Raw genomic sequence first — 262,575 nt, 5'->3', positions numbered from 1 at the left:
TCCTGCAATGCTGGAATCTCAGCTGAAGCATCCATGACAGATGGCTCCAACCTCTGCTTAAAAACCTCCAAGGAAGGAGAGTCCACCAGCTCCCGAGGGAGGCCTTTCCACTGTCTAACAGCTCTTACTGCCAGAAAGTTCTTCCTGATGTTTCATTTGATTCTCCTTTCTTGTAACTTGAAGCCATTTGTTTGGGTCTTACCCTCCGGAGCAGGAGAAAGCAAGCTTGCTCCATCTTCCATGTGACAGCCCTTTGCTTTTTCCTGCTCTGGATGGAGGGAGGACCAGAACCAATGGCTTCACAAGAAAGGAGATTCCGACTAAACAGCAGGAAGAGCTTTCTGGCAGAAAGAGCTGTTTGACAGTGGAACTATCTTCCTCGGAAGGTGGTGGACTCTCCTTGCTTGGAGGTTTATAAGAAGACGTTGCAGGGCCACCTGCCATGGATGCTTTAGTTGCGATTCCTGCATTGTCGGGGGTTGGACTAGATGACCCTTTGTATCCCTTCCAAGTCTACAATTCAAGGAAGATCAATTATTATTATTACTGGGGGTCTAGTAAACACCTGTTTTCACAAACACTGCTCATCGCTATATCTTTTTCTCCAGCAGATGACAACTTTTAATTCATGAAGGCTGCAGGCTCTGTCTCCCCCTCTCCCCCCCCCCCCCACACACAGCAACACTGTTGAATAATAATAATAATAATAATAAATTTTATTTATATCCCGCCCTCCCCAGCCGAAGCCGGGCTCAGGGCGGCTAACAACAATAAAACAGCACAAACAACACTTTAAAATCATTCATTATAAAATTAATTAATTCAAGCCACTGGCAACCATTGGGCCAGAGCTCTGCGAAGATTGCCAATGGAGGGAGTCAGGCTGTGCCCTGGCCAAAGGCCTGGTGGAACAGTTCTGTCTTGCAGGCCCTGCGGAAAGATGTTAAGTCCCGCAGGGCCCTGGTCTCTTGTGACAGAGTGTTCCACCAGATCGGAGCCACGGCCGAAAAAGCCCTGGCTCTAGTTGAGGCCAGCCTAACTTCTCTGTGGCCTGGGACCTTCAAGATGTTTTTATTTGAAGACCGTAAGTTTCTCTGTGGGGCATACCAGGAGAGGCGGTCCCGTAGGTACGAGGGTCCTAGGCCGTATAGGGCTTTAAAGGTTAAAACCAGCACCTTAAACCTGATCCTGTACTCCACCGGGAGCCAGTGCAGCTGGTATAGCACCGGGTGAATGTGAGCTCGCAGCGAAGACCCCGTAAGGAGTCTCGCTGCAGCATTCTGCACCCGCTGGAGTTTCTGGGTCAGTCTCAAGGGCAGCCCCACGTAGAGCGAGTTACAATAATCCAGTCTGGAGGTGACCGTCGCGTGGATCACAGTGGCTAGGTCAGGGCGAGAGAGGTAAGGAGCCAACTGCTTAGCTTGGCGGAGATGGAAAAATGCCGCCTTTGTTGTAGCTGCAATCTGCGCCTCCATTGAAAGGGAGGTGTCGAAGATTACACCCAAACTCTTAACGGACGGTGCTGGCACTAATTGCACCCCCGCAAGAGATGGGAGTTGCCCCCTCAATCCCATATCGTCCCGTCCCAGCCACAGGACCTCTGTCTTCGAAGGATTTAACTTCAACCGGCTCCCACGTAGCCATCCAGCCACAGCTTCCAGACATCTGGTCAGTGTGTCTGGGGCCGAGTCAGGATGGCCATCCATCAACAGATAGAGTTGGGTGTCATCAGCATACTGATGGCAACCCAGCCCAAAACTCCGGACAAGCTGGGCGAGGGGGCGCATAAAGATGTTAAAAAGCATCGGGGAGAGTATCGCACCCTGGGGTACTCCACACACCAAGGAGTGGCGCGATGACAATTCCCCCCTAAGTGCCACCCTCTGTCCCCGACCAGAGAGAAACGAGCGCAGCCATTGAAGGGCTGTGCCCTGAATCCCCACGTCGGAAATCTTGAACTCACATACTTCAACAGCAGTACCACACCATTTCATAGGAAAACATTCTAAAGGCTGCTTCACGATTGATCGGTTTCTCCTACCTCTTTCTTCTTCCCTGTTTTTGGCAATTTACTAATATTATCGCGAGAGAGTGTATGTGTATGTTTTCCTTCTTCTTTGGCTTTTCACTTAAAGGTTTTTAAATTGTTCCTGGTTTTTACACTATTTTCTACGGAACTTGGAGCGCTTTTGAAAACGAAATAAAACAAGAGCTGCCTAAGATTTATATATGTATATATAAAATATAAATAAATAAATAAACATTACTGGCCTGGCTTCTAACCCTTTCTAGGATTGATTAGGGTGGCACCACTCTACATTCAGAGGACAATCTGGCCTTGCATTTGCAAAAATATCATGACAATACAGTGGTACCTCAGGTTACATACGCTTTAGGTTACAGACTCCGCTAACCCAGAAACAGTGCTTCAGGTTAAGAACTTTGCTTCAGGATGAGAACAGAAATCGTGCTCTGGCGGCGCAGTGGCAGCGGGAGGGCCCCATTAGCTAAAGTGGTGCTTCAGATTAAGAACAGTTTCAGGTTAAGAACGGACCTCCGGAACAAATTAAGTACTTAACCAGAGGTACCACTGTAATGGAATCTGTTACATATTAAAAGAGGAAGAGTATTATCCTGTGATGTTGCCAGAAGCCAAATCCCATTAGCCCCAGCCTAACAAGCTGTCAACTTAATAATAATAATTTATTATTTATACCCTGCCCATCTGGCTAGGTTTCCCCAGCAACTCTGGGTGGCTCCCAACAGAATATTAAAAACACAATAAAACACTAAAAACTTCCCTAAACAGGGCTGCCTTCAGATGTCTTACATGGGGGTGGCTGCTATTGTTATGGAGCATGGTATACTTAAGCAGTTTTTGCAAAAGTTCACACGCCCTTCTCAACAGGTGGTGCTGGTGGATAGATGGGTTATTTGTTGTGACATGAGTCAAGAGCATGGGTAGGGAAACGGCCAGATCTTTATCTGAAAGAAACGGGTTTCCCAACTTGCTTCTAGATGTTGCTGATGCAGTTTTGCTCAGAGGCTCCATGAGGGACTTTCCCCATTGCCAGGGGACCTCACTTTTCCTCATCAGGTCATCCAGACTGCCTGATTCCTGGCCCTCACTTGCAACAGTGGTCACAGATCTGTCCACAGGAACGTTTCATAATGGGTTTGCAGTGTGAAACTCGAGTTGATCTATCCAGCAGAGGACATGGTTTTTATACCGACACATTTTTATATCTGTATCTTCCTCTGCCTTGCTTCTGCAGCTGCTCCCAGGCAGTTGCCAAGGTTTTCTCTCTCGGTCAAAATGCTGCGACCACGGGAGTCCTTACTGGATTGGGTTGGGGGTGTGTGTACCTTTTATTTAAAAAATTACCTCTGCAAATTTCAGCATTATGTTGAATCTCCATAGCATTTTAAGATCACACACGTTAAGTGCTATTTTTATAGAAAAAGAGATGCCAGAACTCAACATGAACATGTCCCTTGTTCTCTTATAATGACAATGGTGCCCATCTGAGAGGTGCCAGAACTTAGTTCTGGCTGAAAAAACTCGACACCCCTACTGGTGTAACCAACAATGTAACACAGAAGAACAACACTGCAGAACATCAGGAATATTTAAATTACACCAACATCCCTCCATGTAATTAGGGTGGGTCCTTAAAACCCACATCTCAGGAATGTGCTGGTCAGTAATCACACAGTTCAAAGTTGAAGTTAACTCTTTATTAGCAAAAACATGGCGAACTTGGTTGAGTGTTAGGCCTAATGAACAGAGTAGCATATTCCCAGTGGCGTTACTCCATAAAAATCAGTTGCCGAGACTGAAAATCCTCACCTCTGCACAGCCATCTAGGTCCCCTCCTTTCCAGGGCTTTTACCAATCAAGTGAAAAGGTTGTGTAGCCAACCTCTCCTCCAGCCTTTTCATGCCCCTTCTGGTTCGGAGAGACAAGGGTGGCAGGGCAGCTTGTCCCAGCCGGACGCCTCCCTGCCTCCTCCTCCACTTCAGCTTCTGTTCAATTCTGGACTCCTCTCTGCCACTCTCTCCCAGCTCACGAAGTCCTGTTACCTCTTCAGCTTCCCACCCCTTCTCTTCCCAGTCTTCTACTGACCTCATTGTTGTCCCACCACAAAGGGTTCCACCCAACTGGTTCCTCCCACCATTCCTCTGCATCCAACAAGTCCACGGCAGGTAGAGGCACATCTCAGCACTTACCAACAGCTGTATAGTGAAGGTGTCTGACTTGTCTCTACTGGCAAGGAATTCCATTACTTAGAGATTACCCTCTCCTGGACTGCCACCTCACCCTTCCTTAACTTCTGAGGGATGCAGAACCACCAAGAGTGGCTCCACTGCTGATCTTAAAACCCAGGAGGAGGCAGCAGACTTTCGGATGACTTTCAACACTACTGTGAGCACCTTAAATTGAGCTCAGAAACTACTGGCAGCCATTAGTCATGGGACATATGCTCATGGCTGGGGTGGGGGGGAAGGCCTTGTGAGTCTAATTTCAGCTGTGGGTCGGTGATGAAGCACACCTATGTGGCAGGATATATGCCTTGCATGCATAAGGTCCCATTTTCAATCTCTGGCATCTCCAGCGACAGGTAGGTACAGGCGTGGGGAAGCTTTGCAGCTCAAGGGTTACATTTCTCTCAGGATAACATCCAGGGGCCACCTGTTGGGAATATTTGGTGAGATACCCACACAGCAGAAGTTGCCCCCAGCTCCAGTTGAGATCCAAGGCTTCAGTAATAAAGTTCCAGATGTTTATATATACACAGCTTGTAAGCTTTGTAGATACAGATACAAATAGAAAGTTATGCATCTACACCATGAAGCTCCAACAGGAATAATTCTTTCCAACTACTATTCCAACAGCAGCCCGGTTGTGAGACTCTGCACCATCATCCGCCTCCCTGGAATATGTCAAGGAAAATTTATTGCTTCAACTCGTCTCCTTCTCTGCTTGTGTTATCCAGATTTACTGCCTTCTGACCTCTGGTAGCTGATAACTGGGCTCTGGTAGCTGGAGAACTGGACCCATAGCCTGTTGGGAATCTGAGGTGAGATGCCCACATAGCAGAAGTTGCCCCCAGTTCCAGTCACCAACAGAAGCAGCTTAAGGTCCAAAATAGTTTACTGCTGCGGAAGGTCAGGCTTCCAGATGTTGATATATAAATAAAGCTTGTAGGCTTTGTAAATGCAGACACATACAAGTAGAAATAATTTGTTATTCCAGCAATTCAAGATGTAACATGGACTGCACTTTCACCTACTGATGAACTGTCATATCCTAATCACTTCTATAATAAGGTTACCAGCCGTTCCCGTTTCCCAGGGACAGTTCCCCAATTTACAAATCAGTCCCCCAACAAAATCCATCTATTTAGTAGGAAGTTGAAAAGTGTCCCCGGATTCATTGAAGAAACTCTGGTAACCTTATTCTATAAATGACACTGGGCTGTTGCCATAGCAACTGGCTTGGCTGATCTTGCACCTGTTGACTTATCTCATACATAGGATTATTTGTCCCCCTGAAAAAAATTCAGCTTTATCTATCTGAAAGACCATCTTCTCTAATGCAATATCTGCATTGATATAATCAATTTGGATGCTTTCACCTCCTAGGAGATAGGAAACGTGGGATCCCAACCGTTGCTGATCTACAGCTGCAACCGCTCCCACCTACAGTGTTGGGGTGAGTGTGCTCACTCGTTTCCAGAAGGTCATGAAGACTCCAGAAGCAGCTAAGTGCTGGGTGTTTATTTCTACTTGAGGACATTTCTGTGGGAACTGTTCTTTACTCCTCCACAGTTCCTACAGTGACTGTGAACTGTGTTTAGTCTGTGTCCATCTCCCATGCTGAGAAGATTGAGAGGGGAGAGGCGGCTTTGCAGAGAGCAAGGCCTGGAAACTCTTAAGAGAAAACTTCACTGGCGCTTTGGTGGAAGTAAACTGTAAATAGCTGTAACCGTCAAACTGTCGGAACTTGCGTTCAACCGAGCTACTCTTCCGGTCGAGTCCTCCGATAGTGATTAACGACCTGAGCCGTTGATGAGGCTCCAGTCACGTTCCCATTACGCAGAGTATCCAAGCAGCAGCAGCAGATGAGAAATATGAGCTACGCGCTAAGAGTTTTATTTCTAACTACACAGACAGAAAAGAAAATATACATTCTCTCTCTGTGAAAGCAGAGATGCAACTGGTACAAAGAAACAGGAAACCAGTAAACAGGAAACTGTTGGAACAAGCTCCCATATTTTGTTCCTCTCTAAGGAGTCAAGCTCAGCCTTCATGGCAGGTTAACCATGGCTCAGCATCTTTCAAGTCCAAAGCCTGGATCTCTTGGAAGTTTGAAGGTTCAAATACCTTCTTGGAGCTATTAACAGCAGTTACAGCTTTAGCTACTTTAGCAAATTCATCAGCAAATCTCTTTGGAGGTTTACCTTTTGTGGCTCTTTCAGACCTGCGAATCAGACGTAAGTCTTCAACGCTTTCCTCTTCTTTCTTAGGAGAAAAGTGGCCTATAGTGAACAGTGGTTGCTCCAATTCTTGATCAGAGCCTTCAGAGGATTGCAAAGAGGAACTTGAAATCCTCTGAATCATCTGAGTCAGTTTCAGATTCAGAATCAGAACTTTAATCAGTGGGTGTGGGGTTTTGCTGCTGTTTATCCTCAGACTCTTCACTGTCATCAGAATAACATTGGAAAATTCCCACATTCTCCCCCCACTTGGCATTGTACTCAACACGTCTAGTGAGTCTGTGTTACGGTCAGTCATCATTACTCTGTAAGAACCTTTCTGATATCCTAGAAAGATACCATGCATACCACGTTTGCCTAACTTGGAGCTTTGTGGTGTGTGAAGCCACATGCCAGAACCAAAAATTCTCAGGTGCTTGATGTATGGTTTCTTGCCAAACATCTTTTCATAGGGGGTACAACCAATCAGTGATGACAATCTACGATTATAAGTATAAACAAAACAGCTGAGAGCTTCTGCCCAATAACACTCTGGAAGATTGGCATCATGCAGCAAGGTTTTCAAGCCTTGAAGCAATGTTTGATTCACCCTTTCACAAAGTCCATTCATTCAAGGAGACCGTGGACTTGAAAGGTCATGTTGAATTCCTTAGAAAAGCTTCAAACGGCTGAGAAGTGAATTCTCCCCCTCGATCTGTCAACAAACATTTCACCTGTTTATCATGCACATTTTGCAACCAAGCACAGAATTCCTTGAACTTAGGAAACACTTCTGATTTCTGCTTGAGATTGAACACATGAATATATCTGGAAAATGAATCAATGAGAACCATAAAGTACCTGGCTTTAACTCTCTCGCAGTTTTTGTGCATTGGTTTCCCCTCCCCCATTTTTATGACTCCACTTTGATGAATGTGTGTGTTAACCTAACACTTTTAAAATTCATCATAGCATTGCAGCCGTAAGCCTTTATAAAGGTAAGCTCCCAAAATATTCCAACACTGACAGTGGGGGGAAGATTCTGTAAGGATTTAAAATTGAAAAATTCTTTATTGATTATGAGAATTCATGTCCACAAACTCCTCTGCAGCTGCCACAAATTTATACAAACAACATGACGCCACAGCTCTAAAATTTTTACAACTTTTACTTTGCATTCTAGAACAAATATTACTTTTCTCAGGTAAGTTATACTTCTAAGGTTGTTACTTTCTCATCTTCAGTGCACTTTTGCTTCCCAACAGCACCAAGACAAACAAAATTATAAAAAAAACTTCCCCTTCCCAATCATCACTTATTTCCCAACCACCACTCAATACTTCTAAGACACCCTTATTTAGGTCTGTCAGCAAGGCAAGTGAAATAGAACCTCAGGAAACCTCTGGATAACAGATGCTAGCAGGGAAATCACCCTGCTTAAGGGCTTTCTGAAAACAGTGGGTTGGTGCAGGAAAACAGAATGCTAAGCTAAAAGGACGCTTATGTTTTCATGTCTAAAGTCTACTGAATTATAGTATCCAAACTAGCCAGGGCTCTTGCCTAATTTTTAAAAATAATTAATTAAAAGATAATGATAAAAAGTCATGAGGCAAGATTCGGAAACTCTGAAAGCGGTAGGAAGAGATGGAGGTATATTACATTACAAGGGCAGAAGTCTGAGTTCAGGTTGCAAACTGGTCAAAACATACACAGCCTGGCTTGATCTTGGGCCGTTAAGCCACCACCATGTGCCAAAATACAACAACAACCCAGCAGCATGGAAGAGGTCAGATCTGTAACCTGAGAATATCGAAAGACGTTGAAGGCAGAGGAGCAGGGGCCAGTAAAAAAAGTTAGTGGCCCTCCTTTGAATGCTCAATCACCACCACGCCTGTTCCGCAAAGGGGTGGGGTTGCTGTATAAAGTTGTTGACACCTTCCGTTTCCTGTGCCACCGCCTTTTCAGACTTTGAATGAGTAACAACTGCAAAACAGTCTTCAATGCTTGCGACGGTGTGACCAAGACTTCCTCAGAGATAAGCCCAGTGCAGTACAACGTGAACCATGCACAGGGTTGCACCCTAAGTACACACTTACCAACGGAGGAGACCAGCTCCCAGCGGAACTTGCTTCCGAGTTAAGCCTTCTTAAGACAGGATAGTTCACAAGTGGGGGACCTGTGGCCCTCCAGGTATCGCTGAACTCCATTTCCCATCAGTCCATGCAGCTGACATGGTCAATGGCAAGGGGTTTGGGAAGTCCCTCAACATCTGGAAGGCCACTGCCCCACACTTGCTGCAACAGTCAGTGGGACAACTCAGGGCAAGTCTATATAACTGTCTGAACTGGGCTGGAGATGGGTCCTAAGTCTTTCCTTTGCGGCTGTGCCGCTATTTCCCATATCCTCTCCTCAGCTAACAATTCAGCATCATCCTTGATAACCAATCCTGCCCTATGAGGCTTCCTCAAAGCGCTTGCTGCACTCAAAGCCGTGAGTCTTCTCGTGGGCTTCCAAGGAATCTTTCCGCATGAAATCCTGCCCGCACACGGAGCAGAGGTACCGTTTTGCATCCGTGTGCGTGGCCCGGTGGCAGAGCAGCTTGGCCCTCCACATGAAGCGCTCCCCACAATCCTCGCACTCGTGGGGCCCATCCCCTGTGTCGCTGCTCTGTTGGTCAGCTACGGCGGCAGGCTCACCCTCAGAGGATTTCTCGCTTGCAGAACTTTCGGGAGGTGGTGGCTTCTCTTCCACCGGGGCAGTCTGGCTGGTGTCCGGCTCTGGCGGGCTGGGATTTGTCTCCGCGCCTTTGGAATATGCAAACCTTTCCAGCCTTGCACGGACTTTCGCTTTAATCTCCGCTAGCTCAAGCTCCGCAGCCTCAGCCTCAGCGTCCTTGGCCGAGTCACTCTTTGCATCCTCAGTGGAGGCACCCTCAGCGGAATCACCCTCGGCAGTGGAAGCACCCTCAGCGGAAGCACCCTCAGTAGTGGAAGCACCCTCGGCGGAGGCAACAGGCTCTTCTGCCTTTTCTCCCCTTTCCTGTTTACAAAGGCCCCATCGTCCCCGGAGCTCAGCCAGCTTGGTATCATCCATGTGGCTCAGTACCGGCACTTTCAGAGGTTTCAGTTCCACTGTCACCATGTTGCCTGCAGGGACAGAGGGAGAAACAATCCAGGCATGAGACCAGCCCATTTCAAGGGAAGAAGGGGAGCAGTGGCAGAGGAGGAGGAAAGAGCTCTCCTAGGCATCAATGCTTTTCAATTATAGCCCTGCTGCACTGAGCTTCAGCAAATGGGGACGTATAAGGAAGAGCATGGCCTTGATGACAGCGGTCCCTCCATCCTTTTGATATAGTAAGAATTAAGAGACCCCAGGTGTATATTTTCATTCTTTTAATAATGTTTCAATGCTTCAGTTTAATTGCATTTAACCTTTTAGAATGTATTTGGCGTGATTTTCGTGTGTTCTGCCTTTGTGGCACTCTCCCTCCTACGCTGCATTCCATCTCTCCTTATCTATTTTATTTATTGAATTTTATGCCACCCTATACCCAGAGGTCTCAGGGCAGTTCACAGGACAAAAATCAAAATATAAAACCACAAAATATATAATGAAAATAAAAACAACAACCGCCTGCCCCAACCTGAAAGTGGTACAAACGGCAAGATGTTTTACCACCAGAGTGTAAACAACTATCCTCAAAGCGATTGGAGACCGAGGAAGAGGATTTTATGATGCTCTTCCCTCACTGTAGGTTGCCAGGGTAATGTTGGACATTTGAGACCTAAAATGGTCAAATGGTCTGGGCACACCAGGGCCGCTCCAAGGCGACTGCAGGGGTGAAGATACCACTATGGAGTCTTGAGTGTTGTTACAGCCTTTGCCATGAGCAAATGTAAAAGGTGGGATAATAATGAAGTGCAGAGGAAAGAAAGGAGGGAATAATTTGGGCAATGGACCTAAGGCAAAAATATTCCATTATTTGCAACTTGATAAAGGAAAATTTTCTCAAGATGTTTTTATACGTGGTATATAACACCTAAAATAACCAAAATGTATAAAACAAAATGTGCTGGAGGTGTAATCAATCAGAGTGGACACTCCTTCATATGTGGTGGAACTGTAATAAAATTAAGAGCTTCTGGGACACGGAATATGAGGAGTTGAAAAAAATATTTAAACAAACTTTTGTAAAAAAAGAAGCATTTCTATTGGGCACAGTAGATTCAGACATCACAAATGAAAATAAGATAATGTTCCTTTACGCAAGATCCGCAACAAGAATACTAATTGCAAAAAACTGGAAAAGTGAAACAATACCAACAAAAAAAAAAGTAGCAAGAAATATTATTTGATTACACTGAGTTGGCAAAAATGATGGGTGCAATTAGGGGACAGTCTAAACAAAAAATTCAAAAAGGGTGGTGGAAGTACAGAGATGATTTAAAGAAAACAGTGCCCTCAAATTAAAATCTGAACTTGCTTCAAATAATTTTTGCAAAACAAAATACAGTCATACCTCTTGTTGCATTTGCTTCACATTGCGGGTTGCGAACGTGGTAAACCTGGAAGTATATACTTCCGGGTTTTGTTCTGCATGCATGTACAGAAGCGCTCTGCGCGCTCCACACCTGCGAAGAAGCGCCGCTCTAGTTGCATACTTTTCGGGGTGCAAATGGCACCCCGGAATGGATTGTGTCCGCAACTAGAGCTACCACTGTACAAATAGAACATATGGAGAACGGTAGAAATGTCAAAATGAAAAAGAAACAGTTTATCAAGTTTAAAAAAAGACCCACGGTGAGAAAGAAGGGAGTCAATTAGAATAGAGTAAGAACTAAAGATTGGATAACATAAGTCTTTTGTAGTTTGTTTTCTAAATGTCGTTTGTATGTGCTGTAATAGTAACTTAATAAAAAGCATTTACCCCCCTCCCCAAAAAAGGGAACAATTTAACGTAGCACTGAAGCAGGTGTTCTGTGAGTGCAAACATTATTGGGCAGATGGAACCATTTGCCCTCTCATCCCCTGGTATGCTGTCGTTGAATTTTCCACTGAGCCAGTTTTGGGAGCAAAGGGGAAAGGCCCTGTTGCGCTAGCAGGAACGCTTTTGCGATCTTAACTTAGCAGTTCTCGAACGGCTTGGCTCCTGAACACAGCAAACCCAGAATTAAGTGTTCCCATTTGCGAATGTTTTTCGGAAGCCGAACATCCAACACGGCTTCCACTTGACTGCAGGAAGCTCCTGCAGCCAATCAGAAGCCACACCTTGGTTTTCAAACCGTTTCAAGAGTCGAATGGACTTCTGGAATGGATTAAGTTCGAGAACCAAGGTACCACTGGAGGCTTTTACAGACATTGCCGTATCTGCAAAAACTAACATGCCACACAGCAACACTGGTTCTCTGGGCACCTTGCAATAGAACTTTTGACAAAGGGACTACTTATACGCTGGTCCTCCTTAGAAAAGCATCAATTCCCATCAAATTTCCATTTTACTATGAAACAACATATAGGCACCATATGTGGCAGAACTTAATTTGGTTACCGTATTTTTCGCCCTATTGGACGCACCGGCCCATAGGACGCACCTAGTTTTCAGGGGGGGAATTCAAGGGAAAAAATATGATTTCCCCCCCGCAGCTCTGGAAGCAGCGGACAGGCTGCACGCAGCCTGTGCGCTACTCCAAGACCTTCTCCCTGCTTTTGCGGGAGGTGGCGGAATTCCCCCACCTCCCGCAAAAGCCCACAGGAGCCGTGCGCAACTCCTACGGGCTTTCCGACCAGGAGGGACAAGGGACTAAAATGGCCAGTCAGTCCCTTCTCCCTCCTCGGGGAAAAGCCCCCAAGAGGGGCGCGCTCTTCAAAGGGTGCGCGGCTCCTGTGGGCTTTTCTACGAGGTGGGGGAATTCCCCCACTTCCTAGGAAAGCCAGCAGAAGCCGCGGAGCCCCTTTAAAGAGCATGCGGCTTTTGCCTGCTTTTGTGGGAGGTGGGGGAATTCCCCCATCTCCCGCAAAAGCCCACAGGAGGGTTGGAGAGTAGCGGGATGGCGTCGCACGCCTTTTCTCAGGGTACTTTCTTCTGTTAAGCCCACTAAAACATAAACAGAGATAATTAGCAGTTTGTGTTTTTTAAATTAATTTTTACAAACCCTTCCTGATTCAAATCATATGGCGCTCACCTGTAGAAACTTGCTGGTGTACAGAGAGAGAGCTCTTTCTGACAGTGGAGAGATCTTCCTCGTGGGACTTTTTGTGCCGGGAAAGATTCGATTTGTAAGTGAAGTTTAGCCCGCACTTGTCACAGGGAAAAGGTCCGTCACCCACGTGGCTTTTCATATGGATAAGATGGGTTGACAATTTGTAGGTTTCGTGCCCACATTTGCCGCACGTGTGCTTCTTCTCCTTTTGAAGGCTCCGTGCTCTGTTGACGGGATTCTTCCTGCCGCCAGAACGACTGTCAGGCCGGTGGACTGTCTTGTAGTGCTTGCTGCAGGCAGAAGGGTCAGAGAAAGCTCTCCAGCATTCAGGGCACTTGTAGGGCTTCTCGCCCCCGTGGCTTTTCTGGTGTCTCATCAGGTCGGAGATATAGTAGGATTTGTGCCCACATTCAGGACACTGGATGTTCTTTTCCATGCCTAGATACCTGCTCCTCTTGCCAGCCCTGGTTTCTCGGTTGTGAGTCGATTCTTGCTGACCTTGAGCCAGAGAACCGCCACCCGAAGGTTTTCTGGGGAGTTCCTGCACTTTCACTCCTTTTTTCTGAGGTTTCTTCGCCAGGATGTTGATTAACTCCTCCTCATCTGTCAGGATACAGAGATAATTGAGATATAGGGCTGTTGTCCCAAGGGTTGGGGGAGAGGCTATATAACCCCTGGCCCCCTTATTTTGAAAGCCAAGAGCTACAAACATGCTACACTCTCCATGGTTTTTGTGAAGGACAGTCCCAAGGACAAGCAAAGTAACTGGAGCATCTTTCGGCAAACGGCTGCTTTTGTTTTCTACCTGCTCTTGCCTCGCACTTCTGTAGTCAGGCAAGCCTTTGGGGTGAGGCATGAAAACAAACCAGGAATGAGCTAGGGTTGTGGCTTTGGGGTGCAACGTAAGACCACTGTCAGTGTAAGCAGAGTTTAGAACTCCAGCTTCTAAAACATGGTTCCATACTCTGGTTGTTTGGCTGAACATCTGACGCGGCTTCCGATATTGCTATCGTTGTGCCTGCACAACCGGAAGCCACGCCTTGGTTTCTGAACGTTTCGGAAGTAGAACAGACTTCCGGAACACATTCTGTTCAAAAACCAAGGTTTGACTGTATGTGTCCTTTTCTCCTTGCTCCATGGAAGTAAACTAAAGAGCTTAATCCCATTTAGGTGCTGGAGTGTACGCAGACACCAATCAATCAAAAGTTTTCACCGTAATAGCACTTTTGATTGCACCTAAAATATTAATCTGCTTTAAAAAATCCATTTGCAAAGAAGGGTGTAAATCAGTGCTTCCCGAAGTGGGCATTACCGCACCCTGGGGGACTCTGGAATCATCCAGGGTGGGGGGAGGGAGTAGGCTTGGGTACAATTGGGGCTGTTGGATAAAAACAAGGTGGCAGTGGAAACATAAAGAAGGCCCAGAAAGTGGATCACAGCTTGGTTGCTTATTTGTCCAATGGCAGGTGGGCTGCAGTGCCAACTCTGCCCATGGGGCGGATTGGACTGAGCTGACAGGCTTCACTCCAGTCCACCCCATGGATTTTTTAATCACGGGGCCTAGTTCACCTCCTCGTCCAGTTTTGAAAAACCGTTCATACCTATTTCATCTGTTGTTTAATGATGCTTACTGATGTAACGGGGGGGGGGGGGTGTGCCTATTATTATTATTTTCCTGAAAAGGGGGCGGTAGGTCAAATAAGTTCGGGAACCTCAAGAACATGATCCTGGTGCAGGCCTCACGACACCCTACAAGGGGAGGTGATCAATATTCCCATGTTGCTGATGGGAAGCAGAGAAAGGACAAGGACACACACAGTATCTTGCTTAGCGAGTTTGTGGCAGAGGCAAGATCAGCGCTAAGCAAACTAGTAAGTGGCAAAGAAATGAGCTTACTTAGAATAGGAAAGTATTCTGCTCCTTGGGGCAGAGGCTTGTTCTCTTATTTATCTGATTTGGCTTATTTCATAAAATTTATACAAAGCTCGGGTGTCGAAAAAGAAAGAAGCATAACCTCAAAGCTGTATTCCCAGCAACTGTTAGGAAAAGAATCTGCACAATTCTCTAATTTCTAATGACTCACCATAGACGAGCACTCACCGCTAAGCGTTACGTCACATTCCGCCACAGGAATCTGGGGAACCAAAGGGGTATTGGAAACAGAGGTGTCAGCAACAAGCTTCTTTGCTGAGCAGGAAAGATATGCCGTGTGTTTCCTAAGGCTCGCTTTCCATGCAAAGGTTTTTCCACACCGAGGGCACATGTAGGGCTTTTCTCCAGTATGTTTCCTCATATGGGAAACAAGGTCTGTTAAACTCCTAGCCTTGTATCCACATTGTGGGCAAGTGTGTTGCTTTTTCTGAAAGTTAGCTGAACTTGCCATGGCAGCTAACGCGGACAAACTGCCCTCTCCCGGGTGCTCACTCAAAGCAGGTTCGTGACTCAATGTAAGACCTTCTGGGGATATCTCAAACTCTTCTTCCTCCGTTTTAATTGTGGGCAGAGGGTCCTCAACACCTGCAGGGAAGGCAAATAAATACAAGACAGGGCATATCGGTCTGATTAAGGCGTTAGAGAAATGTGCCCCTACATGGTATAGGTGTATATAAAGGAAAGTATGCTGTAGAGATATAAAAGTTCCCCCTCCCACCCAATTGTAGTTCGAATTATAAAACGTTGATAGGTCATACTGGCATCCCTTTGCACATAAAATATCATACAATTATATCCTTTCTTCTACAGTGATACCTCGGTTTTCCAACGTATCTGTTGACGAACATTTCGGTTTTCATACGGGCCTCAGAAGTTGAACATGCCACGCAGCTTCCGTATTGAGTTTTCCATACTGAGTTTTCAGTTTTTGAATGTTTCAGAACTCAAATGGTTTTACATTCGAAAACCGAGGTACCACTGTATTTCAAAAAGATTCCATTTAATAGAATATGCATCAGTTTAAAGAAGAGCTGTCAAAACGTTTCATGTTGATGACATACTTTTTAGACATACATCATTTTGCGACACACTAATTCAGTTTTACTAGCAAACTGGAGGCTAAACGAACCCCTTTCCAGCCTTGGGAGGAGCTCAGGGAGCATTTGTGCAACACATCTACACACTGCAGCCAACATTGTGACAGTTTGGAAAGCTCGGCTTTAAATGGTGTTTTCCACACAGCAGTTCCGTTTCTCCAAAGTGAGTATCTTCTGTGTGATCAGAAGAAACAGCTTCTACAGCAAGATTTCTCTTATTTACAAACTACAATGTGTTTCCTGCCCCCTCTCAACCCTGCCTGTGAGAGAAGCATCTATTTAAATGTGTGAACAAGCATCTTTGCAGTTTGTTTAGCACTTCAAAAGGCTACCTAGGGAGCAGGCAGAAAGGGAATGCCCTCAGCTTTCCTGCACAACCAGAGATCAAGGTCACGCGGCTTCTGGTTCCAGTGCTTTAATGGAGACAGCTCCCACGACAGCGGGAGATTGTCGACAAAAGAAAAACCAAGGATGATCGAGGGTAATTATTATCTGTGAAATAGAGGAATGAACAGAGCCTAGAAGCTTGCCAAATGCACCGGCAGGATAATAGACCACTTTTCTTATGTTGGGAGGAAAGATCGTGGAAAAGGATATTGATGGAGATTGAGTGACTTATGTAGCTACAGTGGTACCTCGCAAGACGAATGACTCGGAAGACGAAAAACTCGCAAGACGAAAGAGTTTTTCGTTTTCTGAGTTGCTTCGCAAGACGGATTTCCCTATGGGCTTGCTTCGCAAGACGAAACGTCATGCGCCTTTTTTTTTAAACTGCCAATGCATTCCTACGGGAAACCGTCAATACACAGTGGTGCTTCGCAAGACGAAAAAACTCGTAGAACGAAAAAACTCGCAGAACGAATTAATTTCGTCTTGCGAGGCACCACTGTATTGTTAAAGATGCAAACAAAGAAGCACAGGACTAAGCATGGGAGTAATCTAATTGGATTGCGTTGAATACCACTTTGCGAGAATGGTATTTAGAAGGCATGTGGAATTTGACTTAATTGGACTATGCAATTTATCACACCATGAGTATGTAACCTGGAAGGCTAGTTTATTTTTGGTGTAAAGGGGGGGATGAACAGAATCTGGAAGCTTGCCAAGTACACTGGCAAAATGCCAGATCACTCTCTTCCCGGGGCTGGGGAAAAACCACCTAAAATCCAGCTACACAGATAGAGTGAATTTTGTAGCCCAGTAATGTTAAAATGGTAAAAACAGAGTGCAGTGGTTACCTTGGTTCTTGAACTTAATCTATTCCAGAAGTCTGTTTGACTCCCAAAACCATTTGAAAACCAAGGTGCAGGGAGCTTCCTGCACTCAAGTGTGGAAGCCACGTCAGATGTTTGGCTTCTGAAAAACATTCAAAAACTGGAACAGCTACTCCTGGGTTTTCGGCGTTCAGTAGCAGATTTATTCAACAACTAAGCTGTTTGAGAACCAAGGTACCACTGTACGGGACTGACTGAGGGAGAAATTGTTGGAACAACATTGGGATATCAGCTCTGCTCAAGGCATGACAACTTTCAGCAAAAACCCAGGTGGCGGGCAAGAGACAGACAAGGAAAAGGACTTCCGGTTTGTTGCGGATCACCATGGAGCACAGATCTAGCCTTCCGGGGAAGATCTGAGCTTTGCGGGAGGATATGAGGCCACACAAAGGCGCTGTGGATCTCAAAAAACCCAAAAGGATTTATTTTGGGTGCATGTGATCTGGCTGCACTCTGGGTGATCTCTCCCATCTCCCGGATTGCTCTGTAAGTAGTGAAGAAAAGACGGGATTGAGGTGCGAGTGCTGGGATCCACCACTATCTCCGCAAAGTGAAGCTTCTGGCTCCGAGTGGATTGAGCAGCAGACTCTTCAGGACATAAAAAGCCGAAATTTAAACAGAAGATTTAAATTTGGAACAATTTGGACTGATTTGGAAACCATTTGGTGTGAGACGAGATAAAAAAGGAAGCCCCTCCCAGCTGTGGTGAGACACAACTTGCATGGTGCTTTTCTATAAGTCCTAAAGTTGCTTTCAAACCTTCCCTGCTAAGTGGACCTTTTGTAAGTTAATTCCACCCATCCCTGATATAATGGGGGGGGCCGTGCGGAGATTGTTTATATTAAGTTTCTTTTTTAACTTTTTGTATAGAAGCAGACTGCCTGATTGGCTGGGGAAGGAAAGCCCCTGCCAGCTTGGCACACATTGTTACAACATACTGGCATTTTGATAAAACTTGTTCTGGTTTTCAGCCGCTTTTTGGAAGCCGAATGTCCGACACAACTTCTGCTTGACTGCAGTCAATCTGAAGCCTCACCTTGGTTTTCGAACGTTTTAGGAATTGAACAGACTTCAAGAACAGATTACCCGTATTTTTCGCTCTATAAGACCACAAGACGCACCTAGTTTTTGGAGGAGGAAAACAAGAAAAAAATATTCTGTATCTCAGAAGCCAGAACAGCAAGAGGGATCGCTGTGCAATGAAAGAAGCAATCCCTCTTGCTGTTCTGGCTTCTGGGATAGCTGCGCAGCCTGCATTCGCTCCATAAGGCGCACACACACTTCCCCTTACTTTTTAGGAGGGAAAAAGTGAGTCTTATAGAGCAAAAAATACGGCAAGTTTGAGAGCCAAGGTACCACTGTATATGGGACCTCTCCCCACACAACGGATATTTTGCTCGCAAGTGTACAAAAACAGAAAGTGCACATGCAACGATGCTTCCATGAAGGCTTGCAGTTCTGTCTGCTATTGTGAAACTGACCTCACACCACACCACTTAAACACATTCCACTTACCTAGACACATATCATAAACAGAGGATTTAAACCAGGAAAAGGCACCAAAACAGCACGAAAAGAGGAGAACGCTGGAGAGGGGGTGGGGGGACGGGACAGCTTGCACAGCTGTTCCGAGTGTCTTGCCTCCCCCCACTCACACACCGTCCTTCACTTTCTTCTTCCTGGCCAGCAGAGCTGCCAGTTTGGGGGTGCTTCATGCCTCGGCTCACCCCTTCCTCGCTTGCACGTGCCAATTTTATTCCTTAGGCAGGATCTGAGTCCCTCTGCTCTCCCTCATTGCCCCACAAGTAGGCAAAGGGGGTGGGGAGAGACTAGATAAAAAGAAAACTGTCTCCAGAAACATCCAAGACTAACAGAGAGAGCACCAAGAAGCCCCACAGCAGCATAGCTACCCACCCTGCCACGAACCCCCAAGCTCAACTTGCCAATCCCTGGAGGCAGGAAGGCAGGCAGGTGGGATGGATGGATGGATGGCCAGCCTCTCTCAACAGCGCCCTCCCCACTTTATGCAATTTCACATACATGTGTGGAGCCAGGGGACATAACAGCAAGTGGGGGGATGCCTGTATTTTGCAAATTATTGGGGATCAACCAAATTATTATGCTCACCTTCGTATGACACCTGGCCTTCTTCAAGAGGGGCATCCGGAGTAAGGCTGTTTTGCTGGCATGTATTTCTGCTGCAGTGATTTTCGAGGTGTGACGATGACTCGAAGCATTTCCCACATTTGTTGCATTTGTAGGGCACCTCCCCCGTGTGGACTCTCCTGTGTTGAATGATGCCCGCTAAGGTTTCAGAGACAAACCCACATTCGGGGCAGGTGTGCTTCCTCCCATTGCAGAGCTTGGCAAACTTGGTCAGCACCACCTTCACTGTTTTTGTCCCATAGCGAGAAAGAGGCGCTCCCTCTCCTTCGGATTGGCTCAAGAGCAGCTTGGAAGGGGAGCTAGCACTCGTCAAAGCAGTAGACAGGGGCTGCAGCAGCAGAGGAGAGTTTTCAGCCGTGCTCGGCCCAGGGGCGGCTGCAAAAAGAAAGAGAGGGGACCTCTTACCCCTGGAAAATGTGAACGGAGGTGGCGGCGAGAGGAGACAAACGGTATCACAACACGGAAGACTGTATAACCACAGGGAGCACCACACACACAAGGCCAAAGGATGAACTACACTAGGAAGTCGGCCCCGCTAGTAGCCCAACTTTCTGTATCACAGGGTGAGAAGCTTAGGCCCCCACAGCTGTTTTAAAAGCCCTTTTGCAGGCAATCAGCTTGTGTCTCTGGAAAGCACAATCTGTCCCCACCCTGGGAACCTGCTGGGCGAGGAGGAAGAGAGAGGGGAAAGGGTGGCAGAAAAGGGGTGCTGGCACGCTCCGTCTGACAGGCGTCCCTCAGAGATACTTCAGCCCCTGTCACAAAGCTTCCCCGCTTTTGCCGTGGAACAGCGCTTTCCAAACTTTTCATGCCAGTGACGTAGTTTTTGTTGGAAATCGCCCCCACCCCCCAGGAAAGGCTGACTCCTTTTCCCGGGCACCGGGGCTTCTCTCCGGTGGTCACCCTCTGGCTGAACTTCCCTCAGTCCAGAGAGACCGGTGATAAGCGACACCTCCCTTTTGAGAGATGCACACTCACTTTCCCCTTGCATCTCAGCAGAAGAAACAGTCTGAAAGTAGTGTGTAAAGACTGTACACTGTACACGGAGCTAGTACAAACATGTCTGCTCTCTCAGCAGCCTCTGTACAACTCACTGCTTCCCCCTTTGCAGCAACAAAGGTCTCAAGTTACACTGAGAACACAACCCTAGGAACAGTGTAGGACATCCTGTCTCATGCTCAGAAACATCACATGATGTAAACAATATGCTGCTAACACGCAGCTGGTTGGTACTCAAATCTCAACAGTTTTAGCATGCACAGTAATTTAGTTTTGCTAGCAAACTAGAGGTTCAACTAACCCCTTTCCAGCCCTGGGAGGAGCGCAGGGCGCATTCACATGACATACCTACACACTGTAGCCAACAAATGTGTCACAACAGTTTGGAAAGCTCTGCTGTAAAGCAATGAAAATGCAAAGGAAAAACAGCAGGATACAGTGGTGCCCCGCAAGATGAATGCCTCGCAAGACGGAAAACCCACTAGACGAAAGGGTTTTCCGTTTTGGAGGTGCTTCGCAAAACGAATTTGCTATCGGCTTGCTTCGCAAGACGAAAATGTCTTGTGAGTTCCTGCGGGGTTTTTTTCCTCCCCCCCCTTTTCCCCAAGCATAAGCCGTTTATCAGCTGATCCGCTAAGCCGCTTATCAGCTGATCCGCTAAGCCCGCTAATAGCGCTAATCCGCTAATGGGCTTGCTTTGCAAGACGGAAAAAACCGCAAGACGAAGAGACTCGCAGAACGGATTCTTTTCGTCTTGCGAGGCACAACTGTACTTACAGGATCAAGCAACATCAAAACAGCCTCAGATTGAAATAACAGACCTACCTCTGGGCATCCTGCGATAATCCGTAACATTTTTTTGCTGCGAGTGTAGCATCTCCTGGTGAAGAGCAAGATGCGACTTATACCGGAAGGTTTTTTCACATTCTGGACACTTGAAAGGCCTTGCCTCCAGGTGGGCTATCATATGCTCAAAGAGACACTCTGGTGTAGCTTCGACCTGTCCACACGTGGGGCACGTGTGCTCTTTATGCATTGGGGCACTTGAGGTCGCTGCCCCATAACTGGCATCACCTTGGGCCATGTGGACTTGCTGGTGAGCCTCCAGAGATGATTTCTCTTTGTAGGTCATCCCACACTGTAGGCACTTGTAGGCCCCTTTCATCAAGTGGGTTTTTATGTGTCTAACCATATCCGAAAGGTAATAGGCCATGTGCCCACACTCAGGACAAATGTGCTTTTTCTCCCTGGGGTAATATCTGCCTTTCCTCCTCACACATTTCCTCTTCCGTTTACCGCCTTTCCCCGTCTGCTCATCTTCTTTCCCCTCAGGACTCGGGTCAGAAACCTCGGTATTCGAATCACCCTCTGCAGGTTCATCTGGTAAGCCCTCAAAGCTGAATTCCGTCTCCAAATCATCATCAGAATTCTCCATTTTGATCTGGTTCCGAAATCTATCACCTGGACAGAAGATGAGAAAATATACAGTCACACCTTGGTTGTCAAACACCTTGGTACTCGTACATTTTGGCTCCCAAACGATCGAAATCTGGCTTTCGAATGTTTCTTTGGAATCCGAACATTTGATGCGGCTTCTGCTATTGTTTCCAGGGTGCCTCCGCAACTGGAAGCCAATTAGCCAATTGGAAGTCGTGCCTTGGTTTCCAAACATTTCGAAAGTTGAACATTCTGTTCGAAAACCAAGGTATGACTATACAAAGGTTCACTTTCTGGTATGAGACAGTGCAGGAGTTCAGTTCGGTTTGAACAAGAAATTGAATTAGATCTGGGAAGTAACCTAATCGGATGGCCCCAAGCAAACTGATGGCACCTCGGCCTCATGGCACCCAGAGTGTCTGATAAAACCAAGCCAAATGGGTGGAGTACAAATAGTAAATTTATTGTTATTGTTATTATAATTATTACCCCAATCTGTACAACGGGAAGAATGGGGGGCCTCCTTCAGACATACTTCAACCAGGGAACATTATTAATGAATGAATGTGATATAAATGAAGCTTTTTAAAATTTGTTTATAAAAGTACTTATACACCCACCCTCTCACAAAATATCAGGGTAGCGTGCAATGGTTTTTACTTTTAAACAGATTAAAGCAGCATAAAGCAATTGATAAAATGACTGGCTCCTCAAGAACATTTTAAGCAACTGAGCAAGCCTGTTGGCATAAAAGTCCTCAAGACTTCAATGTCAGCAACTGCAGTGAATTCAAAGTGAACCAAATCTAAGCTATAATTACCGTAGATCTGGTTCTAATTTCCTGCAATTCAGTTGACTATCAACGAGGTAGCAAACTAGGTACGGTAGCAGAATTCTTCAAACAACACACACACAAAAAATAGTGTCTATTAACAGTTGTTTTCAGTGCCTCGCCTCCCCCACCAACCTTAAAATAATTAAAAGGGGAATCTATGTCCTCAGGTTATGTCTGAATCTGCTTGGACATTTAAACCACTGTACCTGCAGGTTATCTGAATCTGCACCCTCCAAATATTTCAGCTATTTTTAGCTATTGGGAAAATGTTTCAGGTGTATACAACATGTAAAATTAACATGTCAATTAACACAGCTCCCCCCCCCCCTTAAATAGTCAAATAAACTTGCTAAATCAGATGTGCGTTGGTTTAGTGGAGCGGGAAATTTTCCAACTGAAAGTTTTCCCCCAGAATTCCCACAACACTGGCACATCCAACAGGGTAATGTCTACTCAGACACGTGTTGACCTTCCAGAATCTAGGGAGGTGTTCCTAGCCTGCCGCCCTATAGCCTTTTAGAACAGACGTGGGGAACATGCAGTCTTGTAAGTACTGCTTGATTCACTCCTCTGAGGTGATGCATAAGGGAGGGTTAAATCCTGCTGCCTTGGTTGCTTTGCTGGGAACAGTCAAGCACAGTTAAGGCAGAACTGAATGATTCCTCAGGAAGTGGGAAACCTATCATGGGACTACAATGCCCATTAGCCCTGTTGCACTGACTTCTCTTCCCATTCTATAGTTCTCTCTCACTTACTCAAGAGACTTCCCAGAATAGTGTCTCCGTAGTCCATTTGCTGGGGGAAAATGGATTCCTGATGTTGAGGTAGAGGGTTCATCTCAGGTGTGGGAAACAGGCCCTCTTAGATAAGGAGAGGGAGAGAGAGAGAGAGAGAGAGAGAGAGAGAACACATAAAGAAAATAAGCATATGGAATCAGGAGCGCTTGGGTTTTTTCTAACTCATCTGCATGGCATTCGCTGACTTCTGGTTTCAGAACTTGAGAATTCAAGAAGCGGATAACAAGACCACGCCCAAACTGAACCTCTGGGTTTTCCTGTGACACAGCAGTGATGAGTTTGTGGTTTACTCAATATGGAGATAAAAGGGATTTTGTGCATTGTCCTGATCCACAGGCTCAAAAGGAGGGCCTGTGGAAATGGTTTGATGCACGTTTGATACCAAAGGATGCCAAAAACGCCAGTGTGATCAGTCTCGTGCTTTATTAGAAGAAAATGTAGGGTTTCCGACCACACCCATGATTCATGGTGCTAGCTCTACTCTGCCCTCTGGGGCAAAGGAAAGGTTCAAGCAGGGGAAAGCCAGGACTTATGAGGTAAAACTCTTGGCAATGCTCCACCCTCAGGGGGCTCTGGGGAGTTCACTGCATCCCGCTGTGCTGCTTATGCCCACGTCTGCCAAACTGAAAGGCAGAGCAGGCGCAACCTGGGAATTTGTGTCTCCACCGTGGATGAGCCCCTGTCGGCAACATGATTTGTGCAGGGTTCATCAAGAATTTGGAATATTGGCATTAATTATGGGGTGTTCCTGAAACAGCATATGATAAAGGGCTGCAACTAATCAGCTGCCGAAAGGACTGGATTTGAGCCAAGAACGTATCCAAATGATTGAATGATTTTTAACAAGTGTGAAAAACCCTACAGCAGCTGGAAAGGAAGGGGGGGGGACAAGCCAATGTTTGTTTGGTTCTTAAATGGCCTTTTCTCTTCTTGACCTCTCCTGCAAATGAAAGAACCATGTGCAGGCATTATGATGTTAGCTGATATTGAGGGAAGAGAGGGGAGTCAATTATTTATGCTCTGTAAAGGGTTTTTACAGTGCTTTTTTACACCTCCCCTCTCAAACAAATAAATTGATACACACACACACACACACTCATTCTTCTGGTCCGCACCAGGAGTGGAAAAGAGAGCAACCCCCGCTGGGATTAAGGCCAGCAGGAGTTTGTATTGTATAAAATTTAATTGTATAAAATTTAAATTGTATAAAATTTAATAATTTGGATCAATTTGTTAAAATTTGGAAACTTAATAAAAATTAAATTTTAAAAAATACAGTCGGACCTTGGTTGCCGAACGCCTTGGAAATCATACATTTCGACTCCCAAATGATTGAAAACCAGAAGTGAGTGTTCCGGTTTCCAAACTATTTTCGGAAGCCGCACTTTGCTTTCCGAACGTTTTGTAACTTGAATGGACTTTCGGAATGGATTCCTTTCAACTTCCAAGGTACAACTATATAGTGGTACCTCTGGATGCAAACGGGATCCGTTCCGAAGCCCCGGTCACAACCTGAGAAGAATGTAACACGCGACAGAGCATGTCGCATTTTGCCACTTCCGCGCATGCACGTGACGTCATTTTGAGCGTCTGTGCATGCGGCGAAACCCAGAAGTAATGCGCTTCGTTACTTCCGGGTCACCGCGAAGCGTAACCTGAAAACGCTCAACCTGAAGCACATTTATCTCGAGGTATGACTGTACTGCGGATGGTCCTGGGAAGTGTTAGAAACTAGGATAGAAAAGCTATTAGCCACATGGCTGCTGGAACTTTTTCCAATCTTCTTCCACCATCTCTTCTCCCTGGTCTCGGATTTTGTCAGTCTTTTCTATCAGTTCCATATAGTCCATCAGCCTGGTGCTCTTCTACCCGAGGCTCTTAACTCTTCTCCCCGTCCTGTCTGCAGATTTCTTTTGATGCCAAAGATTAGGTCCCAAAGGGTTTCCATCTTAGCAGCTCCTTGATTCCGTCTCAGCAAGTTTGCTCATACTCCATATTCGAAGCTGTAGTCCAAAAGATGTTCCAGGACATACTCCAAAGACCCTTTGAGGCTAAAGGGCTCCGCATCTCCGATCTCTCCCTCAGTGCCTCCCTCCATAGGGAAATCTGCCCTTCTTCCCTTCTTCGATCCAAGCGGGGCACCGTCTCTCCAAATCTGACTCTCAAGCTCCATCACCTCTGACTTCAGCTTATGTCCATCAAATTGTTTCTGTGGGGCCAAGACCTTTCTTGAGATATAGAAGCAGTTTGTTCCATCATCTTCTCCAGATCTTGCCATTTCAAAGTGGGTTCCTGAGTCGCATCCCGAGTAATTCCTGTAAAAATCTTCACTTTTTGTTCCAAATCAGTTATATTTTGTCCCAAATTGTCAATTTTCTTTAATGTCAAGTCCGTCTTCTCATGTAGTTGTTCCAACAGAGCACTTATTTTGTAAAATGCATTCACTAGAACTTCTTGTTTTGCCATTCTTATCCAAGGTCTTATCTAAGGTCACTTATTTCACACAGTCCTTAGTTCTTAGTGGAAAATTCCTTGATTCCTCTTCGCAGTTACAACAGTTTCAAAGGCTCCCTCTATAGGAAACAATTTCTATTTGTATCTGTCCTTATAAATCCAAGTCCAATAACAAAGTTACCATTCAACTTTCAGTTACTTTTCTCCTTTTTAAGTACAGAGAAAACAATGAAAAAGATATATATCTCTTATTCAACTGTCCATCAGGATGTATTCCATTCCCAGTAAATAATTTTCTCAAATCGTCGATCTTATTGACAGCCCGATCCCAGGCTCGAAACAGTGGTAAAGTATCTCGTCTCGCTCACTCTCCTGCAGGTTTAAACAATCCACAAAAAGTTCCCCCCTCTTCTCCTGCTTCCAAGGGGGGTTCGATGTTTTAAATGATGAAAGTTTAATGTTTTACAAAATACTTTTCCCAGGCTTTAGCTTGCGACGTCTTTGCTTTGATCTGTTTACAAATCGGAAGGCGGACTTCCTGTTTAGACCTTCCCGTTTCAATGCCAAATTACGATGTTTAAAAAATCCAATTTTCTATTTTACTTACAAGTGGTTATTTAGAGTCCAAATGTCCACAGGAAAAGTTGACGCTTTCTGGCAACAGCAATGCGGCTTCACTCCTTGAAAGAAGCGGTTGATTCGATGTACCGCGCCGCTCACCCCACGTCGCTCCGGATCCCCGAAACCGGGTTTCCCCGCGAGTAGGGGAGGCGCAAAAGGTACCGGCCGAATCCCAAGTCCATGGGCTTCTTCCGCCCATGGTTTCTAATGGGTCTCGGCCTCGCCGTGACGGTCAGACCCTAATTTTCAAGGAGCGGATTCCTCCCGATCAGAGGAAATCCGCCATTGCCAGAGGCGCCAACCCGGAAGTCTGCCACTTTCATCTCTCTGGGCTGGGGTGGAGTGCAAATTTCAGTGCTGAGGATAGAGCCCTAGTTAATTCATGAAGGCCTGAAGGCCTATAACCCTTAACCAGAGCCTTAACCCACTCTGCAGATCACCCCATGCACCAAAAAAGTAGAGCAGGGGTCCTCAAACTATGGCCCAAGGGTCGGATCCGGCCTGCGAGGTTCCTAAACTTGGCCTGCCGTTTTGCTCAGAGTGGTGCTTACTCCCAAGGAAGCCGGCTTGAGACCAGGTCCTTAAGCGCGCCTGTGGTAGGAAGTAGTGCCAGGGCCGCCTGCCAACCTGGGCTTCCTGGTTACGGCTTCCTTGCTCGCTGAGGGGAGAAGAGGCGGGTGCGACCTGGCAGGGAGACGAGGCCGACCGCTGGAGAAGTGCCCGCTTTCTCCCTGCTCCAGGTCTTTACACCTCACAGAGACAAAGTGAGGGCTGCTGGCCTTAATAAGGCGGCGGTGGCAGCAGTACTCGTCAGGCAGAGAAGGGTTAATTGCCACTGCTCTCTTCGCAGCGCTGCTGCTGAGGTTGCTGTTGCCATTGCCACCACGCGCAGAGAGATACAGAGCAGGAACCTTGATCATGGCAGAGCTGAGGCCCCCAAAGCCCAAAAATGTCTGCCTGAGGGGAGGCCTTGCAAGTTCCGTTGGGGGGGGCAAGAAAGGCAGGCCAGCAGGCGGGCATGGGAAAGAGAAGGGAGGACATGGGCTGCAGGCGACAGAGTGGCTGAGCATGAAGAGGGGAGGAAGAAGGAAGGGCGGGCTGAGGGAGAGAGCGGCATTCTCACCCCTCTGCTCCGTCCTCCTCCGCTGCTGCTGCTGAAGCTGTTTCTTCTCTCCTGGCTGACTCCAGGGCAGTGGCGATGCTGCTGCTGCTGCCACCGCCGCCTTAGAAGCAGAAGGGCCACTTGGACCCGGGTAGCAGGGTCGGGAACCGGGTAAAGGCAGGCAGGCGTCACAGAGGGAGGGAGGGAGAGGGAGAAGCAGGCGGGGTGGGGATGGAGAAGAGAGGCCGGCGGCTGGAGGGGGTTTCTTACCCACTCGGAGGAAGGAGTGGGGACACACAGGGCCATCTCCACCGGGGGGGGGCATGCCTGGGTAGTATGGAGCCTGGTGCTGAGTGCCTCCAGCACCATTTTTGGGAGGCAGCCAGGACCGTGGGATGGACGGTCAGGACACCCCCCCCCCTCGGAGAGGAGGCAGGGCTGGTCCTTTCACTCTTTCACGCAGGACAGCAGGATTGTTCCAAGAAGAGCAGTCCCTCTGCGCCCCGCCCCCAATTGGTGAACCTGAACCAGAACCATGTCCTGATTTATGTACGATAAACGTAGCCTTGTATCCATGCCTCGAGCCAGATCTGTTGTGCGTTTACTCTGCTGAGTAACGTGTGCTCAGACACAGCAGCATGAGTTGCAGGCACATGTCTGAGGATGACTGATTGATCTCTGCAGCAGCAAGGCTGAGAAGGGAGACGCTCCAGCTGGGGCCTGTCCGGTTGGCTTTCCATCCCTTGGTTCCAACACCTTATTCCTAACACACATGCCGCTGCCCCCCAGTTATCTTTCCTGCGAGAAAACACCTTAAACTTCGGGTTCCTGGTGGTGTTTCGCCTCTTTCTCGTGCCCCGACCGCCGGTGCGGAAGTGCCTGGCTGGCCCGAGCAGAAGGGCGGAGAGGTGGGCAAGAGATGTTGATTAAAATCATTCTTCATTTTAAAAATTGTATTGTTTTTCCTGGGGGTTTTTTTGGACTACAAAAAAAATTGTGGTATGCATAGGAATTCATTCATATTTTTTCCAAACTATAGTCCGGCCCCCAACAGTGTATAAGGGACAGTGAACGGGCTCAAGTTAAAAAGCTTTGAGGACCCCTGGAGTAGAGACTCACCAGAAACCCTGGCGTTACTGCCGTTCTCCTGCATTACTGCTAAGTGCAGAGGATTCTGGAGAGGTAGCACATTCTTCACATCCTCAGGCTCCTGAAACAGGAAAGCAAACTTTTCTCAGATCTCCCGCAGGCCTCAGACCCGGTCTCAAGAAGTGCATATCTATTAGTTGGCGATGGGCCATCAGTTGCACACAAAACACGAAAGCACCGAAAGCATGAAAAAACTTCTCTTCCAAACTCCCACAATACTAACAGAAAACACCAATTAGCAAAGGGAAGTGTATTGCCACATATACTTCGTTTGGTTTTTTACCAGACAGTAGAATGAACAAGACAGCTGCAGTGTTAGAAAATGTTGGTTCCTTTCCCACTAGATCTACAAAGTAAGTTTGTTTTAAAATGCCTGAGAAAATAAAAGCGTCTTAATCTGGCGCCTTAAAAAACAGTAACAACACAAGTGCCAGAAAAACTTTCCTGGGAGTAGAGTCTGTATCTCAGAAGTCACCAAGTAAAAAAGCCCCCAGCCTCAAATTAAGACTACAGCTCTGCCTCTAGCCAATGAAACCAGTGGTTTTCTTGGCGGGTGGGGTGTTAGAATTCCTGTTCCATGCTTGCAGTCATAGGATTATTGTCTTTCACATGATGGTGTATGTTTTGACTCCACAGAGTGGGAAGTGATGGAAACAGGATGTTTGTGTTACTGTGTTCCGGGAAGTGAGACTATTGTCCTTTGTTCTTTTTCTGTTTGCTGTCTGATGCTAGAGAGAGAGGGAGCCATGTTGCAGTGCTCCGTGTGTGTTTATATGTAAATAAAGTAGATTAGCCAAATGCTGAGTTGCTGAAGTCTGTCAAGCAAGATGCGCAAACTCTGCGGATCCCTAAGTGTGCCGGTGTCGGTTGGCATCGTTCGCTGTGATGTTCGGGGTGAAGAAAGCTTTTGAAGCTCCCGAAATATGATAGCCATGATAGCCATGTTCAAATATATAAAAGGATGTCATATAGAGGAGGGAGAAAGGTTGTTTTCTGCTGCTCCAGAGAAGCGGACACGGAGCAATGGATCCAAACTACAAGAAAGAAGATTCCACCTAAACATTAGGAAGAACTTCCTGACAGTAAGAGCTGTTCGACAGTGGAATTTGCTGCCAAGGAGTGTGGTGGAGTCTCCTTCTTTGGAGGTCTTTAAGCAGAGGCTTGACAACCATATGTCAGGAGTGCTCTGATGGTGTTTCCTGCTTGGCAGGGGGTTGGACTCGATGGCCCTTGTGGTCTCTTCCAACTCTATGATTCTATGATTCTATGAAAGACCAGGAGGGAGGGAACATGGCAGTAGGGCATGTGTCTCTGCCAGGGTCCTACTCAAGTGTAGGCTGAACTCCTGACAATGGTTATGGGCCCAGGGATCGGGGCCACAGACCCAATGCCAGCAGAGGAAGAACGGGGAGCATGAAACCGGCAGCATGAAGCAAGCCTCTTCAGAGACAGACAGTAAGTAAAAAAGCCTGTGCCTGAAAACTAAAGTAATGTAGGCAAGCTGGAATGTTTTGTGCAGCTGCCAAAGTAGCTCCCGCACGAAGAAGGCTTGATTTATAGCCGTCTGATAAGGACAGTAAAGGTTGTTTCAGCTTGGACTAAGCTGCGAAATGGATCTTTTGGCGGGGTAGAATCCCAAGTCCCTGAGTTACATACCTGATGCGGCAGGTCTTTGCCGTGAATGTAGCCCTGATTTATGTGCTACGAAGGGAGGAAATACCCCGATGCTTATGATGCAGATTTGCGCAGCGGCAAGCTTTGCCAAAACGATAGCTGGATGTGAAGCATCAGCTATGGGGGAGCGGGAAATTTCCCTGGTGCTGCGTTGAAGTAGCAGGCATGAACTTTGAGAAGAAAGAATCTTCTGATGCGTTCCCTGTGTGTGTTTGGGAATGTGGGGGAGGAGTGGTTTTGTTCCCGAAGCTGCAAAAGCAGTTTGATGCTGTGTCTGATGCCAACAGCCAGCGTGTGTGCTCGGCAGGAATTTCATCTGCAACACACTCGGACATTCCAAGATGGCGACGGACTATCAAAGATGCTGGCTGGACTTTGCGGTCTCAGATGCCCACATGATCTGGGAGGCATTGTTTCCTGAGGCCAAAAGTGTTGGGATTTCAGTTCCCACCAGCTGCGAGTAAGCAGCTACATTGTTGACATCATGTGATGTCCCTGAGTGTGAGACAGGAAGTCTCAGCCAGTTCTCAGTGTTCTCTGTGTAACCGGGTGGAGTTACTGGGAGTTGGTCTTCCGCTTCTGGATAGAAGCAGAGTCGAGTCGTAGACTCTTATGCTGTACTGTGGTGCAGTGTGGTGTAGTGGTTAAGAGCGGTAGTCTCGTAATCTGGGGAACCGGGTTCGCGTCTCCGCTCCTCCACATGCAGCTGCTGGGTGACCTTGGGCCAGTCACACTTCTCTGAAGTCTCCCAGCCCCACTCACCTCACAGAGTGTTTGTTGTGGGGGAGGAAGGGAAAGGAGATTGTTAGCCGCTTTGAGACTCCTTCGGGTAGTGATAAAGTGGGATATCAAATCCAAACTCTTCTTCTTCTTCTTCTTCTTCTTCTACTGCTCAGGCGAGCATACATGATTTGTACAGTCTTAATAAAGTAGCAGTCGACTACGGACTGTTCTCTTTCTTCTGTGATGCGGTGCCAGGAGAAAGTGAGTGTGCTTCTCTCACAAGGGAGGAGTCGCTTATTAACAGTCTCTCTGGACTGAGGGAGAATTCCAGCCAGAGTGACCATTGGAGAATGGCCTCAGAGTGCCTGGGAAGGTGGCAACCCTCCCGGGCGGGCGTTTTTCCTCCAGTCGTGTTTGGAGGCGTATTGGAGGGAAGTTGCATTGTTTCCTGTTCGGGGGGAGGACTCTCCAGAATGGAAGGAGGACAAGGGGAACTGACTGTGACGTCATCCCAACCATCACCGCAACCAGCAGGTGGCGCTGCTGTGGTCGAAGCAGCGGAAAGTTTGTACTGTGAGAAATTTGGACGAGATTCCAAAAGCCCGGACAGTTTGCAGCATTTGCAACATGAAGCAAGGCCAGAGATGCAGAGCTTCAGGGCAGAGATGGTGACTAGCTGTTCCAGAGCAGAAGTGCAAGAATCTTTTGTGCTAGATTCTGAGGTGGAGGCACACCTTTGCGGAAGATGGAACTGGTTCACCACGTTACAGAAGGATTTGATCCACCAGTCGAGTGGAGATTACTTGAAGGCGCATAGCCTTCATTCCATGTCGAGAAGTCCAGTTGATGCAACGCGGCTGATCTGTTTCAGACTGTTTCACCACCGCACTCACCTGATCTGGGATCGCAAGCTCTACTGTGCAAAATGGGAGCCTTAGCAATTGTCAGCTGGCAGCGGAAACAAACTAGGACTGCTTCAGGAAAATGCACGTGGTGAAAATGAGGACTGCTAGGCCCTGGTGGGCCGCCCCCTTGCCCGCTTGCAATTGGCTGAGTGGAGAGCTAGCCAATCAGGATTAAATAATAATAATACAGTTGTGCCTCAGCTCCCGAATGATCAAAACTAGGGAGTGTTCCGTTTTTTGAATGATTTTCAGAAGCTGAACGTCCGGCACGGCTTCTGATTAGCTGCAGAACACTCCTGCAGCCAATCAGAAGCCATGCTTTGGTTTTTGAATGGTTCCAGGAGTTGAACGGACTCCCAGAATGCATTCTGTTTGAGAACAAAGGTACGACTGTAATAAAATGGATTTTTTTGAGGGGGGGGGGAAGGTTCCAGAACTCTGCTCCTGAGAGTTCCTGCCAAAAAAAAAGAGGCCTTGAATGAAACCATTATCAAACTTTCACATACCTCAGTTGGCCTAACACCAGTCATTCCCTGCCCGTCAGGAGTCAATACAGGAGGTACTACCATAGCAGAGTTCCTCATGGATGCCATTTCATTGGCTGCAAAACACAGGAGCGGGGGAAAACAAAGAAGCATTAAGAACAGCTTGGCTGAATCAAATCCAAGGCCCATCCGGACCAGTCTCCTGTCTCTCACAGTGGCCAACCAGATGCCTCAATGGGAATCACCCAAACAAGACATGATCAATACAGCCCTCACCCACAGGGCTTGGGTGCTGCACTTCTGATTCCCAGCAACTAACCGGTATAATAATGGGAAGAGGAACAATGGTTTCCCCAGTGTCCTCACTGCCCTCACCCATTTCACAACAAAAACAATGCATTAATATTGTTAGATCAACTCGTATTTTCTTCCTGCCATCTGGGTAGTGTGGACCTTTTGCCCTCCCCGCCCCCCGGGTGTTGAACATCTGCAGTGGGGAGCCGGTGGGGTGAAGGTTTCCTTCTGCAGATGTTCAGCCTGCAACATGTGGGAGGCAAGAAACAGGCAATGAAAATGTAACTCGAGTGGTGCAGCCCACAGGGTTGTGTTCTTTTCTATGATCATTTCTCAGCAACATTTTCTGTTTCCATTGCAAGTAAAATTTTACAGCCGTAACATACAAACCCCCCACACCCCCCAGGGTGAATGCAGCAGAGAGAAAGACAACAGGAGAGCTCAATAAAGTATCACAGTTCCTACTACTGCAAGTGTGGAAAGATGAGTATTGAAATAAATACGTAAATCCAAAGCACAACCCAGTTGCTATAGTTTCAAGGATTGCCATTTATTCCAAACTGAAACATATTGGGGTGGATTATTTAGGACATTCTATACCATACTGCCAGAAAAGGAAGAGCGTCTCCAACTCCTTACCCATTGCAGACATGACATTGGGGCTGACCCCCGCGAAGAGCTGTCTTTGAGCGGCATCTGGCAGAGCCACCTCTGCCTCCAGGGAGTTTGTGGCTGGCCCCTGATCAAAGCAAGAAAGATGAATCATTGGAAGCCTACAGATAAACGGCACCACTGTGGTGCCCTTGCTTCCATTCCCCCTCCCCCCCGTCAAAACTGAAAACGTTTTAATTTATGTGGCTGCCTTGTCTACTCCTTGTCGCTCATCCTCACAAGTAGACCCACTGAAATTAACAGGGAAGGTGACTACTGCAGTCAGTGGGTCTTCTTCAAGTATGACTTGAGTCTGGATTCAACCTGAATTCAGTTAACCTGGACTGTACATTTTAAATCTGCAAATTATTAACTAGTGCACCAAAGACTAATAAACACCTGATTTTAATTAGTGGGGCTGTTTTACCACCACCACCAGGCTATTTTGGCTTAGGGTTATTACTGCAAAAAGGAATGAACAGGAAATATTAAACACAGTCTTGATTCTTTCCAAAAGAACGGTAGCTTTTGTTTACTAAACATTGACTACGGCAAGACAGGTCTGGGGCATCACCGGTGCACAGATGACAGGATATACCGTATTTTTCGCCCTATAGGACGCACTTTTTCCCCTCCAAAAATGAAGGGGAAATCTGGGTGCGTCCTATGGGGCGAATGCAGGCTTCGCGGACCTCTCCGCAAACAGCAGGAGCGCTCCCGCTGCTGGCGGAGAGGTGCCTGCATGCTGAAGCCTGCGCACGCTGAGCTCAGCGCGCCCAGGCTTCGCGGACCTCTCCGCTAGCAGCGGGAACGCTCCCGCTGCTGGCAGAGAGGTGCCTGCATGCGGAAGCCTGCGCGCGCTGAGCTCAGCGCGTCCAGGCTTCGCGGACCTCTCCGCTAGCAGCGGGAGCGCTCCCGCTGCTGGCGGAGACGTGCCTGCATGCCGAAGCCTGCGCGCGCTGAGCTCAGCGCGCCCAGGCTTCGCGGACCTCTCCGCTAGCAGCGGGAACGCTCCCGCTGCTGGCGGAGAGGTGCCTGCATGCGGAAGCCTGCGCGCGCTGAGCTCAGCGCGCCCAGGCTTCGCGGACCTCTCCGCTAGCAGCGGGAGCGCTCCCGCTGCTGGCGTAGAGGTGCCTGCATGCCGAAGCCTGCGCGCGCTGAGCTTAGCGCGTCCAGGCTTCGCGGACCTCTCCGCTAGCAGCGGGAGCGCTCCCGCTGCTGGCGGAGAGGTGCCTGCATGCTGAAGCCTGCGCGCGCTGAGCTCAGCGCGCCCAGGCTTCGCGGACCTCTCCGCTAGCAGCGGGAGCGCTCCCGCTGCTGGCGGAGAGGTGCCTGCATGCCGAAGCCTGCGCGCGCTGAGCTCAGCGCGCCCAGGCTTCGCGGACCTCTCCGCTAGCAGCGGGAACGTTCCCGCTGCTGGCGGAGAGGTGCCTGCATGCCGAAGCCTGCGCGCGCTGAGCTCAGCGCGTCCAGGCTTCGCGGACCTCTCCGCTAGCAGCGGGAATGCTCCCGCTGCTGGCGGAGGGGTGCCTGCATGCTGAAGCCTGCGCGCCCTGAGCTCAGCGCGTCCAGGCTTCGCGGACCTCTCCGCCAGCATCGGGAGCGCTCCCGCTGCTGGCGGAGAGGTGCCTGCATGCCGAAGCCTGCGCGCGCTGAGCTCAGCGCGTCCAGGCTTCGCGGACCTCTCTGCTAGCAGCGGGAGCCAGCACTGGGCTCCCACGGCTTGCAGAGAGCTGCCTGTTTGGGGGCTGGGGTCGGGGGAAGCTTGGGCTTCCCCAACCCCGCGCCTGGGGGGGAAATAATTTTTTTCCTTTATTTCCCCCCCAAAAAACTAGGTGCGCCTTATGGGACGGTGCGTCCTATAGGGCGAAAAATACGGTACTTAGAAAGTTGATGAGAGAAATTATTGTTTTTTTCTTAACAATGATCTGTTTGTAAACAGCTTTGAGGCTGTCCTTTTTCTTTAAAACTGAGCAGCATATAAATTTCATGAAGTAAATAATAAATAAGAACAGGTTCTCCCTCCTGCAAGGGAGAAAAGGGAGCATGCCCCCACAAGAGGATCCTCACCATCATCAAGTTCCTGTCAGTATCAATATTAAAATGTAGCACTGTATCCCACTAAGCCCCTTCTTGAGCCTTTCAGCTGCCACCTCCCTTCATCTCCATTATTTTTTTAATTTGGACATTGTTGGCCAACAGCAGTAAGATCTGGATAAGTCTCACAGGCAAGACCTTGTTCTTCTGCCACTTAATTTAGGAGGATAGTATCAGTAGAGCCAACTGACTTCACTGGTTCTACTTTCTTAGTCCTCCAGACAAGTGTTGCCACGGGGATGGCGAAACCTGTGAGGGTCTCCGAATGTTGCTGGACTACAAACTCCCATCATCCCCAGCCCATTACCGTGCTGGCTGATGGGAGATGAAGTCCAACATCTGGTGGGTTGCAGGTTGTCCATTAGGGCTGAGCAATAGGTGGTTTTCAACATTGTGATATATCAGCAGCTAAATATTGTGAGGTACTGCTACATCACGATGTCTGAAACTGCCTAGTCCTACCCTATAGCGCTCCTGCTTGAGGGAGCTAGAGCGGTACAGGGGCTTGAAAAACTGAGGCGTGGGTAGCCACCTGCCCACCCCATAGCTGATCAAGCCCGGGGAGGGGGGGCGTTGACCTGTTCTGCTGAGGTGCGAGCAGCTGCGCATGTGCCCCTCAGCAGAGTAGTTTAAACAAGCTGCCCCTTGCCTTCAGCTTGCATGAGCCGGAGGCAGGGGGCTTGATCAGCTGTGAAGCAGGCTTCCTTAAACCACCTGTCTCTCAGCTGATCATGGCCCTTTTGAGCTGGCAATGCATTGTGATTCCCTAGGGCGAGGTGCGCTGTGCTGGTGGCGGCCGAGGAGTCGCAATGTACTGACAGCTCAAAAAGCCTGAAACGAGTATCACAGTCTGAATGTCATGGGAACCCTCCTGATGCTACACTCCTATCACCCCTGGCCATCGGCCATATTGGCTACTGCCCCTCCCCCCAAAACAGTGCTATCTACTTCCCACTGCCATTTAAGGTAGGTGCAAGGAGAGTGAGAGAGAGGCAAGCCAAAGACCAGTGATCTGGAGGAAGCCATTTCCCTCCAAGTTGCTTAATACAAATCAAAATCAAACGAAATATTTATTTATGCAAGCTCTGATTACAGGTTTAAAAATTTGCCTGAAACATATATGTAAGTACTAGAGCACCAAGCCTGCTTCAGCTGGCCTGTCTCCTCACTCCCACACAACCATCTACCACAAACAGCCATATTGGGAGGCTTCTGATGTTGCCTGTAAGTCACCTTGTAAAAAATCTGCAAATTGACAGGCAGGGGGTAAACAAGTGGTAAATGTGTAGTAGCACAGCACAGGCCATGTTCTTCTGGGCACTCCCCACCCGCTGGGCACTCAAGGAATATGAAATACTCATCTCTCACCTGCCTGACCCATGACCTGGCAGAGCGGCGCCCCATCAGGAAATCCTCCGCCAGAGCCACCATCTCAATACAGTCTTCTGGCCCACACTCCTTCACCCAGCTCTGGACTTCAGGGGGCAACATGGCCAGGAGCTGCTCCTGGATTATCATCTCCAGGATCTGATCCTTCGTGTACTTGTCCGGCTTCAACCATTGGCGACAGAGTTCTTTCAGCTGGTTGTAAATCCTCCGCGGCCCTTCCAGCTCCTGGTAGCGGCACTGCCGGAAGTGCTGGCGCTTAGACTCCCTGCGGATGGCGTCTGCTCGGAGGAGGGCGATCTTCACCTTCAGGTAGTCAGTCCTGTCCCTGGGATCCAGCTGGCAAAAGAACTGTTCCACGCCGCCTCTCAGCGCCGGCAGGAGGCGGCCCACCCACTCTTCCCGCGGCCACCGGCAGGCTTCGGCAACTTGCTCAAAGGCGGAGAGGAATGTCCTGGCGTCCTCCCATGGCACCTGCTCCGTAGGCAATGAATTTGCCCTTCCCGCATGAGGCGGCTGCAGTGCATTCAGAAATTCTTGCCACTGAGCTTCCTGTTGCTGGGGCAGCCCAGTTTCAGGCGGCTGAGAAACAGGCCTTTGGGGCCCTTTAAAGTACATAACCTGTACAATTTGGGGGACTTTGCCCGAGCCGTCCGAAGCTTTCTCCATATCTGCTCTTCGCTTTTAGGAAACCCAAATCTCACAGCTGTGTGCCTGCTGACAGCTTGAGATATTGCCCTGGTCTTGGGCTGCCTGCCCCACCTGGCAAACGATATTAAAAGGTTGGTCCTGCGAATATTTCAACAGCAACTTCCAGGGTACTCAACAATTGGTCTGTTCTTCAAAACCAACATCTAAAGAAGAGGCCAGAGGGGATGGGGGAGTGTTTCTGGAAGTTAAGTGGAATTCCTCCCTGCATGAAAGAAAAAAGGCATTTTAATTTTTATTATTTATTTCAGCAGCACATGTTATGGTGTTGTCTGGATGTTGTTGAAGTACATCTCCCTGCTAAGGAACGTGAAAAAAGGATTAATTCTCCCCAAGTTGGCAGAAATAGTTTCCCCCTCCCATAGTACAGCTGCAGGCATCTGGTTTTGTTTTATGTAGATGACATTGTGTTTTTACTCACAAGCCGATCAGAATGCTGAATCTGAAAAAGATGAAAGCAATGAAAGCTTTTGTCTGAATCAAAAAGCAAGATCCAATCGTTAGAAGCACTGAACGTGGCATATTGTAAATTGTTAAAGCTCCTATGGTAACTGATTTTCAGAAAAATGTTGAAAGCAAAGCTTTTCAACAGCCTGAAAGGTACAGATGCACAATTAGTTCACTGTGCATTTTGAGTAATATTTCAAGAACTGATATAAGCAGTACAGTAGGAATATTTAGAAGAAAGATTGCCCTACTGAAAAAGACTGGTGTGCAGTCAAAAAAAATAATCAGATACACGAACAGCACAGTCGACCGCAATTTAAAAGTCTCAGCACAAGGTTCTGATGAGCTGGAAGTTTTCACTGATGCAGATTGGGGGTCTGATCTTAGTGACAAAAAGTCCACATCAGGCATAGTGATCATGTGTAATCAATCATAGATTGGTTTAGCAAGAAGCAGAATCTGGCAGAAATCTGTAGCACTCAAGTGCATAAGCCTGTCCCCTACGTGTCATGAGGTAACTTGCTTTAAAAGCCTGTTACCTGACATAGGCATGCAAGTGCAAAATGCTATAAAAGTGTACAATTAGGCATGTATTAGCTTTGCAGAGATGCACAAGAGAGCAAAACATATTGACATTAAGTTTAAATGTGTATATGATTCAGCAAAGTGAAATTGAACTGGTGTACTGTGCTACTGAATAAGTGTTTGCAGACATATGGACAAAACCGCTAAAAATAGAAGTTTGTACAAAGCTTTCACAGAAATTAGGACTGTGCTGAATAAGGTTAAATTTAACATATAATGTTATTTAGCAAACTTATAGATTGCATCTTGTCTTAATATGCAATATGGATTACTTCCTGTAATGTGTAGGAGGCGATAATCAGTCAATAGTTTTAAACCTTCTGTCTCTGTTTGGCTGAGAGGTTTTATTGCCTTTTAAACAGGCAAAGAACAATTCGTCACACCAGGAAAAAGCTTCCCTTGAACAATTCCTCTTTGTTTGCTCTTGGCTTTCACTGGCAATTGTAGGAAGACAAGAGCAGCCATTTTGTTTTCTCTTATTCACTGGCTCTGCTCTGATGCTTTTTACACATTTCTTTTTCGTCTAGTGGCTGAAACCTTCACAGCTGCTGAATGTTTGCACCCTCAGCGGCTTTGAAAGCAGATTCAATAATTTACTTTATTTATCTAAAACACATTTATAAGCCACTTAGTATTTTTTTTATTAAAAAGAATCCTAAAACACAAGTACAAAAAAACCAGAATCATAAAAAACAGCATTCTAGAAACAAATAAATGCAGGATGAAGAGAGAAGTACAGTAATATGCCGGGGAAAGCCTAAGCAAAAAGATATGTCTTTGCAAGTACAGGGGACCCTCATAATCCTCAGGTTGTGAACGCAGCAACCCCAGAAGTGTATACTTCCGGGTTTCACCACACATGCGTGCACAGAAGCACTCAATCGTGCCGTGCATGCGCACAGAAGGGTACCTCCAGTTACGAAGTTTTCGGGATGCAGCCAGGCCTCCAGAACGGATCCCGTTCGAAACCGGAGGTACCACTGTAATCTGAAGCAACTGATAGTTGCTGTTTCACATACAGCAAAGTTAAGGGCATTCTACATTGCCAAGGAAAAGGCAAAGAAATGGGTCTCTGATTAAAAAAAACAGCCTCAGTGCTGTGAGATGGGGAGAATCTGAGGGAGGCTTGTTTTGCCACTGCAGGGACTCCACGTTTGTTGATGTATTGCTTTGGAGTTTAGCCGGTTCTTCAAAAATATTCCACCTCAGCCACAAGGTTTCCTTCTGCACTAACAACGAAGGGTGCTTATCCCCCTCACCAAACCACAATACCTTTTGTAGTACACCTCCACTAATTTACCTCTATCCTATTAAAAGCTTTACCCAAAACACTATTCCTGTTGGGCCAGCTGTTGGCCAAGAATGAAAGAGGGTCATGGAGAACCAGAGCTGAGGAAAGCAAGTCAGTTAGGAAAAACAGGCCTCAATGCCACCATTTCCATTTTGAGATGGAAGTTATTGCAACTTCAAGATCTCCAACAACTATTTATTTCCAAGCCTGCTAGCACACCATAGCCTGAAAAGGTTTGAAATCCAAATGCTCCTCGGTAACAAATTTTAAGTGACACGTATGAACACAACAGGAAACATTTGGAAATCTGTTTATTCCACATTTCCCTGTCAGTTATCAGCAAAAAACAAAACAAAACACTTGGAAACAGTCCTAGTTCCTTTCTTAAAAACAAGCCCACAACCCCCCTTTTAATTAAAAAAATGAAGTGGTGTTTGTGAATTGTGTGAGGTAAATCTATTTCACAGTCAAAGTCTGGGAAAGGGAGGCCTGTTCTGTGGAACAGGATTCCTGTCAAGATGAGACACGCACTCGCTATCTGTACTTTCCAGAAAAAATCTGTCAGGAAAATCCGAAGTGTTTCCTCACGGAACACATCCCTCTTGCTTTAAGGTTCCAAGATGTTTAGAGCACAAGTGGGCATAAAGGGGGGGAAGTAAAGAAAAAAGAAAAGGGAAATGTAGTGGGATTAAAAAAAAAAAAAGTAATCAAATGAATCATTCCCAACAATGTCACTGCAGGCTTCTTGTGACTGTCTTATCAGTATTGCCGGGCAGAACTGGCATGTAGATAAGGAGCTCAAGTTACAGCATTCCGTATGGGATAGCACAGAGTATGGAGTAGTGAGGAAAACTGAAGACTTTGTAAAGAGTTGCAGGAAAGCAGCTGATCTCAGGACTTGTGTACTCTGTCAGGGCAAGGACTTTGAAGCAAGGAACCTGCTCTGGGCTCAGAGAGAGAATATGACTTGTAAGATCTATAAATAGTGTGTTGGTCTTGGCCTAATAAAAACAACTCGGCTAAACAGCTGTTTCCTGTGGAGAGTTTAACCACTGAGCTTTTGTGGTGCAACACCCAACATATTGGAATAGCTGAGCATGAAAAGGAGCTAATTTCCCAGTGAGCGAGGAAATCACCAGTGCAAGGTCAAATGAGCCAGTTTCTGTGGTAATGTCACAGAACTCAAGCTACATTTGTGTGATTAATGTGTGTCAGTTGTGCTTTTGGAGTCTTGGAATTAGAGCAATGGGAAAACTCTCTATGTAGATGTGTCTGAACTAGACTGAAAGCTGGAACTTATTCTTTTTACATTGCACAACTTTGTCCAGAGTTGTTTGCTGTACAGTCATACCTCAAGTTGAATGCGCTTCGGGTTGAGCACGTTCGAGTTGCGCGTTCGAGTTGCGCGTTACTTCCGGGTTCGTGCATGCGCAGATGCTCAAAATGACGTCACACGCACGCACGGTAGCGGAGAAACGCGACCCGCGCACGCACAGACGCATCTTGCGTTCCATTCCGGATGCAAACGGGGCTCCACAATGGATCCCGTTTGCATCCCAAGGTACCACTGTATCTGTTACTTCATCAGCTGTAAAAGCATATGGACCTTACTGACCCTGCTTTCTGTGTAGTTTTTTGCTGCATGCAAGAGCAAGACCAAGTTCCACACTACTGCGCTCTCGCAGTACCAGATTCCCAACAGGTTATGGGCCCAGGTTGTAGGTCAAAAGAGGATTGGAATGCTCTTCAAAAACTGAGTTATTTACAAGGATCTCTATATAGTGGTACCTCAGGTTAAGTACTTAATTCGTTCCGGACGTCCATTCTTAACCTGAAACTGTTCTTAACCTGAAGCATCACTTTAGCTAATGGGGCTTCCTGCTGCTGCCGCACCGCCAGAGCACAATTTCTGTTCTCATCCTGAAGCAAAGTTCTTAACCCGAGGTACTATTTCTGGGTTAGCAGAGTCTGTAACCTGAGCGACTTTTAACCCTTCGAATAAAACTCGCTGAAAACCAACAGGCTACTATTCTAAGAGCTTATGCACCAACACTGGATGCTGATAAAAGACATTACAGAAAAAAATTACTCTCAGCTGGGGAGCTTAACAATATCCGAGGTGACCCTTCCTAACTTCCAAAATGCTTTTTGACCTTCTAAGGCAGAGGTCGTCAAACTAAGGCCCACGAGCCGGATATGGCCCATCGGGCTCATTAATTCAGCTCACGAACCTTGCGGACCCTGCCGCCCGCTCAGTCAGTCCCCGCGCTAAACAGGCACGGCACAGAGGCCTTGCCACATTGAGACTGACTTCCGTGACACAGCACGGCACAACTTCTGATTGGCTGCAGGAAGCTCTTGCAGCCAGTCAAAAGCCACAGATGCCTCTGGCCGGGCAGCGCCGCTGGCACGGCTTCTGATTGGCTGAAGGAAGCTCCTGCAGCCAATCAGAAGCCATGGATGCCTCTGGGCGCTGCTCCTTTCTTCCCACTGAAGAAGCCGAGCAGAAGGAAGCGGTGGCAGCGTGGAGGCTGCCCAAGCCAGCGGCACCTGGGTGCCACCCCTTCCTTCCTGCTGAGGCGGCAGAGCAGGAAGGAAGCGGCAGCGGCGCGGAGGCTGCTTCCGCCACCCAGACCAGTGGCATCTGGGTACGACCCCTTCCTTCCCGCTAAGGTGGCCAAGCAGGAGGAAGCGGCCAAGCGGGAAGGAAGCCGCTGCAGTGTGGAGGCTGCCTACGCTACCCAGGCCAGCGGCATGGGCTCTGTGCCCCGCCAAGACAGAGGACGCCAACGCTGCCAAAGACGAGGCAGTGTCAGTGGCATGAGTGGCATAGGCGGGGAGGCTTTCAGGAGGGGGGATGCTTTCGGGACGCCCCTCCTGAAAAGGTTTGCTGACCCCTGTTCTAGGGGGACAGTGGACATGATTTTCAGTGCTCGACAGCAGAAACCCAGCTCGAGCTCTGCGAGTGCAGCTTTCTCCCAACTGAACTGCAGAGTGTTTTAGAACCAGGACATTCACAGGGAAACCAAAATGCCTTTTACAAAGCTATTGTACAGTGATACCTCAGTTTTTGAACAGCTTAGTTCACAAACTACTTGGAACCCTAACCCGGAAATGAGTGTTCTGGTTATTGAACTTTTTTTGGAATCCAAAGGTACTCCGTTCGGGGGGTGCACTTCGGTTTAGATTGCCACACTTCCGTTGCCTGCTAGCTTGCCGCCCGACCTGGGCTTCTCTTACTCAGCGCTGGCCACTGGCGACACCCGGAAGCAGAGAAGGGGGTCATGGATGCTGCATCTCGGCACGGCCTTTCTTCGCTCAGCGCCAGCCATAGCAGTGAAATCTGTCAGCAGAGAAAGGGGTTGTGGATGCTACAGCCACGGTGGCAGCAGAGGGACCCAGCGCCGGGGAGCAGCAGTGACATCCCTTGTCTGCTCAGCACGGCCTTCCCTCGCTCAGCGCCAGCCACAGCAGAAAATCCCCTTTCTCCGCTGCCGTGGCTGGCTCTAAGCGAGGGAAGGCCGTGCCAAGTTGCCACACCCTGGTGCTGGGTCCCTCTGCTGGCGCCGTGACTGCAGCATCCAAGACCCCCTTCTCCGCTGACAGATTCCGCTGCAGCGGCTGGAGCTTAGCAAAGAAAGGCTGTGCCAAGCTGCCGCTCCCTGGCACTTGGTCCCTCTGCCGCACCGTGGCTGCAGCATCCACAACCCCTTTCTTTGCTTCTAGGTGTCGTCAGTGGCCGGCGCTGAGCGAGGGAAGGCCATGTCACTGCAGCAACCACCCCCTCCTCCGGTACCGGGTGTTGCCCGCAGCCGCCACTCCAGGCCCCAGAGCAACGCCAAGCAACTTGGCCCCAGAAGTGAATGCCACAGTATCCCCTCACAGGGCGCGGAACGGCCAGCCCTGAAGAAGGGGCTGGGGGGGGAAGGGATCCAGAAAGGCTGGTCTGGGGGCGGGGAGAGAAACCAACTGGCTCCTCAGAGAACTTCTGTCTCCCTTTTCTTTCCCATTTGAACTCCACACACCCCGCTCACTCATCCCGCCAATGGCAATAGGGATATCACTCCCATTTTTTTATACTGAGTAGCAGATTGAAGTCTGGTCTACTGCTTTCATTTTATGGATCCATGGTCTGTCTCGTTAGATAGCAAAATTCATGTTAAATTGCTATTTTAGGGGTTGTTTTAATTGCCTGTAACGGATTAATCCATTTTGCGTTACTTTATATGGCAAAGTGCGCCTTGGTTTTGGAACGCTTTGGTTTTGGAACAGACTTCCGGAACAGATTAAGTTTGAGAACCGGGGTACCACTGTACTACAGCGGAACCTCGGTTCCCGAACGGCTCCATTGTTGTAATTTTTTGTTCCCAAATAACAAAAAAACCAGAAGTAAATGCTTCCCTTTTTCAAATGTTTTTTGAACCTGAAGCTCTTGCAACAAATGGGAAGCCGCACCTCAGTTTTCAAACTTTTCGGAAGCTGAACAGGCTTCCGGAATGGATTTTGTTTAAGAACCGAGGTACCACTGTACCAACCATACTGTATGCTTGTGAAACATGGACCAGTTATAAACACCATCTCCAACTCCTGAAAAGATTCCATCAGTGGTGTCGCCGAAAAATTTTACACATCACTTTGGAAGACAAGCGAACTAATGCCAGTGTACAGTCATACCTCAGGTTGAAGTAGCTTCAGGTTAAGCATTTTCAGGTTGCACTTCCAGGCGACCCGGAAGTAACGGAGCGTGTTACTTCCAGGTTGTGGCGCTCGCACATGCACTCAAAATAACGTCACGCACATGCGGAAGGGGTGAATCGCAACCCGCAGACACGGATTGTGTTCGCTTCAGGATGCGAACGTGGCTCCGGAACGGATCCCGTTCGCATCCAGAGGTACCACTGTATTGGAAGAAGCAAAGATCACCAGTGTCGAAGCAATGATTCTTCCACATCACCTTTTTGGACTGGTCATGTTGTGTGGATGCCTGATTATCGTCTTCCAAAACTACTCTATTCCCAACTCAAAAATGGAAAGCGAAATGCTGGTGGCAAAAACAAGAGGTTTAAAGACTATTTCAAGGCCAATCTTTAAAAATGTAGTATAAAGACCAACAACTTGGAAACAATGGCCTGCGAATGCTTCAATCGTAAAACAGCCTTTTAGCAAAGGTGTCAGTTACTCGAATTCAGGACAAAAGGGAGAAACATGCTAAGACAAAGGCACACTTAGAAAACCCTCACCATGACCAACTCCAGCCCGGAAGGGGGGGCCGCTAGGGGTGCTTTGGAAGATGGCCGACAATACCATCTCTCCGGCTCACACGAGGTAATTAAGAGGCTAATAATGGGAGTAAATTAGCCTCCTGAATTTTCCCAGGGGATGGGAAAATGCTGCCTCGTCCGCGGTTGCCAATAAATTACCCCCGAGTTGAAAGAAGGAAGGGGGGCACTGGACGGAAAGCCCTCGAGTGAGTTTTTGGATCTCCTGGACACTACTTCTAATGGCGATCCTAGTTGCATTGCTCAAGATAAATAATTGGACAAGAGTAAATGCACATTTTTCGAGTGAAGGAAAGGCTGTACTGATTGCTAATTAAATCGACCACTGAGAAGCTGAGTGACAGGTTGGACCAAACAGAAGACTACATCAAAGAAGCACAGCTATGTCGGTATGTTGAAACGGATCGGAAAGGGGGGGGGACTTTTCTCTTTTTCAATATGATTTACCTAACAACCCCCCCCCCAAGAAGAACCACCACATGATTGATAGCGAGATGGGAAAATAAACTGTGTGGAAACAAAATTATTAACCAAAGGCTTTGTTTTGCAGAAGCTCTGGAAAGGCGATGAAAGGCTTTTGGTGTAATGCAGTTCTAATTGGGAACCGCCATTATGAGACAGACTTGGTTGCAAGATTTACAGTCAAAGGGGGAGAAGAGCTACGGTTTTGTTATCATATCTGAATTCCACGGCTGAATTGGCTACAACTCCCCTGGAAAGGCTGATTTATGGAGCAACTGGTCTGGGAAAGTTAATGAGCAGACGCTTAGACCGTAATTTATGGGAACTGTTGAAATGGTGCCGCATGCTGTTTGAATAGGACTTTTGGATCAGCGTGAAAACCCACACAGGACTATAATAATGTTTGCTTCAACTCGCTTATGGAGATAACTCAGAGGTTACTAAGAAGAAATGATAACAAGAAGAGGATTGGATGACGGGATTTGTAAAGGATAACAATAAAGAGATGGAAAGATGGGACTTGTGAACATCAAAGCAGCAGAAATATGAGATGATTGGATCCTTTCTGAATTCGAGGCATGGGAACCCCCAACAAAAATTTAAAATTCGGTTAAATATTTGGAGTTTATTATGTATTGGTGTAATTTGGAATTAATGTGATATGATTGGTTTGTTAACTGGAAATTTAAGAAAAAATATTTTTTTAAAAAAAAGACCAACTCCAGCCCAGAAACTCATGTCCCCACTGTGGAAGGATGTGTGAATCCAGAACTGGCCTCCACAGTCACTTACGGACTGTGTTCATGGAAGACAATCTTACTCGGCTATGAGTAATCACCAAAGAAGCTGACAGCTTCAAATCCAGAAGCAAACGCAACCCGCCTCTGCGGGTCGTGATTCGCCGCTTCCGCGTGTGACATCATTTTGCGCATGTGCGAGCGGCAAAACACGGAAGTAACGGAACGCATTCCGTTACTTCCGGGTCGTCGCTGAGCACAACCCGAAAGCACTCAACCTGAAGCACATTTAACCCAAGTTATGAATGTACAATGGGATGCGGGTGGCACTGTGGGTTAAACCACAGAGCCTAGGATTTGCTGATCAGAAGGTCGGCAGTTCGAAAGCACGTCGAAGTGCAAGTAGATAAATAGGCACCGCTTCGGTGGGAAGGTAAACGGCGTTTCCGTGCATTGCTCTGGTTCGCCAAAAGCGGTTTAGTCATGCTGGCCACATGACCCAGAAGCTGTATGCTGGCTCCCTCGGCCAATAAAGCGAGATGAGCACCGCAACCCCAGAGTCGGTAACGACTGGACCTAATGGTCAGGGGTCCCTTCACCTTTACTTTATGACTGTACAATGAAATTAAACGAGCCTTCCCCCTCCCACAAACACTCAATCTCATTGCACTCTGGGTGCTTGCTGCACAACACACCACCTCAGAAGTCAGTTGCGCTATGTTATTTTCCATTCAACAGCCTAACAGCCCAAGGATAGAAGCTATTTTTTAGCCTGTTGGTACAGCTGATTATACTTCTATATCTCCTGCTTGAGGGTATAAGATTAAAGAGGTGATGGCCGGGGTGTGAGTCATCCCTGATCCCTCTGTAAAAAGATAACAGTAAAGGACCCCTGGATGGTTAAGTGCAGTCAAATCCAACTATGGGGTTGCAGCACTCATCTCGTTTTCAGGTCAAGGGAGCCAGCACTGGTCTGTAGACAGATTTCCGGGTCATATGGCCAGCATGACTAAACCGCTTCTGGCGCAACGGAACACCGTGAAGGAAGCCAGAGCTCATGGAAACGTTGTTTACCTTCCCACCACAGCGGTACCTATTTATCTACTTGCACTGGAGTATTTTCAAACTGTTAGGTTGGCAGGAACTGGGATAGAACGGGAGCTCACCCCATCGCGGGGATTTAAACCACTAACCTTCTGATTGGCAAGCCCGAGAGACTCAGTGCTTTAGAACACAGCACCACCCACGTCTCTATGTATCCCAATGTATTTGTGTCTGAACTAGCCTGAAAACTGGAACTTATTCTTTTTACCTTGGGAAAGACTGAAGAGAAGTCACCAGATTTTCCCGCACCACCCTCAGGTGTAAAACCGCGCCAAAAACCACAAATCAAACGAGGGATAAAAGGGGTGAAACCCAATCCATCCCTTGGTACAAATAGGACTTACGAGCACCCACAAACGCTAGGGGTGTGAAGTCACACAACAGCTTGGGGTTCCGACTCCCATGAGGCTGGACAGTGGGAAAGACCTGACCCACACCCATATTCTCTTTGACCCCGAAACACACTGCCCTCTGGCCTGGTATGCCTTGCAGAAGGGTGTGTGTGGAATGGTCTGTGGCAGTTGCCCCGCCGGAGGAGCCAGAGCAGCGGAGGACCGTGTGCCAACGGACCAGTTTTATACACCCTTTTCTTTCTTCCCTTCTTTCCCTCCCCCCCACTTGCGGCCAGAGAGGTTGGTGGCGGCTGCCCCGCCAGGAAGGCTGGATCTATAGGCAGGGATGAGCCACATGCTGTTCGCGCGAGTCTTATTCCCCTCAGTCTATTGTTTTCTTTGGTTTTCCTCTCCCCCCACCCCAATTTCCTTTCCGTTTCCCCTTTCTTTTTTCTAAACCCAAGAGGGCTGGGTTCGCAGGTCAAGAAATGCTGTGCACCAGCTAATCAGCCCACTTGCCATCTCTCCCCTCAATGAAGTGCAAGGGTAGCAACCACCACTGACAGGCTCCTTGGCCCCCAGACCAGCTGAGGCCCAACCCGTGACAGCTGATTTGGGTGAAAATCATGTCCTTGAACCCACTGCCCAGCCCCAATAGAGGGCCAGGTCCTCTAAAAAAAATATTTTAAAAAAAAATTATTTTAACTTTTTTACACATGCATACGCGCACCCCCCTTTCCCCCATATAGCTATATAGTGTTTTATCATTTTTAAATTATTATTAATACAGTGGACGCTCAGGTTGCGAACGTGATCCGTGCGGGATGCACGTTCGCAACCCGCAGCGCCACGTCTGCGCACATGCGGGTTGCAATTCGGCACTTATGTGCTTCTGCACATGCGCAACCGCTGAAACCCAGAAGTAACCCGTTCTGGTACTTCCGTGTTTTGGCGGGTCCATAACCCAAAAAAACGCAATCTGAAGTGCCAGTACCCCGAGGTATGACTGTATTCTGCTGGGAGCCGCCCAGAGTGGCTAGGGAAACCCAGCCAGATGGCCAGGGTATAAATTATTGTTATTGTTGTTATTTTGTGCGTGTGTAATTTGCTCCCGCCACCCTCTCTGGTCCCACCCCGTCGTTGATTCCTTTATGTGTCTTGTTTGTCGGTTGGTATGTTTGTTTGCCTGTCCCTCACTTGACTACCACACGTGATGCAGCCACTGCGCCCCAGGCAAAGTCCACGAACCAACCAGTCTACTCCTGGAAAAAACCACCCAAGAGAAGAAAGAGCAGCATATAGACACACAGGAAAAAAACTATAGTGGACCCTCGGGTTACGTTACCTTCGGGTAACATAAACTTTGGGTTGTGAATGTAGCAAAACCGGATGTGTTTGCCACTTGCACATGCGCAGAACAGGCACCTCGGTTACAGATTCCGTTCGTAACCGGGGGTACCACCGTACACAAAACCAACACCAGTAATCAAGATGTCTAGGAATCACAGCCCAAACATGACAAAGATATTTGCCTGATCCAAATGCTCTGAGAAAGCCACCAATCAATACAGCAAGGAAACCCTCTGGGACTGTCTCACACGAGGAAGATTCCCCTTCCATCAGATGAGCCAATACAGGCAACTCCCCATTTTAGGCAATTATGTGTATGCGGGGGGGGGGGGGGTGACCCAACATCAATGGGTCTAGAGCCTGCCCGTCCCTGTTGTAGCTGAGTGGTTGGAACCACAAACTTGAAACAACTTCTGGAGATGCTACAGCAGTACATGAGGAATGAAGATCAGCTTCAAAGGCCAGCCAGGAAATGCCCACTCTATAAAAGCAAGCAGCTTTTCAAGATATTTATTAACCATCCAGAACCCAAAATCTTTGAAGAAAGGATCTGCTATCCCTGAAACAAGAGCCAAGATTGTGCCAAACACTGAAAAAAACAAAATGATAACTTAAACCTGATTTGTAAGAGGATAGGAAAAACAAATTAAATTCCAGTGTGCTCTGCCTATTAATCAGCCTGGCGCACAGCTGAATACTTGAGATAAGAGGGATTACAAAAGTCCACAAAAGGCAGCAACGTTTCTCCCCACCTAGTTTTCTTTTCCCTTAATCAGAGTTATCTCTTGTATTCCTTGCCAAGAGCCCAAAGGCAGGAGCTTGCCAGAAAGCAACTTGCTCTGAGTCAGCCAGTCACAAAATGGCCGCTCACTAAGTCAGTTGCAAAATGGCCGCTCACTAATCAAGGCACAATTGTGTTCTGAAGCCTTATGAGCCTCTAGCTATCTGCATACAGAAAGCAACAAGCTTTCATCAAGGCTACCAAATCCTCAGGGGTTTGAACTGCAAGCTACAAATGTTTTAAAATAAACATTTTAAGTAAATTTAGCACTGAAAACAAATGCTCCAGTGAAACATCAGGAGGGAAAAAAAATTATATAGAGTTTGATGGGGACTGAATTTTGAAGTTTCTACATGCAAAGTGTCTACTCTACTCTTCAATTTTGCAGGCAGTTCAATGCTAACCACATTGCTTAAACAACAACCAGTTAATTCAAAAGGACTAAACTTGCCTTTTATAGCACATGCTTAGCTATATTCCCTAAAAAACAAAATGCACACAGGCCCAGGCAGCGGCACAGCATGGGGGGGGGGGGGCTGCGCAGCCCCGGGCACATTTTTTAGAGGGGGCAAATCCAGGCACGCACCCCAGGCTCCCTCACTGGGCCTGGCTCCAGCGCGCAACTCGCACCCACCCGCAGCAGCTCCGGTCCTGGGTCAGATCCAGATCTGACTCGAGAGGCGGAAAGGAGGAGGAGAATCACGGTACTACTTCCACCCCCATCCAGTGCCATGTGAATGTGCTGCGGAGGCAGCATTCTCACACCCAGCCGCGTTGGGCACAGCGGGCTCTTTCTGCACCCCTGGGGGGAGTGTATCCGGTGTGCCAGACCCAGACTATCTGAAAGACCGTATTCTCCCTTATAAACCTGTGGAAACTCAGGATGCCCTTCTCCCAGTTCCACCACCCTTACAGACAGGGGTGGCCAGATCCATTTTGCCACTTGTGGTGAAACGGGAATTGCCATCTCCTTCGCTTGCCCCACCGCTGCACCCCAGCTCTCACTGAACTTGGCAGGAGCCAGAGCACTCATCTGTGTCGCTCAGCTTCTCCACTGGGGGGGGGGAGGAGCAGCAACGCTGCACACTGGAACACCTCCCTCTCAGCAGCCCATGCATGTGCTGCCTGGGGTGGGCACTTCACCTCGTCTCATGAACGGGTGAGCTCTGCTTAACGGCACACTTTGTGGGGACACAGGGATGCTTTCAGACTTTGGAGCGCCCTTCTTCGAGAAGGTAGACTGGCTCCCTCCTTTTTGTCCTTCCGCCGGCAAGCAAGAACTGTTTTATTCCAACAAGCCGTTAGGAATGAACTGTTTTCTTAAAGAAAGGGCTTTTAATAGTGCTGTGCTGTTTTTAGTATCTTTATGTTGCTAGATTCGTTTTTAATAAAGCCGTACCTCATGTTGGGTCCACTTCAGGTTGCGTTTTTTTGGGCTGCGGACTGCCGAAACCCGGAAGTACCGGAACGGGTTACTTCTGGGTTTCGGCAGTCACGCATGTGCTGAATCGCAAAATCGCGCTTTGCGCATGCGCCGAATTGCAACCCGCGTATGCGCAGACATGGGTTGCGAACGCGCATCCCGTATGGATCACGTTCGCAACCCGATTGTCTACTGTACTCTTTTGATTCCATAAGAGACTTAGCCCAAATTAAAACGGCACTGATAAAAGACAAAAAGCTAAAACTCGTAAAAGATCATGATTTACAGTGGTACCTCGGGATGCGAACGGGATCTGTTCTGGAGCCCCGTTCGCATACCGAACGGAACATAAGACGCGACGGCGCATTTCGCCCACCGCTTCCGCGCATGATGTCATTTTGACCGTCTTTGCATGCGCGAGCAGTGAAACCCGGAAGTAACGCGCTCCGTTACTTCCGGGTCGCTGCGGAGCGCAACCCGGAAATACTTATCCTGAAGTGTATTTATCCCGAGGTATGACTGTAGGCCACATGACTCGGAAGCTGTACGCCAGCTCCCTCGGCCAATAAAGCGAGATGAGCGCTGCAACCCCGGAGTCAGTCACGACTGCACCTAATGGTCAGGGGCCCCCTTTACCCTTTACCTATGACTGTAGTTACTTTTTACCTATGATCTTTTACGAGTTTTTAGCTTTTTTAAAAATCTGTGCAAGTATTGTATAAGGTAAAGGGACCCCTGACCATTAGGTTCAGTCGTGACTGACTCTGGGGTTGCGGCGCTAATCTCACTTTATTGGCTGAGGGAGCCAGCGTACAGCTTCCGGGTCATGTGGCCAGCATGACTACGTCACTTCTGGCAAACCAGAGCAGCGCATGGAAACACTGTTTACCTTCCCGCCGGAGCGGTACCTATTTATCTACTTGCACTTTGAATTGCTTTTGAACTGCTAGGTGGGCAGGAGCTGGGACCGAGCCATGGGAGCTCACCCCGTTGCGGGGATTCGAACCGCCGACCTTCTGATCGGCAAGTCTGAGACTCTGTGGTTTAACCCACAGTGCCACCCACGTCCCATTGTACAGTCATACCTCGGGTTAAATGTGCTTCAGGTTGAGCGCTTTCGGTTTGCGCTCCGCGGCGACCCGAAAGTAACGGAACGCGTTAGTTCCGGGTTTTGCCGCTCACACATGTGCAGAGCGTCAAAATGACGTCACACGCATGTGCGGAAGCGGCAAATCACGACCCGCAGACACGGGTAGTGTTTGCTTCTGGATGTGAACGAGGCTCCGGAATGGATCCCGTTCATATCCAGAGGTACCACTGTACACTGGTTGTACAGTGACACTAAAGGTATTATTATTACTACTATCATCGTATTATTATTGCGATGATCTTTTACGAGTTTTTAGCTTTTTCCTTTTATCTGTGCAATTATTGTATACCGATGATCTTTTACGAGTTTTTAAAGGTAAAAGGTAAAGGTACCCCTGCCCGTACGGGCCAGTCTTGCCAGACTCTAGGGTTGTGCGCTCATCTCACTCTATAGGCCGGGAGCCAGCGCTGTCCGAAGACACTTCCGGGTCACGTGGCCAGCGTGACAAGCTGCATCTGGCGAGCCAGCGCAGCACACGGAACGCCGTTTACCTTCCCGCTGGTAAGCGGTCCCTATTTATCTACTTGCACCCGGGGGTGCTTTCGAACTGCTAGGTTGGCAGGCGCTGGGACCGAACGACGGGAGCGCACCCCGCCGCGGGGATTCGAACTGCCGACCTTTCGATCCGGAAGTCCTAGGTGCTGAGGCTTTAACCCACAGCGCCACCCGCGTCCCTTTACGAGTTTTTAGCTTTCTGTATTTTATCTGTGCCGCTTTAATTTGTGTTATGTCTCCTCGAGTCCCGGGGTGCGGGTAAAAGCGGGATATAAATACAGTATGCTTAACATTCTCCTGGGGGTCTGCTTAGGATTGCAAACTTAGCTATGGATATGAATTGCCATCTTTTACTTGTTTACTCAGAAGTATGTCTTAAGAGCCCTGGCTCACCTAGTCTAGCATCTTGGTTCTCAAGCTCCTGATATTTAGGAGGAACCCCGGTTGGTTAGAGCATGATGTTGATGACGCCATTTGCAGGTTTGATCCCTCACATAACCGAGCCCCACAGATGCAAGCTTGCAAAGAACAGCCTTCAAGTTCCTATTCAAGTGTTTAATATGATGATCACTAGTAATACGAGTTGTAGTAGTAATAATAATGTTTATTACCTGCCCTTCGCCAGATAGTCCCAGGGCGGCTTACAGCAAATATGAATTACAGCTTAGGGAAGGTTCCAGAAAATTAGGTCAGCTTTCGCACGGCAGTGTCACGTGGGTGGCAGTTTCCTTCCTTAAAAAAAAAATCCGCATCCAGCGCGCGCCATTTTATGTGCTCCCAAAGCTCCTGGGACCGTTTTCTACTCCTTTAGCGTAGCTGTTTCTAAAAGGGAAATCGCGAGAAACAAATTAGTAGGGCAAGTGAGCGCCTTTCTTTCCGCAAAGGAAAATCCTCTGGGGTTTTTCCGCAAAGGAAAAAAACCAAAGCAAAATAAAATCCTATTTTTACCCGCCCTCCCGCGCTGCTCGCGCCTTCTCCGAGAGACACACACACACACAAAGAAACAAGGGGACCGATTCAGCCACATAAAAAGAAAAAGGCTTGTCGGTTTCAGCGGCAAAGATCTGAGCGCCTTCAAATCGTTTTCGCGTTAAAATCGATGGGATGCTAAAGCCCAACCTCCCTCCCTCCTTCCTCGCATCTCAAAACTACTGGCGATCTTGCATTTTTCCGGGAGGGGTAGCGCCCTGTTAAATCTATTTTTATTTTTTAAAATAGTATTTTATTTTATTTTGAATAAAGGCTGCACAAAATAAAGAGGGGGCAAATGCTCCATGAAACCAGGCTGAAGCCGCTCGAGTCTTGCATTGTTAAGTCTCCCCAGCCGTTTCCCCGCAGCCCGCCTAAAAAAAATGACCCCCAAAAAGCCTTACTTGGTCGCCTCCGGAGGAGATTCCCAGGCTCGCGATTTCACCAGGTTTCTAGCCCGACAGCGTCTTGCAAACTCGCGCCTTTATGCAGGGGGGGGGGACCAACTTCTCGTCTAGCTAGCAGGAATTAAAAAGACCCTCCCATCTTGCATCTCGAAATACATAATATGAAAAAGACTTGGCGACGTTCCCAGGCACGCCGGTCCGCCTTCGCCCGGAGCATGTTGGGAATTGTAGTGCCGCACAGCGCCAACTACAGGACGGCGAAGGGGCCAAACTTCCGGAGCCCAAGGAGGAGAAGATGACAGAATCATAGAATTGGAGTGCTGAAAGGGACCGCAATCTAGTGACATCTGCTGAACAGGTACAGAAATCGAAACCATGTGGAAACCATGCTCTTTTAATATTTTATTTATGCGCAAGTACACAAACACATGGGTGTTTGTGTTTGTTTGTTTGTTTGTTTGTTTGTTTAAATAAAACAGCATGTGGCAAATATGAATTAAGCCATATTCCAGATTTATTTCAAAGCAGAACACAAGTGCTGCCAGTATAATAGAAAGCCGTTGGTGGAAGTAACTGTGTGGGGTAATGGTTCATATTGGGCTAGGGTGGACTGACACAGCAATAAACTGAAAGCCACCCACCCACCGCAATATCCCAAAAGACACACTTTTAGGCTGGGAAAATTCTTGATAGAAAATGATGAGAAGTGTTATAAAATTGGGAGTATGGTGATAATATCGGGAGCTCCATGGAAAAGATAGGAATGTTACAAAAGAAGGCAAGGTTTGTCAGATTTGCCCACTTTATGGTGGTGGTGGTCTTCTTCTTATAGAATTCCCTCTGAGATCAGGCAGACTTCAACAGGGATGACATTTCAACATCTATTCAAACATACTACTGTAATTATCCAGTGCCTTTGCTGGTGTTGCTGGAGATTGTTATGATCTGAACTCTGGGTTATTATCTGCATCTTTTCATTTTTGTTGGTGATTTTTAAGATTAATGTTACATTACTTCTTCGCCACAGCGCATTGAGGGATGGCCCCAGACTTGGACAGCTTTAAAATATTAGACAAATTCACTGAGGTAAAAGGCTATCAATGGCTACCAGCCATGGTGGCTTTGCTCTGCTTCTGCTGTTGGAGGCAATGATGCTTCTGAATATTATTATTATTATTATTATTATTATTATTATACCAGCTAGGGACGCGGGTGGCGCTGTGGGTAAAAGCCTCAGCTCCTAGGGCTTGCCAATCGAAAGGTCGGCGGTTCGAATCCCCGCGGCGGGGTGCACTCCCGTTGTTCGGTCCTAGCGCCTGCCAACCTAGCAGTTCGAAAGCACTCCCGGGTGCAAGTAGATAAATAGGGACCGCTTTATAGCGGGAAGGTAAACGGTGTTTCCGTGTGCGGCTCTGCCTCGCCAGAGCAGCAATGTCACGCTGGCCACATGACCCGGAAGTGTCTCCGGACAGCGCTGGCCCCCGGCCTCTTGAGTGAGATGGGCGCACAACCCTAGAGTCTGTCAAGACTGGCCCGTACGGGCAGGGGTACCTTTACCTTTATCTTTATTATACCAGCTGGAAACAGCAGGAAGGGAGAGGGCTCTTCAGAGGATCTGTGATTGTAAGCCCTTGAGGATTTTATAACATAGTACAGTGGTACCTCTAGATGCGAACGGGATCCGTTTCGGAGCCCCGTTCGCATCTAGAAGCAAACGTAACCTGTGTCTGCGCGTGCGCGGGTCACGTTTCGGTGCTTCTGCGCATGCACATGATGTTATTTTGAGCGTCTGCGCATGCGCAAGCGGCAAAACCCGGAAGTAACGCGCTCCATTACTTCCGGGTTGCCGCGGAGCGCAACTCGAACGCACTTATTTCGAAGCACATTCAACCCGAGGTATGACTGTAAATGTGATTGTAGTAAAAGTAAAAGTCTTCACATGAGAAGAGAAGACTCCCTGGAAAAGACCCTGATGTTGGGAAAGATGGAGGGCACAAGGAGAAGGGGACGACAGAGGACGAGATGGTTGGATAGTGTTCTCGAGGCTACCAGCATGAGTCTGAACAAACTGCGGGAGGCAGTGGAAGACAGGAGTGCCTGGCGTGCTCTGGTCCTTGGGGTCACAAAGAGTCGGACACGACTAAATGACTAAACAACAACAACAAAAAGTGATTGGTTTACATATGCATTGCTTCCCATAAAATATAACAGTAACATTACGTGTTTTTTAGGGGAGGGCTGCATGCCTGAGCCCCCTTTTAAATCCTGGGTCCACCATGGATTAAATTCCTGGAATAGCCAGGCTAGTTTCCCGTGAGGTAATGGCCCTCTAAACATGGGCCTTTAAGGTAACAAAGGAAATGGCTCTGTGCTAGATCGCAAACGGGTGTGGTCTGCTCCCTTACTTGGTTGATGGTGCAAAAGACAAAGGCCAGAGCTGAATGTGACAGCTGGGCTAGAAGAAGGCAGAAGCCTGATATTGAGATCTCTGCTTGATCCCATACCCTTCTAAAATGTGGGGTTTGGGTGGTATTGGGTTTTTGTTTTTATTTTGATTACCGTATTTTTCACTCCATAGGGCGCACCTGACCATAGAGCGCACCTAGTTTTCAGAGGGGGAAATCAAGGGAAAAAATATGATTCCCCCCCCCCGCCAGCTCTGGGAGCAGCGGACAGGCTTCTCCCTGCTTCTCCCTGCTTTTGCGGGAGGTGGGGGGATTCCCCCATCTCCCACAAAAGCCCACAGGAGCCACGCACCCTTTAAGGAGCACACGGCTCCTGCGGGCTTTTCTACGAGGAGGGAGAAGGGACTGACGCGGCCAAGAGCAGTGCGCTCTTTAAAGGGTGCGCGGCTCCTGCGGGCTTTTCTACGAGGTGAGGGAATTCCCCCACCTCCCGCAGAAGCCCGCAGAAGCCATGCGCTCTTTAAATGGGCTGCGCAGCTTCTGCTAGCTTTTCTAGGAAGTGGGGGAATTCCCCCACCTCCCGCAGAAGCCGTGCGCTCTTTAAAGGGTGCGTGGCTCCTGTGGGCTTTTCTACGAGGTGGGAGAAGGGACTGGTGCGGCTAGTCAGTCCCTTCTCCCTCCTGGGGAAAAGCCCGCAAGAGCCGCACGGAGCTTGTGTGTGGCTCTTGGGGGCTTTCCCCACCTGCCTCCCCCCTGCATTCGCTCCATAGGACGCACACACATTTCCCCTTGCTTTTTAGGAGGGAAAAAGTGTGTTGTATAGAGCGAAAAATACGGTATATGTTTTGTGGATTTGATTTTGTTCTGAGAGCCGCCCTGAGACCTCCAGGTATAGGGCGGTATATAAATTCAAATAATAATAATAATAATAATAAAGTGTTTGCTGCCAGGGCTTTGACTATAGGAGAAGCAAGACCTTCTGGGGTGTGTTCATACTGTGAGTTCCTCCACCAAAAACCATAGATCATAAAGAAACCACAGTGTCCACTGCCCCCTCACTCTAGGAATGTTCCTGGAAACCCTAGGATCTATAACCACTCGAAGATTGGGGTCCATTCACAGCCGAGTCCCTTTACGCACCAGCAACAATGAGTGACACCCAGCTAGAGATGGCAAGGCCTGGAAAAAACCCTGGAGAAATTGGGTGGGGGGGAACCAGGTTATTTCCCTTTTCTCCCAAAGCTGATTTTCCGGAAAAATTGAAAAAAATAGTTTGATATAGTTTGAATATTCCACACATTATTTCCCACCTCAATTTTTCCTAAAAAAATGGCTTTGGAAAAAACCTGGAAAAACTTGTCCGTCCGCCCCCCCCCCCCCCATTTTTCCATTTTTTGCACACATACTTTGGAGCTCCCTGCTCTCACTGTACGCTTTCTGGCAACTGCTCAAAACATTTTTGTTAGGGCCAGCCCATCTGAACATGTAGAAGCTGCATGTGATTTACATCTTTTTAACCACTGCTGACTCTTAAATACCTGCTTTTAACTGTGTTTTATCAATCATTTTAATATTCTGTTGTATGTTTTTGTAAACTGTTTAGAAAGCTCTCTTACCATCATGCAGTTTATAATATATAATAACAAATTCAATTAAAAACACACACACTCCTTTTCCTTTCAGAGTTTGAGCCTTAGTGCAACATACTATTCAGTACAGTGGATGCTCGGGATGCGAACGTGATCTGTGTGGGATGAACGTTCGCAACCCGCAGCGGCGTGTCTGTGCAGGTTGGGATTTGGCTCTTCTGCGCATGCGCAACCCCCGAAATCCGGAAGTAACCTGTTCCAGTATTTCTGGGTTTCGGCGGGTCCGTAACCTGGAAAAATGCAACCTGAAGTGTCTGTAACCCGAGGTATGACTGTAACTGGATGTTGGTTACCTCTGGGCCTGGCATGCAAAAAAATTGCCTTATGCTTTGCCCTGGCTGTCCTCACGTAGAGATGGAAAGGCCTGGGGAAAAACCCAAAGCCGTTTTTTATAAGTCCATGGGGAGAAATGACAAAGAGGAAGAGCAAGAAGAAATTGAAAATGATAGCAGTAGTTCAGAAAATGAGATAGAATAAACTGCATGTATATGTTGTGTCTTCCGGGTTTGTTGTTGTTTTAAAAAAAACACTACTCAAAGGGTAGACCTTCTATGGAGCTTAAATATTGAGGTGGACCTTAACTTTATTTGCTGTTGGTGCTAAGGGGCAAATATGATTATTTTTTATGTTGATGGTTTCTTGCTTTTTTTGTTGCTTTTGCGGGAAAGGGGGTGGTTACCTGTTTTATTGCAAGCATAATGCAATCATACCTCATGTTACGTCAGCTTCATGTTACATTCTTTCAGGTTACATCCCACGGCGACCTGGAAGTACCAGAAGGGGTTACTTCCGGGTTTTGACGCTCGTGCATGCGCAGACACACAAAATGACGTCACGCGCATTCGCAGAAGCGGCGAGTCGCAACTCGCGCATGCACAGATGCGGCGCTGCAGGTTGCGTTCTCTTCATGTTGCGAAAGGGCCTATGGAACATACCCCGTTCGCAACCACAGGTACCATTGTACTTTTATCTACACTGTGTTTCACGCAGTTTGTAAAACTACTCCACACTGAACTTTTTTTCAATTTTTCCAAAATTTTCCGGAAAAAAGCAGGGGGTGGGGGATGACGTTTGTTTCTCATGGCTTCAAAATTCCCGGAAATTTTACATCTCTACACCCGAAAATTATTTAACAATCAACTTTTTATTTCTAGCTCAAGCAGGAAAACTTACCGCAAGAAATCAGGGAAACTGATCAGAGGTTGAAGTTTGATCTTTGTTTACCTAGATTATATAGCAATACAGGTCAGACACGCGAGGAACTCAGTAGTGTGATCCAACTGTTACCCGAACCGCAAAAGATAGGTGTTTTCAAACCTGAGCTATGTTGGAGTAACTGGACATGGGAAGGGGTTAATTTCCTTCATGGTCATAAATCACTCCTTGGATAAGAATCAGAGGCACAAGAACAGTCAAGTCAGTTGCTATGGTAACAGCCCAGGGCCCTGGCTGTATAAAGTGATTAATGTATGCCAGCTCAGTAGTGTCTGCTGTTACGTCTTGAATTGCTGAACGTAGGAGCAACAGAGATACTTTGTACTGGTATGCATCACTACATATTTATATCTGCAAAACCCTGTGAATATATTTCTACGTCCAGACTGTTTTACTGATCTTCATCTTCTGCAGCAGTAGACCATCAGAATGTTTTTCAGCTTCTGTGTGGCGAGTGGTTTCGTAAGCAACTTTTACTGCATGGGTATCTCACCCGAGACTCCCAAGAAGCTTCAGAAACAAACGACGCAAATCTCAAAAGGCAAAAAGGTTTCTCGCAACAATCTAGGCACAGCCTGGGCCTTATAACCCAACGTTGGAGAGAAGTTTGGAAGAGAGACGCCTCTTCTCCAGTAGCAGAGTGTATCACAATGGCAATTTCTACCAAGCACATTAAAACTCAGTTTGTTTTACATCTGCCATCAGTTACTGTAAAATAAATGTTCCCTGCAGAAATGTTGTTTTTGTTGTGGGCACCCGTCTGTCTCAAGAGACAAAAGATGCATGTGCGCAACAAAGGAGAAGGAGAAGCGAGCAGGCGTGAGGTGGGAGTGGGGAGGTGAGGTGTACGCAGACAGAAAGGCCAGGAGAGAGAGAGAGAGAGAGAGAGAGAGAGAGAGAGAAGCCCAGCGTGCTCTGACTGGCTCCTCAGAAAAAGAACTTTTGCCTCTGTTCCCCCCCCCTTAAACTCCCCTTCCCGCGTCCAGTTGTCCACCTCCTTCCACACATGCACCCCACTTGTGCTCTTTGTCCCTCCAATTTGAGTGTTAATTCGGCCTGTATTTGGCTGGTTTGGACGGTGCTGCTGCTGCCCTGAGCAGACAATGCACACATCACTGGCCCGCTTCAGAGCTGCTTTCTTTAGACTGGCTGTCACCCGGAGGAGAAACAGCACCTGGCAAGAGCTCCGCAGCTCAGCCACCCTCCACTAGCCCAGCCAGTGATAGGAAGCATTCTTCTTGGGTTGGGTGGTGTCAGGAATGAGCCAGCTCCAAGCAAAGGTTTGCAGCCAACTGCAGAAAGCAGCCAGGAACTGAGAGGCTTGGATGTTAGTCATGCAGGGGAGAACCGGCAGCTGCAGACTTTGGCTCTTCCTTAAAAAACACACACCATATATTAGCAGTTTCAACATAACAAATTATCAAACCATATAGTCGCTTACATTATTTTTCCTCCTTTCCCCCCTCCCTTCCTCCCTTCCTCCCTTCCATCCTTCCCCCCCCACCAAGGACTTCCCTCAGCTCCTCCCTCTGATTTCTCAGCACATATTGTTCTCTGCATTTTATAAAGTTGTCCATATCCTTACATTATCTATCTAACATGTTATCAGCCAATACATTTGTGTATGTTTATTCAAAGCCTGCCAAGGAGTCCAGTTCATTTTGTTGTCTTTTTAGATAATTTGTAAAAAGCTCCCGTTCTTCCTTAAAGTCATAGTTGTCCTTGTCCCACAATTTGTATGTCAATTTAGCCAACTCTTCATAGCTCATCAGTTTTTCTTGCCACTGTTCTTTCGTTGGGATTTCCTCATTCTTCCATCCTTCTTCTATCAAGACTCTTGCCGCTTTTGTAGCATACATAAATGAATTCTTTGTTTTTCTTGGCAGGTCTTGTCCTGCAATCCCTAACAAAATTGCTTCTGGTTTTTTTTTTACAAATGTCATTTAAAACATTTTTTTCAATTCATTATATATCATTTCCCTTTTTTTTTTAAATTTCTCTACATTCCCACCACATATATGATAAAAAGTCCCTTCTTTTTTTTAACATTTCCAACATATATTTGACTCGGTTTTATACATTTTTGTAATCTGTACTGGCGTAGTATACCATATATACATCATTTTCATATAATTTTATTTCAAGAGAGATTTCAAGTTTACTTCCCACAGTTTTTCCCAAGTTTTTCCTCAAATTGTATATTATTGTATATTATGTCCTATATCCTGTGCCCATTTGATCATAACTGATTTGACTTCCTCATCTTTTGTTTCCCATTCTAGCAAAATACTATATGCTTTCTTCAGCAGCTTCCCTTCTTCTATAACTTCCTATTGAAATATATAAATTGTATAACTAAACCCCTTCTTATGATCTTCCTTCTACATCTCATGTAATTGTCTGTAGTGTAACCAACTCTGAAAATGGTCTTTAATTTCCTCATAGTCTTTTAGCTTCCATTTCCCTTCTTGATCCTTCAACAATTCTCTATATGTAGGCCACTTTTTTTGCCAAGCGGTTTGAGTAACAAAGCTTCAATTGGTGATGCCCACTGGGGTGTTTTTTGTTCTATTAAGTCTTTGTATCTCTCCCACACCCTCATTAGAATCATTTTTTGGTCTGCAAATTCAAGTAATTCTGTTTCCAATTTTAAAAAATATATGATTTTTTTTCTCATTGGGGGCATAAATTCCCACCAACATCACCTTCTCTCCTTGGATTTTTATTTGTATTATTAAGATTCTGCCTTTCTCATCTTTTTGAATCAATTTGGGTTCTAGTGCAGGATTAATATAACAAACTACTCCTCTCTTTTTTGCATTATCTGCTGAGATGAAATCCAATCCTAATTTTTTATTAATTAATACTCTTTTATGCTATCTTGCAATATGTGCTTCCTGAAAACAAATTATATCCAACTTTTGTTTTAAAATTACATGTTGAGTCCTGTTACGTTTAGCTTTGTTATTAAAACCATTAACATTCCAACTTAATATTTTAAGATTGGCCATTGTCAGAGTCACTTACAATATCTGTTTTTCCACCTGTTGCTCCTTCCAGTGATAGCCACTCCAAAGCAGCTCTTTGTTCTGCTACTGGGTCTTCATGTCCAGAGTTTAGGTCTCTCCTATGTTTTTCAAAAAATTATTTGGCCTGGTATTCTGTTGTCAACCTATATCTCTTTTTCATAAATGTAAATGACATCCCCTCTGGGTATTCCCATTTATATTTAATGTCTGCTTTTCTCAGCCCTGTTGTCAAGAACCGGTATTTTTGTCTTCTGAGTCTCAATTTAAATGAAATCTTCCGAAAAATATTGACCTTCTGTCCAGCAACCACAAGATTGTCCACAAAACTTTTCTGAAGTTTTGCATCCTTCATTTTTTTGTTGTTGTTACAAATGTTAATAGGACATCTCCTGGCTGCTTTCTCTGCTGACTTTCTATCGTGCGTATCCGAAAACAGCTCTCCATCATTTCTGCCACCCACTCTTGCCTCTCCCCCATCCATTCTGCAATTGTCTTTGTAACATATGTTTCTAAGTTCTGTTCTGATTCTGATTCTGGTAGGCCTCTTATTCTCACTGTTTTTTCCCCTTTATCTCAACTGCAAGAGGAAGATTTTATCTTCCAAATCATTTTGTTTCTCTTGTAGACCTCCCACCATCCCTATAACAGCTTTCTGTTCTTCCTTCAAATGTCCTAACTCCTCACTAGTTTTTTTTCTAGCTTATCAACTTTAGTTTCTAATTTGTTAACCTTCTCACCTAATTTTCCAAATTGTTCTGTCAATAATTTATTCGATTTTTCCGTATCCAAATGCACTTGTTCAGCAAAACTTTTCACTGACTACACCATCTCCTGTCTAAATTCCATAAGTTGCTGCGTGGGAAGGTCAGTGGTATTCTGTTTTCCCTGCTCTTTCCGTCTCTTCTTGTATGCTTGCCCATCTCCTGTTCATTGCAGATTTCCTTGTTATGGCTCCTGCATCCTGTTTACCTGCCATTTCTGACCCAGAAAGTTTTCCTGCCACTAAATAATTTTATTTTGATCTGTTCAAGGTCACACCTGCGTTTCTTAGTTCATCCCAGAAGTGAAAGTATTTTCCCACTCCCAAGCTGAACCGTAAATTTTCCCTTTACCATTTAATCGTTCCCTCCCCTCCTACCGATGGAACTTAAGTTAGTAAAACTGTAAAATCCTTGCAAAACAGAGCCAAAAGAGAACAGACAAAGGAAAAAGCATAAAATGCCCAGTAAAACCTGTAAAAAACAAAATATTACTATTTTCACTCCCATGCCCCTTACCTCCTAATCAGATCTAAATTACATGTCCTATATCAAACAGGACAGTTCCCCAAGACAAACCGGCACAAACTGTTAATATAAAGTTAATATAAAAGAAGTATACTTCTCTTCAATAGTTTTTATAAAAGGTGGTGACAAATGAGAGTTAGTCCAACTTTATATTTGTAATCCAAAGTATAAATCCAAAATATAAATCCAAATGGACTGTTCTTCACTATGTTGTAATCCAAATCTTCCAGCCTTTAGGCTTCAGATATGTACATCCAAAATGTCGAAGAATATTAAGGTTATTTATTGGCGATTGGAAGGACGCGAGTGGCGCTATGGGTAAAACCTCAGCACCTAGGACTTGCTGATCGTCAGGTCGGCGGTTCGAATCCCCGCGGCAGGGTGCGCTCCCGTTGCTCGGTCCCAGCGCCTGCCAACCTAGCAGTTCGAAAGCACTCCAAAGTGCAAGTAGATAAATAGGGACCGTTTACTAGCGGGAAGGTAAACCGTGTTTCCGTGTGCGGCTCTGGCTCACCAGAGCAGCGATGTCACGCTGGCCACGTGACCCGGAAGTGTCTCCGGACAGCGCTGGCCCCCGGCCTCTTAAGTGAGATGGGCGCACAACCCTAGAGTCTGTCAAGACTGGCCCGTACGGGCAGGGGTACCTTTACCTTTACCTTTAAAATTGCGTAGGTCCCCTGGTCTTCAGTAAGCACTAAATATTAATTCCAAAACTATTCCAGGTTGTCCTTCCTTCTTGGGGAATTTCTCCCCCAATATGTTGGAGACGTGTAAGCAGCTCCTCTCCCACTTTCCTGCTTCAAAGCAACCACGGAGGAGGGAAGGAAGGGGACCATGGATCCTCCACTGCTTGCGGCTGCAGCGGATTCTCTCCTCCCGGGCTCCCTTTGAAGCAGCAAAGTGGGAGGGGAGCAGCTTACACTTGTGTAAGCAGCTCCTCTCCCACTTTCCTGCTTCAAAGTGGAGGGAATCTGCTGCAGTTGCGAGCAGAGGATCCATGGCTCTGCTTCCTTCCCTCCTCCATGGCTTGCTTTGAAGCAGGGTGTGGGGGTGCAGGGAGGAAAGAGGGCAGGAAATAGATACCAGGCAGGAAGACCCAGCCACACTTTGACCACTGGAAAGTCCACCTCAGCCTCCCCAGATTTCCACTGAGACGGCCAGGCTAATCTCGATGGCCATAAGAGCTGGAAACTTGTATAGGCTGTTTATTTAAAGATGAAAACATGCACACACGTGAAAGAAATCCTCCCAGGTTACTGGACACAACCCACGCTTTATATTCACACAGGTTACATGGATGGCATTGGCAACTGGAGGAGCAGCATGGTGAAAGAGCAAGTCCTGGTTTCAAGCTTAAGATCAGCTCTTTCGTGGTGGCCTCAAACAATCCTTTGGCTGCAACGGGAATCCCTCCCTCCCTTAATTCAGGATGCTACAGTCTACAGATGCTGTGACTGCCTGCCCTTTTCCCTGAGCTGTAAAAGCACCTTCAAGAGGGTGATAGGAGGTGACACAGTCATCTTCCAGATGTGCAAAGAATCCACCCCTTGACACTAAACGTGACAGCAAGCCTCACACTCAGATCTGAAGCATAAATGGGAACCTAGGAAGCTGCCTTATAAGGAGTCGGACCCACTACTCCATCTAGCTTAGTAATGTCAACACTGACTGGCAGCAGTTTGCCAGAGTTTCAGGCCTGGAGAAGCCGGGGATTGAATGTGTGGTGTTCTGCATGCAAAGCCACTGAGGTTATAGCTGTTCCCTTTAAAAACAAACTAAGATTGTAGTCCTCATGGTTCTGAAGAAAGGGCTAATTTAAACAGGAACAGAGGGACCTTCCCTGTACCACGTCAGGACCCCTGAGCCCATTGAGCTCAGTTTTGTCTTCACTGATAGGCAGAGGTTCACCAGGGTTTCAGGAAACACACCCTCAGCCCTATCTACCCGGAGAAGCTTTCAAGGACTGAACTTGGGATCTTCTCCACGCTCTCCCCATTGAGCTATGATGGCTCCATCCCTTCTCCTCCCCTCCTTCTCTGCAGGAGGCCTATCTCGGCTCCTCATTATAATGTATATATGACAAGGGCTTTGAGATGCATATAAAGTCAGGCTCAGCATTATTAACTGGACTTAGATAAGCCATGGTTCCCCTTCCTACCCTCCTCTGAGGCTCGCTTTAAAGCAGCAAAGCAGACAGGAGCTGCCCACTTTGCTGCTTTAAATAGTTTAGTACAACATTTGATTCAGAATTTTTTTTTCTTCATGTTTTCCTCCTCTAAAAACTAGGTGCGCCTTGTGGTCAGGTGCGCCCTATAGAGCGAAAAATACGGTATTTGTTTGTTTTTGCAATAAATCCTCCTTTTAATTACCTATGCTTAGACAGTTGGATGGCATCATGTACGCCTCCTTCCGGCAACTCCTGCAACCAAGCTGGTGCCAGATGTATTGAATCATAGAATCATAGAGTTGGAAGAGACCACAAGGGCCATTGAGTCCAACCCCCTGCCAAGCAGGAAACACCATCAGAGCACTCCTGACATATGGTTGTCAAGCCTCTGCTTAAAGACCTCCAAAGAAGGAGACTCCACCACACTCCTTGGCAGCAAATTCCACTGTCGAACAGCTCATACTGTCAGGAAGTTCTTCCTAATGTTTAGGTGGAATCTTCTTTCTTGTAGTTTGGATCCATTGCTCCGTGTCCACTTCTCTGGAGCAGCAGAAAACAACCTTTCTCCCTCCTCTATATGACATCCTTTTATTGCTCTGCTTTCCTTTGGACCATATCAGTGAGGCTGAGACAGGGGTCTTGTCATCTGGGCAGGCTAGGACCTCCATACAAACTGCCCAGGCTTGCCCACAGAGAGGTCACTTTGGTTCTGCTAACGCAGCAAAAGCAACACAGACGGCAGCAGTACCAGTCTCTGCAGCCAAAGCAGGTGCTGTGATTCTCCAGTGGTTCACTGCATTGTCTCTTGAGGCAGATGCCAAAAACAGGGGGATAATACTACTACTACTACTGCTAATAATAATAATAATAATAATAATTTATATTTATACCCTGCCCATCTGCTTGGGTTTCCCCAGCCACTCTGGGCGGCTCCCAACAGAATATTAAAAACTTCCCTAAACAGGGCTGCCTTCAGATGTCTTCTAAAAGTTAGATAGTTGTTTATTTCCTTGACATCTGATGCAAGGGTGTGCCACAGGGCGGTCGCCACTACCGAGAAGGCCCTCTGCCTGTTGGTATATGTATTAAATTGTGTATTTTACAAAGAATAAAACAGAGGTCCCGTGACAGAGGCGCAAGCCTGGACCCAGTTGCTGCCGCAGCGCCACCATGACATCATAAGGTTGGTATGACATCACGTCACAACATCATGAAGTCATGGTGCAGCACACTGGGCACTCGCAGTCTGGGGCGGGAAGAAGTGTTGCTTGATAACAGCAAGGAATAGATGAGCATATTGATCTCATATTTCAAGTCCTAAAAGAGTTTGAGGAGTCTCTGGGCCCATAACCCCCAATGTGGTGGGAATGGGTGATGCCACTCTGTTCCCAGATTGGCAGAAATGGTTGAAAGGTCTTGTAGTGCTTTCGTTTTTAATATTTCCGTTCATTTTTGCTGAATCAAATTCTGCAAAAGAGCCAGTGTGGTGTAGTGGTTGAGAGCAGTAGTCTTGTAATCTGGGGAACCGGGTTCGTGTCTCCGCTCCTCCACATGCAGCTGTTGGGTGACCTTGGGCCAGTCACACTTCTCTGAAGCCTCTCAGCCCCACTCACCTCACAGAGTGTTTGTTGTGGGGGAGGAAGGGAAAGGAGAATGTTAGCCGCTTTGAGACTCCTTCAGGTAGTGATAAAGCGGGATATCAAATCCAAACTCCTCCTCCTCTTCTTCTTCTTCTTCTTCTTCTTCTTCTTCTTCTCCAAGTCCCATGAATTGGCTGCTTTTTGAATGGTTAAGATAGTTGAAAATGGATGTGTGGGGGTAAGAGAAAAGGAGAGGTAAAGAGTTAGGAGTGAGGTTAGCATCATATGATGCTCAGTTGAGTACCAGAAGGGTGAGTGCAGGGATTGAAATGGTTAAAACCTTTTAGTTAAGTTGTCTTGAAGAGATACTGCTAGACGGAAAGAAAAGGAGGCCATACATGAAGGTAAGGAGCAAGCTGTGCCACAGATCAGAAGACATTTAGAGACCTCAAGTGATGGAGAATGCCTACAAATCATGCTGTAAAAGCTTCAAAGGGAATTGCAGATTAAGCACTTTGGCGTAGCTGATGGTGTAAAACAGGGTTGCAGCAAAGGGAATGAAATGCACATGTCAAAAGATGTGAACTGCTAATTGGTTCCTGTCCCTGAAATGATGCTTTATGACTAGCATAATGAAGGAGTGGGTTTAATGATTTTACGAAGCCATGTGTGAATGGCGTTTGTGTGCGCTCTGGTTTCCGTCACGGTGTTCTGTTGTGCCAGAAGCCGTTTAGTCATGCTGGCCACATGACCCAGAAAGCTGTCTGTGGACAAACGCCGGCTCCCTCGGCCTGAAAGCAAGATGAGTGCCACAACGCCATACTTGCCATAGTCGCTGGAGGCATGGGAGATAAGGGCGTATTTGAGAGTAAGCCTTTAGAAGTCCAGCTGAGTCAATAGCAACTCGCCCCTTGTCTATGTAAGCATAAATCAGGCTACCACTCCCCTTTGGTATGTAGGTTTTCAGTTTTTTAATCTATGTAGGCTTCAGAACTTGAGTAAGAAGCAAGGGGCCCTGACACATCAAGGTGCAGGCCGGACATCACAAAGAATTGTATCCAATGAGTTTCTGCCAGCTGCACTCTGCAGATGCTTAGGAGCTTCTGACTAGAATTTATATGATTTCTTTGTGTGTAAACCCTATAAAAGGGGCTCCGAGGTACGGGCATAGGGCAGCGATACCGAGGGCAGGAAGAAAGGGGGAGCAGAGTGGAATGCAAGGAGTCTTGATTTTTAACCAAAATCCTATGTGCACCCGCATCTAATCTTGCCCTTTTCAAAAAAACTATTTATTGTTGTGTGTTTTTCTTTTTGTAAATCTACCAAAGAATAAGATTAGATAAATTTGGGGGGTTGAGTAGGGTCAGTTGCACGGGGGAGAGAAATATCCCTATTTTCATCAGGAATGTTGGAGGGGGTGAGGGTGAAGCCTTTTTACCTTGTCCCATTTCTCTTTGCGCGTTGCCCCACGTGGAATGAGAAAGGAGAGTCAATGAACACCAGGGTGTGGTTCACGGAGAAAGGATTTACAGTGGTGCCTCGAAGACGAAAAGAATCCGTTCCGCGAGTCTCTTCGTCTTGCGGTTTTTTTCGTCTTGCGAAGCAAGCCCATTAGATTAGCGCTATTAGCGCTATTAGCAGTTTAGTGGCTATTAGCGGCTATTAAAGGCTTAAGGGATTAGCGGATTAGCTGCTAAAAGGCTATTAGCGGCTTAGATCAGCTGATAAGCGGCTTAGATCAGCTGTTAAGCGGCTTAGCGATCAGCTGTTAAGCGGCTTAGGGGCTTGGGAAAAAGGGGGGGAGGGGGGGAAACCCCAGGAATCGCAAGAATTTTCGTCTTGCGAAGCAAGCCCATAGCAAATTCGTCCTGCAAAGCACCTCCAAAACGGAAAACCCTTTCGTCTAGCGGGTTTTCCGTCTTGCGAGGCATTCGTCTTGCGGGGCACCACTGTATTCAGTTCTGCGCAGAGGCGGCCAGCGGAATCGCTTCCAAAGGCTGGCGGCACTTACAGCAAGCAAGCTAGCATCTTTATACCCTTCACATCACCCCACTTCCCATCCCCTTTTCCCTTAGCCAATTAGTACTTCCATTCCCCTCATTCTCTTATTTGGCTCGTCTAGTGCCCTCTTGGCACTTTATCATAGGCTCCGGTCCTTTGCATAAGCTGCTTCCTTATATGGCTATATGGTATGGCTGCTTCGTTCCTCTTTACACAACATGTTTTTCTACATCCTTATACACCGCATGCTTGTGACACAACTCTGTTGCAACACTGTCCTCCTATTTCTCTTAGTCACCTTTTGTAATTTTCCTTTTACACCATTATCTCCTTCAAGGGAACCTAAGATTCCCGTACAACCTTTCTTGCTCGAGCAATTGCTTGTTAGAGAATTCTCAGGTGTCACTCGCTGCGGCTGGTGGGTGATAAAGAGACTTGGCTGTGCACCAGACCTCAAGGGGAGCTTTCTCCCATCTGCACACTCAACAAACTACTGCTCCCAGGATTCTCTAGGGAAGCCATCATTGTTGAAAGAAGTGCAGTAGTGCTTTAAATGTGTGATGGCTGGAGTGTAGTGTTGGGGTCAGACCTGGGTTCAAATTCTCACTCAACCATGAGTTGGGCCAGTCACTGGCCTAACCTACTTCGCAGGGTTGTTGTGGAGGCGGGGGTTATTCCTTGGAGAAAAAAGGTGGGATACAAATGCAATTAATAAATAAGATGTGTAAATGTGTAGTGCAGATGTAGTCTAAAGAGAGGGGGTGTCAAATAGTAATGCTCATGGAGAAAGAGGGGATATTGTAAGGGTGGCCCTAGTTCTACAGACCCTCCAAGTGCCCCTATTTTCCAGGGACAGTCCTGGATTTACAGAAGCCATCCTGGTTTCTGATTTGATCGCAGAATGTCCCACTTTTCCCTAGGACGTCCCTATTTTCATTGGAGAAATGTTAAAAGGGTATGGTGTTATGTCACTCCCAAGCCAAGGAGATAAGTACTGTACTTTTCCATGTATAAGGCTATGTTTTTTATTAAAAAATTATGTTCAAAATTGTGGATCGCCTTATACACAGATACAATCTCCCCCCAATTTTCTTAAACCGGAGCCCCCCAAAATAGGGGGCATCTTATACATGGGGGTGTTTTATAGATGGAAAAATACAGTAACTATCCACCCTTTAAAAGACATCTGAAGGCAGCCTTGTATGGGGAATCTGTTTAATGCTTAATGATTTATTATGTTTTTATAGGTTGGAAGCTGCCCAGAAGTGGCTGCGGCAAGCCATTCAGATGGGCACGGTGTTAATCATCATCATCATCATCAGTGCTTTTTTCTAGGGGGACGCAGGGGTACACATACCCCTAAACATTTTGTGAATCTTTGTACTTTTGTTCTTTTACTGTATTTATTTCCCCTCATTTGAAATGTTGATTTTCTTGAGTCAAAATGTTAGTACAGTGGTACCTCGGGTTACAGACGCTTCAGGTTACAGACGCTTCAGGTTACAGGCTGCTAACCCAGAAATAGTACCTCGGGTTAAGAACTTTGCTTCAGGATGAGAACAGAAATTGCATGGCGGCAGCGGGAGGCCCCATTAGCTAAATTGGTGCTTCAGGTTAAGAACAGTTTCAGGTTAAGAACGGCCCCCCAGAACGAATTAAGTTCTTAACCCGAGGTACCACTGTACCCTTAAACATTTTTTTAAGAAAAAAAAGCAATAATAAAAATAAACTTTTCATCGGAAAAATGTTGGAGGGTATGCTTCTATAGGATGGTCTTATTTAAATTTAACTTTCATATATTAAAAGCTGGAGAGCATGTGCAATTGTGCCTTTCGTTAGAAACAAAATCAGTCCAAATACCTAAGAGTTAAATAGATAAAGTACTTTCTCCTAGAGAGACAAAAGAATGTGAGAAAGGGGGGGGGGGGGAGGAAAGAGTGTCTCTGCCTGATCTTTCTTACTCTCTGTGTCTCTCTCTCTCTCTCTGTTAGAGGGGGGGGGGGAGAGAGCTGGCTCTTGCATTCCTGCAGGGAAGAAAAATAGGTGAGTTGCCAAGGAGTCTTTGAACAATGGGAAAATGGAGTCTACAGGAATGCTGGAAGTTGCTGACTGGAAGGGAGCCCACGGTAGAAAATGTGAGGGGGGGGGGGAGTGTAACTCAAGGTCTTTCTCTCCCCCCAAAAAGCAAAAATTACTTAAGCGCAAGGCACCAGTGTCTTTTATCATTCCTCCTCCGCGTTGCCAGCTAGCAAGAACCAACCACCTGTCCCTGTGGATATATTTATATAAAACCATTATTAAATTTTATAACCACCTGTCCCTCTTACTGTTTGGCGTTTGAAGATTAAACGTGATTGCCTGGTCCTGTATAATGCCAGCGATTGCTGTTAAAGGGGCCGCTAGGCAGACTGGTCCAGAAGCTGGCCAAGCTGTGTTTACAATCTGAATTGCAAGCAGCGGCAGGAGGGCAAGTCTTTTAAGGCGGTTGTGGGAAACCTGCGGCTGTCCAGAGTTTTTCTTGGGCTTCTTTCATCCCTAGCCAGCACAGGAGACGGTGTCAGGCGTGGCTGGTAGGCATTTGGAGTATAAGAATAGCCAGAGGGTCACTGTTTCCTTCCGTGTCCCATTAAGAAAATAAGAAGAGCTTGCTGGATGAGGCCAGTGGCCTATCTGGTCCTGCATCCTGTTCTCACACTGATGCATTTGTGGGGAAACTGGCAAGTAGGAGCCGAGAACAAGCCTATGCTTCCGTCCTGTGGCTTCCAGCAATTGGAATTTGTGAGAAATGATAATGTTGCTTTTTCACATAAGCCACAATGCTGCAACTACAGATAGCCCAGACTTGCTCACACTCATCGTTAGAACAGCTTATGGTTAGGATTAGGGGCGTAGGAAGAGGGGGCGGTGGTGGTGGTCCGCCCCGGGTGTCATCCAGGGGGGTGACAAAATCCCCCCTGGGCAGATCACCGCTGCGCCAATCGGCCCCCCAGGCAGATTGCCCCACCCCTGGGTGCACGGCATGTGTGCCGCTCTGGGTGCCCAAACGGCTAGCTCCGCCGCTGGTTAGGATGCTTGTAAATAAGGCAGCTTGCAGCTGGAATATGGTTTATTTGTAGGCTTCAGCAGGTATAGAACTCGCTCACACCTGTAACTGGGACAACTAGTGGTCAGGATGTGGCTCTGTCGCTTGTGTCAATGGGTAAACGCATAGGAATCAGGTAAATATGGGGGGTGGGTGTCGAGATCAAGAGTACAGTGGTACCTCGGGTTAAGAACTTAATTCGTTCTGGAGGCCTGTTCTTAACCTGAAACTGTTCTTAACCCGAGGTACCACTTTAGCTAATGGGGCCTGCCACTGCACTGTGCCGCGCGATGTTTGTTCTCATCCTGAAGCAAAGTTCTTAACCCAAGGTACTATGTCTGGGTTGGCGGAGTCTGTAACCTGAAGCATCTGTAACCTGAGGTACCACTGTAATGGGAGATTTAAACATGGGTGGGAATGTTAGTAGGGTAATTAGGCAGTCGGGATAGACTGTAAACCTTGTAGTACTTGTGAGATTTTGATCAGCTCCTGCCCATCTGGAGTTGATAGAGGCTCGTCTTATCTTGAGCCCAAGCAGAGCGTAGTCACGCAGCAAAAGGATAAGCAGGTAATGTGCTACATGATGAAGATTATTTACAGGCTATGCTGAGAGCATACAAACATACATCCTACCTCTGTGAGAGCAGAGAAGCAACTCCCGTCTCTAGCAAAGAAACCGAGAGAACACTGAAAAACAGGAGACCAGTGTACCTCACATCCAGTCTCCCATTCCCGTGGGAACCCAACAGTAACTCTGACTGTGGAATGCAAAACAATGTCTTGTGACATGCATTCGCTGCTCAGTGAGGAAGCAGAAACCAACAGTACCCAGCCAATGGGGAGACTGTTAGAATTCCTGCTCCGTGATTGCAGTCAGGGGATTGTTGTCTTTCACATGACGGTATATGTTTTGACTGTAACAAAATCCCCCCGGGGCAGATCGCCGCCACGCCATTCGGTCCCCCGGCTGGATCGCCCCACCCCCAGGTGCACAGCATGTGCGCCGCTCTGGGTGTCCAAGCGGCTAGCTCTGCCGCTGGTTAGGATGCTTGTAAAGAAGGCAGCTTGCGGCTGGAATATGGTTTATTCGTAGGCTTCAGCAGGTACAGTATAGAACTCGCTCACACCTGTAACTGGGACAACTAGTGGTCAGGATGTGGCTCTGCCACTTGCATCAATAGGTAAATGCATAGGAATCAGGTTAAATATGGGGGGTGGGCGTTGAGATCAATAGTAATGGGAGATTTAAACATGGGTGGGAATGTTGGTAGGGTCATTAGGCGGTCGTGATAACCTGTGCTTTGGGTATAGGGAATATAAGCTAATGATTTGCCAAAACCAGGTGTGCCTACTTTGGACCCCCGCCCTTGCAAGAACGTTTTGTAATCAATAAATCTTCGCTGCTTCACCAATTTTGCTCAGATATTAACTTGAGGGTCTCAAGACCCACTTCTAACAGTATTCAGAAGCATTTGCAGCCCTCAACGGTGGAGGCAGAGAAGAGCCATCCTGGCTATCAGGTATTAGTGCTGGGTGATAACTGGCTTTCAATATTGTGATATGTTGTTGTTTAGTCGGTTAGTCGTGTCCGATCAGCCTTCTTTATGGTCCAGCTCTCACTTCCGTACATCACTACCAGGAAAACCATAGCTTTCACTATACGGACCTTTGTTGGCAAGGTGATGTCTCTGCTTTTTAAGATGCTGTCTAGGTTTGTCATTGCTTTCCTCCCAAGAAGCAGGCGTCTCTTAATTTTGTGACTGCTGTCACCATCTGCAGTGATCATGGAGCCCAAGAAAGTAAAATCTCTCACTGCCTCCATTTCTTCCCCTTCTTCTATTTGCCAGGAGGTGATGGGACCAGTGGCCATGATCTTCGCTGGCTAAACATTGTGATATTGCAATGTCTGAAATAAGGATGGAGATATGTAGAGGCATTGGCTGGCTTCACGGTTTCCCCATGTTGTGATCTTTGCATAGCACACGAGCACACACATCGTGATTCACAATATATTGCCAGGTCAAAAATTATGAAACCAAAACCACAATATGGACTTCAAACTGGTTTTAGACAATATATCAATATACAGTCGTACCTTGGTTCTCGAACGGAATCCATTCCGGCAGTCTGTTCTGTTGAATGGTTACTTTAAATGTAAAGGTTCGTCATTGTTTCACCCAATGTGTATATCTTTAAGGGGCCAGAGCAAGGGCCAGAGCAAAATAACGAGACCCAGCTTTATAGCTGTGAAACATAGCAGGTGCTGCTGAGTTGCATTGATTAAGCTGTGTCAGGAATTGGGTGTAGTATATAAGGAGCAGCACCTAGCTCTGCCATTACCCTGGGGGATGGGTTGGTGGTTGGGTCGTGTTTGTTTGTTGATGTATTTAGTGTAAAAGGAGTTTTTGTTTTTGTTATTAAAACCTTGTTGAAGTTATTTTTGAGTCCCTTTTTAATGCATGGTCTCCCCAGCAAGCTCTCTGCAGCGTTACTATACTGCAAAAAGCCAACAACTTTGACTTCTGAAAATGTTCAAAAACCAAAGTGTGGCTTCTGATTGGCTGCAGGAGCTTCCTGCACTCAGTTGGAATATGAGAAAGCAGTGCTGGACTTTCAGGTTCCAAAGAACATTTGCAAACCGGAACACTCACTTCCAGGTTTGCAGTGTTTGGGAGCCAAATCGTTTGCGTACCAAGGTACAACTGTATCCCCTGGCCCTGGTAGACATTGATAGCACAGATGGTGCCATATAATCTCATTAGTAATGCCGTCTTCTGTCTTGCCACTCACCAGGTGACAGCACTTCGTATAAGATCATAGAGGAGACGTCCCTGCCCTGCTCCTCCCCCCCCCCCCGGATGAAGGAGATTGTGAGCTTGTGTGCTTTCCCCAAAGGGTCCAGGGCAAAGTTTCCTTGAGGCCTACAACCTGTGGGAACGGGCAGACCTCAGGGATGAGTCTACAGGAACATACACGGAAAACCCACGCTGGAGAAGAGGATGGTCTCTTTGACCCTTCAGCGCTTAAAAATGAGGGCAAGCTCTTGAACTTTGGCCAAATGGAAGAGGAGCAAGGTAAGAGAAACCCCACAGTTGCCACTTAAATTTAGGGAACCGATGGTTTTCAAACCTTTGGCCCTTCAGGAAGTATTTATTGCATCTTCTTAATAGTTGCAGTTCTTGTGACATTTATTTTACCTAAAAGTTTCCAGGCACTGTCCAAGGATTAAGCAATCATATAGGGCAGGGTTTTCTCAAACTCGGGTCTACAGCTCTTTTTGGACTACAATTCCCATCATCCCTGTCCACTGGTCCAGCTGGCTAGGGGTGATGGGAGTTGTAGTTCAAAAACCGCTAGAGACCCAAGTCTGGGAAGCCCTGGGTTGGAGTGTTGTGGAACGAAGGTTCAAATCCCTACTCAGCTGTAAAGCTGGGCCAGTCACTTACGCTCAGCCTCACCTGCCTCACAGGGTTGTGAGGGATAAAATGGGTGAGGAGGAGAACTATGTTTGTCACCTTGCGCTCGTTGGAGGAAATGTAATAAATAAATCAGTGCGGTTATCCCCATTTTACAGATCTGGGGCATGGATTTGTGACAGAGGCAAAGTCTGAACCGGTGTTCCCTGAATTACAGTGGTGCCTCGCAAGACGAAATTAATCCGTTCCGCAAGTCTCTTCGTCTAGCGGTTTTTTCGTCTTGCGGAGCAACCCTATTAGCGGCTTAGCGGATTAGCGCTATTAGCGGTTTAGCGGCTATTAAAGGCTTAAGGGATTAGCGGATTAGCTGCTAAAAGGCTATTAGCAGCTTAGCGCCTTAGAAAAAGGGGGTGGGGAACGAAAAAAAATCTCAAGAATCGCAAGACATTTTCGTCTTGCAAAGCAAGCCCATAGAGAAATTCGTCCTGTGAAGCGCATTGAAAAACGGAAAACCCTTTCGTCTAGCGGGTTTTCCGTCTTGCAAGGCATTCGTCTTGCGGGGCACCACTGTATAAACATAGTCCCTTAGTTACTATGCTGTAATCCTGTTTTTCTCTGACTTGTGAGCAGCCATGGAGCCAAATGTCCTGTAAGTCTCTAAACTTGGCTAGCGCATCCTGGTGTCAGATGTGGCTCCACTTCTCTCATTTATTTACATGATTTATATGGCACCCTTTGCACAAGGCGGCTAACAGGCAGGGGTGTAACTAGCTGCTCTGGCACCTGGAGTGGCGGGTCAATCTGCCCACGGGGGTGCCGCGGCAATCTGTGCAGTGGGGGGGGGGCACTGCGCTGAGCTGCTCATGGAGTCCACCTGGCAGACACAAGCCGCATGCTGCCATTTCAGGCAGCGCAGGGCCCCAAGCCACCATGTCACTCCCGGGAGAGACACGTGGCTTGGGCATGCTGCAGGCCCTGTGGTGAGTGCCACCCACTATTTTGTCACCCCCCTCAGTGGGGACACCTGGGGCGGACCGCACCTATCGCACCCCCTTTCTACGCCCCTGCTAACAGGAAAAGCAAGTGAATAAGAGCTCATAAAATCCATAAAAAGCAAGTCCATTAAAAAAACATACACTACAGTGGTATCTCAAATTACAAACGCTTTGGGATACAAACACTTCAGGTTACAGACTCCGCTAACCTGGAAGTAGTACCTCGGGTTAAGAACTTTACCTCAGGATGAGAACAGAAATAGTGCTCTGGTGGCGCAGCGGCAGTTGGAGGCCCCATTAGCTAAAGTGGTACCTCAGGTTAAGAATGGTTTCAGGTTAAGAACGGACCTCCGGAACAAATTAAGTACGTAACCAGAGGTACCACTGTAGAACAAATCACTGAATAATCATTACTAATTGTAGCAGCAGCAGATAAATCAGCAGTAGCTGAGTTAGGACCCTCATGAACCAATGAACTAGGCAACAAAGAGTGCGAAAGTTGGGCTGCATATACACCATGCATTTAAAGCACATAGGCTCCCACCAAAGAATCCTGGGAATCCTGTAGCCCTCTCAGGGCTACAATTCCCAGCACCCATAACAAACTACAGCTCCCAGGGGGAAGTAACGTGCATTAAATGCATGGTGTATACACAGCTTTAAGTCCACAGCTAGCAGAGTCTTCTTGCTTTGTCTGAGTGCTGATTTGGGAGTTTTTATAGGGATCATCAGGAAACACCTGAACATCTCTGGCCTATTGGTGTACAGAGGGTAATCTGGCTGGTGCAGATCTCCTCTCTGAGCTAGAGCTGGGTGGTGATGCACAGGCTAAATCCCTGCCTGATATCTTTCAAGACCAGCTGCAGGCTTAAGTTGCAACAGAACAGCTCCCTTTCTCAGGAAATCCCTTCAGTTCTTCAGGGTTTGTCTGTTTTAAATCAATGTGCCCCCTAACGGCAAAACAGCTGCATAGCTAGGGAAACGACTTAATTATTTATATTTAATTGCACTTTTATCCTGCTTTTCAGCCAGAAACCTAACAGCATTGAAACCCATTGCAAATAGCAATTATAATAGCGTGGGGGGGGGGGGGGATATGCTGTTCAGAGTGGGTTCTTAACAGACCTGAACCAGGCATTATTTATTTATTGCATATCCCACCTTTTTCTCCAAGCTTAAGGTGGTTCTCCCTTTCTTCAGTTAATCCCCGTGAGGTAGAGCTTAGGCTGAGAGGCAGAGTCTGACCCAGGGTCACCCAGTGAGCTTCATGGCCAAGTAAGGATTTAAACCCTGGTCTCCAAGGTCCTAAAGGTAAAGGTAAAGGTACCCCTGCCCGTACGGGCCAGTCTTGACAGACTCTAGGGTTGTGTGCCCATCTCACTCAAAGAGGCCAAGGGCCAGCGCTGTCCGCAGACACTTCCGGGTCACGTGGCCAGCGTGACAAGCTGCATCTGGCGAGCCAGAGCCGCACACGGAAACGCCGTTTACCTTCCCGCTAGTAAGCGGTCCCTATTTATCTACTTGCACCCCGAGGTGCTTTCGAACTGCTAGGTTGGCAGGCGCTGGGACCGAGCAACGGGAGCGCACCCCGCCGCGGGGATTCGAACCGCCGACCTTTCGATCGGCAAGCCCTAGGCTCTGAGGCTTTTACCCACAGCGCCACCCGCGTCCCTCTCCAAGGTCCTAGTCTAACACTATAACCACTAACACTAACACCACACAGGCTCTTCAGACCTGCTGCTTCCCGGTCCTCTGATGGTCTCATGGTGGCAACTGGTAGCTCCATGGCTAGAGCTCACAGAGAAGGGTCTCTGATACAGGCTGGTTCATATCGGGAGGGGTTTATGGCTTTATAGTTCAAAACCAGCACTTTGAATTGAACCCAGAAACTATGGGAAAGCCAGTCGGGCCAGAATCTGTGCAATACGTTCAGTCCTTCAGGTCCCTGTCATTAATCTGGCTGCACTAGCTGTAGTTTCCAAACTGTCTTTATTTTTCAAATTATTTTTTATTTTTTATTCGGTTTCCAGATTATTACAAATCAAACCAAATTGCTTTAATTTAATACAATTTCTTAAAATATCAGGTTTCCTGCTCCTGTTGCAAACATATGTCAATCATTTCCTCCTGTATCCGCATCATCTTTTATTTAGTGTCCAACTGATCCTTCACTTTACTTGTTGTTAGTTCATTCTTGCATCTGATGACTTCCCCGCCTCCCTTAAAAAACAGCACCTCTGTTACATCGTATAATTATAAAATCCATTTCATGTGTGTAGTCCTTCATATACATTGCTGTTTCAGACCCAGTGTGCTGGGAGAGTTCATTACTATCTTTCATTGTTCAGTCTTTGCACTGCTTTTCTGGATATTACAAGCTCACATTTCATTCCTTCTGCTGATCACCAACTGGCGTACTGGCTGCGACCATAAATAACTCACAAACTGTTTTTAAAAGCAGCCCCACATAGAACACACTGGAGTAATCTAACTTAGACCAGTGGCTAGACTGTATACAAAGTGTGTTCACTTTATAGTCTCTTTCTTCTCCCATCAGGTGAGGGGAGCGTAACTCAGAGTATAGATCATCCACGGCAAGCCTCTGAACAAGGGGAACTCTGTGCAGCTGAGAGAATCCCTGAAAGGAATGTTTCCGAAACTCCAGAAGCTGTTGAAAGTCCCCAAGGACTGTGGAGGCAACAGGAAAACTGTTTGGAGAAGAGCAAAGGTAAATCTTGGCAAAGTGAAATCGGAGACCACGAGGGAAGCTGTGAAGGTCAGGGGCAAGAGACACTGACTGAATTGGGGAACAGCTCAGGCAGAACCCAAGAAGAGAAGATATACCAGTGCTTATACTGTGGGAAATCCTTCAACGCACACTTCAAACTTGTGAGACATCACAGAATCCACACGGGAGAGAAACCATACTTGTGCTTGGATTGCGGCAAGAGTTTTGATCAGAAAGGAAACCTTATTGCTCACGCGAGGATTCACACAGGCGAAAAGCCATATGTATGCTCCGATTGTGGGAAAAGCTTCAGCCATAAAGGCAGCCTTGTTTTGCATGTGAGAATCCACACCGGGGAGAAACCCTACAAATGCCCTGATTGCGGGAAATGCTTCAGCCGTTTAGGGTCCCTGAAAGAGCACAAGAAGACTCACACAGGAGAAAGACCATATGCCTGCTTAGACTGTGGGAGGAGCTTCAGAAAAATATCTGAGCTCACAACCCACCACAGGTTCCATACGGGAGAGAAGCCGTACAAATGCTTGGGTTGTGAGAGATCCTTCAGCACGAGCTCCAATCTCATTGCCCATCAGAGGACCCACACAGGAGAGAAACCTTATAAATGCTCAGATTGCGGGAAAAGGTTCAGCCAGGCTGGGAACCTTAAAGAACACGAGAGAACCCACACTGGAGAGAAGCCATATAAATGCCCAAACTGTGGGAAAAGCTTCAGGCAAATATCTTACTTTATTAAGCACCACCAAACCCACCTTGCAGATGAAGGGATGCATGTGGAAGAGAAACCACATAAATGCTCTGATTGTGGGAAAGGTTTTGGTGAGAAAGCGAGCCTTGGCAGACACCAGAGAATCCACACTGGAGAGAAACCCTTTAAATGCTCGGACTGTGGGAAAAGCTTCTGCCTGAAATCGAATCTTGTTGTCCACTTGAGAATCCACACCGGTGAGAAGCCATATAAATGCTCTGAGTGTGGGAAGAGCTTCAACCAGACGTCAAGTCTTCATAATCACGAGAGAACCCACAAAGGGGAGGAACCATATAAATGTTTAGAGTGTGGGAAAAGCTTCAACAGACCTTCACAACTTAAGGCACATGAGAGAATCCACACTGGAGAGAAACCATACCGGTGTTCACTGTGTGGGAAAGGCTTTATTTACAACCACCACCTTGTGAGACACCAGAGAAATCACACAGGAGAGAAACCGTATAAATGCCCGGGTTGTGGGAAAGAATTCAGCCTCAGATCAACCCTTATTAAACATCAAAGAATCCACATGGAAGGGACACAATTAAAAAATACATAAGATGGGCTTTGAGCCTACTAAACAGTTGAGAATCCATTAAGATGTTGGAAATCCCATTCACAGCAGGCCTTGAAAGTGGGCCTAGGGGGATCAGGTTGGGAATGTGCAACCTGGGGCAAGCCTTTAATTCTGTGGTGCATGAAGATATTTTAATTATTTTAAGGTTTTTTGTTTGCCTCTTTGAACAGTATTCGTCCTTTTGGATGCACTTGGATCGTTTATTTTTTTAAAAAGTGTTATCCATATTGTGTACAGTGGTACCTCTAGTTACAAACTTAATTCATTCCGGAGGTCCGTTCTTAACTTGAGACTGTTCTTAACTAGAGGCGTGCTTTTGCTAATGGGGCCTTTTGCTGCCGCTGCGCCGCCGGCACACGATTTCCGTTCTTATCCTGGGGCAAAGTTCTCAACTCGAGGTAACTCTTCCAGGTTAGCGGAGTTTGTAACCTGAAGCATTTGTAACCTGAGGCGTTTGTAGCTTGAGGTACCACTGTATTAAGTAAAAATTATTCTAATGTATTGATGGAAATTGCTGTGGCCTGGCCCTAGGCTAATGTGTAAAGTCAGTGAAATGAACTTTGAGCATAGGAAATTGCCTTTTACTGAGGCCTTTTCATTCTCCTTTATTTATTCATCTTCTTACATTTATAGACTGCTTTTTTCCCCATAGCCTTTGGCAAGGTGGCAGTTTAGGACGTGGTGGGTGGGGGGAGTCCAGTAAGTGGGGAATATGGTAAAGATTTATAAACTTGTGATACTAGTGTGTATTTTTCATTCGCCACTGAAATGAAAGTGCAGCAACTTTCCCTCATGTATCCCTTCCTACTCTTTCCCTGCTTTCCTGATCCCCTTTCTTCTCTTCTGTCCTACATTCTCAATGTTTAGTTTGTAAGCTCCTTGGGGCACAGATCTTTCCTCCTCCCCCCTGCCCTGCCCATGACATATATGCTTACATTGCTCTGTAAAGTGCTTTGCATAGAAGGGGCACAGCTCAGTGGCAGAGCATCTCTTTTGCACACAGTAGGTCCCAGGTTCAGTCCCTGTGTCAGACGTGAGCCAGCAGTAAATCACACTGTGCAAGTTGGAGTTAACTCTTTATTAGCAAAAACACGACACTGCACAGGAGTGTCAGGCTCAATGGGCATATTAACTCATCTCTGGTTGGTCTAGCCTCCATGAAGTACTTGCTGAGACTGAAGGTCCCCACCTCCGCACAGCTGCTGTCAGGATGCTGTCAGCAGCTCCCGGCCGGTTGCCTAGGAAAGTATAAAGACAAGGAAAAGTTTCTTAACGTCCTTTTTTATTTCAGTCCTTACAGAGAGAGGCTATAGAACCCAGCCTCTGTGATAATGGCGTTGTCCTGAGCAAATCTGCCCCCCCCCCAGACTCTCCCACGTCCTCATTTGTCGTTCTCATTGTCTCCTCTACGGGTGCCACTAAGTGCCCTCTGCCTTTGAGCTCTTTGCTCTCCTACTTTTAAGGCTCGCCGGGTTCTGGGAGATGGAGGGTCTGGAATGCTTTCTAATGACAACATGTTACCAAATAGTATGGGAAACAGCCCTACTAGAAAAATTAACCAATAAACTGAAACTGACACGGGGACAAATAGAAGAAGACACCTTCACCCCGATATGGCTCCCCTTTATCACATACACAGCCCAACAAGACAACGACAAAAATCCACCAACAGCATACAAATCAATATGGCTAACCTGATCCAAAACACCCACCCACCCCACTCACACATGAAAAGAAAGACCACCACAGCCAACCACAAATGAACAGCCACACCCTAGGCCAACCCCAACCTCTCTCACCACCAAAGGAACAGCAAAGAACCTGCACAAGCAACGCTGACACAAAACCCTACATATAGTAGGTGAAATAGAAACATCGCCACCCGACCCCACTCCTACCCATCTCTCCCCCCTCCACCTCTTTCCCCCTTTTCTTCCTAATGTCTCAACAAATGAAACTGATTTGTAAAAATGTTACATGGGGAAAAAACACGAGAGAGAGACATTGCACACTTTTGTAAATCTTTAATAATAAAAAACCATGACAACATGTCAGCTGGGTGTTGCTCCAGCTATCCCATGATTTCCCCGCTTTCTCCCTCATCTGCTTCTGAGCTGCTACCTCCCTCAAACCCCTGTTGTAAATCTGTACTGTCTTCCTCCTCCTCCTCCCTGGAAGGGTCAGGATTGGAGACGGAGTCTGCATGTTACCAATCTTTTCATGCCTCTTCTGGTTCTGGGAGACAAGGGCAGGAGATGTGGTCACAGCAGGAGGGTGAGACATCCCTGACTCTTCCCCAGCCTGACTCCTCTCTGGCTCTTGGTCTCCTTCGTCTCTTGCTTCAGCTTCTGCCTCTGATTGTGGACTTCTCTCTGCCACAAACTCCCCCAGCTCACGAAGCCCTGTTACCCCTTTGGCTCCCAACACCTTCCCAGTCTTCCCTCTCTGACCACGCATTGTTGTCCCATTACTACTCCCTCTGAGCTTTCTTTCCTTGGGGGGGGGGGGGTCCCCAGCTGGTTTCTCCCACCATTCCTCTGCATCCAACCGGTCCATGACAGCCTGGCATCTCTAGGTAGGGCTGGGAATGTCCCCTGCCTGAAACAGTGTTGACAATACTGAGCTAAATGGATGCTTGGTCTGACTCAGTACAAGGCAGCATCCAGCATCCTTTTTTCCATTGGTAGTGACATATGAATTATAATAAATTCCTGTGAATATTTAATGGACGTTTCATGAGTTCTTTTGATTCTTTGCTGCAACTTCTTCCTTTTGCTGCCATGGTATCATCCCTATTTTATCAGCAGTGCCATAACTATGCAGATTAGAGGATGGAGCCTTGCTGCAGAAACTTATTTGTGTTCCAGCCCTGAAACAATGAACAGGTTAAATGTTTTAGCCCACCCCCAACTGCTGTTTGCTCTCATCCTAAATGCAGCTGCTCTGTGCACCTCCCACAGGATGCAAAGGATGTTAAATTGTTTGGCCAAAATGGCCCAGTCAATTTTACAGTCAATTTCCCCAGATGCTCCAGCCAATTACAGAAAGCACATAAATGTTTGTCCAACTGCAGCTAGTAGCTGTAGCGCAAGAGTGAGGTCAGAGCAGGAAATGTGACTCTATGAACCATAGACTACAGTGTAGCAGAAAGTAAACCCTGGTTAGATTAATGCCTAATGAAGCCTGCCGGATCTTCCAAATACTAACACAATAAAAAGTTGCTTGTATGCTCATATATTCACAGGGGCACATGGAGTCCCTTGTTGACTGCAACATCCGAGGGCAACCATGTGAATGAGACACTGCAAATCAGATATTAGGTATTCTACCAGTGTATATAGATTTTCCCTGCAGAAAGCTCTCTCATGCACCCGGGCCCAGCATTGAGCAACATCCTTCTCCCTTTGCATCAGCTGATAAGAGGGGAAAGCCGTCCTGCATAGTGCTGGGTTTCTGCTCTGCACAACACTTCAAAGGCTCCACCAGCTGGTCCTCAGGTGCTTTGGGAGCTTCACCAGGCAGGTTTGGGTCAAGCCCCACCCTTACCTGTATGACATCAGCTGTAGGGTAGGTGGACAGTGGCTTGCCCCAGACAGCCTCAGAGGTCCTTCCAATATTGACCAACTAGCTGCAAGAAGATAACAAATTAGAGGTTTGAAATGACAACCCGTTGTTTCCAAAAAGGTTTTGCAGGGCTAATTCTGGAGGTTTCCGTAATTGCTGTCCAGTCATTTTAGTACTTCCTGCAAGGACCAGAGTCCAAAACTGGGACACTTTTCCACTATCCACCGCATAAATTGGAATGAACCTGATTCCTTACATCTCTGACATAGTCTCAAATATCTTCATTTGAAACAATCTTATAGGGGTCTTATATAATCTTTATGCTATTTTTAATGCTTGTTCTCTCATAGTAGATGATACTGATTTAAATTGCAACTTTAACCATGTAGGATTCCAGCAATTTTTCTTCAATCAAAATATTCCGATCTAACTTCCACATTCATTTCAGGCCCTCTGCAGAGCCCATGTCAACACAAAGAAGTAAAATATAAATACAAGACACCGAGCCCCCCTAATTGCCCTCAGAGATAAGAAACAACAGCTCAAGTGGTGTGAGATCTTGCAGAGCTTGCTGCTTAATATGCTCCTGTCTAATAAAGAAACCTGCTTGATCCCAACTCAGCCAGGTTATGTCTGGGTCCTGTAGTCCCTTTCAAATGTCTTGGTAACGGTTGAGAGTCTGGATAAAAATCCTTCAAATGAAAGAAACCACCCAACATTTGGTCTTCACAATTGTGAGGGCACCTCAGTAGTGATTTGTTTATTATTGAAAATATTTATAGCTCACCCTTTGTGTGAACTGATTCCAGGGCAAAGGGGCAAACCATAAACACAGAAAAAGGTAGAATAGACACTAAGGCTAGTTGTATTTAGAAATACATTTATTTATTTATTAAATATAAGCTGCAATTCTCTTAATTGCCAATATCAAAAATACGGCACTTATTAAGAAACACAGCTTGAAACAAACAAGTTTTTATTGTCCTTCTGGCTTGTAAATAAACACGGAACGGTGGGAAATCTCAAGGAGGATTTTCTTCTAGTTCTGCTGGGAAGAGGGTTTTTTTGTTTTTTGTTAAAGGCTGGCCATCTGCCATGGATGCTTTAGTTGAGACTCCTGCATTGCAGGGGGTTGGACTAGATGACCATTGGGATCCCTCCGACTCTACAGTTCTATGACTCTATATTTTTATTTACTTTTTAAATTAATAATGCACGCATCTGTGACCCAGCTTAGAAGCCATACAAAAATTAAAGGGCAGCTACAGTCACAGAATAACAAACAGAGGAGCAAACGAGAAACCCCAGCTTTAAAATTCAGCTCAGCTCAGGCGGCCAAGGAGCCGCACGCAGAACTGAACTGAATCCGCTTCCTACGAGTTAAATCGACCGAGCACCTGTTCCTAGAGCGGCCTGGTCGCTTTCTCGTCCTCCTCTGCTGTTTAAAGGGGAAGCACCTTTTGTCTGCGCCCGTCCCTTTCCCACCCCGTGGCTGCGGGAGAGGTAAGTCGGAGGAGCCCAAAGGTCCCTGTGGCTCTCCCGTAGCAGAGCAGCGTCCCCTTTATGTACACGGCTGGATAATGCCCGTTGCACACGTGAGTGGGCACGTGTGCAGGGGTTGGGAGTGTCGGGCAGAGCAAGTCCCTGCGCATTTTACTGAAGAGTAATCCCACTTCAACCCAGCGGGCTTCATTTCAAAGCAGGTATGCCTGTGGTTTTCGGTGGGAGGGAACAACCCCCTGTGCATTTTACTGAGAAGTAAGCCCGCTTTATTAAGTAGGGTGCATTTCCATATGAAGGTGTATAATCTTGTAGTCTCGAGTATTTATTCAGGATCAATCCCACAACTCGGTGGGGGCTTGACTTCCAAGTAAACACAGATAGAACCATAGAATTAGTAGAGTTGGAAGGGACCTTTGAGGATCATCTAGTCCAGCCCCCTGCAGTGCAGGAATATACAGCTGTCCCTTGTGGGGATCGAGCCTGCAACCTCCCTGTCATCAGCACCACGCTGTAACCAACTGAGCTCTCTGGTGAATGAGATCAGTACAGTTTATTGGCACACTTTATTACAGTTGGGAAAGATTGAGGGCACAAGGAGAAGGGGACGGCAGAGGACAAGATGGTTGGACAGTGTTCTCAAAGCTGCGAACATGAGTCTGACCAAACTGCGGGAGGCAGTGGAAGACAGGAGTGCCTGGCGTCGGACACGACTAAACAACAACAACAATTATAATCAGGGTGGCCAAATGCTAAGGAGAACAGGCTTCTGGCTTCTTTAATAGTTGTACAGAAGGAATTTCAGCATGTGAAGTGTCTTGGGCTTTTTTCGGGGGGGGGGGGGTGCAGTGGGGTAGGAAGTCAGAGAAAGGAGGCTCCCCCCTGTTGAACAATTGTGGGTTTGAACTATTTAAGATCATTTGTTATTGTTTTTTTGCACAGCACTGAAAAACAGCATCAAAACATTGCAATCCAGAATATTTATACAGTGGTGCCCCGCAAGACGAATGCCTCGCAAGACGGAAAACCCGCAAGACGAAAGGGTTTTCCGTCTGCAGAGGCGCTTCGCAAGACGAATTTCCCTATGGGCTTGCTTCGCAAGACGAAAAATGACGAAAAATTTTGAATTCTTTTTCCGCTCCAAAACCCCTTTTCCTGAATCGCTAAGCTGCTAAAAGCATTTTAGCAGCAAAACCGCTAATCCCCCACCCCTTAAAAAGCCGTTTTTAGCCCTTAAAATGTCAATAGCGCTAATAGCGCTACTCCGTCAATGGGCTTGCTTCGCAAGACGAAAAAACCGCAAGACGAAAAGACCCGCGGAACGGATTCTTTTCGTCTTGCGAGGCACCACTGTATGTGCCAACAATCCTATGCATGTCTCTTCAGATGTGAATCCTATTGAACAAGAGGAGACTAGAGAGAGCTAAATAAGTGGTTTACAGAATTTTTTTATTTCACACACAAACTAGACAGTAATCTCCCCATATTTGGCAGCTTTTAAAACTTGGAACTTATGAAATCCAGTTTAAGGGCCTCCATAGCTAGCTCCCTTGGCTGAGAGAGAAGAGCAAAATAGGAGTCTAATTACTAACCTTACAATCAGGATTGTGCATTGTAGTAACCAAAGAGCTCTAATGATAGGATTTCCTGTCTTTTTTATGATGATTGTGAATCTTGTGCTTACTTTACATTTTTTGTACAATATAATATGCTATTTGTATTGTATTGTATTAATTTGTTGCTTTGGTGAGGAGTGAAGGGAGAGAGTGGCTTTGGTGAGGATGGTTGGTGGACAAGTTAAGTGAGCAGGGGACAGAGACTCATATTTGCTTCATTACATGCTTTATTTTGTAGCTCAGTTAACATTATTGGGACGCGGGTGGCACTGTGGGTTAAACCACAGAGCCTAGGACTTGCCCATCAGAAGGTCAGCGGTTCAAATCCCCACAACGGGGTGAGCTCCTGTTGCTCGGTCCCAGCTCCTGCCAATCTAGCAGTTCGAAAGCACGTCAAAGTGCAAGTAGATAAATAGGTACCTCTCCGGGTGAAGGTAAACAGCGTTTCTATGCGCTGCTCTGGTTCGCCAGAAGTGGCTTAGTCATGCTGGCCACATGACCCAGAAGCTGTACGCTGGCTCCCTCGGCCAATAAAGCAAGATGAGCGCTGCAACCCCAGAGTCGATCACGACTGGACCTAATGGTCAGGGGTCCCTTTACCTTTTAACATTATCCTTCGAAGACAGAGGTCCTATGGCTGGGTCGGGATGGCATGGGGATGAGGGACCAACTCCCTTCTCTTGCGGGGGCCCAATTAGTGCCATTGCCTTCCGTTAAGAGTTTGGGTGTAATCCTTGACGCCTCCCTTTCCATGGAGGCGCAAGTTACAGCAACAGCCAAGGCGACATTTTTCCACCTTCGCCGCATCAAGCAGTTGGTCCCTTACCTTTCCCGCCCCGACCTGGCCACAGTGATCCATGCGACGGTCATCTCCAGGCTTGACTACTGTAATTCGCTCTACGCGGGGCTGCCCTTGAAGCTGTCCCAGAAACTCCAGCGGGTACAGAATGCTGCCGCGAGGCTCCTCACGGGGTCTCTGCCATGGGAGCATATTCACCCAGTGCTTTTCAAGCTGCACTGGCTCCCGGTGGAGTACAGGGTCAGATTTAAGGTGCTGCTTTTGACCTTTAAAGCCCTTCACGGCCTAGGACCCTCGTACCTATGGGACCGCCTCTCCTGGTATGCCCCACGGAGAGCCTCAAGGTCCATAAATAACAACATCCTAGTGGTCCCAGGCCCTAAGGAAGTTAGATTGGCTTCAACCAGAGCCAGGGCCTTTTCAACTCTGGCTCCTGTCTGGTGGAACGCTCTGCCTCATGAGACCAGGGCCCTTCAGGATCTGATTTTTTTCCGCAGGGCCTGTAAGACAGAGTTGTTCTGCCTGGCCTTTGGCTTGGAGTCAATTTGATTCCCTCCCTCCCTCTCTCTTTTTTTTCTTTTCCTTCTCCTCCTGCGAGGAGGCTACATTTTAATATTTTAATGTTCCATTATTTTAATGTTGTATTTTACTTTTGTTTTTAAGTTGTAATCATTCATCTTGTTTTTATTATTGCTTGTAAGCCGCTCTGAGCCCGGCCTAGGCTGGGGAGGGCGGGGTATAAATAAAAAAATATTATTATTATTATTATTATTATTAATCATCATGTTTCAGGCATGATTCACACTGTCTCCTCTTTTCCTTCCATCAGATAATGGAGATGTGAAGAATAATCTCAAGGTAGAAATGTCTGAACAACAGAAACAGATTGAGATATTGGTGAAACCACTGGACGAGAACATGTCTCAGTGCCATGTCAAGGCAGAAGCTGCTGAACAGCAACATGGATTGTCAAGCCAACAGGGGAAGCCCATGGGGTTGGGAGTGGATGAGTCCACCCTGGGTGAGGAAAGCTTCAAGGACCAAAGCGAAATCTCAGCCCAGGGAGAGATGGAAAAAGACAAGGGACTAGTAATTTTAGAAGAAGAGGAGAATCCAAACCTCATTACTTGTGGGAGGAACCTTACGGCAGTGAAATTGTATGGATGCTCAGACGGTGGAAACTCCTCCTGTATGACCTCTGAAAATCAATGGGATCATAATGCAAGGGAGGAAATATACACGTCTTTGGACTTTGGGGACTCCTTTGGTATGGATGCTGGCTTTATCAAGCATTGTGGAACCCACACAGGAGACAAAACGTTTCAATGCTCGGACTGTGGGAAGAGCTGTGAAACAAAAACCCAGTTGCTTGCGCATATGAAGATGCACACAGGGGGAAACCCACTTAGATGCACCATCTGTGGGAAGAGCTTCTCTCAGAACAGAGACCTCTCTACTAATGAGAGAATCCACACAAAAGACAAAATGTTTATGTGCGCAAAATGCCATAAATCCTGCCCCAACAACACTGAATTTGGACGTCCCCAACCCCAGAAAGGGGAGGAACCATATAAATGTTTGGACTGTGGAAGATCCTTCACTCTGAACTCTGACTTTCGTAAACATCACAGAACCCACACGGGAGGGAAGCCACATAAATGCCCAGACTGTGGCAAGACTTTTGATAAGAAATTTAAGCTAGTGACGCATGTGAGAATCCATACTGGCGAGAAACCTTTTAAGTGTTTGGACTGTGGGAAAAGCTTTGCTCAGAAGGGGAACCTTGTGGTTCATGAGAGAAGCCATACTGGGGAGAAACCATACAAGTGCTTGGATTGTGAGAAGTCCTTCAGTGTGAATGCAGACCTTATTAGACATCATAGAATACACACAGGGGAAAAGCCATTCAAATGCCCAGAGTGTGGGAAATTCTTCAGGACACACTCCGAAATGTTCAGACATCAGAGAACTCACCCAGGAAACAAACCATACGACTGCTGGGACTGTGGCAAAACCTTTAGTCAGGAAGCCCACCTCGTGGCACACCTGAGAATCCACACTGGGGAGAAGCCCTACAAATGCCCAGACTGTCGGCAAAGCTTTGCCCAGAAAGGGAACCTTATTCTTCATCAGAGGACCCACATGGAAGAGAAGCCGTATAAATGCTTGGACTGTGAGAAATCCTTCCATGCAAAATCTAAGCTCGTAGAGCACCAGAGGCTTCACACCGGGGAGACGCCCTATGATTGCTCAGACTGCGGTAAAAGCTTCAGCCGGAAAGGGAGCCTCCTTGCCCACATGCACTTCCATTCCGGGAAGAAGCCGTACGAATGCTCCGTTTGTGGGAAATCCTTCATTATGAACTCTGACCTCCTTAGACATCAGAGAACTCACACAGGAGAGAAACCGTACAAGTGCTCAGATTGCGAGAAAAGCTTTAGTCGGAAAGACGGCCTGCTCAAACACCTGGTGATCCATTCTGGGACAGAACTGCACGTTCAGGAAAAGCCATACGAATGCTTGCACTGCGGCAGGAGTTACAATTACAAACAGAACCTCATTGTGCATAGGAGAACTCACACTGGAGAAAAGAGATTTAAATGCACAGACTGCGGTAAAACCTTCAACACAAACTCTGAACTTACCAAACATCGGAGAATGCACACGGGGGAGAAGCCGTACAAGTGCTCCGATTGTGGGAAAAGCTTCGCTCAGAGGGGAGGCCTGGTTGCCCACAAGAGGACTCACACGGGAGAGAAGCCGTACAAATGCGCCGTTTGCGGGAAATGTTTTAGTCTGAGCTCTTGCCTGATTAGACACCAGCAAATCCACACAGGGGAGAAACCCTATCAGTGCCCAGACTGCGGACAGTGCTTTACTCACAAAAGGAACCTTGTCAAACACGCTGCCAGCCACCAAGAAGAAAAACCATATAACTGCTCAGAATGTGGGAAAAGTTTTGGGATAAGTTATCACCTCGTTCAGCACCAGCAAATCCACTCAGGAGAGAAACCGTATAAATGCTTGGAATGTGGGCAAAGTTTCACTCGCAAGAGAAACCTTGTGGTACATGTGAGAAGCCACACGTCAGAGAAGCTCCACAAATGCCCAGGCTGTGGGAAAAGTTTCCCTCACAAACATACTCTTGTCGAGCATATGGGAATGCATGCAGGGGAGAAACCGCAGAAGTGCCCAGAATGTGGGGAAAGTTTCACTGATCTCCTTGTTCTTATTAAGCACAGAAGAATCCACACAGAGACAGCCTTGGAGGAATCTTCCTATTGGGAGAAGATACTCTGTTGAAACGTGCATGATCTTTTACTGCATATTAGAGAAATTATACTGTAGGAGATGCGACCTTCTTTGGAGGTCTTTAAGCAGAGGCTTGACAACCATATGTCAGGAGTGCTCTGATGGTGTTTCCTGCTTGGCAGGGGGTTGGACTCGATGGCCCTTGTGGTCTCTTCCAACTCTATGATTCTATGCTTAGACTCAAGAAGGCTGTTAGGAAGTGTGAAATCGGAACCAGTGAGGGTGGTGAATGTCCTGTGTGAGTGTCCTCTGGAGGAGGATGGAGGAGGGATGGTGGTTGATAGGTTGAGGCTGAATCCCAGCGAGATAGAAGTACTGTTTCTGGGGGCCAGGGAGCAGGCAGATGTGACAGACACCCTGGTCCTGAATGGGGTAACTCTGCCCCTAAAGGACCAGGTGCGCAGCCTGGGGTTCATTTGGTCTCAAAACTGCTCATGGAGGCACAGGTAAATTCTGTGTTCAGGGCAGCTGTCTACCAGCTCCATCTGGTACCCTGGCTGAGACCCTACCTGCTTGCCAACTGTCTTGCCAAAGTAGTATGTGCTTTGATTATCTTCCGCTTGGACTACTGCAATGTGCTGTACGTGGGGCTACCTTTGAAGGTGACTCAAAATGTGGACTGGTGTCTGGGAGCAGCCACTGGGAACATATAGCACTGGTTCTAAAGAAGAAGAAGAGTTTGGATTTGATATCCCGCTTTATCACTACCCGATGGAGTCTCAAAGCGGCTAACATCCTCCTTTCCCTTCCTCCCCCACAACAAACACTCTGTGAGGTGAGTGGGGCTGAGAGACTTCAGAGAAGTGTGATTGGCCCAAGGTCACCCAGCAGCTGCATGTGGAGGAGCGGGGAAGCGAACCCGGTTCGCCAGATTACAAGTCTACCGCTCTTAACCACTACACCACACTGGCTCTAAGTGGTCTCCCAGTATGTTTCTGAGCACAGTTTAAAGTGTTGGTGTTGACCTTCCAAGTCCTAAGCAGCTTCTACCCTGTATACCTGAAGGAATATTCCATCCCCATCATCCAGCCTGTAAACTGAGGTCTGGCACGGAGGGTCTTCTGGTGGTTCCCTCTCTGTGAGAAGTAAAGTTACAGGGAACCAGGCAAAGGGCCTTTTTTTGTAGTGACTCGACCGCCCTCCCATCAGATGTCAATGAAATACAGTGGTGCCTCGCAAGACGAAAAGAATCCGTTCCGCGAGTCTCTTCATCTTGCGGTTTTTTCGTCTTGCGAAGCAAGCCCATTAGCAGATTAGCGCTATTAGCGGTTTAGCGGCTATTAGCGGCTATTAAAGGCTTAAGGGATTAGCGGATTAGCTGCTAAAAGGCTATTAGCGGCTATTAAAGGTTTAAGGGATTAGCGGATTAGCTGCTAAAAGGCTATTAGCGGCTTAGATCAGCTGTTAAGCGGCTTAGCGATCAGCTGTTAAGCGGCTTAGGGGCTTGGGAAAAAGGGGGGAGGGGGAAAAAACCCCAGGAATCGCAAGGCATTTTCGTCTTGCGAAGCAAGCCCATAGCAAATTTGTCCTGCGAAGCACCTCCAAAACGGAAAACACTTTCATCTAGCGGGTTTTCCGCCTTGTGAGGCATTCGTCTTGCGGGGCACCACTGTACACAGCTATATGACATTCAGAAGGCACCTGAAGGCAGCCTTATTTAGGGGATGCCTTTACTGTTTGATGTTTTACTGTGTTTTTATATTCTGTTGGAAACTGCCCAGAGTGGATGGGGCAACCCAGTCAGATGGGCAATGTACAAATAATAAAATTATTATTATTGTTGTTATTAGTGCTCCATGAACACAGTCGTATAAACATGTGTATGCATATATTTCCTTGGTTAATGATAAAATCAAGTAATATAATTTGCCTCCCACCTTTGAGTCCTAATGGAGTTCTGCTGGTGGTTTATATGGTGCAGGGATTGGAAACCTATAGCCCTCCAGATATGGTTGGCCTCCAACTCCCATCTGCCTCATCCATTAACCAGAGATGATGGGAACTGTAGATGTCTATCAATATCTGGTGGGTTCCTGATCCTTGATAAAGCAAATAATGCACATTGAAACTGCTGTCCTAAGTGAGCCCCGCTGGGCACAATGGGGCTTACTCTCAAGGAAGTGGGTAGAGGATTGCAGCCAAACAGCCAAAACCCTTTAATAAAGTAAATGCAGATATGCTTTAATCTTTTTTTTCTTTTTAAAAGTAAGCTTCTTTATGGCTTATGTAGAACACATTTCTGTAATAATGTGCCAGATGTTTTTGTGAGTGGATCTATCCTGTATTGTCATCCCTTGTCTTGAAATGTTTTAACAGCAGAGTCAGGGCTGGTTCCATCAGAAATTGACGGAGTGGGGAAGGTTGAGGGGACCTATGATGCGCCACCTGTCTAGGAAAAGGGCTTGGCCTCCATCACTGCCTCCTGTGGCAGTGAGTTCCATAGTTTAACTATGCTCTTTGTGAAGATGTGTTTCCCTTTGTCTGTCTGGAATCTCCTTCCCTTCTGCTTTATTGGATGCCCCCAGTTTTCAGTGTGATGAGAGAGGGAGAAAAAATTACCCCTAGCCAAATTTCTCCACACCATGCCTTTTTTTCTAAATGAAGCAGAAATCCTTGCACCTTTTGCTTTGGCCTCTTGACCCTTTTGATTGTCATTTTCTAAACCTCTTCCACCTCTGCTATAGCTTTTTTCCAGTGAGGCAACCAGAACTGTATGCAGTGCTCCAAATGCAGTCACACCACAGATTTGTATGATGGCGTTGTGATGCTAGCAGTTTTATTTTCAAAATCTTTCCTAATGATCCCTAACATGGAAATCAGCCACACACTGGGTTGACATTTTCATTGAGCTATCCTAATTTCCATTTCATCATCTTCATTTGTCTTGAGTCACCTTCTCCGGAATGCCTCCTGTGCATATTCCTGCCTTATGGGAGTGGGGCGAAGAAGAAGACTATGATGCGGAATAATATCAGCAGTTGCCATTTGTCGTACTTAATTCTTTATTTGTCTGCCACCTTTCTTGCAACACCAACAAAATGCTCAATTTTTCGCTCGATAGCTTGCAGCGTCAGGGAAAAAATAACACAATTCACACTCAGAGTCACAAAAACGTAACAGAATTTAAGAAGCCGTACGTAATAAATGAAAATGTATCAATAAATGTACAGTAAAATGAATCCTTGTGTAATTCCAAATTAGGTGTAACAATAAAAATACAAAGCAATAAAAATACCAAGTACATAAAAAATAAATCATCTCCTAAATTAAACCTTGACTTCCAACAAAGACTCCTAAACCAAATCCCACTGTGATAGCTCGGTGAGAGGTATGGGGTCCCTCAGCACCCTTAACAAAAACTTGGATTGTTTGGGGGAAGCCATGACTGATTAAAAGTGTAATAATGCTGCTTTGAATATATAGTGCAGGTGGAGGCCTTTGAGACCCTGAAAAGAGTTAAAGTGACAGAGGCTTGTTCCTAGAGAGGCTTTGGAATGCGGAATGGGAAAAGAGCCTCTTCCTGGTCCCGCCTCCTTGGTCCAGGCAAATTTTGAACAGCTGCTGGAGGAGGTGAGTTGCACAGCAGGAGTCTATTTAGGGAAAGCAGAGCAAGAGGGGAAGGGAAGGGGGAAGGGTGCCCAGAGGGGACAAACTTAGAAAGGGAGTGAAGGTGGGTGATCTTCTGGAACACAGGTGGTGGCAGTGGGTTTTCCTCCTTTCTATTCTTTTGCATTCCAAGTCCTGCTGAGTGAGTACATTACATTTACTTTGGTTCCCAGGCAGCTTAAAAAGAAAAGAGAAGAAATCCAGGGTCTTGATAGCCATTGTTTGAAAGTCCAGAAGTAGATGCTGCTGAACTCAGTGGGGCTTCCTTCTGCGTGGACACGTATAGGTCTGTCCTGTTTTGGTTTGGGTTTTTTTGCAATATATAAAAAAATTCAAACAGTTTCACAATTGTCTTCATATCAATAATTATATTATTTCACAAATTGACTTCCCACCCCCACTTCCACAGTGTTTGTTTTTACTCATACCTTTTCACAGCATTACCGTATTTTTCGCCCTATAGGGTGCACTGGCCCATAGGACGCACCTCATTTTTTGGGGGGGGGGGGAATGAATAACAAAAAATCCCCACCCCCCCACCAGCCACCAGAACAGCCGGGAGCGCAAGGCTTGCGGACACCTGCGCAAAGTACGGGGCGTCCTCCGAAGGGCGCCCAGTGCTCCGCACTGCAGGCTGCCGCCCGCAAGCCTTACGTGCCCGGGGGCAGTTCCCCAGGGTGCTGCAGGCTTGCAAACACCTGCGCAAAGCACAGGGCGTCCTCCAGAGCGTGCCCCGTGCTCCGCGCTGCAGGCTGCCGCCCGCAAGCCTTGCGGACACCTGCGTGAAGCACGGGACGTCCTCCGGAGAGCGCCCCATGCTCCGCCCTTCAGGCTGCCGCCCGCAAGCCTTGCGCGCCCGGGGGGAACTCCCGCTGGGCGCGCAATGCTTGTGGATAGCTTCCTGAAGCCTGGAGAGCGAGAGGGGTCGGTGCGCTGCATTCGCCCCATAGGACGCACACACATTTCCCCTTCATTTTTGGAGGGGAAAAAGTGCGTCCTATAGGGCGAAAAATACGGTATATCTTTATCTATTACAAAAACTTTCTCTGTTTACCGTTATCTAGGATTGCCCTGTTAAGATGCTTACATTTAGAGGTAGGGGGCATATTTTGGATTGTATTGTTTTCCTCATTTATATTTGGCCTTTTCCTCCAAGGAACTAGTGGTGGAGTGTTCATTTATTTTTATTTATTTAATTGAATTGATATACCACCCTTTCCCCGGGGGTCTCAGGGCGGTTCACAGAATAAAATCAAGATATAAAACCACAAAATACATAATAAAAATGAAAACAACAACCCAATATTCACCCCCTCTGTTTTATCCTCACAACAACCCTTGCAGCGGTACTCTACCTGTGAGTCCCCAGTTGTTGCACTACAACTCCCATCATCCCTGAGCTCTGGCCTTGCTAGCTAGGGGTGATGGGAGTTGTAGTTCAACAACATCTGGGGACCCACAGGTTGAGAAAAGCTGCTAGAGGAAGGCCAAAATGAGAGACCGTGACCGAATGAAGGTCACTCAAGCCCCATCTGCACTATACATTTATATCAGTAGGATACCACTTTAAACAGTCATGGCGTCCCTCAAAAGATAATTGGAACTGCATTTTGTTAAAGGTCCCAAGGGTTGTTAGAGTACCTCCTATTCTCCCCACAGAGCTAAAATTCTCAGGGTGGTTTAACGAGAAACACTTATTCCCAAGGAACGGCCTTCTCCAGATGCCGTCTTATCTGGAAGTCCACTCCTGTGGTGGTGATGCAGTTGATGGAGAGCTGGACCTTGGAGACCACTCAGCCCTGATACTCACTGGGTGAGCTTGGGCTCAGTCACAATCTCTCAGCCTAAAATATCTCACAGGTCACATCCCTTGAACTTCTTGGGGAAAGGTGGGATTAAAATGCAGCAATAAAAGAGGAGGAATAATGAAGGAATTGGGCCTTTAGTGTTGTGGCACCTGCTGTTTGGAATGCCTTCTTGTTGATTATTATAAAGGTGTTGCTTCTGTTGTCTTTTCGGCGCCTGCTGAATATCTTTCCCAGTCTGCCACTGGATTGGATTTTGCTGGACTTGTTGTTTGCTGCCCTGGGCTCCTTTGGGAAGAGGGATAGGGGTATAAATTTAATAAGGCAAAAAATTAAAATAAATTCTTCAACTCAGCAGGTTAAGACCCAACATGAAAGAGGTTAAAATGGAGAACCATGAAAAAGGAGCCAGGTTTCCTTGAGGTCTGAGGCTGGTGAGGGTAGACAGACTCTTGCTGTGAGGACGATCTCATGCCCCCGGACCAAACTGCAGTCTGTGCAGGTAAGGGAACGGGGAGAACCCACAGCTATTTCTCAAACATTTTTTGATGCCACAATATTTATAGCTGTTAAGAGATGCTTTTCAAGAGATTAGGGCTGTGTGAATGCTACACCTTTAAAGCACAGTCTTTCCCTCAATGAATTCTGGGCACTGTAGTTTGTTAAGGGTTGCTGATAATTGTAACTCTGCGGGGTGGAAACTGCAATGCCCAGAATTCTTGGGAAGGAAAGAACGTGTCTCTCCTGTTTAGTGTATACACAGCCATATGCAATAAATGCCCCTTAGAGAGCCCTGAAGACAGGCTACATACACACCATACATTTAAAGCACCTTTAAGGCACAAGACTCCCTCCAAAGAAGTCTGGGAATTGTAGTTTGTGAAGGGTGCTGGGAATTGTAGCTCTGTGATGGGGAAATTACAGTTTCTGCGATTCTTGGGGGGAAGCCATGTGATTTGCGGTAAATGTATGGTGTGTCTGTAGCCTTTAGGCGTCTTAGTACCATTGGCTTTATTTAAAGCAGAATCATACTAAAGGGTTATGCCTATAAGGAACTTCCAAAAGAAACGGCTGTGGCAGAATCATGCTCCGAGGCTGCAATCTCACTTTAAGTTACTTCCAGCTAGAAACCTCCCTTGCTCCTTCTCTCTCTCTTTCTGTCTCACATAGACAGACACACAATCTATCAAATAGATATAGAAATAGCTCTGCAAACACGTCCCATCTAGCCACAATAGGAAGCACCACTTCTGCCTCTGAACACCACTTGTTGGCAATCGCATCTGGTGATCACTGTGAGAACAGGATGCTAGACTAGATGGATCACTTAACTTTAAAAATAAGTAAGTCCCTAACTGGCATAATAAAATAACACAAAAACAATAAAATAGCTTTATGAGAACAGCAAATCAACAATACTGAAAGCAAATCAACAATACTGAAAGAGGAATGGTGGGGACTGATCTTATGGGTCAAGGAAAGCCTGGGCGAAAATATACATATTTGCAAGATTGCAGCTGCTTAGAGATAATGAAGTCTCAATAAACGAAGTGGCAGAAGTTACTCATAGTTGTTGTTGTTGTTGTTACCACATCTGGCTTGGTTTCCCCAGGCACACTAGGTGGCTTCCAGCAAAATATAAAAAATAATAAAGTGTCAGAATTATGCTTCATGTGTGGTGGGGGAAGGGTCTTCCACAGTGCAGGGGCAAAGTCAGAAAATGAACGTTTTTGGCTCACTGCTGTGTGATACTCTGTAGGGCGCAGTGTCATGAGTTAAAATTTCCTCAGATCGTTGATGTGTTATTACAGGGTCTCTTCAGGAGTGGGCAGTCTTTTAGGCCTCCAAATTATTCAGGGCTTTTATGTGTGTGTCACAAAAGACCTTGAATGTGGCCTGGTAGCTGATGGACAGCCACTGCAGCTCCCTTAGTGTGCGTATAATATGTAAAATAATACTTAATAGTATTGTGAATTTCTATGACAGTGGTGTTTTATCCCTGAAAGCTGGTTTAAAGAGTACAGTGGTACCTCGGGTTAAGAACTTAATTCATTCCGGAGGTCCGTTCTTAACCTGAAACTGTTCTTAACCTGAGGTACCACTTTAGCTAATGGGGCCTCCAGCACAATTTCTGTTCTCATCCTGAAGTAAAGTTCTTAACCTGAGGTACTACTTCTGGGTTAGCGGAGTCTGTAACCTGAAGCGTCTGTAACCCGAGGTACCACTATAATTAAAAACAAATAAATAATAAATACCACTCAGCAATAGTCCCTTCAGAGTAGCTTGACTGCCTCACCTTGCCTCAGGCTTCATGGTTGCTAGGCCAAGGCTGCGTACACATCTTTTAAAGCACAGGGTCCTACACACCCCAAAGAATCCCAGGAACTGTAATTCATTAAGGCTGCTGGGAATTGTAGCTCTGTGAGAGGCAAACTGAAGTTCCCAGGATTATTTGGAGAGGAAAATGTGCTTTAAATGTACGGTGCGTATTCAGTCTCTCTCTCTCTCTTTGGCAACTGTTTCATGACCTCTGGATGTAGGGTGTCGACTCACAGTTGAATCTCTCTTTCCTTCAGATATGGAGTCTATGAATGAGGAAGCTAACAAGAACCCAGAGCTGAAGAGCTCTGAGCTGAGAGAGCCACTCCAGGCAGCAGTGCAGACAGCCAAAGAGCAAGATACCCAGTGCGTTGCGAAGGTGGAAGCTGTTTTGAGACAACGGGTGGGAAATCCGGACGGGATATTAAATAAGACGATTAGATGTTCAGAAAGCAGCAAAGACTTGGATGAAATCTCAGCCAAGGAGGCAAAAGGGAAGGTTGAGGGACAAGTAACCTCAACAGAATGTGAGAACAGCTCCTCCATTGCAGAAGAGAGGCCCTATAAGTGCTCAGACTGTGGGAAAACCTTCTGTAGGAACGCTAACCTTATTAGACATTATAGAACCCACACAGGGGAGAAACCCTATGAATGCACCGTATGTGGGAAAAGCTTCTCTCAGAAAGGAAATCTTGCTATGCATGAGAGAATCCATGCAGAAGACAAGCCGTACAAGTGTTTGCATTGTGGGAAATCCTTCTGTAAGAACGCCGACCTCCTTCGACACCAGCGCAATCATACAGGGGAGAAACCGTATCAGTGCTCCGTGTGCGGGAGAAGCTTCAGCATGAATTCTGACTTTATTATACATTTCAGAACCCACACGGGAGAGAAGCAACATGAATGCTCAGAGTGCGGCAAAAGCTTCAATAAGAAATGTAACCTGGTTGCACATGCCAGGACCCATACCGGGGAGAAACCGTACAAATGCTCAGAGTGCGAGAAATCTTTCTCTACAAACTCGGAAGTCTTTAAACATTACAGAACCCACTCAGAAAAGAAACCTTACGACTGCTGGAACTGTGGCAAGAGGTTCAGGCAGGAATCGCATTTAGCCGCACATAGGAGAATCCACACTGGGGAGAAGCCATACGAATGCTCAGGCTGTGGGCAGAAATTTACTCGGAAAGGAAACCTCGCTCTTCACGAGAGAATCCACACGGAAGAGAAACCATATAAATGCTTGGAATGTGGCAAATCGTTCCAAGCAAACTACAAACTTGCTGCACATCAGAGACTCCATGCAGGAGAGGCTCCATATGAATGTCCGGACTGCGGCAAAAGCTTCATCCGAAAAGGGAGACTCACAGCACACCTACAGTTCCACTCAGAGAAGAAACCATATGAATGTTTGGATTGTGGCAAATCCTTTGTGATGAACTCCGATCTCCTTAGACATCAGAGAACCCACACAGGCGAGAAACCATATGAATGCTCAGACTGTAAGAAAAGCTTTAGCCGGAAAGATGGCCTTCTCAAACATATAATCATCCATTCAGGGGAGCAATCGCAGACGTATGAGAAACCCTATGGATGCTTGCACTGTGGCAGAAGCTACAATTACAAGCAAAATCTCATTATCCATATGAGAAATCACAGCGGAGAAAAGCCCTATCGGTGTTCAGACTGCGATAAGGCCTTTAATACAAACTCTGAGCTTACTAAACATCGGAGAATGCACACAGGAGAGAAACCGTACAAGTGCTCTGAGTGCGGGAAAAGCTTTAGCCAGAAAGGAGACCTCATTGTCCATGTGAGGATCCACACAGGGGAGAAACCATATAAATGTACCGATTGCGGCAAATGTTTTAGCCTTAGTTACCTTGTGATCCGCCACCAGCAAATGCATACAGGGGAGAAACCGTTTCTGTGTTCTGAATGTGGGAAGTGTTTTGGTATACGCTCAAAACTTATTCGGCACCAGTTGACTCACACAGGAGAAAAACCATACAAGTGCCTGGAGTGCGGTCAGTGCTTCACTCGTAAAACGAACCTTTTCAAACATATGGCAGCCCATTCAGCGAAGAAGCCATAGAAATCCCCTGGAGCAGGCATTGGGTTGGTCCATGATTGCTATAGTTGTATTCCTCACAAGCGAGTGCACACAGAGCAAAGCAATGTTCCTAATGGGGGAAAGTTTCAATCTCCCATCAGCCTCAAAGTAGCTTATATGGCACAGTTAATTTTCTAAGAGCAATAAGATCCTTCAGGAAGCACTTAATAAGCAAGGGTCAGTTAAGGAATTGTGTGCTCCAAAGGGAGGTAATTGAAATACAGAGCATAATCATAATAAAATACAGTCGTACCTTGGAAGTCAAATGGAATCCGTTCCAGAAGTCTGTTTGACTTCCAAAACGTTCGGAAACCAAAGCGCGGCTTCTGAAACTCTGGAACTTCCTGCAGCCAATCGAAAGCCCCGTTGGATGTTCAGGTTCCAAAGAATGTTCGCAAACCAGAAGACTCACTTCCGGCTTTGTGGCATTCGGGAGCCAAAACGTCCGAGTACCAAGGCGTTTGAGATCCAAGGTACAACTGTATGTTCTATAAAGATGAAAATATAGATTTTAAAACTGAAATATTTGTGTGAAAATGAATGAGAGTTATTCAGCAGGAACTAGCTTTGGAAGGCTACAAATGGATCTGGGCTAGGAGACCACCACAAATTATATCTGTAGATTGGAAGGAATATATATATATATATATATATATATATATATTTGCTTTCGTAGATTTTCACGGGTACAGGAATGCAGGTTTTGGTGTCCTCGGGTGTCTTCCCGTGTAAAAGTTGGGGTGTCTAGGCGACGTTTCGACGAGGTCTCACTCGTCATCTTCAGGCTGGTGCTTTCGGCTTCTTGTTACTGGAACAGAGCAGGATCTCAGTGTTTGAGTTCCTATAAATACTCACAACATGAACAAGCGTGACGACACATCCCGCTTGCCAGACATCTGGAAATTAGCCCTCCCCACAAAATCTGACACTAGATCCAGAGGCACACAGAACGCCATCACCAATCAACCACACCAGACCCAAACCCAGACCCTCTCCACAGATAAATTACAGACACCATCCAGTAGCCAAACCAGGGTGGCACCTCCGGATGCTGCACCCCCCTGCAATCCCTACACAGATCTGGCTGGCACAGGCCACAAAACCACAGCTCGCCCCTATACACGAAGCCAAGCCAGAGCACAGCCAAGTGCAGTACAGCCATCTTCTCAGAAAAACTCTTCACAAAGTTCAAGAGTTCAAGACACGAAGGCTTTAGCAACTAATCCACACCTAATGACCCACCTAAGTGGGATTCAGGAAATCACTCAAGAAATCACTCAAGATATCCCTCAAGTAATTAAGGAACAAAAGAAGAAAAGGCACACTAGCCTGGGAACCTCCTCTCTGCCCAGAACATTGGAGGCTATACACCACACCTCCTCAACAGTATTTATAGGAACTCAAACACTGAGATCCTGCTCTGTTCCAGTAACAAGAAGCCGAAAGCACCAGCCTGAAGATGACGAGTGAGACCTCGTCGAAACGTCGCCTAGACACCCCAACTTTTACACGGGAAGACACCCGAGGACACCAAAACCTGCATATATATATATATATATATATGCAATATCAACAGTATCTGATTCTTTATTGACTTTCTCAGACACACACATTGGTAATTCAAACTTATTGCTTTACTGTCCAAAATGTTATCTTAGAATGACCGGGTATTTATTACCAAATGATCCAAAAATATTATTATTGATCTATTTACAAGGGTTAGTAGTGGAGATGGATCTGGCTCTGGTTTCGTATTTGCTGAAAGCAGCAAAAAGAATAATTGCTAAAGCGTGGAAGACGAAATTGGCACCATCGATTCTGACTGGTCTGGAAAGTTAGTGAATATCATAATACTATTATTACCGGTTGTCAGAGCTGGCTCCTGGTCCCAGCTCACAAAGGAGCAACGCTAGCCGGTAGTAAAGTATCAAAGTCTTTATTGAAGAATAGTTTCCATTTCCAAGCCTCAGCGTCCCAGCTCTACGTCTGGAGTTTAGACCGGCGAAGCTCCGTCTGAGTCTCCGCCCCCTGTACACCAGTTTAAGACTCTAGCCTTACTCCACCTCTTCCGTCTCTCCTTTCTCCTCTGGGTCCTGCTACCCCCCGGGGTCCCTTCCTTCCTGGATTCTTCCGACGCCGACATGGACCCCCCTGACTCCTCCCTCTCTCTACGGCGGGCTTTAGGACCTGGCTCCCTATCCGGGCTGCCAACTGCTGCACCCTCCTGTACATTTGAACTTGGCGCGCGCGCGCAGCCTTCCACCTTCCTCTCGACCGTTTCCTCGCTCTCCGATGGAGGCGTGGCCACTCCTGCCTCATGTCCTCCCGCTGGCAGCGCGCCACCTGATCCCGATGTCTGGGACTCCTCCCCCCTACTGCACTCTTGGGGGGACGCTGGTCCTGATTTCCAGCTGCTGCTCTCTGAGTCCCCTCTGGCCCCTTCTTCCCGAGGTGTCCCTCTGGGCACTCCTCTTGCCCTGACTATGGGGGCCCCTTTCTGTGAATCCTCCGATTCACTGGAAAGACTTGGAGACCTCGGATTGCTGTCATCGCTGACATTTCCTTCGGACTCCTCCCCCTCGCTCTCTATTTCCTCCCTTTCCTGTGCCTCTGCTCCTGAACCCCTGACACCGGTCATTTATTACTTCACCAGCAGGACCAAGGGTAGGTTACAACAATTTAAAATTCTGAAAAACAGTCAAAACAGATTGCAATCACAGGAGTTGGGAAAAACACATTTTTGAGTGTCCAAGCCTGGTGTAAAAAGATGGTAAGGAAATACATGAACAAACATTTATAAAGAAAAAGGGCTCCTCTCAGAAAGAAGAGGGCAAGGAGAAAAAGGAAGTGCAAAGCCCCCTGAGGGGAAATTAGGGCTGGTCCTCGCCCCAACCAGGGCTGGATTAACCATTAAGCAAAATAAGGCCATGCTTAGGGCATCAAGGTTAGACAGGCATTACAGACATTTTCCATTGCTGGATTTACCATGGGCCATATGATGCAGCTGAGCCAGGTTCCACAAAGAAGGCTCTTGCAACAAATGGAAAAAAATTCATATTATATATACAATAATAAAAAAGAAATATAAAGTGGAAGTATGCAAAAATAAACATTATTCTCCATCTTACTGTAGGCTTTCTTTCATTTCAGATTTTTTTTTTTACAGTTTATTGTTCATATTGTTTATGAAGGACCAGGTGCGCAGCCTGGGAGTCATTCTGGACTCACAGCTGTCCATGGAGGCGCAGGTCAATTCTGTGTCCAGGGCAGCTGTCTACCAGCTCCATCTGATATGCAGACTAAGACCCTATCTGCCTGCGGACTGTGTCACCAGAGTGGTGCATGCTCTGGTTATCTCTCGCTTGGACTACTGCAGTGCGCTCTATGTTGGGCTACCTTTGAAGGTGACCCAAAAACTACAACTAATCCAGAATGCAGCAGCTAGACTGGTGACTGGGTGCGGCTGCCGAGACCACATAACACCGGTCTTGAAAGATCTACATTGGCTCCCAGTACGTTTCAGAGCACAATTCAGTGTCGGTGCTGACCTTTAAAGCCCTAAATAGCCTCGGTCCAGTATACCTGAAGGAGCATCTCCACCCCCATCGTTCTACCCGAACACTGAGGTCCAGTGCCAAGGGCCTTCTGGTGGTTCCCTCAAAGTGAGAAGCCAAGTTACAGAGAACCAGGCAGAGGGCCTTCTTGGTAGTGGCACCCTCCCTGTGGAATGCCCTCCCACCAGATGTCAAAGAGAACAACTACCAGACTTCTAGAAGACATCTGAAGGCAGCCCTCTTTAGGGAAGCTTTTAATGTTTGATGGATTACTATATTTTAATATTTTGTTGGAAGCGGCCCAGAGTGGCTGGGAAAGCCCAGCCAAATGGGCGTCCTGTTCTCATGGTGGCCAACAATATGACTGTGGGAAACCAGGAAGCAGGACCTGCCTGAGCACAAGGGCCTTCTCTCCTGCAGTTTCTAGCACTTTGCATTCAGAAGAATTAGTGCCTCTGACAGATGAATGCAGAGGACTTTGTGGAGGAGTCTGGTTGGCTGTGGTGAGAAGCAGGATGTGGGAATCAAGAGGTTTTGGGTTGGATCCAGCAGCGCTCTGGACACATATTCCCCCCCCCCCCGAATTCTTACCTGTGTTTTTGGGGACTGCCGTGCCATCTCACTTTCTTGTGTCCTTTATTTATTTATATGTATCTGATAAATATGGTTATTTATCTCCTGCCTTCCAAGACAGCTCATGATGATGATGTAGTAGGCTTCAATAATATCAAAAGTTGAAAACCTGTGGAGGCAAAACATCTAAAACCAGCAAAAATGATTCATAATAGCCTTGGAGAAAAAGGAAGAATCTCCCATGACCTTTTTTAAAATCAGGAAAGTTGAGAGTTTCACATGAATGAGGCCGCCATTGAGAAAGATTGCTGCCTGTCAAGCTAATATTGAACAGAATAGTCTTGACTCTGAGTAAGGCAACTTCTTATGCTCTAATGCTACATATCTCTTATTATTCTGATATTTTATCAGATTCATTAAGTATGAACTTCTAAGAATTGTTGTGAAAAAATAATAAAACGTTTGAATTTGCAGCTTTAAATTACGACCGCACAAAAGTGGTGACATATTAAAGTGTGTTTATGATGCTGGTCCACTTTTTTATTATTATTATTAAAGTAAAGTCATTTCATAATGTGTTGCAACATTGGCAGACCTGGTCAATCCAGGATTGTCTCCCCGCAGCCCCACCCCCAGAGACTCTGTAATACTGGAACCCTTGGAGATATGTATTCAAAATCCCACTACGCCATTAAGCTCAGTGGGTAACCTTGGTCCAGATGCAGAGTCTCAGCCTGGCCTACCTCACAGGATTGTTGAGTGGATAGAGTTGGGACAGAGCATGAACCTCAGGCTTGTTGTAGGAATGGTCTATTATCTGTCTGTCTGTCATCTATTCTGTAAACCACCCTAAGACCCCCAGGTGTAGGATGGTATATAAATTCAATATCTATCTATCTATCTATCTATCTATCTATCTATCTATCTATCTATCTATCTATCTATCTAACAAATAAATGCAGTGAAACTTAATTAGGTGCCTTAGGTCCACATAAGTTTTTTTTTTAAAAAAAACCTAGACTTTCCCCTTTTGCTTGTGATGCAAGAGTTTAAGGCATTTTTGGCTGCCGAGTTGTATACACAGGCGAGAAACTGCTCATGCAGCCCAGAGGGTCATAGAATTATAGAATTGTAAAGTTGGAAGGGGTCCTAAGGGTCATCTAGTCCAGCCCCCTGCAATGCAGGAATCTCAACTAAAGCAAAACAAAACCAGCACTTCTGAATTTTGTTTGTTGTTTTTTTGGACAAGAAGCCACAGGCAATCTAGCACAGGGCACAGAGTGACAGCACCAGCAGCCGTGAGCTTTTCCCCATGCAGACTTCCAGAAGGCGTTAAAGTGAGAGAGATGCTTGTTCCTAGAGGGGCCCGGGAATGCTAGGCAAGGCAGATGGGGAAAGGGCCTATTCCTGACCCGCCTCCTTGGTCCAGGGGAGGGCAACTTTTGAATGGCTGCAGGAGGAGGAGGAGGACGAGGTGAGTTGCCCTGCAGGAGCATGTTTCGGCTATGCAGAGCAAGAGGGGAAGGGTGCCTGAAGGGGACAAATTCAGGAGGCGAAAGAGCTGCATTCTGGTTTCCTATGGCAAGGGAATAGGCGCCTCTCTCCCCCCTTTCTTTTGTAAGCCAGTGGCAGAGCATCTGCTTTGCATGCAGAAGGTCCTGGTTCAAGCCCCGGGGGCACATCCTGGTAGGGTTGCCTGAAACCCTGGAGCGACCTTGCCAGTCATTGTCCTGAGCTACGTGGACCTGTGGTCCTGTGCTCCTTATCAGGGTTAGAAACTCCGATATATAAGCTAGGTGCCAAATGACTCCTTAAACCAAGGTTGCAGTTGCCAAAATGGAATGTTTTAGTTGCCCTTTTGGGGGCAAGAAGCCTCTAAAATTTTATTTCTCAAATGATGAACTGACTGTGACTGGTTCTCAGATAAACATCTGGCTAGTTCCGATGACAGGCTAGGTTAAGAGCTTTGAGAACTTAAAGAAGAAAAGCCATTTGATCCAGGGACAGGCCGCAGAGATACAGTCAGACCTCGGGTTACAGACGCTTCAGGTTGCGTTTTTTCAGATTATGGACGCGCCGAAACCCAGAAGTACCAGAACGGGTTACTCCTGGGTTTCGGTGGCCGCCCATGCGCAGAAGCGCTAAATTGCGCTTTGCGCATGCGCAGAAGCGCTGAATTGCAACCTGCTCATGCACAGACGCAGCACTGTGGGTTGCGAATGCTGTGGGTTGCGAATGTGCCTCCCGCACGGATCCGCAACCCAAGTGTCCACTGCATTGGCCTATTCCGACCTCTTTTTCTTAAGGGTGACTGCTCCTGCTCAGGCTGCACAGAAAAAAGCAACTGGGTTCCAGAAAGTCATTCCGATGGTGCAGATAAAATATAACTGATAGAATTTCACAGTGTTGGGTGAAAACAGTCCCGATCCAATGATCCCCAGGTGGTGGAGATGTCAGGCACCATCCTCGTGCCCATATGTTGTTTGTTTGTTTGTTTGTTTGTTTGCTTGTTTGCTTCATTTCTATACTGCTTTATATTTTTAAGAAAAATCTCAAAGCAGTTTACAGCATATTAAAATGTCAGTAAAATAATCCAGAATCAAACATTTCTGAAGAAAGTCAAATATAGAGTATACAGCCAAAGCAGCATAATTAACGGAACTAAAATATTATCTTAAAGATTTCAAAATAAAACATTTCAAAGGAGGTCAACTACAGAATACATTTAACAGAAACAAAATTAACAACAAAAAATTTAAAGAGATAAAACCAATGCTAAGTGAAGTCAGATATAAAATTCACATTTAAAACAGCACAACTAACAAGAGAATAAAATATTATCATAAGCATGATACGGCTGTTTGGCAGGCATAAAAAGATGGGGCAAAAGAATCCAATAGGGGTTTGTTGTCAGGCATAGCGATGTTCCTCCGGTCTCACCAGGCACCTGCCCCCTAGGCTAGGTGGAAAGGGCCTTGCAGGGAGTGGCCTTCAAGACTCAGGGCCAGCCGATGTTGTTGTGACTACAACTCCCATCATCCCTGATCACTGACTGGGGCTGATAGGAATTGCAGTCCAAAGCATCTGGAGGGGAAGGGTGCTAGCTCAGAAAGCAGAGAAAGAACATTTCCTTTGCATTCAGAAGGCACCAGGGGCAATCCCAGGTGGGACTGGGAATGTCCCCTGCCTGAAGCTCGGGGGGGCAACTGCCACTCACACAACAGCACTTGTGAAGCAATTAGCATTGTGTCTTTGGCTAGAACAGGGGCAGGCAACCTAAGGCCTGGGGGCCAGATGCGGCCCAATCGCCTTCTAAATCCGGCCTGCGATGGTCCAGGAATCAGCATGTTTTTACATGAGTAGAATGTGTCCTTTTATTTAAAATGCATCTCTGGGTTATTTGTGGGGCATAGGAATTTGTTCATTTTTTCTTTTCTTTTCAAAATATAGTCTGGCCCACCACATGGTCTGAGGGACGGTGGACCAGCCCACGGCTGAATAAGGTTGCTAACCCCTGGGCTAGAGGCAAAGCATAGCCATCAGGGTGAGTAGCTACTGATAGCCTTATCCTCCCTGAATTTACCTAACCCTCTTTTAAAGCCATCCAAGTTGGTCCTACGCATATTGGAAATACCTCCCAGAGCAATTTCCCAAGTTCTCTGGGAAGGAAGATTGATTGTTTTAACTTCTCGGGAAATTGTAGTTCTGTGGGGGGAGCAGAGGGTCTCCTCTAACAGCTCGCCCCACCATGGGCAGAGGACAGTTCCCATGATTATTTGAGAGAGGCCACAGCTGTGGTTAGGAGTGGCATGTGTGGTGTGGATTTGGCCTTCAACTCCCATCATAGCATCATAGAATTGTAGAGTTGGAAGGGACCACAAAGGTCCAGCCCCCTGCAATGCCCAGCGTGTGTCTTGAATCTCTGACCCTGAGGTTAAGAGTCTCATGCTTTACCAACAGACCTTATCAGCATTGCCAATGATCAGGGGTGACAGGAGATATAGTTAGCAACATCTGGAGGACCTTCGGTTTTGCAACCTCCAGATTCAGGACTCACTCAGGAATTTTTCTTTCTTCTATAAGGAAACTCTGAGCAGAGAAGATGCCCAGGATCGTATGCACAAAAGCCCTTGGCTAAGGAAACAAACGTGGGACATCTACCAAAGAGAGGGTCCCTCAGCATGGAGGGAAGGCAGAAGGCAAAGGCATCCAGAAACAGACATGGATGAGCCCATTCTGTGTGCAAAAAACTTTAAAGATTTAGATGCCATCGCAGCCAAGGAGGAGATTGAGGAAAATGACAAGCAAGTGGCTTTGACCGAATGTGAGATGGACTCTCCAAGGTCTACATGCACCCACATGGAAGGGAAACCACATAAGTGTCCAGACTGCGGAAAGTCTTTCAGCATGAATTCTCACCTTATTAGTCATCAGAGAACCCACACGGGGGAGAAACCGTACGGATGCTCAGCATGTGGTAAGAGCTTCTCTCAGAAAGGGCACCTTGCGGTCCACGAGAGGATCCACATGGAAGAGAAACCGTACAAATGCTCAGAATGTGGGAAGTCTTTCTGTAAGAATGCTGACCTCACCAGGCACCACCGAAACCACACCGGGGAGAAGCCGTACAAATGCGCCGATTGCGGGAAGTCGTTCAGCATGAACTCCGACTTCGTTAGGCATTACAGAACCCACACGGGAGACAAAATGTACGAATGCTCGGACTGTGGGAAGAGCTGTGGAACGAAGAGCCACCTGGTCGCTCACCTGAGAATGCACACTGGAGAGAAACCGTTCGCCTGTGCGGTCTGCGGGAAGAGCTTTTCTCAGAAAGGGAACCTTGTCATTCATCAGAGACTCCACACCGAGGACAAGCCCTATAAGTGCTCGGACTGCGGGAAGTCCTTCTGTAAAAACGCCGATCTTGTCAGACATCGCCGAAACCATACAGGGGAGAAACCATACACATGCCTGGAGTGCGGGCGATCCTTTAGTATGAACGCTGACTTTATCAGGCATTACAGAACCCACACGGGGGAGACGCAGTACAAATGCTCCGAGTGCGGCAAAAGCTTTAGCAAGAAGTGCAACCTGGTCACACACGTGAGAAGCCACACGGGCGAGAAGCCCTACAAATGCTCAGCATGCGGGAAAAAGTTCTCCCTTAAAGGGAACCTCGTAGCCCACGAGAAAACCCACACGAAAGAGAGGCCGTGCAAGTGCTTGGACTGTGGGAGATCCTTCAGCGTGAACTCTAAACTCGTCGAGCACCAGCGACTTCACACACGAGAAAAACCGTACGAATGCTCGGACTGTGGCAAAAGATTCCGTTGGATCGGAAACTTCATGTCGCACATACAGTTCCACTCGGGGGAGAAACCCTACGAGTGTTCGCTGTGCGGGAAATCCTTCATTATACAACACGACCTTGTTCGGCACCAGAGGACCCACACGGGAGAAAAGCCCTACAGATGCGCGGAGTGCGGGAAAACGTTCAGTCAGAAGGGGAGCCTTGTTGTACATGAGAGAATCCACACGGGAGAGAAGCCGTACAAGTGCGCGGATTGTGGGAAATGTTTCAACCTCAGCTCTTGCCTCATCCGACATCAGCTAACCCACACGAGGGAGAAGCCCTACAAGTGCGCAGATTGTGGGAAAAGTTTTGGCGTCAGCTCTCGCCTCCTCCAACACCAGCAGATCCACACAGGAGAGCGGATTCATAAGTGCTCGGAATGCGGGAAGAGCTTCGCTCACAGAAAAACTCTTGTCAAGCACATGCAAACACACACACAGGAGGAGAAGCCACAGACTTGCTTGGTGTGTGGGGAAAGTTTCATGGACCCTCCTGCTTTTAGCCAGCATAAGAGAGTCCACGCTGAGGAGAACTCCTATGAAATCGCCATGTTGTGACAAGCATTTGCGTATCGGCCTTTATAGAGGAAATAACCCAGAGGAAGAATGAGGATATCATATCAGATAATATTCATTAGAAGGGAGGACTTTTAAAGGCTCTGATTGTGGAAAGAGATCATGAGGGATTTTTTAATTTATTTATTAGGGAACAAGTATCTTTTCTGTTGTAGATGAGATCATAATTCTTTCAATCTGCTCCCTCACCTGAACGCCACCACAGGTGCTAATGGAGGACCACCTTGCCCTGAGGAGAGAAGGAAGAAAGCAGCCTGAGGACTGCTGTTACTCCAGTCAGGGGAAGTTACGGTTTGAAGCTGTTGCGTCACCAGTGATTCCATTTGGACTTAATTTAGATATTTTGCTAAACATCTCAAGTATTGTCGGTCTTGTTAGAAATGACAAACTGGTGGTTTTAAGACGACTTCTAAGGTATTCCTGATATTGCTGTGGCATAGGAGCCAATTTCTAGGGGCCAAGATGCCTTCACCCCCCCCCCCACTCCATAAAATATTTCAGGGGGCCGGGTCCCAAATATGTAAAATAACTAAGCAAGTAATAGACATCACCCCAGAATTGGCCCTACTAAACATTTTCCAAGACAACAATGCCCATTTACACCACAAAGAACTCATAACCCACCTACTCTCAGCAGCCAGAAGCATCATAGCCAGACACTGGAGAGACCTGTCAGGAGTAAGTATGGACCAATGGTACCAAATAGTATGGGCAACAGCCCTACTAGAAAAAATAACTAATAAACTGAAACTGACACGGGGACAAACAGAAGAAGACGCCTTCACCCCGGTATGGCTCCCCTTTATCACATACACAGCCCAACAGGACAATGACAATAATCCACCAACAGCATACAAATCAATATGGCTAACCTGATCCAAAACACCCACCCACCTCACTCACACGAAAACAGGGGGCCGGGTCCCCCCAAAGTTGATGGGCATCGCCATTGAAATGGTGTGTGCACACCACATCATGTGATCGATTATGTAGGGCAGGGCTTATCTGCCTCCCCCATGTTTTATTCAAGCTAGAACCCCTGTGCTATGGCGAGGAAGCCCCGAGGCTACATATTTGAAAAAAATATGCTTTTAATATTATAAGACTGCCTTCTGAAATAGCTTTGTTTTTACTCACTTTTACAGGTAGTTGGGGTGGTTCAATTTTAGGTAACGTCCAAAACCATACCTGTTTTAATCTGTCATTTGTGTGGCTTGTGTGTGCGTTGACACAATTTACGGTAGTTCAGTTTAGGGAAAGAGAAATTGGATGCAACCTCACTGCATAGCTGACACAGGAAAGGCGTTACATTGAATAATTGGGTATAATGTGTCCTGTAACACCATTAAAAGATTACTTCCTTTTTTATTTATATCAAGGGTCATTCTAGAGATCAGGCTGCAATCCTATACGCCAGTGCTTTCCAAACAGTGTGTCGCGACACATTGGTGTTTTGGCTGCAGTGTGTAAGTATGTGGCACAAACGCTCCCTGCACTCCTCCCAGGGCTGGAAAAGGGTTAGTTTAACCTCCGGTTTGCTAGTAAAGCTGAATAATCATATCACAAAATAATGCATGTCTCAAAAGTGTTTGTCGCCAACATGAAAAGTACAGTGGTGCCTCGCAAGACGAAAAGAATCTGTTCTGTGAGTCTCTTCGTCTAGCGGTTTTTTCGTCTTGCGAAGCAAGCCCATTGGCGGATTAGCGCTATTAGCGGTTTAGCGGCTATTAAAGGCTATTAAAGGCTTAAGGGGTTAGCGGATTAGCTGCTAAAAGGCTATTAGCAGCTTAGTGTCTTAGAAAAAGGGGGTGGGGAGCGGAAAAAAATCGCAGGAACTCGCAAGACATTTTCGTCTTGCGAAGCAAGCCCATAGGAAATTCGTTTTGCGAAGCACCTCCAAAACGGAAAACCCTTTCGTCTAGTGGGTTTTCCGTCTTGCGAGGCATTCGTCTTGCGGGGCACCACTGTATCTGGAAAAACATTCCACTTTACTCAGTGGTCTTTACCTCTGAGTAGACATGTAAAAAACTTGGAAAAAACAAACAACCCTTCAGCCACTTTGAAGAACGGAAGGGAAAGCAGAGAGGAGGAGGAAACGACAGTTTCACTGACTACCTACGGACAATATAGCTTAAATTTCTGGCGCGGGCTGGGAACCTGTGACCCTCCAGATGTTGTTGGACTATAATTCCCATCATCCCTGACCATTGGCTATGCTGGCTGGGGCTGATGGGAGCCTTTGTCCATCCTCTGTAGTTTGTTAAGTGTGCTTGAGAGCTGGTAGGAGACCCCTCACATAGCCACAATCCCCAGCACCCTTAAACTACAGGTCCCAGGATTCCAAAAGGGAAGCCATGACTGTTGAAAATAGTGTAAGGGGGTTTTAAAGTCATGGTTGTGACCACTGACATATTAGCGGTGAGATTATCTTGGATCACTCCATAGTATGAGTTGTTCTGGGATACTTCCCCAGTGTTACTGCATTAATGCCGTCTGGAGGGGCACTTGCAAAAAGGAAAAAAATGGGGTCCAAAAATAAATCAGAACATATGGTAAATTATTATTATTATTATTATTATTATTATTATTATTATTATTATTATTATTATTATTATTTACTATTATTATATTTTATTATTATTATTATTATTATTATTATTATTATTATTTTTTATTATTATTATTATTATTATTACAGGATTTCAGCAGGAATCTGCACCTACCGTATTTACCCGAATGTAATGAGCACCTTTTTTTGGCCAAAATATGTCGCAAAAATTAGGGTGTGCACTAGATTTGATGGAGCATTTACATTCGCCAGCAAATACTTTTTGGGTTTCAAAGTGCTCATTAGATTCAATATCTCATTAGATTCGTGTAACTATGGTATTCCATATGCAGCAGGATGTCTACCCCTAAACCTTTGCAGGTGTAAGCTTAAGTGAAGGTCTGATCGTGTTTAACCGCCCAATACCATCATGAGCAGAAATAATCAAGAATGCACAATAAGGAGGATGGCTGGAGGCCCCCTTCTTCTTGGCTTAGCACTCATGCTTTGCTTGAGGGAAACATACAGCGAGCCAGAACCATGGTTTGTTTCCCTGGCGGCAGCTGGGATGAGGGAGGAGCAAAGCTCCTGTTGTTTAAACCATAGTTTAGTTTAATTGTGGTTTAAAGGAATGTGTGAACCAGGCTGCCAGCAATCCCTGGCAGACAGCTGATATTCTGAGGTCTATGGCATCCGGACCTGGAGTTGGCAGAACCATTGTCTTCCATTGGCCCTTCAGATGCTGCTGAACAACAAGGATGGATCTGTGGCGAGTTGGAGCCTAACAAGAGCCTCACACTGGGCTTAAAGCTCCTGAAAGGTCAGATGCCAAGAGGGTAATATTAAGTCTTTGCATAAATGCATGAAATAATAATAATAATAATAATAATAATAATAATAATAATAATAATAATTTATTTATTTATACCCCGCCCATCTGGCTGAGTTTCCCCAGCCATTCTGGGCGGCTTCCAATCGAGTGTTAAAAACAATACAGCATTAAATATTAAAAACTTCCCTAAACAGGGCTGCCTTCAGATGTCTTTTAAAAAGAAAATAGCTGCTTATTTCCTTCACATGTGAAGGGAGGGCGTTCCACAGGGTGGGCGCCACTACCGAGAAGGCCCTCTGTCTGGTTTCCCGTAACCTCACTTCTCACAGGAAGGGAACTGCCAGAAGGCCCTCGGTGCTGGATCTCAGTGTCCGGGCAGAACGATGGAGGTGGAGACGCTCCTTCAGGTATACAGGGCCAAGGCCGTTTAGGGCTTTAAAGGTCAGCACCAACACTTTGAATTGTGCTTGGAAACGTACATGTTTCGGAAATGTTTCCTGTTCAAGCTAAAGACCAGGCAAATGCCTACAGGAACAAACACAAATATATTATTTACCCCCGTCCTTTCTTCTGAGAAGCTCACAACAACCCTGTGAGGTAGGTCAAGCTAGGAGAGAGACAATGACGGATTTGGTGAGCTTTCCCCAGGTCCTAGGCTCCACCTACACTATACATTTAAAGCACTACCATGCCACTTTAAACGATCATGGCTTCCCCCAAAGAATCCTGGGAACTGTAGTTTGTTGAGGGTGCTGAGAGTTGTCAAGAGACACCCTGCTCCCCTCACAGAGCTACGATTCCCAATGTCCCTTAACAGTCAATTCCTCTTCCCAGGGAATTCTAGGAATTATAGCTGTAAGACGTGAGCCAGGGTCTCCTAACATAGCATCCTTAACAAACTACTTTTCCCAGGATTCTTTGGGGGAAGCCATGCCTGTTTAAAGTGGTATGATACGGCTTTGAATTTACAGTGCAGATGGAGGCCTCATTAGTGCAGCCCTGTAACCTTGACTTTTTAAATACAGTGGTACCTCTGTTTATGAACTTAATCCGTTCTGGAAGTTCGTTCTTAAACCGAAACCGTTTTTAAACCGAAGCATGCTTTCCCTAATGAGGCCTCCCGCTGCTGGTGCCCTTCCACCTTTCGGATTCTGTTCATAGACCGAGGTAAAGTTTGCAAACCGGGACACTACTTCTGGTTTTGCGGAGTTCGTAAACCGAATTGTTCCGAACAGGACTGTTCTTACGGGGTACCTCTGTACAAAGTTGGCAACCTAAATCCTGCATCATGACGTGCACAGATCACAGAGGTGCAGAGAAGCAGACTTTAATACAAATTAAAATACAAATTATTCTGCCTTGGTTAAAACACACCTGGAATTTTAAGAAGGTTGTTGACAAGCTGGAATGTGTGCAGAGGAGGGCAACCAAGATGATCAAGGGCAGGGGTCAGCAAACTTATTGTGCCTTGGGTCTCCAGCGCCAATTGCGCAGCAGGCAGGATGGCTGGGGAGCACGTGTGCACACGCTATTTCCAGCACACTTCCAGGTCGGAGGAGCACCAGAAATAGCTTGTGTGCATGTGCACAGGCCTCCTCCGACCCGGACTTGCACCGGAAATAATGCTTGCGCATATGCAAATAACACTTGCGCATGCGCACATGGTATTTCCGGTGCTCCTCCGACCCAGAATTGGGCAGCCGGGGGTCACCACGGGCAGTATAAACAAGTCCTTCAGGCCTTATCCAGCCCGCGGACCTTAGTTTGGGGACCCCTGATCAAGGGTCTGGAAACAGCCTTATGAGGAAAGGTTGAAGGAGCTGAGTACGTTTAGCCTGGAAAAGAGGAGACTGAGAGGAGATATGATAACCATTGTCAAATATCCCAAGGGCTATCACATGGAAGAGGAAACAAGCTTGTTTTCTGCTGCTCTGGAGGGTAGGACCGATGACTTCAAGTTATAAAAAAGGAGATTCCAACTAAACATCAGGAAGAACTTTCTGACAGTAAGAGCTGTTAGACAGTGGAAGGATCTCCCTCAGAAGGTGGTGGACTCTCCTTCCTTGGAAGTTTTTAAACAGAGGTTGGATGGCCATCTGTCATGGATGCTTTAGCCGAGCTTCCTGCAGTCCAAGGGGTTGGACTGGATGACCCTTGGGGGTCCCTTCCAACTCTTAAGATTCGGTGATTCACTGCAGCAATTGGCAGCAATCTTTCTCTCTCTCTCGAAAGACCTAACCCGCTTTTGGAGGAGGCACCAAACTATACAAGCAGTATAGATGCTCTGTTGTGAAATGCAAACGAAAACAAACCCATGCGCCAAAGCCATAGATGTCAACGTTTCCCTTTCTTTAAGGGAAATTCCCTTATTCCGAATAGGATTCCTCTCAAGAAAAGGGAAAAGTTGACAGCTATGGCCAAAACGCATCCGTGAAGCAGGCAGGCAAAGAACCACCTGGGCTCTGACCCACCCAGAGAAGGAGCTTCTTGTGTTTGGTGCTGTAATGGTTAAATCCAGCAGTCGAGATCGGGGTTCCTAGAGAGGAAGGGGAGGGGGGAAATTTGGGGAGGGGGGAGTAGGTGGGATGTCGCTACCATAGAGAGGTCGGGGGTGGGGAGCTCGTGCCTTTTCCGTTCCCTCTATCCGGAAAGCGAAATGGCTCTCTGGATGCAGGCGGGAGTTGGAGGCTGCTGAAATCCAAGCAGCGGTGAGCCGAAGGTGCAAAAAGAGAAATGATGTGTATATATATATATATATATCCATCCAGCTTTTATATTGGGGGGGAGCTTGGGGATGCAAAGAGGTTGGAGGGTGGAAGAACAGAGAGGGGGACCTTTGCAGACCCTCCGCCTAAGGGATAGGAAACTGGGGAGACTGGCTCTGGTTGTAACCTGCCATATGCATATTCTTGCATTGCCGGGGTTGGACTAGATGATCCTCAGGGTCCCTTCCAACTCTGTGATTCTATGTAGAAGTCAAATGACTTGTCCCTCCAGCCCCTGCCTTCGCCAGCCTGCTGTCTTCCGCTCCAGGCGTTTTGGGCTACAACTTCCATCAGTCCAAAATTCCTTGACAGAGGAACGGTCTCCCTTGGGAGGCTGTGTGTGTTCACATCTTTAAAAAACCCATTGGAAAGTAGGATCTCGATGATTAATTGCTCCTTATTGCCCTATGCGGCTTAGGACCCACGTACCTACGGGACCGCCTCTCCTGCTATGCCCCGTGGAGGACCTTAAGGTCCACAAATGACAACATTTTGGAGGTCCCAAGTCGCAAGGTGGTTAGATTGGTCTCAACTAGGGCCAGGGCCTTTTCAGTACTGGCCCCGACTTGGTGGAATGCTCTGTCACAAGAGACCAGGGCCCTGCGGCACTTGACATCTTTCTGCAGGGCCTGCAAGACAGAGCTGTTCCGTCTGGCCTCTGGTTTGGACTCAGTCTGACCCGTATGTTTCCCTCCCCTTATGGTTTTGATCAATGGACTACTTTTAAAATGAGGCTGCATTTTAAATTGCATTTTAACCTGTATTTTAAATTGTTTTTTTTTTGCCCCTATTATGTTTTTACTGTAATTTTACTGGTGTTAGCCGCCCCGAGCCCGGCTCTGGCTGGGGAAGGCGGGGTCTAAATTATTATTATTATTATTATTATTATTATTATTATTATTATGTTGCAAACTGTCCTGTCAGCTGAAGCATTTACCCTCCAGCTCAGTATTGTAATGGACTCCCTTCAGAAGATGGTGGACTCCCCTTTCTTGGAGGTTTTAAAGGAGAGGTTGGATGGCCATCTGCCATGGATGCTGTCATGGCGATGCTGAGCCTTATGGAAAATTCAATGTATTTCTTTTAAATGCTTTTTTAAAAAGCTTTTTCAGAACTGTTTTTATCTGTGTGTAGATTCTACCCTAGTCTGCTCTATTTATCTGCTTGCACTTTGATGTGCTTTTGAATTGCTAGATTGGCAGGAGCAGGGACCGAGCAACGGGAGCTCACCCCATTGTGGGGATTCGAACCACCGACCTTCTGATCAGCAAATCCTAGGCTCTGTGGTTTAACCCACAGCACCACCCGCATCCCAGTCATAGGTATATCAGTATTCAAATCTGAATGGTCAAATTGTGTTATTAGTGTTATTATGGTTTTTGTTGTATGTGTCTTTTGCGGTTGTTGTTTGTATTGAAAAAATGATTAAATATTTTTTTAAAAAAATATTAAAAACAGTTTGAAACAACTTAACAGGTTGCTCTTGGTTTTTTTTCCAGCAGAAAGCGCTTGGATATCCCATCCGCGGCCAAGGGTAGCTTCCAAGCGCCGTTGCGGAGATAGCTCTGCCCTGTATCCCTCTGAACTCGCCCTGTCATACCGCAGTAGCTGGGTGCACTAATCTGATTGGCTGGATTCCTCTTCTGCATTAGCTGTCAGGGGCGGAAGCGCTGCTCTGAGTTCGAATTCCATCTACCCTTCCCAACTGCCAGAGCTCCAATTCCTAAATGGCGGAAGGGAGGGAGGGGGAGTTGCTGGCTCCGGATCTCCACTTCCAGGCGGTGCTGGATCAGGAATTGAAGCTGGGTGTGAAAACAGAGAGGAAGGACCCAGCGGGTCTGAAGTCTGAGATGGGATCCAAGGGACTGAGGAAAAAGCCCCACCCTTCTGCTCAGGCGGGACCTGCGGGGTGCGAGGGCCTGCAGCAGGTCTGGGAGGCCCAGTGGCAGGCCTTCCTCAAGGCGATGGAGTCACCCCACTCTGAGGCGGGGAGCTCGCAGCTGGCGGAATTGGCTCCCTGGGCGGACCTGAGGACTTCCCTAGCCCCTTTTGAGGCCATCACTGCAGCCAGCCAGCCTCCAAAAGAAGGGTACCTCCTTCCGATCCTCAACGGGCCGAGCCGCCAGGTCCGCGTCAAGCTCGATCTGAGAGAAAAGGGCCCCAACACCAAAGTAAAGGAGGAGAAGGAGGCCCTCAGCACTGAGGGCCACCGGCAACGCTTTAGGCAATCTCACTGCCACCAGGCTGAGAGCCCCCGCCAGGCCTGCAGCCGGCTCTGGGAGCTTTGCCGCCAGTGGTTGAAACCGGAGAGACGTACCAAAGAGGAGATCCTCGACTTGCTGGTCTTGGAGCAGTTCCTGGATGTCCTGCCTCGAGGGATCCAGAGTCAGGTGAAGGATCAGGCTCCTGAAACCTGTGCCCAGGCGGTGGCCCTGGCGGAGAATTTCTTGCCGGCTCAGGGGGAGGCAGGGAGTTGGGAAGAGCAGGTGAGGCTGTTTCCTTTCTTTTTATAATAATGATAATAATTATAATTTGTACTTCAAAATATGCACAAATCAAAGTCAACAAAGTTTCCAGTCTAAGACAGTCATACCTCATGTTATGTCCGCTTCATGTTATGTTCTTTCAGGAAGTAAGACGACCCGGAAGTACCGGTAAGGGTTATTTCCAGGTTTTGCCGCTTGCGCAAGTGCGCAATATGACGTCACGCGTATGCGCAGAAGTCGCAAATCACAACCCGTGCGTGCGCAGAGGCGCCGCTGCTGGTTGTGTTCTTTTCATGTTGCGAACGGGCCTCCGGAACGGATCCCGTTCGCTAACAGAGGTACCACTGTATTTCCAAAATTTGTGTTGCAGTGATTCACAAAAAACGCCCATCTCTCAACAGACGTTGTGTTGTAAAATATACCACTCCTCTTATGAATCAAATTAATTGATTTGTGCATTTTTGCAAATTTAAGACATAGGCATTCCCATATAATTGGAACCTGATAATCTTTACACTTTCAAGCCCAGACTGCTCTGGCTGCCATCACAAAGGTTGCTTTTGTTTGTTGGTTGGTTTGTTAAAAGGCTGTTGTTTTGCAGATATTTCCCCCTCAATCAAATAAAAAATAATCAACTGGGGGAGAGTTTTCTCCTGTCATTGAATTTATATGGTGCAGGATTTGTCTCCAAAGGCATGCTGACACTCCCACAGCATATACGTTATGTTTGCATTGTCTGTTAAAATAACTTCAGACATTTAAACCAAGTAGGCTGTTTGCATCCTGGGAATCCTGAACTATCCATAGCTGGATCGCGAGATCAAGAACCAAAGGAAGCTACCTTATGTCGTGTCAAACAGTTGATACATCTTGCCCAGTTATCACAGTGTTCTTCAAAATGTGGGCCCCGGACGTTGTTTGGACTACAAATACCATCATCCACAGCCATCTTAGCCAACAACGAGGGATGATGGGATTTGTATTCCAGCAACTTCTGTGGACCTAAGCTTGAGGAACTCTGGTCTACACAAAGTGTGTCTAAATGCTGTGAATAACAAAAATCATTGAACAACATGACCCCTGCTGTTTCAGGGCCCGGGTCTCTTTCAGAAGGTGATTGTGAATGTCCCAGATGAGGCAACTACTTTAGGAGATGCAGGCAGGCAGATGTGGAACGTGCTGAAACATGAGTGTGGAGGAAATGCTGGCTCAGGGGGTAAGTAATATGATGCTGATGATGATAATAATAATAATAATAATAATAATAATAATAATAATAATAATTAATAAATATTTATACCCTGCCTATCTGGCAGCTCCCAACAGCTTTAAAACAGAATAAAACATCAAACATTAAAAACTTCACTAAACAGGGATTACTCCATGCTAACTGTAGAGCATTGAATAGTCAGGTAGCTACCACAGAAAAGGCCCATTTTCTTGTTGCCACCCTCCAAACTTATCTGGGAAGGGGGGGCATAAAGAAGGGCCTCAGCTGACAAACGCAGGGTCCGGGTTGTTTTGTATGGGAAGAGGTGATGATGATGATGATGATGATGAAGATGATGATGATTTATACCCTGCCCATCTGGCTGGGCGGCTCCCAACAGAATATTAAAAACACGATAAAAGATCAAACGTTAAAAAACTTCCCTAAACAGGGCTGCTTTCAGATGTCTTCTAAAAGTCAGGTGGTTGTTTATTTCCTTAACATCTGATGGGAGGGCGTTCCACAGGACGGGCGCCACTACCGAGAAGGCCCTCTGCCTGGTACAGTACCTGACACTTAAAGTGTTGATGTTCTTATATTTCATCTGTCTCCTTCTTCCTTCAGGTAAGCACTATGTGATGCAGAAAGAGGATCACGGGCAAGAAAGCTCTGAGCAAGAACCGCAAGGGATGCTGGAGGAGAGAGAGACAGCCAATGGGCTCAAGCCCTGCAAGCAGGCAGGGTCGAATGAGGGTCTGTGTGGGCCATGGAGGCAAGAACAGGCAAGCTGTCCGAGGCAGAGGATGGATCAGCTGATTCCTAACGTGGGCCTTTACCAAGGACTGAGTGGACTTCTTACCAGGGAGAGGCCTGTGACCCTGACCGAATACAGACGGACTTCCAACTCCAAGGCAAGCGAGAGGACCGAGGCAGAAGAGAAAGCCTTCAAATGTGTGGAGTGCGGGAAGGCCTTCCGCACAAAGGACAAGCTCATCCGACATCACAAGACCCACACGGGAGAGAAGCCGTACGGTTGCTTGGACTGCGGCAAATCCTTCAGCACTAAGTACGGGCTTTTCCGGCACTACCGAATCCACCGGGGAGAGAAGCCGTACGGATGCTCGTACTGCGGCAAGTTCTTCCGGATGAACTACGACCTCATCCGCCACCACCGGGTCCACACGGGGGAGAAGCCCTTTGAGTGCTCGGACTGCGGCAAGTCCTTCGGCATGAACTCCGACCTCGTCAGACACCAGAGGATCCACACAGGGGAGAAGCCCTTCCAGTGCCCGGACTGCGGGAAAACCTTCAACGTCAAGGGCAGCCTCGTCTCCCACGTCCGGATCCACAAGGGCCTGAAGCCGTACAGGTGCGGCGAGTGCGGGAAATGCTTCAACCAGAGTTCGAAACTGAAGGCCCACGTGAGAATCCATGCGAGGTAGAAACATGGAACAAACGTCCCGGACTCTGGTAGTCCTGGACCTTCAGCAGTCGCTCCGGTCTCTGACTGCACGATCGTCTCCTCCTGTATGGATTTTCCCGGATGCGGATGGAGGCATTACTCTGAGCCCTTCTAGGAAGTGAAGTGGTGCAGTGCTGGGATTCAGACCATGGCAACTGGGAAGCGCTCTGCCTCAAGAAGCCTCTTTGCCAGCTAGCTTGTTTAGACGGTCCTATTTCCGAGAGCTGGTGCCAGTGGAGACTAGTCCATCAGGACGAATGGGGCACTGTCCCACCAACCTCAGTCTATCCTTTCTCATGAGAACATAGTGTCAGGAGCGAGCCAGCAGTAAATCACACTGTGCAAATTGCCATTAATAGCAAAAACATGATCTGCATCAATTTGGCAGAGTGTCAGGCCTCATGAGCACAGTGATGCATCCCTGGTAGGTCTTGCTCCCATGAAGAAGTTGCTGAGACTGAAGGTTTCTGCCTCCCCATAGCTGCCAAATCCAGGGTTTTCCCCAAGCAATTGAAGACTGAGCCTGTGCATCACTACTCTCTCCTCCACCCTTTTTCTGCCTCTTTTGGTTCTGGGAAACTCGGGGGAAAGGGAGCTCGTTGCAGCAGGAAGGGGAGAAATCTGTGACAGTTCCCCAGCCTGACCCTTCTCTGCTTCTCAGCTTCCCTCATCCCACACTCCTGCATCAGCTTCTGCCCCTGATTCTGCACTGCTCTCTGCCTCTGCCTCTCCCAGCTCACTAAGCCCTGTTGCTTCCTCAGCCTCTGACACCTTCTCTTCCCAGTCTTCTCCCTCTGACTGCTCATCGTTGTCCCACCACCACTCCCCAGGCTCTGGGTCTTCTTCCCACTACTGGAGCATCCTATTTCCCAAGCGGATGCCACTGGGAAGCCAATCAGCCCTCTTCCAATTGTTGCTTCCCAGCAACTAGTGTCAACCAGAGGAATGTGGCCTCTGATGCTGGAGGTGGAATTCGTGTCTATAAGATGCTGGATTTCGTGTCTATAAGAACAATTACCCCTAAGTGCACCTCGAGCAGCATACACCCTGAAGTAGCATTAATTGGGGAAATCCTGTGGCAGGGGAGCCATCACTTACTAAGGCCAGGAGAGTGGAGGGTGGGTGCTAATAGGTGGCCCTTCAGCTGCTAAGAACATAAGAAGAGCCTTCTGGATGAGACCAGAGTGGCCAATCTTAGTGCAGCATCCTGTTCTCTCAGTGGCCACCCAGATGCCTATGGGAAACCTGCAAGCGGGTCCTGAGCACAAGAGCTGTCTGATAGCCTTGTCAATTTGTCCCATCTTTTAAAGCCATCCATTTTGTTGTCCATCACTGCCTCCTGTGGGAGCAAATGTCATAGTTCAACTACGGTGGTATTCAACTACTGAAGTTAATGGAACTAACTTAGTCATATTTATTCATTTTAATAGGTCTGCTCTGAGGGAAAGTGAATGCCAACCATGTATTTTCAACTCCTGGTTTAAAAAATAAATAAATACTTGGGTATGGTGGGTTGGTGGTTTTTTTTTTATGTCAACTTGTTTTTGACTTCTGACTTTGGCTGCTAATTGCATTTTATGTTCCATGTAAATCACTTAGAGGTTTCAACAATTAAGTGACATGTCGTTTTTAATAAAGAAACAAATACACTGTTCCCGAGCTGTTGTTTTTTTAAAAAAAATGCAATATGTTTGAATCGTGGTTTTATGTAAGTTGATGAATAAATCCATAATAAATAATAGGCCATGGGTTCGAGCCCCATGTTGGGTTAAAGATTCCTGCATTGCAGAGGGTTGGACTAGATGACCCTCGCGGTCCCTTCCAAATTTATGGATCTAGGAAATAAATAAACAAGAGGCAGTAATGAGAGGGCCTTTACCTGAGCTGGACCAGCAGAGGACTCTAGTGCAGAGGAACTGGAGGATAATTTGGTTCCCTCTGTTTGAAAGCTCCTCTTTCACCCATCTCCTGCCCCAGCTTCCTAGGTCAACCCCCCAAAGAATCATGGGAACTGTAGTTTGCTAAGGGTGCTGGGAATTGTAGCTCCATGAAGGCGTAAACTACAGCTCCCAGGATTGGGTGTGTGTGTTGAATGTGCATTAAATGTGTCTTAAATGCATGGTATGTATGTAGCCCTGGGCACAGCTTTTCATAGCAAAACATAATCCAGTTCTGTAGCAAATCACAGACTTTTTTTTAAAGTTGAGAGATGCGCCCAAAGGGTTAAACCTATCGAGTTCTGCTCTGAGCCTGAGAAAGGAAATTGCGGGGGAGGCGAGGAAGGGAAGAAGGAATCCTTTTTCTTTGTTATGGAAGAAACGTGCTGGGCGACGTCATTTCCGGTGCCCTTTCTTCCCTCCTCTTCCTGGTGGGAATCTGACTTTTGAAATTTCCTCCTCCCTTCTTTGTCAAAGCACTGTGGAACTGCAGCAGGTGCTGCCCAGGCACATTGGTGGTGCACTGCTTAGCTTATAGGGAGAGGTGAGTTGTATTATTATTATTATTATTATTATTATTATTATTATTAGTTCCAGAGTGCTGCAGAGAAAAAAAAAGAAATTGCAGGTAAAGTAGGAGAAACCCTGCTTCAAAAAATAATAATAATAATGAACGTGGACGCTGAGCTGAAAGCTAAAAGCCAGTTCACCTTTAAAGGCTAAGCTGTTCTTCAGGATCTCAAAGGTAGCTTGCTTCCGGACTTGGAGGTTCCACGGAACACAAGAGTAGCCCTTCTGGATCAGGGCAGTGGCCCATCTAGTCTAGCACCCTGTGGCCAACCAGATGCCTCTTGGAAAGCGCTTAAGCAGGGCCTGAGCTCATAAGCCACTCTCCCCAGCATTTCTTGCCTCTGGGTACCGAGGCAGAGAATGGTCCTCCTAGCTTGTAGCCTTTACCTCCATGCACTTTCAGGTCAGTCTCAGTACTATAGCCAGGTCCTCCTCCTCTTCAGTTGATTTGATTTGTTATTATTCTATGCCACTTTTCATTCAAGTGAATCAGTTGGAATAATAATAATAATAATAATAATAATAATAATAATAATAATAATTTATTATTTATACCCCGCCCATCTGGCTGGGTTTCCCCAGCCACCCTGGGCGGCTTCCAACAAAACACTAAAAATACAATAACCCATTAAACATTAAAAGCTTCCCTAAACAGGGCTGCCTCCAGATGGGAAGGTACCACGAGGTCATCTAGCCCAACCCCTTGCAATGCAGGAATCTTTTTGCCCAGTGTGGAGCTCGAACCCACAACCCTGAGATTTAAGACTCTCATGCTGAGCTATCCCATGGATAGATAAGTAACAATAACACAACAGGATATCACAAATACGTTCCATATAGAATGAATAACAAACCACCAGCAAAAGAATTACAAATAATCAGTAAAACAATTACAGTATATAAAATACTATTAACACCACCACCACCCGAAGAAAACAGCACAATGGCAGCAAAAGTCTTATAGGATTCACAAAGTACTACAGCAGTCATAATCTATAAAACAATATTGACAACACTGACAAAGTAACAAGCAAAAAATAAAATAAATGTTTCCTCTCATTTATTTTTTGTTTCTTGCTGTTAGGAGGAGGAGCCTCCCTCGCTGGCTTGGCTCAGGAATTTCTGGCCGTCGCTTAGAAATAAACCACTTCTACTGATTTTGCAGACCCCCTTGAGGGTCTTGGACCGCCTCCATTTTTGACAAGAGACGGGAGAGAAAGCGAGAGGAGGAGGAGGAGGAGGAGGAAGGGGCCGTCCGGTTCTCGAAATGGACATGCGGAACGTGACTGGCTCCAAAGCATGGGAAGAAATGGAAGGTGTAGCGAAAGCCCCACATCACAGGGGCACGGGGCAGTTCCTTATTGGGACACCTTCCCATTATATAAAACGTGAGCCGGAAGAAGGGGCGCTGGAACGCTGGGAAGCCCAGTTGCAGGAGTTTCTGAGGATGCTGCAGGCTCCCAACTCAGGATGCAGGGACCTACAGATATCTGAGGAGCCCTCCCCATGGGAGGATGCGAAGGCCTTCCTGGCCTCCTTTGAGCAAGTAGCCTCGGCCTGCCGGTGGCCTCGGGACAAGTGGGTGGCCCTCCTTCCGGCTCTCAGCGGAGAGCCTGAGCAGGCCTTCAGCGGCCTCAGTGCCCAGGACAAGGGAGACTACAGGAAGGTGAAGGCGGCCATCTTGGAAGGGGAGGCCATTGCGAGGGAGAAGCAGCGGCAGCACTTCAGGCAACTCCGCTATCGGGAGGCGGAGGGTCCGAGAGGCGTTTATGGCCGGCTCCGAGAGCTTTGTGGCCAGTGGCTGAAAATAGAGAGGCACACGAAGGATGAGATTCTGGAGCTGCTGATCTTGGAGCAGCTCCTGAGCATCCTGCCGGGAGACATGCAGAGCTGGGTCAGGGAGCGAAAACCAGAGACCTGCACCCAGGCGGTGGCCCTGGCAGAGGGATTCCTCTTGGGGCAGGACGAGATGGACGGTCCAGAACAGAAGGTGAGAAATTCTGAAGGTGTACAGCAGCAGTGGGGAAGCTCTTTCTGGCAACTCGGCCCTCCAGATGTTTTGGGACTACAACTCCCATCATCCCTAGCTAACAGGACCAGTGGTCAGGGATGATGGGAATTGTAGTCCCAAAACAGCTGGAGGGCCGAGTTTGGAGATGACTGATTTAGACCTTCCAGGACTCTCCATTGGGCCTGTGTTCAGCTAATGGTGAGTGTTTGCAAATGACGATCACCTGGTTGTTAGAGCTTGCATGTGTGGGCACCTCATCATGTCACTGTGATGTCGAGGGATTGACAGGTGGGCAGCCCCGCCTACCTGCCAAATTTCGCCTGTGGGGTGGGAGGGGGAGATAAGTATCCAGACTGCTAGACACATCTAGTTCTTCACCTGCTGGCATATGGTGTCTATGATATGGTGCTGAAATGGATTTCTATCGGTTACCGTATTGGCCCGAATATAAGCTGCACTTTCCCCCCCAAATTCAGATCGTGAAAAGTCAAGTGCGGCTTATATCTGCAACCTTTTGCTGCCAGGAAGGGGCAACGGCACCCAGCCTACCCGCCCAGCCCGCTGGCTGCTCCCAAGCCTCCCCCGAGCCATCAGAATGAAAGGGGGTAGGGGCAGAGTCTGCTGGCAAAGCAGCCTGGCTCCCCCCCTCCAAGAGCAGCCCGGGGGCAATGGGGCACATCCCGTCCGCTGCTCCAAGCCTCCTCTAAGCCGCTGAATTTTAAAGGTGCGGCTTATTTGCAGGTGCGGCTTATATTCGAGCCAATATGGTAATTTGCTATTTCAAGTGTCTGGGTGTTAACTAACCCATGGAAATTAATGTATTTGGAGGGATTTGCTCTAGCCCAGATCTTGGTGGCCAGAAAGTGTATGTCATGTCGGGTTCCTTTGGACCATTACAGTGGTACCTCGGGTTACATACGCTTCAGGTTACAGACTCTGCTAACCCAGAAATAGTACCTCGGGTCAAGAACTTTGCTTCAGGATGAGAACAGAAATTGAGTGGCGGCAGCAGCAGGAGGCCCCATTAGCTAAAGTGGTGCTTCAGGTTAAGAACAGTTTCAGGTTAAGAACGGACCTCCAGAACATATTAACTTCTTAACCCGAGGTACCACTTTACTTGTTATCCAACTTCAGGCTGGCGGAAGCCATATGGCCTTTTCTGTTCATGATCTTCCTCACTGCTGTTTCAGGTACCTGTGCCTTTTGCGGTGATGGCTGCGGATCCTTCTGAGACGGGCCAGCTTCTGCCACGGGACACCTGGGCTGGGCAGGTCATCAGAGAAGCCGCGGACAGGCAGAGTGAAGTGACGAGATTGCCGAGTAAGGATTCACCATGCTCAGGTTTTCATGAGGCGGTTTCTCCTCTCACTCCTCCCCCCCTCCCCCTCTGGCAAATATGCACTTGTCTGTCATCATTATTATCATTATCCCGCATTGGTCCCTACAGCCACAACTTCCGACAGGTTGACTTCACCCTTAAGGCGAATTTGAGGGGAGTCCCTCCCCCAAGTTGACGGGTGTTGCCATTCAAATGGAGTGAGTGCACTGCATCTATTATGTGGGGTGGGGCTTACCTGACCCCCCTCCCCAATATTTTATTAAAGTTGGCACCCCTGTCCACAGTTCTCCCTCACCACGACGCTTCCCTTGTCACTCAACCCCCTCAAGCCCTTGTTCAATTTCATTGGATGTCTCCAGATTCTAGTATTATGAGATAAGGTGGAAAATGTCTCTGTTCACTTTCTCCATATCACAATCACATCCCTTCCCTTACTCTTCTTTCTTCTTAACTAAAAAGTCCTAAAAGCTGTAACCTTTCCTCAAGCTGGGTTTATAGGCCTCAGCCCTCTATTTTCTGGGTTTTTGTTTTTTTTTACTCTAGCATCTGATATTCAGAGCTGGACAATTTTTGACTAGAGAAATCCAGTACGACACGACCGACCTGTTTTCCATGAATTTCTCTAATCCTTAAAAAAAACAGAAGACTCCCATAAACTAAGGCAGCAGCCATTGCCTTGTCTAGTAGTTTTAAAATTTAATTAGAAGTGCTTTCTGTTGTCTGCGCTGAAGCTACAACTACACAATTTCAGCCGAAGACTTTAATTCTCGTATTATGAGGGGGGAAAGAGAATATTCTCACATATTCTGCCTGCAACAGCTCTGATACTAAACTCTGTTGATTTTCTGTTTGGAATAATTACTCCAGAACAGATGAGATTCTCTGGGGTTTTTTTATTCCTACAGGTAATGAGCGGGTATTGGAGGATGAGACAGATACCCTCCACCAGGAAGATTCTGTGGAAGGAGAAGCAAACAATGCCTGCCTGGGAAGAGAGGAGGAATTCCATGACCATCAAAAGCAAATAATGTTTGAGAATCAGCCAGGGCTGTTGAATGATGAGAGAAGCTATGAGAGTGGTCCGGTGGAAAAATCCACTTTCTATGCAGACGTTAGCAGAGAGGAGAGAGAATCCGCTGGATCACAAAGAACAGAGTGTACTGAGGTACAAAAAGCATCAACTGACTGTCAAAGAAACTTTGAACGGAGCTCAGACCTTATGGTACAGCAGAGCATTCACATCAGAGAGAAGCCGTACCTGTCATTCTATTGTGGAAACAATTTCATTCAGGCGCAGGGCCTTCTTGCACATGAGAGAACCCACACAGGATTATGGAACGTGTATAATTACCCTAATGGTGGGAAAAACTTCAGTTGCAGTTCAGGCTCCGTGCAGCGCATGAGAATCCACACAGGAGAATCTCTGTACACGTGCACTCACTGCGGCAAAAACTTTGACAATTGCTCAGTCTTACAGGAACACGTCAGGCTGCACACACTGGAGACACCGTACAAGTGCTCAGACTGCGGGAAGAGCTTCGACAAAAAGCGTTACCTGAACAACCACGTGAGGAAGCACAGAGGGGAGAAGCCGTATGAGTGCCTACAATGCGGGAAAAGCTTCCCTATAAAGTCCAAACTTGTAAAACACGAGATAATACACATGAGGGAGAAGTCATACACGTGCGCCCTCTGTGGGAAAACATTCGTTCGGAAGACAGACCTTTGTGCACATGAGAAAATCCACACAGTACAGTAGAAATTTCAAAATTTATCTGGCAGGGGAAGAAGCCAAGAATAGAACACAAATTATGAATAGATTCTAAGGATAGAGGCGGCTTTTCCCTGCCAGATTTAAGGTTATATTATGAGGTGTCCTGCTTTTGCTGGCCCCGAGAATGGATAACATTACAAAATACAGATACTTTAGATTTGGAGGGTCACGATAATAGATTTGGTTGCATTCATATTTATGGTATGAAAAAGTCAAAGTACACAGAGATTTCCTGAACCACTTATTAAGAAAGTCACTATATGTCGTATGAGAAAAATACAAAATCTCTTGGAGCAGAAAACACCATAGTGGCTCTCCCCACTAGAAGCGATTTATGTGAAAAAATTGAATATGAGAAAGGGTTGGGCAACATATAAGGAATTATTAGTAGAAGAAGAGCACCAGTTGAAATTGAAAAAAATTGAGGGTATACGAGATCTTTTAACGGATTGGTTACAGTATCACCAGTTAAAGAGATGTTTTTAAAACACATAAAAGAAAGGGATTTTCTAATGAGATATTGAGGTCTGAGAATGGTTGGAGAATAATGTGAAATTACTCTCTAAAATGTATAAATTATTATTGGAATGGTTTACTAAAGATGAAGAAGTTAAACTGGTCATGATACAATGGGCAAGGGATTTTGGATACAACATACAGCTTTCAGCATGGGAAAAACTATGTAGAGAAGATTAGAAATTTACAGCGTGTTATACATTAAAAGAAAACTATATGAAAATGATGTACCACTGGTATTTAACGCCGAGTAAATTAGCAAAATTAGGGACGCGGGTGGCGCTGTGGGTTAAACCACTTGCCGATCAGAATGTCGGCGGTTTGAATCCCCACGATGGAAGAGCTCCCGTTACTTGGTCCCTGCTCCTGCCAACCTAGCAGTTCGAAAGCACATCAAAGTTGTTGTTGTTTAGTCATGTCTGACTCTGCGTGACCCCGTGGACCAGAGCACGCCAGGCACTCCAGTCTTCTACTGCCTCCTGCAGTTTGGTCAAACTCCTATTGGTAGCTTTGAGAACACTGTCTAATCAGCACATCAAAGTGCAAGTAGATAAATAGGTACCGCTCCAGCGGGAAGGTAAACGGCGTTTCCGTGCTCTGCTCTGGTTCGCCAGAAACGGCTTAGTCATGCTGGCCACATGATCCGGAAGCTGTACGCCGGCTCCCTCGGCCAATAAAGTGAGATGAGCGCTGCAACCCCAGAATCGGTCACGACTGGACCTAATGGCCAGGGGTCCCTTTACCTTTAAATTAGCAACAATGTATAGGACAAGCTCAAATATTTGCTAGAAATGTAAAGGAAAGGAAAGCACCTTTTACCGTATGTAGTGGAATTGTAAAGTAATAAAGGAATTCTGGGAAATGATATACAACAACCTGAAAAAAATGTTTAAAATAATGTTTGTTTAAAAAACCAGAAGCCTTTTTGTTAGGAATTGTAAGTGCAGAGATACCAAAAATACTGTTTATGTATGCTACAACAGCGGCAAGAATGCTGCTCGCCCAAGGTTGGAAAGAAAGCAAGGTGCTACTAGAGTGGACTGGCAGCGCAAACTATTGGCTTATGCAGAGATGGCACAAATTTTGGGGAAAATCAGAAACCAGGAGGATCGAAACTTCAACAAAGAATGGGAGAAAATTATACTATACTTGACAGACCACTGTAAACACTTGAACACTTTGGCAGGTCTTAAATAACTCTTGTAATGTTATACAGACTTTGGACACAATGGAGGGCTGAAAATTAGGAGGACTTATAGTATGCAGTTGAAAAAATTATCTAAAGAACCCACAGAGGGGAGCAGGGAGGTCTTGAGATTCGGAAGAATCTTGTGTATTTTTTATTATCTGTGATTTTGAATGAATTTGTAAAATCAAATAAAAATTCTTCCCCCCCTCCCCCCAAAAAAATAATCCACACAGGACTGGAAAAAGGTTATAACTCTGGTTGTGCAGCTTGTGCCTTGAAAGCGTCAGTAAATTTTATTTTATATATTTAGGATATAGAAAGAAATGCCTTTCCTTGGGGGTGGAGAGTGTGGAAATCAAGGCAACTAAAAGAAGTAATTTTCAACAATTAAAGCTTTTAAAATAAAACTAGTCTTACAGAAATAACTATGCAGCAGTCAACCCCTCCATATCGGTGAGCAAAAGCAGTGAATGCCATCACCCACCCCCAAAATGTTCTGAAAAAGCCTGTGTGATTGACAGTGAGCAGTGGCATAGCTACATCTGTTTCTCTTGGGAGGGCATTCCACAGCGAATGGTGCCACGCTCAAAAAGACCCCGTCTTTCTCAACCACCCGCCCAAACTCAGGCAGCATGGGGGGATAGGAAGAAGGGAATGGAGTCAGCAAAGCCAGAGCCTCACCCCACAAGAATGATCCCACACAGAAGGAAACGTGGTGTGTAAAGTGCTCTCCTTGTGGGAAGGCAAAGTTGATGACTTAAGTCATGATTTACGATGCTGGGTAGCAGAGAAGATACATGCCACATTCACCATACGTTTAAAGCACTGTGATGTCACTTGGAACAGCCATGTCTTCCCCCAAATAATCCTGGGAGTTGTTAAGGGTGCTGGGAATTGTCAGGAGATGTCCCATCACAGAGCTACAACTTGCAGAGTGGTGTAACGGTCAATATCTCTTCACAGGAAGCCTTGAGAATTGTAGCTCTGTCAGAATAGTCTTCTCAGGAGTTTGGACACACTCCTTTTGCAGGGTGGCAGCAGGTTTAAATTCATCCAAATGAAGTTGGGAAATCTTAATAAATAATAATAATAATAATATGCATCAGCAATAAAAACAATGGCACAATTTTATATTCAAACCATTACAATGATTAAAAATATATACGTAAAAAACGCTTTCATCTCCAAAAACAATTTCGAATCTGATACAGATAGAAAGGAGGGATAGAAGCCCAAGGACAGCTCTTTCCTGTGACCCTCCAGGTGTTAATGAACTACAACTCCCATCATCCCCCAGCAGGCATGGCCCAATGGCCAGGAATTCTGGGAGCTGTAGTCCAAGCAACATCTGACGACCCGCAGGATTCCCCAGCCCTGTTTTTGCCCGAGAAAGCTCACAGAAAAGCAGCCCAGGCCTGTTTGGAAAAGGTTAAATCTACCGAGTGCAACCGCGATTCCTAGCAACGCCGGGCAATGTCAGAAGGGAAGTATCAGGAATTGTGAAGCCACTTCCTCCCCCCCCTCAAACCCCACTTTCTAAGAGAGCCCTGGTGGGAAACTGGCTTTTTTAAAAAATGAAATAAAATATAAATATATATTTCTCAGGCTGCTGAGAGGAAGTCTGGGTCAGAAGTGCCCTTATTCATGGGCCATGCACAGCGCAGAGAGCATTGCTAAGCCAGCCAAGGAGAGGTGAGTGCAAAAAGTGGGGGGCGGGGGGCATTGAAAGCTGAGAAATAATTTCCAGGGGGGCACAAAGGAACAGCAGCAGCTGCTGCAAAGGGAACCCTGGGCTGCAAAGGGGCGAAACAACTTTTGCAAGAGGAGAGAGGAGAACAGCCTGCTGAGAGATGCAACAATAGGGGGGGGGGGAGAGGAACACAAAACCCTGACACTTCAATTTCGCTTAGGTCTGACCTCCAAATCTGTGGCTTGTTGTTGTTGTTGTTGTTGTTATTTAGTCATGTCCGACTCTTCGTGACCCCATGGACCAGAGCACGCCAGGCACTCCTGTCTTCCACTGCCTCCCGCAGTTTGGTCAGACTCATGCTGGTAGCTTTGAGAACACTGTCCAACCATCTCGTCCTCTGCCGTCCCCTTCTCCTTGTGCCCTCCATCTTTCCCAACATCAGGGTCTTTTCCAGGGAGTCTTCTCTTCTCATGAGGTGGCCAAAGTATTGGAGCCTCAGCTACACGATCTGTCCTTCCAGTGAGCACTCAGGGCTGATTTCCTTCAGAATGGAGAGGTTTGTTCTTCTTGCCGTCCATGGGACTCTCAAGAGTCTCCTCCAGCAGCATAATTCAAAAGCATCAATTCTTCAGCGATCAGCCTTCTTTATGGTCCACTTCCATACATCACGACTGGGAAAACCATAGCTTTAACTATACGGACCTTTGTTGGCAAGGTGATGTCTCTACTTTTTAAGATGCTGTCTAGGTTTGTCATTGCTTTTCTCCCAAGAAGCAGACGTCTTTTAATTTCGTGGCTGCTGTCACCATCTGCTCATGGAGCCCAAGAAAGTAAAATCTCTCACTGCCTCCATTTCTTCCCCTTCTATTTGCCAGGAGGTGATGGGCCCAGTGGCCATGATCTTACTTTTTTTGATGGTGGAAACCTGCAAAGGCGAGATTTTGCCCCCCTTGAAAACCAGTGGGATAGGGAGCTGGAGTCTAGGAGACAGTGACACTTGGAGGGCTTCAACAGAGGATTAGACAAATTCATGGAGGACAGGGTCTTGCTTGAAACCTGCAGGCGTTGTGAGCAGTGTTAGAAATTAGCCAGCTGCCTGGCACAGTTTGCTACTGGCATAGGTCCAGTCATGACCATGTGGAGATCTCTGGGTGCCAGGCTGACGACTGACATCTCCATCTGGCTGCCCCCCCCCAGCTTTCTTAAGGAGAAGATCTTGTTTATTGCATTTATATCCCGCCTTTTTATCCAAGGAGTACATGGTTCACACACACACCCCCAGTTGATCCTCACAACGACTCTGTGAGGTAGGTAAAGAGGCTGCGACTGGCCCAAGGTCACCCAGTCAGCTTCATGACTGAGTGGGGATTCGAACGCCGATCTCCCAGGTCCTTTTCCGACACTCTAACCCAGCGTCTCCCAAATTTTGGTCTCCAGCTGTTTTTGGACTACAACTCCCATCATCCCTAGCTGGCAAGACTAGTGGTCAGGGATGATGGGAACTGTAGTTCAAAAGCAGCTGGAAACCTAAGTTTGGGAAACACTGCTCTAACCACAACAACATCCTGGCTTCCTGGGGAACTTCTGCTATGGGGCAGATCTATAAATTAAGTTGGTAAATAAATATGGGCAGAACAGAATGTCTTTAGAGAAGGATCTGAAATACTTTCCTTGAAGCTTGAATTTGTTTTACTCTGGATCGGGCATAGGCAAACTCTGGCCCTCCAGATGTTTGGGACTACAGTTCCCATCACCCCTAGCTAACAGGATCAGTGGTCAGGGATGATGGGAATTATAGTCCCAAACATCTGGAGGGCCAGAGTTTGCCTATGCCTGCTCTGGATTGGTTCATTTGGTGTTTTAATGCGTTGTAAACCAGAGCAGGATTCTTCCTTTTTTAATTTTAATTTTTGATTTTCAGCTTTTACAAACACTTCAGCCAGAAAAACAAAGTCTTTACAAATCCACTTCTTATGTTCTTTTGCTCTGCAGCTATCACTGCCCTGTGGGGCTTACTATTTACCATTCTTATTCTCCCTCTCTCTCTCTCTCTCTCTCTCTCTCTCTCTCTCTCTCTCTCCCCCCACCTTTGTCTCTCTTCCTATTTAGGAGAAGCGCATCTACCTTCCTGAGAACCAAATGGGAGACCCTTGATTGTGACTCCAAGAGAAGCCCCTTATCTCTAGAGGGTTAAGACATCGGAGGCTGTCCCGCATTGGAAGCGGGAGACTGGAATTGTTTGAAAGAGAAGCAGGGGGACGCAGCTAGCTGCAGGCACCCCAGAGCCTCTGAAAATGGAGGAGCAGGACACGGCCGGCTCCAAATTGTGGCAGGGGATGCGGGGGGAAGGACAGAGAGTCCCGCAAGTGGCCCATGTGGGGAGCATCGGGACCTTCGTGAGCAAGGATCTCCCACCCCAGATCAAGCGGGAGCCAGAGGAGGGGCTGCAGCAGCAGCAGCAGCACTGGGAGACCCAGTGGCAGCAGTTCTTGCAGAGCGCGCAGGCCCCAGACTCCGGATCACAGCCTCATTCCGTCTCTGGGGAGGAGGCCAAGGAAATCCAGGCCTCGTTCCAAGGTGTTGCCAATGCCGCGCAGTGGCCGAAGGGTGGCTGGGTGACCCAGGCTGTGCCGGGCCTCGGCGGCGAAGCCCAGAAGGTCTACCGAAGCCTGGACTTCTTCGTGAAGGTGAAGGAGGAGGCCACGAGCGAGGGGGCCCTGCGGCCAGAGACACGGCGCCAGCGCTTCCGCCACTTCTGCTACCAGGAGGCCAAAGGGCCCCGCGAGGTTTGCCAAAGGCTCCGGGAGCTCTGCTGTCAGTGGCTGACACCTGAGAGGCACAGCAAGGAGCAGATCCTGGAGCTGCTGATCCTGGAGCAGTTCCTGATCATCCTGCCCCTGGAGATGCAGAGCTGGGTACGCGAGAGCGAGCCAGAGAGCTGTGCCCAGGCAGTGGCCCTGGCAGAAGGCTTCCTGATGGGGCGGCAAAACGGCAAGAGATGCAGGCAGCAGGTGAGAGGCCTCGATGGTGTGGGTTGGGTTTGGAGGCAACCCAGTTTGTGTGTTGCTTGATTTATTATTTACTAAATTGATCGGTTGCTTTTTTGCTGTAGAAACTCAAAGCGGCTTACAGCATTTTAAGCAACACAACGAAACATCCTTCCCTTGCATAGATCAGGGGTCTGCAACCTTTCAGACAAAAAGAGCCACTTGGACCCGTTTCCGAAGAAAAAAAAACTGGGAGCCACAAAACTCGTGATTATAAAAATAACTTTTTTGTCACTTTTTATTATTTCTTTGTTTGACCCCTCAGAATTACTCCTCCTCATAGAAATAAACGTTAAATTAACAAGTTACCTTTTTTTGTGTGTGTGTTCTTCACTCCCCTTCAAAACAGTGACCAGCGTACATGTCCCCTTTCAATGCAGTGACCAGCGTACATGCCCCTTACAATGTAGCGGGCGGGCGGGAAGGTGACGTCGGGACGGTGCGTGACTAACGCACGCACTGCCCCATGCGACGTCACAGCCAGTACAGCGCCCACCACAGTGGGGAGTGTCGGGGCGCACAATGCGCCTCCTCCCCTCGCTAGTATCTGCCCCGGAGCCGCGGCAAAGGTGTAAAAGAGCCACATGCGGCTCCGGAGCCGCGGGTTGCAGACCCCTGCCATAGATAGTTAAGAGCCAAAGGCCTGGGGAGAGATAAATGTTTTTGTCTGGTGCCCATAGGAGCCAACGTCTAGGAGCTAAGGTCTTTTTGGCCCCCCATAAAATATTTCAGGGGTCTGGGCCCCCCTAAAGTTGATGGGCAGTGCCATTCAAATGGTGTGTGTATGCCATGTCTTATGATCAATTATGTGGAGCAGGGCTTACCTGACACCCCCAACCAATATTTTATTCAGGTTGGCACCCCTGCTGCCACCTAAAGATATGTAAGGAAGGCACCTGGCGAGCCTCCCTGGGGAAAGCATTCCACAAGCGGGGAGCCACCGCAGAAAAGGCCCTCTTCTAGGGTTGCCATTATTACTACAGTGGTACCTCGGGTTAAGTACTTAATTCATTTCGGAGGTCCGTTCTTAACCTGAAACTGTTCTTAACCTGAGATGCCACTTTAGCTAATGGGGCCTCCTGCTGCTGCCGCACCACCGCCGCACGATTTCTGTTCTCATCCTGAAGCAAAGTTCTTAACCCAAGGTACTATTTCTGGGTTAGCGGAGTCTGTAACCTGAAGCGTATGTAACACGAGGTACCACTGTATTATACAGTGGTGCCTCGCAAGACGAAAAGAATCCGTTCTGCCAGTCTCTTCGTCTTGCGGTTTTTTTCGTCTTGCGAAGCAAGCCCATTAGCGGATTAGCGCTATTAGCGCTATTAGCGCTATTAGCAGTTTAGCGGCTATTAGCGGCTATTAAAGGCTTAAGGGATTAGCGGATTAGCTGCTAAAAGGCTATTAGCGGCTATTAAAGGTTTAAAGGATTAGCGGATTAGCTGCTAAAAGGCTATTAGCGGCTTAGATCAGCTGATAAGCGGCTTAGATCAGCTGTTAGGCGGCTTAGCCATCAGCTGTCAAGCGGCTTAGCTAACAGCTGTTAAGCGGCTTAGGGACTGGGGGAAAAGGGGGGGAGGGGGGAAAAACCTGCAGAACTCGCAAGACATTTTCGTCCTGCGAAGCAAGCCCATAGAAAATTCGTTTTGCGAAGCACCTCCAAAACGGAAAACCCTTTCGTCTAGCGGGTTTTCCGTCTTGCGAGGCATTCGTCTTGCGGGGCACCACTGTAGTAACACTCACACATAATAGGCAAAATGTAGGTGAGCAGCAGCATCTGGTTCCCCATCTCATTTATTAACAGCCTGATGGCCACCAGGGAGTGCGGGTGGGCAGGGAAACAATGGCTGTGGTGGTGAAGGCGCCACACGTAAAATAGTTGCTTTCCCAAATGTGGCCTCAGCAGTGTCCGTAAACACCCCCCTTGGAGCTGTCTGCCAGTGCACCTGGAGGAGCAAGGGTGTAACAATTCTAAACATCACTTCATTATTATTCACGTACCGCCGGTTGTAAGGAGGAGAGGCAGGGGGGTCTTGTGTTCGAATCCTGCTTGCTGGTTTCCCACAGGCATCTGGTGAGCCACTGTGAGAACAGCATGCTGGGCTTAGATGGGCCATTTACCCGGTATCTAGCTCCGTTCTTAGGTTTTCAATGTATGTTCTTAATGTCTGTCCATCCGTCTCCCTGCTCTCTTTCAGCTGCCAGCACCACCTTTTGCGGAGGTGGCTGTGAATTCCTCTGAAGTGGACCAGATCCTGTCCGACACTTGGAACAGGCAGCTCTGCAGAATAGCCAAGCAGGATCAGAGCAAGGAGGAAAACCAACTCAGTAATGGTGAACACGGAGGGGCTGTTTGATCAGGGGGTGGGAAAACTTTTCCAGCCTGGGGGTTTGAACTCTCTCCTGGGCAACCTCTTGAGACCTGCATCCCAGTGGTGGGTGCAGCATTATTATTATTATTATTATTATTATTATTATTATTATTAGACATCCCTTCATCTGTAGATCTCAGGGCGGTTCACAACGTAAAATTACGATATAAAAAACCACAAAATACCGTATTTTTCGCTCTATAACACGCACCAGACCATAACACGCACATAGTTTTTAGAGGAGGAAAACAAGAAAAAAAATATTCTAAACAAAATAGTGGATATATGATTTTTGTGGTTCATGCTGTGGCCACAGACATGTGATCTGACAGTGAGTTTGGAGTAGCCCAATGCAAAAATCCTGAGGATCCATGTGGATCCATGCATTGTAACCACGGAGGAGGGAAGGAAGGGAAAACATGGATCCTCTGCTCACGACTGCAGCAGATCCCCCCCCCCCCCGCCACCCGCAGGCATTCGCTCCATAACACGCACAGACATTTCCCCTTACTTTCTAGGAGGAAAAAAGTGAGTGTTATGGTGCAAAAAATACGGTACATTATAAAAAGAACAACAAAAACAAACCAATAATCCCTGCATTTATCTCAGATTTTAATCTTCAAGCTGTTGTTGTACAATGTTTTAAATGTATTTTTTATTCTTGTGAAAGCTGTCCCAGTTGTGCTTTTTGAGGTGGTTTTTGACCGTAATAAAAGTATGTATGTATGTAATCCCTGCTCCCATAACACATTTAAATAGGCATCAGATGTCAATCAGCCAAAGGCCTGGCTGAAGAGGAAAGTTTTTACCTGGTGCCTAAATATGCATAATGAAGGCACCAGGTGAACCTCCCTAGGGAGAGCACACCACAAACAGGGAGCCACCACAGAAAAGGCCCCTTCTCATGTTACCACCCTCTGGACCTCTTGTGGAGGAGGCCACACGAATAAGGGCCTCAATTGACGATCACAGGCTCCGGGACGGTTCATATGGGAAGAGGTGGTCCTTGAGATACTGCAGTTCTGAGCATTTTGCCTCTGTATAATAAGCTCTTCTTATCTCCGCAGCTGACCAGCAGGTGGGAGATAACCTTCATCGCCAGGAAGGCTCCGACCAGGTGGAGCCGCACGATGCATCCATGAGAATCGGCTTGGTCTTCCAGAATTACGAGGAGGGAACTGTGCTGTTGGGTCAGAAGGCGCTGGCAGGCAAGCAGGACCCTGAAAGTAGAAGGGGTGGAGCTGTGGCCTGTTGGGAAGGCGGCTTCCACAGGAAGGAACCCAAAGCCCAGGATTGTGTGGAGGTGAAACCGCACAGCGGCACCAACGGAAGCTTCCGGCCGAGCCAAGGCATCCTTAAGCAGGAAGCAGTCGCCGGGGACGAGAAACCGTTCAAGTCCTCGGCCTTTTCTCCGAGCCCAGGCCTCCTCGTCCCACAGGAGAGGAGCCACGCGGGGGACAGGCGCTATAAATGCTCCGAGTGTGGGAAGAGTTTCAACCAAAAGCGGTACCTGGCGGGGCACCGGAGAATCCACCGAGGGGAAACCCCATACAAATGCTCCGACTGCGGGAGGAGCTTCAACCGGAAGTGGAACCTCATTGCTCACAAGAGAATCCACTCGGGGGAGAACCCTTACAAGTGCTCAGACTGCGGGAAAACATTCAGCCAGAAGGGTAACCTTATGACCCACGTGAGGATCCACACGGGGGAGAAGCCCTACAAGTGCGCTGAGTGCGGGAAGCGCTTCAGCCAGAGGGCGGGCCTCACCTCGCACCGGAAGAGCCACATCAAAATCAACAGCGTAGGAAAAGCCACCTTGGGGTATCTGATTTTCCTAAACCTCAGCGAATCTGGGCAAGAGGGGAGCCCCGTAGAAGCTTAGGAGTTGGGCGGGAAGCTCCGTGCAGAGCTCGAAAACATTCTTTGTCCGGGAAAAAGGAAGGGAAGGAGGAAACCCTTAGAATTCCCAACTGTGATAGAAACAGGCTGAGGATGCGTAGGATTGAGAAGAAGTTCTGTAAATGCTGCGACTGAATGACACTGGGACAGAACTATCATTCGCAACTCATCAAACGGCAGGCTGTGGTGGCACGAGACTCTTAATTGTAGGTTCGAGCTGCATGTTGGGCAAAGGGTTCCTGCATGGCCGGGGTTGGACTAGATGACCCATGTGGTCCCTTCTGACTCTGCAATCCTATGAAAAGTGTTCTGGGCTATATGGGAAGGGCTGCATCTCAGTGGTAGAGCGTGTGCGTTCAATTTCTGACATCTCCAGTTAGCGTCAACGATGCTAAGCTCGATGGACCAGTGGTCTGCCACAGAATGAAGCAGCGTCCTTTGTTTAAGCAGCTCTCATTTAGAAGGACTGGGATCTCACTTAGTCTTTAAGAAAATAGACCGAAACTCAGAGGTAGAGCATCTGCTTTTACATGCAGATCTCAGGTTTGATTCCTGGCCTCTCTAGGTAGGGCATTCCTCTGCAGAACCAATGCTCAGTAAAGGCCAGGCGTAGTCTGACCTCTGTGTAAGCAAACCGGAATGAATGCTGAAGAAACAGGTTGCCTGGAGGAGCCCAGGTCTGACCAGGGTTTACGTGGGTGGAGGTGGGCAGATGCCCTGCAGTTAAACTTGGTGGTCCTGTGGACTTTGCTGCAGAACAGCATGTCTTAAAGGCACACCAACAGGCTGCTTCAAAAGTTGACAGTCGTAGTTTATGGCCCTGAGGGTCTTGATTCAGCATCAGGAGGCTCTGGGTAGGGGATACAGTGGTACTTTGGTTCTTGAACCTAATCCATTCCTGGAGTCCATTCGACTTCCGAAACCGTTCAAAAACCAAGGCACAATTTCCAATTGGCTGCAGGAGCTTCCTGCACTCAAGCGGAAGCCACATTGGATGTTCAGCTTCTGAAAAACTTTCGCAGACCGGAACACTTACTTCCGGGTTTGGGAGCCAATTTGTTTGGGAGCAAAGCCCTTCAGGAACCAAGGTACCATTGTACCACTGTATTCTTCTGCAAACCAGCTGCTATGTTTTCTGCAAGGCATTAACATAGTCGAGGGCACCCTTGGAATCTTAGTCGCAGAACAAGCACCGTATTTTTCGCTCTATAAGACGCACCAGACCACAAGACGCACCTAGTTTTTGGAGGAGGAAAACAAGAAAAAAAATATTCTGAATCTCAGAAGCCAGAACAGCAAGAGGGATCGCTGCGCAGCGAAAGCAGCAATCCCTCTTGCTGTTCTGGCTTCTGGGATACCTGCGCAGCCTGCATTCGCTCCATAAGACGCACACACATTTCCCCTTACTTTTTAGGAGGGAAAAAGTGAGTCTTATAGAGCAAAAAATACGGTATTTTCTAGGCTGCCTCCATGGTGCAACCGGCGCAGACTATTTGTTTGTGCTGCATTCAAAATGGTTTTTGTTTTTTATTAAAAAAAAATCAAAAGCCAGAGCACAGCTTCAAAAGGTTAGTGGGAAATGATTTGGTGTTTTTTAACGAACCACCTTCTAGAATCCAGTGTTTTCGGGTTGTAGTTACATATACCAAATAATTACAAAAACAATCTATGCAGACCATGAGAGGGTTCCATGCGATTAATGTGCCACAACATTCACCAGCTTGATGCTGTCCATCTCTCATCAGCCCCAGCTGTAGTCCAAATCATCTCAAGGTTGCCTGGTTGAAGAAGACTGACACACTGAACAGATTAGACTGGCCTCTGTGCTTTGCCTTCCCAGCCTCCAAAACTCACTTTCCCCCCAGAGCTTCACACCATTCCTGTTCCCTAGAATTTTCTTACAGCCCAGCCGATATCCTGTTCATCATCTCAGCAGAAGTTTGATTATTGCCAACGTTCTGTAGCTGGTCAGTCCCCCTCTGTGACCTCACAGGGGCTCAGCCAATGGCTGCAAGGAGGGAATGGGCACCAAAAAAGCAAAATGGGACACTGTTAATGTGGGAGAGGGAATAATAAAATCCCAGGAAGATACTTTAAAAATGAGCAACGTTTTACTTAATTGGGAAAGGGCACAACAAAGGAAGGAAAAAAACCTGTGTTATAAAGCTTAACTCTCAAAAGTTTGCTCACATTGCAATAAAATTTGTTTGCCTCTTTGTTTTTCTTGCGTTGGTGGTTTAACACATTTGCTTATATGAAGCTGATATCTGGGCAAGGTCCATGTTGCAGTTTTCTAGTATTCCCTTTCTAAGCCCTAGATCGTGGGTAGGCAAACTAAGGCCCGGGGGCCGGATCAGGCCCAATCACCTTCTAAATTCGGCCTGCGGACGGTCCAGGAATCAGTGTGTTTTTACATGAGTAGAATGTGTCCTTTTATTTAAAATACATCTCTGGGTTATTTGTGGGGCATAGGGATTCATCCATATATATATATTTTTCCAAAATATAGTCTGGCCCTCCACAAGGCCTGAAGGACAGTGGTCTGGCCCCCTGCTGAAAATGTTTGCTGACCCCTGCCCTAGATTCCAGGACGGTGCAAAGGAATTGATTGGCAGAAAGAGTCCAAAGCAGACAAAAGCTTCAGAAAAGTGGAGCAACCATATTCCAAGGCAGTGTACCTCTGCTGATTGGTTGACGCTGTAGCCCAAGAGGGTGGGGTTTTTTTCCGGCCAGAAGGCTGAATTCCCTTCTGAGCAAATTTATCAGGAAGTCGCATGCCAGGGGTGAGTGGGCCCAGAAGCAAAAGTAGGGGGGGGGGGCGAGTAGGCTAGTTTCTACAGCTGGTTAGAGCGAGGGGCTGATAATGCCAAGGTTGCAGGTTCAATCCCCGTCAGCGACAGCTGCATATTCCTGCATCACAGGAGGTTGGACTCGATGATCCTCGGGGTCCCTTCCAACTCTACATACAATTCTATGATTGTAAGACTTACACGGGTGGCGCTGTGGGTTAAAGCCTCAGCACCTAGGACTTGCCAATCAAAAGGTCAGCAGTTCGAATCCTCGTGGCGGGGTGCGCTCCCGTCGCTCGGTCCCAGCGCCTGCCAACCTAGCAGTTCGAAAGCACTCTCGGGTGCAAGTAGATAAATAGGGACCGCTTACTAGCGGGAAGGTAAACGGCGTTTCCGTGTGTGGCTCTGGCTCGCCAGAGCAGCGATGTCACGCTGGCCACGTGACCCGGAAGTGTCTCCAGACAGCGCTGGCCCCCGGCCTCTGAGTGAGATGGGCGCACAACCCTAGAGTCTGTCAAGACTGGCCTGTACGGGCAGGGGTACCTTTACCTTTACCTTAAGACTTACACCCCACTCTAGCCTCCTTCCAGGGTAGCAAGCAAGGACACATTCCAGCCAGGCATAAACACTCAAGGAGGGTGTGGAGCAAGGTGGCTCAGGGGTGTGTTGAGTGAATGTTCAGAGCAGCAGGTGGAGAGGCCCAGCAAGCCACCTTTGCCCATCCAGCATGGAGCCAGAGAAGGGAGAGCTTCCACCTGGAAGCCTTGCTTGCGAGTTTCCAAAGTTACCTGCGTCTTTGCTCTTGGAAGAAAACCATGGCAAGGTGTGCTCCAGAAGGGCTTTATACATTTCTATCCCTCTGTGGGCACCTCACAGCCCCGAGGTAGATCTGACCAGGACTTCATTCATGCCACAAGTTGCAAAACCTCCAGCAGGGAGCTTTAAAAATTGTCTTTGATCCTATTGGTAAGGGGTTTGTTTTCATAATAAAAATACAGCATTTCCCCCTCCGCTACTCTGTGTGTGGAGCATTATTTTGGATGCATCCAGCAACAAGGGGTTGGGGAACATCTGGAGCTCAGGTCTAATCCAGCTGCCCAGGTTTCCTTGTTTAGCCTGCTGGGTCTTTGGAGCAAGCCCCGCCCAGCTGTCCTACAGCCGGATGTCTACCGTGGAGCAGGTAAAAGGGTAGGTAGCTGGGAAGGACGTAAAGGGGTTTTGCAAAGCTCCATTGCCCAGCTCTGCCCAGAACCCAACTGGATGTTGGGAAGAGCTGCACAAAGGACTTTTGGCAGGTGTCAATCACCTGACAACATTACAACATTGGATGGTGGAGGGCTGGGTTGTCCCTAAGAGGCAGAAGCCAAGAATGGGGATAAAAATCTATAGGACTGGAAGCTTAAAAGAAATGTTGAGCTAATAGTAAGGCCAGTTTAGATAAATGCTTTTATTATGCTCAATGCATGCATATAAAAACTGAAGACAGCAAGCGCCATCTTTCGAGAGGCATTCCTGAAATGCCTCATATATATGAATAATCTCAGAAGAAAGATTGTCTTTTCTCCCTTTAGAGCATTTCTTTTTCTTCTATGCACATTTATTTGATGAATGTGATTCATTCAACAACTTTGCTTTAAACTCTTCGCTGTGCACCACCCCAGTGCCAATTTATGAGGTAACACGGCCCTTGCCAATGGTGTGTGACCAAGTGCTTTCATTTACATGCCCCAAATCTTTCTGCGTTCAGCTTCCTTGGATCTCGTGGATGGAGAACAGAGGCAGAACGCTAAGAAGCGTAAGTTTTACTTTGACATTTCCAGAGCCCAAATCACTTTAGATCAGGGTCTGCGGAACCTTTTGGCCCCCCAGATGGTGCTGGGACTCCAACTCCCATCAGCCCCTGCAGCCACCATGGCCAATGATCAAGGAGGATGGGAGCTGGAGTCCTGCCACATCTGGGGCGCCAGGGGTTTCCCGTCCCTGACTTACACTATACCGGTGGTCAGGTTAATGGAAATAAAAGCTATTAGTTTGGACTGGGGGAAAAGCAGTGTTTGTTATGCCTGTTATACGGAAGTATCTTTAAGCCAGGGGCGGGGAATCTGCAGCCCTCCAGCTGTGGCTCTCCTAGTTTCCATAATGCCAAACTGCAGGTTATGCTGCCTAGGGGCTGCCCCATCCATGAGTCTTGCCTCAGGATATGAGGCTCAGAGGTGGGGCAGAAGATCCAGGCCCACGAGGAGTGAACCATTCTCCTGATCTGCCACTGTTGCGGCCTACTCCATTGTGCCCCATCCACCGCAGCCTTTTCAGTCTCCATTTTCTTCCCTTTGTCTTGGGGGGGAGGGGAGGAATGGCACCATTGGAGTTGGCAGTGTCATCTGTGGGGGACACAGGGAGTCACCCTCAGCAGGTGTGTGTGGCAGGACTCGTTGAGGGTGAAGCAGCACCGCTGTTTTGCCTCAGCGGCAGCCCTGGAAGTCCAAATATCGTCTGGAGGACTACCAGCCCCTCACACCCACAAGCCATACCACACTACTATACCCATAAGTGGCTAAACCAGACATGGCGCCTGCCACAAAATGTCGTACTGTGTAGTGTGGGTATTCCCTCCCGTTCGCAGACCTACAATCCCCTGAGTATTTTAAACACTCAGTCCCTCTTGGCAGAAAACTATGGGCATGGTAGTTCTGTGAGTGGGTCCATAGAAGCTGTCAATGTCCTAAAATGACAGTTCCCAGGATGCTTTGGGGCAGCCAGTGTACACTACTTTGGAAGTATACACTAGATTCTGACCAAACCAAGCCTCCTGGAGCACAATATACTCCCATCAAGTCTAGTTTGGTTCAACAGATCAGGGGCTGGGGATCAAGGAGATTGGGCGAGGAGCTTCCGCGGGTTATTGGGATGCCTGCTCCCATCAGCAACACCCAGCACAGCCAATGGCCAGAGCCGCCTGTGCGCTACTTATTGCCACCCAGGAGAAGGAGGTGAAATTTTCATGGGGAAATTTCCGGCTCAAAATTGACACAAGAAGAATCCTGTAGGATCAGAGCAAAGGCCCATCTTCGTGAGAATCTTGTTCCTCACAATGGCCAAGCAGATGCCCCAATGAGAAGCCCAAAAGCAGGACAAAGCAACAACAGCTCCCCGAAATCATTCCCCAACCACTGCCATTCAGAGTCATGCAGTTTATCCTCTCACAAATTTGTCTTAACCTCAATTCTCCTACAAAACCTACGTAGTCCCCTCCGTTGTACCAAATGCTTCGGTATGCATTTTTTCGTGTACAAGGAGTTTGGCCCTCTGAGAGAAGCTTTTCATGCAAAGCAGGCATTTGAAAGGCTTCTCTCCAGTGTGGATTCTCATGTGTGTCCTAAGGTTCCCCTTTTGGCTGAAGCTTTTCCCACACTCAGGGCACTTGAAGGGAGTCTCTCCCGTGTGGGTCCTCTCATGTATGACGAGCTTGGACTTCTGGGAGAAACTTTTGTCACAGTGACTGCATTTGTACGGGATTTCCCCTGTGTGGCTCCTCTCGTGGGCAATGAGGCTGGCCCTCTGAGAGAAGCTTTTCCCACAATAAAGGCACAGAGGCGGGTTCTCCCCCGTGTGGATTCTCTCATGAGTGATAAGGTAGCGTTTCCGGTTGAAGCTCTTCCCGCAGTGCGAACACTTGTAGGGCCTCTCACCCGTGTGAGTTCTCACGTGTTCCCTGAAGAGTGAACCGCGGCTGAAGCTTTTCCCACAGTAGGAGCACTTATATGGGGCCTCCCCGGTGTGGATCCTCGTGTGTACCAGGAGGTCCCACGTCCGAGTGAAGCTATTCCCGCAGAAAGAGCACTTATAGGGTTTCTCTCCAGTGGGGATTCTCTGATGGTTAAGAGTGGGCCGGAAGCTTCTCTTGGGATCCACACAGGTTGTTTGCCTCTCATGAAGCTGGCCCCTGTTTTCTTCCCCATCCTCGTTATCCTCCAGACAGGGAACAGTTTTCTCTAGAGTTCTCTTTGGTTCTCTTTCCACTTCCTGCTGACTCCCAAATGTTATTCCCTTCCTGTACTTCCTGAAACCCTTTTCTCTTCTCAAGGTTGCATCGTTTGGTTCCACTTGCTCAGAACGTTCCTTTTGAAGGCCCATCCCCTCCTTCTCATGCACTTGCTGGTCACCTGCAACAGTAAACAATGGTCAAATGAGCAATTCCCATATTGTGTCCATTTTTACACAGCTACAATAGCTAAACTGACTCATTAGATTAGAGTTAAGGGCGGGGGGAGGGAAGGGAACAGAGGCGTGATAGTTTTGTGACAAGACGGGGGGAAATCATTGATCACAGTAAAAAAAAAAAAAAAAAATTAAGACATTACCAGAAAGGAATGATCTAAATATAATGTTTTCAAAGAATATTGTTTTGAACATAAGTTGGTATTGTCTTAATATATTACAGTGTTGTTTACTGGACAGCATTGATAACCATTATGTCTCTAATTAGACATGTAATATACCGGTAACTCCCTGTTTATTTTTTATTTAGAAAAAATACTTGTATACTGCTGTATCATACAATAAAACTATTAAAAGCTATTGTGAATATATTTATTATTATTATTATTATTATTATTATTATTATTATTATTATTATTATTATTTACTAATTGTTTTACTCATAAAAATTACTTAAAGTGACTTACGAACACAATAGTAATTAAGTTTTGGGGTATCCCCCCCCCCCGGTAGTCTTAAAAATTGTTTATATGTATGGAATTCTTTTAAACTGTTTTAATGGTTAATGCTTTTACTGTAACACCGCGTAAATATTTTGGGGGGAACAGATTCAGAAATGGAATCTAATAAATAAAGAAATATTGTAAATAAATAAAAACAATTTTTTAAAAAGAAAGCCATTTCCTCTTTTTTTATTTTGTCTGGCACATGGTCTGAACTGATGCAGGCAGAGCACCTCAGTGAGAGCTGGGCTTAAGAAACAAAGTTTAAAGATTAAAAAAGACCCAATATTTTAAGATATAAGAAAATTAAGTTATATTAAGATATTAAAATTAAGACAAAATTAAATTAAGACAGAGGGAAGGAATTTGCTGATTGAATATATGATTTGGAATACAGAGAAGGGAGGTCTGGGAAGGTCGGAGAAATAAGTTAATGCAAGGAATATAATGAGGATAAAATTGTCTTTATTTTTTGTTTTTCTTTTTTGATATTTTTCGCTGTTTTGTGTTTGTGTTTTACTGTATTTTTCTATTTTTGCTGTGTTGTTGTTTACTTTCTGTTGCCTTATTTCTTATGTAAAACTTAATAAAACATTTATAAAAAAAAAAAGAAACAAGGGAGACGAGGAAATTCCTGAAGGGGGAAATTCCCCAGGGGTTGAAAAGCATCAAGTATATTCCATGCGCGGAGATTCCTTACCTGTCAAGTCTGTAGTTTTGTCACCTCCCTGACCAGCCGCTCTGCAGAGTTGCCCTTTCCAAAAGTTGGGAGAAACCTGGCTTGCCTCGCAGGAATTCGCAGCTGTTTCTCCAGAAGGCCTCAGCACCTGAAACAGCCACGGGAGTCCCACTGATCCACTTTTATTTAACAAAACACATCTACTGCTAGATTGTACATAAAAACATCTAAGCCGGGGTAGCCCACATGGTGCTCTCAAGATGCTGTTGGCAGTGTACAGACCTTACCTGCTGATCCCAACTCCTGGCATCTCCTTGGACTTCCTGCCTCGTCAGGAAATCCTCCACGAGGGTCACCACCTGGGTGCAGGTCTCTGGATCTTGCTCCCTGACTTGGCCCTGTATTCCCTGGGGCAGAATGGCCAGGAACTGCTCCAGAACCACCAGCTCCAGGATCTGCTCCTTGGTGTGTGTCTCCGGCTTCAGCCACCGGCGACAAAGCTCCCGGAGTCGGCTCAAGATTTCTCGGGGGCCCTTGGCTTTCTCATAGCGGAACTGCCTGAAATGCCGCCGTCGCACCTCCAAGTCCGCGGGGTCCTTGTCCAGAACCTCTACTTTGACCTGTTCTCCAGACGAGTCCAGGATCTCATCGCTGCTTTCTCCTCGGGGCCGTTGGCCAGCTTTGGCCACTCCCTCAGAGGTGACCTGACATTCATTGATGTCTTCCCTCGGTGCAGGCCTGGGCACCTGCAGATTGATCCCTCCCAAGCAAGGGGACCGCACAGCCTTCAGGAATGCCTGCCACTGGCCTTCCCAGCATTGCTGGAGCACACCCTCGCTGGGTTCCTGCTTAACCTGCGGCGACGCTTCCTCCGTCAAAACCAACGTGGCTCTGCCGACCAAATTTTTAACTGGTGGGCCTTCGCTTGTGCCTTCCTCCATGCCATCCCATAACCTGGGGCCTGCCGGATCCTGTTCCTCTGTTTTCAGATTGGCTATCCTCTCCCCTTCGGCCATTTCCTTCAGCGAGGTGAAGCACCGACGGATTCGACCGAGGATCTGGACACAAAAAGAGCGCAAGTCTGTCAGTGGTGTTAGTGCTACTCAAGAGTAGACCCATTGACATTAACCAAAAAGACAAACTTAGGTTTATTCCTTTCAAAGGGCCTGCTCTGAATATAACTTAAGTCCACATCTACACTATACTTTTAAAGCAGTATCGTGTCACTTTAAATAGCCGTGGCTTCCTGCAAAGAATCTTGGAAAATGAAGTTCTTTCATTGTGCAGGTGGAACTGTGGTCTAAACCACAGAGCCTAGGACTTGCCAATCAGAAGGTTGGCGGTTCAAATCCCTGCGATGGGGTGAGCTCCCATTGTTTGGTCCCTGCTCCTGCCAACCTAGCAGTTCGAAAGCACGTCAAAGTGCAAGTAGATAAATAGGTACTGCTCTGGCGGGAAGGTAAATGGTGTTTCCGTGCGCTGCTCTGGTTTGCCAGAAGCGGCTTAGTCATGCTGGCCACATGACCTGGAAGCTGTCTGCAGACAAATGCCGGCTCCCTCGGCCTATAGAGCGAGATGAGCGCCACAATCCCAGAGTCGTCCCCGACTGGACCCAACGGTCAGGGGTACCTTTACCTTTACCTATTCCACTCACAGAGCTCCAATTTACAGAGCTCCCTGGGATTATGGATTGATTGTTAAACCACTCTGAAAAGTGCAGCTCGGTGAGGGAACTTTCCTAACCACTCTCGGCACCCTTAAGAAACTTTTGTGTTGTGTTGTGTTGTGTTGTGTTTTTTGTTTTGTTTTGTTTTAATTTAATTTAATTTATATACTACCCTAGACCTGGAGGTCTCAGGGCAGGTCACAAAAAAGATCACAATATATAAAATCAAAATAAAAACAATAACCCAATAATACCCACCACCACCAAAAAAGTCACATTTTAAAAGGGTATAGGATGTTGATCAGGTCAACCAATGGCCTGGTTAAAAAGAAATGTTTTTGCCTGGCACCTAAAGGTATATAATGAAGGCACCAGGCGAACTTCCCTGGGGAGAGCATTCCACAAATGGGGAGCCACAGCAGAGAAGTCCCTGTCCTCGTGTTGCCACCCTCCGAACCTCTCGAGGAGGAGGCACACAAAGAAGGGCCTCAGAAGATGATCTCAGGGTCCAAGTAGGTCCATATGGGAAGAGGTGGTCCTTGAGGTGTTGCGGTCCTGAGCCATTTAAGGCTTTATAGGTCAAAAACAGCACTTTGAATTGGGCCCGGAAACTAACTGATTCTGGTGAGCAACCTGGCCACTCAATTCTGCACCAACTGAAGTTTCCAAACCATCTTCAGAGGCAGCCCTACGTATAGCGCATTGCAGCTATACTACAATTCCCAGGATTCTTTGGTGGAAGCCATGACTGTTTAAAGTGGGACGATACGGCTTTAAATATATAGTGAACTTGTAGACCTAGCTGGCAACAACCCAGTGGTGTTCTGTCCCACTTCCAATGTTAATAGCAATACTTACGAATACTGCATTATCAACAATTACAGTTGCTGTGAAGAATTAACTGTGTCATTTCATCTTTAATGGCATATACTTAAAACTTTTCAATTGTCACAGGCAGTACTTTTTGCATTTTGCCCGTGGGTACACTGTTGTTAGCTTTCAAAGGTTGCCGCAAGTCTCTTCTGCCGCTCTGCATTTACTCAAGATGCCCTTGTCTGAACGGCAGTCTGCTCTGATCTGCCAAGGAGTTTGCCAACCGAAAAACAACAGCAGCAACTGAAAAGCGCCCCATGTATTCAACATTTCCAGACAGGCAGAAATTCAACAGGAAGAGACCCCAAACTTAGAGAGGCAATTAAGAAGGCCGCACCTGTTGAATTCCCCTCCACATGCCATGCAGCGGTTTCAAAAGCATGAAGAGTGCTCTATGCATTAAACAACAGTATGCAACAGTATATTGAAACTTAGCTCAGAAATGAGAGGGCTAATTTGGACTCCAGGATCCAACGCTTCCTCCTCCACACTTTTGCATTCCCCTCCCCAATCCAGGAGAGATTTTCCTCCCTCCCTCCTACCTACCCCCCCTCTCCTGGAAAGCAGTTACCAGACTTGTTGGTCTGACTCAAAGGCGCTTCCTATGTCCTTTTGCAGCCACTGAGGACCTCGATCTCCTGGGATTTTCTATCAGTTTCTCCCAACTTTCCTGCAAATGGCCCCTCCCTCTTAAATTCCCGTTTAGCTCACCTCTCCCTGCAAGCTGAGAGCAGCAACCCCCAGTTTCCCCCAAGGAAAGGGCAAGGTGGGGACAGGAAGTGGCTTCATCAGCTTCTCAAATGGCCTGGCCGATCTAGGCACCACGCCTGCGGATCTCTATCAGCGTAACCCTTCATGCGCCATGCAGAGCTCCAGAGGCTGCTTTCAGCAGCAGATGTTGTGGTTCAAGGCACCAGAGCAGGGACCAGATGCTTTCCTTTCTATCAGTTGGCAACCTTGGCTGCCACCTTTTAAAAAGAAGAAGAAAAAAGAGTAGACGCTGCTTGCTTGAATTGTGACAGATCAGACAAATAGTTAACAATTCATGCAGCCATAATTATTATTATTATTATTATTATTATTATTATTTATTATTTGTACCCCGCCCATCTGGCTGGGTTTCCCCAGCCACTCTGGGCGGCTTCCAACAAAGATGACAAATACACTAAAATGTCACATATTAAAAACTTCCCTGAACAGGGCTGCCTTCAGATATCTTCTGAATGTCAGGTAGTTGTTTATCGCTTTGACATCTGATGGGAGGGCGTTCCACAGGGCGGGCGCCACTACCGAGAAGGCCCTCTGCCTGGTTCCCTGTAGCTTGGCCTCTTGCAGTGAGGGAACCGCCAGAAGGCCCTCGGAGCTGGACCTCAGTGTCCGGGCAGAAAGATGGTGGAGACGCTCCTTCAGATATACTGATAAGTCTGATAGGGAAAAATCACGTAGGAATGGGTTGTATCAAACTTAACGGTTGGGGCTTACTTCTGAGTAAGCATGCACAGGTTTAGAATACACATCACACACCATCTTATTGCTGCTCTTTACATGTGATCTGAGTGACTGAAAATTTAAGATCAGAGCTCAGGTCAGCTGGCTCTGGAGATTTCATTAACCTACTTTCAAGCCAACCCTCTCAGCCTTATGGACTAGAAACCTGGATATCTCTGTGTATGTGTTTGCTTGGAATGTTTCTGCACTCAAGTGTTCAAGCCTGCACAAATGCAGCTCTGCAGTTTAATTCTTACAAGTGATATAAGAATTTTCACCAGCTCCAGGGCACGTAAATAAATAAACGCCCGATGACACCTCAACTCCTTCCCTGCACTTCCTAGGATAGAAGCTTGACTCCAAGCTGTCACGTTCCTGCTCAGCCTCTTTTGCAGAGCCTGCCTGGAGCTGCCATAGAACGCAGGGAAACAGTTTAACGAGACCTGCCTCCCAAAGCAGCATCGAGCCTCAGGCCTGCAGGGCTCCAATTGTGGTTGCTAACTTCCAGTGGCTCTGGGTTGCCCCCAAGGTTGGGGGAAGGGGGGTGGCACACAGTGCACAATGTCACACACATTTCGCCCAGTCCATCCTTCTGCTAGGCCCTGCCGGTCCCCAGAGCATCTCCTGATGCTCTGCAGGCCAATGCAGCTTCATGCGTTGATGTTGCACCAGGCCCCCTCAATATGGGGGGTGGGGCGGCCTGGGCCCCTAGAGTTGGAGCTGCCTGGCAACTTCGTATTAAACGCTGTCAAATAAAGGAAACAATCCATTCATGCTGCACAAATGTGGAAAAAAATGCCTTTATTCCAATGTTTCAAGACTGCATAAATTAAATCGCTTTTCTCTATATGTAACAAATGCATTTAACGTGCCACCTGGAAATTGGAATGATTCCCCCCCCCCCCTTTGTGTAAACTGTGTCCCCTGGGTGGGAACAAAACTTAATCCGCACCTTGGTTTATATCTGTATGTTTATTTCCTGCTGTGTAAGATTCTGAAGACACCACTGTCAATGTCAGCATATAATCCATTTTAAATAATCAGCCAGACCTTTCGTTTCAGCCCTTGAACCTAGAGCTACAGCACCATTTTATAATGATGCCATCCCATAACAACATACATCAACACTCACATATGCCTGTCGGCAGCAGCAGCAGCAACAAAAACAACAACAACAAACCCATCAAACAGGGAACAAAGAGTGCTATGCAAAACCACTATTTACTTAAAAGAACTTTTCCTAATAATTGGGCTGCTCACAAGTTCTCTCCTGTGTGGATTCTCTGATGTCTGCTAAGATCTGAGCTCCCTTTGAAGCTTTTCCCACAGTTTGAGCACATGTATGGCTTTGCTCCTGTGTGGGCCCTTTCGTGGGCAATGAGGTTGGAGCTCCACTTAAAGCTTTTCCCACACACTGAGCACTTGTAGGGCTTGTCTCCGATGTGGGTCCTTTTGTGGGACTTCAGGTTGGAGCTGCTCTGGAAGCTCTTCCCGCATTCAACACATGAGTAGAGCTTCTTCAAGTGGGTCCTTTCGTGGGCACGCAGGCTTGGCCGCTGGCTGAAGCGCTTCCTGCAGTACGCGCACTCGTACGATGTCTCCCCCGCGTGGTTCCGGCGGTGCGCAGTGAGGTCCAGCTTCCGGCCAAAGCTTTCCCCGCAGTCCAGGCACTCAAACGCCTTCTGTTCCATGTGGGTCACCTCGTGTAGAGCGAGGTGAGAGGCATGGCTGAAGCACCTGTCGCAAACCACGCATCTGAACGGCTTCTCCTTCGTGTGGCTCCGCTCGTGGGCGGTCAGGCCCGAAATCTGGCTGAAGTTTCTCCCGCAGTCGGGGCACTTGTACGGCTTGTCCCCTGTGTGGGTTCTCTCGTGGACAATGAGGCCCGGTCTCCTGCTGAAACCCTTGCCGCACTCAGCACACTTGTACGGCTTCTCTTCCTGATGAGTCCCTTTGTGGCTGAAGAGGCCCGACTGGTTGCTGAAGCCCTTCCCGCAAAGCGGGCACTTGAAGGGCTTCTCCCCTGTGTGGACCCTCTCGTGCGTAATGAGGTTGGAGCGGAAGCGGAAGGTCTTCCCGCAATCTGCGCACTTGTACGGCTTCTCGCCCGTGTGGGTTCTCTGGTGTGTGATAAGGTTTGACCTCTGGCTGAAGCTCTTCCTGCACAAGCCACACACCTTCTGCTTCTTGACCTGTTGCGTTCGTGGCTGAATTTTGTGCCCATCAAGGTCACAGTTGTTTTCTTCACCGGGAACAGATTTCCCCGCCTCCCCTTTCTCCAGACACTTCCTCTGCTCTCTTTTTGAGCCATGTTCACCCTCAGAAGCTGCTTCCGATTCAGGAAGTTTCTCATCCTCCATTTTGCTCACCTGCCCTTCTCCTGCTAGAGAGAAAAGCAAGTTGGATACTGTTATGCAGCAAAATCTGATTGATTGTGTGATTGAAATCATTATGGCAAAAGGCTGTAGCTAAGCAGCAGAGCAACTGCTTTGCATGCACAAGGTCCCAATTTCAGTCCCCAAGGGCATTCCTAAGTCGGGCTGAGAGAGACTTGTTAAGATGAACGTATTGCCAAGAATGCTGTTTCTGTTCCAAACTATCCCTATAATTAAGGGGATTAGACTTTTTAAAGAGTGGCAAAGAGTGATTTCAAGATATATATGGCAGGGCAAAAAGCCGAGAATTCAATTCAAATTACTAACAGATGTAAGAGAAAGAGGAGGCTTTGCCCTGCCAGATCTGAAATTATATTATGAGGCATCATGTCTTTGCTGGTTGAAAGAATGGATAAAACTAGACAATAAGGAACTGCTGGATTTAGAAGGATATGATAATAGATTTGGATGGCATGCGTATTTGTGGAAGGATAAAAAGAAGGTACACAAAGGTTTTGGAGACCACATTTTCCGAGGTCCACTAATTGAAGTTTGGGATAGGTATAAATACCTATTAGAACCTAAAATACCACACTGGTTATCACCACTAGAAGTTATGAGTGTAAAGAGAACCAATATGAGAAGTGAATGGGTAACATATGGCCAACTCTTATTCAAAGAGGGTGGAAAGTGGAAAGTGAAACCATATGAACAAGTTAAAAAACATGTATATGATTGGCTGCATTACTACCAAATAAATGAAATGTTTAGGAAGGATGTTAAAGAATGTGGCTATGCAGACAAAGATTCAGTATTCCAGTCTGAGATAGTAAATAAGGAAGGTAAAAACTTGTCGAAAATGTACAATTTGTTATTAGAGTGGAATTTGAAAGATGAGGAAGTAAAATCAGTTATGACACACTGGGCCAGAGACATAGGTTATAATATTCAGTTTGAAGATTGGGAAAAACTTTGGAAGGAGAACTTAAAATTCACCGCATGTACGGCACTGAAAGAGAATGTTATGAAAATGTTTTATAGGTGGTATATTACACCAGTAAAATTAGCAAAAATGTATAAGACTTGCAGTAAGTGTTGGAAATGTAAAGAAAAAGATGGTTCATTCTATCATATGTGGTGGGAATGTAAAAGAGTGAAAGGCTTCTGGGAAATGATATATAATGAGTTGAAAAAGATTTTAAAATATACTTTTACAAAGAAACCAGAAGCCTTTCTGCTAGGTATCATAGGAAAAGAGATTAAAAGAAAGGACAGTAAGTTTTTCCAGTATGCAGTGACGGCGGCAAGGGTGTTACTGGCACAGAAATGGAAACAACAAGAAATACCGACAGTGGAAGATTGGAGATCAAAGTTGTTAGACTACGCTGAATTGGACAAGATGACAGGAAAGATTAGATACCTAAGAGACCAAAAGTTTACAGAAAACTGGGGGAAATTTGTTGATTATCTGGAAAATATAAGTGAAGGCGAAATAACGCTAGAAGGTTTTAAAAGAGCACTGTGAAAATATGAGAGATATTGTCCAAAGGAAACGAAGGGAAAAGATTCAAACAATGACAATATAAAGGATAAGAAATGCGTAAACTAATAAAGACTACGAAAGATTTATGGAAAAGTTGAAGGAAGTCCAAAAAAGAAAGATTTTGAATATTTGAATGTGAAAATATTGTATGTTTTGTTTTGTTGTAAATTAATAAAAATTATTATTAAAAAAAAAAAGAGAGAGAGACTTGTTATGTATTCAGTGGTCTGTGCTTGCCTGAGCTTGAGTCTGGACTAAGGATTCTGAGCTCCTGTGTTCTGATTTGATACATGATATCCAATCACGGAACAGTTCTGGATTTGGGCCTCTGCCATTGGCCCTTAAACTCTGATTCACGATTTGCAGCTTGGAAGTTTAGAGAGCCAATCACGTTGGGAGTGGGAGTGGCCCAGGCCTTCACCAATGTATATAAGCAGTTGCTTTGCCCATTATCTGATAATGTAGTTCAATAAAGGTTCTTGCTGTGATCACTGTGTCTTGCCTCATGGGAACCCACCTATACTTCAAGACTCACTGTCTGAAACCCGGGAGAACGACTGTTGATCAGTGTCGAAAATATAACTGAGGGCATCTAGTATCCATATTTTAAAAATTATTATATATATATATATATATATATATATATATATATATATATATATAAAGTTAAAGTGGGCATGTACCTCCATTCTTCTTCAACTCCAGATGCAGATTTTCTAGGGAAGGAAATTGAACAATTAACAGCTTGCACCATTTTGCAGTTCCCCCCTTTTCTCTCTCAGGACCCCTTCAGACTTGCTGGTGGGGTTTTTTGAGGCAACAAAAGGTGGACAAAAAATTTAAACCAGATCATGTGTGGTACAAACAGTTACAAGATTTTAACAGGAAGTTAGGGAACACGCTCAGATTGGAAACATGTCAGTAGGTCTGTCTTAAAACCTTTTCAGGCACAAACAGTATTGAAAGCAGTTGAGGATAACTGCCCTGAAGGACATAAAGGAGAAGACCCTCTCCACACCCTTCGCCATCTGTGGCATGGTGACAGACAAACAGCAGACAACAGTTCTCAGGGTGATTTAACAATCAATCTTCTCTTCCCAGAGAACTCTGGGAGTTGTAACTCTGTGAGGTAAGCAGGGGTGCCCCAACAACTCTCAGAACCCTTAGCAAACTACACTTCCCAAGGATCTGAGATCTAGCACCGAGGGCCTTCTGGCGGTTCCCTCATTGCGAGAAGTGACATTACAGGGAACCAGACAGAGGGCCTTCTCGGTTGTGGCGCCCTGTGGAACGCCCTCCCTTCAGATGTGAAGGAAATAAGCAGCTATCTTCTCTTTAAAAGACATCTGAAGGCAGCCCTGTTTAGAGAAGTTTCTAATATTTAATGCTGTACTGTTTTTAAGACTTGATTGGTAGCTGCCCAGAGTGGCTGGGGAAACTCAGCCAGATGGGCGGGGTATAAATAATAAATTATTATTATCATCATCATCATCATCATCATCAGCATCATCTTTGGGAAAAGCCATGCTTACTTCAAGTGGTATGATACAGTTTTAAATATATGGTGCGGAAGGGGCCTTAGCCCTTTGCATTAATTCCAATGGGTCTTCTTTGCATACAACTGTGAACTGTTTCTGTTCACGTTACTTACATGTCATTTTTTAAAAGATGCTATGACATGGATGAAAATGCCATTTGCTAGGTTTGAAAAACCTTCTTATTTTCATGAGCTGCTTTGAGCTCAACTTTACTGTGGGGGAACACATGCCAGGGTGCAACCAAATCAAAACCCCTCTTCACCTTTGAACGCCAACAGCGTTTCCAGCAAAGCAGCCCTTTTGTGGGAGAAATCGCTCAGCTTCTGCTCCAGCTCCCCCAAACCCGGCTGTGGTTTCGGGAAGAAGGTATCATCTCTGTGAAAAAGAAAGAAAGATGTCGCTGTTGGAGGAAGAGAAGGCTAAACATTAATGAACTGCCCTGTTGGATCCAGGCCAAACGATTCACACTGACAAAGATTGAAGCTTCTAGAATTCCCAGGATTCTTTGGGAAGGGGGAGCCATTACTGCTTAAAGTGTGATGATACGGCTTTTCAATTTATAGTGCAGGTGGTAGTCAGAAGGATGCCATCGTACTCCAACTCCCATGAGCCCACAATCAGAACTGCCAATGGTCAGGGGTGGTGGGAGCTGGAGTGCCACAGCATCTGAAGGAAATCATGTTGGCTGCCCCCAGTATAAGAACCTCAAAAAAGCTGAGTGTGGGCTCTCCCTCAGATTCCTCCCCCACCCACTGATCCCAGCACCTCATAGTTCAGAGAAGATTGCTGCCCAATAGCAGGAGCTAGTAAAATTGAATTCAGAGCTCACCTGCCGCCAGTGCTGTGTAAACCCTGCAATAAAGAAAAGATGAAAAGAACAGTTTATGGAGCTGCCAGAGAAGATTCTGGTTCTGCTGTGCATGACAGGCAGAGCCATTTGAAGCCAATTCTTTCTCTCAAAGAATGACAGGTACAGTGGTACCTCGGGTTACAGACGCTTCAGGTTACAGACTCCACTAACCCAGAAATATTACCTCAGGTTAAGAACTTTGCTTCAGGATGAGAACAGAAATTGTGCTCCAGTGGCACGGTGGCAGCAGGAGGCCCCATTAGCTAAAGTGGTGCTTCAGGTTAAGAACAGTTTCAGGTTAACTACGGACCCCTGGAATGAATTAAGTTCTTAACCTGTAGTTTGTTAAGTGTACCTGGCAATTGTACCCCTCTGAGGGGTTAACTGCACCGCCCAGAATTCATTGAGAGGGGAAATGTGCTTTGAATGTGCTTTAAAGATATTGTGTGCACGCAGCCTAAAACTTGATCAGAAATAAAAAGGAAGAAAACGCTGCATATTACAGCCAACCGTCAGTTAGAGGGGTCCTAATTTTGCCTCCAAGGCTGTTTTCCTTACATGACACCAGGTCTGGGACAGATAATTGCACAGCTGACTTTGAACACCTTACGCTGCCTGGCTGGTATGGGCAAAAGAAAATGTTTCACCTGGTGTCATGCTAACTATGTCCTCCTGTCAGAAACGGCCCATTAGGGGAGGTCAGGATCTGAACCCATTTCTTCACTCTGCTATAATAAATTAAAAATCCTTTTAACAACAACAACAACAAATAATAATAAATAATAAATAATACCCCACCCATCTGGCTGGGTTTCCCTAGTCACTCTGGGCGGCTCCCAACAGAATATTAAAAACGCGATAAAACATCAAACATTAAAAACTTCCCTAAACAGGACTGCCTTCAGATGTCTTCTAAAAGTCGGATAGTTGTTTATTTCCTTGACATCTGATGGGAGAGCGATCCACAGGGCAGGCGCCACTACCGAGAAGGCCCTCTGCCTGGTTCCCTGTAACCTCACTTCTTGCAGGGAGGGAACCACCAGAAGGCCCTCGGCGCTGGACCTCAGTGTTCGGGAAGAACGATGTGGGTGGAGACGCTCCTTCAGGTATACTGGGCCTCAGGTATGCTGTCAATCGACAGCAGGAGCATTGTTGGGCAATGCAACATTATTTTTACTACAATTTTATTTTTGCAACACTCTTCCTACCAGCAACAGCTGCTGTGCCTTTTCTCTTCCTGATTCACTGTGGAGGGAAGTCTCCCTGGAGACTCGGAGAACCTCGTTCTTTAGCCAGCTCAGCAGGACCTGCTGCTGTTCGTCAAGAACCTGGTGCATCTCCTTCCACTCCTTGACAATCGTCATCCTCTCCGCTTCGATCTCTCTCTGCCAGAAAAGAAGATTATAGAAAGGAGGAACTTAGGAGGAGATCCCACAGATCAGAGAATCCCTAGGCCTATGAGCGTTGACCAGGCGTGCTGGATCCGGCCAAAGACCTATCTAGTCCAGCATCCTGTTCTCACAGTGGCCAACCAGACCTGCTGCCAGTGCGTGTAGACAATACTGAGCTGGGTGGACCAGTGAACTACAAGGCAGCTGCCTTTGCTTCCGCTGGAGCCACTGGAAGGACCCTTGTACCTATGGGGCCGCCTCTTCTGGTATGTCCCACGGAGGACCTTATGGTCTTCAAACAAAAACATCTTGGAGGTCCTAGGCCACAGAGAGGTTAGGCTGGCCTCAACCAGAACCAGGGCTTTTCCGGCTGTGGCTCCATCTGGTGGAACGTTCTATCACAAGAGACTAGGGCCCTGCGGGACTTGACATCTTTCCGCAGGGCCCGCAAGACAGAGCTGTTCCGCCTGGCCTTTGGTTTGGACGCAGTCTGACTCTTATGTTTCCCTCCCCTTATGGTGTTGATCTATAGGCTACTTTTAAAATGAGGCTGCATTTTAAATTGCATTTTAACCTGTATTCTAAATTGGGTTTTTTGCCCCTATTCTGTTTTTACTGTAATTTTACTGGTGTTAGCCGCCCTGAGCCTGGCTCTGGCTGGGGAAGGCGGGGTATAAATAAAAATTATTATTATTATTATTATTATTATTATTATTATTATTATTATTATTACTTTAACGTTGCAAACTTTCCGCAGGACCTGCAAGACAGAGCTGTTCCACCAGGCCTTTGGCCAAGGCACAGCCTGACCACCTCCTTTGGTAATCCTCACAGAACTCTGGCCCAATGGTTGCCACTAATTTGATTTTGAATTGATTTTAGAATGAATTGATTTTAGAATGCTGTGTTACTTTTATTGTTGTTAGCTGCTCTGAGCCCGGCTTCGGCTGGGGCGGGTGGGATATAAATAAAATTATTATTATTATTATTATTATTATTATTATTATTATTATTATTATTTTATCTGTTCAACAGTTGGCAGGAACCTCAAGGTGGGATAGCATCCTGATGGGCTGTTGAAAGCGCTTTGAGGTTTGGGAAAGTGGCTGTTTGGGGGAAGTGTGTTCTTTTCAGGGAATTGCAGATTCGCAGGCAAACTATAACCAATGGTTTTTATTCATGCTTCGGATGATGAAACAAACCACGCTTAAATAAACAACAGTTTGATAAGCCATGTTTTAGCACAGGGGTAGGGGAACAGGATCCAGCCAGTGGCTCAGAGCCTGGCCTTCCACAGGACATTTTGACAGGTGGGTGGGGCTGCCCACCTTGCCCACCTACGCCAAAAGGGCTGTAGCTCAGTAGCAGAGCAACTGCTCTGCACACAGAAGGTCCCGCGTTCAAATCCCAGCACCTCCAGAAAGGGCTGGGAAAGAACTCCTTGCTTGGAGCCCTGGAGAAATGCTGCCAGTCACTGCAGCTGGACCAATCTGGTTTGACTGACAGAATCATAGAATTGTAAAGTTGGAAGGGACCCCAAGGATGATCTAGTCCACCCCCCCCCCCACAAACACAAAATGCAGGAATCTTACCTAAAGCATCCATGACAGATAGCCAGATTCACTATAAGGCAGCTTCCTATGTCCCCATGAACTCGTGTTATCGGCTCTTAAACCCACTCAAGACTGTGACCATGACCCCATCATGTGGCGGGGAGTTCCACGCATTAATGATTTCTTTCTTTCCCACTCTAGTGGGTGGTTCACAGATACCTACCAGCAGATCTTCGCTTCTCTTTTGCTCCTCGATTTTGATGTCTCCTTCTCTTGCCAGGCGATCCTGTAACAAAAGGAATGAAAGCGGGCACCTTTTGAAACGTTAAAACCACTCTGATTAAAATAGTCCACTGGGAACTACCGTATTTTTCGGACCATAGGGCGCACCGGACCATAGGGCGCACCTAGTTTTGGGAGGCGGAAAACAAGAAAAAATTATTCTGAACCCCAGAAGCCAGAAGAGCAAGAGGGATCTGGCTTCTGGGATACCGTGTGGCTGTTCTGGCTTCTGGGGTAACTGCGCCAAGCCTCTTCAGGGCAGCAGGATGAAGGCTCCCCCTGCCCAAAGAGGCTGCGCAGGGCTAAGGCAGAAGCCAGGACAGACGCGTCGCTGAAGGGGCACTGCGCCTTCTCTCTCTCTGTGCAGCGCCCATCCTTCACAGGAAAGGTGTTGCGCAGAGAGGGAGAAGGCGCAGCACCCTTCAGCGAAGCTGGAGAAGGAACAGAAGGAGACCCTTCTGTTCCTCCTCCGGCTTCGCTGGACAGGCGCGTCGCTGCGAAGCGGGAGGTGGAACATAGAATCATAGAATCATAGAATCATAGAGTTGGAAGAGACCACAAGGGTCATCGAGTCCAACCCCCTGCCAAGCAGGAAACACCATCAGAGCACTCCTGACATATGGTTGTCAAGCCTCTGCTTAAAGACCTCCAAAGAAGGAGACTCCACCACACTCCTTGGCAGCAAATTCCACTGTCGAACAGCTCTTACTGTCAGGAAGTTCTTCCTAATGTTTAGGTGGAATCTTCTTTCTTGTAGTTTGGATCCATTGCTCCGTGTCCGCTTCTCTGGAGCAGCAGAAAACAACCTTTCTCCCTCCTCTATGTGACATCCTTTTATATATTTGAACATGGCTATCATATCACCCCTTAACCTCCTCTTCTCCAGGCTAAACATGCCCAGCTCCCTTAGCCGATCCTCATAAGGCATTGTTTCCAGGCCTTTGACCATTTTGGTTGCCCTCCTCTGTACACGTTCTAGTTTGTCAGTGTCCTTCTTGAACTGTGGTGCCCAGAACTGGACACAGTACTCCAGGTGAGGTCTGACCAGAGCAGAATACAGTGGCACTATAACTTCCCTTGATCTAGATGCTATACTCCTATTGATGCAGCCCAGAATTGCATTGGCTTTTTTAGCTGCCGCGTCACACTGTTGGCTCATGTTAAGTTTGTGGTCAACCAAGACTCCTAGATCCTTTTCACATGTACTGCTCTCAAGCCAGGTGTCACCCATCTTGTATTTGTGCCTCTCATTTTTTTTGCCCAAGTGCAATACTTTACATTTCTCCCTGTTAAAATTCATCTTGTTTGTTTTGGCCCAGTTCTCTAATCTGTCAAGGTCGTTTTGAAGTGTGATCCTGTCTTCTGGGGTGTTAGCCACCCCTCCCAGTTTGGTGTCATCTGCAAATTTGATCAGGATGCCCTTGAGTCCATCATCCAAGTCGTTGATAAAGATGTTGAATAAGACCGGGCCCAAGACAGAACCCTGTGGCACCCCACTAGTCACTCTTCTCCAGGATGAAGAGGAACCATTGATGAGCACCCTTTGGGTCCGGTCAGTCAGCCAGTTACAAATCCACTGAGTGGTAGCATAGTCAAGACCGCATTTTACCAGCTTCTTTACAAGAATATCATGGGGCACCTTGTCAAATGCCTTGCTGAAATCAAGGTAGACTACATCCACTGCGTTCCCTTCATCTACCAGGCTTGTAATTCTGTCAAAAAATGAGATCAGGTTCGTCTGACATGACTTCTTTTTCAGAAATCCATGCTGACTATTGGTGATCACAGCATTCCTTTCTAGGTGCTCACAGATTGTTTGCTTAATGATCTGCTCCAGAATCTTCCCTGGTATTGATGTTAGACTGACTGGGCGGTAATTATTTGGGTCCTCTCTTTTCCCCTTTTTGAAAATAGGGACAACATTTGCCCTCCTCCAGTCTGCCGGGACTTCGCCTGTTCTCCAGGAATTCTCAAAGATGACTGCCAGTGGTTCTGAGATCACATCTGCCAGTTCTTTTAATACTCTTGGATGCAGTTCATCTGGCCCTGGAGACTTGAATACATCTAAACTAGCCAAGTATTCTTGTACTATCTCCTTAGTTATTCTGGGCTGTGTTTCCTCTGCTGAACCATTTCCTCCAAATTCTTCAGGTCGGGCATTGTTTTCTTTATCGGAGAAGACTGAGGCAAAGAAGGCATTGAGGAGTTCAGCCCTTTCTGTGTCCCCTGTTTGCATTTCACCATCTTCTCCTCTGAGTGACCCCACTGTTTCTTTGTTCTTCCTTTTGCTACGAACATACCCATAGAAGCCTTTTTTGTTGCTTTTAACCTCTCTAGCAAGCCTGAGTTCATTCTGTGCTTTAGCTTTTCTGACTTTGTGTCTACACGTGCTGGCTATTTGTTTGAATTCCTCTTTGGTGGTTTCCCCCCTTTTCCATTTTTTGTACACATCCTTTTTTAATCTTAACTCAGTTAAAAGTTCTTTAGATAGCCACCCTGGCTTCTTTAGGCACCTTCCATGTTTCCGTCTCATTGGTATTGCCTGAAGTTGTGCTTTTACTATCTCCCTCTTAACAAACTCCCAGCCATCATGAACTCCCTTTCCTTTTAGTATTACTGTCCATGGGATCTCACCCAGCACTTCCCTAAGTTTTATGAAGTCGGCTTTCTTAAAGTCAAGAAATTGAGTCCTAGTATGCTTGGCTGCTCCTTTCCGTTGTATAGTAAACTTCAGAAGAGCATGATCACTTGCGCCTAATGATCCTTCCACTTCTACCCCATTAACCAGGTCATCGACATTGGTTAGGACCAGATCTAAAATGGCTGTTCCTCTTGTTGCTTCTCCCACTTTCTGGACAATGAAGTTGTCTGCAAGGCCAGTGAGGAATCTGTTTGACCTTATGCTCTTGGCTGAGTTTGACATCCAACAAATATCTGGGTAATTGAAGTCCCCCATTACTACTATCTCCCTTCCTTTTGGGAGTCCCTTCTGTTCCTCCTCCGGCTTCGCATGACAGGCGCATTGCTCAAGGGGGGCTGCGCCTTCTCTCTCTCTGCGAAGCGCCTCTCCTTCACAGGAAAGGTGCTGCGCAGAGAGGGAGAAGGCGCAGCGCCCTTCAGCGAAGCTGGAGATGGAACAGAAGGAGACCCTTCTGTTCCTCCTCCGGCTTCCAGGAAAGGCGCGTTGCCGCAAAGCCAAGGAGCCTGCATTCGCTCCATAGAACGCACACACATTTCCCCTTCATTTTTGGAGGGGAAAAAGTGCGTCCTATAGAGCGAAAAATACGGTATTTACTTCTCAGCAGGGTTTATGGCTGGTGAAAGACCTTTTAGCGGAGCTTGGTTTCTCCTCCTCCCTCACAGCCCTTTTCCCTCATATGCTGTGTCATGAATACAAAGAGCTCTAAACTGTCAGAACCCGCTGCTAAAGCTCCTTACGCCCGCAACTGTTACCTCACCATGTGGCAGGGAGTTCCACACATTAATGATGCACTGTGTGAAGAAGTTCCTTTCTTTCCTTCTCACTTGAGCAGGTGGCTAACGGATGCATACCTGTAGCTCTTTGCTGCTCTTTCCTTCCTCGATTTTGACGTCTCCCTCTCCTGTCAGGAAAACCAGATGATCCTGTAACAAAAGGGGTGAAAGGAGGCACGTTTTGAAACCTTAAAACTGCCGCGATTGAAATAGTACAGAGATTGCAATGTTTTGCTGTTCTGTGGTGCTTTTGTGATTATCATTAGCTGCTTTGAGGTCGACATTTGCTGCTGGAAAAAGCAGAATGGAAAAATCAAATCAATCTTTCATTTTCAGAAATTAAGCACACAGGGTGTGGGTGGGTGTAAAGGCAAGTTTGGTGCTGCTGCAATAGACAAGCATGTTGCTTTCACACATTACGTTTCTAGATGTGTGTTGAAAAGATTTGTGATCACCATCTCAGGACCTTCTCCTTCTTGTGCCCTCTTCCATGAGAGGTCTGGAGGGTGGCAAGAACAGGCCTTTTCAGTGGTGAGCCCATAGCTGTCAGCTTTTCCCTTTTCTTGCGAGGAATCCTATTCGGAATAAGGGAATTTCCCTTAAAAAGGGGGAAAGGCTGACAGCTATGGGTGACCCCCACCCCCAGGTATGTTCTTCACAGGGAGGTATGCTTGGTGCCATCTTCAGTTACCTTTAAGCACCAGCAAAAGGTGGGATATGAATACAATAAAATAAATACATTGAAAGGTGGCATTGTGGCACCTCTTGTGAGGCAGGATCAGTTAGTCTGCCTTTTTAATTATAGACTAGAGCTGTACTCTTCGTTTGAGGGGAGGACACAGGGGGACGCATACCCCTAAACATTTTGTGAATCTTTGTACTTTTGTTCATTTAATTTATTTATTTTCCCCAATTTGAACTATAAAATGGTGATTTTCTTGAGTCAAAATGAGAGTACAGTGGTACCTCGGGTTACAGACACTTCAGGTTACAGATGCTTCAGGTTACAAACTCCACTAACCCAGAAATAGTACCTTGGGTTAAGAGCTTTGCTTCAGGATGAGAACACAAATCGTGCTCCGGCAGCGCGGCGGCCCCATTAGCTAAAGTGGCACTTCAGGTTAAGAACAGTTTCAGGTTAAGAACGGACCTCCAGAACGAATTAAGTTCTTAACCCGAGGTACCACTGTACCCCTAAACATTTTTTTTAGAAAGAAAAAAGCACTGTTTATAACAATTAACGTGGGCTGCTTTGAGTCACTCTGTCAGAAAAGCGTCTGACAAATATAATAAATTATAATCTCAGATGTACTCCTAGAAACTAAGGGAGGCTGGTCCTCAGTTTTGCCCTCTAGAAGAGAGGAGGAGGATGGGGACAAACCATTAGAATTAGTTGGCTCTGCTGGTCACTGGCTCTCTGGCGCCACCTACTGTTGGGCTCCTGGTCTTCCGCCCTACCTGTCCCAAGGGGCACCAGCCACCTCTGCTGGGAAGGATAGAGGAGGCTTTTGGTGGGTCCCTACCTGCGTTTCCTCTGTGTCAGTCATTCTCCTTCCGGGGTTGGAGCTCCAGAGTGAACTAAGGTGGACAACCAAGATCTGCAGCGAAGAGAAGCAGCTGGCAAATTCAGAAGGGGCAGAGATGGAAGTGCATTTTCTGAGCAGAGGGGAAACAGAAGTATATGGTATTGGGAGCGACAGAGGAACATGAAATCGCAGGGACTGAACCCGGGACCTTCTGCATGCAAAGCAGGTTCTCTGCTACCGATCCACAGCCCTTCCCAAAACAGATAATGCCTTGACTAATAATAATAATAATAATAATAATAATAATAATAATAATAATAATTTATTATTATTTATACCCCGCCCATCTGGCTGGGTTTCCCCAGCCACTCTGGGCGGCTTCCAAAAGAATATTAAAATACTGTGATACATCAAACATTAAAAGCTTCCCTAAACATGATATGAAATTTATTACGGTCACCAGTTTGAGAAACACAAATGGAACTACAATCCCAATAGCAAAACGAGCATTTAAAACAATATACAACAATGGAGTTTAAGTTATAAGTGTGATAGGCATATAAACACATAAAAACTTTAAAATAGGCTACCTTAGAGAAATGACCCAAAGTCACCCGCGGATCCAGGTTTGGGAATTTTCTTAACAAACTAGATTGAATCAGGGGGGTGGTCTGCGCCTACAGATCTGTGCGCAGAATCTGGCGATAATCTGGGTCATTTTGTGGTCTTTGCCTAACAGGAAAAGATCAAATTTTTGCTTTACCGGGAGGTCTGCAAACCTCACCAGCAGGGGGTCGATGGTTTCTCTACGTGCCTCATTGTAAAAGGGACACCTGAAAAATATGTGTTCAGGGCTTCCTATATCCCCCAAAGAAAAGGCACAAATCCTCTGGACGATGCCTTAAATTTGATAGAGGCTTTCAGGGGGTGAGCTCCCTGGCAGCTGCTTTCAAGTTTCCCCCTGCTCAGCCCTGGAGGGTGTGCCTTGATGAACGACACCAAGGGTGCCTCTGAGCTTGTGCAAAGTGTTTCTCTGCTCGGTAGCTGTAACGGATTGGAGGCGGAGGGGGGATCGACTGAGGCATTTGTGCGTCAGAACCAGATCAGCAAGAGCATCTAATAATTTAAATCTCCCATCGTGGCCTCTTGATGCTCCCCAACCCTTCTGAAATCTGCTCCAAGGCCCGGACGGAGGCAAGAGCAAAGGGACTCTGAGCTCTCCCTGCCTGATCTTCTGTGCATTTCCCCCCCTGGAAAAAAATTCCCCTCTTCCCTCTCCCTCCCTGTATTTCTCTCACCGGATGCAGCATCTTCATGGGAAGCCCAGCCCCTCTTGGCGTTGCATTTCACAACACAGAGAGGCAATTTCAGAAGCAGCACAAAACGCCTCTGGATTTTAGGAAAGGAGAAAATACGAAAAGAGCCCTCTAGCGGCTGTTTTGTATAATTTTTGTAACAGGAGGCTCTCTCGACATCCTTTTTATTCAGGAAATAAGAACCTGCTGTATCAGGCCAATAATCCATCAAATCCCAACAGTGGCCTTCAGCTCTCTATATTGGACAAACAGGCCAAACCCTACGCCAAAGGATAAATGGACATAAATCTGACATCAGGAATCACAAGACAAAGAAACCAGTAGAAGAACATTTCAGTCTCCCAGGACATTCTATGCAAGATCTCAAAGTAGCTGTCTTATTACAAAATAATTTCAGAAATAGACTGGAAAGAGAAGTCTGAATAAAGACATTGGATTCTTATCTCATTATACATGATAAAGCTATTTTTAGCCATCTCACCCCTTGCTTTTTCCTGTAAGATAAATTGCAGGCGTTAACAGTCCTCAACAGGTTTACCACACCGATCAGCCAATCACCCATTCCCACCACCCTTCTGAGGTGGCACACCCTCCCCATCCTCTCACTATATACAGTGGTGCCTCGCAAGACGAAAAGAATCCGTTCCGTGAGTCTCTTCGTCTTGCGGTTTTTTTCGTCTTGCGAAGCAAGCCCATTAGCGGATTAGCGCTATTAGCGCTATTAGGGGCTATTAGCGGCTATTAAAGGCTTAAGGGATTAGCGGATTAGCTGCTAAAAGGCTATTAGCGGCTTAGATCAGCTGATAAGCAGCTTAGATCAGCTGTTAGGCGGCTTAGCCATCAGCTGTCAAGCGGCTTAGCTAACAGCTGTTAAGCGGCTTAGGGGCTTGGGAAAAAGGGGGGGGGGGAACCCCAGGAATCGCAAGACATTTTCGTCTTGCGAAGCAAGCCCATAGCAAATTTGTTTTGCGAAGCACCTCCAAAACGGAAAACCCTTTCGTCTAGCGGGTTTTCCGTCTTGCGAGGCATTCGTCTTGCGGGGCACCACTGTATAAGGGTCTGGTGACTTCTGTTTCAGTGTATCTGAAGAAGTCTGCATGCACACAAAAGCTCAGACTTAGTTGGTCTCTAAGGTGCTACTGGAAGGATTTTTTTTTGTTTCGACTACGGCAGACCAACACGGCTACCTGCCTATAAATAATCCAACTGTTCAACTACTCATTTTTATTTTATATCATCATTACCAGCATCATTATCCTGACCTCCTTCCTGCAGTGCCAGTGCAGGTTGGAACAAACATAGTGTTTTAATTTATTGGAAGCTGCTGCCCAGAGTAGCTGGGGTAACCTTATCAGGTGGGCAACATAAATAATAATTTTTGATGATGATAATTGACTGTTACCTCACCATGTGGCAGGGAGTTCCACACATTAATGATGCACTGTGTGAAGAAGTTCCTTTCTTTCCTTCTCACTTGAGCAGGTGGCGAACGGATGCATACCTGTAGCTCTTTGCTGCTCTTTCCTTCCTCGATTTTGACGTCTCCCTCTCCTGTCAGGAGAACCAGACGATCCTGTAACAAAGGGGGTGAAAGGAGGTGCGTTCTGAAACCTTAAAACTGCCGCGATTGAAATAGTACAGAGATTGCAATGTTTTGCTGTTCTGTGGTGCTTTTGTGATTATCATTAGCTGCTCTGAGCTCGACATTTGTTGCTGGAAAAAGCAGAATGGAAAAATCAAATCAATCTTTCATTTTCAGAAATTAAGCACACAGGGTGTGGGTGGGTGTAAAGGCAGGTTTGGTGCTGCTGCAATGCACAAGCATGTTGCTTTCACACATTACGTTTCTACATGTGTGTTGAAAAGATTTGTGATCACCATCTCAGGACCTTCTCCTTGTGCCCTCTTCCATGAGAGGTCTGGAGGGTGGCAAGAACAGGCCTTTTCAGTGGTGAGCCCATAGCTGTCAGCTTTTCCTTTTTCTTGCAAGGAATCCTATTCGGAATAAGGGAATTTCCCTTAAAAAAGGGGAAACGCTGACAGCTATGGGTGAGCCCCCACCCCCAGCCTGTGGTATGTTCTTCACAGGGAGGTATGCTTGGTGCCATCTTCAGTTACCTTTAAGCACCAGCAAAAGGTGGGATATGAATACAATATACAGTGGTGACTCGCAAGATGAAAAGAATCCGTTCCGCGAGTCTCTTCGTTTTGCGGGCCCATTAGCGGATTAGCGCTATTAGCGGGCTTAGCGGATCAGCTGATAAGCGGCTTAGCAGATCAGCTGTTAAGCGGCTTAGTGGCTTGGGAAAAGGGGGGGGGGAGAAAAAAAACCCCGCAGGAACTCGCAAGACATTTTCATCTTGCGAAGCAAGCCCATAGGAAATTCGTTTTGCGAAGCCCCTCCAAAACGGAAAACCCTTTCGTCTAGCGGGTTTTCCGTCTTGCGAGGCATTCGTCTTGCGGGGCACCACTGTACATTGAAAGGTGGCATTGTGGCCCCTCTTGTGAGGCAGGATCAGTTAGTCTGCCTTTTTAATTATAGACTAGAGCTGTACTCTTCGTTTGTTTATAACCAGTGCTTTTTTCAGGGAAGGGAGGACACAGGGGTACACATACCCCTAAACATTTTGTGAATCTTTGTACTTTGGTTCATTTTCTGTATTTATTTCCCCCGATTTGAACTATAAAATGGTGATTTTCTTGAGTCAAAATGAGAGTACAGTGGTACCTCGGGTTACAGACACTTCAGGTTACAGACGCTTCAGGTTACAAACTCCGCTAACCCAGAAATAGTACCTCGGGTTAAGAGCTTTGCTTCAGGATGAGAACAGAAATCGTGCTCCAGCAGCGGGAGGCCCCATTAGCTAAAGTGGTACCTCAGGTTAAGAACAGTTTCAGGTTAAGAACGGACCTCCAGAACGAATTAAGTTCTTAACCCGAGGTACCACTGTACCCCTAAACATTTTTTTTACAAAGAAAAAAGCACTGATTATAACAATTAACGTGAGCTGCTTTGAGTCACTCTGTGAGAGAAGCGACTGACAAATATAATATTCCTAGGAACTAAGGGAGGCTGGTCTTCAGTTTTGCCCTCTAACAGAGAGGAGGAAGATGGGGACAAACCATTAGAATTAGTTGGCTCTGCTGGTCACTGGCTTTCTGGCGCCGCCTACTGTTGGGCTCCTGGTCTTCCGCCCTACCTGTCCCAAGGGGCACCAGCCACCTCTGCTGGGAAGGAAAGAGGAGGCCTTTGGTGGGTCCCTACCTGCGCTTCCTCTGTGTCAGTCATTCTCCTTCCAGGGTTGGAGCTCCAGAGTGAACTAAGGTGGACAACCAAGATCTGCAGCAAAGAGAAACAGCTGGCAAATTCAGAAACAGCAGAGATGGAAGTGCATTTTCTGAGCAGAGGGGAAACAGAAGTATATGGTATTGGGAGCGACAGAGGAACATGAAATCGCAGGGACTGAACCCTGGGCCTTCTGCATGCAAAGCAGGTTCTCTGCTACCGATCCACAGCCCTTCCCAAAACAGATAATGGCTTGACTAATAATAATAATAATAATAATAATAATTTATTATTATTTATACCCCGCCCATCTGGCTGGGTTTCCCCAGCCACTCTGGGCGGCTTCCAAAAGAATATTAAAATACTGTGATACATCAAACATTAAAAGCTTCCCTAAACATGACATGAAATTTATTACGGTCAGAGACCAGCTTGAGAAGCACAAATGGAAATACAATCCCAATAGCAAAACGAACATTTAAAACAATATACAACAATGGATTTTAAGTTTAAAAGTGTGATAGGCATATAAACACATAAAAACTTTAAAATAGGCTACCTTAGAGAAATGACCCAAAGTCACCCGTGGATCCAGGTTTGGGAATTTTCTTAACAAACTAGATTGAATCAGGGGGGTGGTCTGCGCCTACAGATCTGTGCGCAGAATCTGGTGACAATCTGGGTCATCTTGTGGTCTTTGTCTAAGAGGAAAAGATCAATTTTTTGCTTTACCGGGAGGTCTGCAAGCCTCACCAGCAGGGGGTCAATGGTTTCTCTACGTGCCTCATTGTAAAAGGGACATCTGAAAAATATGTGTTCAGGGCTTCCTATATCCCCCCAAAGAAAAGGCACAAATTCTCTGGACAATGCCTTAAAGGCATTTCAGGGGGTGAGCTCCCTGGCAATTGCTTTCAAGTTTCCCCCTGCTCAGCCCTGGAAGGTGTGCCTTGATGAACGACACCAAGGGTGCCTCTGAGCTTGTGCAAAGTGTTTCTCTGCTCGGTAGCTGTAACGGATTGGAGGCGGAGGGGGATCCACTGAGGCATATGTGCGTCAAAACCAGATCAGCAAGAGCATCTAATAATTTAAATCTCCCATCGTGGCCTCTTGATGCTCCCCAACCCTTCTGAAATCTGCTCCAAGGCCTGGAGGAAGGCAAGGGCAAAGGGACTCTGAACTCTCCCTGCCTGATCTTCGGTGCATTCCCCCCCCTGGAAAAAATTTCCCCTCTTCCCTCTCCCTCCCTGTATTTCTCTCACCGGATGCAGCATCTTCATGGGAAGCCCAGCCCCTCTTGGAGTTGCATTTCACAACACAGAGAGGCAATTTCAGAAGCAGCACAAAACACCTCTGGATTTTAGGAAAGGAGAAAATACGAAAAGAGCCCTCTAGCGGCTGTTTTGTATAATTTTTTGTAACAGGAGGCCCTTTCAGACATCCTTTTTATTCAGGAAATAAGAACCTGCTGTATCAGGCCAATAATCCATCAAATCCCAACAGTGGCCTTCAGCTCTCTGTATTGGACAAACAGGCCAAACCCTACGCCAAAGGATAAATGGACATAAATCTGACATCGGGAATCACAAGGCAGAGAAACCAGTAGGAGAACACTTCAGTCTCCCAGGACATTCTATACTAGATCTCAAAGTAGCTGTCTTATTACAAAAGAATTTCAGAAACAGACTGGAAAGAGAAGTTGCTGAATTGCAAGTTATTACCAAACTTAAAACCATGGAGAGATCTGGTCTGAGTAGAGACATTGGATTCTTATCTCATTATACATGATAAAGCTATTTTTAGCCATCTCACCCATTGCTTTTTCCTGTAAGAACAATTGCAGGCGTTAACAGTCGTCAACAGGTTTACCACACTGATCAGCCAATCACCCATCTCCCACCACCCTTCTGAGTAATACCCCTCCCCACCCCCTCACTATATATAAGGGTCTGGTGACTTCTGTTTCAGTGTATTTGAAGAAGTGTGCATGCACACGAAAGCTCAAACTTAGTTGGTCTCTAAGGTGCTACTAGAAGGATTTTTTAAAATTTTGTTTCAACTACGGCAGACCAACACGGCTACCTACCTGTAAATAATCCAACTGTTCAACTATTCATTTTTATTTTATATCATCATTACCAGCATCATCATCCTTCTTCCTGCAGTGCCAGTGCAGGTTGGAACAAACATAGTGTTTTAATTTATTGGAAGCTGCTGCCCAGAGTAGCTGGGGTAACCTTATCAGGTGGGCAACATAAATAATAATTTTTGATGATGATAATTGAACTCCCTTATTGTGCAACGGTAAAAATTACATTTCTTGCTCTGCCCATATTGCCTTTGGCCATGCCACCATGGGAAAGTATATCGTTTTCCCTGACTTGTGCCTGTATGAACAATTAACTTTTTGCCTGTTCTGTCATTATTAAAACACACAGCTTGCTGTCCATCTAGGGATTTTAAATCAGGGGTAGAAACTTCAGGCTTGAGGCCCAAATGTGCCCCCCTGAACCTCTCGCCCCAGCTCCTGGAATTAGCACATTGGACTCGCTTTCGGTGCCCTGAAAGGGACAGCCTCAGAATGCAGCCAGTGGGCATTCAGATCTTTCCCAACCCTTGCTAGAAACTGTCTTCTAGGTTTTAACAGGAAGGTTTTAACTTGTATGTGCACACATGATGTTGCAAAATATCTGCCCGTGTTTGTGAGAGAGACAGAGATCTTGGAAAATATCTGGCCCTGTGTAAGGTAAAAGGTAAGGGACCCCTGGATGGTTAAGTCCAGTCAAATCCAACTATAGGGTTGCAGCGCTCATCTCGCTTTCAGGCTGAGGGAGCCGGTGTTTGTCTGAAGACAGCTTTCTGGGTCATGTGGCCAGCATGACTAAACCACTACTGACGCACGGAGGACCGCAATGAGTGCCAGAGTGCATGGAAACACCGTTTACCTTCCTGCTGCAGTGGTACCTATTTCTCTACTTGTACTGGCATGCTTTTGAACTGCTAGGTTGGCAGGAGCTGTGACAGAGCAACTCCATCGCGGGGATTCAAACTGCTGACCTTCTGATCGGCAAACCCAAGAGGCTCATGGTTTAGACCACAGCGCCACCCGAGCCTGGCCCGGTGTATGGGCACACAAGGGCAGATATTTTGCAAGATCTCTGTCACACACAGGCAGATGTTTTGCAAGATCACATGCACAAGTACACTGATATTTTGCTTCCTGTAAAAACCATATTTAGGTGAAGCCCTGCGGTTCCCTCACTTCCCTGATAAGAGGGAGTGACGTTAAGCTACTTTGGAATGGCAGTTCTGGGAGGGCACTTAGCAGGGTCTCCTAACTCGGTGAAAGAGGTTTGAAAAAGATTATTATTCTCTCGTAGCAGAGTTAGCACAACGGCCGATTGCTCCAAGTACATTAAAACTTGGATGAGATTTTACATCTGCTCTCATCCGCCCTTAAACGTTTCCCATGAAAATACTTAGATTAGAATAAATCACAGACACTTAGCTTTGCAAATAAGGGAATGTTTTACTTTCAAATAAGGGAATATCTTACTTTCAGAGTTCTGGCTGTTACAGTAAACAAGTCCCCATCCATTGGGAGTAAAAGTAAAAGGGGGGGGGGGAATGGTTCCAAATGACTTAAAAAGAAGAAAACTTTGTTTCATTAGAAAAAAGAATCACACAGTCCATCTGTTAGAATGATATGCAGGTTTTAAATGAGCGGGGGAAGGGGGGGAACCATGTCTGCCAGCTTGAGCTCCCTGAAGAAAAAGGTGTGATATAAATATATTATATTCCATAATAATAATAAAACAATGTATACAGGGCTGCAGTTTCCCCATCCATGGTCCAGAGGAAACTAAGAAGGAATTGTCTGAGAAGGGGAGTGAAATGAGGGTGAGAGAAGAACACTGGAAGCTGTAGAGGCAAGGAGAGTGGACCTATTCCATTTTAAATAATCAGCCAGACCTTTCAGCCCTCTTGCTTGAGCCTAGAGCTACAGCACCATTTTATAATGATGGCATCCCATAATGCCATGCACCAACACCCACATACGCCAGTCAACAGCCAACAGTGAACAAAGCCAGCACTGTGCAAAACCACTGTTTATTTAAAATAAGTTTTCCAAATAATTGGGCTGCTCATGAGTGCTCTCCTGTGTGGAATCTCTGATGTCTGCTAAGATCCAACCCCACCATGAAGCTTTTCCCACACTCTGAGCACCTGCAAGCCTTCACTTTGGAGTGGGCCCTTCGGTGTGACTTCAGGTTGGAAGCTCTTCTGGCGCTTGACACACAGGTAGAGCCTGTTGCCCAGGTGGGTCCTCTCCTGCATACACAGGCTTGGCCTCTGGCTGACTTTCCACAGTCCACACATTTGTACGGCTTCTCTGCAGTGTGGTTCTGGCAGTGCGAAGTGAGATCCAGTTTCCAGTCAAAGCTTTTCCCACAGTCCAGGCACTTAAATGGCTGGTTTTCCACTTGGGTCATCTCAAAGGTGCGAGGCACGGCTGAAGCTCTTGTCGCAAACCACACATTTCTACGGCTTTTCCTCTGTGTGGGTCCTCTGGTGCACGTTCAGGCCTGGCTTCTGCCTGAAGCTTTTCTCGCAGTGAGGGCACTTGTACGGCTTTTCCCCAGTGTGGGTCCTCTCGTGCACGATGAGATCCGTCCTCCTCCTGAAACCCTTCCCGCACTCCGCACACTTGTACGGTTTTTCCCCTGTGTGGGTCCTCTCGTGGACGATGAGGTCCGGCTTCCTCCTGAAACCCTTCCCGCAGTCTGCGCACTTGTACGGCTTCTCTTCCCGGTGGGTACGTCCGTGACTGAGGAGGCCCGACATCTGGCTGAAGCTTTTCCCGCAGTCTGCGCACTTGTACGGCTTCTCGCCCGTGTGGATCCTCTCGTGGATGATGAGCTCCGGCTTCCTCCTGAAGCGCTTCCCGCACTGAGGGCACTTGTGCGGCTTCTCCCCCGTGTGGGTCATCAGGTGAACAAGGAGCTCTGAGCTCCGGCAGAAGCTTTTCCCACACTCGGAGCACTTGTACGGCTTCTCTTCCTGGTGAGTCCCTTCGTGACCTTTGAGGGCCGACCGCTGACTGAAGCCCTTCCCACAACGCGAGCATTTGAACGGCTTCTCCCCTGTGTGGATTCTCTCGTGTGCGATGAGGTAGGACCGGAAACCGAAGTTCTTCTCACAGTGAGAGCATTTGTACGGCTTCTCAGGCACGTGGGTTCTCTGGTGGACGGCGAGTTTCGATCTCTGGCAGAAGCTCTTCCCGCAGTCTGCGCATTCATACGGCTTCTCGTCCGTGCGATGCGTGGTGAGGTCTGGCTTCTCGTGCACGGCAAGGTGTGCGGTGTAGCTGAAGCCCTTGTCGCACACCACGCACTCGTGCGGCTTCTCTGCTGTGTGCGTCCGCTCGTGCGCAATTAAGCCCGACCTCTGGCTGAAGCTTTTCCCGCAATCGGGGCAGCCGTACGGCTTCTCTCCCGTGTGGGTCCTCTCATGCACAATGAGGTCCGCCCTCCTCCTGAACCCTTTCCCGCATTGGAGGCACTTGTATGGCTTTTCCCCCGTGTGGGTCATCATGTGGACAGTGAGCTCTGAGCTCCGGCAGAAGCCTTTCCCACACTCAGAACACTTGCACGGCTTCTCCTGCCGGTGGGTCCCTTCGTGACTGACGAGGTTTGACCGCTGGTTGAAGCGCTTCCCGCAACGCGGGCACATGTACGGCTTCTCCTCCGTGTGAGTCCTCTCGTGCGTGATGAGGTTGGAGTGGAACCGGAAGCTCTTCTCGCAGTGCAAGCATTTGTGCGGCTTCTCGCCCGTGTGGGTTCTCTGGTGCGAAATGAGTCCTGATCTCTGGCAGAAGCTCTTTCCGCAGTCGGCACACTCGTACGGCTTCTCACCGGTGTGGATTCTCTGATGTGTAATAAGGTTTGACTTCTGACTGAAGCATTTCCCGCACTCGGCACACATCCTTTGCTTCTTGATCTGTTGAGTCCTTGGCAGAACTTTGTGCCCATCAAGGTCACAGTCGTTTCCGTTGCAGGGAATAGATTTGTCCTCCTCCCCTTTGCCCAGACACTTCCTCTGCTCTCTTTTTGAGCCACGTTCATCCTCAGAAGTGGCCTTTGGTTCAGGGCAGAGAGGCCTTTTCTCCGCTGCTCCTTCCGTTGTCCTATCGTTCCGTTCCTGTTGCTCAGTATGATCCATCAGAGGTTTCTCATCCTCCATGTTGCTCACCTGGCCGTCTCCTGCTAGAAATAAGCAAGTTGGATACTGTTCTATGAATGCAGCAAAATCTGATAAATTCTATGATTTCAATCATTGTGGGAAGGGGTTTTAGCTAAGTAGCAGAGCACCTGCTTTGCATATAAGGTCCCAGCTTCAGGCAAGGGACTCTCTCTCTGAAACCCTTGTAAGCCACTGCCAGTCAAAGTAGACAATACAGTGGTACCTCGGGTTACAGACGCTTCAGGTTACAGACTCCGCTAACCCAGAAATAGTACCTCGGGTTAAGAACTTTGCTTAAGGGTGAGAACAGAAATCATGCGGCAGCAGCGGGAGGCCCCATTAGCTAAAGTGGTACCTTAGGTTAAGAACAGTTTCAGGTTAAGAACGGACCTCCAGAACGAATTAAGTTCTGAACCCGAGGTACCACTGTACTGAGCCAGAAGGGCCAATGGTTTTGAGTCAGGATAAAGCAGTTTCCTGTGTTCCTATCTTCATGAAATTTATTTAAGAATAAAAGAAAATTATTATAAATTAGTTTGGAGATGGTATTTAACCCCAGTCAGATTAAATCAAATAAACCATGAATATTCGGTGTTATGTTGGAGGGGATGCCAGGAAACCGGGAATTATGTTCACATGTGGTGGGGTGTAAATATGAACATTTTTTTGGGCAAAGGGTGTTTAATGAGATAACAGGAAATCACTGGGTTACAGCTGACCAAAAGTGCAGAGGTAGCATCATTATCAATTTACGATGGGGTGGAAGGTTCGCAGGCCATGAAGGACTTGCTCACAAATTTATTGACAGCCGCACAGATTATTATAATTGGGAAGTGGAAGGAGCAAGCAGAATATAAAATGGAAGAATGGTATAAAGAGGTGTGGGATATAGCTATTAATGATAAATTAATATGTGCCATTAAGGTAAGCTAGGGAATATGCAGGATAAATGATTTTGAAGAGATATGGAAGGTGTTTGTAGAATTTGTACTGTTAAAACGGAAAGGGGTCCAACCATCGCAAGAGGTGTTGAAATTTTGGGAGTTTGGATAGTTACAATGGAATGGTCTCGGTTGTGGGGTGCACATTTTTATTCTTATTTATTTATGATTATTACTTCGTCATCGTCATCATCATAATATAAAAAGAATTTTAAACCCTGTAAGATTAGAAATGTTGAGCTATAAATATATATATTCTCATCCTTCATTCAGGCAGCAAAATGTGTTGGGCTGATGGTTTCTAGTATGTAATTTTTTTTTATTTTTAAAGTTAAAGTGTGTATGTACCTCCATTCCTCTTCAGCTCCAGATGCAGATTTCCTGCAGAAAGAAAAAAATTAACACCCTTCCCCATTTTGTCTTTTTTCTCTTTCCCTCTCAGGGCCCCTTCCAACAGCTGGTGGGCTTTCTGGCAAATTAACACACTAATTAGCCAATTCATGCTGTATTCATACTGGACCAACCAGAGGTCATTCTCCTTTACTTGTAGCCCTGTGATGCTTTCACAGCATTACTGCAATATTATCATCTGGAGCGACACTCCTGGGTTTACAGCACCACGGAAGCAGGTCAAACAAATAAACTGGAACATGCGTGGTGTAAAAAGTTACAGGATTCCAGCAGGAATTTGGGGAACATGCTCTGATTGGAAACTTCTCAGTAGGTCCGCCCTAAAACGTTTGCAGGCTGAAACAGTATTGAAAGCAGGGATAACCTCCCCAATGTCACCATGAGCCCAAATCATCATGCATTCACAATTTTAAAAGACTTAGAAGCCCTGCCTCTCCATACGTCTGTGGCATGGTGACACCGATGTCACAAACAAACAGTAGACAAAAGTCCTCAGCGTGGCTTAACAAACAATCCCTCTTTGCAAGGAACCCTGAGGAGAATGGGGTAATAATAATAATAATAATAATTTATTATTTGTACCCCACCCATCTGGCTGGGTTTCCCCAGTCACTCTGGGCGGCTTCCACAGAGACCAAAAATACACTAGGATGTCACACATTAAAAACTTCCCTGAACAGGGCCACCTTAAGATGTCTTCTGAATGTCAGGTAGTTGTTTATGTCTTTGACATCTGATGGGAGGGTGTTCCACAGGGCGGGCGCCACTACCGAGAAGGCCCTCTGCCTGGTTCCCTGTAGCTTTGCTACCCCAGCAACTCTCAGCACCCTTAACAAACTACACTTCCCAGAATTTTTTGAGGGAAGCCATTCTCATTTAAAACAGTATGTTACTACTTTAAATTTACAGTCAAACCTTTGTTCCCAAAAGGCTGTGTTTTGGAATGTTTTGGCTCCCGAACACCAAAAATCCGGAAGTAACTGCTCCGGTTTTCGAATGTTTTTCGGAAGCCGAACATCCAATGCGTGAGTGCAGGAAGCCGCACCTTGATTGTTGAACATTTCGGAAGTCGAACGGGCTTCCAGAACAGATTACATTTGACAACCGAGGTTTGACTGCATGTTTAATTGCAGATGAGGCCATAGTCCTCTGTATTAATTCCAATGGGTCCACTTTGCATAGGACTAACATTAGACACAACTGTGCAATTTTTGTTTTCACTTTACGTATATGTCATTGTGGCTTTTCGAAAGATCCTAGCAAATAAAAATCCTTCTTCACCTTTGAATGCCAGCAGCGTTTCCAGCAAAGCAGCCCTTTTGTGGGAGAAATCGCTCAGCCTCTGCTCCAGCTCCCCCAAATCTGGCTGTGGTTTCGGGAAGAATGTATTGTCTCTGCAAAAGAAAGAAAGAAAGAAAGAAAGAAAGAAAGAAAGAAAGAAAGTTAAGTGTCTCTGTTGGAGGAGGAGGAGGCGAAACATCCATGAATCAGGATCAGGCCAAAGAACCAGTCCAGTCCAACACCCTGACATAAGGATAGAAGCTTCCAGAATTCACAGGAATCTTTGTGGGAAGGGGAGCCATAACTGTCTTAAAGGTAAAGGGACCCCTGACTATTAGGTCCAGTCGTGGCCGACTCTGGGTTGCGGTGCTCATCTCGCATTATTGGCCGAGGGAGCCGGCGTACAGCTTCCAGGTCATGTGGCCAGCATGACTAAGCCGCTTCTGGCGAACCAGAGCAGCGCACATAAATGCCGTTTACCTTCCCGCCAGAGTGGTACCTATTTATCTACTTGCACTTTGACATGCTTTCGAACTGCTAGATTGGGAAGAGCTGGGACCGAGCAACGGGAGCTCACCCCGTCGCAGGGATTTGAACCGCCGAGCTTCTGATCGGCAAGTCCTAGGCTCTGTGGTTTAACCCACAGCGCCACCCGCGTCCCAATGACTGTCTTAAGTGACATGATATTGCTTTCAATTTATAGTGCAGGACCCAGGACAGGGATGGCTAAGAATATGTTGTTGTGCAGGGATGATGGCAGCTGGAGTTCAACAGTATTTGGAGGACAAAATGTTGGCTGCTCCTGGTACAAGGACATTTTAAGAAACTGTGTGTGGGCTCCCCTCAAATTCCTTCCCCCACCCACTGATCCCAGCACCTCATAGTTCAGAGAAGATTGCTGCCCAATAGGAGGAGCTAGCGAAATTGAATTCAGAGCTCACCTGCGGCCAGTGCTGTGTAAACCCTGCAATAAAGAAAAGATGAAAAGAACAGTTTATGGAGTTGCCAGAGAATATTCTTGCTGTGTTGTGCAAGGCAGGCAGGGTCATTCAAAGCTAATTCTTTCAAAGAATGATAGACACTGTAGTTTGTTAAGTGTACCTGGTAATTGTAACTTATAGGGTTAACTTACAGCACCAGAAATCATTGAGAGGGGAAATGTGCTTTGAATGTGCTTTGAAAATGTAGAGGGTGTGCAACCTAAAACAATCAGAAATAATAATAATAATATGCATATTACAGCCCAAATGTGCATGGCAGATTCAATTGTTAGTTGAAGGGGTCCTAATTTGGCCCCTGAGGCTGTTTTATTCAAGCCACACCCACCTACCCCATATGACACCATGTGTGGGGCAAGTAAGGACACAGCTGACCTTCAACTTTGCCAGGTGGTTTGGTTACAAACGGTACGGGCAAAAGAAAATGCTTCATCTGATGTCATGATAACTATGTCCACTCGTCAGAAATGGCCCGTTAGGGGAGGTCAGGATCTGAACACATTTCCCCACCCCTGCTATAACCAAGGAAAAATCCTTTTAATCAATAATAGGAGCATTGTTGGGCAAGGTAACATTTTTACTATACTAAAAGCTACAAGGAAAATAAATTTATTTTTTCTTCAGAACCCTTTTCATCTGCACCTTTTAAGCAATCAAGTAACTGATTAATCAGTGAAAATACATTTACAGTGGTACCTCAGGTTAAGAACTTAAATTGTTCTGGAGGTCTGTTCCTAACCTGAAACTGTTCTTAACCTGAAGCACCACTTTAGCTAATGGGGCCTCCTGCCGCCGCCATACAATTTCTGTTCTCACCCTGAAGCAAAGTTCTTAACCCGAGGTACTATTTCTGGGTTAGTGGAGTCTGTAACCTGAAGCGTCTGTAACCTGAAGCGTCTGTAACCCAAGGTACCACTGTAATTAATTTAATTAAGTTTTAGCTCCCATCAGCCCCAGGCAGCATGATGGGAGTTGTACTCCAGCAACAGTCAGAAGCCCACAGATTCCCACTTTGCCACTGACTTTCCAAGATACCGCTCTTCCTACCAGTAATGGCTGCTGTGCCTTCTTCTCCTTTTCCAGTTCACCGAGGAGGGAAGTCTCCCTGGTGATTCGGACAACCTCCTTCTTTCTGCGGAGAACGTCACCCTCCATGTTCTGTAGCCACCTCAGCAGGAGCTGCTGCTGCTCATCAAGAATCTGGTGCATCTCCTTCCACTCCCGGACAATCTTAATCCTCTCAGCTTCTATTTCTCTCTGTCAGAAGGCAAGATTTAAGAAGTGGGTGGTGAGCCTGGGAGGAAATCCCATAGACCAGAGAATCCATAGCTCTATGAGCTATGACTAGGAACTGCCATAAAAATAGCCCTGCTGGATCAGACCAATGGCCCATCTAGTCCACCATCCTGTTCTCACAGTGGCCAACCAAATGCCTCAGTCAAGAGGCCTCTAAGCAGCACCTGAGCACAACAGCAAATAACCCTTTACTTTCATAAACATATATTTACAATATCATGCTCAGGTTTCTCCCTATTAACATTTAGGGAATCTCCTCTGTCTGATTCACTTCAGAAAGATGACACTAACACACACTGTCCTTAGCAGATCCTGAGAAACCTCTCTATGAAGCCATTCCCTTTCACACACAGAAGCAGAAAGCCAGTTAAAAACGACAGTTACTTGAATAACAGTCACAACAGAATGGAATGCTTCTCTCATGTGACTCACAGTCAGCCAATCACATGAGAGAGCTACTGCCAAAGGAAAAAAGAACCCATGCTAAAAACACACACCAATTCAACAGAAGCAAACATTCCTATTTCAGGCAATTAAACCGTTATCCTTAACAAATATTGCCTCAGAAGTGAAGGTAGAGAACAGCCATCGTAGCTAGTAACCATTGGTAGCCTTATCTTTCATAAATTTGTCTGAGCCTCTCTTAAAGATGCTAATCCTCTTTTCAATTGGTAGCCATCTCAATTGGTAGCCTTCACTGCCTCTGGTGGGAGCAACTGCCATAGTTCAACTGTGTGAAGAAACCCTTTGGTTTGTCTGCCCTGAATCTCCCAGTGTTCACTGAATGGTCCTGGGTTCTAGTATTATGAGAGAGGAAGAAGAACTGCCTGCTCACGCGGTCTCTGCCCATGCCTTCTCAGTCGTATCTTGACAGCAGTGCTAGCAGTGTGTATTTTACATCACAAATAAAAAGAAAGAAGCTGAGATTCTCAGGATGTTGAATTCTTACCTCACATTTTTTTTTTGTTTAACTAACTGGTATCCCACATTGCCCCTCTAAAAAGACTCAGACAACCTATAGAATGTTCCAGGTTTAACCCCCAGGATCTCCAGGCATGGCTGGTAAAAAATTATTGCCTGGAGCCCTAGTCAGCTGCTCCCATTCTGTGTAGAAAATACTGAGCTAGCAGGAACAGTTTGGTTTGACTTGTTATATGGCAGTTTCCTATGCCCCTAAGAGTGTTATCCACTCTTAAATCCACTCAAGCCTGTGGCCATCAGCACACCATGTGGCGGGGCGTTCCATGCATTAATGATGCACTGGGTGAAGATAGAAAGAGAAAGAAAGAGTTTGGATTTGATATCCCGCTTTATCACTACCCAAAGGAGTCTCAAAGTGGCTAACATTCTCCTTTCCCTTCCTCCCCCACAACAAACACTCTGTGAGGTGTGTGAGGCTGAGAGACTTCAGAGAAGTGTGACTGGCCCAAGGTCACCCAGCAGCTGCATGTGGAGGAGCAGGGAAGCGAACCCGGTTCCCCAGATTACGAGTCTATCGCTCTTAACCACTACACCACACTGGCTCTCCTCAAGTTCCTTCCATGGTTTTACTTAAGTGAGTGGATTAAGGATGCCTACCGGCAAGTCTTCACTACTCTGCTGATCCTCAGTTTTGATGTCTCCCTCTTTGGTTGGGCAAACCGGACGATCCTGTAACAAAAGGAGTGAAAGGGGGCACACTTTGAAACATTAAAACCTCTCCTGATTAAAATAGCCTCAACTAGCTAGTCCACTGGGGAAAGACGTGAGTTCTCATTTCTGAGCAGGGTTTTTGTCGAGTGAAAGACGTTTTAGCGGAGCTTGGTTTCTCCTCCTCCCTCCCAGTCCTTTGTCCTCATGTGCTGTGTCATAAGAATGTAAGAAGAGCTCTGCTAGATTTGTCTGATGGCCCATCATACAATTTTAATAAATTACAATTTCCGGTATACTCCGAGTGTGACGTTAACATATGAGAGTGCTGGAGGTGAAATAGTTAAACAAGTTACCCAATCAGAACCCAAGGGGGTGGAGTCAGAAGGACTATAAAACCAGCTGTGGGAGGGGCAAAGGGGAGTTCGTTGGGAGGTTGGTTCGAGTGGGAGTGAATTGGGATAGAGTCTGTGGGTAGGTTGAGTTAGTGTAGCAAAATAAACTGAGTCAGGAACAGTTAGGGGCTAGGAAGACAAGTAAATATCTGAGAGGTGGTTTAGTGAGTGAGAGCAGGTAGCGGAAGTTATAGGTCTGGATAGGCACCCCATGACTGTAATTGACCAATACCGTTTATGAAACCACAGGCTTGTCAAACTGCAATAAATAAACAGAAGTTTATGTTCCAATTTAACCCTGACAGGACTCAGTATTGTACCAGGTAGGGCTTGGGTGGTGGCAGCGAGAAATAAAGTGGTGGCACAGGGATCAATAGACAGTGAAATGTCTGGGGACCCTGTGTGATTGCCACACCAAGAAAGCAGGGAAGGCTGGTCCATGATTAAGGTAATGAAAGGACTGTCCCATCTACCTAAGTTTGCCTTCTTACAATGAGGCCAGGGGCTGCACTGCTTGTTCCTCTTCCTCCTCCCTCTCAGTTTTGCCTTCATATCAGGGAGGAGGAGGAGGACAGGGATAAGCCTGGATTAGTTGGCTCTGTCTGTCATTTGGCTCTGTGTAACCATCTCTTCTTCAGCTCCCTGTCTCCCGCATTACCTGTCCCAGGGGGCACCAGCCACCACTGCAGGAACAAAATGAGGGGGGGGGAGTATTTGTGGGTCCCTACCTGTGCTTCAGCCATTCTCCTTCAAAGAATGGATCCAGACCAAACTATGACCGGAATCTGCAGCAAGGCAAAGCTGATGGCAGAGGAGTAAATTCAGATGGGCCGGTGCATTTTCTGAGCAGAGCAGAAACAAAAATATTTGATATTGGAGGTTACAGAAGAAGATAAGGAAGATATCAGGCAGGGAATGTCGGGGCCTTCTGCATGCAAGGCAGTTGCTGTATCGTTCCAGCAATATTAGCACCCTGTTCTCTCACCCCACCTGCAATCCCCAGAGATTTGCTTTATTTATTTATACATACATACATACATACATACATACCCCGCCCATCTGGCTGGGCTTCCCCAGCCACTCTGGGTGGCTTCCAACAAAATATTAAAATACAGTAATGCATCAAACATTAAAAGCTTCCCTAAACATTGACAAGCTCCTTTTTACTCAGGCCCCAGCTGACTCTGCATCGCTGCATAAGGTGCTGACCTCGACTGGCAGATATTTGTACATTTGCTTGCTATATAGCATGTCTTCACTATCACAGAACAAAAAACTGGATCATACCAAAATACAGGCAGCCCAAGCTACGTGTAAAAATAAGCCACCCCAATTTAATCCTCAGTCACCCTGCAGCCTCCCTTTGAAGTTCATGAATAAATCATAGCAAAGAATTCATTCAGCTTCTCCTCGAACTGTTTATTCTCTCTGCATTAAAAAAGAAATTAAGAAGATTAGCTGTACTGGGCTGACTCAGTACAAAGGAGCTTCCTATGTCCTTTTGGCAGCCACTGACGCCCTTGATCTTCTGTGATTGTCTATCATTTTCTCCCAACTTTCCTGCAAATGGCCCCCTTCCTCCTAAATTCCCCTATAACTCACCTCACCCTGCAAGCTGGGAGCTGCAACCCTCACTTTCCCCCCAGGAAAGGGCAAGGTGTGGACAGGAAGTGGCTTCACCAGCTTCTCAAATTGCCTGGTCGATCTAGGCATGATTGTGTATCTCTAGCAACGTAACCCTTTGTGCGCCAGTGTGGAGCTTTATTCTAAATCAGGGGTCAGCAACCTTTTTCAGCCATGGGCCGGTCCACCTTCCCTCAGACCATGTGGTGGACCGGACTATATTTTTTTAAAAAATAAAAATGAACAAATTCCTTTGCCTCACAAATAGCCCAGAGATGCATTTTAAATAAAAGGACACATTCTACTCATGCAAAAACACGCTGATTCCTGGACCGTCCGTGGGCTGGATTTAGAGGGTGATTGGGTCATATCCAGCCCACAGGCCTTAGTTTGCCTAGTAGGAGGGACCCCTGACCATTAGGTCCAGTCATGGCCGACTCTGGGGTTGCGGCGCTCATCTTGCTTTATTGGCCGAGGGAGCCGGTGTCCAGGTCATGTGGCCAGCATGACTAAGCCACTTCTGGCAAACCAGAGCAGCACACGGAAACGCCGTTTACCTTCCCGCCAGAGCGGTACCTATTTATCTACTTGCACTTTGACGTGCTTTCGAACTGCTAGGTTGGCAGGAGCAGGGTCCGAGGAACGGGAGCTCACCCTGTCGCAGGGATTTGAACCACCAACTTTCTGATTGGCAAGTCTTAGGCTCTGTGGTTTAACCCACAGCGCCACCCGCGTCCCTTAGTTTGCCTACCCCTGTTCTAAATCTCTTCATATCTTTAAGCAGATTTGCAAAGCTGCCTTACGCAATGCCAGACCATTGGCCCAACTAGCATAGTACTGACAGGCACTGACTGGCAGTAGCAGCTCTCCGGGCTTTCAGGCAGCTGTTTTCCCCAGCCATACTTAGTGATCGCAGGGACTGGACCTGGGGCCTTTTGCATGCAAAGCAGTTTCCCTGCCACCGAGCCGCAGCCCTTTCCAAATCAACTGATGCCTTAAATTTGATGGGAGGCTTTCAGGGGATGAGCTCCCTGGCAACTGCTTTCAATTTCTGCCCTGCTCAGAGTTGGAACGTGTGCACTGATGAACGACACCAAGGGTGCCTCTGAGCTTGTGCAAAGTGTGTCTCTGCTCAGTAGCTAGAATTGATTGTAGCCAGGCTTCCAAGGCAGAGAATGCTCACACCAGGACCCTCCCATTGTCTGGATGTGTCACAATGCTCTGGGGATCCACATAAGTGTTGTGGGTTAAATTTAGACCCCCTTCCACAACAGCCTCTTGATGCCTCACCTTCCAAGGCTCTCCAGCCCCCCTGAAATCTGCTCCAAGGCCTGGATGGAGGCAAAGGCAAGGGACTCTGAGCTCTCCCTGTGTTATGTATTGAAGTTCTCACCCTGGCCACCAGGGGTATTGTGTATATACGGTAGTTTTCACTCAGGTCCACGTCAGTTACGGTACTTTAGGCGGGAAACCCTGGGTTGTTGTTGCTACAATGTTGATAGCCGGCTGCCTATAAAAGCAGGCCGGCTGAGCTATTTGCTGTTCAGTTCTGTTCCAGCTTACAAATAAAGAGCCGCTTTGGGAGAATCGCTGTGTCATCTGATATGTTCACCCACAACTTAACACTGGCGACGAAGATGGGATGGATGAGCACAGCCAGACGCAGCCACCCTCTGATATGAGCTGAATCACGGAGCTGAAACACTGAGTGAAATCACGGAGCAGAACCAATTCAGAGCTGACCGTTCTGGCTAGAGCACTGTGTTCCATCCATCGCCTCCACGTCGGCATCGGAACCATGGCTTCACTCGTGCCTCTACCGCCGTTTGCCCCAGCCTCTGAATCATGGGACTCCTACCTCGCTTGGTTCGACTGCTACCTCCAAGCAAATGAGCTGACAGAAATATCACAGGAGCGGAAGCGGGGCCTATTCCTCAGCCTTGTGGCCCTGAGGTGTTCGTGACAGCCCAAGCATTAGTTGCACCTGTAGCAGTCCAGGCAGCACCGTGGGACACTATTAAAGAGAAGCTCCGCAACCACTACGCGCCAAAGCCGTCCAAGATTGCTGCCCGCCATACGTTCTACCACCGGAACCAGGCAGAGGGGGAGTCAATCAACAACTACACCACCGCCCTGCAACAGGCTGCAATGCACTGCGAGTTCTGAGACTTAGACGATGCCCTGATGGATCAAATCGTCTGCTGGGTCCGGGACATCTGTCTGCAACGGCGTCTCCTCGCCAAGCCAGACCTCACGCTGCAGAAAGCCATTGAGGAGGCCGTGGCCTCAGAAGCTGCTGAACTCTCCGCCCAGGAAATCCGCAAGGCCAGTAGCCCGTATTTAAAAGACTATGTTCACTGGACAAACTGCACATGTAAAGCTGTAGGGTGAATCGGGTCAATTAATATGCTTATGTGCCTTACAGAAACCAATAAGGGTATTGCTGTATGTAATGGAACCACTATGATTGTAACTAATGCCTTAGCTCGATGGGGAGGGGTGTTATGTACTGAAGTTCTCACCCTGGCCACCAGGGGTATTGTGTATATAGTTTTCACTCAGGTCCACATCAGTTACTTTAGGCAGGAAACCCTGGGTTGTTGTTGCTACAATCTTGATAGTCGGCTGCCTATAAAAGCAGGCCAGCTGAGCTATTTGCTGTTCAGTTCTGTTCTGGCCTGTGAATAAGCAAGAGCTGTTTGAAGAATCGCTGTGTCGTCTGATATGTTCACCCATAACTTAACACCCTGCCTGATCGCTGGTGCAGAACTGAGAAGGTAAGCCAAGGCTTGCATTCTTATGGCGGTACTGCGTAAGGTGCTGTCCTCAGTTGGCAGATATTTATACTTCTTTTTTACGATATAGTGAATTTCCACTAATATAAAGCAAAAACCCCTTTAAAAATCAAATCACATCAGAGTACAGACAGTTCAAGCTAGTCATCGAGCCAAGAGTAAAAATAACCAAACTGGGAGGCAGGTGCGAACCACCCCAATTTAATCCTTAATCACCTTGCAGTCTCCTTTTCATGTTCATGAACAAAGGAACAGGAAGAATTCATTCAGCTCCTCTTTAGTCTCCTCCAGCAGGCTTGCAATTACCTTGTTCTCCAATGGCCTTCCTAGTCTGTTTCCAGCTTTTGATGTGGTTGCAGAATTGCTATGGTTGGTTTTAACTTTTTTTTTTTTAATCAATATGCTCCTATAATAAATGGCAAAATGAATGAATTCTTTATATCCCTTTTCGTCTGCTTTCTTTTGCTTAAGCTTTGTCCTCCTCATTTGAACGAGATTTCCATTTTCTGAAGGAAGCCTTCCTGCCTCTAAAAGCTGCCTTGACTCTGGTCGTTAACCATGCTGGCATCCTCTTCGCCCTGGTAGTACTTTTCCTGGCCTACATTCAATCTTAACTTCTAATATCACGGTTTTAAAGAACTTCCAAGCCTCTGGAAAATATTTGACCATCTTGGCTTGGCCTTTCAACTTCCTTTTTACCACTCTCCTCATTCAGAAGGAAATTTCCTCTTTTGAAGTCAAATGTGGCTGTGCTGGCAATTTCCCACTTACATGGTTTGGCTGCCATCCTTCTGTCTTGAGCATGGGTAGGCAAACTAAGGCCTGGGGCCCGGATGCGGCCCTATCGCCTTCTAAATCCGGCCCGCGGACGGTCCGGGAATCAGCGTGTTTTTACATGAGTAGAATGTGTCCTTTTAATTAAAATGCATTTCTGGGTGATTTGTGGGGCCTCCATAAACTGTTATTTTCATCTTTTCTTTTGTTGCAAGGTTTACACAGCACTGGCCGCAGATGAGCCCTGAATTCAATTTCACTAGCTCCTCCTATTGGGCAGCAATCTTCTCTGAACTATGAGGTGCTGGGATCAGTGGGTGGGGGAAGGAATTTGAGGGAGAGCCCACACACAGTTTCTTAAAATGTCCTTGTACCAGGAGCAGCCAACATTTTGTCCTCCAAATACTGTTGAACTCCAGCTGCCATCATCCCTGGACAACAACATCATCCCTGATTTTGTCATCCCTGTCCTGGGTCCTGCACTATAAATTGAAAGCAATACATGTCACTTAAGACAGTCATGGCTCCCCTTCCCACAAAGATTCCTGTGAATTCTGGAAGCTTCTATCCTTATGTCAGGGTGTTGGACTAGACGGGCTCTTTGGCCTGATCCAAGAGTTCATGGATGTTTCACCTCCTCCTCCTCCAACGGTTTATGGAGTTGCCAGAGAATATTCTTGCAAGAAGATCAAACCTCTCCATTCTGAAGGAAACCAGCCCTGAGTGCTCACTGGAAGGACAGATCCTGAAGTTGAGGCTCCAATACTGTACTTTGGCCACCTCATGAGAAGAGAAGACTCCCTGGAAAAGACCCTGATGTTGGGAAAGATGGAGGGCACAAGGAGAAGGGGACGACAGAGGGCGAGATGGTTGGATAGTGTTCTCGAAGCTACCAGCATGAGTTTGACTAAACTGCGGGAGGCAGTGGAAGACAGGAGTGCCTGGCAGTGGCGTAGCGTGGGTTGTCAGCACCCGGGGCAAGGCAAGTAATTTGCACCCCCTAGCCCATGGATTTGCGCCCCCTAACCCTAACCCCCAGATGTTGCGCCCGGTGCGGCCGGCTCCCTCTGCACCCCCCACGCTACGCCACTGGTGCCTGGCGTGCTCTGGTCCAGGGGTCACGAAGAGTCGGACACAACTAAACAACTAAACAACAACAACCAGAAACTTTACCTCTTTGCAGCTACCCAACAATTCATTTAGCCAATCTACCTATTTGATTGTATTCCTTATTATGGCTCATTTATTACTGCACCTTTCCTCCAAGGAGCTCAAGGCGTGGGGGTACAGAGCTCTTCTCCAAACCACAACAACCCTGCGAGGTAGCTTGGGCGGAGAGGCTGCAACTTCTCAGTTTAAAATCTGGACCGCGCATCTTGGCCTGGGCTGAGCCTTCCCCGCGGCCAGCAGAGGGCTGTCTAAAATCCTCGCCAGGCGAGGGAGCTGGTCGCTTGCTTGCTTCTCCCTCCGTCTCTGATTTCGGCTGAGATGAACGCGGCTTTTCCCAGAACTTTGTTTTGAAGCGGCATCCGGCATCCGCGCCCACCGGCCCGGCAGCCCCCCTTCCCGGCACCCGGGCAATTGAGGAGCGAGGCGCGGCGGCGGCGGCGGCGGCGGCATCTTCTCCCCATCAGCAACTGGGAGCCCACGGAGGAAGGACCCGGGGGCTGAATTTCCCCGCTGCGACAGAAAGGCGTTGAAAAAGTCTGGGAAGGGTAAGTGCGAAGGGGGGAAAAGCAAAGATCTGAAGATCTGTTTTGTTATGCTGAACGGGCAGAGCGTGGTGCTCACTCACCGCAGCCTATTGTTTAGTTCAGCTTGCAATGCAGTCCTTTGCATTTTTACCCAGACGTAAATCCTACCGAGTTCAATAGGACGTACTTTCTGGTATGTGCCCGATCATTCTTGCAGCTTATCATCATCAACAACAACAATAATAATGTCTTTTCCCCTGGCAAATCTAAGGTGGCTTACAGCTAAAATAGAAAGAGCTAAAAAGATTGGGGGGGGGGGGAGGAAACAAGCATTTGAAAGCAATTAATCACTAACAGAATATCTTTCTATCTCTCTATCTGATCTATTAAAACATACCCATCATTGAAATAAAAACATCACAGCACCAACCCTTTCCTTAAAATAAGTCAGTTTCCCTGAAAGCCTGCTGGAACAAGAGAGGCCGTCTAATTTTAAGAGGCTTAATCCAAAATGAAAAGACTCTGCGGCTTACGAAACACCCCAAAAGTAATAAAAACATTTAGTAATCCTGCTGTTCTCCTTCGAGGAAAAAGGAAGTTCTGCGAACATTTTTTCACAATAACTGAATTTTGATTTTAAACCTAAATGGCACAAGCTTTCTGTCTTTCCTGGAGAGAAACCGGCTAATAATACTCCCCCCCCCCCCACCCCTGTTGAGGATGCTGTTCAAATATTAAACTATTACTGTACTATCCATTGTAAAAGTTGCTTCATGTCACTCAGCCTTTAGGATTCACAGCAGAAACCTATGCATGCTTACTCAGAGGTCAGCCTCACTATGTTCATTTGGGCTTACTCACAGGTAAGTGTTCATAGGATTGAAGATGGAGCTGCCTTCCCAGGCTCAGGGTCTCCGTAAAATTAATCTCAAGACTGGGCATTGGATACAACTTATCTTTGTGTGCACATATGTTGATATGTACATACTGCAAGGCATCATGCAATTAATTATCAAATTGTTAGCTAGCACTTTCTCTTATTTATGTATTTATTGGGTTTAAATTTCATTTATTTATTTGAAGCGTGTGAACAAATTATCCTACTCGTAAGCAAAAATTTAAAAAATAAAAATAAAAAAAGCTTCTCCAGCAGCTTGCAAATAGAAATTAAGTCAGCTTACAAATTAAGTCATCTTACAAATCCAACAGACATGACACAAAAGGAAAAACAGGACTGGGAGGGAAGAGGAAAAACACAACTCAGACACTAGGTCTTAGTTATGGAGTTGTTGCAATGGCCAGCTGGAATGGAGGAATTGGTGGGGAGGAGCCAAAACTTGTCAAGTCTTTCAGCAGAGCCAGTGGGGAAACAGAATTCATAAGAATTGAAATTAGGGTTCTTTTTCTTTCTTTCTTTCTTTCTTTCTTTCTGCCTGTAAGGCTTATGGCTAGGGCTGGTGAGAGTTGTTATTTGACAACACATGGAAGGCACCACGTTGGGTACTCCTTCCATAAGTGCCAACTCCCTTGGGCCCTGTGTGCCCAAGCACCCACAAAATTCCCCATGAAGGGGCTGGGCACCCACAAATTTCAGTGGCAGGGCCATGCACACTGCATGGCACCCACAGTTGGGGGGCCAAGCTGGCGCTCCCGAGCCCTAGTCTGGAATCATTTAGGTTTTAGATGTCGTTTTTGCTGTTTTTTTAAGATATGTGTTATTTATTGTTTTAAGTTGCTTTGAGTTACTTCAGTAAACCCCCCTCCCCACAAAACTACTGTAATAAGTTTAATCAATAACAATATAAAGGGGTACAGGCTTTACTTCAGTGGCAAACTACACAATTTTCATGCAAAATGTCCCAGGGATCTGCCTGTAGGGTAGGAATTTTCCCCTGCCTGAAAGCTTGGAGTGCAGGCAGACCACACCGATAATTGCTTTATCAAGCTTTGTTTTTCAATTCCTTCTCTGTTCTTCTTTCTTCCGGACAGGCGGCGGAGGCATCTGGTCCATATTTCTCCCCAGAGATCCTGTTGACTTTTGCAGCAAGATGGAAGGTGATGCAACTTGGGTAAGAGAGCATTAAAATGAGCAGGCAACAAATTTATTTATTTATCTACCTATTTATTATATCTCACTTTCCCCCCAAGCAGCTGCATACACAGTTCTTCCCCTGTCACCCGCTATTTAATCCCCACGGCGACCCTGTGAGGTATGTTTTGGCTGAGAGGCAGTGACGGGCTCAGTGGCGTGGCAAGGCAAGTAATTTGCGCCCCCTAACCCGTGGATTTGCGCCCCCTAACCCTAACCCCCAGATGTTGCAGCCGGCCCCCCCTGCACCCCCACGCTACGCCACTGGACGGGCTCAAGATCACCCAGTGAGCTGTGCGGGGATTTGAATTCTGGTCTCTCAGGTCCTAGTCCAACATTCTAACCCGGCATTTCTCAGCCTTGGGTCCCACAATGCTGTTGGACTACAACTTCCATCATTCCTAGCCAGCATGGCTATACAGTGGTACCTCTGGTTACATACGCTTCAGGTTACAGACTCTACTAACTCAGAAATATTACCTCGGGTTAAGAACTTTTCTTCAGGATGAGAACAGAAATCGTGCTCTGGCAGCGCGACGGCGGCAGGAGGCCCCATTAGCTAAAGTGGTGCTTCAGGTTAAGAACAGTTTCAGGTTAAGAACGGACCTCCAGAATGAATTAAGTTCTTAACCCGAGGTACCACTGTACAAATGTAGGGGATATAATAAATGTATAAAAGATGGCATATAAATGTAACAAATAAATTAAAAAAAAGAATCCTGGGAAGTGCAGTTTACCCCTAACAGAGCTACAATTCCCAGCACCCTCTTAACAAGCTAAAGTTCCCAGGATCCTTTGGGGGGAATCATGCACTTTAAATGTGTGGTTGCGGCCTGAGAATTCCAGTTTTATTCTGCCTGTCAACAAATGACCAGGGAGGCGGGAAGCCTCAGCCAGCTGCTCCTGCTGATGCAACCCTTGCATGTCTCAGAGGCGAAGGTTAAAACACTTGTTTTTGTCCGTTCAAGAAGTAAGGATTGAGGAAAGCGCAGCTGGCACATGGTTTTTCTGCCTCTCAAGGAAAGGAGGCACCTCCTTTTGATCCACCTCTTTCAGACAGAAAGGATCAGTCTCGCGGCTGAGAGGAAGCCAGGCTGAGCAAGGAAGTGAGTTGCAGGAGGAGTTACCTATTAATATTAGTATTATTATTAATTAAATTTGTATGCCGCTCTTTATCCAAAGATCACATAAAAGTCCACATAAAAATAAAAAATGAGAACACAAAATCCTAATAAAACAAACGCAAACCAATTACCGCCCTCCCACAAACACATTTAAGAGCCATAGAAGAGCAGTTCCCAATTAGCTAAGGACTGTGGGCCTCCTCATGGACCCCCTACTTTCGAAAATTTAGATATCTCTGGTAGTTTTTGTTATGGGAAACACTGGCCTGCGAGAGCCCCAATTGGAGAACAGCCTTTACCAAAGGTGTCATGGGCTTTGAAGACACTTGAACTCAGGACGAAAGGGAGAAACGTGCTAAGAAGAAGGCATGTTTGGCAAACCCTCACCGTGATCAACTCCCACCTGGAAACCTATGTCCCCACTGTGGAAAACCGTTTGGGTCCAGAATTGGCCTCCACAGTCACTTACGGACTCACTGTTAAGACCGTATTCATGGAAGACAATCTTACTTGACTACAAGTGATCGCCAGAGAAGAAGAAAAATGGATGTTTTTGGGAAACCCACTAGCGGGGCACAGAGAAATAGCCCTTTCCCCCCACAGCACAGTGGCATACTGACACTTTAAAGAAGAAGAGGCTAAATATTCTCTCATTTGCTAAGGCGATTCTTCTAGAATCCATTGCAAATATCCAAAAGTATTTTCAGCTTCCTAGTAGAATTTGAGAGCTGCTCAATGAGCTGCTTTGAGCGCTTGCTTCTGTTTACATGGACCTCTCCCTGCCAAGCTCCACAATATATTGTTTGTGGTCCTTGGAATTAAAAAACAAACAGATTTTAAGGAAACTGTGTGCCCTAGTTTGGATTATCTGTGTTATTTCATATGAAAACCATTACTCCCTTCTTTCAGCTATCTCTTGAAGACTTTCCTATTTAGGCTGCCCTTTGCGAGATAAATTTTCTTTGTAATCCAATCAGTTATGTTGATGCTTTAATGATGATGACTTTTGTGGATATATTTGTTGATTTTGTTTTTATATTTTGCATTCTGCCTTGTTATTACATTTCTTATGAAAGTGTAGCTTGCAAATCGGTAAATAAATAAACAAAACTTAATTTTTGAAAAAACCCTATACTTCTATTGGGATATATGTGGGAATGTTCCTTAATTAAAATTATCATTGCCTCCCCCCCTCCGCCCCCGGACCTTTAGGTGCTGCAGGACAACGTGAATGACAAGAGAGAAGAAATCAAAGCACAACGTCGAAGAAAAAGTGAGGATTTGCTGGTAAGCATATGAGGATGAAAATTTTAAAACTGATGCCCAGAAATTTGCTAATCCCTTTGCCTGAATCCAGTTTGGAGGGAGCGAGCTGAAAGGTGCTGAAAATTGGGCAAAGGGGAGGCAGATTATTACTTCCATGGTGACTTCTTAACTGCCATATACTTTTCTGCCACTGCTGTGGCCTAGTTCAGCGCCCCTCAGAATTGACACTGTCCTGGCATGGCGTCATTCCAGGGCATTTGGAGCATGTGGTGGAAAAACAGAGGGTGCCGGGTTGATGTTGAGCAAGCAAAACAGTTGCAACAGCTTGCCAGAATACAGTTCCCATGATACCTGGCTGTTGCCCAGGCTTGGTGGGACTTGTAGTTTGGCACTTGCAGAAGGTGTTAGGGTTTCCCCACTCTCAAATTAAGGGATTGTGTTTGTATGTGTTTTACGGATGAGATTTTTGTGTCCTCTCCAAGCCTGGGGTTTTATATCAGTGAGATGGGATCCTGAAGTCTTCTTTTTCTTTGGCAATCACTCGTAACCGAGTAAGATTGTCTTCCATGAGCATGGTCTTAATGGTGTGTCTGTAAGTGAATGTGGAGGCCAGTTCTGGATCCACACGTTCTTCCACAGTGGGGACATAGGTTTCCAGGCAGGAGTTGATCACGGTGAGGGTTTGCCAAACATGCCTTCCTCTTAGTACGTTTCTCCCTTTCGTCCTGAGTTTGAGCCTCTTCAGAGCCCATGAAACCTTTGGTAAAGGCTGTTCTCCAATTGGAGTGCTCGCAGGCCAGTGTTTCCCAGTTGTTGGCGTTTATCATACTTTTTTTTTTTTTTTGCCTTGAGAGCATCTTTAAACCTCTTTAGTTGTCCACTGGCATTTCACTTTTTAAGTTCAGAATAGAGTACAGGCATGAGGAAACCTCCACTTCCATACATCACTACTGGTCCAGCTCTCACTTCCATACATCACTACTGGAAGTGAGAGCTGGACCATAAAGAAGGCTGATCGGCGAAGAATTGACGCTTTTGAACTATGGTGCTGGAGGAGACTCTTGAGAGTCCCATGGACTGCAAGAAGATCAAACGCATCTGTCAGGGGTTCAGGAGCAGAGGCACAGGAGAGGGAGGAAATGGAGAGCGAAGGGGAGGAGTCCGAAGGAAATGTCAGCGATGACAGCGATCCGAGGTCTCTGAGTCTGTCCAGTGAATCAGAGGATTCACAAAAAGGGGCTCCCATGGTCAGGGCAAGGGGAGTACCCAGGGGGGCACTTCAGGGAGAAGGGGCCAGAGGGGACTCAGAGAGCAGCAGCTGGAAATCTGGACCAGCGTCCACACCAGAGGGAAGTAGGGGGGAGGAGTCCCAGGCATCGGGATCAGGCGGCGCGCTACCAGCGGGAGAACATGAGGCAGGATTGACCACGCCTCCGTCAGGGAGCGAGGAAACGGTTAAGAGGAAGGTTAAACGCGCGCGCGCGCCAAGTTCAAATGTACAGGAAGGCGGCACAGTTGGCAGCCCGGGTAGGGAGCCAAGTCCTAAAGCCCGCCGAAGAGAGCGGGAGGAGTCAGGAGGGTCAACGTCTGCGTCAGAGGAGTCCAGGAGGGAGGAGATCCCGGGGGGCAGCAGGACCCAGAGGAGAAAGGAGAGAAGGGAGAGGTGGAGTAAGATTAGAGTCTTAAACTGGTGTACAGGGGGCGGAGATTCAGACGGAGCTTCGCCGGTCTAGACTCTAGACGTAGAGCTGGGGCGCTGAGGCTTGGAAATGGAAACTATTCTTCAATAAAGACTTTGATACTTTACTACCGGCTAGCGTTGGTCCTTTGTGAGCTGGGACCAGGAGCCAGCTCTGACAGCATCCATTCTTAAGGAAATCAGCCCTGAGTGCTCACTGGAAGGACAGATCCTGAAGCTGAGGCTCCAATACTTTGGCCACCTCATGAGAAGAGAAGACTCCCTGGAAAAGACCCTGATGTTGGGAAAGATGGAGGGCACAAGGAGAAGGGGACGACAGAGGACGAGATGGTTAGACAGTGTTCTCGAAGCTACAAACATGAGTCTGACCAAACTGCGGCGAGGCAGTGGAAGACAGGAGTGCCTGGCGTGCTCTGGTCCAGGGGGTCACGAAGAGGCGGACACGACTGAACGACTAAACAACAACAACATGAGGAAACCTCAGTGCTGTGGGTGGGGAATAATGCTGTCTCCCAGGTGTCTCAGGCCTGTGGCTACATCCATTTAGGGCTCTGTTTTGCCCCTTCCTCTTGCTAATTTTGTGTGGCTGGAATTTGCCCTTGAGCCCTAATGGAGGATGGAGAGGCCTGGAAGGCTTAACACTGGTATGCGGAGCCCCTCCTCACAATCACTGAAGTGGTCAAACCAGTCTCTTTGTGTTAAACCAGTCTCTTTGTTAAGTTAATGGCCTTAGGGAAGCCTTGAACAGCATTTTTTGTTAAAGGGGATTAAAGAATTGGCCTGGTACAGGTGCGTTGCCATAGAAACGGCTAGCCTCGTATGCTTTTCAGGAGGAGTGCACAGGCCTTCCCTCCTGCACCACACCTGGCTAGAGGGTAGGAGAACAATAGGGGATGAGCCAGGAAACCTAATGCAGTGTGTGGAGGGGTGTGTGTGACATCTTTTGTGGAGCTAATGTCATGAGCCCTTCCATCGTATGCTCCACCTGCGTGTGTAAATAAAACCATATAACACAAAGGCTGCATACACACCATACATTTAAAGCCCACGTCTGCTCCCAAAGAATCCTGGGAACTGTAGTTTGCCCCACACGGATCTGACTTTCCCAGCACCCTTAACAAGCTACAGTTTCTAGGGTTGTTTGTTTGGGGAAGGGCGTGGAGAATGTGCTTTAAAAGTGTGGTGTGCACGTAGCCGAAGACACCACAGTTTCCAATGGCCTTCGTTCCAAGGAAACTGATCCGAGGGATGCCGTGGTACCCCTTAAACCTCTCACCACTCAGAGATTGGCCACACACAGCAAAAATGAGCCAACTGACTGTGCCGCTCACTCTGACACGCTCCCGCTGCGGGTGTTTGAAGCTAAGTACATGTGACATTGGCCACCATCTATAGGTATCTGGTAGCTACTGTGAGAAATACCTTTGTTATGGTGAGCTTTCCCTCAAACCAGCTTCTGTCCAGCTGCGGTTAAGCTGAGGTGTGCACAGTTCAGGCAGCCATTGAGCATGTGCAGGTGGCAGCTTCAGTGAACTGGATTTTAGGGCAGGGAAGCCTGAAATCAGGCAAGGGGCATCAGCTGAAGACATCCCCCAACCCCTCTGTGATGTGCACAGCAACTTTTCCCCTCACAGTGTTACAATTCTTAAGAGTTTCCTGTGAAAGGGGATTGATTGTTAAACCACTCTGAGAATTGTAGCCCAGTGAGAACAACTCTCAGCACCTTTAAACGACTTTGGCTCCTATAATTCTTTGTGGGAAGCCATGATGGTTTAAAGTGGTATCACAGTGCTTTCAAAGTATGGCGTGAGTATGGTCAAAGAACATCACATAGGAGGGGGCAATTTCCACCCTTTGTGGCAGCAGATTTCGGGGGGGGGTGACTTTTTGGACCTCTGTCAGGCTCATGGTCGCCATTTTGGATTTTTGAAACCCCAATTGGCCATTGCCAGCCTCATGTAATTTAGAATCACAGAAATTTAGAGTTGGAAGGAATCCCAAGGATCATCTAGTCAAACCGCCTACAGACACAGGAACTTCAAGAGGTTCAATGAATTTTAGCACTCTCCTCTGTTTTGCAGAAGTCCTCATTGAAGAACAAAAGGGGGAGGGGGTTCCCTTTCTTTTGATCCTGGAAAAAAATTCATAAAGTTAAAATATTACCCCCTCCCCTCAGTAAGGCTGGGCTAAGCTTTCGGTGGTTTGCTTGCTTGACTAATCTGTGGAACAGGAGTTGCCAACTTTTCTGGGCCAGTGGGCACATTTGGGGTTTTGAGAAGGTGCTGGAGGTGCCTGTCACAAAATGGCTGCTGCATGACACAAAATGGCCAACACATCTAAAAGAACAGGGGGGAAAAGACAGGAACACAAAATGGCATGGCATTTCTTCTCCCCATCCCACAAATTATTGGGAAAAAGAGAGGAACCTATAGCAGCTAAGGTTGTTGCTGCTCACAGGGACTTCTTTACTCAAAACCAGGAAGAGAGTGTCCAAGTCTTGGCAACCATTGGAGCAGGGTCACATTTAAGGGAGTGTGTTCAATGTAGTGGAGGCCAAGCCAGTGAAGCACAAACTGAGCAGTATTGTGGGTTTTTGAGAGGATATTTAGGTGCTTTAGGTGGTGTTAGTGAGCACACTGATAGCCCCAAATTGGTCAACCCCAATAGGGAGAGTGTGACGCCACAATGCTGTTTCCCCTATGAATTGCAGAGGGAGACAGAAGCTGAGAGGAAGAACATAATCCGGGAGTGGGAAGAGCTGCGAAGGTTTGTCGAAGACCAAGAAAAACTCGTGTTGAGGAGGCTGCAAAAGCTGGACAATGACATTGTTAGGAGGAGAGATGAGAGAGTTTTGGAAGGTTCTGAGCAAGCAACATTTCATGAAAGCAGAGAAAGCAACCAGAATCCACTTGTGAAGGTGGGGAATCCCTGTCTTATTTATCATCATTACATTTGTATCCTGCCTTTCCTCCAAGGAGCTCCAGTCAAGGTGGCACACGTGGTTCTCCCCTCGTTTTAGCCTCACAACAACCCTCCGATGTGGTTTAGGCTGAGAGATGGCAACTGGCTTTAGGTCACCCAACAAGCTTCATGGCCAATTGGGGATTGAGCTTTTGTCTCCCAGGCACCCTAACCACTATGCCACACTGTGCCGAGGAAAAGTCAAAAGTTTTAAACAGTGCAATTCTTTATGTGTCTTCTCAGATGCAAGCACCATTGAATTCAATGGGGCTTACACCCAAGTAAGTGAGCATAGGGTTGCAGCCATATTGGATTAATTGGCTCAGTGGTGACACCCCCCCCCTTTTCTCTCTCCCTCTATAGAAAAAATAATAGAGGATTTACTACTTGTTGCTGTGTACTTAATTACAACTGGAAGCCACGTATCTATTTATTTTAAAAAATAAATATTTTGTTTTATTGAAGTTTTTAGAAGATAGATGCAAACCAAAATAAGAGAATAAAAAAACCAGCTATGTTCATTTTTATGGGGAAAGTTACAGGAAGGGTTAACCAGAATGATACAGATGCCTGATTCATGTCTTCTCTCCCCTCTTTCTCTTTTTTCCTGCAGAGCATCAGAACAGCTGAAAGCAGGTATGTTTTGCCTAATATTTATCTTTCAATGTGTTAAAGTACTTTGTAACTGCCTTGGACAATGTTGTAAATAGAAGTGGAACTAGAACAGGGGGTGAGGTGTCTGTTTCCCTGAATTCCTTTATCATTATCAAAAGGTCCCATCCTTTGGGGATTTTGAGGAGGGGGTGGTTCACTGCAAAATATTTCTACAGCCAGTCCAGGAAGCACGGCTGCCTGTCAAAACAATTAGGATGCCCCAAGTGCTGGATCACATTTTATGGGGTCTCTGATTGGTTGGGATCACTGAAGAAGAATGAAGCAGGAAATAAATGACACCAAAACAGCCACAGGGAGACAAAATTGTATGGGAAAGCAGTATAGGAAAAATAGGGTTTAAGGGGTTTAGGGGTTTAGCTCCAGGAAGTTGCTAATTACAAGATGACAATAAATCAGGAGGGTAAGTGGGATCGATTATTCACTTACTATCTCTTCATCAGGAAGAATGGGGCATTTCCTGAGTTTGAAAGCGGTTTTCTAGAACTGGAACAGAGGATAAGGCATTTTTCAGAGAAGAGGATGATATTGCAAGAGGTGCTACTGGCATTTAAAGGTGAGGTCAGCCTGCTGGAGTCTGAATTAAAAGAGTTGATATCCACACAGGGTATTAATTCAAGAAAAGGATTATGAAATCTCATACCCTCCAACATTTCTTCGACGAAAATAGGGACGTCCCATTCCGTAATGATAATTTCACTATTTATACCTCACACATATTATTATGTTGCCCCAGCACCCTGGGCAGCTTCCAACATATATAAAAATATAATAAAACATTAAACATTTAAAAAACTTCCTATACAAGATTGCCTTTAGACAGCTCGGGGTTTGGATAGCTCCATACTCTCCAACATTTTTCCAATGAAAATAGGGACATCCTAAGGAAAAGTGGGACATTCAGAAACCAGCATGGCTTCTCTAAATCAGGGGTGTCCCTGGGAAATAGGGTCACATGGAGAGTATGAAATCTTCAGGTGGAATTCTGTCTTGAAATTCACGTTTTTGGCTTTTAAAGTAATTCTGAAGGGACGCGGGTGGCGCTGTGGGTAAAAGCCTCAGCACCTAGGGCTTGCCGATCGAAAAGTCGGCGGTTCGAATCCCCGCGGCGGGGTGCGCTCCCGTTGTTCGGTCCCAGCGCCTGCCAACCTAGCAGTTCGAAAGCACCCCCGGGTGGAAGTAGATAAATAGGGACCGCTTACTAGCGGGAAGGTAAACGGCGTTCCGTGTGCGGCTCTGGCTCGCCAGAGCAGCGATGTCATGCTGGCCACGTGACCTGGAAGTGTCTCCGGACAGCGCTGGCCCCTGGCCTCTTGAGTGAGATGGGCGCACAACCCTAGAGTCTGTCAAGACTGGCCCGTACGGGCAGGGGTACCTTTACCTTTAATTCTGCCTCTACTTTTGGATTTTTGCTGATTTTGCTCAAGAGATCATACTTTTTGACGTTTGCAGTTGTAGCCCTCAAATATTTTTGAGCAGGTGCATTTTGCTTTTGCTTGTACTGCATTGTGCATTTTGTGGGCTTATGGCTGCATAAACGGGGAACTGAATGTTTACAGATTTTTAAATGGGCCTTACTGAAAGGCTGTCACAGGATTCAGGATTACAGAAGGTCAGCATGAGAGGAATATAACATTTTGAGAATAGTATTCGTATTGCACCGTCTGTAAAGAACAATGACATTAATGTACAACAGACTGGATTAAGCAACATGGATTTGAGAGTAGGAGATCCCATTGAGTAGATGCACTCCAGTACTGCACATAGAAAAATTAGGCAGACTCATATATATGAGTCTCCCTGTACATATATGTCTCCCTGCTCTCCCCCTTTAAGGTTTTGGCAATAAGAAGCAATTCTCTAAGTGCCAATCTGTGGGACCCCAAGGTTTGCGGAAGTGTAAAGATGCCATTAGAAAAAGAGCCCTAAGGGGAAGACGGAATCTTCCAAAACAGCCCAATGAAAATAGAGCATGCTCAGTGGCCACTGAATGCTGACTGGCTGTTGGGGGAGGGGGAATGGAATGGAGTATCCTGAAAAAGGCCTAGCTGAAACTCGAAACAAGAGCAATCCACCCTGCAAAATTTTGTTGCAAGTTCCATTGGTAAGGACCAAAAATGGGGAAGGGATTATTATCTTTCCCGTTCTTTCTTTCCTCAGAGATTTTGCAGCTGGAGCTGGGGAACGATGCAGACCCATCTTTCTTATCTGGTAAGGCAGCGTGAATATCTCCAAATGGCCAAAGGCTTGTAGATTTAGACAGTACTAGGCTTGAAGGACCATCTAGTCTTGAGATGGTACAAGGCAGCTTTTTCAATTCCTGGGTGGATGTTAAGCCTCAGATTATAAATTTAGTAGCCTCAGAGCCAATCTATATATACAGTGGTACCTCGGGTTACATACGCTTCAGGTTTCGTATGCTTCAGGTTACAGACTCCGCTAACCCAGAAATAGTGCTTCAGGTTAAGAACTTTGCTTCAGGATGAGAACAGAAATCGTGCTCCGGCGGCAGCAGGAGGCCTCATTAGCTAAAGTGGTGCTTCAGGTTAAGAACAGTTTCAGGTTAAGAACGGACCTCCGGAACAAATTAAGTACTTAACTCGAGGTACCACTGTAGTTATGTATGCCAACAGTCTGCTATCAGTGTAAATAGCACCTTTCAGACTTCCATAATCAAACCTGATTCAATTCTGTCAACTGGAGGCTTAGGTAGCGTTAGCAGTTAGAAATGCCTTTTTAGCTACCGGGGCTGATTCGATAGTTGCGGCCATTCCTGGAGCAGGAAAGCTTTGCCACAGTAGTTCCAGCATTGGTTATTTCAGGACTGGATTACTGCAATGGGCTCTATGTGGGGCTTTCCTCACGCTTTAGCCAGAAGCTGCAGTTAGTGCAGGATGCTGCAGCACGATTGCTGACAGGATTGCCTTGTCACTTGCGCTCAGAGATCTGCCCTGGTTGCTGATTTGCTACTGAGCCAAGTTCAAGATGTTACTGTTAGCGTATAAAGCCCTTACCTACCTAGCCAGTAGGGACGCGGGTGGCGCTGTGGGTTAAACCACAGAGCTTAGGACTTGTTGATCAGAAGGTCGACGGTTCGAATCCCCGCAACGGGGTGAGCTCCCCTTGCTCGGTTCCTGCTCCTGCCCACCTAGCAGTTCGAAAGCACATCAAAGGGCAAGTAGATAAATAGGTACCGCTCTGGCGGGATGGTAAACGGCGTTTCCATGGGCTGCTCTGGTTCACCAGAATCGGCTTAGTCATGCTGGCCACATGACCCGGAAGCTCTACGCCAGCTCCCTCGGCCAATAAAGCGAGATGAGCGCCGCAACCCCAGAGTCGTCCGCGACTGGACCTAATGGTCAAGGATACCTTTACCTTTACTACCTAGCCAGTCTACCTACGAGATTGCATTATCCCACATGCACCAACTCAGCTGCTTCATTAGTGGGAATGGCACGAACAGAGGTGTCTCATAATACACATTCTGCATTTGTAACAGCTTGATTGTTTAGTGTGGCAAGCAACTGCTCTTTGGAACCTGCTGCCTATTGAGATCAAGCAGGTACCTTAACTGTACTCTTTTTGGTACCTGCTAAAACATTTCTGTTTAGACAAGTCTTCCCAGATGCTTAGAAGGTTGAGGTAATTTTAATCTGTTTTACTACTTTTAACTTTTGCGTGTTTTAAAATATGGCTGTGGATTTTTCCTCAATTTTATCTTTTTGTAAATGGCTTTGAGGTTGTTGGGTTGTTTTTTTTTTACAATCAAGCATTGTCTAAATTGTATGAAATAAATAAGATGAATAAATGTGGGCTGGTCTCTGCCCTCAAGGAGCCTCCAATAGAAAATCAGCGGTGGACAAAAGTACAGTGGGAGATGGAGAAATAAGGGTAGGAATGGATGAGTGCAAGCAATTGCTATTGAATGTACATTTTATTTTTAATCAAGCAGGATTCTGATTGCTTTAAATGGAGCAATCAAAAATAAAATCAGCCACTTTAGAACAATTATGCATAATGAAATTTGATTTTAAAATGACATCAAATTGCATCTGCCAAGGGTCAATGAATAAGGGGTTAAGCCAATGGCTTTGCATTGGCTTTTGATTGACTATTGAGGGGATTGATTATATTCTTAAAATTTGCTTTGAAGAGCATGTGGAACATCTTTCCGGGAACTGTGCTAGTTGCAAACAAAGGTGGTGGGAAATCACAAGCTGGAATGCTCCGTAATGTCAAAAAATCTCCCTGCACACAGAAAGTTAGTATCTCGGGGGAAAGGCTGGGGAAATGGTCACAGGGGACTGCACCTCCTTGGGGAGCTGCATTCCATAGGATTTCTTTTGATACTTGTTTCTGCTGTTTCATGAACTGGATTTCCTGCTGGTTGGGTTCTTCCTGCCCAATGGCAGCAGTGGGGAACCTCAGGCCCCAGAGACCAAACATGACTGTCCAGGCTTTGCTTTCCAGCCCTTGGAACTCTTACTAGCCATACCCCTGACCGGCCTGGCTTTGCAGCCTCCCTAGGAGTTCTTGCCTGGCTGGAATGTGCCCTTCAATGTTTCTTCTTTGCTCAGATGGAAGAAAGAGAGGGTTGTGTGTGTGTGGAAACCACATTGGTGTACAAAGGTTAAAAATTTCCTTTTATCGCTCCACTCACCTTTGCTTCTGGCCCTTGGGAGATTGCTCAGAAAAGGTTCCTAACCTCTCTGCCCCATGATATTTTAATTGTACTGTTTCACGTTGCTGTTTTAATGGGCTTCATTCTCCTCTGTCTGTGCAAGCTGCCTTGAGAGACCACTGAAGTGGGTGTATTGCTGAGTAGAGAAACAAATGAACAGACAATGATGCGCAAGAGACATCTGAAAAATCACCCTCTCTTTCCCCAGGGTGCCAAGGAAGGTCATCATTCTACTCCAGATTTCTACATCTTCACAGAAGATGTGGAGGAAAAATAGAGCTGGTTCAGGTAAAGGGATTTGCAAATATGTCTGGTCTCGTGTCCTGTTCTCAACCAGCTGAGTATGGGAAGCCGCCAAGCAGGACTTGAGCACAATAGCAGCTGGTGTTCAGAAATCTACTGCCTTTGACCATGGAAGCAGACAATCACCATCATAGCTAGTAGCCATTGATTGTCTTAACCTCCATGAATGGCAGCAGGGGAGAGACTAACAACAACAACAATTCTATTTAAGTATTTACACATACATACATACATACATACCCCGCCCATCTGGCTGGGTTTTCCCAGCAACTCTGGGCGGCTCCCAACATTATTAATAATGATTATTAAACAGCAATAAAACATCAAACATTAAAAACTTCCCTAAACAGGGCTGCCTTCAGATGTCTTCTAAAAGTCAGGTAGTTGTTTATTTCCTTGACATCTGATGGGAGGGCGTTCCACAGAGCAGGTGCCACTACCGAGAAGGCCCTCTGCCTGGTTCTCTGTAACCTCACTTCTCGCAATGAGGGAACTGCCAGAAGGCCCTCGGAGCTGGACCTCAGTGTCTGGGCAGAATGATGGGGGGGTGGAGATGCTCCTTCAGGTATACTGGGCCAAGGCCGTTTAGGGCTTTAAAGGTCAGCATCAACACTTTAAATTGTACTCGAAAATGTACTGGGAGCCAATGTATGCCTTTTTCAAGACCAGTGTTATGTGGTCTCGGCAGCCGCACCCAGTCACCAGTCTAGCTGCTGCATTCTGGATTAGTTGTAGTTTCCGGGTCACCTTCAAAGGTAGCCCCACATAGAGCGTGTTGCAGTAGTCCAAGCAGGAGATAACCAGAGCATGCACCACTCTTGTGAGACAGTTCACGGACAGGTAGGGTCTCAGCTTGCATACCAGATAGAGCTGGTACACAGCTGCCTTAGACACAGAATTGACCTGCGCCTCCATGGACAGCTGAGAGTCCAAAATGACTCCCAGGCTGCGCACATAGAGGACAAGGTGATCCCTTAAGTTACCTAGTTCTGAGCCATTAAGGTTTTATAAACCAATAGTTTATAAAATCGATGCTTTTGAATTATGGTGCTGGAGGAGAGACTTGAGAGTCCCATGGACTGCTAGAAAATCAAACCTCTCCATTCTGAAGGAAATCAGCCCTGAGTGCTCACTGGCAGGACAGATCCTGCAGCTGAGGCTCCAATACTTTGGCCACCTCATGAGAAGAGAAGACTAAACGACTAAACAACAACAACAAATCAATCGTATCACCTTGAACTTGGACCAGTAATGAAATGGCAGCTGGTGCAACCATGATATGATTGTGATACATAGTGTTCTGCTTGACCACAAGCTGAAAGGCCTCTGCATCTGTTCAGAGGTGGCCGTCTTCCTTGATGCTTCACATGTCATTGGAAGGAAGAGCATCATGTGTCAACAAGCAAGGCAGAAGTGGCCCTGTGTTCCTTCATCCTTGTTGACTGTTTTTTGTGTTTTAGGAGCCTGTGTCGTTCGAGGAGATAGCTGTGCATTTCACTGAGGGTGAATGGGCTCTCCTGGACCCCCCTCAGAGAGCCTTATACAGGGATGTCATGCAGGAAAACTATGAAAATGTGACCTCTTTGGGTAAGAATTTCTTTATCTTGTATTTTGAGTGTGGAGTGTGTGCATCATTGAATCCAGTTGATCCCCTCCTGGTGTTATGGGATTCAAGAAAGTTTGCATGGTTTTGTTTATTTACAAGTGCCTTCAGACCATACCTTGAGACCATGCTTATCTTTCCCAAATGTTTTTTCCCCCTCACTCTCTATTCACACAGCTGCTTCTTTGTCTAGCTGCAGCTTTGGTGCTGTTAAATTTTTAAAAAATCACCTTGGGAGTCTCAGCACTGTTTTGGTTCAAAAAAGTATCTTATAGTTTCTCGGTGCCACTGCATATAAATAACAAATGTGTGTATATACAAGAAAGAAGATTCCACCTAAACATTAGGAAGAACTTCCTGACAGTAAGAGCTGTTCGACAGTGGAATTTGCTGCCAAGGAGTGTGGTGGAGTCTCCCTCTTTGGAGGTCTTTAAGCAGAGGCTTGACAACCATATGTCAGGAGTGCTCTGATGGTGTTTCCTGCTTGGCAGGGGGTTGGACTCGATGGCCCTTGTGGTCTCTTCCAACTCTATGATTCTGTATCAGCCAACAACCATCTAATTTCGAAATCATTTTAGTTATTGACCTTAGAAAAAACTGACATGAATAGAGGAATTCATCCAATTTGGCCATGTGAAAGTGTCATAAAGCGAAATGATGCAGGAATAACAACTCAAGGCATGCTGTTAAATTTTATTAGGATGGTTCTGGAAAAAACCTTCAAGTTGAATTAACAACAGAGTTTTTCTTCTTTCTGATTTCACTTTTGCGCCCAGTTCTTTCCCTCACCAATTCGGATCGAAACTCCTGGGTGGAGGAAGGGGACGAGTTGATCTCCCTGAGTCTACACCCTCTGGGCTCTGAGAAGGGGAACAAACATGAAGTCACCAGAACAGGTGAGAGAAAAGGAAGTACAAGACAGACCAGCACTGGCAATGGCTACTGGCAGTGGTGGCTAGGATATGCCTCCAGCGTTTGTGACTGTATAATTCTGAATGCTAGGAGTTGCAACTAAGGAGAGTGCTTTCAGGTCCTGATTGTGAGCTTTCCATAGGCTAGCCGCTGAGAGAAACTATGGCAGAGTTGATGCCAGGAGAGAGCATTCCATAGACTAGGGGCTACTATAGAGAAGACCTGTTCTGTTGTCCTCATTCTCCAGACCCCTCTCTGAGTGGCACTCATCTGACTGTCTCAGGGTCCAGGCAGGTTCATATGTGGAACTGCTGCAGTCCTTCAGGTATTCACTGACCTGTCTTTTCTTTCTTTATTGCAGTGCAAGATGGGCAGGAGAAAAAGGAGGAGGAGAATCCAGCAGCGGAAAATGCTAAGGGAGATGAAAATCCTAAGAAAGGCAATGTAAGAAAGGCAAGGAAGAACGTAGCGCCAGGAAATCCTAAGGTGGTTGAAAAGTCTAAGGAATACATTCTTAGGAGGAAAAATCAAGTCCCTGGAAATTCTAATGAAATTGGGCAGTCTAAGAGAGATGTTCTGAGGAAAAATCAATTCCCCGGAAGTTCTAAGGAAACTGGACGTTCTAGAGGAGAAATTCTGAGGAAAAATCGAGTTCTCAGAAATTCTAAGGAAATTGACCATTCTAGGAAAGATATTCAAAGGAATAATCTAGTGCTGAGAAATTCTAAGGAAATTGTGGATTCTAGAGGGGATGTTCTGAGGGAGAATCTGGTGCCAGAAAATTCTAAGGAAATTGAGTGTTCCAGGGGAGACATTCCAAAGAAAAATCTAGTGCTGAGAAATGTTAAGGAAATTGGGAGTTCTAGGAGAGATGTTCTGAGGAAAAATCGAGTTCCCAGAAATTCTGAGGAAATTGACCGTTCTAGGAGAGACATTCAAAGGAAGAATCTAGTGCTGAGACATGTTAAGGAAATTGGGAGTTCTAGGAGAGATGTTTTGAGGAAAAATCGAGTTCCCAGAAATTCTGAGGAAATTGACCGTTCTAGGAGAGATATTCAAAGGAAGAATCTAGTGCTGAGAAATTCTAAGGAAATTGGGGATTCTAGGGAGGATGTTCTGAGGGAGAATCTGGTGCCAGAAATTTCTAAGGAAATTGAGTGTTCTAGGGGAGATGTTCTAAGGGAGAATCTATTTCCTGGAAATCCTAAGGAAATTGGGCATTCTATGGGAGACATTCCTAAGAATAATCTAGTGCTGAGAAATGCTAAGGAAATTGGGAATTCTAGGAGACATGTTCTGAGGAAAAACCAAGTTCCCAGAAATTCTAAGGAAATTGGACATTCTAGGAGAAACGTTCTGAGGAAAAATCAAGTCCCTGGAAATTCTAAGGAAATTGACCATTCTAGGAGAGATGTTCAAAGGAAGAATCTAGTGCTGAGAAATTCTAAGGAAATTGGGAATTCTAGGGGGGATATTCTGAGGGAGAATCTGGTGCCAGAAAATTCTAAGGAAATTGAGTGTTCTGGGGGAGATGTTCTAAGAGAGAATCTATTTCCAGGAAATCCTAAGGAAACTGGGCATTCTACAGGAGACATTCCAAATAAAAATCTAGTGCTGAGAAATGCTAAGGAAATTGGGAGTTCTAGGAGAGATGTTCTGAGGAAAAATCAAGTCCCCAGAAATTCTAAGGAAACTGGACGTTCTAGAGGAGAAGTTCTGAGGAAAAATCAATTCCCCGTAAATTCTAAGGAAACTGGGCATTCCAGAGGAGAAGTTCTGAGGAAAAATCGAGTTCGCAGAAATTCTAAGGAAATTGACCATTCTAGGAGAGATGTTCAAAGGAAGAATCTAATGCTGAGAAATTCTAAGGAAATTGGGGGTTCTAGGGAGGAAGTTCTGAGGGAGAATCTGGTGCCAGAAATTTCTAAGGAAATTGAGTGTTCTAGGGGAGATGTTCTAAGGGAGAATCTATTTCCTGGAAATCCTAAGGAAACTGGGCATTCTACAGGAGACATTCCAAATAAAAATCTAGTGCTGAGAAATGCTAAGGAAATTGGGAATTCTAGGAGAGATGTTCTGAGGAAAAATCGAGTCCCCAGAAATTCTAAGGAAACTGGACGTTCTAGAGTAGAAGTTCTGAGGAAAAATCGAGTTCCCAGAAATTCTGAGGAAATTGACCGTTCTAGGAGAGATATTCAAAGGAAGAATCTAGTGCTGAGAAATTCTAAAGAAATTGGGGATTCTAGGGAGGATGTTCTGAGGGAGAATCTGGTGCCAGAAAATTCTAAGGAAATTGAGTGTTCTAGGGGAGATGTTCTAAGGGAGAATCTATTTCCTGGAAATCCTAAGGAAACTGGGCATTCTACAGGAGACATTCCAAATAAAAATCTAGTGCTGAGAAATGCTAAGGAAATTGGGAATTCTAGGAGACATGTTCTGAGGAAAAACCAAGTTCCCAGAAATTCTAAGGAAACTGGACATTCTAAGGGAGATGTTCTGAGGGAGAATCTGGTGCCAGAAAATTCTAAAGAGGACACCTCTTTCAGAATGTGCAAAGAAAAAATATTCCAGGGGCATGATAGGAAAGATGCAACTTGTCATCAGCACAGATCAGAAAAGCAGCAGAAAGCTGCCCAAAAGACTAGCCAGGAGAAACCAATTCCTTCTCAGGATGACGGTGGGGACATTGGTCAAACCACTGCCCAGAAGGAGATCTGCAAGGACAGGAGGCAAAAAGCATGCCCTAAATGTGGGAAACTTTTTAGTCAGAGTATACTGCTTCTTAAGCATAAGAGAACCCACACGGGAATGAAGCCGTATCAGTGTTTGGACTGTGGAAAAATCTTCAGCCAGCGTTCCCACCTTAATATACATAGGAGAACTCACCGCAGAGAGAAACCATATGAATGCTTGGACTGTGGGAAAGCTTTCCATCGGAGCTCCCACCTTGCTTCACACCGGGGAATCCACACAGGAATCAAACCTTACAAATGTTCAAGTTGTGAGAAGAGCTTTCGTCGGGGGCCTGACCTCAGGAGGCACCAGAAAACCCACACAGGAGAGAAATTGCATAAATGTTTGCATTGTGGGAAAAGCTTTGGTCTGAGCTCTAGCCTTATTAAACATGAAAGAATCCACACAGGAGAAAGGCCATATAAATGTCCAGACTGCCCGAAAGGTTTCAGCCAGATGTCTCATCTTATTGTACACAAGAGGATCCACACGAAGGACAAACCATACAAATGCTCTGTCTGTGGCCATGGCTTTAGCCAGAAAGCACATCTCATTTCACATCAGAGAATCCACACGGGAGAGAAACCTTTTAAGTGCTCGGACTGTGGCAAAAGCTTTAAACTGAACTCAGCATGTATGAGCCACGAGAGGCGACACAGAAATAACTTGGATGCTCAGACTGCTGGGAAAGTTTATGTCGAGGCTACTGCTTCACTTGATGGATCGACAAGGAAGTCAAACCGTAGAAATGTTCAGAGAGTGGCCAAAGCTTAATTGTGCTTAAGGAAATCTACAGTGGTACCTCGGGATGCGAACAGGATCCGTTCTGGAGCCCCGTTCGCATCCTGAAGCAAATGCAACCTGCGTCTGTGCGGAGCGCGTTTCGCTGCTTCCGCGTATGCGCGTGACATCATTTTTACCATCAGCAGATGCACGTGTAGCAAAACCCAGAAGTAACACGCTCCATTACTTTCGTGTCACCACGGAGCGCAACCCAAAAATACTTAACTTGAGGGGGGCCACTAAGGGGCGCATTGGAAGATGGCCGACAATACCACCTCTCCGACCCACACGGGGTAATTAAGAGGCTGTTATGGGAGTAGGCAGCCTCCCTTGTTGCCCCAAGGAAATGGGGAACACTGCCCTTGCCTGCTGTGCCCATAAATCACCCCCTAATTCGAAAGAAGGGGGTGAGGGCCCTAGGCAGAATGCCCCCGTGTGGACCTCAGCTCTCCTGGACGCTGTCTCTGATCGCGCACTAGTTGCAGCATTTTGGAATAATTAATTACAAAAGAAGCAAATGCACATATTTCAAGTGAAGAAGGGGAGTGAAGTCTGCTAATTTAAGTGACCTCTGCGAAAGAAGACGACGGGTTGGAGAAACAGGAATATTTTACGATGAAGATACACCAAAGGCTGGTTATGTTGACAACAACGGGACTGAATGGGGGGGGGAACCTTTTTTACTTTCCTTCTATGTGATTTACAAGAACCCCTCCTCATTAGAATCGTCGGTTGAACTGACCCAAGCAGGATGATTAAGGTCTGTGTGGAGATAAACTTTAACCAAAACTATGCTTTATGGAGATCGAGAAGCAATAAGAGCTTTTGGGAATGGCGTAGCAATTAATTCGGAGTCGCCATCTTGCCAAAGGATTTATAGCCAGGAGGAAGAACGGACTTGTTTTCAGACTGCATAGTGAAAACAAGTGAATCTTCTCAGAGGTTTTGAGAAAGGAGACAGATTGGTGAAGATTAATGACGCTAAGACTGTTTTGATGTAGGGAAGTGATGTTATATGGAAAACGTCTGGATATGGCTACTGGATAAAAATAATAATATCCACGCAGGATTACAAACTGTTCTAACCAGAAAGGAAAAATATATGAAAATGACAACAAGAGATGTGGAAAAACAATAAGAAAGGACTGGATAGTACTGTGAACATCATAAGATTAGATTTGTGGACATTAAAACAGCAGTAAGAAGCAAGAAGTTGATTGGATCCCCTTCGGAACTTGAAATATGGGTACCCCCAACAAAAATTTAAAATTCGGCTGTGCAATTTGGAATTTATGTAATTTGGTTTGTTTTGATGTGATTGGTCGGTTAATAAAAAATTATTCTGACAAAAATACTTAACTTGAAGCACATTTATCCCGAGGTATGACTGTATTGTGAAAGGGAGATTACTTGGGTCCAGAGCAGATGTGCCATGGGAGAGTTGTGATGAAATCTCCTAGTTTCTTCTTTATCTTCTGCCCATTTATTTATTTATTTAAATTTGAACACACCTTTTCCATATAAACTGCTGCATTAATCGAAACATAATGTTACCGAAGTTTGGCTGGGCTATCTCTGTCCCAGAGGAAGCAGCCTGAACCGTCATGCAACGAAGCCACTTTGGTGTCCAAAGAAAAGGCTGGATTTAATAGCAACCACTCCCTGCCCTATACGGGACACGGGTGGCGCTGTGGTCTAAACCACAGAGCCTAGGGCTTGCCGATCAGAAGGTCGCGGCTCGAATCCTTGCAACGGGGTGAGCTCCCGTTGTTCGGTCCCAGCTCCTGCCAACCTAGCAGTTCGAAGGCACGTCCAAAAGTGCAAGTAGATAAATAGATACCGCTCCGGCAGGAAGGTAAAGTGTTTCTGTGCGCTGCTCTGGTTTTGCCAGAAGCGACTTAGTCATGCTGACCACATGACCCGGAAAAACTCTGTGGACAAACGTCGGCTCCCTTGGCCTGTAAAGCAAGTTGAGCACTGCAACCCCAGAGTTGTTCGTGACTGTACTTAGCTGTCAGGGGTCCCTTTACCCTTTACCTTTACCCCCTGTCCTAACTGCATATTTGAGACTGCAACCTTATCTAGAATAAGACCAGAGACACCTTCTGACGAAAGGTGGGCTTCACCAATCAACAATATTGCGACGGCAGGCGCTTTTAGGGCAAAATATGGGACAGGAGGGGGGAATTGGGGGCCCTAAAATTTACTTTGCTTGGTGCAGAAATGACTTCAAAACAATCCATTACAATTGCCCACAGTTTACAGTGCTTTATTCAATGGGGGAGGGGGTACCCAAAATGTGTGGTTCGAGAGTGTATTTAATATTGCCACATTGGAAACAAAACTAGTGTACCTTTTGTCTCATGTAACCCCAAACCTGAGGGACCCATCTTTTTAAAGGAATAGGGAAATTCAGCTCCAGGGGCCAAATGTGGCCTTCTGGTCCCATCTAGTCCTCAGACTGTCTTGACAGACCACAAGTTTTCTGAGCTGGACCCTTCACACCAGCCTTGCTTCGCACCCACACCTGGCCAAAAAAAGGTTCGCCACCCATTTTAGAGCGTGACTCTGGTGAGGAGATTTCACCCCTCCCATACCCAAGAATCTCCTCATCAGTCTCCTGACTCTGCAGAGAGGAGGAGGCGTGTTCTTATATCTACTTATTCTGTTCCAGCACCACACTCAGGGAGTGAGTTGGCCAGAGAGAGAGAGAGAGTCAGTCAGGGAGTGAGTCAGTCAGCGTGTCGAAAAGACTGAGTGTTATGTCTGTGTAGATAAGGTCGCTGCAGAAAGCAGCTGTAAGACTCAGTGCAGTCTAGCATCTCCATTTGTATATAGTGTATAGTACAGTAGCTGTAACCTCCTATTATCCTGTCATGGCACCCCAGCTGCACCCTGGATCATCTACCATGAGGCAAAGTGAAATCTGGGCAAAACAGAGCATTCCCCTCTTGTTTTTATTCCTGCTTTTTGCTGCTACCAGGTGAAATATTTTGCCAGGCTGCCTTTTACTAAACATCCTAAAATAAACAATAGTTAAATATACTTCTTCTGTCTCTTTGAGAACACTTTGTGGTAGAGTATGAGGTTTGGCTTCGGGGTGGATAGAAATTAAGAGACCACACAGTTTTATGAATTAAGTTCAAAGATTTACTGTAAGTTTAGAAAAGGCTGTTCTTAGGGGGAAAGGTTTAACATAAGAATGGTTACGTATAGACAAAGCCATTCCCAAAATTGAGCAAATGTGCATCTGGAGCAAGTGTACACCCGATGATCTCCTAACAGTCACTAACCATTAAAGTCTTGCTTTCTTCATTCTCTGATATGGTGACTTATCTACCGTATTTTTCGCTCTATAAGACGCACAGACCACAAGATGCACCTAGTTTTTGGAGGAGGAAAACAAGGAAAAAAATATTCTGAATCTCAGAAGCCAGAACAGCAAGAGGGATCGCTGCGCAGTGAAAGCAGCAATCCCTCTTACTGTTCTGGCTTCTAGGATAGCTGTGCAGCCTGCATTCTCTCCATAAGACGCACACACATTTCCCCTTACTTTTTAGGAGGGAAAATGTGAGTCTTATAGAGCAAAAAATACGGTACATTGTGAGATCCTCCAGATCTAAATGTCAATGCCAAGTTTTATAACCTGGAGTTACTTTTTGTTTTGCATTTCAATCTACAAACATTTCAGAGCTTTACAGCAAAAACCATTATCTCCATCCTATGTTAGCAACTTCCTTTGCTAGTTAGGCAATTCATCAGGAAGCCTATGAATCCCCAAAACCATTACATGCATTTTAATTTTTTCAGCAACCCAATTCCTTCCCTGTGGCCCCATTTGGGTCACACATGGGCTGGCAGGCTCAGAGGAAGCAGAAGGGCCTCTTTGGGGGTTGAAGGGGGCATCAACAGGAGATTAGGAACGTATGAGACTCTGGTGCTTTCAGTTCTTTATACTACTGTTCATATGCACATTTTAAAGAAATCTGTATAAAGAGCTTATAAGAATGACATGGACCCACGTGTGTTAAATGAAGGCTGGACAAGCAGTGTCACATGATGGGACTCCATCATCACATGGGAATATCTCTTCCTAGATTCAGGATATTTCCGTCAAATCCTTTCCTGTTTGGGGAGGCGATATATTTCCGTTACAAAGCAACACAGACCGCCACAGCATCCTAAGCTACCTTGCACCTGCCAACTGACATTCAGAGCCAGTAAGAGTGGAAGTGCAACTGTAAAAAAGTTTCCCAATCAGGGATCTACTTGAGTTGCAAGGAAGCCAAAGGGGGTCCCTTGTGTACTTCGAAACCCTGCAAGGTTATATTATTATTTATGCCCCGCCCATCTGGCTGGGTTTCCTTAGCCACTCTGGGCGGGCTTCCAACAAAATAAAAAAGTGATTAAATATCAAACATTAAAAACCTCCCTAAAGAGGGCTGCCTTCAGATGTCTTCTAAAAGTCAGATAGTCGTTTATCTGTTTGACATCTGATGGGAGGGTGTTCCAAAGGGCGGGCACCACCACCAATAAGGCCCTCTGCCTGCTTCCCTGTAACCTCATATCTTGCAGGAAGTGAACCGCCAGAAGGTCCTCGGAGCTGGACCTCAGTGTCCGGGCTGAAAGATGAGGGTGGAGACATTCTGAAGCAGCTGGCTGTCAAAGTTTAAGCCTCCCCTGGCCTATAAGTTTTCATTCTGCAGCCCTTGTCACAGGGCCCAGTTACAACCTGGCCAGTGAGAGAAAGGGAGGCCCTCCTTTCTTGGGACCTTTCCACTGCTGCCAGGTAGAAGTTTTTAATGTTCTATGATGCCTCTCCACCAAACAGCCTAACCTCCCCTGGGTCTTCTTGAGGACACCCTTTACATAGGGCGGGGTTTAACTTTTAAGCATGGGGTGAGCAAAACAGCCGGCAAGGAAACTGCTAGGCTTCATGGACCACGTTTAAGTTTTTGCTTTAAAAAACGAAAAAAAGGACTTCTTCAGAAAGAGGTTTTAACATCTAAATTGTTACGTGCATACAAAACAATCTCAAAGGAGCAAAAGGGTACTGAAAATAAAACCGGATAAATACACTTAGGTAGCCCACATCTCTCTAAACTGGTTAGCAGCTCTCCTATTTCTTCAAGTGCAAAGCTTGAATTCCACCTGCAGCATGGAATCTCTGTATCCCCAAGCTGTCTCTTAAAATCTCTAATCCACACAGACACACACAAAAATCACCTTTGCCTGCAATCCACTTTACTTCATTTTAACACCTCTTGGAAGTGTCTGCCTTCAGATACAGATAGGAACATAGGAAGCTGTCTTATACAGAGTCAGACCGTTGGTCCTTCTAGCTCAGTATTGTCTAAACTGACTGATAGCTGTTCCCCGGGATTTCAGGCAGGAATCCCTCCTGGCCCTCCCTTGAGATGTCAGGGATTGAACCTGTGTCCTTCTGCTTGCAAGGTGCTATTTCACTGAGCTACGACCCTTCCACTCTAGGAAGCAAATTAACAACCCAAGGCTGCTGTTCCACTTAAGAAACAGATCTCCCTTCCCCTGCAACCCCACTCCCAGGCTAGAGATGTGAAGGCCTGGATAAACTCTGGAATCCGCCCTCCCCCCCACCCCGACACTTGTTTCCAAAATATTGGGGGAAACCAGGAAAAAATAAGGAAACAAACCTATGTCATGTCTCCCCAATTTCTAAGTTTTTTTCTGGGACTTCACATCTCTACCCCGGGCTCTCTCAAAATTTGCTCCAAAGGATTGAGGGACCTTCCACAGTACATGTTAGGAGCAGTTGGGGAGAGGAAGGCGAGGTCCCGTTGAATGAGCAGTCATGGATACAACTCCAAATTTCCAAACTGAACTGTATACAAGATTTATTTATTTTTTTAAAAAATGTCCAATTCCTTCAATGCTATTGGGAACTTTTGGCATAGTTTCAGGTTCTCTTTCAGTTCCTGGTACTAATTGGTCTTCCATGGCATCAGTGCCTTTCCAGAATCAGTGCTGTGGATTCTGCTTTTATACCAGCTATACCCCTGATCCTGACTGAGTGCTAGCTAAGTTGGCCACTAGGTAAGAAAAATGGCACTAAGACTTGTTTCTCCCTCCTTATGTGGGTTCTGTGAATTATAATGTTTCTGTTTTTGCTGGAGTTCTGACATTCCATGCATTTTTATGGTTTCTCACTTATGTGCATTCTTTGATGTGAAATAAGGTTACTTCTCTGAGTGAAGGCCTTTCCACACACCAAACATTTATAGGGTTTCTCTCCTGTGTGGGTTCTCTGGTGTGAAATAAGGTGACCTTTCTGCGTGAAGGTCTTTGTGCACACCAAGCATTCATACGGCTTCTCTCCTGTGTGCCTTCTTTCATGTCTAATAAGATACACTCTTTCACAAAAACCTTTTCCACACTCCATACATTTATATGGTTTTTCCCCTGTGTGAGTTTTTTGATGTACAATAAGGCTTCTCCTATCACTGAAGCTCTTTTCACACTCCGTGCATTCATGTGGTTTCTGCCCTGTGTGGGTGTTTTGATGCACAGTAAGACTTCTCCTATCACTAAAGCTCTTTCCACACTCCATGCATTGATATGGTTTCTCCCCTGTGTGTGTTCTTTGATGTGAAATAAGGTTACTCCTCTGAGTGAAGGTATTTCCACACACCAAGCATTTATAGGGTTTCTCTCCTGTGTGGGTTCTCTGATGTGAAATAAGGTGATCTCTCTGAGTGAAGGTCTTTCTACATACCACACATTCATATGGTTTCTCCCCTGTGTGGGTTCTCAAATGTACATTAAGGCTTCCATTATGAGTGAAGCTTTTTCCACACTCCTTGCACTGATATGGCTTCTCCCCTGTGTGGGTTCTTTGATGTTTAGAACAAGCTCGTGAATCACTGAAGCTTTTTCCACACTTCATGCACTGATATGGTTTCTCTCCTGTGTGATTTCTTTGATGCCTTGCAAGATGTCCCCTTTCAATGAAGCTCTTTCCACATTCCATACATTTATATGGTTTCTCTCCTGTGTGTCTTCTTTGATGCCTAGCAAGATACCCTCTGTCAATAAAACTGTGACCACACTCCATACACTGATATGGTTTCTCCCCTGTGTGGGTTCTTTGATGTGAAGTAAGGCTACGATGCACAGTGAAGCTCTTTCCACACTCCATGCACTTATATGGTTTCTCCCCTGTGTGGGTTCTTTGATGTACAAAAAGACTTCTTCTGTCACTGAAGCTCTTTCCACACTCCAGGCATTCATACGGTTTCTCCCCTGTGTGGATTCTTTGATGTACAATGAGACTTCTCCTATCACTGAGGTTTTTCCCACACTCCATGCATTTAAAAGGTTTCTCCCCTGTGTGGGTTCTTTGATGTACAATGAAGTTTCCTCTCTTGTTGAAGCTCTTTCCACATTCTGTGCATTTATATAGGATCTGCCCTGTGCGGGTTCGGAAATGTCTATTTAATACAGATTTATCTTTGCATATTTCCCCATACACTATCCACTTTTTGAGTTGATTTCTTGTGTGGTCTTCTGGGTTTGAGACTTCATGGTCCTCTGCACCTTGAGAAATAGAAAAATTCTTCCTCCCATTCTTGAATCGGTATCCTTCTAGCCTATTTTCCCCCCTTTGATGTCCAAACTTCTCTTCTCCTGCTTTATGCTGGCCTGTTTCCAGTGGCTCACTAGAACTCTTGTCCCGCTGATTAGCTATTTGGAGATAAAAAGAAAACATATATTTCCTGTTAGGACTTCAATGCTAAAAGCATCATGAGTTATCAAGCCCAATTATCCTTTTCTTTTTTCTGATTTCCTAGGTTGTCCCATCCCCTCTCTGGACACCTTGCCGAAACCTATGTCACCTTTTGAATTTGTTACTCAACAGCATTAATCATGGAACTTTGAAGTGTCAGGCTCTAATGGCTTTAGCCCAAACGTAGCAGAGTTTTCCTGCACAGCGAAGAAGCTAGTTGAGGTGGAAATGACTTGTCAGCTAGACTCAGAATAACTATTTACAGGATTTATTAAAAGGGAAAAGAAACCAGCAGAGTTTCTGCATACAAAACAAAGCAAAATAAATCATTTCTCTCTTTCTCTCTCTCTCTCTCTCTCTCTCTCTCTCTCTCTCTCTCTCTCTCTCTCTCTTAACCATACACAGCACTCCTACTCCTAATACACCTAACCCAAACGGTGCTAGCATTCCTAGATAACAGAGTTGAGTGCTGGTCGTTAACCAATCAGAGTAAGTAGTTTCTAGGTCAAGCAGATCTTGGCTTTCTGCCAAGAGTAAATTGACACTGCCTTGAGTTAATTGTGTGAAGCCAGAATCTGTAAGTTTTCACGAGAATCAATTAACAGAAACTGAACAATTAATGCCTTTCTTATTTATTTCCCATCGATTAAACAAGACACAGAAGTGTGTGCATGTGTGGATTATCTGATATAACAATGAAATGGGGTTCCACAAGGTTATGTAAAGTGGGGGGTGGGGGTGGAATGAAACTGCAAAAAAAAGCTTGGAGAAGGGACACACCAAACTGAAAAAAGATAACTGTTCTATGGATTCTATTAAATAGGCCGTAATTTTTTTAAAAAGTAGATGGTGAGAAACAACACAGTTACATAGTCCAAAGCAGACTGTGGATATTCCGGTACACCAAATGGGCAATGAGAAAAGCAAATAAAAATGGTTATCATTGAAGGGATAGGGAAGTGGTCGCCAATACCTACCTCTCCTACTCCCAATGGGCCAACTTTTGACAGGTGGATGGGGCCATTCACCTGTCAATCACTTGAAATCACAATAACCCCTACGCACAGCACTTTGGAGGAGCCATTCACCAGCTGACTGTCAGGTGCAGGGAAGGTGGGCATGGTTTAACCCAAGCAGACCAATGGGCCATATGGGGAGGTCTTGCTGGCCTAATTAGGCCTGTGTGCCAGAGGGTCCTCACCTCTGTTTTAAGGTAGGGTATGAAGGGATGTGCCTTTGTTTGCAAAACAGTTCTCTACTTTTGCTAGCTGCTCTGACAAGGAAATTCAAAAGGGTGTGTGTGTGTCAAATACTCAACCCTGGAATCCGAGATCTAATGGGGAAATGGAACCTAAACACTGAAAGAGGGAGGGGAAACAGGCTGTCCCGTAAGGAAGGTGAGCAGAACGTAAAAGAAGCCTTGCTTCATCAAGCCCAAGCCACTGGACATGCTTGCTGGGGCTGATGGGAGTTGTAGTTCTGCAACATCTAGAGCAGGCATAGGCAAACTTGGCCTTCCAGATGCTTTGGGACTACAACTCCCATCATTCCTAGCTAACAGGACCAGTGGTCAGGGATGATGGGAGTTGTAGTCCCAAAACATCTGAAGGGGCAAGTTTGCCTATGCCTGTTCTAGAGAGCCAGTGGTTCCCTATTTTTAACTAAGGGAGACTTAGTGAGTGTCAAATCTACATTAGTGGGAAGGAGGAAGCCTTAAGTTATGTCTACCAGGAATTTAAACACAGAATTAAGGAATGCCCTGAACACCCAGACAAGAACTGACCCATCACAGAGTCAATCTCTCTGCTTTCTCACAGTCCCTCAGAAGCGGATCTTCCCCTTTCTCTAGCCAGAGGTCTGATTTGGGAATTTCTTTCAAAGAAACAAGGCAGTCTAATAACCACAAAATATTCAGGCATTTCAAATTCACCCACTGCTCTGACCCCCTCCCAAATGTAGCGGGAGATTAGTCCGTTGCATCCCCTTCTTGTTGAGTATGACAGAGGCAACTGGGCTCAGTGGGATCCACCTAGCACCCAGTGTTCATTAAGTCCAGTTCATTAATAATGTAGCAGCAGCACCAACTTCAAATATTGGGCACCTCTCAACAGGGTATCCAGCATTCCCTCCATGACCAACGAACTGCCTCTGGGAAGCCCCTAAAGCAATGCATGAAGACTGTAAAATGAAAGCATCCCAAAGGCCAAGGAAAGGGTTAATGCTCACAAGGTCTTTAGAGCTCTGTGACGTCATGCGCCTGAGGCAGTTATGGCAGTTGGTACAGTTAGAGCAGCAGGTCTATTCTGTTGCGCTGCTGTCTGCCTCAGTTAAGCCAGTCTGTAACAGTATTTATCTTAGATCCAAACCTCCGTAAGATGCATTAGCAACAGCACTTGTCAACCAAGGGACAAGACATCCTTACCCAGAAACATTACATTTGCGTAATTTTCCAGCATCACTTCCTTGTAGAGAGCTCTCTGGCAGGGGCCCAGGAGATCCCACTCCCCCTTGCTGAAATACAGGGCCACCTCCTCAAAGGACACCAGCCGCTGAAAGGAAAAGATAGATTCTCTACTCAGAAATGAACTCTTATGTAGATAAAATAATAAACGTATATCTGACAGGGCTCCCAGCGTGAAAATAAAAGGGCTAACCTGGTAGCTTTATTGCTCTTGCTATTATTAATAATGTTATTTATTAATCACGTTCTACATACAGTGGTACCTTGGTTCTCAAACGCCAAAAACCCGGAAGTAAATGTTTCGGGTTTTGAACGTTCTTCAGAAGCCAAATGTCCGATGCGGCTATCAGCTATTGTTTCTGAGGTACCTCCACCAATCAGAAGCTGCACCTTGGTTTTAGAACATTTCAGAAGTCAAACAGACTTCCGGAATGGATTAAATTTGGCGCTTTTGTTTTTGCTATATATTTTGTGTTTTTGTTTTTGAGGATTTTTGGTTAATTTGTTTTTGTGACTGTGTGGAACCCAGTTCAGCTACTGATTGATTGATTGATTGATTGATTGATTGTGTGACTGTGGAAATGGATAAAAGCCCCCCATCAAAACAATGACTATCAACAGGTAAGAAAAAAATTATTTAAATGTTATCATCTACAATCTTATTTATTTTATAGTACAGTACATTGATTATTGCTTTCATTTTATGGATCAATTATCTTGTTAGACAGTAAAATTCATGTTAAATTGCTGTTTTAGGGGTTGTTTTTAAAAGTCTGGAACAGATTAATCCATTTTGCATTACTTTCTGTGGGAAAGTGCACCTTGGTTTTGGAACGTTTGGTTTTGGAACGGACTTCGGGAACAGATTAAGTTTGAGAACCAAGGTACCACTGTGTTGTACAAAATGTAATGTAAAGTGGACACCGATGGCAGAAAGCTTTGCAAAATCCAGCTAGGAAAGCTTTAATTTTTTTCTGCAGGACTGTAGACATCACGCAAGAGACACCGTAGAGTTTATAGTTTAAGTTGGGTCACCTAGACATTTTGTAGCAGCAACAGAGAAGGGGCAGCACACGTTTCCTGCAAACCTCGCAGCCCAACGGAGGGAGGCACCCAGGCTGTGCCCTGCCTGCCTCCACAAGGAACCTGCCTCTTACCTGAGATGGGTCCATGGCAGAAGTTTCCACTCCAGCACCAGCAAGCGATGATCCAGACTGGGCCTCTGATGCCATTGTTCTGTCATGGGGGGAGAGGGAGAGAAAGAAGAGGTAAACCAGGCCATCTCTGGGACACGGCTGGAAGGAAAGTCCCAATCTGGGGGCAACTGAGAAGTGGAGTTATTCACATTTCAGCTGAGCGGTGAGGGCAAGACTTTCACCCTTTGGTTTCCCGGCTTTTCACATAATTAAAATGAATTTCACTTCACCCTCCTTTAAATTTATTCCACATTGTCCTGCCTGGGACTCTCTTGTCTCTCTCTCTCTCACACACACACACCCTCAATCAAACAAAATATACTGATGTCGTATTCTATCCACTCCTGTTTCTTCAAAACCTTCCCACTCCCTCAAGCCCAGAGGGAAACATTGAAAATTTTCCCACGTGCAAAGGAACATAAAAAAGGTAAAGGTGCCCCTGCCCGTACGGGCCAGTCTTGACAGACTCTAGGGTTGTGCGCCCATCTCACTTAAGAGGCCGGGGGCCAGCGCTGTCCGGAGACACTTCCGGGTCACGTGGCCAGCGTGACAAGCTGCATCTGGCGAGCCAGCGCAGCACACGGAAACGCCGTTTACCTTCCCGCCAGTAAGCGGTCCCTATTTATCTACTTGCACTTTGACGTGCTTTCAAACTGCTAGGTTGGCAGGCGCTGGGACTGAACAACGGGAGCGCACCCCGCCGCGGGGATTTGAACCGCCGACCTTTCGATCGGCAAGCCCTAGGCGCTGAGGCTTTTACCCACAGCACCACCCGTGCAAAGGAACATAAGAAGCTGTTTATTTACACAAAAGCACAGGCGGAGTGGGGAGGGAATAGGAACCTAATTTGAAGCTATTCACAACATGTATCTGGGGTTATGAGCATCAACATTTAGTAGTAGTAGTAATAACAACAATAATAATGATAATAAAAAATGACTTATACCCCCCCCCCAATTTGGCCGGGTCTCCCCAGCAACAACATTTTATAAATGTTGATTATGCTTGTGGGGTGGAGGTGGGGTGACAGAGGGAAAACTGGAGGTGGGGTGACCCACCACCACCCAAGGGCCTTTCCCTTCCCACGCGTGCGTAAAAACCACGGTCGCCCAGAACAAGGGGAAAGAGAGGCTTCAAAGTGCAGCTGTTGCGGGGCGCCTCCTTTTGCAGCTGAATTTGGGCGCATCAGCCTCAAACATTAAGACGACTCCCCTCCCCAGCCTTCCCCCAAATGCAAGCTCCGCGTCTCCCACCGCCGCCCGCCGCGTGGCACCTCGCCGCCTCTTTCGTCTCCTGCCCGCCGCTCCTCGTCGGGGAATCCCGACGACGTGCCTCTTTCTTCCAAATCCAAATGGAGGTTCGCCAGCGACGGTCTTCCCCCACTTTCGAAACTTCCTGCCTCTCTAGGAACCACAGCTCGGTTTGTTTAACCCTCGCAGGGCTGCATCTCTCAGCTCCTCCCTGTTCGCAAAGCGGCGCCCTGCGCGCGCGCGTCCTTCTTCATTCCAGGGGGAAGCAAATTTTGAAGGGTTGTGCTTGCTTTTGATGCATTTATACATCAAATTTATGGATCCGTCAAACCAGGGAGCAGTTCAGCCACAAAGCATATGGGAAATCATATGCAAACAGCATATGGGAAATCTTATGCAAACAGATGGAGTTGTGCTTTCCAACTCAGGGTAACTGAACCCAGAATTATAAATGAATATATAATATAATGATAATTATTAGTTTCCTTCTTTCGCCCCCCCCAACATGTTAAACCCGTAACAAATAAAGGGAAGAAATCTCTGTCTCTTACAATACTACATAAATATATCTCCACCCGTAACAAATAAAGGGAAGAAATCTGTCTCTTACAATACTACATAAATATATCTCCACCCCCACCCCCAATCACAACTTAGATTTTGCACTTAGGATCTATTATGTTTTTGCCATCACTGCATGGTCCCAATAAATTTTTGCAGAGTTCTTCAGTGATGGGTCTTTTAAAAATGTTTTTGGTTGTAAGGAATTCAAGCCTGTTCTTTTTGTGACTAGACAACATTTAGCTCGGTGAGTCTACGTTTCGTAAAGAAGCACATAAACTGCTGTGGGAAACCCAAAGAATTTTATTTTTACTTTCTGAAAATGTCAGGCAAAGCTAAATAATAATAATAATAATAATAATAATAATAATAATAATGGCAAGTATTTAGCAATCATTTTTAATGATTTCTATGCAATTTTACACACATTTTGCTTACCAAGCAAATTATATCAATTTAACCAAAATATCTTTTGAATTCTCAAGTTGTGTTACAAGTTTTTAGCATCCCTCATTTTTTGAATTGGAAAGTTGAAAAATTCAACACACCCTAATACACCAGTATAGATGTACAGTGCAACTTCCTACGGCATGACACGTCACGACTCTGGGCCAAAGATCTTAAAATATCACTCCCCTGTATACAAGTTCAGGTGTAGCATGTGGTCAGCAGAAACACCATTAGGCTTGGTGACATCTGACAGTCAGATCCTTAATCTGCCCCAGTCCACAGGAAGGTTTCTGACCAGAAGCTGAAATCAGCTTGAATAATGTATTTAAACTACAATAGCAGGAAATAAGTGAATTTCTGTTTAGGAAGCACATCTACATAATAATATTATCAAAAACAGTAATATGCACATTGCACAAAAAAGGAATCCTGGGAAACTGCGAATGCAAGGGGAAAAATAGGATACAAGAATTACACAGGACACAAAATATGAAGAGCATAATAATTATACTGAAATAGAAGGAAATTTTGAAGCATTGAATAAAATGTCTATTAGAAGCCATATGGTATACAAACTAGTAATGATTTACTAAATTACTGCCAACAGGTCAAACCGGTCAGTGGCCCTGCTACATTTCCACTATTCAGTCACTTTTTAAAAAACATTAAGACATGAATTTTTTAACTGCCTATGTAAGCAGACGTTTGAAAGGTTCTGTGGATTCTTTGGAGATTTAAGAGGTGAATCTAGGATCCAAAGAGCTTAGATGGGGAGGGCAAATTATATATGTATACACACAGAGACACTCTTCTTATTTCATGCTAAAAACTACAAAAAGCTAAGTCTGATCAAAATTATTCCTGAAGCCCCATATCCAAAAGGACAGGTTCAGAGGGAAATCACAAAAAAAAAAAAGGTTCAAACTTCTGAAAGAGAGGGTGGAAGGTCAGTTGGGCTCCAAAAAGCTGCAGAAGAGAAATCTAGCAGCCAACCTGAAGTTCAGCAAGCAAATGGAGTGAGCGGGAAAGGTTTGCCAACACTGAATTTGTGAGTTTTTGCCATGGATTCAAAATGTGGCCTGGCCATATTTTACTTGAAGAATGAAAAAGAGATTAGGAAGATTTGAAGGACTCTTCAATGCTTTTTACTGTTTGTATTAGAGTGTGTGTGTTTGTCTAAATTAAACGGCTTATAAAAATACTATGGGACTATATAAATTAACACTGGACCAGTAGCCTCACCAGATGCGTCCATTCTGTCAAGAGAATATCTATCACTTCAGATGACAACCTAGCTCCTAACACAGGTGTGAGAAATGTAACTTAGATAACTTTCTCCCATGTATTTTTTTAAAAAATGTGTATCAAACATTTGTTCTCACGTTCTTTCAATGTGGCATGCATTTTTATGGTTTCCCTACGGGGGTTCTCTGATGTGAAGCAAGGCTTCTCCGAACAGAAGTATTTCCACAAACTTTGCATTTATATGGTTTTTCTCTTAGATGGGGAATCCCCCTCAAAGTATATAAAGGCTTCCACCAGTGCCGAACGTTTTCTAGTCTATACATTCATGTGGGTTCTTTCATGTTTTCTAAGAGTTCCACCATCACGGAAGCTCTTTCCACAGGCCATACATTTATATGGTTTCTCGCCTGTGTGGATTCTTTTATGTTTAGTAAGACTTCCATTCACACTAAAACTTTTTCCACACTCTTCGCACTTATACGGTCTCATTCCTGTGTGGGTTCTTGCATGTATGACAAGATTCCCACTGTCACGGAAGCTCTTTCCACATTCCATACATATGTACGGTTTCTCCCCCGTGTGCTTTCTTTCATGTGTTTTAAGGCTTCCACTCACGCTGAAGCTTTTCCCACATACAAAGCATTTATATGGTTTCTCCCCTGTGTGAGTTCTTTCATGCTCACTAAGCGTCCCACTGTTTCTGAAGCTCTTTCCACACTCCATGCACTTATATGGTTTCTCCCCCGTGTGGATTCTTTTATGTGCTTTAAGGTTTCCATTCGCACTGAAGCTTTTCCCACATTCCAAGCATTTATATGGTCTCTCCCCTGTGTGAGTTCTTTTGTGTTCAGTAAGACTACCCCTATCTCTAAAGCTCTTTCCACACTCCATGCACTTGTATGGTTTCTCCCCTGTGTGGGTTTTGCAGTGTCTAGTGAGAGTTCCCCTATCTCTAAAGCTCTTCCCACACTTCATGCAATCGTATAGTTTCACCCCTGTGGGGGTTCTGTGGTATCTGTTTAGTACTGGTTTATCTTTGATCATTTCCCCAAAGACGGGACACTTTTTTAGTTGCTTTCTTTGGTGATATTCTGGGTTCAGAAGTTCAAGGTCATCAGCACCCAGAGAAGTAGAGGATTCTTTCCTTCCATTCTTTGATTGATTTCCTTCAGCTCTCTTTTGTCCTGATGGATTTCCAAGCATCTCCTTTCCTGCTTTCTGCTTACATGTTCCTGCTGGCTGACTATAGTTTTCACTGTTGCACTGATCACCTCCTTGGAGGGGGAAAAAAACAGGAAAAAAGCCAATTTTGTTAGGACTTCAAAGCCAAAATCACGGATTTCATTAGACATCAAGACTGATTACCCCTGACATGTTTAAAAAGCAAGATCATCAAGGAATCTGCCTGAATACCCAGACAAGACCAGGTCCCACCACAAACTGAAGCACATACCTGCCAAACTCTCTCCTTCCTCACAGATCCAGACAAATGGCTCTTCATCTCCTTCCAGCCGGGAGATGAGGTCTGGTTTGGGAATTTCTTTCAAAGAAACAGACAAAATATTCAGGCATTATCTCATTCATTAATTAAGCAACGTCCAGCCACTTTTGATTGATGGGGTCTGTGTGGAGAGGGTAACAACGTTCAGATTTTTGGGCATTGAATTACAAGAGGATCTGTCCTGGAGTGTCAACACAAGGGGGCTTCTGAAGAAGGCGCAGCAGAGACTGTACTTTTTGAGAATACTAAGGAAAAACCATCTTCCGCAGAAACTGCTGCTTGCCTTCTATCACTGTGTCATTGAGAGCGTGCTCACTTATGGCTTATGTGTGTGGTACAGAAGCTGTACTACCCAGGACAGGATGGGGTTGTGCAGGGTTGTTAAGGCAGCAGAGAGCCCACTCTCCACCTTAGAGCAGATTTATGCCACAAGGTGCCATAGGAAGGCACTGGACATAGTAAAAGATCCATCGCATCCTGGTCACTGTCTCTTCGAGCTCTTGCCGTCGGGACGGAGATACAGGACGATGAAGACAAGAACGAGCCGTCTTAAGAACAGCTTCTTCTCCAGAGCGATCTTAGCCCTGAATGGGAAGCCCGGAATTTGAAAGTCATCTAATCTCCCTTGCTGTATTATACTGTATTGTTTAATTAGTGTTTTTATGGAGCAGTCAAGTAATTTCGTTGTCCCCGAAGGGGGCAATGACAATAAAGATATTATTATTATTATTATTATTATTATTGCCTTCCAAATATATGAGTTGAGCTACAGAACATAGCAAGAACAGTTAGAAAGTGGGTGTCTTACCAACAAACGTTGGTTAAAGGCACTCCGAGCCACCAAAGACCAGTGTCTGTAGGGGCAGAGCTGGATCCAGGAGCGCCCCTAAGCTGCGCACTTGCTCCTTCCGAGAAAGTGCAACAACATCCAAGGAAGATCAGTTCCTGACTTCCCGGACTCAGGGCACTCATCCACCAAGCCTCTGTCTTGTCAGGATTCAGATTCAGTTTATTTGTTCTCATCCAGTCCACCACTGTATCCAGACTCCAGACTAGGGCCTTCAGCCACTCCCAGTTAGGATGTTACAAAGAAAAAGAGTTGGGCATTATTCGGCAATTACTGAAGGATGCAATGGAAGCAGCAAAGTATGCCCTCCTCACAGTTTCACTGCCATACGACAGACACGGTTGTGTTCTCTAGCTCATAACTACAGTGGGACTTTTGCCACTTGTGCTGTAGCCGTCATCTGGCTAGTTTCATAACATGTAGCTCCTCAGTATACCAGGTGGGCAGACATACTCCACAGCATCGGAAAGGCTGCTCATATCCATGCTCCTCTGCATTATGCCATTCCATGGCTAGTCACCAGCTCTAACCACTGAAAAAATCCCCCCAAATATTCAGGAATCCATTGCACTCCATAGGTCTCTCGGGGCAGAGGATCCTAACTGGTCCCTCATTCCTACTGGAAATTGGAAATGGAAGCCCAAACATCACCAGGAAGTGGTCTGGCCATGACAATGGGGCTTTATTTTCTTTTTCTCAACAAATGAATAAACATCCTTACCTGGAGAGGCCACACTCTCATAATTCTCCAGCATGACTTCCTTGTAGAGAGCTCTTTGGCTTGGACCCAGGAGATCCCACTCCCCCTTGCTGAAATACACAGCCACTGCTTCAAAGGACACCAGCTGCTGGGAAAAACAACAACACACCATAATGGCCTGTACTCAGAAATGTACTCTCCACGTATACAAAAATCTCTGAGTATTAAACAGGGCTCCCAGTTTGAAAGGGGAAGGACTAACCGGGTGGTTTGTGTGCACTTCCTAATTTTTTTCTGCAGGACTCAAGGCATTGTGGAAGGGATACTGCAGAGTTAGAATCATAGAATAGAATCATAGAGTTGGAAGAGACCACAAGGGTCATCGAGTCCAACCCCCTGCCAAGCAGGAGTTCATAGCCTTACTTGGACAACTTGACATCTCCCAAGAACAAAAGCTAAAGAGGCACATTCCTTGAAGATCTAACACCCTCAAGGTGTCCCCAACCTCTCTCCACAAGGATCCCTCTCCTACCTGAGATGAGTGCATGGCAGCTCCTTCCGCTGTGCCACAAGGAAGTTATGGCCCAGACGGCACCCCTGATGCCATTGTTCAGCCTGTGGGGGAAGACAAAAGTGAGGAAAGAGAGTCTGGGTCTAGGGGCAGCAGTGAAATTGTGTCATTCATGTCCCCATTTGCGGGCGGGGTAGAGAAGGAAAGGTGACGAGAACAGTTTCATCCTTTGGGAAACTCATTCGGGTTTCACGGCTTTAACGCTCCTGAGCTGACCCATATTTTTGGACCATGTAAATAACTGGAAAGAAGGGTCCGGAGGCTGCAGCAAGTGCACAATATGGCTGCTAGGTTGGTGAGTGGGCAGCCAATGGGACCTTGTGATACCAATCCTGAAAGCATTGCACTTGAGCTACTGGACCCCATTCAAGGTGTCAGTACCAGCACATAAAACCCTAAATGGCTAGGGACTCAAAGTACTTAAAAGAGTGCCTTTCCAGTCATCTCAGATCTTACAACTGGCAGGTGAGGCTTTGCTGCTGCTGCTGCAATCAAGGGCTGCCCTGTGACAGGGCCTTTCCAGCGGTGGTTCCCCAGTTGTGATATGACCTCCCTAGTGAGGTGCACCTGTCTCAATCACTATTAACTTTCAGGAGGAATTTGAAAACATTCCTGTTTACTCAGGCCTTTGTTGTGTGAGAACTACTATTCCGGGCAATCTTGGATGAAATAAATGTTTTTAGTCATGTTTTTAACTGTAACTGCTTTTAGAAGTTTCTTATTGCAATTGTCTTCAGAATGCTTTAACTGTTTTCCAGTTTTGTTTTTGAAATGTTGATGTGTTTGCCACCCTGGGCTCCTTCAGCAAGAAGGGGGAAGATATAAATTAAATTCATCAAATAAATAAAACAATTTAGTCTCTGCCTTTTGACAGTAAGTTTAGAAAACAGGAGCCTGGTTGGTTTCAACACACAAATCCCTTACTTGTGCCTTGCTCTACTCAGAACTTTTTCCACAAAAAAGTTAGATGAAAAATTCCTTTTATTCTCTGTTGTCCATTGTAAAGGCCTTTGGTTATATACAATAAAAATTGATTGATTGATTGACAGTGGCCAACCAGATGCCTCTTCTGGGAAATACAGAAGCTGGATTTGAGTACAAGAGCACTCTCCAGAAACTGGTTTTCAGAAGCATTGCTCCCTCCAACTGTAGAGACAGAACATAGAGCCATGTGGCTAGTAGCCATGACAGCCCTCTCCCTCCATGAATTTATCTGATCCTCTTTTGAAGCCATTCAGGTTCATGGCTATCGCTGCCTCCTGTGGGAGAGAGTCCCATAGTTTGTGCAATAGCAAGTCAAAGTAAGCAAAGATTACACAGCTGCACAAACACTTATAAAACATTACAGCTTATAGTTAAATGTTCTTATTCTTTAAATTCTTAAAATGGAGTTCTTATTTCCTTGGATACACATTTGAAGTCTACTTAATTAGTAGATTGTTAAATTCCACCATGATTGTTTCTATTGTTTTTGTAAAGAACTATGCACAAATTTTGGTTTTAGTATGCTGGCCGTTTGGCTGCAATAATAAACATTTAACGTTCCGCAGCTTGCAAGTGAATCTGCTTCAGTGGACTTAAGAGAAAAGTGGTTTGGTGGGGGGTGGAAAGCCTTTTTCTAACCACTTTCTCCCTGCCATGCAGGATTTTCTTAACATGTCACTTCTTACCTCTCTATTTAGCTGTAATTCTAATTAGTGCTTAATTGCCTTTTAATGAATATTCCACTCCTCCCCTCCCCAATGTTGGAAAAGGCCAAGATAGAAATAAATATATTAGCAATAGCAATATTTTTCTTTAAACTAAGGAGTCCCGAAAGCTGCAAGCTTCGCTCCTTGCAGGGTGGGGGAGTCGTTCCCCGCCCTTGGTCGTTTTTTATTGCCCTTTTCTGAATTTTTTCCACCGCCTTCCTCCTCCCTATGGAGACGAGGGGCTTCCCTTCCCCGAAAGAGCAGGGCCTCGGCCTCCCTTCCTCGCAAGCGGGGCAGCCTTTACCTTCCTGCCGGGCCCGTTACGCGCACAAAGCTCTCCTTTCCGCACGAAGGAATCCCAGGAAGCCTCTTTCCCTTCCAGGAATAACAATCATAACAATACTGTAATAACAACCACCATATAAGTGCATCCGATATTATCGTCCCCGTTATGACATTTCCTGCCTCTCCAGGAACCAGGTCTCTGTGGGTTTAACCCTTGGAGGACTAGAATCTCATTCTCTAGCATGGGTAGGCAAACTAAGGCCCGGGGGCCGGATCTGGCCCAATCGCCTTCTAAATCCGACCTGCGAATCAGTGTGTGTTTTACATGAGTAGAATGTGTCCTTTTATTTAAAAGGCATCTCTGGGTTATTTGTGGGGCACAGGAATTTGTTCATTTACCCCCCCACAAAATATAGTCCAGCCCCCACAAGGTCTGAGGGATAGTGGACCCACCCCCTGCTGAAAAAGTTTGCTGACCTGTGCTCTAGAGAGTTTTGCCCATGCACAGAACTTTTAAGCTGGCATGTAGCTGGGAGGTATGTTTAAAAAAATAAAAAGCAGAAAGAGACCTGCCCCAATCACATATGAAGAAGTGGAACAGAGAGACCAATTTTTAGAGCAAAGGGGAAACGTGTGTTTTGGAGGGAAGGAAATCTAACCTCATCCAAAGGCATAAAATCATAGAACTGGAAGGAACCTTGGAGATCTTCGTATATCCAGTTCTGGGCACCACAATTTATGAAGGATGTTGACAAGCTGGAATGTGTGCAAAGGAGGACATCCAAGATGATCAAGGGTCTGGAAACCAAGCCTTATGAGAAACGCTTGAAGGAGCTGGGTACGTTTAGCATGGAGAAGACATGGAGAAGAGATATGATAGCCACCTTCAAATATCTCAAGGGCTTTCACATGGAAGGGGGAACAAGCTTGTTTTCTCCTGCACTGGAGGGTAGGACTCAAAGTTACAAGAAAGGAAATTCCAACTAAAAATGGTCTCCCTCGAGAGGTTGTGGACTCTCCTTCCTTGGAGGTTTTTAAGCAGAGGTTGGACGCCCATCTGTCATGGATGCTTTAGCTGAGATTTCTGCATTGCAGGGGTGTTATGTACTGAGTTGAATAGGATCCAAACTGCAGCAGTCTGATTGGTCCTAGAACAATAGGATCCAAAATGCAGCAGTCTGATTGGTCCTAGAACAATGCAGCAGTATGATTGGTCGGCAGGAGCCACCCAATCCAGCTCCAGATAGAAGTGAAACCACAACCTGATTGGCCTACAGGAGAATTCTGGAATTAGCCAATCACGTGCAGCCCATTGTGTAAATAATGTATATAAAGCAGATACTTTGAGGGGACTTTCATTCCCTCCTCACCACTATGAGCTGAATAAAGAGCATGAAATCCTCTCTCGACTCTGAGTATATTTCAAGGGGGTTGGGCTAGATGACCTTTGGGGTCCTTCCAACTGTGACTCTGTGAGGACAATCACATATTGTTGTGAACAGGGATTTTCAACTCTGACAAATATGAAAGATCAGAAGAGAAAGGCTTCTTCGTGTTGATGAGAAGATCTCAAAGCCACACAAATGGCCCAGATGAGAGGGGCAATATTGCAAAACATTGGAAGCCCTTGATTATTTGTTAGCTGAAGAGGGAGGGGTATGTCCAAAACTCAATTGGTTTGACTATGTCTGAGGGTAGTCCTTCTAGAACGTTCTCACAAACTGTCACCTGTACAATGACCCCAAATTTCTGCTCGTTACCACTTACTGTTTTCCTTCGGGAAAGAAAAATAACCTCTGGCATAAAATTACCCAGAAATGCACTGAATTTTGCCATTAGGCAAATGTTTCTCTTAAGTAATGTTTCCCTCTTTTCTCAATTTTGTTTTCTGTGTGTTTTTGCAGCCTTTCATTTATTATTTTACAATAAAGAACAGCAGCTTTCAATAAAGAACAGAATGAAATGAAATGTTGTAAAACTGCACAGAATTTTTTTTGTTGCCCTCCACCCCCAAATCTCTGAGCTACAAGAGAATCCAGGCACTCCAATGCTTACCCATCCTTCCAATTCCTTGGAATAAATATGATGGTTATCTTTAGGATTGTTATGTACTGAGTTGAATAGGATCCAAACTGCAGCAGTCTGATTGGTCCTAGAACAATAGGATCCAAAAGGCAGCAGTCTGATTGGTCCAAGAACAATAGGATTCAGAATGCAGCAGTCTGATTGGTCCTAGAACAATGCAGCAGTATGATTGGTTGGCAGGAACCACCCAATCATGCTCCAGATAGAAGTGAATCCACAACCTGATTGGCTTACAGTAGAATTCCGGAATTAGCCAATCATGTGCAGCCCATTGTGTAAATAATGTATATAAGGCAGATACTTTGAGGGGACTTTCATTCATTCCTCCTCACCACTATGAGCTGAATAAAGAGGATGAAATCACTTTGCGACTCTGAGTATATTTCAAGGATATATGGTTTTATTTGCACATATATACGGCCTTAAGAAAGGATGCAGGGGCTCACAGCACAAACGCTCAGATCTTGCCTTCCTATTAGGTTTCCAGGGTCAGTCTCCAGCTTCCAGCATCACAAACGATGCCTGATGAGGAACGGCTAAGGGAGCTGGGCATGTTTAGCCTGGAGAAGAGGAGGTTAAGGGGTGATATGATAGCCATGTTCAAATATATAAAAGGATGTCACATAGAGGAGGGAGAAAGGTTGTTTTCTGCTGCTCCAGAGAAGCGGACATGGAGCAATGGATCCAAACTACAAGAAAGAAGATTCCACCTAAACATTAGGAAGAACTTCCTGACAGTTAGAGCTGTTTGACAGTGGAATTTGCTGCCAAGGAGTGTGGTGGAGTCTCCTTCTTTGGAGGTCTTTAAGCAGAGGCTTGACAACCATATGTCAGGAGTGCTCTGATGGTGTTTCCTGCTTGGCAGGGGGTTGGACTCGATGGCCCTTGTGGTCTCTTCCAACTCTATGATTCTATGATTCTAAACCAAAACAAACTCCCCCTAGGATGACTCTGCATGCAATCAGGTGAGGGCTCATCCCTTCCTGGAAGCATCTTCAGTTGTCACTACGTCAACACATATCTTCCTACCTAACTCTTCAAGATGCTGATGAGACCAGCGAGCGCAATTATTTTAACAAAGGACTTGACTTGTTTCGCCAGGTTTTCTCTTGCAGATTCTAACCTTTCTTCACGGAGCTAAGAGGGCAGAAAACCCAGTGGGAATAATCTAGTTGCATGTCTACCTAGCTGAATCACCTAGAGCAGGTGGCCCTCCAGGCCTTTCTGGTGGCCCTCAGCAACAATTGATACTCCCCCTCCCAGCCACCTAGCAAGTAACAAGGAGGGCTCATGAGGAGCAAAAATACCTGTCTCTCCTGGGCCTCTGTTGCAATAACAGCTTATCACAGGTCTTCTTTAGGCAGTCCTAGTTATTTTGGGGCCGTGGTTGACTTTGGTGCCCCCTTTCACTGCACATCAGTATGTATAATAATAATAATAAATTTTATTTATACCCTGCCCTCCCCAGCCAAGACCGGGCTCAGGGCGGCTAACACCCGATATAAAAACAAATTGGTTGAAATACAACTTAAAAACAAGATTAAAATACAACATTAAAACATTAAAATACAGCCTCATTTCAATGGAAACTCAAATCAAAAACTTTTTTGGGGATGAAAACGTCAAGTCTTCACCAAGGCTAACTTCCCAGACTGGTCCTACTGGCCAGAAAAAAGCCAGGGAAGTCCCCAAATAGGAGTTCCAACACAGAAGGAGAAAGGAAAAAAGAAAGGGGGGGAAATCAAATTGATTCCAAGCCAAAGGCCAGGCGGAACAATTCTGTCTTACAGGCCCTGCGGAAAGAAATGAGATCCCGCAGGGCCCTGGTCTCATGAGACAGAGCGTTCCACCAGGCCGGAGCCAGTGTTGAAAAGGCCCTGGCTCTGGTTGAGGCTAATCTAACCTCCTTAGGGCCCGGGACCTCTAGGGTGTTGCTATTTATGGACCTTAGGGTCCTCCATGGGGCATACCGGGAGAGGCGGTCCCATAGGTACGAGGGTCCTAGGCCGTGAAGGGCTATGTGTTGTGAATCCTGCTTCTGTACCAGCTATGCCCACACAATTGCTAAGAAATAGCTTGTTTAGTCTGAAAGTCTGAGGAACAGACCTCAGGCAGGTTTCTTCATTGTGTGGGTTTTCTGATGTATTTTAAGGTTTCTGCTTTTGCTAAACCTCTTCCCACACTCCTTACATTTATAGGGTTTCTCACCTGTGTGAGTTCTTTGATGTAAAGTTAGACTACTGCTCACGCTGAAGCTCCTTCCACACTCCACACATTTATATGGTTGCTCTCCTGTGTGGGTTCTTTGATGTGCAGAAAGGCTTCCACTCACACTGAAACTTTTCCCACATTCCATACATTGATACGGTTTCTCTCCTGTGTGGATTCTCTGGTGTGCAGTAAGGTTTCCGCACTGACTGAAAGTCTTTTCGCATACCAAGCATTTATAAGGTTTCTCTCCTGTGTGGGTTCTTTTGTGAGCAGTAAGACTTCCACCATCACTGAAGCTCATTCCACACTCCATACATTTATATGGTTTTTCCCCTGTGTGGGTTCTTACGTGTGAAGTGAGGTGTTGATGTTGACTGAAGGTCTTTCCACATTCCAAACATTTATATGGCTTTTCGCCCATGTGAGTTTGTCGGTGTGTATTAAGGTTTCCACTTTTGTTAAAACTTTTCCCACACTCCATGCATACATATGGTTTCTCCCCTGTGTGGGTCCTTAAATGTAAAGTAAGGCTACTGCTTACAGTGAAGCTTTTTCCACACTCCATGCATTTATATGGCTTCTCCCCGGTGTGAATTCTTTGATGTGAAGCAAGGCTACCGCTCACACTGAAGCTTTTCCCACATTCTAGGCATGTATATGGTTTCTCCCCTGTATGGGTCCTTTGATGTGAAGCCAGACTTCCACTTACACTGAAGCATTTACCACATTCCAAGCATTTATATGGTTTCTCTCCTGTGTGGGTTCTTGCATGTGCACAAAGACTTCCACTATCAATGAAACTTTTCCCACACTCCAGGCATGTATATGGTTTCTCGCCTGTGTGGGTTCTTTGATGTGTAGCAAGACTACTGCTCACGCTGAAGCTTTTCCCGCATTCCATACATCTATACGGTTTCTCTCCTGTTCGTTTTCTGCAGTGTCCATTTAATATTGGTTCATTTTTTAATATTTCCTCCTCTACTAGAATATCTTCGCTTCTCTTTCCTTTCTGATCTTGTGCGGCCAGAGGTTTGTGGATGCCAGCATCCTGAGAAGCACTGGGCATGTTCACATTCTTTGAATGGTTTCCCTTGAGCCTCTTTTGTTCCATTTGATTTCCAAATATCTCTGTTCCGGCTTCAGCTTGGGTTGTTTCCAGTGACACTACAGATGGGTTCCTATAATTCACGCTGTCTTGCTCATCACCTGCTTGGGGGGTGGAAATCCCATGAAGAGATTAGTACAGTAACCAAGGATTTCAACAAGCACAATTTTAAAAAGTTAAAAATCTCCCCTTCCTGAAACCTGCATCACCTTTTGAATATGCTACTATCTCAGAAAACAACCTGAGTTCCTACTTGATTTCAGTAGGTGTAGAAATGGTGGGTGAGGGTTTTCTTCTTCTTCTGTGATACAACTGTGATCTCAATTTCTGCAACTTAATATAATAAGGGTGTTTGTGCGTATGAGAAACCCAGCAACATACGCACTCTGTATATTTATAAAGGACCTTGAAAGCACCTGAGAGGGTGGTGCAACTTTCCTGAGAAGAAATGTGACAAAGAACCAAGCTTTATAGGCAAGAAAAATGGCAAGTAATGCAGGTATATGATGCAAATAACATAATGCATGATGGAGAGAGAGATTAAGAGAGATTTTCTCCCCTTATCATAATACTATAACTCTGGGTCAGCCCAGGAAGCTGAATGTTGGAAGATTCAGGATGGCAAGAGAAAGTTCTTCTTCACATGACACATAATTTAACTATGGAATTCGCTCCCATAATAGGCCTGGGCAGTGTGTGATTTCGGTGTGTGATTTCAGGCTGCAGGGCAAGTGCTCACGTTATGGAAGGCACACAAAAACGAAAACAAAAGAAAGCAACGAATCTGTTCACGCACACAAAGCCAACAGGGACACAGCTTGGTGAGACTTGCTCCCTGATAGCTAGCTTTCTACATGCATTCATATTTTTTCTTTTCTTTTGGCAATGGGTGTGTGAAAGGGAGGATTAAATTCCACTTAGATCCTACCAAGAGCCAAAAGGCTGCGACAGGAGGATATAGCCTTACACTCACATCCATGCAAGCATCACTTCTCCCTCAATGGAAGTGTGTGTGTGTGTGTGTGTGTGTGTGTGTGGCAACAGCCAAGGCCAGGTCTAACACAGTGTAGCAGGGAAGGCATGTCCAGAGCACATGGCCCAGCCTCCCATTTCCACACTGGCATCCCTACAGAGCCCTGAGAAATATCACAAAAAGGACCAACAATGGGTGATCTTGGGCCAGTAGCTGCCTCTAAGCATAACCTACACCACAGGGTTGCTGTGAGGATAAAATGGGGAGGAGGAGAGCTATGTAAACCACCTTGAGCTCCTTGGAGGAAAGGTGAGATAGAAATATAATAAATATATAAAATAAATCAATAAACATCTATCGACAAAGGAAAAGGAATCTTACCCGGAGTGGCCATATTCCCACAATTCTCTGGCATGCCTTTCTTGAAGAGCTCTTTAGCCTGGATCGAGGAGATCTCACTCCACTTTGGTGAAATACACAGCTGCCTCCTCAAAGGATTCTAGCCCCTGAAAAAATAAAGAAAATTCTCTATTAAGAAATAAACGCCCATGGACATAAAAAAATATTACTATGGTTCCCAGCAAAGAATGAAAGGGTGCTATAACTGAAGAGATTTGTGTCTAGTTTTTATTTGATTATTAATATTTCTTACATTTCTATACTACCCTTGATCAAAGGGTGGTTTGCGACATAAAAGCACAGAAACGCATACCACAGTAACAAGCAATAACAATAAGCCTCCCTGCAAATATTATTATTTTAATTGTGCATGAGAGAGACCTTGAAGATCATACACCCTTCTCAGCTGCTTCACCTTAATATCTTGCAGTGCCAAAAAAATGAAAGAGGCAAATCCTTTCAGACACACACTCACAACAAAGCAACATGCCTATGTCACCTCCACACCATACATTTAAAACACATTCAAAGCACATGGCTTTCCCCAAGGTTTCTTGGGGGTAGTAGTTTGTTAAATTCGGTGGGAAGGGAGACACTACCGTTCCTAGGACTCATTGAGCGTATCTAGGACTCATTGGGCATCAGTGGCGTAGCATGGGGGGTACAGGGGGGGCCGGCCGCACCGGGTGCAACATCTGGGGGTTAGGGTTACGGGGCGCAAATCCACGGGTTGGGGAGCGCAAATTACTTGCCTTGCCCCGGGTGCTGACAACCCACGCTATGCCACTGTTGGGCATATCCATGGTGCCCCTCACAAGGACACATTTTACAACTGGTTTAAGTATGACTGAATAAGCAAAAATAAAAAATACTTGTGATCTATTATGGTGAGGCTCACAACCCATACAGAATGACACAGCTCAAAATCTCTCAGTCACTTTGCACAAGCCAAAGCTCGAAAAGCCACACCTGCAGCAGCTGTGCACTGTGAAACACAGCAGAACCACCACAGTACTTACTTTTCACAATGAATGTTTGGCAGCAGTTCCTGTATTGTGGTATGCGTTAGAATATCCATTATTTTTATGTTTTAAAATAGTAAATATATAAATAATAATAATAATAAATAATTTTTACATTTAAAAATAATAACAAAAAATTCCAAAACAAAGGAAAGGTATCCAGTTGACCCCTTACAGCTTAATTTATTATTATTGTTATTATTACCATTACTACTACTATAGAGCTTACAGGGTTAAATGCTGGTCTATGACTGTAATAAACTGACTGAATCAAATTAAGCACTAAGCGCTCTGGTTAACTTGCCTCTGGTTTTTACCTAGCGCAAATGACCTCAAGGTGGAAATTGAAAAAGGAACACACTTGAAAGCTAAATGAAGTAAGTCCTTTTTTTTTTTTAGTTGGTACCCAAACAACCTGCAGAGCTTTGGAGGGGGGAAAAGTTCATAGCTGTCAACCTTTCCCTTTTCTTGTGAGGAATCCTATTCGGAATAAGGAATCCAATTCGGAATTTCTCTTAAAAAAGGGAAACGTTGACAGCTATGGCTGGGGAAGCCCAGCCAGATGGACGGGGTATAAATAATAAATTATTATTATTATTATTATTATTATTATTATTACCCACAGAATCATGGAGTTGGAAGGGATCACGTCCACCCTACTTGCTTTTTGCCACATTCGCCCACTGCAGACAGTCCATGGGAACACCCCCCCACCCAGTCCCTGAGCTGAGCTTTGTATCACTCTCAGCCTGCAGGTCTCCTGAGCTCCATCTCAGTGAGAACTGAGCTAATCTTGCGGTTGGCAACGGAGGGTGAAGCATTCAAGAGGCTCTTGCAATGGAAAGAATGCAGATATTTGGGGCCCACTTTGGATTTGGACACATCAACCCCCCATGACCTACCTCCCCTTGCTGCAGAGCGCAAAACTGTGGCGGGGTTGCCCCCTTCCTTGCAATTTGGGGTGTCCCCTCCCTGCCGCCTCTCAGGTTGTTTCTGCTGCGTTTGCAGCACCCAAGTGGCCTTCCGGGGGGGGGGGGGCGCAAGCCTGGGCCGTGTTTCTGGAGTTCCTGGGGTGCCCAGGGGACACGACCCCCCTCTCAGCCTCTCTGATGTGCTGCAAAGGAAAGCAGAGCCATGCATTTGACGCCAGCTGGGCTGCAGCAGTTGCCAGGGGGAGGCATACAGGATCCAAGCATCTTTCACCCAACGCTGAGGCTTTACCTCTTTGATCTCAGGAGGCTCAGTCCCTTTCCTGGAACAGAAAAAGGAGCGTGCTTTACTATTGCCTTGCCCACTTCGCTTTCTTTCCCCAGCACTCCCCACCTCTCTCTCTCTCTCTCTCTCTCTCTCTCTCTCTCTCTCTCTCTCTCTCTCTCTCTCTCCTGCCTCTCTAGGAATCTCAACTCAATTGATTTAACCTTTGGAGCGCCGGGCAGTACTCTCTCTCTCTCTCTCTCTCTCTCTCTCTCTCTCTCTCTCTCCCCACTCCCATGTCGCATTCTGCAAACCTTCACAATTCTGAGCGGTTTTAACAGTCAGGGTACTCCAGGAATTGTAGCTCTGGCAGGGGAATGGGAGGTCTGCCAGCGGCCCTCAGCACCCAGAGCAAACTACAGGAGGAGGCAGCCAGCAAAAATGAGGGCAGGAAGGTTGGCACAGGAAAAAGGTCAACATAAGAGCCGACAGCAAGAGCTGTTCGACAGTGGAAAAATCTCCTTCTGGAGTTGGTGGACTCTCCTGCCTTGGAGGTGTTTAAGCAGCGGTTGGATGTCCATCTGTCATGGATGCTTTAGCTGCGATTCCTGCATTGCAGGCGGTTGGACTAGATGGCCCTTGGGGAGCCCCTCCCAACTCTACAATTTTGTGATTCTAGGGTTGCCATACTTAAAAAACCAGGACACTCCAAGCTTTTTTTTTAAAACCCGAAAATTGTTGCGCTTTTTTCAAACAACTCCCCAAGTTGTTGAGCTTTGGACCCTGAGCCTAGCCTTGGAGGCTCTCCTCCCGCTGAGGTGAATGGGGTCTTTGGGATGGATGGGGGAAGGGCAGAACTCCAGGAGGAGCGCAGGTTGGGGAAGAATCATGAGGCTGAACTTCCAGGCAGTTCTTGTAGTGGCCAAAGAAGAGGATGAGGATAATAATAATAATAATAATAATAATAATATATTTTATTTATACCCCGCCCATCTGGCTCGGTTTCCCCAGCCACTCTGGGCATCTCACAACAAAATATTAAAAACACAATAAGACTTAAAACATGAAAAACTTCCCTAAACAGGGCTGCCTTCAGATGTCTTCTAAAAGTCAGATAGTTGTTTATTTCCTTGACATCTGATGGGAGGGCATTCCACAGGGCGGGTGCCACTACCAAGAAGGCCCTCTGCCTGATTCCCTGTAACCTTGCTTCTTGTAGTGAGGGAATAACCGTAAGGCCCTTGGAGCTGGACCTCAGTGTCCGGGCTGAATGATGGGGGTGGAGATGCTCCTTCAGGCATACTGGGCCAAGGCTATTTAGGGCTTTAAAGGTCAGCAGCAACACTTTGAATTGTGCTCGGAAATGCACTGGGAGCCAATGAAGATTCTTAAGGACTAGTGTTATATGGTCCCAGTGGCCACTCCCAGTCACCCATTTAGCGGCTGCATTTTGGATTAGTTGTAGTTTCTGGGTTACCTTCAAAGGTAGTGCTAGCTGCATATTCCTGCACTGTAGGGGGTTGGACTAGATGATCCTTAGGGTCCCTTCCAAGTGTACAATTCTATGATTCAACAAGTGTCTCGTCAGCCACATTTTATGACTCCTTTCACGAGCCAGGTAGGACAGCTTTTGTATTGTGAACTCCTTTACAGTGTGTCTGTGGCAGCATCCAGTAGCTGAGGAGGAAGAAGAAAGGGGCAGATAGAGATGCGGAGGGAATGAATAAAGCTCTCTTTGAGAATTGTTTATTTCTTATGGTTGGAAGGGTAGACAGGAAAACAGGATGCCTGTACCCCAGCCTTAACTGCCTTGTCTCATACACAAATGTGGAAAGTTAATCCCTCTCCTAAACTAATTCCACTACTTTGAGGACATAAGCTTTGTCTGGCTGCTTTTTTCAGATAAGTACTTTAAAAAACTAATAATCTGTTGTTGGCATCCATCCGTCTTGAGAGACAATGGAGTGTGCCTCTGGAGGTGAAGCCAAACTGCTGCGCTAGGAGCACCAAGCCAGCAAGCAAGCCTGGGCAGTGTGAATGGAGGTCCTGGGCTGCCCAGATGACAAGACTCAGCCATTTACCTTCCTGCCAGAGCATTACCTATTTATCTACTTGCACTTTGACATGCTTTTGAACTGCTAGGTTGGCAGGAGCTGGGACTGAGCAACAGCAGCCCACCCTGTGTGGGGATTCGAACTGCCGACCTTCTGATTGGCAAGCCCTAGGCTCAGTGGTTTAGACCACAGCGCCACCTGCGTCCCTTTATCAGAAAGGATAGACCTCTTTTATTAAGGTAGCTTTGTAATCACTCAGCACCTAGTAATGTCAGCGGCATCATCAAAGGTTTGTTCCCCTGCTCATCTTCCAATGTGGTATATGCTACCAATTGCCACCATTACCACTCTGCATTCCACATGCAAACAGGTCAGCATTTACACAGAAGAATAAAGCGATGGCAACCTGAAATCACAAAGGCCAGTGTTGAGAAGGAGAAGAAGAAGAAGAAGAAGAAGAAGAAGAAGAAGAAGAAGAAGAGGAGTTTGGATTTGATATCCCGCTTTATCACTACCCTAAGGAGTCTCAAAGTGGCTAACATTCTCCTTTCCCTTCCTCCCCCACAACAAACACTCTGTGAGGTGAGTGGGGCTGAGAGACTTCAGAGAAATTGGGTTAGCTTCTGAAATTTCTCAAGACTCTGGCCGTTCATTACCACACTGATCTCGTTTTCAAAAAAATACACGTTCCAAGTTTCACAATTCACCACTTGAATCTTTTATTGTGTATTTAAAGCATAAACGTTAGTAGTGAAGTTTTCAGGTGCAACTGATCCTATTTTCTTGATTACATCTCAACCGCTACATTAAAAATGGACCAGACACAAATCACCAACAACCTCTAATCTCTAAAGTAACTTCGACAGGAAATGCAATTTGCAAAGGATGGAGTTCCGTGAGGCACCATTACAAATGTTTCATCTGCACAAGCATTCCAGCAAGCTGGTTGCAACACCCCCCCTCACCCGATGCTCTACTTTGGGTTTTTTCCTGAACTGCCGCTTCAGCCAATTTTGGGGGCATGGGTGGAGCCACCCCCATTACACATGATTTCTGCTAATGGGATTGATTAGGTGAATCTCAACCAGTGTTGGAAAGTGCGCAGTGGGTCTCAGAAATGCACCTAAGAAATAGATCAAGTATAAGAAAACTAGGGAAGATGGAAAATCAGCCACCATATATATTTTGACTACTTCTACACTATCTAATAACTAGAGCTTTTATACACTTGGTCCCCTTTCTCAAATACAGACTGGTCACACATTTCCTTCCCCCATTAATTACTGCAACGCATTATTAGTCTCACTGCTTGCTTTCTCAAATCTGCCCACTCAAATCTTCTGCTAATTTAATCTGCACTGTCCAACTTTACAACCAACTGATTATTTCCTACTATTCATATCCTCTCTTTCTAATCCACCCCATTAACCTTGGATGTGGGTGTAGGGGACATTTTCCAAAGACAATTACCATGCAATGTGTGTTCCCAATAGACAAGCTTTCTTACTGCACAAATAAAAACTGTAATCCAAAGAGGAAATTCTAGTGTAGGCACACTGATGGAAGGGATAATCCCCAGAAGCATGAGTGAGGAATACCTACTGTATTTGCAGGAAACAGAGAAAAGCATAATCTTAATAAATCCTAAAATATCAAAGAATTTGTCCCAGAAGCATGCCAGTGGGTTCTCAACTGTGTAGGTTCTCTGAAGTCTAAGAAGATTTGTGTTGATTCTGCATCACAGATGCTTCTTCCTTATGTGGATTCTTTGATGTCCACTGTGAAACTCATTTCATATACCACACATTCATATGGCTTCCTCCCTGTGCGGGTTCTATCCTGCGTAGCAAGTCTGCTCTCAGGGTGCACGTATTTAAATAATTTCACTCCTGCCTGCATAAAATAAGACACCACGCTATCTAAATCTTTCTTAATTTACACATTTATTATTTCTTCCCTGTGTTTTTTGAATATTTCGTAACCATTTTGCTATGCTCTTTCCACTACCCAGGGATTTATAGTCTCTCTTAAGCAATTTCTTTTGATCCATACTAAGATCTTTATGGATCATGGGTCATATTAAAGTTGGAATACAACTTCTGTGGGAAGCCAGGGTGGGAAAGGCTTTCTTAGGCATTTATATTATTCTCACATTTTTTGCTGCCAAGAAAGCTTTCAATCAAGATTGAAGCTTGGTTCAAACTCCATGCATTTATATAGTTGTTTCTTTGTGTGGGTTCTTTGATGGGTAGTAACACTTCCACTCTGACTGAAGCTTTTTCCACACACTAAGCATTTATATGGTTTCTCTCCTGTGTGAGTTCTCTGATGTGAAGTAAGGGTGCTGCTCACACTAAAGCTCTTTCCACATATCATGCATTTATAAGGTTTCTCCCCTGTGTGGGTTCTTTGATGTTTAGTAAGGTTTCCACTATCATGGAAGCATTTCCCACACATTAAGCATTTATATGGTTTCTCCCCTGTGTGAGTTCTTTGATGTGTATTAACGTGTGCACTCTGGCTAAAACATTTTCCACACTCCATGCATTTAAATGGCTTCTCCCCTGTGTGAGTTCTTTGATGTGAACTAAGCTTTTCACTATTAATGAAGCCCTTTCCACACTCCACACATTTATAAGGTTTCTCTCCTGTATGGGTTGTTTGATGTGTTTTAAGGTTTGCACTTTGGCTGAAGCACTTTCCACACTCCATACATTTATATGGTTTCTCCCCAGTGTGAATTCTTTGATGTAGAGTAAGGCTACCACTCACACTGAAGCCTTTTCCACATTCCATGCATTTATATGGTTTCTCCATAGTGTGCATTTTTTTATGTTTAGTAAGGCTTCCACTGCCATGGAAGCACTTTCCACACAGTAAGCATTTATATGGTTTGTCTCCTGTGTGAGTTCTTTCATGTGTTTTTAGATTTACGCTCTGGGTGAAGCACTTTCCACACTCCCTACATTTATATGGTTTCTCACCTGTGTGGGTTCTCTGATGTGTATTTAGGTTTGCACATTGGCTGAAGCACTTTCCACACTCCATACATTTATATGGTTTCTCCCCAGTGTGGATTATTTGATGTGCAATAAGGCTATTGCTGACACAAAAGCCTTTCCCACATTCCATACATTTATAAGGTTTTTCCCCTCTGTGGATCCTTTCATGTGAAGTGAGACTTCCGCTATCACTAAAGCACTTTCCACACTCCGTACATTTATACGGTTTCTCTCCTGTGTGGGTTCTTTGATGTTTAGTAAGGTTACAGCTGACACTGAAGCTCTTTCCACATTCCATACATTTAAATGGTTTCTCTCCTGTGTGGGTTCTTTGATGGATTGTAAGGTTACCACTCACACTGAAGCCCTTTCCACATTGCATGCATTTATAGGGTTTCTCCCCTGTGTGGGTTCTGCGATGATTATTTAGTGTTGATTTGTCTTTGAACATTTTCCCGCACACTGGACACTTTTTCACTCTTTCAGTATCTGGTGGAAGTTGAGGGGGGTCTGAACATGGAGAAGCAGAGTATTTCTTCCCCCAATTCTTTGACCGCTTTCTGTCCTGCCTTTTTGATGTCCTTTGGTTTCCAAATGTATTTTTCCCCACTTCATGCTTGGTTGTTTTCAACGAATCCAAAGATGGCTCCTCATGAATCTCATTATCCTTCGCATCACCTGCTTAGGAAGAAGAAAGGAAAGGGGGGGGGTGTTATTCAGTTATTCAGCTATTTCCCAGGCACTGAGGTAATGACCTACAAGATGTTACAGAACAGAATGGAAGAATTTTGGTCCAGAAAATCACTTGTCTATAACAGTGTTTTCCAATAATTACTCTGGTTTCTCCCTGCAGAGCTGTTCTGTGTTCCATTTTTTTAAAAAAAAAGAACTTAGACATTCATTTGCGTAATTTTTCCTCCCTCCCAATCCATTTCCCTTTTGCCTTTTCAAACTGCAAATCTGAGGCAGGGACTGATTCACTTCTTTTAGCTATCAGTATGGACGCGGGTGGCGCTGTGGGTAAAACCTCAGCGCCTAGGACTTGCCGATTGTCAGGTTGGCGGTTCGAATCCCCGTGATGGGGTGAGCTCCCGTCGCTCGGTCCCAGCAACTGCCAACCTAGCAGTTCGAAAGCACCCCCGGGTGCAAGTAGATAAATAGGGACCGCTTTATAGCGGGAAGGTAAACGGCGTTTCCGTGTGCTGCGCTGGCTCGCCAGATGCAGCTTGTCACGCTGGCCACGTGACCCGGAAGTGTCTGTGGACAGCGCTGGCCCCCGGCCTCTTAAGTGAGATGGGCGCACAACCCTAGAGTCGGACACGACTGGCACGTACGGGCAGGGGTACCTTTACCTTTTTTTTTATGGCCACTTTGAGACTCTCTATTTTGGCTGAAGAATAGGATAAGCAAACCAACTAATGAAGGAGTATGATTACCAGTCAGCAATAAAGACATCTGTTTCTATGTGAGTGCGACTGTATATTCATGGAATACTTGACTTCAGGAATCATTCTGAATTATGTTTTATTTATTTTCTAGCTGTAATCCACAACACCTCACCAGCAACAGGCAACACAGCAGATGAGACTTAGCAATGTTTGGGAAAGGAGATTGCTGGAACCTGCTGCTCTGTTTATCAGGTTCAAACCTTTAAAAAAATAAATAAAGTTTTCCATATTAGCACAGTTCTATGATCCTACCTCTTATTCTGCTCCATTAGATGCAGCAGACATTTTGTGTTATGCCATGCCAAAAGAGCAATTTTACGCTATGCCACACTCCCACAGGGACTTGTGACTAGAGCTCACAACACATTCTCATAATTCTGAATATGTCCAGGGCCCCAACCAAATGCCACCACTGACCTCAAGAGTCCCTGAATGTTATGCTGATGCCTGGGCTGGTGACTCCTCCCAGAACCGCCCAGTTTGCCAAATGTAGCTTGCACCAGTGAAGAATCACAGCGAAGAGGGCTCAAGTAGCAAGTTGGGAAGTCCCATATTTGTAAGTCTGAGAGGGCCTTTGAGTGGAAAGAGCCACAGGGGAAATGCCTGAATGACTAGCAGATTAGGTGAGGAATGTCTAAAGTAACTAATAAACAAAAGGACAGATATGTCAAAGCGGCAATTACAGGTCAATTATACTATATTCTGTAACCGAAACACCACACTGCACTGAGCCTGCATGATCAAGGCATTACATTACTCATTGTAGGTGGGAGCTACGTCTCTCCCTTTCCAAAGAGACAGCTGCCTCCCCTCACATGTCAACAGTTCTTTTCTGCCATTTGCTCCCAGAAAAAAGTGCCAGCACTGCATTTGTTTCTTCCTGCAGCATGCTGAAGGGAACCTGAGCAGTGTAGTTCTGCCTTTGTTTCCCAGAGAGAGAGAGAGAAAGAGAGAGAGAGAGAGAGACCAGGTGGATAGTCATTCTCTCACTGATTGGAACTGGAATTAATTTTGATTGGTTCTCCTGCTTGGAACAAAACACACACTCATAGACTCACTTAAGTGTAATCTTGCTTATTTGAATCCTGTCATGCAATAACCATTTTAGGGTTACTTATTTAAAAATTGTTTAGATTTTACATTCGCCAAGTTTTATTTACATATGTACTTTTGATTTCTCTATCAAATAGTTATCCTTTATTAGGCATAACAAACCACACATTATCAAACAGACACCGTATACAAATAAGCTCAACTTAACAAGGTTTGTCCTGGTCAGATCTTTAACTCCAGAGAAAATCAATTTGCATAAATAACACAATACAGCACTACCGAATCCCCGATCAATTAAGAACCACCAATTCTCTTTATAATGGCCCAGTCTTTCTACATGGACAGCACTCAAAAATTCAGCCACTATTAAAGCAATTTGATCATTCCTGTCCGAAAGCAGGTCCCGAACCCTTGGTAGCGTAGATATCAGCCTATTGAGTTGTAAGGCCTCTAATACTTGTCTTCTGGCATAAATGCCAAAATCACAAGAAAAGAAAATATGCTCCAAAGTATCAGGTTCCTGTTTACTACATTTGCAGAGACACTCTGATTCTGGCAGAGCTAAATATCTTCCTCTCACTATCATTGAGGGAAACATATTAAATCTGGCTTGAAGCAGGACCTGGAGGAATTTTACCCTTATGCTTTTCATATAATCAGTTATCCATATAATCAGTTTTCAATATATTCATATATAACCAGATATTTTTATAATGATTTTATAATCCATGTTTGAATCGTGAAAGCTTCTGCTTAGCTTAGCAAATTGCTTAAATCTGCAAAGCCTTAGATGAACTTTGTCCCAGTACCTCCTTGTTCTCTCTCTATCTCACCGAACAAGAAGGGAAGCGATAAATCTGATGCGCTGGCACATTTCCCCCCCCCCCCTTGTCCAGACAAAGTCTGGACAGTGAAACAGGAAACCGCAGGATGTCCCTAATAGCAGATGGTCTCTAGGAGCTCAACAGCTGAAGTTCCTCTTTGCCCTAAGTTTCTATTTCTTCCAATAAATCTAGGGGAAAGGTCGGACTGGTGTTCAAACTAAAAAGCAGAAGTTGGGAGAGAACTCTCTGTACGGTCAGGAGCAAGGCTTGTATGCGCTCATTAGCTTATTTTGCTGCCGTTCGCAATTGTATCCCATTATGTCATGATCTGTGATGTATGTACTCAGGTATAAAAGCCCCTGGGCAATAGGTCTCGAGGCCCAGTCTTTTGGAAAGGATTCCACTGGGTCAATTATTGCTCAGCAATAAACCTCACTTTCTTTTTCTCCAATTGCTGCATCTGTCAATTCTTGGACCCTATTTGAGTTGGTCACTGGTAGCTTTTAAAATCCTTGCAACAGGCTAACATAAACAGCCTGCACAATTCATGATTCTTCAGATTTGTCATAATATTTGTCATAATATTGTCTTTTCATAACATGAACTGCATTCACTGGTCCACTGCTGATACATTTAAAATAAAACTTTATTAAAGGGTTTTAGACTCTGGGCCACAAGGATATAGAAAGAGCTCTGCTGGATGAGGCCAGTGGCCCATCTAGTCCAGAGTCCTGTTCTCACAGTGGCCAACCTGATGCCTGTTGGGAACCAATGAGAACCCTCTCCTCCTGCAGTTTCCAGAAGTGGTTTTCAGAAGCACTAAAGGTAAAGGTAAAGGGACCCCTGACCATTAGGTTCAGTCTTGACCGACTCTGGGGCTGCGGCGCTCATCTTGCTTTACTGGCCGAGGGAGTTGGCATACAGCTTCCGGGTCATGTGGCCAGCAATACTAAGCTGCTTCTGGCGAACCAGAGCTGCGCATGGAAACGCCGTTTACCTTCCCGCTGGAGTGGTACCTATTTATCTAGTTGCACTTTGAGGTGCTTTCGAACTGCTAGGTTGGCAGGAGCAGGGACCGAGCAATGGGAGCTCACCCCGTCGCGGGGATTCGAACTGCCGACCTTCTGATCGGCAAGCCCTAGGCTCTGTGGTTTAACCCACAGAGCGACCCACTGCCTCCAAATTTGGAGGCAGAGCATAGCCATCATGGCTACTGGCCAATGATAGTCTTATCCTCCATGAATTTGCTCAATCTTCTTTTAAAGCCATCTAGGTTGGTGGCAATCACTGCCTTCTGTGGGCCATGTTTGGTCACCACTCGCTTGCCCACTGGTGTGATTTAAGAACTTCATTTTCAATACCATCCAAGGGGGAAAAGACATTCTTACCTACAGATGCCATGTTCTCATTGTCTTCTGGCATGACTTCCTTGTGAAGAGATCTATGCTCTGAATTTTGGAGATCTCACCCACCTTGGTGAAATACACAGTCACTGGCTCAAAGTACACCACCCACTGAAAGAAAGAAGGAAAGATTCTCTAATCAGAAATAATATATTCCTGAACTCTATATTTCCATTGAGTTCTTGCATTTCAATATTCACCACTAAATACCATTTCTTATACCTGCTTATTCAGAAATGTTTTAGCTGTCCATTTCAGCCGGGATCCAGTAACCCTCATGATATGATAGATGCACAGATTCTCTGGACTTTGTTTTTGAGCTGTTTACACACCCCATGCTTTAAAGGGGTTTTTGTCATATACAGTACTATACATCATTAACTTGTGGAATTTGCTGTCTTAAGTTGTACTAGCTGGCCCCAGCTTGGATGTCTTTAAAAAGGAGACAAAACCAGGCAACAGAGAATCACTATACTGTGACCCAGAATCTCCCTGCCCCTTCACGCCTGCTTGACAGCATCAATGTCCAGAAATTGCGCTTTTACAAGTCACTCTTTTGGTGAGGCAGTAGCTGTGCTTTGGGAAATTAGGCAGGAATCTTTACTATATAATTTAGTCTATGAATTAATAATAATAATAATAATAATAATAATAATAATAATTTATTTATACCCCGCCCTCCCTGGCCAGAGCTGGACTCAGGGCAGATAACTTGAATAAAATTTCAGTAAAAACGTAATAAGAAAAAAAGAAAAATTAAAATACAGGTTAAAATGCAATTTAAAATGCAGCTTCATAATTATTGACAATTATGTATTGTTTGGTTATTTATAAAACATATTTATATACCGTTATACAACCAACAATATAAAAAAATGGTTTATATCAGTAAAACATAAAACTGTTCAATAAAAACCATAAAAAGTTATAAACAGATAGCAATTAACCATTGTGGAAGGATGTTAACTTTTATGCTGTTCTATGTATACCACCGATTCTTTGATTGAGCCCTCTAAGTAACTATTATCTGGCCTAAAATTACAGTTTTACACTCACATATCCAATATATACCATAAAAACAAGATTCCAAAGAATCTCCTGGATTTCCCTCCTTCCCTTTGTGGGTCCTATCATTAGCCATTTCCCCTTGCATCTTTTATAACAATCCCAATCTTTTACATCCCCATTAAATCCAAAATTCACCATTAAACTACAAGTGTTATTCCAATTCTACTAACAATTTTAACAGTTTGCAATTGTTTTTAAGATAAATGATAAATTTCCCCCATTCTTTATTAGAATTTTGGTCTTTCTGATTCTTCCGGTCATTTTTGCCATTTCAACATAATCCATCAACTTAAATCTGCCATTCTTCTCTGGTTGGGACATTATCTTCTTTCCGTATATTTTCAGGACCCAGGTTATTTCTAGGGTTTTGTTTTGAATGGTTTTTGTTGTTGTAACCCACCCTGGGACCTCAGGGTGAAGTGAAGGTATATAATACTGAGATCAACAACAAGGACAATAATAATTTGCAGTCAGATAAACTTGCGTTCTTAAGGGGGGGGGTCATTTCCTTCTCTCTCTCTTTTAAACAGAGCTCTCCCCTTGCCCCAGGACTGAGCCTCTTTTCTCTTCTGCAGCTCCCCCTCCCCATGTCCTGGGGGGGGGAGGGGGTTTGAACCCCAACTGGGTGTTCAGAGGAGACCCTCTTTGGTCCGCCTCCAAGAGCCAGTGGTGGCGAAGTGCTTAGACACTGTTGGACTAGGGACTGGGAGGCCATGGCTGGAATCCCCCACTCAGCCATGAAGCTCTCACTGGGCTTGACCTTGGGCCTTCTGCCATCTTCTTGCCGCCTAACCCACCTCACAGGGTTGTTATGCGGATGAAATGGGGAGTTGGGGGGGAGAGACAACCAGGGAAGCCACCTTGAGGAAGGGCAGGGAAGGAGCGGTGAAACAGCAAACTAAATAAACAAACCCTGCCGACAGAAGCCCCTACATCAGGCAGCCCCAAACATGGCCCTCCAGCTGTTTTGGGACTACAATTCCCATCATCCCTGCATAGATGTCAACCTTTCTTTTTTTTGTGGGAAATTCCTTATTCCAGTGCCGTTTCCTGCTGCTATCCCGGATTGTTAGATATCCCGTAGACTGTCCTGGGACAGGTGAGGCTGCTGATCCCTTATTTTGAAATCTGAAAGTTGACAGCTATGCATCCCTGACCACTGGTCCTGTTAGCTAGGGGTGATGGGAGTTGATAGTCCCAAAACAGCTGGAGGGACGAGTTTGGGGATGCCTACCCTACATGCAATTCCCAGAGGAAATTGGGGTGAGGGTCTTTCTCTCTCTCTTCTGCCTCTTCCCCTCCCCTCCCCTCAATTCTTGGGTTCCTACCTCTCTTCCAGTGTTGCACCTCAGTACCTGTCAGGGGAAAAGGCGGGGTATTAATAAATAACAACAACAATTATAATACCTTGTAATAATAATAATAATAATAATAATAATAATAACGGGCCCACCTCGCAGAGCAACCGCTCAAAGTCTGTCGGCCAGCCTCTCTCTTGTTGGAAGACAAAAAGGAAGCGCCCCCCCATTCCTCCCCCATTAGACCATTTCCTGCCGCTCTATGAAACAGAACTCAGCTCATTTAACCCTTAGAGAGCCGAGTGGGTGGCCAAAAAGAAAAAAGGCGCTCTTATCCTTGTCTTCAAACTTTTGAAAAGCAGCATCCACAGAATCATAGAATTGTAGAGTTGGAAAGGGACCTCGGGGGTCATCTAGTCCAACCCCCTGCAATGCAGAAATCTCAGCTGAAGCATCCATGACAGATGACCATAAAGCCTCAAATGAGGTAGCCTCTGTTCCACTGTCAACAGCTTGTAAGCCCTGTGAACGAACAGAGGGAGGGGAAAGAGAGGGAGAGACCTGTCAACGGACTCAATCACAAAACCACAGGCCCAGTTTTGTGGTTGGGTCAGGGACATAGCTGTCAACGTTTTCCGTTTTTTAAGGGAAATCCCCTTATTCCGAATAGGATTCCTCGCAAGAAAAGGGAAAAGTTGACAGCTATGGTCAGGGATGTGTGGCTGGGGAGGGTGTGTGTTTGTGTTTGTCTGTGACAATCATGAAATAACTCCTTCTGAAGTTACGACCACACTACCTCCTGGTAGATCAACCTGCTCTCCTCTGGTTTTGGAAAGGAAAAAAAAAAGGTACAGCAGTGCAGAGTGCGGAGCCTTCCTTGCTTGGAGGAGGAGGAAAGAGCCTCTTTTTATCCCTGACCTAGAAGTTCTCCCCCCTCCTCTAAGACGCAAAGCTTCGCCCTCACCTCCCGAAAAATCTCACAGCGACTGAATTGGAGCCCAAGGGGTGCGCCAAATAGGATACTGCAGGCGAAGCCAGGAAACCGGATTAAGGAAAGCAACCCTTGTCTTGCATTGAGAAAGCAGCTGGGTAGTGGGATTGGAATAACACTTGTAGTTTAATGGTGAATTTTGGACACAACGGAGATGCAAAAGATTTGGATTATTACAAAAGATGCAGGAGGAAAGGGCTAACAATAGGACCCACAAAGGCGAGGAGGAAAGACCAGGAGATTCTGTGGAATCTTGTTTCTATATTCTATGCTGATGTTGTTGTTGTTTAGTCGTGTCCGACTCTTCATGACCCCCTAGACCAGAGCACGCCAGGCACTCCTGTCTTCCACTGCCTCCCACAGCTTGGTCAAACTCATGCTGGTAGCTTCGAGAACACTGTCCAACCATCTCGTCCTCTGTTGTCCCCTTCTCCTTGTGCCCCCCATCTTTCCCAACATCAGGGTCTTTTCCAGGGAGTCTTCTCTTCTCATGAGGTGGCCAAAGTATTGGAGCCTCAGCTTCAGGATCTGTCCGTCCAGTGAGCACTCAGGGCTGATTTCCTTCAGAATGGAGAGGTTTGATCTTCTTGCAGTCCATGGGACTCTCAAGAGTCTCCTCCAGCACCATAATTCCAAAGCATCAATTCTTCCACAATCAGCCTTTCTATGGTCCAGCTCTCACTTCCATACATCACTACTGGGAAAACCTTAGCTTGAACTATACGGACCTTTGTATTGTATGCTGATATGTTACTGTAAAATTTTAATTTGAAAAACCCAAATAAATATAAAAAAAGAGAAAGCAGCTGGGTAGGCGCCCTGTCTCCACCCCCCCAACAAAAAAAGCAAAGGCGTTGCCCTTTCCTTCCTCTCTTCCTCCTCACCCAAATGCCCCCACGTCCTGTCACCTCCAATGCTGCCTCTTGGCTCTTCCTCTCTGCCAAGGAACCCCACGTGGCCGATTTCCCGCGAAGAGATATCGAAGCCTCCTCCCACTTCGGAATTCCTGGGCGGGGGAGGGAGGCGAGGAATGACGTCATTGCCTTTAACCCTTGGAGCACCGAGAGGGGGAGGCGGTTAACGAGCCCCTCGAGGTTCCATTCCTTCCCCCGTTAAGAGCGTCTCTCCATCATCTCAGACTTAAGAGGGAGAAGCTCCGTTTCCTTTCATTCAGGTACCTGGGCGCCCAACTTCAGTCATTGGTCCTTCGTTGAAAGGGAGAATCGGTATGTGGAGAGGAATTCCCAGATCTCAAGCGTTCACTTACGAATGAATGTTTCTTACTGCGGCTAAACAGCCAGCATAGTAAAACCAGAATTTAAGCATAATTTTTACATAAATATTAAAACGGTCAAAGTGGAATTTAACAATTAGCATACTGATTAAATAGATTTAAAATACGTATCCAAGGAAATATAAACTCCATTAAAAGTTCCCCCCCCCTTTTAAATACCAATGACTTAGACTTATTTTGATGGGACTCCTATAAATAGGTGAGCAAAGTTGTAGGCATTTTAAACTGAGCCACCAGTCAGCTACCAGACCATAATCCCCATCCCAAGGAAGGAGAATCCTGGCAGACCTTTTAAGGTAGCCCTTTCGGACCTCATACCTTCCAGATTATGATGATGGTGATGATGATTTGCTTTCCTCACAAAAGTGACCCAAAGCAACTTACATTAAAACCAATTGAAAGAAGCATGACCAGTAAAAGCCGGGGGACGGGGGACCACATACGGGAGATAAGAGGTGAGTCTTACAGATCCTGCCCAGCTAAAATAAGCTACAAATGCCTGAAACCTTTCAAAAAAGAGGGTGCCAGGCATACCTTGGTGGTGGTGAGGGGGGCCATTTCACAAGTGGGGAGGCCAACACCAAAAAAAAGCCTGTTCTCATGTTGGCACCCTCTAGATCTCTCATGGAGGGAGCAACTGAAGAAGAGCCTCAGGTAACAATCACAGGGTTTGGGGCACAGGAGGGATCTCAGAGATCAGCAATGGCTGTCAATTGATTATGGGCCCAATTCAGGGTGTTACTATTGGCATTTAAAGCCCCAGGGAGGTAACTTCAGTGCTGCTAATGCAGCAGTTTGAAAAGTCACACAGGCAACAAAGCCTGTTTTAGAAAGTGGTAAAAGTTCCTAAATTATTGGTATAGTAACACAAGAATGGCTTGTGACAGCCATCCGGCTAAGGGGGAGCAACCAGCTTAGCTTCTTCACATGCTGAGTTCATCAGGTAGACTGAAGGGAAACAAAAGCTTGGTTACCTAGTTCCTCCCAAGGTGAGCTAGGCCTGGCAGGACAGCTTACTCTATGGTCGTAACCCATTCATGCATTAATTAGACCGGGGCCACAGCAGTGAGACTGCTAAATTCTAAGCAATTTTTATTTAGTTATTTCTTACATTTAATATCCACCTTCTTTCCCCAAGGAGGACAAGATGGTGTGCATCTTCCTCCTCCACATTTAATCTTCATGAACAACCCTGTGAACTCCTCCAGATGTTTTTGGCCTACAACTCCCATGATCCCTAGCTAGCAGGACCAGTGGTCAGGGATGATGGGAACTGTAGTCTCAAAACATCGGGAGGGCCGAGGTTGAGGAAGCCTGTTCTAGGTCTAGCAGACAAAATAACCACTGATAAATGGTCAGGTCTGGATGGCATTCCTCACATTTGGCTCTTCTTGTGCAAAAAAGAGGAGAATGGCACCTTCTCTTGGCTATAGGCAGGGCCAATTTGGCAGGATACCAAATTCAGGGTGAGCAATTGTAGTTGAAATGGGTCTATTGCACAAAAAGCCCCTTCCCCCAAGCTGGATTTTTTTCAAATAAAGGCAGCATCAGGAAAATGCCCCGACAGGTGTAGAATAGCCATTTGCTTGAAGCAATACCGTCTAAGCTCTCCACAAACAAATCAGAATGAATGTCCATAGAAACATAGAATCGTAGAGTTGGAAGGATCCCCAAGGATCACCTAGTCCAGTGGTGGCCAAACTTGGCCCTCCAGCTGTTTTGGGACTACAACTCCCATCATCCCTAGGTAACAGGACCAGTGGTCAGGGATGATGGGCATTGTAGTCCCAAAACAGCTGGAGGGCTAGGTTTGGCCACCACTGACCTAGTCCAACTCTCTTCAATGCAGGAAATGCAGCTAAAGAACCCCTGATAGGTGGCTCTCCAACCTCGCTTCAAAAAACCTGCAACGAAGGAGAATCCACTGCCTTCCAAGGTTGTCCATAACTGGCACCGCAACTGCGGGACCAAAATAAATGAGGCTTCAGGGTCTGAGTTCCTAGAAGGGGTTCAGCAGAAATTCATCTGGAATGACCCTCTTTCCATCTGACAAAAGAATTTCCTGACCCGGAATCGAACCCGGGCCGCGGCGGTGAGAGCGCCGAATCCTGACCACTAGACCACCAGGGATGTGCAAGCTGGTCTCTGTCCCTCTGTTCTTTCAAGAGACGAGCTCCGCATCAAACTGCTAAGAAATGGTTCTCTGCCAGTCAGACATCCTGTCAAAGGGCAGGTTTTCCTTACTTGCTGTGAAGAGTTCCAACTCCATCAGGAAGCTGAAAAGGAGCATTTGGTCATCCTAAAAAAGCCAATGCAATTCTGGGCTGCATCAATAGGAGTATAGCATCTAGATCAAGGGAAGTTATAGTGCCACTGTATTCTGCTCTGGTCGGACCTCACCTGGAGTACTGTGTCCTGTTCTGGGCACCACAGTTCAAGAAGGACACTGACAAACTGGAACGTGTCCAGAGGAGGGCAACCAAAATGGTCAAAGGCCTGGAAACGATGCCTTATGAGGAACGGCTAAGGGAGCTGGGCATGTTTAGCCTGGAGAAGAGGAGGTTAAGGGGGGATATGATAGCCATGTTCAAATATATAAAAGGATGTCACATAGAGGAGGGAGAAAGGTTGTTTTCTGCTGCTCCAGAGAAGCGGACACGGAGCAATGGATCCAAACTACAAGAAAGAAGATTCCACCTAAACATTAGGAAGAACTTCCTGACAGTAAGAGCTGTTCGACAGTGGAATTTGCTGCCAAGGAGTGTGGTGGAGCCTCCTTCTTTGGAGGTCTTTAAGCAGAGGCTTGACAACCATATGTCAGGAGTGCTCTGATGGTGTTTCCTGCTTGGCAGGGGGTTGGACTCGATGGCCCTTGTGGTCTCTTCCAACTCTATGATTCTATGATTCTTCCGTGGGGAGTTTTTGCCAGGGAAGGGAAACCAAGGCCACACTCCTTGAAAGTGAATAGGGTGGGGGGAGAGACAGTGACTGGCTCTGGTCAACCAATGAGTTTCATGGCCCAGTCGGGAGTGGAACTGTGGTCGCCCAGATCCTGATCTGACACTCTAATCTAATCTGACCCTGCAAGCACTTCGCCACGCTAGAGCAAAACCATCCTCTGCTACATGGTTGTTGTCTTTTCCTTTTCATTGGTGCATTTCACAAAAGAAGGGGGGGGAGGGCTCCTCCGAATAACTGAACAGGACACCAAAGCCCCTCCCTCTTCTGGGTGCAAGGGGTGGCTGGTTGGTTTCAGTCTCTTGAGCTCTGTGTTATGGGCCCAAGATGTTCCCACTGTGGGTCCTGCCTGGGTGAAGGAAATGAGCTGGGAGTGGCCCATCAGCCAGTTTAGAGCTAGTTACTATACAAACTTCATCCCTCAGAACTTTTGAGGGAATTTGCTTTCTTCCTCCTCTCTCCCAATCCTTTGTCCTTTCATGCCATCCCTTTTAGATGTTAAGACTGATGACAGGAATGGTCTCATTACTGATCTTGGCTTGGGTCATGGCTGGTGCATTCCTTCCTCTGCTTTTCATTATTTATTTATTTATTTATTTATGTATTTATTTATTTTCTATACCGCCCTATACCCGAAGGTCTCAGGGCGGTTCTCATAAAATACTGAATACATAAAATCAAATCAAAAATAACAACCCAGTAACGCCCCCCCCAACCTACTTCTCTTTAAATGAGTGTGGCCTTGGTTTCCCCTTCAGGGAGGCAGACCAGCACACCCCAACAAAAGGGCTGCTTGGATATTGCGTTAAACTCCTAGAGATACTGAGGGTGGGCTTAATCCCTCATGTGAGCAAAGGGCAACAGATTAGCAATTCACCACTCAGGCTCCTCATTGCGGTTGGGTTTCCAGCAGCCGTCCCTGGGTGGGCTCGAACCACCAACCTTCTGGTTAACAGCCAGACGCGCTAACCGATTGCGCCACAGAGACCTGGGCAGAGCTGTTTCTCTGTCTCCTGTTATGCTCGGTGCTGGGAAAGTTCATTTTGAAAAGGAACTAGTTCAAGTTCAAGGAGGAACCAGTTCCAGGAAGAATGATGTTCTGGGTCTAGAAGACAAAATAACCACTGATAAATTGTCAGGTCTGGATGGCACCCCCCACATTTGGCTCTTCTTGGGCAAGAAAGAGGAGGGTGGCACCTTCTCTTGGCTATAGGCAGGGCCAATTAGCCAGGATACCAAATTCAGGGTGAGCAATTGTAGTTGAAATGGGTCTATTGCACAAAAAGCCCTTTCCCCTAAGCTGGATCTTTTGCAAATAGACAGCAGGAGGAAAATGCCCTGAGATGTGTAGAATTGCAATTTGCTTGAAGCAATGCTGTCTAAGTTCTCCACAAACAAATCAAGATGAATGTCCACAGACACACAGAATCATAGTGTTGGAAGGATACCCAAGGATCACCTAGTCCAGTGGTGGCCAAACTTGGCCCTCCAGCTGTTTTGGGACTACAACTCCCATCATCCCTAGGAAACAGGACCAGTGGTCAGGGATGATGGGCATTGTAGTCCCAAAACAGCTGGAGGGCCAACCTTCAACGAAGGAGAGTCCACCACCTTGCAATGTAGTTTATACAGAATCGTAGAGTTGGAAGGAAACCCAAGGATCCCCTCATTCAACTCTCTTCAATGCAGGAAATGCAGCTAAGGAACCCCTGATAGGTGGCTCCTCAACCTCGCTTCAAAAATCCTGCAACGAAGGAGAATCCACCGCCTTCCAAGGTTGTCCATGACTGGCACTGCAACTGCGGGACCAAAATAAATGAGGCTTCAGGGTCTGAGTTCCTGGAAGGGGTTCAGCGCTGGTGGTATAACAGAAGTTCATCTGGAATGACCCTCTTTCCATCTTGCAAAAGAATT

General features: G+C 46.3%; 15 protein-coding genes and 3 long non-coding RNA genes across 58 annotated transcripts; 9 read left to right on the top strand and 9 right to left on the bottom strand.

The window, feature by feature from the left end:
- Positions 1-7,530: 7,530 nt before the first annotated feature.
- On the bottom strand, positions 7,531-54,504 carry LOC310670088 (uncharacterized protein). Of its 4 annotated transcripts, XM_083424680.1 has the most exons (12): positions 54,275-54,443; positions 36,740-37,670; positions 33,092-33,362; positions 32,645-32,866; positions 32,351-32,600; positions 28,513-28,603; positions 23,175-23,279; positions 20,973-21,608; positions 19,110-19,523; positions 14,780-15,196; positions 12,662-13,282; positions 7,531-9,625 (listed from the first exon to the last, which is right to left on the bottom strand). In XM_083424680.1, the coding sequence occupies exons 5-12, from the start codon at positions 32,516-32,518 to the stop codon at positions 8,931-8,933; spliced, it is 3,147 nt and encodes a 1,048-aa protein (XP_083280806.1). In that variant the 5' UTR covers positions 32,519-32,600; positions 32,645-32,866; positions 33,092-33,362; positions 36,740-37,670; positions 54,275-54,443; the 3' UTR covers positions 7,531-8,930. The 4 variants fall into 4 exon arrangements, with proteins under 4 accessions (XP_083280806.1, XP_083280803.1, XP_083280804.1 ...); XM_083424677.1 differs by lacking the exon at positions 32,645-32,866 and having other exon boundaries at positions 32,351-32,445; positions 33,263-33,362; positions 54,275-54,504; XM_083424678.1 differs by lacking the exons at positions 32,645-32,866; positions 54,275-54,443 and adding an exon at positions 53,513-53,635 and having other exon boundaries at positions 32,351-32,445; positions 33,263-33,362.
- Positions 54,505-75,490: 20,986 nt separating this feature from the next.
- Positions 75,491-91,955, top strand: LOC310670162 (uncharacterized protein; the record flags this gene model as incomplete). Of its 2 annotated transcripts, none has more annotated exons than XM_083424950.1 (2): positions 75,491-75,765; positions 89,482-91,955. In XM_083424950.1, the coding sequence occupies exons 1-2, from the start codon at positions 75,645-75,647 to the stop codon at positions 91,953-91,955; spliced, it is 2,595 nt and encodes an 864-aa protein (XP_083281076.1). In that variant the 5' UTR covers positions 75,491-75,644. The 2 variants fall into 2 exon arrangements, with proteins under 2 accessions (XP_083281076.1, XP_083281077.1); XM_083424951.1 differs by lacking the exon at positions 75,491-75,765 and adding an exon at positions 86,235-86,440.
- Positions 91,956-93,004: 1,049 nt separating this feature from the next.
- LOC310671086 lies at positions 93,005-93,746 on the top strand. Its single transcript, XR_014507764.1, has 2 exons — positions 93,005-93,132; positions 93,584-93,746. It is a non-coding gene; the product is annotated as an uncharacterized lncRNA (long non-coding RNA).
- A 399-nt stretch (positions 93,747-94,145) lies between these two features.
- Positions 94,146-102,644, top strand: LOC310670339 (uncharacterized protein). Of its 5 annotated transcripts, XM_083425537.1 has the most exons (4): positions 94,146-95,534; positions 95,744-95,856; positions 97,731-97,877; positions 99,952-102,644. In XM_083425537.1, exons 3-4 carry the CDS (start codon positions 97,847-97,849, stop codon positions 101,787-101,789), a joined length of 1,869 nt encoding a protein of 622 aa, XP_083281663.1. In that variant the 5' UTR covers positions 94,146-95,534; positions 95,744-95,856; positions 97,731-97,846; the 3' UTR covers positions 101,790-102,644. The 5 variants fall into 5 exon arrangements, with proteins under 5 accessions (XP_083281663.1, XP_083281664.1, XP_083281662.1 ...); XM_083425538.1 differs by lacking the exon at positions 95,744-95,856; XM_083425536.1 differs by lacking the exon at positions 95,744-95,856 and having other exon boundaries at positions 94,146-95,712.
- Positions 102,645-107,295: 4,651 nt separating this feature from the next.
- Positions 107,296-113,234, top strand: LOC310670367 (uncharacterized protein). 4 transcript variants are annotated; one of them, XM_083425603.1, is made up of 4 exons: positions 107,296-107,408; positions 109,385-109,478; positions 110,018-112,366; positions 112,776-113,234. In XM_083425603.1, the coding sequence occupies exon 3, from the start codon at positions 110,051-110,053 to the stop codon at positions 111,842-111,844; it is 1,794 nt and encodes a 597-aa protein (XP_083281729.1). In that variant the 5' UTR covers positions 107,296-107,408; positions 109,385-109,478; positions 110,018-110,050; the 3' UTR covers positions 111,845-112,366; positions 112,776-113,234. The 4 variants fall into 4 exon arrangements, with proteins under 4 accessions (XP_083281729.1, XP_083281728.1, XP_083281727.1 ...); XM_083425602.1 differs by lacking the exon at positions 109,385-109,478; XM_083425601.1 differs by lacking the exon at positions 109,385-109,478 and having other exon boundaries at positions 110,018-112,382; positions 112,796-113,234.
- Positions 113,235-117,844: 4,610 nt separating this feature from the next.
- LOC310670419 (uncharacterized protein) lies at positions 117,845-124,819 on the top strand. 2 transcript variants are annotated; one of them, XM_083425754.1, is made up of 4 exons: positions 117,845-117,961; positions 119,510-120,493; positions 121,586-121,709; positions 122,328-124,819. In XM_083425754.1, the coding sequence occupies exons 2-4, from the start codon at positions 119,735-119,737 to the stop codon at positions 123,143-123,145; spliced, it is 1,701 nt and encodes a 566-aa protein (XP_083281880.1). In that variant the 5' UTR covers positions 117,845-117,961; positions 119,510-119,734; the 3' UTR covers positions 123,146-124,819. The 2 variants fall into 2 exon arrangements, with proteins under 2 accessions (XP_083281880.1, XP_083281881.1); XM_083425755.1 differs by having other exon boundaries at positions 117,860-117,950.
- A 644-nt stretch (positions 124,820-125,463) lies between these two features.
- LOC310670398 (uncharacterized protein) lies at positions 125,464-132,711 on the top strand. 2 transcript variants are annotated; one of them, XM_083425681.1, is made up of 4 exons: positions 125,464-125,646; positions 126,757-127,662; positions 128,874-129,024; positions 129,928-132,711. In XM_083425681.1, exons 2-4 carry the CDS (start codon positions 126,940-126,942, stop codon positions 130,779-130,781), a joined length of 1,728 nt encoding a protein of 575 aa, XP_083281807.1. In that variant the 5' UTR covers positions 125,464-125,646; positions 126,757-126,939; the 3' UTR covers positions 130,782-132,711. The 2 variants fall into 2 exon arrangements, with proteins under 2 accessions (XP_083281807.1, XP_083281808.1); XM_083425682.1 differs by having other exon boundaries at positions 125,465-125,646; positions 128,874-129,003.
- Positions 132,712-133,851: 1,140 nt separating this feature from the next.
- On the top strand, positions 133,852-143,723 carry LOC310670432 (zinc finger protein 500-like). The gene is made up of 5 exons (XM_083425793.1): positions 133,852-134,193; positions 136,301-137,202; positions 139,434-139,569; positions 140,675-142,683; positions 142,944-143,723. The coding sequence occupies exons 2-4, from the start codon at positions 136,486-136,488 to the stop codon at positions 141,487-141,489; spliced, it is 1,668 nt and encodes a 555-aa protein (XP_083281919.1). The 5' UTR covers positions 133,852-134,193; positions 136,301-136,485; the 3' UTR covers positions 141,490-142,683; positions 142,944-143,723.
- A 1,999-nt stretch (positions 143,724-145,722) lies between these two features.
- On the bottom strand, positions 145,723-153,159 carry LOC310670332 (uncharacterized protein). 3 transcript variants are annotated; one of them, XM_083425520.1, is made up of 4 exons: positions 152,946-153,159; positions 149,983-150,753; positions 149,717-149,843; positions 145,723-148,458 (listed from the first exon to the last, which is right to left on the bottom strand). In XM_083425520.1, the coding sequence occupies exons 1-4, from the start codon at positions 153,021-153,023 to the stop codon at positions 147,533-147,535; spliced, it is 1,902 nt and encodes a 633-aa protein (XP_083281646.1). In that variant the 5' UTR covers positions 153,024-153,159; the 3' UTR covers positions 145,723-147,532. The 3 variants fall into 3 exon arrangements, with proteins under 3 accessions (XP_083281646.1, XP_083281647.1, XP_083281648.1); XM_083425521.1 differs by lacking the exon at positions 152,946-153,159 and adding an exon at positions 152,806-152,939; XM_083425522.1 differs by lacking the exon at positions 152,946-153,159 and adding an exon at positions 152,811-152,939.
- Positions 153,160-154,512: 1,353 nt separating this feature from the next.
- Positions 154,513-175,805, bottom strand: LOC310670401 (uncharacterized protein). Of its 11 annotated transcripts, none has more exons than XM_083425706.1 (9): positions 174,940-175,805; positions 172,836-172,910; positions 166,807-166,878; positions 163,196-163,258; positions 161,237-161,413; positions 160,008-160,030; positions 159,441-159,553; positions 158,324-158,356; positions 154,513-156,105 (listed from the first exon to the last, which is right to left on the bottom strand). In XM_083425706.1, the coding sequence occupies exons 2-9, from the start codon at positions 172,857-172,859 to the stop codon at positions 154,979-154,981; spliced, it is 1,632 nt and encodes a 543-aa protein (XP_083281832.1). In that variant the 5' UTR covers positions 172,860-172,910; positions 174,940-175,805; the 3' UTR covers positions 154,513-154,978. The 11 variants fall into 11 exon arrangements, with proteins under 11 accessions (XP_083281832.1, XP_083281839.1, XP_083281833.1 ...); XM_083425713.1 differs by lacking the exon at positions 172,836-172,910 and adding an exon at positions 168,252-168,384 and having other exon boundaries at positions 174,940-175,804; XM_083425707.1 differs by lacking the exon at positions 174,940-175,805 and adding an exon at positions 174,116-174,682.
- Positions 175,806-176,362: 557 nt separating this feature from the next.
- LOC310670229 (uncharacterized protein) lies at positions 176,363-187,707 on the bottom strand. Of its 6 annotated transcripts, none has more exons than XM_083425169.1 (8): positions 186,776-186,889; positions 185,602-185,673; positions 184,236-185,283; positions 183,775-183,984; positions 182,671-182,693; positions 181,730-181,842; positions 180,386-180,418; positions 176,363-179,119 (listed from the first exon to the last, which is right to left on the bottom strand). In XM_083425169.1, exons 4-8 carry the CDS (start codon positions 183,934-183,936, stop codon positions 177,396-177,398), a joined length of 2,055 nt encoding a protein of 684 aa, XP_083281295.1. In that variant the 5' UTR covers positions 183,937-183,984; positions 184,236-185,283; positions 185,602-185,673; positions 186,776-186,889; the 3' UTR covers positions 176,363-177,395. The 6 variants fall into 6 exon arrangements, with proteins under 6 accessions (XP_083281295.1, XP_083281290.1, XP_083281291.1 ...); XM_083425164.1 differs by having other exon boundaries at positions 184,315-185,283; XM_083425165.1 differs by having other exon boundaries at positions 176,363-179,116; positions 184,315-185,283.
- Positions 187,708-192,502: 4,795 nt separating this feature from the next.
- LOC310670086 (uncharacterized protein) lies at positions 192,503-210,742 on the top strand. Its single transcript, XM_083424668.1, has 10 exons — positions 192,503-192,954; positions 194,923-195,002; positions 197,359-197,433; positions 201,822-202,028; positions 202,686-202,708; positions 203,188-203,300; positions 204,905-204,955; positions 207,634-207,713; positions 209,189-209,315; positions 210,108-210,742. The coding sequence occupies exons 2-10, from the start codon at positions 194,982-194,984 to the stop codon at positions 210,344-210,346; spliced, it is 936 nt and encodes a 311-aa protein (XP_083280794.1). The 5' UTR covers positions 192,503-192,954; positions 194,923-194,981; the 3' UTR covers positions 210,347-210,742.
- An 8,864-nt stretch (positions 210,743-219,606) lies between these two features.
- LOC310670385 (uncharacterized protein) lies at positions 219,607-226,553 on the bottom strand. The gene is made up of 4 exons (XM_083425644.1): positions 226,432-226,553; positions 225,140-225,218; positions 223,944-224,070; positions 219,607-221,478 (listed from the first exon to the last, which is right to left on the bottom strand). The coding sequence occupies exons 2-4, from the start codon at positions 225,212-225,214 to the stop codon at positions 219,932-219,934; spliced, it is 1,749 nt and encodes a 582-aa protein (XP_083281770.1). The 5' UTR covers positions 225,215-225,218; positions 226,432-226,553; the 3' UTR covers positions 219,607-219,931.
- Positions 226,554-227,276: 723 nt separating this feature from the next.
- On the bottom strand, positions 227,277-234,451 carry LOC310670686 (uncharacterized protein). 3 transcript variants are annotated; one of them, XM_083426353.1, is made up of 5 exons: positions 234,299-234,451; positions 232,265-232,347; positions 231,754-231,877; positions 230,138-230,224; positions 227,277-229,958 (listed from the first exon to the last, which is right to left on the bottom strand). In XM_083426353.1, exons 2-5 carry the CDS (start codon positions 232,277-232,279, stop codon positions 229,000-229,002), a joined length of 1,185 nt encoding a protein of 394 aa, XP_083282479.1. In that variant the 5' UTR covers positions 232,280-232,347; positions 234,299-234,451; the 3' UTR covers positions 227,277-228,999. The 3 variants fall into 3 exon arrangements, with proteins under 3 accessions (XP_083282479.1, XP_083282477.1, XP_083282478.1); XM_083426351.1 differs by having other exon boundaries at positions 231,754-232,057; positions 232,133-232,347; positions 234,299-234,450; XM_083426352.1 differs by having other exon boundaries at positions 231,754-231,880; positions 234,299-234,434.
- Positions 234,452-236,751: 2,300 nt separating this feature from the next.
- Positions 236,752-243,451, bottom strand: LOC310670626 (uncharacterized protein). 4 transcript variants are annotated; one of them, XM_083426230.1, is made up of 4 exons: positions 242,977-243,451; positions 241,035-241,159; positions 237,290-239,784; positions 236,752-236,886 (listed from the first exon to the last, which is right to left on the bottom strand). In XM_083426230.1, exons 2-3 carry the CDS (start codon positions 241,066-241,068, stop codon positions 238,472-238,474), a joined length of 1,347 nt encoding a protein of 448 aa, XP_083282356.1. In that variant the 5' UTR covers positions 241,069-241,159; positions 242,977-243,451; the 3' UTR covers positions 236,752-236,886; positions 237,290-238,471. The 4 variants fall into 4 exon arrangements, with proteins under 4 accessions (XP_083282356.1, XP_083282357.1, XP_083282358.1 ...); XM_083426231.1 differs by having other exon boundaries at positions 237,290-239,781; XM_083426232.1 differs by having other exon boundaries at positions 243,296-243,451.
- A 1,320-nt stretch (positions 243,452-244,771) lies between these two features.
- LOC310671152 lies at positions 244,772-250,007 on the top strand. The gene is made up of 2 exons (XR_014507835.1): positions 244,772-244,886; positions 249,864-250,007. It is a non-coding gene; the product is annotated as an uncharacterized lncRNA (long non-coding RNA).
- LOC310670510 (uncharacterized protein) lies at positions 246,017-258,261 on the bottom strand. Of its 6 annotated transcripts, none has more exons than XM_083425967.1 (4): positions 255,574-255,653; positions 255,449-255,475; positions 253,038-253,163; positions 246,017-249,005 (listed from the first exon to the last, which is right to left on the bottom strand). In XM_083425967.1, exons 3-4 carry the CDS (start codon positions 253,069-253,071, stop codon positions 247,498-247,500), a joined length of 1,542 nt encoding a protein of 513 aa, XP_083282093.1. In that variant the 5' UTR covers positions 253,072-253,163; positions 255,449-255,475; positions 255,574-255,653; the 3' UTR covers positions 246,017-247,497. The 6 variants fall into 6 exon arrangements, with proteins under 6 accessions (XP_083282093.1, XP_083282098.1, XP_083282096.1 ...); XM_083425972.1 differs by having other exon boundaries at positions 246,017-249,002; XM_083425970.1 differs by lacking the exons at positions 255,449-255,475; positions 255,574-255,653 and adding an exon at positions 258,238-258,261.
- On the bottom strand, positions 249,207-249,869 carry LOC310671207. The gene is made up of 2 exons (XR_014507895.1): positions 249,703-249,869; positions 249,207-249,338 (listed from the first exon to the last, which is right to left on the bottom strand). It is a non-coding gene; the product is annotated as an uncharacterized lncRNA (long non-coding RNA).
- Positions 258,262-262,575: the final 4,314 nt, after the last annotated feature.

This window comes from Podarcis tiliguerta (assembly GCF_965153285.1).
Source record: "Podarcis tiliguerta genome assembly, chromosome: 2".
NCBI classification, from domain to species: Eukaryota; Metazoa; Chordata; class Lepidosauria; order Squamata; family Lacertidae; genus Podarcis; species Podarcis tiliguerta.
This window is presented reverse-complemented; position numbering and strand designations above follow the sequence as displayed.

Bases quoted from the DNA above. Each gene is read 5' to 3' on its own strand.
- LOC310670088 (XM_083424677.1), bottom strand. From the start codon at position 37,426: ATGGAGAAAGCTTCGGACGGCTCGGGCAAAGTCCCCCAAATTGTACAG. The intron at 32,446-33,262 runs GTAAGGAGTTGG...TGTGTTTTGCAG, and splicing joins CAATGTCATGTCTGCAATGG to CCAATGAAATGGCATCCATG. The intron at 19,524-20,972 runs GTAGGTCTGTTA...TTCTTTTTGCAG, and splicing joins TTATCGCAGGATGCCCAGAG to CCGCCCCTGGGCCGAGCACG.
- LOC310670339 (XM_083425538.1), top strand. From the start codon at position 97,847: ATGCCCCCGGACCAAACTGCAGTCTGTGCAG. The intron at 97,878-99,951 runs GTAAGGGAACGG...TCTTTCCTTCAG, and splicing joins CCAAACTGCAGTCTGTGCAG to ATATGGAGTCTATGAATGAG.
- LOC310670367 (XM_083425602.1), top strand. From the start codon at position 110,051: ATGCACAAAAGCCCTTGGCTAAGGAAACAAACGTGGGACATCTACCAA.
- LOC310670419 (XM_083425754.1), top strand. From the start codon at position 119,735: ATGGCGGAAGGGAGGGAGGGGGAGTTGCTGGCTCCGGATCTCCACTTC. The intron at 120,494-121,585 runs GTGAGGCTGTTT...CTGCTGTTTCAG, and splicing joins CAGGGAGTTGGGAAGAGCAG to GGCCCGGGTCTCTTTCAGAA. The intron at 121,710-122,327 runs GTAAGTAATATG...TTCTTCCTTCAG, and splicing joins AGGAAATGCTGGCTCAGGGG to GTAAGCACTATGTGATGCAG.
- LOC310670398 (XM_083425681.1), top strand. From the start codon at position 126,940: ATGGACATGCGGAACGTGACTGGCTCCAAAGCATGGGAAGAAATGGAA. The intron at 127,663-128,873 runs GTGAGAAATTCT...CTGCTGTTTCAG, and splicing joins TGGACGGTCCAGAACAGAAG to GTACCTGTGCCTTTTGCGGT. The intron at 129,025-129,927 runs GTTTTCATGAGG...TTATTCCTACAG, and splicing joins TAAGGATTCACCATGCTCAG to GTAATGAGCGGGTATTGGAG.
- LOC310670432 (XM_083425793.1), top strand. From the start codon at position 136,486: ATGGAGGAGCAGGACACGGCCGGCTCCAAATTGTGGCAGGGGATGCGG. The intron at 137,203-139,433 runs GTGAGAGGCCTC...GCTCTCTTTCAG, and splicing joins GCAAGAGATGCAGGCAGCAG to CTGCCAGCACCACCTTTTGC. The intron at 139,570-140,674 runs GTGAACACGGAG...TTATCTCCGCAG, and splicing joins GGAAAACCAACTCAGTAATG to CTGACCAGCAGGTGGGAGAT.
- LOC310670332 (XM_083425520.1), bottom strand. From the start codon at position 153,023: ATGAAGCCACTTCCTGTCCCCACCTTGCCCTTTCCTTGGGGGAAACTG. The intron at 150,754-152,945 runs GTGAGCTAAACG...TTTTGTGTCCAG, and splicing joins CTCTCAGCTTGCAGGGAGAG to ATCCTCGGTCGAATCCGTCG. The intron at 149,844-149,982 runs GTAAGGTCTGTA...TGGCTGTTTCAG, and splicing joins CCAGGAGTTGGGATCAGCAG to GTGCTGAGGCCTTCTGGAGA.
- LOC310670401 (XM_083425707.1), bottom strand. The intron at 160,031-161,236 runs GTAGGAAGAGTG...TCTTTATTGCAG, and splicing joins AGGCACAGCAGCTGTTGCTG to GGTTTACACAGCACTGGCGG. The intron at 159,554-160,007 runs GTGAGCTCTGAA...TCTTTTTCACAG, and splicing joins TTACACAGCACTGGCGGCAG to AGATGATACCTTCTTCCCGA.
- LOC310670229 (XM_083425164.1), bottom strand. From the start codon at position 184,446: ATGAGAGAAGCATTCCATTCTGTTGTGACTGTTATTCAAGTAACTGTC. The intron at 183,985-184,314 runs GTTAGTGTCATC...GCCTTCTGACAG, and splicing joins ATCTGCTAAGGACAGTGTGT to AGAGAAATAGAAGCTGAGAG. The intron at 182,694-183,774 runs GTAGGAAGAGCG...TCTTTATTGCAG, and splicing joins AGGCACAGCAGCCATTACTG to GGTTTACACAGCACTGGCCG.
- LOC310670086 (XM_083424668.1), top strand. From the start codon at position 194,982: ATGGAAGGTGATGCAACTTGG. The intron at 195,003-197,358 runs GTAAGAGAGCAT...CCGGACCTTTAG, and splicing joins TGGAAGGTGATGCAACTTGG to GTGCTGCAGGACAACGTGAA. The intron at 204,956-207,633 runs GTAAGGCAGCGT...CTCTTTCCCCAG, and splicing joins AGACCCATCTTTCTTATCTG to GGTGCCAAGGAAGGTCATCA.
- LOC310670385 (XM_083425644.1), bottom strand. From the start codon at position 225,214: ATGGCATCAGAGGCCCAGTCTGGATCATCGCTTGCTGGTGCTGGAGTG. The intron at 224,071-225,139 runs GTAAGAGGCAGG...TTTTCCTTTCAG, and splicing joins CTGCCATGGACCCATCTCAG to CGGCTGGTGTCCTTTGAGGA. The intron at 221,479-223,943 runs GTAAGGATGTCT...ATCTCCAAATAG, and splicing joins CGCAAATGTAATGTTTCTGG to CTAATCAGCGGGACAAGAGT.
- LOC310670686 (XM_083426351.1), bottom strand. From the start codon at position 231,904: ATGGTGTGTTGTTGTTTTTCCCAGCAGCTGGTGTCCTTTGAAGCAGTG. The intron at 230,225-231,753 runs GTAAGGATGTTT...TTTCTTTGAAAG, and splicing joins TGAGAGTGTGGCCTCTCCAG to AAATTCCCAAACCAGACCTC. The intron at 229,959-230,137 runs GTATGTGCTTCA...TCCCCCTCCAAG, and splicing joins GGAAGGAGAGAGTTTGGCAG to GAGGTGATCAGTGCAACAGT.
- LOC310670626 (XM_083426230.1), bottom strand. From the start codon at position 241,068: ATGCCAGAGAATTGTGGGAATATGGCCACTCCGG. The intron at 239,785-241,034 runs GTAAGATTCCTT...CCACCCCCCAAG, and splicing joins TGGGAATATGGCCACTCCGG to CAGGTGATGAGCAAGACAGC.
- LOC310670510 (XM_083425970.1), bottom strand. From the start codon at position 253,071: ATGCCAGAAGACAATGAGAACATGGCATCTGTAG. The intron at 249,006-253,037 runs GTAAGAATGTCT...CTTCTTCCTAAG, and splicing joins TGAGAACATGGCATCTGTAG to CAGGTGATGCGAAGGATAAT.